We start from the raw sequence: 288,358 nt of genomic DNA on the forward strand, positions 1-288,358 counted from the left end.
AGAAAAAGAGGAAGAGAGGAAAAAATAAAACAAGATTAAATCAGAGAGGTAGATAAGTCATAAGAGACTCTTAAATATAGGAAATAAACTGAGGGTCACTGGAGGGGAGAGGGTGGGGAGATGAAATAATTGAGTGACAGACATTAAGGAGGGCACGTGATGTAATGAGCACTGGGTGTTATATAAGACTGATGAATCACTGATCTCTACCTTTGAAACCAATAATATATTATATGTTAATTGACTGGATTTAAATAAAATTTTAAAATATATATACAAAATAAATAAAAATTTAAAAATAAAACAAAAAAATACAGTAAAAAGTCAGGTGCACCTGGATGGCTCAGTTGGTTGAGGGTCTGACTCTTGGTTTTGCCTTGGTGGTGATCTCATGGATTGTGGGATTGAGCCCCATGTCAGGCTCCTTGATCAGCAGGGAGTCTGTTTGAAAGATTCTCTTTCTTTGCTCCTCTTTCCACTCACTCATGCATGCTCTCTCTCTCAAAGTAAATAAATCTTAAAAGAAAAAAAGTCAATATTCTTTAGAGGAATATAACATAACCCAGAGTCTCTTCAACCTTTCTCAATATCCAGGATACAATAAAAATTGGTAGACATACAAAGAAATAGCTAAATGTAGCCCATATTCAAGAGAAAAGAACAATAAATAGGAACTCATTTCAAAATGATCCAGATATTGGTATTCAATAGACAAAGATTATAAAGCAGCTATTGTAACTATGCTCAGGGATATAATTGAAAATATGCTTGAAATGATTGGGCCAAGAAATCCATGACAAGACACATCATAATCAAATTTCCAAAAGAAAAAAAAAATAAGGAAAAAATCTTGAAAGCAGTAAGAGGAAATACCCTCCCTATAAAGGATAAACAATGTAAATTACCACATATTTCTTATCAGAAATTATGGAGGCCAAAAAGAATGGCATTACATTTTTCAAGTGCTGAAAGAAAAAGTGTCAATCCATAAATCCATATTTACTGAAAAGATCTTTCAGGAATGGAGGAAATAAAGCCCTTCTCAGATGAAGGAAAACTAAGAGAATTTGTTGCCAGCAAACCTAATCTAAAAGAATAGTTACAAAAGTCCTCTAAACAGAAATGAATCTTGGAACATCAGGAAGGAAGAACAATGAAGAAAGTAAATATATGGGGCAGATACAAATTTTCTCATTAATGGGTTTTCTAAAATTTTTTTGATGGTTGAAGCAAAAATTATAATACTATTTGATATGATTCTCAAAAGATAGAGGAAATATTTAAGACAATTATGTTATAAATGGGGAGGGTAAAAGGATTTAAGTGGTCTGGAGGGAGAGATAGTGGGTATGAATATAAAGGAGTAACATGAGCAAGATCTTTCTTGATTGTGGTAGTGGTTTCACAAATCTACACATGATAAACTATCATAGATTATATACACACATTATACCAATGTCAATTCTATATTGTGTTATACTTAGGTAAAATATAATCATTGTTGCAAACTTGATCAAAAATATACAAAACATTCTACTATCTTTGCAACTTTCTGTGAATCTATAGTTATTTCAAAATTAAAAGTATTAAAAGTAAAGGGAATATAAAATATCTATGGAAATGTGAAATGACTTGAGCTTTCATCTACTTAAAAATATATATAACTTTTAAAAATTGAGAGAGCCTCAATGACCCAGGAACAATATCAAAAAGTCAAACACATTATAAGTGGAATTCTAAAATGAAAAGAGAATGGGGCAGAAAAATATTTGAAGACATCATAGCTAAAAATGTCCCAAACTTGATAAAATATGTCAGTTTATAGATTCAAGAAGCTCAATGAACTCAAAGTATGATTAAAAAAAAAAAAAAGCTTACACCCAGATATATCATGATTAAACTGCGGAAGCCAAAAATAAAGGGAAAAATCTTGAAAGCAGCTAAAACAAGAGACACATTATATCCCAGGGAACAATAATACAAAGGACTACTGTTTTAGCATCATAAATTATTGAGGCCAGAGCACAGCAGAAGGACATTTTTAGAGTGCTGCAACAAAAAGTCTGCCAACCCAGAATTCTATATCCAGTGACTATATTCTTCAAAAATGAAAATTATGTAGGTATTTTTAGAAAAATGAAGACAAGAAGACTTCCTCATTAGCAGACTTTCACTAAAAAAACACTAAAGGAAATTCTTCCACAGGAGGGTAAATGGTGCCAATTGGAAATGTAGACTTCAGGAAGGGTGATGAATACTGGAAATGGTAAGTATGTGAGTAAATTTTAAAAGGCTGGGTTTTTTTTACTTCTTCATTTCATTTTCTTCCTTTCTTTCCTTTTTTTTTTTTTTTTTTTTTTTTGCTGAGAAGACTTTTTACATTTGGAATATGGCCTAAGCAACAGTACAGTACTTCTTTATTTCTTTAAATTATATATGAATATATAAAACAAAACTTTTAGGGATCCCTGGGTGGCGCAGCGGTTTAGCGCCTGCCTTTGGCCCAGGGCGTGATCCTGGAGACCTGGGATCGAATCCCACGTCAGGCTCCCAGTGCATGGAGCCTGCTTCTCCCTCTGCCTATGTCTCTGCCTGCCTCTCTCTCTCTGTGTGTGTGTGTGACTATCATAAATAAATTAATAAATTAATAAATTAATTAAAAAAAAACTTTTAATTCTATATTATGGGTTTATAACATATATAGTTGAAATACCTATGACACGAGTACAAAATTGGTTCAGTATTCATAACCATTGTATTTCACCATATTAACAGAATTAAGGAGGAAAAACAATATGATTGTGATTATGTCAGTAGATGCAGAAAAATAATTTGACATAACTTAACTTATATTTAATTCATGGCTTTAAAAAACTCAACAAATTTGGGACGCCTGGGTGGCTCAGCAGTTGAGTGTCTGCCTTCGACTCAGGGCATGATCTCAGAGTCCTGTGATCAAGTCCCACATCGGGCTGCCTGCGAGGAGCCTGCTCCTCCCTCTGCCTGTGTCTCTCCCTCTCTCTGTGTCTCTCATGAATAAATAAATAAAATCTTAAAAAAAAATCTCAGCAAATTAAAATTTCACAACCTGCTGAAGGTCATATATGACATGTTCAATGATAGAATATTGAATGCTTTCCCTCCATGATAGTGAACTGTCTACCCATTCCAATTTCCTAATGTTTGCAACATTTTGAAATGTATAAATGTTTAAGATGAAGGGGAGCCTGGGTGGCTCAAGGTTGAGCATCTGCCTTCAGCTCAGGTCATGATCCCAGGGTCCCAGGATCAAGTTCCACATCAGGCTCCCTGCATAGAGCCTGCTTCTCCTCTCTCTGCCTGTGTCTCTGCCTCTCTCTCTCTGTGTGTGTCTCTCATGAAAAAATAAATAAAATATTTTTTAAAAAGATTTTTAAAATAAAAGTGGTGTATTATATCCACTGCTGCCTAACAAACCTCCCCCAAACACAGTGGCTTACAATAAGGATAATTTATAATTTCTCATGATTCTGTGAGTTGACTGGAGCCCCACTGGGTAGTTCCACTGATCTCATTTGGAATCTCTCATGCATCTGAGCTCATCTGGGGCTGGAACATCCAAGATGACCTCTTATTCTCTAGGCTCTCTCTTTGGGTGGCCTTTTGGTGGCCTAGTCCAGACTTCCTCAACAGCATACTGGCTGGACTCCAAGAGCAGGAAGTAGAATGTGAGTTCTCTTAAAGTGTGGGCTCAGATTCTCAGAATGTCGCTTCTGCATTCCATTGGTAAAGGAAGCCAAAGGCTCAGCCCAGATTCAAGGGAAGAGGAAATAGACTTCAACCCTGGTATAAGGAGCCATGTGTGCATACAGGAAAAGAGGAATTGATGACAGTCATCTTTGGAGATTATCTATTGTGATGGCATATCAGAGTTTCCACTTTGCCTTGTTAAAAACATTTAGCATTTATAAATGAATAGTTGTGATTTATCTTACAATATCAGTCTTTGCTTTCTAGAATACAAAGTTTTGTTAGGTAGCAACTTGTGAGTACACTGAAGTGTTGATTCAAGGGTATAGTGAGAAACATTCTGAATTTAAGAGTCAGAAGGCCTGTGTGTATATTCTGACTGCTGCTCACCAGGGTTGACTTGAGCAAGCATTTAATCTTTTTTTCTCTATTTTTTAAAATATTTTATTTATTTATTCACGAGAGACAGAGAGAAAGAGGCAGAGACATAGGCAGAGGGAGAAGCAGGTTCCCTGCAGAAAGCCTGATAAGGGACTTGATCCCAGGACCCAGGAATCACACCCTGAGCCCAAGGCAGATACTCAACCACTGAGCCACCCAGGCATCCCAATCATTTAACTGTTCTGAACCTAAGTGTCCTTATTTGTAAAGCAGGAGTATTTAATGCGCTGAATTCTATTTAGGGCCAAAAAAGAGACCGAGATCTCCCATAATTCCCAGGGGAGCAGTTCCAATGGAACCAAATCCACTGCAGCCCTGAGGAACCCTCAGCAGGATCATGGGTCTTCATTCTAGTACCTGCCACTAATTTGAGCTGGCCACCCTCCCCAAGACTACTCCATTGCCCACTTGTGTTTCCTATTATCACCTGCCAATTCTTCCTCTCTACCACATAGGTGTTTTCTCTTTACCACATAGTTCTTGATTTCTTATCATTTCAGCCCGTCATGCACTATCATGGCCCTACCTCATGGTCTAGACCAGGGAATGGCAAGCTTTGGCCTATGGGATTAATATGGCCTACCACTGTTTTTGTAAATAAAGCTTTATTGGAACATAGTCATACTCATGCATTTACTATTGTCTGTGGCCTCTTTTGGCTACAATGGCAGAGTTGAGGAGTTGCCACAGAAACCATGTGGTCCACAAAACCTATTTGGATCTTTACAGGTAGTTTCCTAATCCCTGATCTAGATCTCTTCAGAGCCCCATTAACTTCTGTTCTCCCTGCCTTAATCTTGAGGTTTTCCCAATTCCACGTTCTTAGAAAGGAGAGAACCAAAATCTTCTGAAATTCTCATTCTTCAATCTGAAATAAAATGAAAGAGGACATTTTCATTTCATACCAGGCCACTTCACTATGCATTGGTCAGCTATGGAGGGGCTGCATACGGGTGATGTGTTATCTCCCACTCTCATCCAATTAGCTGTGGCCAAAGAAACACAGGTGATATGTAGTCAGTAAAAAGGAGCTGTGGTAGGGAGGGCTGGGCATGGCACACAATGTAATTGTCCATTACAACTGCAAATTAAATTAAATGAGCTAACAGATATAAAATTACATGTTAATGTACTTGAGTCATATATTTATAAATTACCAAAAGTACTTGCCAATTAAGATCAAGTTGAAATAAAATCCAATACCCCTGAAATCAAGAATATAAATTGATGACAAACGATGTTGTAACTAAAAATTCAATTCACAATATTATAGCTCTCTTGCAGAACAGTATATATAATATTATGGTGTTATTACAGCTACACAATATAAAATACCATTAACATTTCTCAGGAGACAAAAAGGAAAAAAAGGAGAAAAAAACATTTCTCAGGAGACAAAAAGTAGGTGGAAAAAAGGCTAAATGAGTAGTTAAATTAAGATTGAACGAGTATTGGCACTACTTAGATAGGACTTCTCCTTTTTTCTTATTTGGAAAAAAAAAAATCCAACAACTCACCCATAGTGAGTTATGTACTTTCTCAAGGATGAGTTACTGCAAACACAGAGTTTTGTAATAACTGGCTTTTTAAATATGCCCTCCTTCCACGCTGTTCCAACTTAAACTGAATCTGCTTTGGTTGCCTAAACCTATGGGTCCCTTCTGCACTAAAGGACGGCTCCAGTTCAGATCCGGCCCAGAGAATACCACAGCAGTTTTGAAACCATCCTCTCTCATCCTTCCAGCAATGGAAAAGGTATGGTAGTCAGAGTACACTTTATTAAAAAGAAAAAAAAAAAAACAAAAAAAACAAAACCCTGACTGCACTTCAATAAAACTTAAAAAATGTTCTTTCCACAAGCAAACAAGCAAAAAAACCACGGGACAGAAACTTTCAGAATAACCACACCTTGCAGCCCAGAGAAATGGTGAACACACACAAATAGCTTCCAAAATAACTTTTATTACTGTATAAAACCAGGTCAAGAAAAAATAGATGCATATTTTTTCTACAAAATTATAAAGTGTTTGGGCTACTTAATATTTTTTCCAAAGAAGGCAAGATCAACATATAGTAATCTTTTCCACTTAAAAGTTTTCAGGTATCAGGTAAGGAATAAAGAATAATAGTTTTCATTTTTCCATACTTTCCTATGTGCAGCTCTGAGACATAGCAGTTACAGTTTCCTGTCAGAGTTATCGAAGAAAGGACATAACAAGATAAAAATTCTATCATACTGCAATAAAATTAGCATAACACTTTACTTCTTTCTTTGAGCTTTTAGATTAGGCAGTTGTGGTCAACCGGGATGTCACCACAATTTTCAGCTCAGCAGGGAAAAGAGCCTAATTAAAAACAAGACATCCTCCTTATTTTGTCCTTTAGAAAACAGAAACCACTTGTCAGTATTACTTAAAAAGTCCAGTTGCCTTCTTTGTCATTTGATTGTTAAGGTCTGAGATGCTGTTTCTAACCAGCACAGATTAAATGAAACCACACAAAGAAAGGAAAGGAAAGTGTTCCAGAGGGTGAATTCAAGCCTGCCACTGAGAAGCACAGGAAGCTGTACACTTTCGAGAACGTTAATTCAAAAAGCATATTCATTTAAGTTTCTCAAGAAGCCCTTCCAGAGAAAAGGCTTTAGTGTTGATTTAGAAGAGTGTTAAAATAAAGCCCCCCACCCCGAAATTAGATTATGGGGTAAGCCAAGCCAGACTACCGCTGCTGATGATACAAGCTATAATTATTTGGGAAGATTTCAATCACTGTTTTGGAAATGATACCTAAAGCTTTCTTCTCCCTTTTTCTTTTTGTGGACTTTTTAATGAGATATTTTGGGGAGAGATGCCTTTATGTAGGAAATACCATCTTTTGAAAGATAAAGGTACAATTACCATTAGAATAAAAAGCCCATTAAAAGAAGAGTCTCAGAAAGGTTTTCTAGATATATTTTACTATGCATTGTTTTCATAAAGGTTGAGAAAGAAGTTCTTATAATATCCACCAGATTGCTCTCACATTAGCCCACAAGAAATGGAAAATAAAGGGCTGAGATGATGAGTGCTCAAATACTTTGCAATGGAGTAGAATATTCTCATGCCAAATCCATAATTAACTTTTCACTAGTAACTTCTTCCATGGCCTTTGTAAAATGGAATGGCAGCTTTGATCATTGGTGCTGTCGCAGACCCGTTTCCCCCTAAAAAACTGGAATTTTGGGCACCTTTATGTAAAGAAATATCCATTTATCAAAAATATGTTTGTGTGTGACAATGCAATTACTCCTTCTACCTGACACCAAAATTGTAGCATGCTCTACCTATACTGAATTTAATTGTGCCTACTATGTGCCAGGCATTGAGCCAGGCACTAGGCATACTTATGACACCTTTATCAATTTTGGAAATAGAATTAAGAAGAGTGTCTTGGTGAGGGAATCTTTAATGGTTAGCTGTGAAGCTTAATGGATATGATGGAGTGAAGCTCATATTCAGTCTGAGGTAATTACCACTTAACTTAAAAAGAACTCCACTAAGCACCAAAAATGTTAAGAGTGTTTGGTGTAAACTGTAAGGTTTTTACCCACATTAAAAGGGTCCAGTTTAAAATTGCATAGAAACCAAAAAACCAAAACCAACAACAACCAAAAACAAACAAACCAATCCAAAAAGAAAAGCATCATTTCAGCATAGGCACTATTCTAGATATTTTTTAAAGATTTCTTTATTTTAGAGAGAGAGCACATGTGCATGCATATGAGTGGGGGGAGGGGCAGAGGGAGAAAGAATCTTCAAGCAGACTCCCTGTTGAGCACGGAGCCTGAGGCAGGGCTCAATCCCATGACCCAGGAGATAATGACCTAAGCCGAAACCAAGGGTCAGACACTCAACAGATTGAGCCACCCAGGCACCTCACTACTCTAAGTTTTAATTTAAGTCAGCCCAGAATCTAGACAGAGGTCTCCATGCACAAAAGATGTCACCTCTGAGTCTCAATTCCCTACTAAGAACCCAAAGCTCCAGATATCCCCTAAAACTCCACCAAAATCAGGAAGAACCTTAGCTGTTGCCACTGGGAAGAGCAGACCATGACGTGAGTCTCTTCTATCTCCAAACCTAAAGCTATTCAGCAACTAAGATGCTGTTGTTCTTCAACAGATGATGTTCTTCAGAACAAATATTGTAATTAATTAATCTTGAAGTTACAGATGTTCTTGCCCAAAGTTTTCTTCGTTACCAAGACATAGTTTTAAGATCAAAGGGGCATCAAGTTGGGCCATGGCATGTTGGCTGCGGCAGGGTGCCATCTCTATTTACAGGTGTGGGCGGGCCCCTTTCCTTGGTTATTTGCCTTTCCTTGGTTAATCTGCCTTGGAAAAAGCCAGAGGGTAAACTTTAACAACTCCACTGCACTCCAGCAATTGGGATTTATCGAGCGGTGAGTCCGAGTAGGTACAAACTAGTATATAATAGAAAAATGTAGCAGAGTGAAGTGGTTAGGGACGTGAACTGAGAAGTCAGACAGCCAAGAGACAAATCTCAGTTCTACCACTGATGAGCTATATGCCCTTGGGGGAAGTTACTGACCTTTCTCAGCTTCAGATCTCCCAGCTGTAAAATGGAGATAATAACAGTACCTAACCTGTAAAGTTTGAGGATTGAATGAGTTAATATTTATAAAGTGCTTAGAACAGTGTCTGGCATGTAGTAAGCGCCATGTAAGTACTTTCTAAAATAAAAACAGAAACTTGAGGAAAAGTGCTCTTTGAGGGTGTGAAGCAGTTTATGCTACGTAAGTTTTCAGGCATATTCCATTCTAATTGGGTTTAGAATCTGAGTTATAAAGGGCACCAAACCCCGCAGAAGCTTTGGGACAAAGCTGAGTTTCAGAAAAACTTCCAGGTGTGAAAAGAAAAGATCTCTTTAGCTATCTCTGGCTCAGTCACAGCTCCCAAATGCTCTAATAGAAATCCTGGTCTCCAAGGTGAATCTGAGACCAAACTAGTTGGGGAGAGAGCAGGAGACAGGCGCTGAGAGAAGGGAACCAGTTACTTTCCTAAATTTTTTTCTGTACTCCACTCATGTTATCTGTGTAGCATAAACCCTGCCCCAGATCTGATTCTAAAACGTTAGGACTGTATTCTCAGAATTAACAAGAAATGACTGCATGACAAGAGACCAGAGATGCTGACAACTAATGAAATTTACCGACCGAGAGACACATTTTTGTTTCTGCTTTTGGTTCGTTTGTTTGTTTTTTGAGAGACACATTTTGATCACCTGTTCTATGCAAGATCCTCAAGAAAGGTAACATAACCACAATTTATATCTTCTATTATGTACACTGATCATCTCCTTTCCAATTTAGGTAAGTTCATAGGCCTTAATCAATACCAACTCTTCAAAGGAATCCTACTTTATGAGTAAAATAAATATTGATTCTGCAGAGCTCAATCATCTTGGGGGCTAAACAGGAGAAGCTAAACTGTAGAGCTAGTTTTCAAAAGTGAAGTTACATGGCCGAATCTCTATAACATTTTACATGGTAGATCTCTGTCCAGCCTCATCAACAGAGAAGTTTCTTTTCTTTGCTGCTACTTCATTGTTTAATTTTGAATCTGATTGGTCGACATGGCTGAAGTTTATTGCTGAGCCTTCTGCTCCCTCTCGAGCGCCTCCATTTGGCTGAAAAAGGATAGGATTTGGTTCTTTAGGACGTTGCCATTGTGGTCTGGTGACTATCCAAAATATGAGCGCCCCAAATACCACATTCAGGAGGCCGAGGGTATTTGCGAAAACACCTTCTGGTGGGAACGAACTGTATCCAGAACTACAAAAAAGAGAAAGGGTGTTCAATTACAAATAGGGTGATACAACATGTCAAACAGTCTTGAATTTATCTGCTGAAAAAAAGCACACTGACACACCTTCTATGTAAATTCCCTTGAAGTTTGATATTAAGGAGAAACTAAGATATGCTAAAATAACTCAATTGAAATAGTGTAAAATTGTTAAAAATTAAAAGTCTGAAGATAATATAGCACTTAAAAATTGGGAAAAGGATGATACAAAAATGTAGGTGCATCATAATTACAATTAATATAAAAAACATGCACATCAGAAAGAGTAAAAGGGCATGTGTAACTTCAAAACTAGTTGTTTTATAGGAGTGGTATAATTTTTTTGGATTTTTTGATCCTTCTTCCAAGCATTATTAATGCTATATTACATGTTTAATGTAATATATTTTTAATATTAAAAATTTTGTTATGTTTAAATCACATCTTTCCAATGAATAAGAATTTAACATTTTATAGCTCAAATATAACATTAAGAAAACTATGCAACTTACACGCCAAAGATCAGTTTCTCAGTCACTCCCATAAGTACCGTTGCAATCACTGTTCCAAAGATGAGAAGCCCAGAATAAACATGCATGGGCATGACAAGTGCTCGGAGTGAAAGTGGAGCCCAAGGAAGCAGAAAGACGAGAACACCTAGAAGAAGCTGAACATCAACAAGAACAAAGGTTATCATTTGAGCTTTAACTACTTTTAAAATTATTATTATAAAAACAATTATGTGCAAAAGGAAAAGCCTTCCTATAGAACCAAGGGCATAAGATGAAAAGTTCATTTCTCTGCTCCAGTTCAACTATTCAAAGGCAACATCTATTACCACTTTCTCAAATATCCTTCCAGAAAACCCCATGCCTATACAAGCATGTGTGTGTCTGTGTGTGTACAAAAAGAGACTTTTTTAAAGTGTAAATGGCATCTTAACATACATACTTGTTCTGCACCTTTCTTTTTTCCCTTAATAGTATGTCTTAGAGATCTTTTCACGTTAACATATGTGCATCTGGTTTATTCTTTTTAATGGCCAAATTCTGGGAATTTACTCAGTTCTCTATGGATATTCCTGTTTCTAGTTGTTTTTCTTTTTAAGATTTTATTTACTTATTCATGAGAGACACACAGAGAGAGAAGCAGAGACATTGGCAGAAGGAGAAGCAGGCTCCCCGCAGGAATCCTGATGCAAGATTTGATCCCAGGACCCAGGGATCACGACTTGAGCCCAAGGTAGACAACCACTAAGCCACTCAGGGGCCCTTCCTGTTTCTGGGTTGTTTTTGTTTTTGTTTTTTTAATCATTAACAAAGCTACAGTGAACATTCTGGTACCTTCTTGTTTGTTTTTATCTATTTCCAAGTAGAAAAGGAAGTAAAGATTTTCAATTCACTAAAACCAAATACGATAGGACACATTTAGTCAGTTCAACCTAAAATGGTATGTGTCGAGAGGCTGACAATCTTGTTTAACGAGGAAATAATGAATTCTGCAGAGAGATTATCTCCAATTCCTTGACAATTAAATCCCTCGTGGGATGCTTCTCTGCAGAGGACAGCAAGGTTCCTATGTAAGTGATGTGTGGTGACACTTTCAATTTGTTTTGTTGTCCCACAGCCCATTAACTGTTCTCTTCTCCCTAAGAGAGTGAAGATAATTTAGTGACCACTACGCTACTGAATCTAAAGAGGCATTTTTTCAGGTACTTACCTTGGACCTACCACCCAAACAAAACAAGTATGAGCAGTAGGGAGAACAGGGAGAAACACAACATCATGGCTCAGCTTTCCTGACTAAGATAAAAGGACTTCTGGGGGACACCAGAAGAACGAAGGCAGAAAGGGTGTGAAACCCTAAAACACATTTAGAATAAATTTCTGGGACATGGTAAAGAATGGAAGTTAAAAAATGCATTTGATAGGCTGGTGTGCATATTTTATTGTCTACTCATTGCCACAAATGCCTGAGTGTATAAGAAATGGTACAGAGGGTCCCCCTTGGTGGTTCAGAATGTCATTAATTCTCCTTCAGTGACGTTTAGTGATTTCATTAGTATCAAAGGGCAAGCATCCCGATGTTCAGGTTGTGCTTTGTCCATGAAAAGGGGGCTCAGGTAAGTGGCCACCAAAGACTCAGCGTATATACACTCTGTGAGTAAAGTCATCACACTTTTTATGTGACTTGCTCATGGAAATACATATTTTCCATATTTTTGTTCTCTTGACTCTTCATTCCTAAGATTCGGTTTTCTCTTATTTCTTTCAGGATTCAAGGAAATCCTGTGTGCCTCTTGTAATCCTGTAGGGTTCAATGACCTAAACAGGTGGGTTGCCAGAAATTGGCTTACAGAACCCCACGTAATTTAACTCCCCTTATAATGCTATTTTCACTATTAAAAAATATATTTTTTTTTGGCAAAAGAAAATTAGTTTTAAAAGGAAAGGAAAAAATTACAGAATGCTTAACTTTGATTAAAAGTGTTCCAAATGATGCAAATTTATAACAACTTACAAAGATTTATAATTCATAATAATCATTCTTAATTTCCTTTTTACCATCTTAGCGTTACCATCTTACAAGCAGTATGGTAGCTTAAAACCTAGTGGACTGAAACAAAACAGCTTTGTCCTTTTAAGTCAGTGGTTCTTGAAGTGTTGTTCATAGAAGACCTGCATCAGAAACACTTGCACCTTTCTTTAAAGAGATCCCTTGGGACATATCCAAATCTCCTAAATCAGAACTTCTGCAAGTTGGGCCCAGGAATCTGCTTTTTAACGGAATGCCCAGGCAATTCTTAATACATGTTAAAGTTTGAAGGCCACTGCTTTTGATTCACCTGAATTGTTTCAGAGATATGGGTTAACCACAGTCTGGAAAACCCCCTAAAAGTGAAGGCAGTGGAATCTTCCATTACTTTCACTCTCAAACATGTATTAAGAGCCAACTATTGGCAAACAAAGTGCTCCAGTGTTTAGGAACCATCACCTACAGAAAGCTGTTCTTCACCACAATGGAGTTCTTAAGAGAGCTAAAGAAGAATAAAATTTCATTTAAAAATTATTATTTTGATATCAAAGTGAATATGTAGTATGATCCCAATTACATTAAAAATTTTTTTAAATGTATATTCATAGGCATAATATATGCCTGAAGGAAATGAAACAAAATATAATGATATGTCTGGATTATGGCATTATCAATGATGTTTGTTTTTTTCTTTATTTTTTCTGTATTTTATAAATTTGAAAATTAATGTGTATTTATATTACTTTTATAATTGGAAATAGACAATAAAAGTTTACTTTTAAAGTTCCTATAGTAAATACCTGGGCTTTCTCAGTTAATTACTAATTATTATCTGCTCATTTACAAATGTATTTTACTACTCCAGTTTTATCTCACTTTATGAAACAAATGAGTTTAAAAAAAATATATGTGTGAACTCTGAAACCTAAAAAAGCTTTTATTTGCAAACAACATTAATGAAACTAGGAAATATCTGCCTAGCTAGCTTTTGTATTAGGTATGATTTCCTTTTTCTTTTTTTAACCGTAAAGTTGGATTTAATGAGCAATCAAATGATTTACAGATTATTATATGGAGGTCCTCTCTGTTTTTCTGCTATTTTATATACTCACTCATTCCTGCACTTAAAGCATATATTGCTGGGCCCCATCCCTAGAGTTTCTGATTCAGTAGGTCTGGAATGGAACTTAAGAATCTATATTTCTAATTTCTCTGGCAATGCTAACGAAGCTGTTCTAGGGACCATACTTTGAGAAGCCCTGTCTTAGGCCATTTTCCAGATGTTATAAGCATGTTTCTTCCTGGGATTAAAACATCTCATCAGCAGCAACTAGAATATGTCCACAGTTGTTTATTAAGAGAGACAATACACAATTGAACACTACATTCCCCTGTCAATATCCTACATCTCCTTGCCGTACTGTCTTGCATCCCATGTCCCTGGCAACATCCCAGCACTGGCTCAGCCGTCTTCAGGACTATCTCTGGTCTACTAGGTACTACTAGAGTTAAATAACATCACTATAAATTCATGGTTATGATGTTTACAGTTAGGAACACTTCAACACTGCTCAACAATCTTTTTATTGTCCCACTTCTCAACTAGTCCTCTATGTTCCCTCTTCCTTAAACTACTCGCTGTCCTCTATGCCTTCTACTAGCAGATGATTTTATCACCACCTCATGGGGAAAACAGAGTCTCACTTTTCTGCTACCGAACCAAACAAACCAAAAAAAGCATCCCAAGCCAATAATTCCCTCCTTCCTTCAATTACAATAGAGTTGGTGTTCAATTTTCCAGTTGGGCTTTGCAACCTGCAGAGACATAGTTATAGATTCACCCCAACATTCACAATCTCCCTTTCTCTCCCATGCTTGTCTTGTGGAACAATGCATCCCCTACAGCCTAACAAGGAATCTAAAATACAATACGTATTTAATTGTTGAATAAATCGATGGACTAATGAACAAAATTTCATTGACATAAAATGTATGTTCTCAATCATGAAGGTGTCTAGGATCTATAATAGAAATAAAATTTTAAATGCCATCTTCAGGTCACAAAGGAGCCTCCCACAAGACTTATACTTCTAATAACAATAGCTGATTCATGTCACTCCAGTATGCTAAGCCGTAGGCAAGCATTTCCATGCATTATTTGGCTTTGATTATGATGTTGTAAAGGATGTATCAAAAGCCTTGATTTGTAGGTGAGCAAACTAAGTTCAGAAAAGTTCAATAATCTGTCTTATGGTCACCAGCTACAATTGGAGGGACCTGATTCAAACTGAGGTCTCCCTGAGTGCAAATCCTGTGTTCTTAAACACTACTTGCTCTCTGGATCTGAGCAAGAAAGAAGTGAGAGGTTGGATTTCCTCCTGCTAACAAAAGTCATTAAGTTGTGAAATGACTTTTCTGAGAAGCCTAGTTAGCACACAAATAAAACAACTAAAGATAAGAACTTGAGTATCTCAAAGAGCAAAAGAGAGTCTTGAGACATTTAAAAATGTTTTTAATTCACTCAAGTTTAATATTAGAAAAATCTACTGACATAATTGACTATATTAACAGATTAAAGCAGACAAGCTTTTCTCTTAGGCAAACTGATCTCAAACAGCATGCTTCTGATCACCTGAAGGGCTTGTGAGCACATCCTGCCAGGCCCCTCACCCAGAGTTTCTGATTGAGCAGTTCTGAAGCAGAACCTGAGAATCTGGTTTGTTTTGACCTCAGTAGTGGGGAAGATCTCACAAACAAGTTACCAAAACGAAATAAAAAATAATAGCCTTAAAGGAAAAGATTCATTTGTTTCATTAAAATTGAGAATTCCATTTGTCAGTAAATACTAACAAAAGAGAAAATATAAGCTTCAAACCAGAAGACATATATAAGCAATACATATAAATGAAAAGGAATCTGATACAGAACTATAAATCTTCAAGGAAAAGGAAAAAAACCCTCATTTTTCGAATGGACAAAAGATACAAACAGAGATTTCTTAGAAGAGAAACAGGAATAACCAGTGAAATAAACATTAAAGCCACAAGAGGACATCATTTTTAAACCCACTAGTTTGGCAATAATTAAAAAGTTTGCAAAGGATGCATGTTATTCGCAAGTTAGCAAAGATATGCCTTATGGGAACTCTTATATGCTGCTGGCAGGTACACACTGGGATCAACCAAATTGGAAAACGATTTGGCATTTCTTGTTTAGGCTGAGTATATATTCCACTCAAGAATATACACCCAGAGTAACCTTTGCATTGAGGTCCAGGAAATGTGTTCATGAATGTTCAATATAGCATTGTTCATAACAGAAAACAACTGAAAATAGTCCAAATGTCTAAATAGCAGGAGAGTGGATAAGTAAATTCATAACATACTTGTATAATGGGTTACAAAAGTAAAAATGAGTACAGATAGAGGAATCAATATAGTTGAATCGGTAGAATGAAAAAAAGTTGCAACAGAATACGAATATCAAGAGAATATTTTTTAAATAGTAAAAAAGCAAAATTAGACATTTTGTTTGGGGATTCATGGCATGCAGTAAGATTATAAAGAAAAACAGGGAATGATGGAAAAACTTCCAGAGCATGGCTACCCCTAGACGTTGAGGTGAGTAGAGAGTATGGGATTGAGGTAGGAGGGGGTAGAGGTTCTGTTTTCTAAATTAGGTTGGATGGTGGAATCATAACAGTTAATTTTATCATGATTTGTAACTTCTAAATACATACAATAAAGCTTTTTAAATGGAGAACCCCAAAGAGCTTTTATTTATATGGTTTAAGTCTTTTGGTATTTATCATATTAGAAATTAAAACTGAAACCTCTAAAAATACTGATTCATTTAACAATGATAACAAATTTACTACATATTTACATAAATAACATGTCTTACAGAAAAATAACTCTATGGTCTGAAACAAAAAAACAGCAAGCCAGGTGGCATGTTTTTAAATCATTTTAATAGTGGATCATTGGATTCCTCTATTTGTCTCTGCATTCAGTCTTTTTTTTTCCGCTTTTAACTTTTTTAATTTTAATTTTTTAAGTATTTTACTTAAATTCCTTTTGCCAACATATAGTACAATAACCAGTGCTCAACCCATCAAGTGCCCTCCTTATGCCCGTCACCCAGTCCACATTCAGTTTTATAGGATATCACACATAATGCAGCCTCTGGAAAAGTCCCCTGAACCCTTGTAAGAAACTGAGACAAAGATAAATACCATCTTAGTATTATGAAAATTGCTCTGAAAAGAAAGACCACCTGAAAATCTTGGTTACCCCACACCTCACCCAGAGTTCCATGGATCAGACTTTGAAAACTATTCTAAGAGGATGCTTTGGAAGCAGAGAGAAGGAACATCTAAGAAAGAGGAAAAAAAAAGAAAAGAAAAGATATGTCAGCAAAATTTGGGGGGAGATTGTCATAAAGACATTTCAGATTAATTTCTTCTTCAAAAGAGATATATAGGATCTTTGCTTTGTAGGGGAATCATTCTTGTGATTCTATTTTTGGGGCTGGAGAATTGGGCAGGGGGCAGGCAGCAGATCAGATGATCCAAGCTGGTCCAACCCAAGTGCCTTGGTCAAGAGAACACCTAAGGTACAAGCAGACCCAAATACATTTTTACTGAGTTTAATATATGGACTCAGGAAAGATGGGCCCTCTCCTTCCTGGGTAGGCTCAAGGATCTCAGGAACCACTTATCTCCTTCCTGGCAATGGGCTGAGGAAAGCAGAGGTCAGATATCCAGAGAATGCAACCCGAGAGAGTACAGTTTGGACCTCTGGTAGTTTGTTATTTTTTAAAATGCCCCAGAGGCTACATCTCACAAGTAGAAAAGAATTTGACACTTGAAATGCTTTATACTCCATAGGTAAACATGAGGAAGAAGGAAGACCTTTCAGCCTTTTCTGGTTGTAGCCTTTGTTCCTTGCCTCCCTCCTTCCTTTATTTACTGAAACCACCCGGACACTGGCTTCACTTGGCAGATAATTCCAGACATGGAAGCTAAGCCAACCCCCAACGATGCTAAGGTAAGAGGATCTGAACTTGCCAATCTCTCCTGCCCGCACTCTTCATACTCTGTGGTAGGATTGGTTCTGAGTTGTTCTTGGGTGGAGGCACAAACTCCTCACAGACTTGGTGCATGGTCCGCACACAGTTAAACTCTGGGACTGAAGTGCAGGCTGTCATGGCCTTGGAAGCGAGCAGCAAGGGAGCAGCTGCTGCTGCTCCAGGGAAGTGGGACTTCCTGTTCTCCACCCACAAGTGGCAGCTCCAAGATCCTCCACCTGAATTCGTCTTGATTCAAAAAGAGACACTGCTTCCTCTTCTTACTTTTAACTTAAGAAACCTGACAGATTTTTTTTTAGTTTCTTCCAAATGGATAACCAATTATGATAGTAATATTTACTAAATAAGCATTCTTTCCCTACTAAATTGAAATACCATAGTGTCATAGGAAAAGTTCTCATACGTACTTGGACAGTTTCTGTCCTTTCTGTTCTTTCCATGACTATATTTTTTCACTTTCATGTTAATAACTTGTTTTGAATAAGGCAGGTCTCCCTTTGCTTCTTTTTCAAAATTTTTTTTGATTATCCTTGGATATTTGCTCTGCAAGTTTAAGACTCCCATTGGGCTTAAACTCAGAATTATATTAAACATAAATATGGTTGAAGAGTGAAAGATACTTTATATTAATTTTTCTCTATTATTAACATGGTATCTAATTATACCATGTTTTCTCAAAAAGATTTCATAGTATTTTACATATTCTATATATTTTATATCCTCATTGTTCAGTTTATTCCTAGGTATAATTTATATATCCATATTATAAATGAATTCTACTTATTTAAGTAGTTGTTTCTAGTTTAAGCAAAAGTTATTGAATTATGAACGGCTATCATAGCCAGCCACTTTTCCAAATGCTCTTATTACCCAGGTCATCTCTTGGGTTACCAGGCATACATTACATGATCTGCAAACTGAAAAAAGGTCACAAATTCTCTATTACTTTTACAGTTTTTTAAAAATTATTTTGTAGCTAAAATCTCTAAAAGAAGGTTGAATGACAAAGGTGGCAAGCACTAATGTCTTTTTAACTTAATAAAAATGTCTTCAGTGGGCAGCCCAGGTGGCTCAGCAGTTTAGCACCGCCTTCAGCCCAGGATGTGATCCTAGAGACCTGGGATCGAGTCCCACGTTGGGCTCCCTGCACGGAGCCTGCTTCTCCCTCTGCCTGTGTCTCTGCCTCTCTCTCTCTCTCTCTCTCTCTCTGTGTGTCTCTCATGAATAAATAAAATCTTTAAATAAATAATTCTGTGGTTCTGGTGGCCCCTCAAGCAAGAATACTTACAATGGAAACAAATGGCCTAGTTGGGGGAACGAGAAGATGATTTCCAAGAAATATGAATATGCAGAAAACATCTAAGGTATCAGAGCTGGTTGACTTTTTATATTATGTTTATAAAGACCCTGAGACACTGACCTGTAAGATGTAGAGTATGACAACCGTCAGTCCAACCCAGCTGTGTAGACTGTACATGTTGGGGATATTCCCGGCATTGTGGTAATCAAAAACAGACACCAGAGAGATAATTACGAGAATGGCAGCAACGGTGTGTAACCCCGCATGGATGGATTTCATCAGGAGCTTGCTGCATTTCCAGGTCCATGGCAGTCTGTACACGATGATGGCTAGAAAGGGAGGAAAGGGGACAGAACGTGGTGTTGTTATTTTTAATCAACACCAGTCGAACACTTCAATGCACTGAACACCCCTCCTTCCATAAACCCTTTTTACTTGGCTTCTGCTTCTCCCCTTTTCCCTGCCTCTCATGAGTTCCTTCTTGGGCTCTTTGGCCCTTATCTTCTTTACTCCCAATTTATGAACAAACCCTGGTGGCTCTCAGGCTCAGATCTAAGACTTTTTCTCTGTGGGTGACCTCCCTCACTCTTTTACTGAGATGTTACCCACATGGCAGGGACTCCAAAATTCATATCTCCAGCCCAGAACTTTTTTCTGAACTCCAGACCCACATAACTCAACAGCTTCAGGATGTCTCTATATAGATGCCTCCATATATCACAGACTCAACAAATCCAAAACTAAATTGTTAATCTTATGATCTGTTTTTTTCATAGAAGTGTGTCTTAGTTTGACAAGAAAAGACTAAGGAATAGAAAAATACGCACAAAGATTTAAATAGACAAAAGAGTCTACTCAAGTATTTTACAAAAAAATTATATCCAAAAATAGAGACAAACATAAGCAAAATATCAACCTCATTAGTCAACAGAGAAATGCAAATTAAAATCAAATGAGTATATGTCTATCATATATCTGAATGGCTAAACATGAAAAATGCCAAGTACTGGAGAGGATGTAAAGCAGGCAGAGAGGTCTCATGTTCTACTGACAGGAGTTTAAATGACAACAAACACTCTGGAAAACCAGCAGTAATTATTCAAGCTAAACTTATATGATCCAGCAATTCTCCTGGGTATATGCTCCAGAGGAATATGTACACGTTTACCAAAAGACATGCACTAGATTATTATTAGCAGCACCATTTGTCGTGGCCAAAAACTAGACACTCCCCAAATTACCATCATTAATAGAATGAATAAATAAATTGTCATATATTCACACCATGGAATAATACACAACAAAGAGAATGAATGACCTATAACTACAACTTCATTCAACAATATGGATCAACCCATAATGTCGATGCCAAGAAATGAGACATAAACAAGTATATACTGTATGGATTCAATTTATGTGAAAGCTAAAAATAGGCAAAATTCATCTCTGCAATAAGAAAAGTCAAGATAGTAGTTCCCCTTGTGAGGAGGGGTATAGTAACTGGAAAGGAACATACAAGGTTTTTCTTCTTGCTAATATTCTGTTTCTCAATCTGGGTGCTGGTTACATAGGTATTTACTGAGGGAAGATTCATCAAGCTATATATTATATATATACATTTTTGCATGTAGATTAGACTTCAACAAAAACATTTTTGAAAGCCTGTTTTTTTTTAAGTGTCCTGGTTTAAGCAATCATATAATCACCTTAGCCAGCATGCAATTAATTTTTGTTCTGAAGACAATATCCTGTCTTTGCCCACCCTTATTCCCAACCCTCCAGTACAGGCAAAATTTAGAGATCTGAAAATGTATGGCAGATTGAAAAAGTTTGAAGAATATTTCCTTGGAAGATGGATTCCATTGTATCAGCAGTGTATCCTGTATATTGCTTAGTCCCAGCAAGAAAAAAAAAAAAAAAAAGAGCACATTCCCACTAAAGACATTTATAATTTGAATATGTAGAACTTCACAGGATCACAAAAACATATGAGACTATCTAATCCATCTCAGGCAGAAACACATATACACCTACAAAGACAGATGTGAATTCAGCCTCTTTAAAGCTTTCAGCACAGGATGTCAATCTTCCTGTTCTTTGGTTCCATTCCACAACACTTGACAGTCCTCACCATTAAGACAGTATTCTTTTCATCTAATCCAAAATCTGAAGGATTGCTACTTACTAATTTTAGAGCATATATGGATAGCTCATAAATGTTGATTGGCTACGTTTCCTTGAGGACATGGAGACTTTTAGGATAATCATTTCTTTTTTTTTTTTTTTTTTTTCTTGGTAGGATAATCATTTCTATATTCAATCTTTTCAAGCTATTTAGTGCAACCAGGTAGACAAGTTGACCCTTAAACAAAGTTATACCACTCAACCCTTGAGCAAAGTTAGGAGTGTCAGTGACCCCCACACAATTGAAAATTGCATATAACTTTTGACTCCCCCAAAACTTAACTACTAATAGCCTACTGGCTACTGGAAACTTTACCTATAACATAAAGTTGATTAACACATATTTTGCATATTATATTATATATTGTATTCTTAGAATGAAATAAGCTAGAGAAAAGAAAATAGGTTTTTTTTTTTAAGATTTTATTTCTTTATTCATGAGAGTCACACAGAGAGAGAGAGGCAGAGACACAGGCAGAGGGAGAAGCAGACTCCCTGTGGGGAGCCCGATATGGGACTCAATCCCAGGACTCTGGGACCACAACCCGAGCCAAAGGCAGATGCTCAATCACTGAGCCACCCAGGCATCCTGAGAAAAGAAAATGTTAAGAAAGTCATAAGGAAAATACATTTACAGTGCTGTAGAGCATGTTTTTTTTTTTTTTTTTTTTTGTATGTAGAGCATGTTTATCGAAAAAAATCCACCTATAGGGCCACTTGGGTGGCTCAGTCACTTAAGTGTCTGCCTTTGGCTCAGGTCAGGATCACAGGGTCTTTGGATCAAGCCCCACATTGGGCTCCCTGCTCAGTAGGAAGCCTGCTTCTCCCTCTCCCTGCCACTCCCTACCCCCCCCACCCCAGCTTGTGCTCTGTCAAATAAATAAATAAAATCTTTTTTAAAAAATTTACCTGTAGGGGATCCCTGGGTGGCTCAGTGGTTTATCGCCTGCCTTTGGCCCAGGGCGTGATCCTGGAGACGCAGGATCAAGTCCCACGTCGGGCTCCCTATGTGGAACCTGCTTCTCCCTCTGCCTGTGTCTCTGCCTCACTCTTGTGTGTGTGTGTGTGTGTGTCTCATGAATAAATAAATAAAATCTTTTAAAAAATCCACCTGTAAGTGCACTCAGGTGCCCCTGTACTTCTAAAAGCTAGTTCAAAGTCCCTTCTCATTCCTGCTTCATCCTCTCTGAGGGCAGGAATATGTTTTGCTGTTTCTCCTTGAACCTTGAGCATAGAACAGTCTTGGGTTCAAAGTATGTAGCTCCATTAGTATGTTTAAAAAAAAAAAACTCTCATTGAGATAATTATAGATTTACATGCAGTTCTAAGAAATAATACAGAGAGAGCCCATATACTCTGCACACAGCTGGTAACATATGGTGTTACCAATTGTAACCATAGCACAATATCACAACCAGGAAATTAACATCAATATAATCCATTGACTTAATTCAGATTTCATTAGTTTTATTTGTGTTATATGACCCATACATATTTTTTAAATAAATGTAAAACACTTTCTTGGGGCCCCTGGGTTGCTCAATCAGTTAAGTGTCTGCCTTCAGCTCAGGTCATGATCCCAGTGTCCTGGGATCAAGGCCCCCATCAGGCTCCTTGCTCAGCAGGAAGCCTGCTTCTCCCTCTCCCTCTGCCTGCCACTCCCCCTGCTTGTGCTCTCTCTGTGAAGTAAATAAAATCTTTAAAATATAAAAAATAAAACACTTTCTGCGGGTTGATCAAAGTCTAGAAATAAAATTGGAGTCAACTCAGCCACATGGTTTCTCCTTATGCTTTTTCTCCTCTGATTCAGTGGCATACCATATATGATTTTCTACTTACCAAGGAAAGCAAATGCCTCTTTACCCAATGACTTTGTGACCTTTCATCCACACAGTGGAGCCTTTTGCCATCTGTGTGATCATGTAGTAGTAAAATAAAATTGTGGATAATATTAAAATCTAATGGGGTGCCTGGGTGGCTCAGTGGTTGAGCTTCTGCCTTCAGCTTGGGTTGTGATCCTGGGGTCCTAGGATCGAGTCCCACATCAGGCTCCACCCGAGGAGCCTGCTTCTCCCTCTGCCTGTGTCTCTGCCTCTCTCTCTATCTCTCGTGAATGAATAAATAAAATCTTAAAAAAAAAATCTAATAACACATCTCGCCCTCTTCTGGGTCAACTTCATTTATTACACACACACACACACACACACACACACACACACACACAGTTGAGCCCTTACTACATAGTAGGCACCATGCTAAGTGCTCTACATGTTTACATTTACATTATAATTGTTACCTCAACTCTGTGAGCAAGGTACAATTACTATCACCATTACCATCATCTAGAGGAGAAAACTAAGGCACAGAGAGGTTAAGTAGCTTGCTTAATCTCAATTAGTGTTTTAAAATTAATATTATTTTTGTCATCATCATTGTCATCATCATCCTATCATCCAGGGATTGCCCTCATCTTAGTTGAGGGAACTTGAACATCTACACGTGAAAAGGAAATATTTGGAAGACATTTGCTTGAAAGGCAAATGATGAACAATATATTACAACAACTTTTTCTCCCCAATCTAGATCCTGTTATATTAAATTTTTCCAAAGTCAAAACTAACCTCTGATGTAAGAAGTCAAGAGTAGTTATCGTAACTAAGTTACAATGGTAACCAGGAAAATTCTCAGATGCTTGGGATGTCGTTTCATGATCTGAGTACATGAGTGTGTTCATGTTGTGATAACACATAAATTATGATTTAGGTACTCTTCTGTATGTATGTGGTTCTTTGATAAAATATTTACCTTAAAAAAATGTTCAGTGAAGAATTTTTACTCTTCTAAAGACAATGAGCATCACAGAGGAATGCGATATAACTAAACTCTTTCCCCCTTACATATTAAAACTGGATTTTTAAACCTTTCACATTTACTCCAATGTTTTTAGATTGGTTGCACACTGACTTTCCTTCTCCAGCAGTAGCATAAATGGAACACAATTTAACCTTTTATTGATGATTTGGGGTTACCAATAATACATATTGTCCTATTACCAGAGAAGAATGCCCTTAGAGGCTTCTAGGGCAGGAGAGGAGCTTGCCTCTGATTCACACAAGTCTAAGCAATTATGGTATTTCAGTCTGTGGATCTAGTTCAAAGTTCTTCAATCTCCTCTTTTAGTTTCTTGCTCAGTTATAATGCCTACCCTCTCTCTATCATCCTGTATTATCTTTTATTCCTACCAGCTTTAAGTTCTAGTTTATAAATTTTTACCTTAGCAAAAATCAGAACATCTGTAAAATTGGGGTGATGAATACATGGGGATCTGTTATGTTACTTTCTGTATGACTGAAAGAGTACCTAATAGTTTTACAGTTATAACAGTATTTTTGTAAGCTCACAAACCTAATAGTGAATAAATCTCTACTAAGCAGGCAGCCTGTGGAAATTGGAGAGCCTCTCATGTGAGGCATGGGGTTTTCTGCTTATCCTGGCTTTTCAGAAGTTCTGTTACATAGTTGATTAATATTTAAAATGCTCTTTAGATAAATGAGGGATAATTGCAAAATGCTGTATTTGCATAAGGTGTTTAATGTTCTTAAAAATGTATAAATAGGATCCCTGGGTGGTGCAGCGGTTTGGCGCCTGCCTTTGGCCCAGGGCGCGCGCGATCCTGGAGACCCGGGATCGAATCCCACATCGGGCTCCCAGTGCATGGAGCCTGCTTCTCCCTCTGCCTGTGTCTCTGCCTCTCTCTCTCTCTCTCTCTCTCTCTCTGTGACTATCATAAATAAATAAAAATTAAAAAAAAAAAGTATAAATAAGCCAACTATGGTGGACTTCGAAGGAAAGGCCAATCTTATGAGACTGAACCATTTCTTTCTTTCTTTCTTTCTTTCTTTCTTTCTTTCTTTCTTTCTTTCTTTCTTCTTTCTTTCTTTATTTTTGAACCACATTTCTTAAACAAGAAGCTACCCTTAACAACTATAAAAACTGCCTAGAAAAAAAAAAAAAACTGCCTAGAGAACAGATTTTAACTATATCTTGCTTCTTTGGCTTGGCATTTACCTAGACACCATTCCTGAGGTTCAGCGAGAAGGAAGAAAAAGGTCTCATGGGCCCGTGTGGAGGGGAAATGGCATCAAACAGCTACTTGTAACTGAAACAAGGGTTTTCTGTTAGAGGCCCTCATTGGCAAGGATCATTTACCCCCAGAAAATGAAGGAAAACATGAACACATATATGTGAGAAGCAAATTTTAAATCTTTTTAAAAGAAAAATCATTGGCAGTGGAGTATGCTATTGTGATAAACTTAAGAAAGCAAGGAAGAAAGGAAAAAGGAAATCAACACCCATGTGTAATCATTTTTTGGACAAATAAAGGTGAAAATACAGTAACTTGGAATTGAATTTAATGATTAGAAAATTTCTCAGGTCCTCACTGCCTCATCAATTCAGGAATATGTGAAAATATATACTATCTAAAATGTAATCTCTAGGGATCCCTGGGTGGCTCAGCAGTTTGGTGCCTGCCTTCGGCCCGGGGCGCGATCCTGGAGACCCGGAATTGAGTCCGTGTGGGGCTCCCGGCATGGAGCCTGCTTCTCCCTCTGCCTGTGTCTCTGCCTCTCTCTCTCTCTCTATCATGAACAAATAAATAAATAAATATTTAAAAATAAAAATAAATAAAATGTAATCTCTGGTTTGACATTGGTTTTCCATCCACATACCATTGCAGAACTATCTATAAGCAGGTTTGTCTTATGGCAGGTAATGGAAATTTAGAATGTGGAGAGGGGTACTTGGAAGGAGGAATGTCCCCAGACATAGAAAACAACTCAACTCTAGTTCTTCTGTGTTTAAGTCTTGTGATTCATGAAGGTTAGGATCATGTCTATTTTGTCCACTGATTGTTATATCTCCCCAGAAATTGAGCAGATCCTCTTTTAAAATGCACAAGTCAAAAACTCAAGAAAATTTGTACTGCTGATCTAAGTGTTACAGCTAGTATATGACCAAAGGATCCTTTCAAGTAAGCAACAGGTACCCTACACTTGGGCCCACTTGACTTTACATAAGCTTTAAGTGAACCCCCAAATAAAAGAAAAGTGGTTTGTTTGAAGTAGGCGCTAATTTATTTTTTTTTTTTAAGATTTTATTTATTTATTTGAGAGAGAGACAGAAATAGTGACAGAGAGCAGGGGCGGGGAGGAGAGGAGAAGCAGGCTCCCTACCCAGCAGGGAGTCCTATAGCGGCTCCCAGGATGGCTCCCAGGATCTGGGATCACGACCTGAGCTCAAGGCAGATGCTTAACCAACTGAGCCACCCAGGCGCCCTGAAGTACACTGCAAGTTTAAAACACCTAAATATGATATATCCATTACACTTCTTAATTCTTTGAATAAAGTATTATTTTGACATCCTTGGTATACATTCCAAGCAGGATTATGAACTAATTTCCCCGTGCACCGCCCCCCCCCCCCCCCCCCCCCCCCCGCCATGTACCAGGCTGTACAAAGGCCTCAAGGTTAAACGTAAAGGCAGAGAACCCTTTTAAAGGGATCTTCTTGGAAAGGCTGGGGCACTGGCTAGCAAAGAGAATCTGAACCTGGAAGCGCCCCAAGCCTGAGCCCCGCCCGCACTGCGCAGGCGCAGCCCGCGCAGGCCCCGGGGCCGCAGCAGCAGCAGCAGCAGCAGCAGCGGGGACACCGCGCAGGAGCCGCGGGCCGGGGAGGAGGGGGGAGGCGAGCAGGAGTGGGGGTGGGGGTGGGGGTGGGGAGCAGGAGCCGCGGGCAGGGGCGGGGCGGGCAGGCTTCGCTCGGGGCCGCCTGGGCCTGGCGCGAGGGCCGAGGGCTGGCAGCCAGGGCCTGCGCGGGGCTCCCCGGGCCACCACGCCTGCCCTCCTGGGGCGCCCCCCAAGCTTTCCGGGGCCCGGCCAGGGAGGTGGCCACGATGATGGAACAGAAGACGGAGGAAGAGCCAGAAAGAAGAAGGAAAAGGACACGGAAGAGAGAATGTCACTCGAGGAGCCCGAGGAACACATCCTGATTTTGCAGGAGCAGCTCTGGGCCCTCGAGGAAGAGGAGCAGCGGCTTTCCTGCAGCTCAACCAAGTGTGACCTGAGGAAAGGGGCAGGGCGCCCTGACCACCCGGTCAGCAGCTGCGCAGAGCCTGACTGTCCCCACAGGAACCCAGCTCAGCATGCAGGGGAGCCTGAGGACGGTCACCGAGGCACCCTCATGTGGCTGACAGGGCCAGATGTTTGGACCCCAAGTGCTTAAAACCAGGCCCTCGGCTCCCCTTCATCCAGCACAGCTAGACTCTGTGGTTCTACCACAAGTGACCCATTAGATTTTTATCTTCAACCTCACCCCCACTCTGTGTCATGGGTGAGGGTCCCCAGTGTGTCCCAGTCCAATAAAATCTATCTGCCACTGCAAAATAATAATAATAATAATAATAATAATAATAATAATAATAATAATAATAATCTGAGCTTTGAAATATGCCTGTGTATTCAGACTGTCTCACTACATGACTATCATGAAACTAAAAACCTTTAAAGAATCAAAATGGGGATCCCTGGGCGGCTCCGCGGTTTAGCACCTGCCTTCAGCCCAGGGCCTGATCCTGGGGGCCCGGCTCAGTCGCGCTCCCTGCATGGAGCCTTTTTCTCCCTCTGCCTGTGTCTCTGCCTCTCTCTCTCTCTCTCTCTGTCTCCCATTAATACATAAATAAAATCTTAAAAAAAAAATCAAAATGCAGGAAGTGATTTGGATGATTTGGAAGATTTGTTTTAGTATCTTGGCACTGAAGTATCTCTTTAAAGTGACTGAAACCATCACAAAGGCAGCCACTTTGTACAAAATAGTGTATGAAGGGAGAAAAAGTCAATTAATTGCTAGACATTTATAAATATCCAGAAATCCTGCACTGTTAGAGACAGCAAGTATATTTTCTTACACCTCATATCAATATTATAACAGATTATAAGTAGTATTGATTCTGACAACACCTCTTTGTCTGACCATTTAATCTCTAAAATTAGGAACTGAACTTCAAATCCTAGCCAGCTCTAAACACACAGGGCTCAGGTTTTCTAAAAAATAAATCATAACTTGGGGCACCTTGGTGGCTCAGTGGTTGAGGGTCTGCCTTTGGCTCAGGTGGTGATCCCAGGGTCCTAGGATCAAGTCCTTCATTGGGCCCCCCCTGCAGGAAGCCTGCTTCTCCCTCTGCCTATGTCTCTGCCTCTCTCTGTGTCTTTCATGAATAAATAGAATCTTTAAGAAAAAGAAAAAGAAAATCGTAACTTAGCTCTAACAAACTCAAGTAAGTACAGCCTGTAGACAAGGCTATATTTTACTCATTTGTTTTACACAGAGTCTGGCATCCAGTAAGTGCTTAATATATGTATGCTAATTAAATCGTATGATACATGAAAACCGAATGAATGAATGGACTTAGAAAAGTACAGCCAAAGTCTGTACAGTTATTTCCAAGCATTTTTTGACTTTTTAAGAAAGTTCCTACAGGAAAAAAAATTATAACAGATTTTTGATCTAATTGTTCTACTTTTTAAGGGAAAAATTTTAAACCCCACAAAGTTAAGACAGAAAGCTTCAGCAGAAGTCACCTGTAAACTGGAAGGTATGGACTGGATTTGGTCCATAGATTTGTTTTGTTTGATCAGCACAATGTTTACGGGTTTTGTTTTGGTTTTGCGGCTGGTTTACTTTTAGATGAAACCAGTTTTTAAAAATCTGGATTCTCTTAGATAATGGGAAGCTCTAGCCACTTTGGATTGGCATTCCCCATGTAGCCACAATCTGCTGTAGCTAAGAGGTTTCCTATTTTGTCCAGACTAGGCACTCTCCAATTCTTTACAGTACCCCCTCCACCCGTAACACACACACACACACACACACACACACACACACACACACAGCATTTACCTTCCTTTGCATGAGGATCTGATCTTTGGTTAACTGTCCTAATAAACAGATATCAGTGGCTTCATACCAATGTTATTAGGCAACGTCATTTATGATGAAAGTGACCCCGATTGGTAAACTGTATATGGACTGGGAGAAACAATGAAAAAAAAAATCTATAAATACCTGATAAGAATGCCAAACTTTGGGCTTTCCAGGGTGCAATGATAACCCTTATATCCTGTGTTGGTTTCCTAGGGCTACCATAAAAATTACCAAAACCTGAGTGGCTTCAAACAACAGAAATGTATTTGCCTACAGCTCTGAAGGCCAGAAGTCCAAAATCAAGGTGTTGGCAGGACTGGTTCCTTCTGGAGGCTCTGAGGCAGAATCCAGTCCATACCTCTCTCTTAGCTTCTGGTGGTTACTGGTAGACACATCATTCCAATCTCTGCCTCCATCTTCACATCACCTTCCCCTCTCTGTATCTACATCTTTCTATAGCTTTCGTTTCTTTTATAAGATCACAAGTCATTGGATTTAGGCCCCACTCTAAATCAGGATCTTTTTTTTTTAAGATTTTATTTATTTATTCATAGAGACACACACAGAGAGAGAGGCAGAGACACAGGCAGAGGGAGAAGCAGGCTCCATGCAGGGAGCCCGATGTGGGACTCAATCCTGGGTCTCCAGGATCAGGCCCTGGGCTGCAGGCAGCACTAAACCGCTGCCTTGAGATCCTTAACTTTACATCTGCAGACACTGTGGTCATATTCACAGGTCTATAAGATTAGGAGTTGGATGTATCTTGAGGGGCGGGGCACTCTTCAGCTCACTGTATATAACCTGCAAGGAAACTGGAAACCAGATCTCTAGAGTATTACAAAGGATACTGGCTCCTGTGGGGCATGGGGCACTTAAGCTTTGATCCCATCACTGCCGCTCTCATCTCCTGGTATCTGAACTATCACGTGGAGAGAGGCTAGTTTCTGGAGGGATATATGGCTGCTACATAAACTACTGCAGAAAGGATGCCCACTGAACTAGGATACTCAGTGCTGCCCTGGCAGGAAGCTCTGGTCCCTGTCCTTCATCCTTCTGAGTATGCTGGTGCCCAGCATGGTCTTGGCAGTCTTGTGTTTCTGAATGTTTAGTTGAACACAGAAAGACACTCTGGTGGATACTATACCACTTCACATATGTACTTTACAAGCCATCCTTGTAGGTATGGCCCTTGGTTTAATTTAGTACAATTTTTAAAAGATTTTATTTATTTATTTGAGAGAGAGAGAGCACGAGCAAGGAGAGGGGGGTGAGGGGGAGAGGGAAAAGTAGACTTTTGCTGAGCAGGGAGCCCAACATGGGGCTCGATCCCAGGACCCCGGGATCATGACCAGAGCCAAAGGCAGATGCTCAACCACTGAGCTACTCAGGTGCCCCTAGTAAATATTTATGGAATGCCAATTATATGTTAGGTAACATTCTATGCACCATGGATACAACAGTGAAGAAAACAGACAAGGAAGCCTTCATTCTATTAGAAGACAATGAAGGAGTAAATAACTAAAACAGCCAATGGTCAGAGTCTGGATAATACTGTATTTTGAGTTTGGAGCTTATTCAATTTTCTGAAGGATTGGATGAAAAGTATGATAGGAAATGAGGAATCCAGGATGACCGTATGAATGTCTACGAAGTATGAAGCTACCATTTACTAAGATGGGTAACCTGGGTGATGAGTGGTTTTGGAGGTGTGAAGAAGACGGAGAGTTGAGGTTTGGACATGTCTATTTGACATCCAAATAGAGAGTTTGAGTAGACAGATGGATATGTGGGTCTGGAGTTCCTGGGAGAAGTCCAGGCCAAAGACATAAACATCAGATACAGTGAGAAGATGGGCGTTTAAAGTTATGAGACTGGATGAGATCACCAAGGGTATGAGTGCATCAAGAAAGGAGAAGTGGTCAGAAGACTGAGCTTTGGGCACTGTACATTTAAGGGATCGACGAGATGAGGAGGAACCAGCAAAGGACATTGACAGGCACAGCCAGCAAGGAGAGAAGAGCCAAGAGTGCTGGGTGTCTTGGAAGCCAAGTGAGGGAAGTGTCTCAAGGAGGAGGAAGGGATCAGTTATGCCAAATGCTGCTTTCTGATCAGGCAAGATGAGGGCTGAGAATAGACCACTGGAATGCGCAAAGTGCTTGCCAGTGGTAACTACGTTAAGAGCAATTTCAGTGAAGCAGTGCAGTGAAAGCCTGACTGCAGTCGGTTCAAGAGAGAATGGAGGAGAGGAATTAGGAGGTATTTTTTTGTCAGTACTGCAGGTATTGACAAAAATTTCCAAAAAGTTCTGTGGCAAGGCAAGCAGAGAATTGAAACAGTGGCTGAAGGGGGAACATGGGGTAAAGAGTATGGTTGTTTATAAGATGATAGCAATTGTAACATGTTGGAGATAATCCAATGGCTGGTGAAAGTTAATGATGCAGAAGGAAAAAGGGAGATTTGATGGCTTTCGGTAGGCAATAGGCACAGGTAGTACTCATGAGCCTGAGGCCTTTAGAATAACAATGCATTTCCAATATAATATGATGCCCATTCTTCTCTAACAAATCAGTGCTGCCAAACTGGCTACACAGGATAATCACTGAGGGACAAGGGAGGGCACTTTTACTTTAGATGCTATTATTATCATTACAAATGAGTAGAACTGCATTCTGTTACTAACAATTTAATGATGGTACAGAACCAATCATTCATCCAATAACTATTTATTGGCCTACCATCTGCCATTCTAGGGGTCATTCTAGATGTCAGACAAAAGTGAGCAAAATAATCATTTCTAAAACACATTCATCAGTTACAAAGAGATCTGCATGCATTCATTTATAACAAAAAATGTGTTTAGGGTTGCCTTGAATTGTGTGCCTATGCTGTGTAAAAACCCTCCCTTTCCCTACCTACAATTGGTGGGTTTTATTATCAGTGGTGTCCCCAAGGCTGACTTTGGAGTGTCTGCGGCACTTTCTCCATCACTTTCTTTGCCAGGATCTACCCCAAGAGCCTTTGTAAATACACTTAAGTTGACTTGGAATTTGGTCACTTTTAGATGTATTAATAGGATATGCCAACTGCCTTTTAAGAAATACTCAGTTTCTTTTTGTTTTAAATGTTACTGAAATGTAGTTCTATTCTCTCACAAAGCCAACCTCAGATAATTAGACTATTCAGTTTCTCTCCCTTTAGTTTATACAGCAAGCAGATGGAAAAGGAAGGAGTATAGAATTGCTGAGACTTCTATTCACCAAATTTATACACTTGAATTTTCTACCCTTCGCCAAATAACACATTCCACCTTGCTGAACCTTTTAAAAGGTCAACTGCCACTTTGAGAGGGTTTATTTGTTTCAATCTTTTCTGTGGCCTTCTTTTCAAGGGTTGTTTCTCTGATTTCCTGGGAAACATTCCTTTTAGAGAAACACAAAGCCTCCTCTAAAGTTCTCTTTGAAACTCTTCCTCATTCATGTTTACTAGATACCCCCCACTAGCTTAAATTTTTATTTGTTTTAGATATCCTATCTCTGTCATACTCTATTTTAGAATACGTATATATTTCCCAAAATATATTTGGGCTCCCGTGTGTAGGTACCTCGTGTACCCCATGCACACACATTTATTTTTTAACTTTTATGCTTACTCCAGAGCTTACTTCTTAAAGGTGCTTCCCAAGTCTCTTATTTGTTCTCAAATGGTTTTAAATATTTTTTACTGTTTGGGTATTGTATTTGCAAGGCTTTTTATGCTTAATGACCATATTTTAGCCTTCCCTTCCTCATCTCTAAATATTTGTGCATCACAAACTCAATTGCATCATGTTCATTACTAGAGATCTGAAACACCAAAACCTAAAAATTTCCTCCCTGAAACAATTACACAGGGGAGAAAAAAAAAAGTCTGTGTTAATATGGTTAGTCTGTAACATGTATTTCCCTCCTGGCCTGCAAAGTCAACTATTTACTGTACATCCTTCCACTGAAGACCTTCTATTGTTGTATCTGAGGAGATGCTGGCCCAGCAAGATTTACAAAAACTCAGGAGTACTATGCATGCGCCTGTAGGTAGGAAAAAGCTTATGTTTATGTCAATTAAGGGCATTATCTGATTAAAGTGCTTTGCAAGTCTGGAATCCAAATAGTAAACAGGATGGGGAGTGTTGACAGGACAAACATTCCAAAACTAATAGAAATACAGTAACTAAGCTTTAAGAAAACAAGGTTTGCACAAAAGCAACAGATAAAAATTTCCAAAATATCCATTAAAAAAAAATCCATTTACATGTTTTTTGCTGAGGGTGGGGGTGGGGGAGGGGGAATCTTAAGCAGAATCCCCAACAATCCTGAGATCATGACCTGAGACAAAATCAAGAGTAGGACGCTTATTCAGCTTACACAGCTGAGCCACCCAGGCATCCACAATTTACATGTTTTTGCCCAAAAGTAAGTATAAACAGATTAAGCCCAAAGTTTAGAGAAACTAGAAATCTTTTTAGGAAAACTCTAATGGACTCTTAACACAAATAACAATTAAAAAAAAAACTTTTTATTTATTCATAGAGACAAAGAGAGAAAGAGAGGCAGAGGCAGAGACACAGACAGAGGGAGAAGCAGGCTCCATGCAGGACCCATCCCGGGTCCCCGGGATCACGCCCTGGGCTGAAGGCAACGCTAAACCGCTGAGCCACCCGGGCTGCCCAATAACAAATTTTAAGGTGTATTTTAGATGAAGCTTTTTGCTTCTCTTAAGAATATTTTGCAGGAAGTAGGCATATTGCCATAAAGGCAGAGAAATGAAGCTTGAAAATAAGGCCACTGAAAACATATCCCTTCCACGGGTAAGGTACTTAACTGCTCTGTGCCTTGACTTATCCTTACATACCTGTGAAAGAGCGCACTTAGTGGGCGTACAGAAGGCACTCAATGAACGTTAGCAACTGTTTCGTGACCATCTCCTCTTTGATAAGCCAGGAAACAACTAATACCATCTGTGTTTCTCTTACCCTCAATTACGAGAATACTCTGGGAAGTTTCTTGGTATTAGGAGCTGCTCTAAAGTGCTGGTTGGAAGAGATCAAGAGACTCTTTCTACTACTTTGAACAAACAAAAGATGTTGACAGCTCTGGCCACACTTACGGGCTCCACCATGCAGGAAAGAGTGTTTCTGATGACAGCAACTTTGGAACTTGAGTATGTTTTTCTCATTTTAGGTCCATGGCAAAATAACTGGAGCTTACGTAACATTAACTTGGCTGGCTGATGGCACTCGCACCCCCACGCCTATTGCAAACCAGGTGGACCAAGCAGTAGCAATGTCTGCCACTACTTGGGGGGAGGGGGGGATGGCCACACCTGCGGGATGCCTACAGCACAAGTTTTACACGGAAACAAAAGTCTTTTATTTGGGAATGAGGTTGGAGTTTTGTTCATTTGTTTGTTCTGGAGAGCCACATACTGGTGGAGAAAAGGCAGCCTGCTCAGAGACAAGGCTAGAGATTTCAATCTAGAGGTGGGCACTTCTTTCTGAAGCCTTTACACTTCTCTTCCACTACCTTCTGAGATAGAACACCAGCCCACCACTTTCTACCTTCTTCTAAATACTCCATCTGCCAGGCCTTGACTTCATTTTTTGAAAAGTGGCTACAAATAAATGCTGCTTGCTTGCACCACTAGCTAGAGCTTCCTCCAGTCAATCAGCCGAGGAAGGAAACATCAGGACACTGAGCAGCAGCGCACAACCACAATAAAAACTGCCAGGGATTAGGGGGATGGGGGAGGGGGGCGCAGGGCCCACAGGCAAAATGGGTGAAGGTGGTCAAAAGGTAAACTTCCAGGAGAATCCCTGGGTGGCTCAGCGGTTTAGCACCGCCTTCGGCCCAGGGCTGATCCTGGAGTCCCACATCAGGCTCCCTGCATGTGCCTCTGCCTGTGTCTCTGCCTCTCTCTCTCTCTCTCTCTCTCTGTCTCTCATGAATAAATAAATAAAATCTTAAAAAACACACACACACACAACAACAACAAAAAAAAACAAATGGTAAACTTCCAGTTATAAAATAAGTCCTGGGGATGTAAGGTACAGCACGGGGACTACATTAGTAACATTATATTGTATATTTGAGCCATTGCTAGGAAAGTAGATCTTAAACGTTGCTAACAGAGTACATCTTAAACGTTCTCATCACAAGAAAAAAAAAAAGTGTAGTTATGTGAGTTGGTAGATGTTAACCAGACTTCTTGAGGTGACCATCCCGATTTATATAAATCCTATATATAATCATACACATGGCCACGTCACACCCATGAAACACGTAATGCTTTATGTCAATTCTATCCCCAAAGCAAAAACAAAGTCGGCCACCGACTGGGCCCGCCCTCCGGGTCAGGTCAGCCTCCCCCGGAGCGTGCACAGCAAAGCCCAGGGCGGGCGCAGGGCTCAGGCAGCAGCATCCCGGGGGCCAGGCGGTCCCGCCTTCGGGGCCAGCGCCCCGCCCCGCAGGAAGCCCCGCAGGAGGCCCCGCAGGGGGATTTGGCTGGTGCGCAGCCACACCGACAAGGTGGGCTCCAGCCCGTCCGAGGGCCCGGCAGGGAGCCCAACACCCCTGGGGGCCTGGCGGCTTCCCGACCCTAACGCTCTGGGAGGAGCGACGCCAGAGCCCAGGCTTCAGTGCCCGCGGCCGTCGGCGGACCCGGCCCTTCTCCCGGGGCGGAGGATGGGACGGAAGGCAAATTCTCCCGTCGCCTTCCTCTCCTAATCTGCAGCCCTGAAGAAAGTTGGGAGCAAGGCCTGACGAGCGTCTCGGGGGCCGCGACTGCGCAGGCTCCGCCCGCCGGGGGCGACTGGGGGGCTTGGGGGCCCAGGGTGGGGACGCGCGGCGCTGCAGCCTCCGTCCTCGGCCCGGGGGGCTGGGCCCGGGGATGCCTGCGGGGCGCCCCGGGCACTCGCAGCGAGGAGTCCGCCAGTGGGCGGCGTACGGGCCAGGCGCCCCCCCGCAGGGCGTCTCGCGGCGGTCCCGGCCCCCTGCCCCCGGCACCCCGGTGCCCCCCGGTGCCCCCCGGTGTCCCCGCTGCCCCCGCGCCCCCGGCCCCGTCCAGCGCCGCCGCCGCGCCGTCTCCGGGCCGGGCACGCTCCGCTCTCGGCCCCGCGCCCCGCGCCCCCGCCCCGCGCCCCCCGCCCCGCCCGCGTCGGCCGCGCTCGGCTGAGATGGGGGCCCGGGACCCCGTGCCCCCCGCGCGTGCCCAGTACCGATGCCCTGGATGAAGACGAAGCCCGTGACCATGAACACCGGGTGCCAGTTGAACTCGAGCGCGGTCCCGTCCCAGCCGAGCCCCTCCCGGTAGTGCAGGACCCAGACGAGGCTGAAGACGACGGCCAGGAAGCCGACGAGCAGCGCCGACACCAGCAGCCCCAGGAAGCCCCTGTAGCCGTCCATGGCCTCAGCGCCCCATGCCCCGCGCGGCGGCCGCTCGCACTCTGCGGGGCCGACCTAGGGCTCCGGCCCGGGGGCGGGCCTCGGCCGCCGACTCCGGAGCGACCCCGCCCGGGGGAGGGGCCTCCTCGCCAGACGAGCAGCCGGTCCGAGTCCGCCTGGAGGATTCCATGCCCACCGCTTGTTTTTATTCATTTTTTATTTTTTTTAAAGTTTATTTATTCATGACAGAGAGAGAGAGAGAGAGGCAGAGACACAGGCAGAGGGCAAAGCAAGCTCCATGCAGGGAGCCCGAGGCGGGACTCGATCCCGGGTCTCCAGGATCACCCTGGGCTGAAGGCGGCGCCAAACCGCCGAGCCACCCGGGGATCCCCCGCCGCCTGCTTTGAGCCCTGCCCTGTTCTCTTACTCGTTTGGGGGAGCCCAAGGCAGCGGTGCTCACGCGAAGTTCTGAGAAAACAGGAGGGGGTCGTGTGATGATTTTGATTAACGAAGCCTCCTGAGCCGCAGCCCTGAGGATTTGGCTGTCCGCAGGCGGCGCCAGGAATGTGCCGAGGAGGCTCTGCCTCGCAAGGAAACTACTTGTAGTTTGAGCTGTAGGGAGGGAAGACACATATGTCCTGGGCCCTGGACTTGCCTAGACAGCGTGACAAATAATGGCTCTTAAAAATGCCCACCTACACAGACTACTTTGGACCAAAGCCCCACTTTAGTGAAGCTTCACTCTTTACCCTCTTGCCAGCATTACTGTTACCTTCTCCACTAGGCTGTTGTCTGCTGCTGTTAAAGAAAAGGTGGGGGCAGCCCGGGTGGCTCCTCGGTTTAGCGCCGCCTGAAGCCCAGGGCCTGATCCTGGAGACCCAAGATCGAGTCCCACGTGGTGCTCCCTGCATGGAGCCTGCTTCTCCCTCTGCCTGTGTCTCTGCCTCTCTCTCTCTCTGTCTCTGTCTCTCATGAATAAATAAATAAAAAATTTTTAAAAAGGTGGCTCTGGCTGTTAGGGCGTCTAGAATGCATTTGGGAACATGCACTCATCTCCAAGGACTGGTTTACCATATTGTCTTGTTGCCATTTTAAAAGACCTTCGGATGTGCAGGTGGTGTATGCAAGTGATTTTTCAACAGAAACGACCAGTTTCAAGCCAAAGAAGTAGGAGTGTCAAGTCCTGAGAGTAGGGCAGGATTAAGGTTTATGAGTAGGAAGCTGCAGACTTCACCTATGTCATTATTTTTCCCTTGGTGAAGAGAGAAAGAGAGAGGGAATAAACAAATGGAAAGGAAGGACCCCTCCCTGCAGGACAAGGCTTTCTATAGTCTGGCCCCGCCTAACCCTCCTCCCCTCTCATCCCTTCACACCCTGACTGGCCCTGATGTCCATGGCTGTAAACTTCTCACCCAGCTCCTGACCACTCTACCCACACCCTTGCCTCTAAATTTTCCTGACCAGGTCTCCACCAAGACAACTTCTCTGAATCTGCCCTTGCCTCTAAATATTTTATGCTTCTACTCACCCACCTCCCCATCCAATGCCTCTCCGCATCATTTATCAAGTTGTGATATAATCAATCACCTGTTCTCGTGGCTATCTCCACTCTCCACGCTGCCCCCTTGAGAGTATTAACTGTCTAATTTATCATTTTATTCTTCCTTGGGATATAGTAGTTACTCAGTAAATGAATCCTACCAAGTGTGTAAGGGTCCTGGCAAGAAATAGCTGGTGCGTTCCAACTGGCCAATTTAATAATGAACAGGAACTATTTACAAAGTTGTGGGCAGGGTGTAGGAAACCACAAGGGTTTTGCAGAGCCCAGGCCTAAAAAGAGAAGCGGGTTACTGGAATCCAGAGAGGCAGCTGTGCAAGGAGGGCAGTCTCAATGAAGTTCTGGCCTTGAGTTGAGGGACCCAGCCCTCCTGTAGCGACCTCACAGGGAGGAAGAATGAGAGGAAGAATCTCTGGGATTCCAGATTTCATTTAACAAAACATCTCAGGAGAATGAAAACATGGCCAAATGGTACGGATAGTGTTGAATTATCTTGAAGCTACAAGCTAAACTGAGAGGATTTCAGCTTTAAAGTTGTTCTTGTCAAGGGATCCCTGGGTGGCGCAGTGGTTTGGCGCCTGCCTTTGGCCCAGGACGCGATCCTGGAGACCTGGGATCGGATCCCACATCGGGCTCCCGGTGCATGGAGCCTGCTTCTCCCTCTGCCTATGTCTCTGCTCCCTCTCTCCCTCTCTCTCTCTCTCTGTGATGACCATCATAAATAAATAAAAATTAAAAAAAAAAAAGAAGTTGTTCTTGTCAAAAGTTCAGAAAGAACAAAAAACCAATGAATTATGGAAGTAGTGATTAATAAAAGTTTATTTACTGGGCACACAGCAAAAAGACAGTTTGCCAACTAGGAGCATTCAAATCAAAACAGAATGAGTTTCAGGGGCACAGGTATATTGTTATAAAGCAGCTTATGTAGTGAGACAGCAGTGACTTTATTTTTTTACAGTGATTGGTTTTAATATTAGAATTTTCATAAAAGATAGGAAATTGATCAGTGGTTATCTTGTGTCAATCTTGGGAAACAGTTGAAGTTTTGGTTATGATTTCCAGAGGCATAAGCAAGAAATGACCTTTGTCAAATTAGTCTTACAAAATGAGCTAAATTAAACTTTGCTTGTATGACTAAACTGGCTTTGTCTGCTCAGGCAATTTTCAAGCCCAGTCTCCATTTGTTTCTCAACATCCTTTAAGGACCTGACTGTGATAAAACTTGCCACTTGAAAGAGGAACTTTTTTTTAATTTATTTAAGATTTTATGTATTTATTCATGAGAGAGACAGAGAGAGAGGCAGAGACACAGGCAGAGGGAGAAGCAGGATCCTTGCAGGGACCCGGATCATGCCCTGAGCTGAAGGCAGACACTCAACTCCTGAGCCACTCAGTTATCCCAAAAGAGGAACATTTTAAAATAAATATTGTGGCTTAATATTAACAACTTTTTAAAACAAGAGTTGTTCAATACTAGAAGTTTCCCTTAGGAGATGTTAAACAATTTGCCACTAAAGTCAAACTAGATAATCTATTAGCAATGCTATCAAAACCGATTCCTGATGTGTGTGGGAAAAGATGAGGGGTGGAGGTGGGGCAATGAACAGCACAGGATAGCCTTCCTAAAAACCTGTGATGCTTCAAGCCTGTACATGTTGACATAGATTTTGTTTTGTTTTGTTTTGTTTTGTTTTGTCCCTGACAGACATGGAATGCAGAGTAAGGAGATAGGATATGAAGGGATAGGGAAAGAAAATCCAAACCCCATCCATCCTGAGATTAGAAACCACGTGTCCTATATGCCATTTATCTATCGAACTTCCATAAGGTAATGTTGCATTTCTTTTGGTGCATACAGTCCAGCATTCTAATGTAAAGTACAGTAAGTTGTGCACAGAGGTTTGGTTTGTAGGATAAGTGCGCCATTATTTAAATTTTCAAATATTGACTGTGTGTTGGTTACTCTGTTTACCTCTCCATTCTCCATCCTTCTTTGCCTTGCCTTCTGCCCTGGCAGACTCCTTGCCCACTGGCTTCCAATTGGCTTTGGCCAATGCAATGAAGAAGGAGATTAGAGGGTAGGAAGAAAGAGAGGTCAACCTATTTCTCTCTCAGTGCCCCCTTCCCAGGCCATGGTTTTTGCAGTGGTTGCATTTCTTTGCCACAACAATATTTGAGTGACCCCTCTTCCATGGCTGTAATTCTTCCAGGGTCAAGTAACACCATACCCACTTGCTTATACAGGCCTGCATGTAGTGCTGAGTGCCACCTTGCTTTGCTAGTCCCCTGTCTTCACCACTCCTTGTTGGTTTTCTTAAGTCTCCCTGGACCTCTGTAAGCACTCCCTTCATACACTGTCTTCAATTAAGCCTTCATGAAAATTAGCTGTTTCCTGCAGGAACCTGACAGACAAGTGAAAAAATCATCTCACCTAATACTACTGTTCTCCTTGCCCCACCTAATTATCTATGCCTTCTTGGGACATATTATGAAAGGAGAAATAACATGAAACAAGAAAAAAACCACTAGCAAGAGGAATGAGCTCACATCTTGTTCTTCCTTCTACTAGACAAGAGATTTGGGATCAGAAAGCTGTCTCAGTGACTCACAGCTGACAGCATGACCCATGATGTAACCAAGCTCAGGCAGTGGTCAAAGGCTCCGTAGCAAAATAAAGCAAGGATTATGACTTTGAAAAAACAAAAACCCATGTTGATGAGAGGAATATACTTCCCCATGTGAGGCTAGACTATGTTGTCTTTGTGGAAAAAAAAAAGACACAAACAAATATTTGCTTTGCTGAGATGTTTCTCCTCTAAGGGAACTGATGAGGAAATTAGCTCCAGCTCTGGCTGTGGGGAGATTGGCTGTGGAATCAGCCTCTACTACCTCTCAAGAGGCTCTTAGAGTTTAACTGCCCCAAGAGGGCAGAGCTGGAGTAAGGACAGATTTCATTTCAGGAACCCCAGTTTGGGAAGAGGTAGAAAGTAACTCTCTTCCTGAGGGAGCCAAATGGTACACCAGCCTGGAAAGCAGACACAAGAAGAGGAAGATACCTGGGGAGAACAGAGGAAGTGAGGAAATCACTCTAAGAGGTACCCAGGCAAAAGGCCTAACTCAGTAAGGTCCTTTTCCCCATGGATGCCTGGGAGGGTTGGGAGGGGGATTGGTCAGATCAAGGCATTACTTTTGTTTGCCCACTCTATCCTGCTCTGTGAGATCTAACTGACCCTTCATTTAATTTTTAAAATTGCTTCCATCATCATCCCAGGAGAGTTTGGGAGTTTGGTGAGGCAAGAAGTACATGGGAAAGGGATTAGTAACTCTTCCTAATCATCTTGCTTTCTCCTAATCATCTGGCAAAATAAAATTACAAGAACCCTATTCTGGCCCTATCTCCTCAGTCCAGACATTAGTAGGTAGAGCCTAGTCTAGGCAGAGTCTGGCCTTTGTCCAGGAAAGAGGGAAATAGGGTTCAATTCTTTTTTTTTTTTTTCTTTAAAGATTTCATTTATTTATTCACAAAAGACAGAGAGAGAGAGAGAGAGAGAGAGAGAGAGGCAGAGAGAGAAGCAGGCTCCCTGCGGGAAGCCCGATGTGGGACTCGGTCCTGAGACCCTAGGATCATGCCCTGGGCCGAAGGCAGGAGCTCAGTCACTGAGCCACCCAGGGATCCCAGGATTCAATTCTTTGATTCCCCAAATATCATCAACCACCTTTACTCCATAGGTTAGCAGGAAATAATCAGCTGAAGAAGAAAAGAATGGGTCTTGGTCATACCTAGGTTCAATTTACTCTATAGCCCTCCTCCCCAGGCAAGCTTATAAACCCCAGACCAAAAAAATACAAACTTCAAGGTGAGGATTTGGTCTACTTTATTTGCTGCTGCTCTTTTAGGGTTTGTGTCTAAAAATGTGCTGAGACTTGTTGTGGATGAGTGCATTCAACAAACAGACATGAAAAGGACTGCCATGAAGGAAGAAGTTACTTTTTTATATTCATGGCTCCCTAGGAAGAGAAAGCCCTGGAAGTACTAAATGCCTGAAAAGCCATGCAGGGCCATACAGGAAAGCACCAAAACAAGATGAGCAGGTGGAAAGGGGAACAGCAGCCTGGAGCCTTTACTGTGGTTTTGGGGGGAAGGAATGGGAGAGGCAAGGTAAGCAAGTAGAACAAACTTATGTTTGGATACTTTGAATAATTTCTGTGGGTGGTGGTTTATAGGGGAGATTCCCAGTTGTCTTGGACCTGGCCCTATAGTGATAAGGGCAAGGGATAGATACCCAGAAAATACTAGAATTTTATAAAAGAGCTGGGTAGGGAGATGGACTACATATCGACTACAAGTGGTTGATCTACACATTGGAGGTATGCTGGCAGGCAAATTGTTTTCTCTAGGAATTAGTTAAGAAGAAATACAATCTAGGACAATTATTGACAGAGGAAAGGCATTTAAGAACACATTTGTGGACTACCTGACTAGAGGATTAGATTGGAGAGCCTAAGATCAAATCAGAGAATTAGTAAGGGAAGGAAAGTTCTAGAACCCATATCTTCTTCCATATCAACCTGATTTAAAAAAAACTTCCATATCAACCTGATTTAAAAAAAAAAAAGATTTTATTTATTCATGTGAGAGAGAGAGAGAAAGAGAGAGAGAGAGAGGCAGAGACACAGGCAGAGGGAGAAGCAGGTTCCCTGCAGGGAGCCCGATGTGGGACTCAATCCTGGGACTCCAGGATCATAGCCTGAGCCAAAGGCAGACACTCAACCGCTGAGCCACCCAGGCATCCCTCAACCTGATTTTATAAGTACATGGGACTACATGGGACATCAAAATATGTGAAAAACTGGGTTATATTATTATTAATGAGTAGCCAAACATCATTTTACCTTTGGAGAACTTTATGGGATGCTTCCTTGTTTGCCTTCAAAATAATAGGAGTTAAGTTATGCAATATTTTTAAGAGAATTCATAGACAGGAGGTATCAGAAATATATTTATAGAATTTTGGCCCATGGATCTCAATATTTTATTGAAGTTTGAAGGAATCATGGAATCACTGAAGTTCAGGAATCACTGAACTCTGAAAGTAGAGCACAGAGGCTCTCTTCCTTGATCAAATATTAGGCTAAATAAATTTTGTCAGCAATCAGCTTAAACTGACCTGGATTTCAGGAAGAGATTATAATTTCTGTTAGAAGTTCTTTTTTTTTTTTTAATAAAAAAAGATTTATTCATCCATTTGAGAAAGAGAGAAGGAGAGTGAGTGTGCGAGAATGGGTGGTGGTGGGCAGGAAGGAGGGCAGAGGGAGAGAGAGAAAAAATCCAAGCAGGCTCTCTGCTGACTGTGGAGCTGGATTCAGGGCTCAGCTGGAGGAGCTCTTGATCCCACAACCCTGAGATCATGACCGGAGCCGAAACCAAAAGTCAGACGCTCAACCCACTGAGCCACCCAAGCACCCCTGTTAGAAATTCTTTTAAAAGAGAAAGCAGGGTAGCCTGGGTGGCCCAGCAGTTTAGCGCCTGCCTTCGGCCCAGGGTGTGATCCTGGTGTCCCGGGATCGAGTCCCACATTGGGCTCCCTGCATGGAGCCTGCTTCTACTTCCCCCTATGTCTCTGCCTCTCTGTGTCTCTCATGAATAAATAAATAAAATCTTAAAAAAATAAAATAAAGAAAAAGAAAATATAAGTTCAAATTTTATTTTTGTTCCAAAATAATTTTGGTTGGCCTCTGTCATTTAAATGTTGCCTCTAAGACTAGATCCTTGAGATCTCAGTCAACAGGAAGCAGTTTGGAATGAGGAAGTATTCATTGCTCTGGGGCTTCAATCTGCTACTACTTGCTATATAATTAGATAATTTACAGGGGTCCAACACTGGGCTGCAGTTTGCTAATCTGTGACAGGATGGCTTGGAACTAGGTCAGGGTCTGTGGATAGGATCTGGATGGGCGGGGGCGGGGGGATGCAAACCCCACTAGTATTTGTAGCGACTATGACTCTGTCACCAATAGAATTCACTGTTTTTATGTCTCATTAAGAGTTGTTATAGACATCTCAATATATCATGTATGCTCAGCATTTTTTAAAGTGACAGTAGTTATTAGACCTGCAGCAAATCTTATTAATGCATCAACAAAGCACTCTACTATTATTATTATCATTACCCCTTTTTATTTTATTTTTTAAAGATTTTATTTAGGGATCCCTGGGTGGCGCAGCGGTTTGGCGCCTGCCTTTGGCCCAGGGCGTGATCCTGGAGACCCGGGATCGAATCCCACGTCGGGCTCCCGGTGCATGGAGCCTGCTTCTCCCTCTGTCTGTGTCTCTGCCTCTCTCTCTCTCTCTCTCTGTGTGACTATCATAAATAAATAAAAAATTAAAAAAAAAAATAAATAAAGATTTTATTTAGCCTAAGATCAAGTCAGAGAATTAGCAAGGGAAGGAATGTTCTAGAACACTTCCATATCAACCTTCTTTTTAAAAAATTCTATTTATTCATGAGAGACAGAGAGACAGAGATAGAGAATGGCAGAGACACAGGCAGGAGGAGAAGCAGGCTCCATGCAGGGAGCCTGATGCGGGACTCTTATCTGGGGACCCCGGATCCAAAGGCAGGCGCTCAACCACTGAACCAGCCAGGGGTCCCTTGATAACTCCTTTTTAAATGTAATTGGTTTTCTTTGTAATCCTATTTTTAAATATTTTATGCATTTGAAAACAGTATTCGAAGGAGAGGTCCATAGGTTTTATTTAGCCTGCCACAGGAGTCCATGGCACACAAAAAGTTGAGAACCCCTGAGTTAAATGATCTCTGAAGCTTATTTTTGCTTTTTTTACCCAGAAATCTGGGGGAAGGCTAAATCCAACTTACATCTTACAAAGTACAGTCACCATCCTACTGTGATAGGATTGTAAAAAAGAACACTTGAAGAACTTGATACAGCTCTTGGAAAGCCAACCTAGAAAAACTTTGCATCCTCTTAATCCAGAGCTATTGTTAAATGCTGAGCTGTCCTGAGTGCCATACTTGTCAATAATAAAAGCCTGTCCTTTAATTGTTTAGTATTTATTTACTGATGGTCTGGCAGATGTGTTCTTTAAGCTTTGCCAGGCCAGGCAAGAGTGTCACACAGAACTTTTTGTCATGGGTATCCTGTTGCCCCCTCTTTCTATACTTTTCTCCTCTTTTCTTGGCTATTCCTCTACCTAGCACCCACATTTTGTACAAGAACTCCCAACACTCAGATTTTCCTATCACCATCAAGGTCCCCAGGTGGAGACCTAACCTTCCTTCATCCTCTATCAATATGGAGTGATCATATTCCATATGGATCGCGCTGTGTATGGATGATTGATGGTCATACTAAAACCATGAGAATTACTAATGCTTCTTGACAATTTAGTATGCCCCAGGCAGAGTTCTATGAACTCTCCATGTATGAAATAATTTGATTCTTACAAAAATCCCATTTTATAGATAGGGAAACTGAGCCGCACAGAAGGTAGTCAACTTACCCAAGTTCCCACAGCAAGGAGGTAGTGGAATTGAGATTCAAACTCAAGTGTTTGGCTCCATTTCTGCACTTGTAGATACTGTGCTAAACTCCCATCATTTATTTATTTTTAAAGATTTTATTTACTTCCCCCATGAGATACACACACACACACACACACACACACACACACACACACACACAGGCAGAGACACAGGCTGTGGGAGAGGCAGGCTCTATGCAGGGAGCCTGACATGGGACTCGATCCTGGAACCCCAGGATCACGCCCTAGGCTGAAGGGGGCGCTAAACCGCTGAGCAACCTGGCCTGCCCCTATCATTTATTTAATAAATTCCCTGTTTTTTGGATTGACATTTCTGTTGCTTACAGTTTTTCACTTCTAGAAAATTGCCTTCATGAATGTCTTTATACATAAATAACTTCTGGTTGTTTCTTTAAAGCAAATTCCTAAAAGTGAAACTACTAGGCTAAAATTTTTTAACCAAATTGCTTAATTATTCTACAAAAGATTATAGCAATTTGACCAGAACTGTATGATCATGTGGCTTCACATCATTGCCAATAAATATCATTGTTCTGTATTTTTAAATGTTTAGGGAACATCTGGGTGGCTCAGAGAGAGTCGGCTAAGCATCTCTTGATTTCAGCTCAGGTCATGATCTCAGGGTCGTGAGATTGAGCCCTGTGTGGGGCTCTGTCCTGGGCATGGAGCCTGCTTGGGATTCTCTCTCCTTATCCCCCTCCCCTTCCCCCCAAAAAAGTTTGCCAATCTGATGGACATCACATACTATCTCATTATAATTTGCACTATACAATGTAGCATTTCTCATTTATTAATTGCTCATTTGTATTTCTTCTTTTGTGATTACTTCCCTCCCCTTTGACCCTTTACATACAATTTTGCTTAGCGGCAGCTGGGTGGTTCAGTTGGTCAGGCCCCCAAGTCTTGGTTTTGGTCTGGGTCATGATCTCAGATTTGTATGATCCAGCCTTGCGGCAGACTCTGCACTCAGCAAGGACTTTGCTTTTCTGTCTCTCTCTGCTCCTCTCCCTGCTTGTGCATTCTCTCTCTAAATAATAAACAAATAAATAAATAAATCTTTAAAATAAATACATAAAATTTTGTGTAATTTTTACTTCCCAATAAATTCTTTTTTCTTTTAAAGATTTTTATTGGGATCCCTGGGTGGCTCAGCGGTTTGGGGCCTGCCTTTGGCCCAGGGCGTGATCTTGGAGTCCTGGGATCGAGTCCCACGTCGGGTTCCCTGCATGGAGCCTGCTTCTCCCTCCGCCTGTGTCTCTGCCCCCCCCCCCCACCATGTCTATCATAAATAAATAAATCTTTAAAAAAAATTGTGCTGAGAAAAAGGAGTCCTTTAGTTGCAAATCAGATTCCTTGCTTAATATGCAATGTGCTTACCCTAAGCTATGCTGGAAACCAAGAAATAATATTCTAGCTTCTCACAGGTTTGCATTCTGTTACGTTTACACTGATCAAAATCTGGGATACTTAAGTAGATTAAGATTTCAAAATCAAGCCTCTGCAGAAGAAGAGACAGATGATTTTTTTTTTTTTAAGATTTTATTTATTTACTCATGAGAGACACAGAGAGAGAGGCAGAGACACAGGCAGAGGGAGAAGCAGGCTCCATTTAGGGAGCCTGATACGGGACTTGATCCCGGGACTCCAGGATCACACCCTGAGCCAAAGGCAGGTGCCAAATCCCTGAGCCACCCAGGGATCCCCGAGACAGATGATTTTTAAAAAAAATCACTCTGGGGACACCTAGGTGGCTCAGTAGATTAAGCGTCCAACTCTTGGTTTTGGCTCAGGTCATGATTTCTGTGTCCTGGGATCAAGTCCCACCTCAGGCTCTGTGCTCAGTGCACAGTCTGCTTGAGATTCTCTCTCCCTCTCCCTCTGCCCCTCCTGCTCATCCTCTCATGTGCACTCTGTCTCTCTAAAAAAATAATAATAAATATTTTTTACAAATAAATAAAAATTCACTGTCTTCCTGGGTAGTTGCTTAACATATATTAAAGAAAAGGACTTTACCCGAATATTAGTTTTATCAAAAAGAAAGTGATTAAACAGACATAAACCTAAATAGCTTGCCACTTTCAAAAACTATTTTTGCTCTACTAGAGTAAGGCAAGAGCAATTCTTGCATATGGGAAGAAGAGGGAGTCAGTGTTCTAGGTCCTTGCTACTCGAAGTGTGGTCCATGGACCAGTTTGTTAGAAATGCAGGACCTCAGGCTCCACTGCAGTCCTACTAAATCAGAGTTTGCCTTTTAATAAACTTGTAGGGGATGATTATCCACACATTATAGTTTAAGAAGCTCCACCTCAAGGAGCCTAGCACCTGACAATCACAACTGAACCATAGCCTGGCCAGCTGTGACCCTTTCAGATGCTTAGCTAGTGCCAGGGACAGAGATCTGTAATTTTCCAAGGCTCCATATCTCAAATCAGTAAGCTTTTTTGAAGGTTCTAAAGAATGTATCCTGTAGGGTCTCCTTTAAGATGCCTGACCCTAGTTCTCATAAATGCTGTAACTTTTTTAAAAAAATTGACTCATATTGGGAAATAGGATGAGATTTGAGGCTCTTAAATGATATTATGATCAGAGAACTCAGTAAAACTTCAAGGTTCTTGATGGAACTATATGCCCAGTTCAATGACCAGCACATGGAAGGTAAAGTGGCATTTTACAATGAGCTGATTTTGGCCCCCTAGTTCAGAGTAGTAATCTGATACTCTAAGCTAGATCATGTGGAAGTGTCCTTTCTCCCAAATTATCCAAAGCATGGTTTGAGCTCTATTTTTCCACATTCATTCATTTAAAACGACTTCTCTCTGTAGAAAGATGAGACAGACAAAAGACAGAGAAACAAAGCGAGGGAGAGAAAGGCCAGGCACTGTGCTAGGTGCTGAGAACATAATTGAGAGCAAAAATTGACAAGGTCTCTATCCTCATGGAACGCTCAGTCCCCTCCAAATACTAAACCTGAGTCCTGCACCTGTAATCATTTCAGATATGAGGAAAAGTAGACCCAGCACCTACTTCTAGCAACGGTGGGGGTTGGGGCGGGGAAGCAGGAATGGAGCCACAGGGTGAGAGAGAATGTGGAAGGAAGGTATTAGGGGAAGACCATTCACTCAAGAACTGACCTTTTACTGAGCTCTAACTTCTTTGAACTTTCTGTCCCTAGAAAACTCAACCCAATCACTGTCCAAGTTTCTGACTAACCAGTCCGAAATCCTCTTCCAGGAGATGCAATAAGAGTAGATGGAGAATGAGGAAGAAAGCAAAGGAGATATCCTTGTCCTAGAATATAAAGAGATTGCTATTTTGTGTGCTCTGTAAAAGACTAAGCCATTTCTTATACAGAAGAAATTAGTTCTCTGCATTGAGAATCTATCATGTGCCAGGCATTCTTCTAGACTCTTGGAACATATTGGTGAACAAAACAAAGACCAGAGCTCTCTTTACGTTTCTATCCTAGTGTTCTGCAAATGATTCACAACAGCCATGTTTCAGTTTCAAAACGGATAGAAAACTTTTTTTATTATTATTATTAATTATTATTATTATTAAAACCTAATAGAAACAGAAGAGGAAAGGAATCTACACATAGATTAAGGTATGCAATAAATGAGAATAAGGCAAATTTACATCAAATTGGGTACTTACAGGGGGTACCTGGGTAACTTCAGTGGTTGAGCATCTGCCTTTGGCTCAGGTAGTGATCCTGTGGTTCTGGGATCGAGTCCTGCATCAGGCTCCCTGAGGGAGCCTGTTTCTTCCTCTGCCTATGTCTCTACCTCTCCCTCTGTGTCTCTCATGAATAAAATAAAATATTTTTAAAAAATTGGGTACTTCCAACATCCAACCTCATTAGCTGGGGAAGCCCTGCTGAAACAGCCAGGCTGGAGTCCCGATTGAGAGGCCTGGATGGAGCCTCAGATGAGACTTCCAACTGACCATACTACTAAGGGCCATAGTTGTGGGGCAAATAATATGGTTTGAAATGAAACATTTGGAGGCAGCCCAGGTGGCTCAGTGGTTTAGTCCCGCCTTCAGCCCAGGGCGTGATCCTGGAGACCTGGGATCGAGTCCCACATCAGGCTCCCTGCATGAGGCCTGCTTCTCCCTCTGCCTGTGTCTCTGCCTTTCTCTCTGTGTCTCTCATTAATAGATAAATAAAACCTTAAAAAAAAAAAAGAAACATCTGTTTGCCTACACGCTGTTTGGAGGGAGAGCAAGGTTGTGTGTGTGTGTGTGTGTATTCTGAGGGAGAGCAAGTTTATTAGCATCCCTTTCCCCCCACCCTCCAAGCATACAGGTCTGGCAATCTTGGGCAGTTGGTCGGTTCAACCTGGAGGCCACTGGAGCTGTCGGCCCCCAAGTATGTGAATGTGCAGATGATACATATACTGTGTGCCCATCTTTCCATCATTGATCACAAGTCAGTATCCATCTCCCAGACTCTCAGCCTTTGCTGTCTTCTTGGTCACAAGGAGAAGGTGTCCTAGAAGCTGCTGGTCTCCTTCCATGTTATCATGTTTCTATATTTTTCAAGGAACCTGGGCTAAAAGACAGTGTCTGCTTCCCCTTCTGGATTCCATTCAGGGGCAGGGAGGGCGGGCAGCCCAGCCTGGAGCAAGCAAGAGGGGATGTGAGACAAGATTTGTAGCTTTTGGTGTCCATAACAGAATGGCCAGTTCTGACCTGGAGGCCAGATAGTATGTTTTTTTAAAGATTTTATTTATTTGAGAGAAAGTGGAGAAGAGAGGGAGCGTGCGCAAGTCGGGGGGTAGGGGTGGGCAGAGGGAGGAGAGAGAGAAAATCTCAAGCACATTCCTCACTGGACAGGGAGCCGAAGCAGAGGTTCTATCCCAGGGCTCTGGTATCATGACCTGAACCGAAGGCAGACACTCAACTGACTGAGACACCAGGTGCCCTCAGATATTTTAAACAATTAGGCTCCTAAAGTATTCACACAGCATGAGTCTTACAAACAATACTCTTAGTCTGCCTGTGTACGTGCAGGTCCAGGTGGTCCAGGTGGTTGGTTATGCTGAACAAATCACAAAAACGTCTATCCATACAGAGCACCTAGCAAATGGGGATGGAGGGAATGCAGGCTTCGCCTGAAGAGAATGTTAAGTTCATCTTCAAATTCCTGCCAAATACCTGGAAAGGAGGTTAGTCTCTCAGGATGGAACCCAGGGTTGGAGTTGTAAGGCAGTCCCAAGCAGTCAATGACATAGTCAAAGACATTATGTTGGAGTTCAGCTGCCATGCAGCGGGTCACAAGATAGCATTCTCCATATGGACGCAGACTAAAGGCTAGAGAGTGAACTCTGGGCCAGTTCCCTAGTCAGTTATGCTCATACTTTTGGCTCAGGCTCTCTGACAGGACACAATATGGGATAAGGTGTGTGAATCCAGATGATAAGATGGTTAGGATCACTATCATAGAAACCTGGGTTAATTTTTCTTCTTGTTTCCTGTATTTTAATTTTTTTAAAAATATTTTATTCATTTATTCATGAGAGACACAGAAAGAGAGACAGAGACACAGGCAGAAAGAGAAGCAGGATCCATGCAAGGAGCCCGATGTGGGACCCGGGAATCTGGGATCACGCTCTGAGCCAAAGGCAGATGCTCAACCGCTGAGGCACCTAGGCGTCCCTGTATTTTTAATTTTTAAAATAGCCCAAATAATATTTATTTTGGAAAAAAACTGGGAAATAAAGATAACTAATAAACAAAACATTCACCTATAATCCCATCTTCCATAAATAACTACTAGCATCATTTTGTCATGTATCTTACCTTTCCAGATATTTTCTGATGTGTGTCTGGGGATATAATAATATGTACATATTCTCAAAATAGGGACGCCTGGGTGGCTTAGTGGTTTGGTGCCTGCCTTTGGCCCAGGGTGTGATCCTGGAGTCCTAGGATGGAGTCCCACATTGGGCTCCCTGCATGGAGCCTGCTTCTCCCTCTGCCTGTGTCTCTGCCTCTCTCTCTCTCTCTGTGTCTCTCATGAATAAATAAGTAAAATCTTCTTAAAAAATTAAAAAATAGGGATCCCTGGGTGGCGCAGCGGTTTGGCGCCTGCCTTTGGCCCAGGGCGCGATCCTGGAGACCCGGGATCGAATCCCACGTCGGGCTCCCGGTGCATGGAGCCTGCTTCTCCCTCTGCCTATGTCTCTGCCTCTCTCTCTCTCTCTCTCTCTCTCTATCATAAATAAATAAATAAATAATTAAAAAAATTAAAAAATAAATTCTCTATTACTTGAGCAAATGTACACTAGATGAGTACAATGAGTATATATAATCAAGATACAATTTTATTTGGTATCCTTCAGAAGTTAACTTTAAAATTTATTCTGAGAGAATTTGCATAACTCACCCATGTTAAACAGGAAGGCCTTTTATGGAAATGTACAATGATCTGGAAGTCCAGCTTTACTTCTGTGGTTCAGCATAGGCATTGAAACTGAGAAGAATATACTCATATATTCTGACCTTAAATAGTTTTTCAAAATCAAATTTAGAACTTTATATTGATTCTAGTGGTATGATTTGGGGGATAAGGATATTTGTTGGTGTGAGCCTTTCAAGTGCTGATTCTTTGTAAGCACTAGAATAACTTATGTCCCCTTTATTACCAAAATCCAACTCCAAAGAATAAGAGGTTATTTTCCTTGGATGGTCTCCATCACTAGCCATCTACTGTGCATCAAAAGTGAAACTTAGAATAATTCTGCTACTCTGCTGGAAGCCAACTGACAAAGAAAGTCTGTGTATTTGAACTGCTTTCATCTGTTGGGCAAGCCACAATCTCTCTGTGCTTCACTTTTCACCTATGACTAAGTAGGGGAATAAATCTAGGAATTCTTTAGAAATCTTTAGAATTCTTCCAATTCTAAAACCATTTAATATTTAAAAAATGGCATTTACCTATGGCCCAAATGTTTAAAATGTCAGAGTTTTCCAAGGGCAAGTGCTAAAGAGTACATGCATTGCAAAATTAACAACCTGGATTAACTGTCAGCTTTTCTAACCATAGTATTAAGGCTATATACTTATATTCTGAAGGCGAATTGTCAAATCCTTGTGCAGTTTAATAAAATAGAATTATGGCTCAAGCATAGAAAGTATAAAAATATATTCTATTGGTCAAATAAATATGTTACTGTGTCTCCAAAGATGTCAAAAGCCTTGAAAGTAACGTGTGAATTTATTTTGAAGATATTTTGCATTAGATATCCTGGTGTCCTAAACTGGAAAACCTGGATGATAAGAAAATCCTTTCTTTGGTTGCTTCCAAAGGAATTTTTTAAAAAGATTTATTTATTTATTTGAGAGAGAGAGAGAGAGTGCGAGTGGGGGTGGGGGGGGTGGGGAGGAGTGGGGGAGTGGGGAGGAGCAGAGAGAAAGGAAGGAGAGAGGCAGACGCCTGGCTGAGTGCAGAGCCATGACTTAGGGCTCCACCTTATGACCCTGAGATCACGCACAACCTGAGTCAAAATCAAGTCAGACACTTAACTGACTAAGCCATCCAGGTTCCCAAAGGAATTTACTATAATTATAATCTTAAAACCAGATACAGAGTTCAGTTCAATTAGCAAAGTACTAAGTTAATGATTAGTGTTTATATTCTTAAGGTTTAGTTATATTTAAGTTTATGGGTGTGGAAGAAGCTGGGCTAATTTCCTACCATGAAAATATCATTAGAAGGTGCAATTAACTTTAAGTGCAAAAGAAATAAGATAAGAAAATCTGTTGCCCATTTTACCTGGATACTTTCAAGTCCATGATATCTATTCTAGGACTTCAGACTTACACACTAATTTAATTTCAGATAAATGATGCACAACTTCATTGACTGGATTAAAAGTTCAGCAGAAGCAAATCTATGTAAGCTTGGTTCTTGGTAGGAAACGAAAGAAAAGATATTCTTCCATATGTAAAGAATAACATTTGGGACACTTGAGATTTGCTCTATGGTGCAGCATTTGATCAGTTTTGCTTAATATTCCATGAGTACCTTGAAAGTTCTTTTTCTCCAACTCCCATAAAATCTTTTTAATGAGTTCAATGAAATATTGAAATTGCAACACTACATATATACTTTGTCAAAAGGCATTTTGGTATGTTTCTCTAAAATTGCATCAAGCAAATAACCTATGTATATTTTAGTATTTTGTAAGCAATGTTCTTTTGAATAGAAACACAGCAGTAAAGTGATAAGACCTTGTAAACTATCTGATTCTTAAGAATTAACTGGAAAAACCAACAGAAAAAAGGGCAAAGACTAGAAACATAATAGTTCACAGAAAAGGAAATAAAAATTTCTCTTAGGTGTGTAATATTCAATCTCAGCCAAAGTAAAAAAATGCAAATCAAAATTATGAAATATCATTTTCACCTATTAGAAAGACAAATATCAAAAGTTTTATAATGCATTTGCTGAGAATATAGGCATGCCTCTACATTTCTGGTGGGAATATAAATTGATATAATTTGTATGGGGTGTGTTGCAATAATTCTATCTCTAGGAATTTATAATATAGAAATACTCATAGATGTGTGAACCATCCAGGCGTCCCCAAAACAATACCATTTATAATAGCATCAAAGCATATCAAATACCTAGCAATAAAAAAACATGTGTGATGCCTCAATACAGAAAACCTAAAAACATTTTTAGAGAAATTGAAAATGACATAAATAAATGGAAGGATGTACTAGGTCAATGTATTAGAAGATTCAAAATAAGTAAAGATGTCATTTCTAAGTTTATCTATGGTCAATTTAATTTCAATCACAATTGCAGTGAATTAATTTTTGTGGAATTGACAAATAGAATATGTCAAGGGTAAAGAGTAACCATGACATTCCTGAGAAAGAAAGAAAAATGTGTGAGGACATTCTCTACTGGATATTAAGATATATTATAAATCTACAGTAACCAATACAGTGTGATATTGGCCAAACTAATGACAAATAGACCAATGGAACAGAAAAGAGTCCATATATAGACATGTAATTTATGACAAAGGTCTCAATACAAATGTGGAATTTATGGTGCTGAATTGATTGGATTTTTTTACAAAAAGGGAGAAAAGAGAGTTAGTTCCCATCTCACAAAAACAAAAATCAATTCCAGGTGGACTGTGGCTCTGAATGTAAAAAATAGGCATAAGAAGGAGAAAGCCCAGAGATAGATCCAAAAAGAGGGTGAGAGAGAAATCACTTTTCATTTTCAAATATTTTTAATTTTGTCACTGCAATAGAGCTGTGGTACCCTGTTACGGCATATCTAAGGGACACTGAGACGTGGTGGCCCATAGTAACTGGTTCTTTGAAGAGATCTACACTCCATTCTTAAAATGCAGATCCAAATCTGGCAAAGACACTGTAAAAAACCATTTCAAATTAAGTTCCATCTATGATAAAGAACATGGGGACAAGAAGCTCCACTGAACTGTGAATCCTAGGTTTATTATTCTCAGTCATACCCTGATACAATCCAATCCCAAATGGGTCATTTCCAACTGCTTCCAACACCTTGGGTCCCTACTGCATTAAGGATATATCTCCGTTCCTCATGAGTCTGGACTGTTCTGCTAAAAAACAAAACAAAAACAAACAAAACACCCCAACTCTTTGCAAATCCTTCTCCCTCCTGATAAATCTGTTGATTCTCCTCGAATCACCAATATATTTTTCAAAACTTCGAAGATGAGTACATGTCCAAGGTACTCATGAATGACATTATTAGAATGAGTGTCAGTGACTATGTACTTCTGAACTCATCTAAATATAGAATTTCTGATTCATCAGAATTTTAGATTAACATCAGCAGACACAAAAAGTCTTATTTCATTAATCTGTATACTACTACTGTAATTATAGTATTCATTAACAACAACATTTTATTACTAGCTACACTTCCTTGTATAACATACATTTCTTGTAGCTGGTGTCAGTAGTTATTAAAACACATCTTGTTTTATTCCAATGTCACTAAAAGCAACCCTAACAATGCTGCTCTTGAGCACCTGTGTGGCTGGGTAGTTGAGCATCTGCCTTTGGCTCAGGTCATGGTCCCAGGTTCTGAGATGGAGTCCTGCATCAGGTTCCCCGCAAGGAGCCTGCTTCTCTCTCTGCCTATGTCTCTGCCTCTTCCTCTGTGTTTCTCATGAATAAATAAATAAAATCTTTAAAACAAGACAAACAATGCTGCTCTTTGTAGATAGAGCACCTAATGAATTTAGTGATCAAACTCAAGAGATAGGCATAGAGGTTGCTATGTCAAAATGTTTTAGGAATTATCAGCAGGCCTGTCCTTGAAATGACTAAAAAATATTCTTAGATACTTCTGTGTAGTCTATTAAGTTCAAAATGGGCATGAGGTATTTATCATAGTACATTGTTAAAATTCTAAGATTCTGAGACAGAAAAAGTTAATTGCTCAAAAAGCCAAGTAAGTTTATAGCATAGTCACTACTTTTGCTACCAATATTTATGAAATAATAGGTATTAATTTCACTCTATCATGGAATGTGTGAATTCGCTCATTATAGGAATATGTGAAAACCACATCCACTTGAATTTAGGGGAAACATTAAGAATTATGGAGGAGATAATCCCTGTTAGTAGCAATGGACTGGTATGTTGGCAGTATCTTTCTCTCACATGTCCTCTTAGGAATAGATGAAATCTTATTCCTCCAGCTCTAAGTGAGCCAGCAGCTGGTGCTTGTTTCTCTCACCAAATCCTACTGGGAATGGGCTCCCAGCCAACATCCCTCATACCCTTCATCCTCACTTTTCCCAGGGCAGCCCCAAGCCTTGCAGTTGTGAATAAGCTTGGAATAAAACTATCACTTCTTTTCCTGCATAAGAGGAATAAGGAGTAAGAAAATAAGTAATGTTAACATTAAATTTCATTCATTTCAGGATTATAGATTGAAATAATCAACTTAAATGTAAAAGCTAACCAAAAACTCTTAGAAGAAAACATAAGAGTACATTTTTATGACCTTAGATCTAGGCAATTGTTTCTTAGATATAACATCAAGAGCACAAGCAACAAAAGAAAACATAGATTAAAATTTTGACTTCAGAGACACCTGGGTGGCTCAGCGGTTGAGCGTCTACCTTTGGCTCAGGGCGTGATCCCAGGATTCGGGATCGAGTCCCACATCGGGCTCCTTGCATGGGGCCTGCTTCTCCCTCTGCCTGTGTCTCTGTCTCTCTCTCATTGTCTCTCATGAATAAATAAATAAAATCTTTTAAAAAAATTGACTTCATAAAAAATTTTTTTAAAAAGATTTTATTTATTTATTTATTCATGAGAGAGAGAGAAAGGCAGAGACACAGGCAGAGGGATAAGCAGACTCCTTGTGGGGAGCCCAATGTAGGACTCAATCCCAGGGCCCCAGGATCGCAACCTGAGCCAAAGGTAGACGCTCAACCACTGAGCCACCCAGGTGCCCCAACTTCATCAAAATTAAAAACTGTGCTTCAAAGGACACCATTAGGAAAGAGAAAAGACAACCCATTGAATGAGAAAAAATATTTGCAAATCACATTATCTGATAAGGGATTTGTATCTGGAATATTTTAAGAAATATATAAAGAACTCATATTTTAAGAAATATATAAAGAACTCATAACTCAACAATAAAAAGATAATCTCATTAAAAATGGATAAAGGGGGGCAGCCTGGGTGGTTCAGCAGTTTAGCGCTGCCTTCAGCCTGGGACGTGATCCTGGAGACCCAGGATGGAGTCCCATGTCGGGTTCCTTGTGTGGAGCCTACTTCTCCCTCTGCCTGTGTCTCTGCCTCTCTCTGTCTCTCATGATAAAATCTCTTAAAAAAAATGGATAAAGGATTTGAGTAAATATCTCTCCAAAGAAAATATACAAATGGCCAATAAGTACATGAAAAAATGCTCAACATCATTAATCATGAAGGAAATATAAATCATAATTATAATGAAATACCACCTTATACCCACTAGCATTGTTGTAATAAACAGAAAATAACAAGTGTTGATAAGGATGTGGAGTGGAGGAATTAGACCTCACATACACTGCTGTTGGGAATACACAATGGTACAGCTGCTCTAACAAATAGTTTGGCAGTTCCTCAAAAAGTTAGACATAGAGCTACAATGTGATCCACTAATTCGACTCCTAGGTATTTATCAGGAAAATTGAAATCATGTATCTATATAAAAATGTGTATACAAAAAATGTGTATACAAATTTTTATAGCAGCGTTATTGATAATAGGTAAAAATTGGAATTAACCTGATGTCTATCTACAGATGAATAAACAAAATGTGTTACATTTACAATGAAATATTACTTGGCTATCAAAAGGAAGGAAGTACGAATACATGCTACAGCACAGATTAAATTTCGAAAACATTATGCTGAAAGAAACCAGACATAAAAGACCACATTTTGCATGATTCCACTTATGTGAAATGTGCAAAATAGGCAAATCCATAGAGCAGATTAGTGGTTGCTATGGGTTGCTGGGGACGGAAATGGGAATGACTGTTAATGTACATGGGGTTTCTCTTTGGGATTATGAAAATGTTCTAGAAATTAGATAGTGCTGATGACTGTACAACATTGTGAATATACTAAAAATCACTGAATTCTACACTTTGAAAAGGTGAATTTTACAGTATGTGAATTACAGCCAACAAGGCTGCCATAAAAAAATCAATATCCCCCCATTAAAATAAAAGATTTAAAAATCAATAAGGCTTAATCTTTTAAAAAGAATAAAGAAACTCTATTATCTGATGTTATTGAAGAAGGTAGGACAGTTAATTAAAAAGTAAACCACTGTAAAAAGATATATATAATCTGTAAACATTTTATTCTAACTTAAAATACAGAAGGTACATTTATTTAACTATCTTTGATATAAGGCCACGGTCTTTTTCTCTAGGTTTGAGTTTGTTGATTAGTGCCCTCTGTCATCTTTCTGGCATAAGCCCTACTCCCTGGATATAAAGCAGACCAGGATTCAAACACACAGGAAGAAATCTAATTTCTTACAAATTTTTGCCAATTCTTCTTTTTTTCAGACATCCTGCACAAATTTAGATTCTCTTGGCCTTACTCCTCTCTAATTCCAGCCACTGTCACCTACTCTGTTCTGTGTGGACTCTGCAAACTTCATGCCCGCACAACCTGCCAGTGCTAGGACCTGAACTCTTATCATATTGCTGAGTTCCCCTTGCTTCCTGCCCTTTGATGTCAAGGTGAATTCTGTCTTGTTTAATTTGGAAATTCAGGGGAGTTATGTCTGAACATTTGAAGAGGGGCAGATTAGAGCTGAGGATAAAGTCTTCCCCCTTTCTCACTAACCTGTCCCTGCCATACTGCTCTGAGGTGCAGTTTATGTGGCTTCTCCGCAGCTCGTCTATGTTGAAGCATTTAGTTGCACTTAGTGGTCCAGGTATAATGATCAGTAATGTTTCCTTTCACTCTCAAAAGTGTCTGTATACCACATGATACTCTTTGTAGAAAACCCAAAAGACCACCAAAAAATTGTTAGAACTGATAGAGGAATTCAGCAAAGTGGCAGGATATAAAATTAACACACAGAAATCTGTCACGTTTCTATACACCAACAACGAAGAAGCAGAAAGAGAAATCAAGGAATGGATCCTGCTTACAATTACACTAAAAACCATAAGATACCTAGGAATAAACGACCAAAGTAAAAGATCTGTACTCTGAAAACTATAGAACACTCATGAAAGGAATTGAGGAAGACCCAAAGAAATGGAAAAATGTTCCACGGATTGGAAGAATAAATATTGTTAAAATGTCTATGCTACCCAAACAATCTACACATTTAATGCAATCCCTATCAAAATAGTACCAGCATTTTTCATAGAGTTGGAACAAACAATTCTAAAATTTGTATGGAACCAGAAAAGACTCTGAGTAACTGAAGGAATGTTGAAAAAGAAAACTAAAGCTGGAGGCATCACAATTCTGGATTTCAGGCTGTATTACAAAGCTGTGATCATCAAGACAATATGGTACTGGCACAAAAATAGACACATAGATCAATGGAACAGAATAGAGAACCCAGAAATGGCCCCTCAATTCTATGGTCAAAGAAGGAAAGAAAATCCAATGGAAAAGAGAGTCTCTTCAAAAAATAGAGTTGGGAAAAATTGGGCAGCCAAAGTGGCAGAGGCAACCAAGACTTTCTGGCAGAAATTGATATGGAAACCATAGGATCAGGAGTATAGCTGGTAAGGGAAACCAAGACAAACTGAAAAAGTGACATTTAGGACTTTATATTAGATGTAGTAGTGGTCTCAAGGACCTCTGAGTTCACAATATAGCGTCAGCATATTTTGAAGCAGAAATTATGTAATAACTGAGGTTTAGATGTGGGATAAGTTGGAGCTGGAAATGCTTTAACTCTCACTGACTTTGCTCTCTAAAGAGAGAAAGAGATTATAGACAGGAAAATTAAGTATTAGAATGGCTTTTAAATTGTTAATTCTTTTAACATGCTTTAACCAGTCTTGTTTCTCTTACAGATAAAGCTTGAAAAGTTGTGCTGTTGGAGTTTGTGATTTTTTTCTTAAAGATTTTATTTATTTATTCATGAAAGACACACACACACACACACACACACACACACACACACACACACACAGAGGCAGAGACACAGGCAGAGGGAGAAGCAGGCTCTACACAGGGAGCCCGACATGGGACTCAATCTTGGGTCCCCAGGATCACGCTTCAGGCCGAAGGCGACGCTAAACCGCTGAGCTACCCAGGCTGCCCAGTTTGTGATTTTTCAAAGAAAAAATGTTCAAAATAGACTTCAGAAATGATTGTTTACTTGAGCAGATGTCCTCTTAAAAGAAAAATAAAAATCTTTAATTGAGCCTTGAAACTTTTACTGGAAAAAAGAATTGATAAAGAATTTATTGATAAATCATTTTCTTTTGAAAATTTCATTTGAGAGATCAATTTATGGATGCATATTATCTGAGCAGGTACAGGGTCTTCCATTTCACTCATTTCACTGGTTGTCATCTTTATGAATTTAGCAAACTATTAGGTTTCATCACTTCTGCAGCAGTCCACCAAAGTTTCAAAGTGTATTGAACTAAATGGGTTCAAGCAGGTCACTGGGATCACAATAGGTATAAACTGACTTTCTATGTCAGATATAATTTTATTTAGTATATGAACTATCTCGGCTGAGATAAGACAGGGAGAGGCTGGCAACATGCCCAGAGCTTCTCCAAGGTTATAAGCCCTAACTTGCTAAATTCTGTTAATATGAGAATGAAATATTTGGCAAATGGTCCAAAAATGTCTAGAAATTATTTATAAAGGAAGAAAGTCATCTAAATGTAATGAACTTGAAACAATTAATGTGTACCACAGTATAAATGTAATGGTAAATTTTATGAATTCATTATTGTGGAAATGACACACATGAAAAAGTGGAAATGCTTACTTCACTCAGCATAATACCCTCCAGTTCCATCCACGTTGAAGCAAATGGTGGGTATTTGTCATTTCTAATAGCTGAGTAATATTCCATTGTATACATAAACCACATCTTCTTTATCCATTCATCTTTCGTTGGACACCGAGGCTCTTTCCACAGTTTGGCTATCGTGGCCATTGCTGCTATAAACATCGGGGTGCAGGTGTCCCGGCGTTTCACTGCATCTGTATCTTTGGGGTAAATCCCCAGCAGTGCAATTGCTGGGTCGTAGGGCAGGTCTATTTTTAACTCTTTGAGGAACCTCCACACAGTTTTCCAGAGTGGCTGCACCAGTTCACATTCCCACCAACAGTGTATGAGGGTTCCCTTTTCTCCACATCCTCTCCAACATTTGTTGTTTCCTGCCTTGTTAATTTTCCCCATTCTCACTGGTGTGAGGAAGTAAGCCAGTCGGAGAAGGACAAACATTATATGTTCTCATTCATTTGGGGAATATAAATAATAGTGAAAGGGAATATAAGGGAAGGGGGAAGAAATGTGTGGGAAATATCAGAAAGGGAGACAGAACGTAAAGACTGCTAACTCTGGGAAACGAACTAGGGGTGTTGGAAGGGGAGGAGGGCGGGGGGTGGGAGTGAATGGGTGACGGGCACTGGGGGTTATTCTGTATGTTAGTAAATTGAACACCAATAAAAAATTAAAAAAATGAATAAAAAAAAAAAGAAAAAGTGGAAATGCAAAAACTGACTTAAAATATTAGATAAATTTGGGCAGCCCTGATGGCCCAGTGGTTTGGCACCGCCTTCAGCCTGGGGTATGATCCTGGAGACCCGGGATTCCTGTGTGGAGCCTGCTTCTCCCTCTGCCTGTGTCTCTGCCTCTCTCTCTGTGTCTGTCATAAATAAATAAAACCTTTAAAATTTTTTTAAAATAAATTTAGAAGTATTGGGGTACCTGGGTGGCTTAGTCGGTTAAGTGTCTGCCTTTGGCTTTGGTCATGATCCTGGAGTCCTGGGATTGAGCCCCTTACCAGGTTCCCTGCTCAGCAGAAAGCCTGCTTTTCCCTCTCCCTCTCTGCCTGCCACTCCCCCTGCTTATGCTCCGTTTCTGCCAAGTGAATAAAATTTTAAAACAAGAAAAGAAAATTTAGAAAATCCACTTGATAGTAGATTTATCCCAAGAATTCCAGATTGGTTTAGCATTAAAAAAAAAATCAGTGTAACTTACCATATTAACAGACTAACAACCATATGATCATCTCAATAGATGCAGAATGAGTATTTGACAGATTCCACATCTATATCCAATAAAAACCTCAGAAAACTAGTAATAGTAAGGAACTTCTTCAAATTGATAGGGAGCACCTATGAACAACTTACAGTTAATATCATACTTAATGGTGAAAGACGTAATAGAATCCCCTTTGCAGTGGATATCCATATAGAAAAAAAGAACTCTGATCCATATTTCACACCATATAACCTAAGCTAACTCTCTAAAATTAAAAACACTGACCATAACAAGTGTTAGCAAGGATATAGAGCACCTGAAACTCTCATATACTGATGATGGGATGATAGGAACATAAAATGGCATAGCCATTTTGGAAATTTCTTAAAAAATTAAGCATAGGGACACCTGGGTGGCTCAGTTGGTTAAGTATCTGACTCTTGGTTTTGGTTCAGGTCATGATCTTGTGGGTCATGGGATTGAGCTCTATGTTAAGCTCTGCGCTCAGTGTGGAGTCTGCTTCAGATTTTCTGCCTCTCCTTCTCCCCCTGCTCATACACACACTCTCTCTCTCAAATAAGTAAGTAAAATCTTAAAAAAAGAGTTAAGGATAATCTAACATATTATCCAGCCATTTCCTCCTTGGTATTTTCCAACAGAAATAAAGCAAATGTCATACAAAGAATTTGTACTATGTGTTCATAGTAGCTTTGTTTGTAGTAGCCAAAGATTGGAAACTACCCAAATGTACATCAGCAGGTAAATGTATAAACAAATTGTGGGTTATAACCATACAATGGAATACTATTAAGCAATAGAAAGGAATGAACTGTAATACAGATGGATCGCAAAATAATCATACTGAATGAAAGCCAGGAAAAAAAAAAAAAGAGTACTTACTGTGTGGGCCCATTTATATAAAACTCCAGAAAATGCAAACCAATCTAAAGCAACAGATACAGATTAGTGGCTGCTTTGGGAAGATAGGAGAGAGAAGCAAAGGTTATTACAAAGAACCAAGAGGAAACGTTTTGAGGATGAGGAATGTATTTAATATCTTAATTGCGGTGATAGTTTCATGGCTGTATACATGTCAAAACTTACCAGATTGTACAATTTAAATATGTGAAGTTTGTTTTATGTCCACTATACCTCAAAAACTGTTAAGAAAATGTAAAATTTACACATTACCAGTTTAGATGAGGCTTGTACTATGATTCCCCACCCCTCCCAAAACACAGCACATATTTTCTGTAGGATGAACACAGTTTTTAGGACTATAAAATTAATTTAAATTAAAAAATTTATCCATGGCATATAAACACATGCAAATGTGCTTATCATCATTAGTTAATAAGGAAATATAAATTAAAGCCACAGTGAGGGACACCTGGGTGGCTCAGTGGTTGAACATCTGCCTTCAGCTCAGGGCATGATCCTGGGGTCCCTGCATGAAGCCTGATTCTCCCTCTGCCTATGTCTCTGCTTCTCTCTCTGTGTATCTCTCATGAATAAACAAATAAATAAAATCTTAAAAAAAAACACATTGAGATCCAATATAGTTGTTGGGGAAAATGATAAAGTTTGTTTAATATTAATATGGTTTCATACTACAGCAAGAATTCATCAGATTGGGGCACATGGGTAGCTCATTCTGGGAAGCATCTGACTCTTGGTTTCAGCTCAGGTCATAATCTCAGGGTCCTGGGATTGAGCCCATGTCTGAGTTCAGTGAGGAGTCTGCTTGAGGATTCTCTCCCTCTGTACCACCCTCAACCCTGCTTGCAAGTGTGTGCGCACCCTCTCAAATAAATAAACAAACAAACAAACAAACAAATCTTTAAAAAAACATTCATCTGATTTACAAATAACATGAACTTCTAATCTTTAAAAGAAAAATCCATTTTCTGTTTTATTACAATGTTTTACAGAGCTTCTGTCTGGTGCCACCCTGTCCAGCTCCAGTAAGTCATTCTAACATGTACTATTAGCAACCCAGGTTTGTTCTCTATTAGTCTCCACTAAAGGAAACAGAGTTCCTTGATGACAATTTATTCTATATTTGAGAAAGAATAACTCAAGCTGAGTTTTGAGTTATCTTAATTATTATCACGAAGAAACAATGTTTTTAGCAGTTCCTGGTGGGGGTGAGGTTAAAAAAGATAAAGAGGGTAACTTGACAAGAGGGCTGCTAGGGGCAAGTAGAAACAATCTAAGCAACAACTAGGAAAGATTTTACATTCACCATAAATGTTAAGATTAGAAAGACTAACAACCACAAGTATTGGAGAAAATGTGAAGCAACTAGAAGTTTCACACATTGTAGCAGGCATGTAAAATGACACGATCCTTTTGAAAAAGGGTCTGGTAGGACCCTTATTAAGCTAAACAGATGTCTACTGACCCAACAATTCCATCCTTAGATGTTTACCCAAGAGGAATAGACATATGTTCACAAAAAGTATATCCAAGATGTTCTGAGCACTTTTTTCATAACAGAAAGAAAGAAAGAAAGAAAGAAAGAAAGAAAGAAAGAAAGAAAGAAAAGAAAAGAAAAGAAAAGAAAAGAAAAGAAAAGAAAAGAAAAAAAAAAAAAAAAGCAAGCACAAACAGCCCAGGTGTCCATCAACAGGAAAATGGAAAAAACAAACTGGCACATTCATACAAAAGACTACTCAGCAATAAAAAGGAATGAATCACTGGTACATGTGACATGAATTAACTTCAAAAACATGCTGAATGAAGGAAGCATTTTGTTTTTTACGATTTCATTTATATAAAGTTTTAGAATGGGCAAATTTAATCTGTGAGGCAAAATAATCAGAACAGTAGTTAACACCTGATAGGTGAGGTAGGGATTGACTCTGAAGGAACATGCGGAAACTTTCTGGAATGACTGCTGTGTTTTTAATTTTGAAAAGGTTTTGGGTTACACAGATGAATGCATCTGCAAAAACTCAGCAAGCTTATTTTTAACTTTTGTGCATTTCATTGTATGTAAGTGTATAACAAAAATTTTTTAAACTAAAAAAAATAAAATAAAAAAATTTTTTTAAACTAAACATTAGGGCAGCCCAGGTGGCTCAGTGGTTTAGTGTCGTCTTCAGCCCAGGGCCTGATCCTGGAGACTAGGGATCAAGTCCTGCATCGGGTTCCCTGCATGGAGCCTGTTTCTCCCTCTGCCTGTGTCTCTGCCTCTCTCTCTCTCTGTGTCTCTCATGAATAAATAAATAAAATCTTAAAAAAAAAAAAAAACTAAACTAAACATTAAACTCTACTTACATGCATGTTGAATTATTGGGGGAAGCATGCTGATGTCTGCAATTTACTTTGAAATACATTATAGAGGCAGCCCAGGTGGCTCAGTGGTTTAACACCTGCCTTCGGCCCAGGGCATGATCCTGGAGTCCTGGAATCGAGTCCCACATCGGGCTCCCTGCATGGAGCCTGCTTCTCCCTCTGCCTGTGTCTCTGCCTTTCTCTCTCTGTGTCTCTCATGAATAAATAAATAAAATATATATAAAAAAAGAAATGCATCGTAAAAGTAACATGGAGAGATGAGTAATAAAATATATAGAGCAAAATTTAGAATCCATGAAGTTGATATTTGGGTATTTACTGTAGGATTCCATCAACTTTGCTGTATGTTTGAAATTTTTCATAATGAAAATGATGGAGAAAAGCCCTCAGTTCATCTTTCTAATATATATCCTATGCCTGTAATAAATTATTCCTTCTGTAAGATAGAGGTAGGTTTTATAGCAATACAAAGACCAGAAATTAGCCCTAGAATTTTCCCTGAAATTTCAAAAGTTAGATGACATACATAAGCATGGTAAGAAAGGTAAGAAACTATAAACATTATTGAAAAGGAAGCCAAGGGCAGCCCCGGTGGCTTAGTGGTTTAGCACTGCCTTCTGCCCAGGGCGTGATCCTGGAGACCCAGGATCGAGTCCCACGTCGGCTCCCTGCGTGGAGCCTGCTTCTCCTTCTGCCTGTTTCTCTCTCTCTCTCTCTGTGTCTCTAATAAATAAATAAATAAAAAAAATTTTTTTTTTAAAAGGAAGCCAAGTTACCTTAAGAGTAATTACTAATACTGGTGTTTATTATCACCTATAAACAAGATGAGAGTACTGTATTTTGTATCTTTTTTAAAAATTACTTTTAACCACTGAATAAAAGAATCATCTTTTATATCAGGTTACCTATGTGAATAGGCCAAATGTATCTCATCCAAACTTTGTCCAAAATTTGGACATCCAATCATCATTTAAAGAACATTAAGCACTTTTCTATACCCAGTATTATCATTATCAGTATGCTATATATGAGATAAAATAACATCATTTGCTTTTTGAGATCTTTGGAGGAAATCTGGCATAAGTATGTGTCAAACAAATACAGGTGTTTCCTATCTCTGCACTTAAGTTGTAGGATCTTGAGCAAATTAACTTCTATAAGCCTCACTTTCCTCATTTACAAAATGTGGAAGAATAATGGTAGTTCATACTTCATAGGGATTATTCTGAATGTTGAGCAAGCCAATTCATTTTATATGTATCACAGTGACTGGCAGATGGAAAGCACTCAATAAACGTAAGTTATCTTTTTTTTTTTTAAAGTACATACAAGAAACAAAACATTGAATTGGTGGAAGAATGTGGATACCTTAATTTGCTTAAATAGAATATCATCTCACTAGGTAGTTCAAATAGCAACTACAATAGGATTTGTTTTCCCTCAAACTATGAGAAATGTTTTAGAAAGTCAAAGAATGATAATCTTGCTGTATTGATAGTGTGAGAATGCAGAATCACAAAGAACGAAATGCAGAAATACACTTCTTATCAGTATTATCTAGACCTGCTGAAAGAAGCTATACTGCTTCACTCGGTTTTGCATTAAACACTCAGAAATCTTACCCATAGTGTTTTACACCTATCACTAATGCTGGTTAGGTAGGTGGGCACCCAGTTTAAGACTCTAAAACAGTCAGGCAGACAGCAGGGGATTAAGGAGGAGCCAGGAGAGTATTAACTGCCACTTCCTTCTAACCTAAGAGAATGGCAGCGTCACACCTGGCAAGTGGCAGAATGATCAGCTGCCATGCTCCTATGGGAAGCTGGAAAGCCCATACTTTTTTGAGAAACATGCTGTACTGTCTCCTGCTATGTGTGTTATTCACAAATTTTCCACATTCTTTACTATCTTTTACTTTTTGGCATAGTTTTATCAACCATCCTGTTAACAATCATGCAGCCCACATTCCCACATACTGTTTACAATTGGCTGAAACTACGTAGAACAGCTTGTCCTTTTAGTTGGGGTGTAACCCTTCTGTTTGTTACACTGCCCACAGTGCCTTATTATTTCACAATAAGGGACATTTCCTTCCTGGATCATATGCGTGTGGATCCAAGTCTAGTTTGATTTTGGCAGTGGTGAAACATTAGGAGTTTCTCAGTGGTCAGTTCATCACTGGATTAGAAGCATTCTATCCACCCACTCCTACTTGCCCCCAGCCTAAAAAGCAGCTAAGCAACTTAGCTAGTTCTCAGATGCCTTTCTGAGCAGATGAGTTCCTATCATTCATCAAAAAGGAAGATAATGACTTAAAGGAGAAGGGCAAACTCAAACTTCTTTTTTTAAAAACCAGACAGGACTCAAGTTTTAGGATATCCCTTTTTTAAACACTCTCAGAGAGTAGGCTTTCTGCTTTTATATAGCACTGCATGTGCTTTGAAACTCATATAACACTGGTTTCTTTCTTTTCTCTGGTATTTTTAATCTATTACCTCTTACCAGATATATTTTTCAAGATGTAAATTCACTGGGTATGACTGTTTAGATATAGTTAGTGTCTAATTGGAAGTTTGGGGCAATACCCAACACATTATAACTATTCAACTGCTCTGAAACCCCAATAATGTCTCTATAGTGCTCTGAAAGCTTCAAATATTATATTAAATAGTACCATTAAAGATACATAAAACAAGAATGGATTTTTCAATTAGTAGATATAGAAGTATTAGAATTTAATACATGAAGACAGTTTTATTGTCTTGCTCACAAGGTAATCACTTTTACTTTCCCAAATGGTTATCACACTTAGGATCAGATTCAGAAAGATCTATCGTTAGCCCACATGCAAATATTTTCCCTTATTCTAAAACATTAGCAATCTTCTTTTCTATCGTGCAAAAGACAGTTATATTTTAGGTTTGTTCCTTTTATTTCTTTTAAATTTATGGACTCTGCTACTAATTTCTTGATGTCTGGAATAGGTTAATATCTTCTCTCCTCAGCCCTGTTGATCATACATAATAAGCCTGAAATTTATCTAGAAACTTCAAAGGCCAGAAAAGGGCAAAATTCACATCATTCTTAACATGGGATCAAGCCAAAATCAAAGGAAAAACTGAAGGATTTTAACTTTCTTTTTTTCCTAAGTAGGCTCCATGCCCAATATGGGGCTTGAATTCACAACCCTGAGATCAAGATCTGAGCTGAGTCAAGAGTTGGACGCTTAACCAACTGAGCCACCCAGGTGTCCCACAAAACGGAAAGATTTTAATGTAAATTATCCAAGCTACAATCCCATATTTTAACCTTAAATTTGAATCAGCAATGATTTTTACTGCTGTTTCCTCCTCTTCTATTTTTACTATTCTTTTGAGGCTGAATCAGAGAAATGTGCTGAACATGTGGATTGCAGCAATGGATTTCTCAAACAGGAAGCAAAAAGAAACAACTTTCTCCCTTAGGTTGCTTTTATTTAACAATCTGAAGAATGATTATCTGAGTTCAGGATTATATTTAGATTGGTCCTAACAAAGAAGAAAAAATACTTGTTTCACAACTAAGATAGAAACAAAAGTCTTTTGTAACTAATCAGTCAATACACACACTAGTGGGAATTGAGATGTTATCTATACTCTTCTACAAGGAGCAGAACTGGTGGGATCCAGGATACCTTTCTTTATCTTATTGCATAGTTATGAAAATACTGCCTAAGCAGAATTGGAAAACCCACCAAATAAGCAGAACGGTGAAATGAGTACAACATTTTTAATTGTATTAAAAGCTGAACAAGCTACATATCAGAAAAGAAACTGGCTTAAAGTTTTCCTGTAATATTTTATATTAGTCTATGATAGAAACATAAATAATCAATGGGAATACCAAGCCAAGAGAATAAAATCATAGAAGAAAAGATAATCTGGGAACTAGAGCCAATTCCTAATGCAACATATAAATACAAAACATATATATACATATATATGATTTAGAAAAATGTGATGATACATTTATGGCTCAAAAGTATTCCATTACAGACTTCTTTTCTTACCCTTAGGCAAAGTTTGGTATAGAGGATAGGGGATTTCTTTCTATATCTTCTACATCTTTCTTTTTTGTCTCTCCTGCTTAGTCTTACCTATCAAAATTCCATACCATCCTTTAAGAACCATGTTAAATATTTCTCCATCAATAACCCTCCCCCAACAACTGAAATTAACTTGTCTTTTGTGCTCCCCAACACTTTATATTTGTATCATCCCCCAGCTAAAAGCTCTAAAATGCTAGACTTCTTGGGTTGTCATTCTAAAAAAATCTTTCCATAAATTGAAGTCCCCATTGCCCTGTATATGGCAAGAATTTAAAAAAGAAGTCACAGTCATCTGAAGTCAACATACTGGAACACTTGCTATGCAGATAACAAAAAGGAGGACTGAACATAGCCACTCAGGTGTGTGGCTAAAAGTCTAAGTTACTTGTCAAAATTTAAAATTATCTCAGTCTTTTTCACAACTTCTGTTCGTTGTTTCTTCTTCCCCAGGGTCACATACCATCTGGTAAACATAGCAGCTGAAGACCCTGCTGGGTTTCTGTTCTATGTGTAGTACCAAGTCTCTGTCAAAGTAGACTTCGTGGCTGTATGTCTGTAATAAAAACATAGTCAAATGAAATCTCCTCTTCACACAACCATATTCACAATTATATCACTAAAATGTCACAGCACCTATCCTAGGGATCTTCAAATATATACTTGGAAGCAAAAAGTTGCTTGAAATAATTTATTTTCATTATTTATGAATATGCAGATTACTTATAAGAAAAGTATTACACAAAATGTTGAAAATGAAAACAGCCCTCGTTGAAGAAGTCCGAACACCCAGATTCTATTGCCTATACTGCTATTTCACTGTGTGACAGTGGGCAAGTTGCTAAACCTCTCAGGTACTCCATTCAAAAAACAAAAGATTGGATAAGGCTACTCTTCCTTATAGTTTTTATATTCTATAATAATTTAAAAAGTAGGCAAATATTTCCAAGAGTGTCTGGAAACCCTACATGCTTAGATATCAACTCTATTAAATATTTGGGGGGATTTAATACAGCATACTTCCATTTTTAAAAATGTTACCAAACTTACAAAAAAAGAAACAAAGACTATGGTAAGGAAATAATATGTCTCAGAATAAAACATAAAACTTTATCTTTAAGTCCTCTAGAAAGGAGGCATCCTCTAGTTCCTAGGGAAGGAAGGCTTAAGAAGTACTCATTTTGTCCTGCAGGATGATATCCTCTTTCATGTGGTTACGGGTATAAATAACCCTGAACTGACACGAACACAGTAACATCTATTTCAACAAATGTCACTTAGTAAGAAAATTCTTACAACTTTGTATTACATTCCACTCACCACATCCCATGACTCCACTAGTGGAATGCTTTTAAGTAAAGTTCCATATTCATTACAGTGGAAATCCAGGTGAGCTTTTCCTTCAGCATCTATTTGAGTAACAGCTACCACAGAAAGCAAGTCCAGCTCATCTTCATAGTCCACAATTTTAAAAGTCTCAGGGAATCGATGGATAAGGCAGAGAAGAGGGACAAAATCCAGTTATCTAGTTAGGGTTATTTCTATTTGTAGTTTAACTATTCTATTACTTATTTTAAAAACAAAGGAAGAATGAATGGGTGAGAGCATAGGTAGAAATGTGTCTCTACTTTCTGCCTACTAAAGTCCCAAGATTTGAAGACTTTAAGCAGTATCCTACAGATTCTAACAGAACCAAGTCTATGTAGATCTCAGCCAAAGTACTGCTAAAATTTTCTATTATGACAGCAAACTAGAACTTCTCCAAATTCAAAAGAGGTATTCAATTGCTGCCTCTGATATGTATGTTCACTGGTTCCCAGATAGGACTAAATATATGAAGTTCAGTTCTGAAACCTAAAAACTACCCACTTTGTCAGAATGGTCTTATCCAGAGAAACACAAGCCATTTTAAGAAGAACTGATAGCTTATCACATACTATTTATGACTCTATTTGCCATTTTTTTTTAATGTTTTGGTTCTCTAAAGAAAGCAAAAATGGCTGTTTATACTTGCAGAAGAATATTAATTAGGAACTGAAATCCAACCCATGGGAACAGGACTGGGATGAGAGTAGTTAGCTGGAAATGATTAATGGTGGTAAAGACTTAAGAGAGAAAACTCTAACCTCAAACTCTGTTTAACGAAGTAACCCTGGGACTCCCAACAGCCTCACAGGGGAAGCAGATCCTTGCCAGCCATCCAGGGATGGACCACAGGAAGGAAGATTTTGGCAGGCATAGCAAGTTTCTTTGAATCACCATATATTAATCATTCACTCACATTTGGTCAAACTGCTTTTTAATCTATTTATATTTTCTGCTTTTACTACCCATGACATAAAAATTTACAGAGATTTATTATATGTGGTTCCTCTTTATTTACTTTTGCCTTAATATTACCTTGGTCAAACTTCAAAGAGTAGACTTCTTGCCTGGGTGTCACTGATTTTAGTTTTCAGCTTCTCCTTTACAGGCTAAAAAGTCTTTGTTTTCTGATCTCTTGATGCAGAGTATCTCTCTCTTTGCTACCATCTTCTCCTTGTATATTATTTTTGCTACCTTTTGGTAATTTTAGTCTGTCTTTCTCAAATATAGTTTTATATACAGGAGCTTTCTGCTTTGTTCTCAATAGATTTCTATGATTCAAAAAATTAATATACATGTATTTACTTTATATATGATTTTATATAAAACTATATATATATTTTATAAAATATATCTTATAAAATAAATATACACCTATTTCTATTTCTTTTTGAGATTAGCCACATACTGGTCAAAAGGTGACAAAAAGGGATCCCTGGGTGGTGCAGCGGTTTAGCGCCTGCCTTTGGCCCAGGGCGCAATCCTGGAGACGCGGGATCAAATCCCATGTCGGGCTCCCGGTGCATGGAGCCTGCTTCTCCCTCTGCCTGTGTCTCTGCCTCTGTCTCTCTCTCTCTCTCTCTCTGTGTGACTATCATAAATAAATTAACAACAAAAAAAGGTGACAAAAAGGTCACCTCCAACCTTTTTAAAATATTTTCAAAAACTATCCTTAGAAGGCCACTCTAATGTTTCTACCTAGAAATGATCACACAATCAACCCAGTTATCTGGTCTAAACAGACTTAGTATTCATGCAACAGTTATATATTTGAAGCATGACCAGTGTCAGTTCATTTCATAAGAACTTTCAATGCCTCTTTAAAAGAAAAGGATAAAAGTGTATCAGTTCAGTGACTGGAGATGTCAAGTTCAGGCCAGAGGCTGAACTAATTTATCACACCCTCACACCCTTCTTCCCTAGCTCACAATCATTAACAAACATACCCACATCTCAGAAGTAAAAAATAAAGCAAAAGCCATAAGGTCATCAAGATATAATTCAAATATTTTCTATTAAATTTCCCTAGAAAGTGTGCTCATTAACAAAACAAAACAATAAGTTAGTTGTTTTCTAATTATTTCAGTCCTATGAATCTTTCTGCAAACCAAATCTTATGAATAATTCCAGTATGAGAAGAGAGGATGGCAGCTGGTTAAGTATCCATCCTTGGATCAGGTCATGATCCTGGATTCCTGGGATAGAGTCCCATATTAGGATCCCTGTTCATTGGGGAGCATGCTTCTCCCTCTCCCTCTGTCCCTCTTCCTTGCTTGTGCTCTCTCTCTCTCACCGGCTCTCTCTCTCTCAAGGAAATAAATAGAATCTTTAAAAAAAAAAAAAAAAAAAAAAGAAGATGGGGATGGACTAGTTGAAATACCATGCACAATCCTACCAATGAAGTTTGCATGGAACTACTCACCCCCAACCTCTACCCCAGAGTCTGGAAAGCATAATTTAAAAATCACAGGGCTAGTATACACTAGTTTGGCTTGTTATCTCTGGTTAAAATAATACCTCTTGTTCTGGGTCATCATCCAGAAGGTTAAAAGTTCTTTTCACCACCCGTCCAGAAGCTGTAACAGTGGGTAAATTTTCATTCTATCATATGGAAAGAAATAAAAAGATGAGTCCTATTATGTGCAATAAATAGCAAAACTGTACTAAATTTCATTAAATAACCAATCCTTATCTAACATCTACAACTCTTTCCCCTACTGAGAAAAATCGGAATCAGATTTCTGATCCAACAATTAGTAAAAATACTTCACTAAAATAAATTTATGGATAAAATACCAAAATAGGCAAACAATAAATACAAATGTAACAGATTTGTTACTTCACTCGCCCTTCTGATTTTTGCTATAGTATAAGTACAGCAATACTACAGTGGATCTGCTTTTGGAAATTTCTCTCTGCATAATTTTCTTCATGTTCTTAATTTGCACACTAAAGGAAAAGAACTATCTAGAGTTAAAGCATGGTATGTGATCTTTAAAGATTCATATCTACCCCAACCTACTCTAAGTGTGCACAATTAACTAAACCCAAAGGTCAAAAATTCATCAATAGAAACCCAGAAAGGAAACAGAAATTAGCAAAATGTAAGCTCAAAATAAGCTCAATATAATCAACTCTTTTCAAATCTCAATTGTGCATGGGGCTGGCTAAGATCAGCTACCTATGTAGACAAAAAAACCCAGGCTTTTATTGTGCTGTTCTTTTCAGCCACACTAAAAGACAAACACATTTGTACACTATATTCTCAAATAGACAGTGATACAAAGAAATTTAAAGTATTCCTGGCTTACTTTATTCTTCTCCCTGTTGGCCAAAATGACAAAATCTTCAGAGATCTGATGCTGGGCACTATTATTTTCTACTTCATTTAGCTTTAAAACTCTGAAAAAGGAAAAAAGATTCTAAGAACCTGAGACCCAACACATCATCAAAGTGCCAAAGTTTAAATACTGAAATGAAACTCAACAAATGAAAATTACAGGAACAACACTGAGTTAGTTCTCCTCTCCTCCTGTTGAGTTTGAAATATTAATGTCTGATCACTTTAGTGTCCACAAACTCCTTCAAATTCAGATATTTTGTTAAACAGAAAAACCTGTGACAGCAGGTACTCCTGAAGCAGATAATGAAGCAGCTTCCTCAGGCTTAAGCCATCTTCCAAACTGGCTGAATGAAAGTTACTCTAAAGAACTTTAGCTGTCATCCTGCAACAGGTCTTTAACATATCTGCTTTAACATGGCATTATAGTAGGTATTGGCATTTTTTTATTTCTGAAGATAGAATGAGATATCAATGAACAACACTCAGAGTTAACTATAAGGCAGACTGGATTAGCAACTAAACCTGAACTAAGAGTTTTCACGAAAGAGTAATATTTAATTTAATATTTAAAAACTACAATTTACTTAATAACTTTTATCGTAGGATTATATTTAAAGATTTGGGTTTTCTGAGTGCAAATGGTCTCATGGATCAAGCTTATTAAGCAAAAAAAAAAAAAAAAAAGAAAATAATTTGCTCACCGCCCACGCAAATCTGTTCACAGCATTAACAAGCTTCAAAAGCACAACGTTCTCAAAGCTTAAAGTTCTCAAAGCTCAATGCAGGCAGAGAAGGGCAGGGAGAAGCAGCTACTGTGGCCAGGGAGAGCCAGAAGCCTTAGAGTTTGCCAGAGACAAAGAAATCAGATTAGGGATGCCTGGGTGGCTCAGCGGTTGAACATCTGCCTTTGGCTCAGGGTGTGATGCCAGGGTCTGGGATCAAGTCCCATATCGGGCTCCCTGCAAGGAGCCTACTTCTCCCTCTCCCTTTGTCCCTGCCTTTCTCTCTGTGTCTCTCATGAATAAATAAACAAAATCTTAAAGAAAAAAAAAAGAAATCAGATTATATTTTAAATTACTCAATTTGTTATCTTAATTAGTGCCAATACTTAAAAGTGCCTATCTTCTAGAACCTGGCAAAAGGGCACACACTCTTTGTGGACCTTATTTTCATAAGCTCAAACTACTATTAAAAGGTGGGTAATGGGGCGCCTGGGTGGCTCAATCAGTTAAGTGTCCAATGTTTGATTTCAGCTGGGGTCATAATCTCAGGGTTGTGCGATCAAGTCCCAGGTCAGGCTCTGCACTGGGAGTGGAGCCTACTTACGATTCTCAATCTCCCTCTGCCCCTCAACTCCCTCTCCCTCTCTCTTGCTCTTAAAAAAATAAAAAAAGAAAGAAAAAAAAAGTAGATAGCAGCAAACATTAAAAGGTTTACTAAAGCTGAACCACAGTGAACTATAGTCTTTAAGACTTGCACCTACTCTGTGCTAAGCACTATGCTCAGTACTGGGTTATAGGTATCAGCAAAACAGATTCTTTCCCTGTCATTATGGAGCTGATGACTCCAAAGCTAGATATTTAAACAGACAATCAAACAAATATTTAATTAAAATTGCTGTGTTAGAAGAAGATCACACAGTGGGTGCAATGAAAATATGATGCGAGAGCTAATCTAACAAGGAGTATCAGGGAAGGACTCTATGAAAATGGGATATTTAAGCTGGGGATGAAATATGAATAGAAATTAGGCAAGGGAACAGAGAGCAGAAACATACTTCAGAGGAAGCAGGTCCCTGGCTGTCTGAAAAGACAGCATGACTGAAGTAAAAACTGAGTGGGAGGATGGTCTTTCAGACCATGATAAGTATATGTTGGTCTTTATCTCATGAACAAGAAGCCATAAAAAGGTTAAAACAGAATCCACTTGGTTAGGTTTTGTGTTTGTTAATGGTTCTAAAAAATCACTCTCCCTGCTGAGAAGAAAACAGGCTTAAGGAGTACAAAATTGGATTCTTGGAAGTCCTGTAAGTAGGCTATTACTATAGTCCAGTCTAGTGATGACAATGATCCGCCCAACATGGTGACAGTGGCCAAGGGAAGAAAGAGGCAGATTTAAGAAATATTTAGTAACAACAAAAACAACACAAAAAAAGGACTCACGGGATATATGGGTGGGGTGTGTGTGAGAGAGAAAGAGAGAGAAAATGCACATGAGTATATGTACTAATGAAAGACAAAAAGTGTTCCCTTTTGAATTCCAGATTTCTGGCATGAGCTTAGATGAGAGGTTTGGGATAGGACATAAATTTTGGAGTTTTGGAGTATACACGATTTTTGAAGCCAAGGGAATAAATAGAATCATGCAGAAAGGGAATGAAGAGTGAGAAGAAAATAGGGTCTAAATCCTGAGGACATCCAATAATTAAAGTGTGGGTAGAAGAGAAAGAACATGAAAGGATACTAAGAAAGACACATCAAAGAGGGAGGAAAATATTCAGAACTGAGGTGTCAGGAAAGCTAAATGAAGAGTGTTTCAGGGAAGGAAAGGTCAACCTGATGGTAGATGTAGGTCAACAAAGCAAAATAACTTCAGCACTGAAGCTGTCTTTCAGAACAAAGACAAATCATCTCTCATTAATCCTGAAGAATTAAAACATGATGAGGACAAGCCAATCTGAATCTCCTTTTACCCATATGTCATTCATCAAATAATTTATTTAAATGTAATATCAACAAAGAGTAATACCTACAAAGAATACTGATGAGGCTGAAAGAATCAAGTCAAGTTTTCTAGATGCCAGTCTCTAAGGAACCAACTATAACAAGCTAATTATTTCTACAACTGAGTCAACAGTTAGCTGGCAAAAATAAACATGCCAATAAATGCTTCCAAAAAGCTACTTTTCACTTTAAAGTAACTAATGAAAATACTCACTTGACCTGATTTGGGCCAACATGTATTATTCTACCAGAAGCATCTGGATGAAAATAGATCCAGTCAGATTCGAGAGAACAACATTCCATTTCTTGGATCCCATTTTTTGCCTGAAGTTGGGAAAAAATATTGAAAATAAAGAGCAAGGAAAAATAAAATAAGTTTCAAATTTAACATCAGTGATAGATCAGTAAATCAAAGGTACAAGGAAGAGAAAATATCAACAGTTGAACTGGAATACGTAAAAGAATTGAATTAGGACACTCATACTTGAGAAATCCAGAACATTTACTCTGTACCATACAATTTATCTCAGGAATAGTAACTTAACAGTTATTATATTTCAAGTATCCAATTTGTGTCAGGCACTGCAGTAGATATTTTAGAGTCATTTCATTTAACAACACTCAAAGCATATATTATTATCCCCACTTTGATGAGGAAACTGATATACGAGGATGAATCATTTCCTCAATGTTTTACACGTGCTAAACAGCTGTTCTGATTCTGAGGTCCAAGGACTTGTTCCATGATATAACTCTGTATAATCATGCACACACAGTTCCCTATAACTTCTGCCTCCCTTGCTTATCCCCAGTAAACTGTCAAAAGGAGTGTTTATAACGCACAAAGAAAAACATGCAACCCAACCTAAAATCTCAGAAACAGGTCATATAATCTCCTTGGAAAAGTCAGACATTAACCTCTAATAATGAAGAAATGGTCGCTTAGCCTTTTAGGCAAGTAGAGATTTATTTCATCGTAGGACATTTAGACATTAAAATAAAGAAAAAGATAGCTCCGTGATATAGGATTGCATATGTACATAAATATTTTACCTTATACACAGGAGCACTGGGAACTACTACCAACATAGATTCATTAATTTCATTAAATTTATTTAATTTCTACAATGTAAAATGCAGGGATACCACCTTTCTTACTAGATACTTGGGAAAGTTTTAAAAACATTAATTTACCAATTTCATTAGCATATACTGATAGAAGTATCAGTATGTTTTAAGTATCAAACTAGGTATTTGTACCTTATATGAACTAAACATAACCCCTGCCATCAAAAAGCTCATAATCAGGAAGGGAAGCAGAAACATAAACAGAAATAAGTGTAGAAAACAAAGTAATCAAGCCATGCATAGGATATTATCAAGCATTCAACCCAGGTGAGCAGAATTCCATGAAATAAAAACAGAGCTTACACAAGCCTCAAGGGATGAGCACAAAATGGCTAAAAAGAGATGGCAAAACCCAAAACACCACAATGTTAATCCATATAGCATGTATATGCATATATATGAATAAAAATTTAATTTTGGCTCCTACAAAAGAAATATAATGACTAGAGAAGTAGGTGGGGTACTATGTCATAAGTGCTTTGTATGCCATACTTTTTTTAAAAAAAGGAATTTAACACATTTTCTGTATTAGTAAATGTTTTAATTTTTCAGGAATTTTATAAGTATTCTAATAATTTTATTTTTTTATTATTTTTTTTAAATTTTTTTTTTTTTTTTTTTAATTTATGATAGGCACACAGTGAGAGAGAGAGAGGCAGAGACACAGGCAGAGGGAGAAGCAGGCTCCATGCACCGGGAGCCCGATGTGGGATTCGATCCCGGGTCTCCAGGATCGCGCCCTGGGCCAAAGGCAGGTGCCAAACCGCTGCGCCACCCAGGGATCCCCCGTATTCTAATAATTTTAAAAGGAATGGCAGTATTATTACATTATAATACTACATTCCCATATACATATACATTCCCATATACATATAAGGGAATCAATTTAATTAGGCACTTTGGTTGCAACCACTGAAATTAACGTGTCCAAGATGGCATTAGCTCCAAATGCCCCTTTGTTTAAAATATAAAAGATGTACATACCACACATATCTTTCTTTAGACAATTCTCTTTATGATAATTACTATAACATGCAAAATAAATATTATCTTTGTGTTAAATATAAGGCAGCATTATTGCCAGCTTCTGCAGTTTTTATGTGTTTGAATGCTAGATTTCATTTATTTATTTATTTATTTAAAAGATTTTATTTATTTATTTATGAGAGACAGAGAGAAAGGCAAAGACATAGATGGAGGGAGAAGCAGGCTCCATGCAGGGAGCCCAATGTGGGACTAAATCCCAGGACTCCAGGATCACGCCCTACGCCAAAGGCAGATGCTCAACCACTGAGCCACCCAGGCATCCCAGAATGCTAGATTTTAAAGCTCAGTTTAATAGAAAGCTATGAAACATTTTCTGAATTCTTCAGTTTGGCTGCATGTGTTTGGGTTAGTCTTCTGACTGACAGGCGGGGAAGCAATGGACATATGCATCCTTAAGTTAATGTCATTACAGCAAAACTATCTGGCGAAAGGACTGAAAACTTCCTCTGGATTTGGCAATTTATGAATATGTTGAAATGTAGATTTGACTAGATGCTATAATCAGTTATTACGGAAGGAGTGTACTTGACAGGCATTCTAGATATAGATGTTGGAGGCCATTTTATACACACATGCACTAATATGTATTACCAGTTCTTATATAAAAGTTAAATAAAAGAGAGATGCGACGCATCCTGGTGGCTGAAGCATGTTCAGTGGTGTGAGGTGATAAATCAGAGACTTGTCATGATAGGAAACAGCCCCTAGAGAGGCCACTGTAAAAGATGATGTCATTGGGCTGGGCCAAACAGGAGCTGCCACATGTGATAGATAAATGAAAAAATGAAAGAGAACAACGTCCCCACAAAAGAAAACTAGAAGACACTATACACAGTGTTCCCTGCTAGCAAAATCAATGTAAATAGATAACCAGACCCAAGACCGTATTGATCTTCAGCGTGGTGAAAGGTGGCCTGTAACTAAAAGTCACCGAGTCCAACAATGACTGAGCATGATTCTGGAAGAGATGGGTGTGAAATGAGCTGAGTCTGCTTCAGGAAAAGTCAGATTATTTGATATATCAAATATATAGGTTCCAGAAATAAACTACACTAACTCAGCAGTACAAAACAGACAGGGAAGAACTCCTCCACCACTCCCTGTGCACTCACTCTTTTGCACGTCTCTTAATCACTATACTTAAGAGACTGCATCTTATTTATCTACTTGTGTACTTTCAACTTGAGGGAAGGGAATGTGTCCCCAGCTGCCATGCCTGGCACACATTAAGCTCTCAATAAATTAAATTAAATTAGATTAAATTAAATGATAAATCATGCCTAAATTATTTTCAAAAAGAAAATAAAGAAAAATTAATTCAATGGGTAGAAATTTCTATTGTCTTACCATGCAGCATTTCTTCCTATTCTGCCATAAGTAACTTAACAGTGTTCTTGAAAACTCAAGGTGTTTTAAGCCTTACATTGTGATCAACAGAGTTCTACCTGGTTCTGCTCTAGAAAGCTAATAGTAGCAAACCATGAAAAAACAAAACTAACTACATATTGCACCAGCAATTTCAGAGGCAGCCTGAACATATTCCATCAATAATTCCCACTATGGAGCTTCAAAGATGCTTTGCAGAGAGCTCATGAGAAATCTTTGGTTTCTAAGAATTTTTAAATCTTAATGCTTTTAAATTCTTGATAGTACACACAAGTGTTTGTTATATGCTTTGTATTCTTCTGTACCTAACACTGCTGATGAATTATTAATACAAACAAATAAAAAGCAATTCTTAGGAATTCTTATTATAGAAGTAGAAAATAAAGAATTTCTGATACAAATTTACTACTAAGAAGTCTATCACTCATGATTTACCAAGGAATTATCTTTTAGGGCACAAATATGGAAAACTCCTTTCTGTTTCTTCTTATTAGGTGTGATGATGTAGTGCCAAGGATGGCCTCCAATCTGAAAAGCATTCTCCAGAGAGGACACTTCAAAGAGCAGTGGTGGTGTGTCTGTAGAGACAGGCAAAAGGAATTTATTAGTTTCTCTGTTCTGGTAGCCTTGGAATATTCATTCATAAACTGATTTAACCCTTCTTTGCATGTACCATCCATGAATTTCCATTAATGAAGAATTACTATGCTCAAGAAATAAAATATAATCAGGAAAGAGGCTGATTGATAAGAAAAGAGAAGACTAGTAGGCAACAATTATGCTATGAAGTCAACATTATAGACATCTGTTTCCAGGGTATGTGTGACCTGCAGCTGAGTGGAGAGAAAAAATGGGCTGAAGGTGTACAAAGTACACCTAATAAAAGCTGCTGCCATTTACTAGGCATGTATGTCCCAGACTCTGGGTTAGATGCTATTTCCAACACTCATAACAATCCTAAAAGGTAACTAAGTATCTAATAATTCCTTCAGGTGTGAGGAAGCAATCTTCCATATTCCAGACTAACAGGTTATACTTAGCAAACTTTGAGAGCTGTCTTAACATTTCCAGGGTAGAAGTGATATTAATCATAATGAATGTAACTACTTAGGATAGGTCCTGTTACAGTGGAAATTTATTCAAGGTTAGCCACTACTATAAATATCATCTTTAGACAAGTTAACTACTGTTTTCTTAATTAAGATTTTATTTATTCATGAGAGACACACAGAGAGAGGCAGAGACATAGGCAGAGGGGGAAGCAGGCTCCCTGCAGGGAGCCCGATGTGGGACTTGATCCCAGGACCACACCCCAAGCCAAAGACAGATGCTCAACCACTGAGCCATCCAGGCGTCCCAACTAGTTTAGGTGCATCTAGTCATATACTATAAAAGAAATGTCTGTTGGTGCCTCTTAGTTCTTCTCTTCCATGGCAACTAATTTTAAGTAGAGCAAAACAGATTTACTTCTAGGGAAATGTGTAAGTGGAAGGTACTGCAGCTTTAGAACACCAAGATATCTTTTGGGCAGCCCATGGGAAACACCACATAGTCCGTTTTGGCAGGTGGTTAATCTATGACTCTTTTTTTTAACCCTTCTACCTTAAGAGTTTACTCTTTGGGGCAGCCCAGGTGACTTAGCGGTTTAGTGCCACCTTCAGCCCTGGGTATGATCCTGGAGACAAGGGATCAAGTCCCACGTTGGGCTTCCTGCATGGAGCCTGGTTTTCCTCTGCCTGTGTCTCTGCCTCTCTCTCTCTCTCTCTCTCATGAATAAATAAATAAAATCTTAAAAAAAAAAAAGAGTTAACTTTTTGGTTATGAGGCCATCATTGTCAGTAAAGGGGCTTGCCTTAGGAAAACCATTCATAAGAGCCACATGTTACATATAGAAGCATGTACTTTATTAGGCCTCTTCACAAGGATAATTTACTACTTGGTGCTACATGTAAGAGAAAAATAATGAAAAGTGATTTCACAAACTGACAGTCCTGAGAAAGGGACAAGGATAAACGTAACATCTATACTTAATGTACTTTTTAAAAACCTTTTAGGAAAAGAGTAATACTCTTAATATATAAAGAAGTCTTTTTAATGAGAAAAATATGAACCCAATAGAAAACTGGGCAAAAATATCAGTAAGTAAATTATGAAAGAAGTACAAACATCATGTGATAATATGGTAGCTATCAAATGATGATGAATGAAGAAAAAATTATAAAAAGAAAAAATATAATTAGAGTTTGAATTTGGGGCTAAAATTTCAAGTAGGTATATGTTATAGAGAATAAAAAATAGATATAACAATAGGGGAAAAAGTCAATCCAAAATGATGTGTTTAAAAAGGAATACTTTTCTCAGCAGTTGCTAAAAATGGACCCAAAAGAGCAGCAGGACTCTGTTCATCACAATTCTGATGGGTCCCCACTAACCTCAAAAGCCCAAATTTTGATCTCAATACTATTTTCAATTAAAGAGTCCTAGAAATTCTGAGAGTGGCTGATTTCATGTCTTGTAGTGAAGAAATTTTAGGAGGTCTGAACCATCCAGTTATTGCTATAAAGGATATTTACAAGGATGTCAGTATAGTGTTAAAAGAATAAGAGCTAGCAAAAGAGGCTCCTACAGGCTGGACTGTGGAAAGAGAGGCACTAAAAAGAAAATTATTATTAATAAGGCTCTGAGTCTGTGAAAGGTCAAGCAATGATACTTCACAGTTTTAATATAAATTGTCCAAAATGTTGTATGGTTTATAAAAGAATGGCTATAATAGGACATGATTTTTCTTTAATTTTAAAATATAGGGAATGTATCAGGCAAATACAAATCAAAACCACAATGAGATATTGCTTCACATCTGTTAGAATGTCTATTATCAAAAAAGATAAGAAACAGCAGGATGCAGAAGAAAGGCATCCAGGAACCATTTATAACAAACACAAGAGCTCATTTGTTATTTCTTGGAGCCAGGGGGCCTTCCTAAGCTACGGTCAGGATATAAAGGACCAGTTGGTTTTGGAGGACCATCTTCTGAATTTGTGGATGACTGCATGTTGGGTTTGGTTAAGTAGCCACTGTATGCTTGTCTAAAGCCTCTACTTGTAATTTTACAGCTATAGAAGTAGCTCCTGGAATAAATAAATATGGTTAAGGGATAAAACCATCAAGAATCCCTCTTTTCCTAATGTCTAGCCTTAGACATTATCCTGATTTATGAAGAATTACTAGCAAGTGGGAAAGGACTTGTCCTGGGCAAAATCAAATTATTATGCTGTACACCTGAAATTAATCTAATGTTATATGTATCAATTTTATCTCAATAAGAAAAATAGGTAATCTTATGTATTTCTATTAAATAAATGCTTAAAAATTTAGATACATGTTAAGTGAAAATACAAGGTACAGAGCGTACGATAGGCTGCATTTGGTATAAGAAAAAGGTAATATTTATTTGTTTGTTTGTTTATTTTTAAAGATTTTATTTATTTATTCATGATAGACATAGAAAGGGGGGGCAGAGACACAGGCAGAAGGAGAAGCAGGCTCCATACAGGGAGCCCGATGTGGGACTCGATCCCAGGACTCCAGAATCTTGTCCTGGGCCAAAGGCAGGTGCTAAACCGCTGAGCCACCCAGGGATCCCCAGAAAGAAGGTAATATTTAAAGAATACATACATACATTTGCTTATTTTTATAAAAACAAACAGGTGAGGGCTAACCTAGAAACTAAAAGTAATGGAGACTTATGAACAGGTTAGTATAGGCATAACAGAATGAAAGGACTATGTATGGACACAAAACTTCTCAGATTATATCTTTTTACATATCTTTTGACCTTTTTATATATCTTTTGACCTTTGAAATATACACACATTTTACAAGTTTAAGAATAAAGTCAAAAGGGAAAAATAAACCTAAAATTGAAAACAAACTAAAACAAATGAACCCAATTACATAAAGCTGGTAACCTAATCATATAGAAAAATAATTTCAAATAATTTTTGAACACATTACTCTGTAGGACTGTACACTAAGGACTAAAGGAACTTCAGAGATATCTAAACCTTCGTACCAGACTTCAGTTTTTAGTGGTAGCACTGATATGGCTATTTTAAGATTATCACATATATATAAGAGGATAACATTTTATTAGCATTCAAGAAGTTCAGTGGGAGTCAAAAGAAATACAAATATAGAATCGAAGAACAATTAAATTGGAAGTATGAGAATGAGCTAATGAATTTTTGTTTTAATATATTTCCCAGCTCTGTTCACCAAAAAATAAAGACAACTAATTGCATTGAACACAAATAGATCTTGGCCTTGAACTGTCTCAAAAAGATAAATCAAAGTCCTAAACCCTAGTATCTGTGAATGTTACTTTATTTGGAAACAAAGTCTTTGCAGAAGTCATACTGGATAAGGGGGGGTTCCTAAATCCCATCACTAGTGGTCTTATAAGGAGAGAGAGAGATTCAAAGACAACAGAGTAAAGAAGGCCACGTGAAGACAGGAAAAAGTGGTAATTATGCTGCCACAAAGCAAGAAATGCCAAAGATTGTCAGCAATAACCAGAAGCTAGAAGAGGCAAGGAAGGATTCTTTCCTAGAATCTTCAGAGGGAAATCGTCTCTGCCAATATCCTAATTTCAGACTTTTAGCCTCCAAAACATTAAGAGATTAAATTTCTGTTATTTAAAGCTACCAGTCTGGGGATCCCTGGGTGGCGCAGGGGTTTAGCGCCTGCCTTTGGCCCAGGGCGCGATCCTGGAGACCCGGAATCGAATCCCACGTCGGGCTCCCGGTGCATGGAGCCTGCTTCTCCCTCTGCCTATGTCTCTGCCTCTCTCTCTCTCTGTGTGACTATCATAAATTAAAAAAAATAATAAAATAAAATAAAGCTACCAGTCTGTGGTATTACAGCAGCTCTAGGAAACTAACACAGTCAATGATGATGCATTCTCTACTAAAATGGCTCCTTGTCAGATCATTGGACAAGGAAAATAAAAGATATACCTGGGATATATCACTGTTCCAGAAAACAAAGAAATTCTCCAAAGCTATTATGAGTATGTCATAATGGAGTTCTCATTGGCCAAATTTGGGGCAATTTGAACATCATTAAGAATAATGACTGTATGTAATTTTGGTGACATAAAAATCCATGAGTCTATGTGTGCTGACCTCTAAAATATTTGCCACCATGGGAAGTGACTATTAAACCAACTCCTTATTTAAATATTGTTAATTAAAGAGAAAGAATAAGTATTTATTTTGACTTTTTTTGGGAGAAACTATAGTTCATCCCTGGGTGATGAGTGAAAGTCTTTATTTATAGAAAAATGTCCATTAGTAAAGGCAGAAGGAATGTCAGAATCCTTTCAAGTGGCCATTCCCCCCGCCCCCCACCTTAACTAAGTGATTCAGGCAGGAATCACTGATAGCTACAGGAGTATTCTTATGTTACCCGTAATTACAGAAAATCAAAACAACCCATATGTCCAAACTAGTAATTGGTTCGACAATTTTAGAATTCATCCATAAAATGGTATGTAAGTCAAATTCTTGAAATTTCAAGGAGCTGCGTGTGTATGTGCATAAACAAGGAACTACATTGTGGCAAAGGTTAAGTAACGTGAGCACCACATCATAAGATATATAAGGAAAACTAAGTCTTTCTTTCATCTGTATCCCTCTGAGGTAACTACTGTTTATCAGGTTTTTGGGTGTCCTTCCATATAGTCTAAGCAAATCTAAAAGTATATGCTTATACGTACACTTTTAACATGTGAACATGAATTCTCTATGCAAATGAAGCTTTTTATATATAATTTTACACTCCTTCTTATCACTTAATAACATACATTGGGAATTGCTCTATACCAAGGCAAAAAAATCTTTAACAATTAAATTTATGATACAGCCAAATAATGATATATTAGTGTCACCTACCAATCTACACATTACTTCCAAACATTTGCTATTAGAAATAATGTTGTACATTTGTCATTTTGTACACATGTGAATATATCTGATACAAACTCCTAGACGTGGAATTGTTCAAGGAGTATATACACTGAAAACTTTGATATGTATCGACAAACTGTCTTCCACAAAGGATTCCAACAATAAATGAGTATCCTGTTATATTTTTATATACTTCTATACTTTTAAAAACCCTGTTATGTAACTTTTTGATATTTGAGAATCTGAAAAGATATTTCCTATGATAAATTTAATCTGCGTTTTTCTTATCAGGGATGTTGGGTTTCACTTTCCCCTAATTCAAAGTCAAACAGACTCAGTATCCCCAGTTCAATGAATAACTGATAGATTTTGTTAACACCTATTCAGTAACAAGGAATACACTGTATGGAAGTAAAATGAATTGAGTTTATCATTAAATTATGAGAAACATCTGGATTATTATAATAAATAATTATATGACCACTTATTTTTTAAGGTGAAAAAATGCTATATATATTGTAGCCATACCTGTGATTTTAATATTACAAGGAATGCCAAAAGGAGCCTCTCCTACAGTTCCAGCAGTCCCACCCCATCTGCATGCACACCCTAAGTCAAGTTTCTGTTGCATGAACTAAAAACAAAACAAAACAAAAATGGTGGCTTTAGCACCTATTTATTTGCTGTCTGAAGAGAGAAAAAAATCAAATTCACATGTATATGACAGAGAAAATATCTTTATTTATTCAAGGGCCTGTTTATCTTCCCTCCCCTCTTTTAAAGGTTACTCTGTCTTTCTGCATTTGTATAGTTTTGTCAAGTTGAAATCTACACAAGTGCCTTACTCTAAAAGCATTTCATTAAAAAAAAAAAAAAAATCATACCTCAGTCCAAACCTCGAGTTATTCTAATATGGCAAATTTCAGTCTTCTCTACCTGTTCAGTGATGGCTTGGAAGCTATAGAGTCTGACCAGTCCTGAGCTGTACATCACAATCAGTATTCCATGAGACAAGGTAGCATCTGTAACGTTCCCGAAAATCTGAGGGGAAAGGTAGATATCACCTGAGAAAAGACCAGAAGGCCAATCCTCTGAGTCTTCACAGTGGTTTGTGCATTTGCTTAATATTCAGGTCACCACTACAACACAGCTACCTACCATTATAATTTAAGTATAATTTAGAGACTTGAAGTTAAAGTGTCATTAGGGTTGTAGGCCACTAAAGTCTCAAAAGGAAGCACTAATGAGTGTAGCACTTAACCATCAAAATGATTCTGCACCATTCATTTGGTTCATCCATTCGTTCTACAGTTTTGTCAATATCTTTTAATAACGTCCTATTCCTCATGGACATAGGCATACACTGAGACCATCTAATTTTACTATGCAGGATGTGTGTAGTAGAGTAAATGAATTTAGGGACCTATTCTTCATGCTAAAATGTTATTTATAAAGAAACTTAGTTTTTAGCTAAAAAGTGAAAAGATTGGATCTAAGAAAGTACTTCTAATGAGAAATAGCCAACTCCAGACTTTTATCATTACTTTGTTCTTTAAATATCTAATACTGCTTGATATTTTAGTCATATAAAAATTAAAGGTGTTAAAGACCAAGCAAGTACTTATAGAGACATTTAGCCTGGCTAACTTTGAGTGTGGCTTTGGTTCTTTGTTTCCTTTCTGTTTTTGTTCTATGCAGTGGATCCTGTCATAATCCTCCACAAAGCTCTGATAAACACCACCAACAAAAAAAACTTGATTCTGTGCCTATTTAATATTTAACGAAAGCCAACATAGACAAATATTCATAGCAATGAAAGAACAAGTGGAAATTAAGTGAAAATCTGTTTCTGTTCCTACTCAAGACAAATTAGTGAAGATTTACCACCCCAATAAATAGCTTTTAGTACACGTTGAGTCTGGCCCCTGGGTAGTCTTTTATACATAGTAGGTGAAACATACGCTTCAATTCCAACTAACCCTAATCAAAACCAAATCCCTCCAATTATTATCAAAGAATAAATAGAAACAATTTATGACTTAGCTAAGTGTTCATTCCTGTTCTAGATTGTAATAAGCATATACAATTACTTAATCCACACGCACAAAGAAAATAATTAAATTCATAAGTTGTGTTTTTTTGTCATCTCTTACAAGGATAATTATGCTTTGCTTTGATGTGACTAGCTCATGATTTTTTATTTGCTGATACTTGTTTTCCACTTTGAAAAGGAGGACTTGTGTAATTCAAACATATTTTCAAATAATGAGTGCTCTAATAAAGTTGCCACTCTATTTTAAAATTGGTTCATACTTTGGAGTCAAATCTAGGTTCTAATTCCAGCTTCTCTATTTATGTAGGACTTGGGTAGCTGCTTAACTTCCAAACTGAACCCACCGTATGTTACAAAGTTATAAACTACTCAAAATGCCTGGCATAAAACAGTATATAAGTAACTGATACTATTCATTGGCCTTTATGTAGTTTAGTATACTATACTTATACAAAATTTTTTAATATGTTCATCTTATTTGCTAATGACTATTAGTGGACCCTGAAGATCTGGCCTCAGTAATACTTGGAAAGTGCATAATTAAAAACCAGTAGAAAACACCAATAAATAACTATCCACCCAGACTAAGTAACAATTTGTTAATGGAAAAGTAGAAGGCTATTGATTCTTTTACTCAAAGGAAATATGTCCTTTTTTCTCTCCCATATAACAGACCATGAATCAGGAACAATGACAAGAATAAAACCTATAACTGAATGAGTTGGAAAACTCATATATTTAATTATAAGTCTTGTTTATGTATCATAAAACAAGTTTTAGATCTATACTTTGCAATTAAAATGATTCTTTTTGTTGCAGCTTTTCATCTTCCTAATGGTCATTTTAACAAGCTTTGAAATATCCCTCTGAAAAAAACCCACCTTACTCATTTCATAATTTTATAAAGTAGAGGTTTGTTAATGACACCAAAGGTATTCAACACTATCCACTTGAAAGGCATAAAAACATGCAGAAAGATGAAAGGATGATTAGGCTTTCTTCGTAAATGAAACATTCTCATGTATTTTGATATGAAACAAACTAGATCAGAAAGCTTTTTACAGCCAGGGGAATATTTGCAATCAAAACATCTAATAAATAAACAACTATATTACATCTTTTATCAAAAAATTAATATTGCAATTAAATAAGAAGTAAGTTCTTACCTTCTTATTGATCTCCAGAATCCCTATGAGTGAAAAAGGTAAAACATGGAACACTGCAAGGTACAGCAAAACAGGCTGTTGAATGCCTGCCTGAAAGGAAAGGTTAAATTACAGGCAGTTCTCAAAAGAATTTCAGAAACACTGTTTTCATGAGTTGAAAACATCCATCTGTCCTAGCATACAGTTATGTGGATGTTTTCAATTTATGAACATTGCAAAGTTTCTCAAACAAGAAAGCATACATGTTGAAGATACGTCCATTAAACCTTCAGCCCTTCAACACACATGTATATACACACAAAAGTCTCTAACAGTAAATATAGAACATGAGGGCACATGGGTGGCTCAGTCTGACTCCACACTGGGTATAGGGACTACTTAAAAAATTAAAAAAATTAAAAAAAAATAAACATAACAGTAAACATTTCTCTTTTTTTAAGGAATTTTTAAAAAGATTTTATTTATTCATTTGAGAGAGAGAGAGAACACGGAGGGAGAGGGAGAAGTAGACTCCTTGCTGAGCAGAGAGCCCAATGCAGGGTCCAATCGCAGGATCCTGAGTCTATGACCTGAGCCAAAGGTATCTAGATGCCCAACCAACTGAGCCAACCAAGCACCCCATCAATAAATATTTCTTAGCAACAAAACATATTTTATATACTGTTCAACAAAAACATTTTATATACTGCATAATAAAACATATTTTCTGTATTAAAAATGTTATAATATAAATTAATATATTTTTAACATATATAATACATAATTATATTGTCATTATACTTTTATTGTTATATTAATATAATATGAATATTATAAATTGGAATTTAATAATAAAGAGCCTAACAAAAGACACATAATTATAATGGTCACATCATCTGAAAGTAGAATTACACTGTTATGTCTATGAGAAATGAGAAAAAATTACCAATAGTTAGAGTGATTTCTCTGCTTGAAACAGATAGCTCCCTTACTTTGAAGAACAAGGTTCTGTCACTTTCTTTCCACTATGGAATGTAAAATAATCTGCTGTACTTCTCCAGAGTAGTTTAAAGGGTATTTCTTAAGTTTATGGTAAGCAACTTTTATCCATTCTTCAGAAACCAAGATTAATGGTTCTTTCCTAACAAATTTGCAGACAATTTTCTCTGGAAACAAACTTCTCACCTTATTGATGTTTAAAAATTTATTTATTGATATTTAAAGATGTCTACCTGCCGGGCCAATACTGAGCCTTTGTTTTGAGCTGACTTGACTGCAATGACTTCTTGAGGAGTGTCCCAGCTCAAGTATCTTGTAAAAGAATGAAGAGAAAGTTTATGCATTTGAGTCAGTTTCCTTATAATCAAAATATAATAGATATTTCATAAACAGTTCTTTAGTTGTTTCAATTATAAAAGCAAAATAATTTTTTTAAGAAACAACTTAAAAATTCTCTTTACATCTTTATATGGATCTATTTCTACTAAAATATAGTTTTAATCTTTCTAGAGTGTCAATGAATAAAAATTGTGTTTGATCAAATACTATTCAAAATTTAGAAAAAAAATCCATTCCTACTTTAAAATGGACATTAATATCATAAAAAGCATTAAAAATGTTACTTTCACATTCTATATGCATATATTCACTCCAAATATTTATATTCATATATAAAAACACATACAACTACTAAGTTAAAATAACAGTTGTTAGGAACACTCAGCTCAGTCAGGAAAATGACTCTTGTTCTTGGGGTCTTGAGTTCAAGCCCCACATCGGGTATAGAGATTACTTAAAAAAACAAACAAACAAACAAAAGACAGTTCTTAGACTGTACTAGGCAATGATTTAACTGAAACAGACTAGCCTTCAGGAAAACCAACATAAAATGCAACCTACATATAAAATACTATTTGCAGATGGGAATTAAAAAAAGAGGGGAGAGATATTTGTCATCTATTATAGGTTAGTTACTTATGAGTGATACAAAAAAAAAAAAAAAACGATAAAGGGTCTGTGTCCGCAGATTTTCAAATGTAGTCATGAGGAAAGAAAGAATGAGTTTATAAATTGAGATCCAGATATACAATGGGAAACTTTAAAAAAAAAAGCTTGAAATTTCCTGGGCCACAAGTCTCAAATTTTATTTTATATATTGTTTATTTTATATATTTTATATATTTTAATAAATATTTTATATATTTTAATAAAATCTTGAGTAATAAAGTCACAATACCTGAATTTGCAATATGAAGCAAGATATATTTTCTCAAGGACTTTTCCAGTAGTTGCTGATATGCGAAATAACCAATTATGAGCAGTCAGTGCTATCAGTGAAGATTTATAATCTGATGGATTGGGAAGTATTTCCCCCTAAAAAATAGAAGGTATAAAAATGAAACTGGTTAGTCATGAACAATCTGCAGAAATCTATGTCCAAAGAAAATAGCTAAAACTTTAAAGAAATAGATAAGTAAACCAAAGAATATTAAATGTACAAATAAGAGAATTAAGACAAGGAAAGATGAGACTGTAGGAAATTATTTTCATCATTAACTTATTGAGTTTATTCACATAAAACGTTTAAACAGTACCTGAAATAATTTATTACTTATTATTTATCATTAAATAATTCAACAAATGTGAATTAATTATCATTAAATAATTCAACAAATTCAACAATGATAATAATAACAGTTCTTAAAACCAGGTATAACAGCATAAGTCATCTGCTAGAATCGATGTTTCTTGGGGTACCAGGGTGGCGCAGTCGGTTAAGTGTCCAACTATTGATTTCAGCTCAGGTCCCCCCTCTCCTTATTGCTTCTTTATTCCAAGGCTTTTTTCCCTTTTGATAGATGTCAAAATGGCAAAATGACAAATCGTTTCATGATTGTGGCTCTACCGTAACTCCAAATTAAAAGCTAGAATGCAGAATCAAGACAGCCAAAGAAAAACAGAAGATGGGCCTGGTTTTAAAGATATTCTCTGTCGCCAATGAATTACTCCCCCCAAAAAGGGAGGGAATACTACCTTGGGCATACCTGCCACTGAGCAGCTGCCACAAGGTGGAAGTCTAAGGCAGGAAAAGAAAGAGAAACAAGGAGTTCTACTTTGATTTGTAAAATAAAAAGGGAATTCTCTCTTTTTCAAAAATTTATTTGAGAGAGAGCGAGAGCAGAGCAGGGAGGGACAGAGGGAGAATTCCAAGCTGACCCATCACTGAGTGCAGAGCCGCACTTGGGGCTTGATCTCACAACCCCAAGGGCTGTAACCAAGAATCAGATGCTCAACTAACTGAGCCATCCAGAAGTCCTTAAGAACAAAGTTCTAAAAGGAAAGTTAAGGATAGGAAAGTTGAAATTAATGTAGTATTCACTTAGACTGAAACATGAATAGAAAAGAATGAAGGCATAGTTATTTTACACATGCTTTTAAAGATCTGTCTTCCCTTTCAAATGTTAGGGAAAGAAACAAGGTTTTTGTGTTTGTTTCTTGGTTGTGTGTATAAACTTATTAACTACTGGATATCTTACACTAAAATCACGTGATGATGTAAATATTCTTATTGTATGGTGTCTAATATAAGTATCATCTCCTAGAGATTTTAAATTTAAAAAATACACTATTTATATCTTGCCTATTAAAAAAGAAGAATTTGAAATAGCATATGTAGTAGGTCTGAGCTATTTTCCTAAACCAAAAGTTGTATTTTACACATTGTCTCAGAAAGAGTGATAAAAAAAAAAAAAAAGAAAGAAAGAAGAGTGATGATGTAAACATGGTTTCACATCAATATGTCAACAACAATATGATACGCTTCTTAGTTTTTCTTAATGGAAAATCTTGCTTAACTTCAAATGAAAAATGTTTAAAGAGAAGTGAGAATAGGAGTTAGAGGTTACTAGAAGCTTTATTTTTGCAAGGATTGCTCTAAATTTCTGGTGTTTTTGCACGGGTATCTTCAAAATTTTTTTCAATTAAGAAATCTGTCATCCTCCTCCCCCCACAAATGAAAATAGGTTAAAAGGCTTTACAGTTATTTTCAGCTTTCAAGAAGAAATTATGGAAAAAAATATAAATTTAAAGCTTTCTGATTTTTAAAAAGGTGTCTCTTTTTAAAAAGAGTAAGTGTCTAGGGAAAAAGAAAGCAGCAGTTCTGGAAAACTATAATTTTATATAAAAACAACAGTATTTAAAAAGAGAAAGAATTTTAACAGTAAATTCAAAGCAGAGCCTCTTAGCCTTTAAACAGTATTTTTGGTCACATATTGTAAGTTCTATTTCTTCTAAAAAAACAACCAGCAAGATTAAAGACCTGAATAATTTGCTACAGTATTTCCTACGTGCTGTTCTTAAAACACTGATCCCATACAAAACCAATATGTAGAAATATACCTCAAAAAAGGAAGTTGTATGATCAAGAGTTTTGGGAAATGGTTTGACAATCACCATGAACATTAGCATTATTCTAAGTATTATTCAGGACTCTGAGAAGTAATTCTATAAATAAATTTGTTTCACCTTTTAAGCTCAGAATACCAAACTCATTTTGTCTACAACTCAATTCTTTCAAATCCTCTAGCAACTATAAGATGTTATCATCTTATGAAGACAGTGTTCTGAAAAATGCGTACCAGGGCAATGCTGGTTTGTCTGCTAGAATGAGGTTAGCCTATTATTTTATTTTACTTTTTATTATTTTATTTTTTATTTTTGACTTATTACTTTCCTACCAAGATTCATGGAGGAATCTACTTTCAAAGACCATGTAACATAACTGTTACCCTAAATAAATATTTTATTTTGATAGAATGATCTCTTAAATCGGTAGAATGATCTCTTAAACTATTGAGAAACATTGAGAATAACTCTAAACTAGCTTATATTGCTTATAAAACTTTTAACCAGTTCATAACTTTTTCTAGTTTTCAAGATTTACAAATGGCATCAAATTTTTAAAATACACTTATAATAATGTATAATTTTTTAAAATAGAAATTATTTCATGAGAAAAATAAGCAAAGAATATAATTTTTTTCTTGACTCATTTCAAAAGTCAGGGTCACTATGATATTTAAGCTTTATTCTTTTATTTTTATTTTTATTTTTTTTTTATTTATTTTTTTTTTTTTAAATTTTGTATTTATTTATGATAGTCACACACAGAGACAGAGAGAGAAGCAGAGACACAGGCAGAGGGAGAAGCAGGCTCCATGCACCGGGAACCCGATGTGGGATTCGATCCCGGGTCTCTGGGATCGCGCCCTGGGCCAAAGGCAGGCGCCAAACCGCTGCGCCACCCAGGGATCCCTATTCTTTTATATATTAAGAATAATCAGTTCTTTTAGGCTAAAAATGTGTTGGAAACAAATACTCTAAAACAAATCTTACCACTGGGCATTCCCATAATAATGCATCCTCTATTTTTTCTGATTTGGAACATTTTGGCATTTCATAAAGTTTTCTTGGCTCTGATGCAACACTGGGAAAAAAGAAAAATGAGTGATTATTCTTCTTGATAACAGACAGTGTTTGCTCAATGCCAAGTGACTTTTTTCTTTCAGAGATTTGGAATATCAAGATATAGCTTGCTACTTTGCTTTCCTTAACTAAATGTTAACATTTTTTTTTCTGATCACAAAATTCACAATAAAATTCACTGAAAATATGAAAAATAAAATAGATTATAATACTCTAAGATTATAAAAATTACCATTATTAACATTTTGGTTCATTTCTTCCAGTTTTTTGTTATATATATGTATACTTTCCTGCAGATTATTTTCCAAAACTGGATCATATTGAATTCTTTCTCTACCCTTGAATATTTACTATGAATATCTCTGCTGAATTCCATGGAGTTCATAAACTATTATTCCAATATTGTAAAGTGAAAATTAGATAGAGTCCCTTTATTTCAGGATGAAAATTAGTGGGTAAAAAATGAAATACCTTTAGGGTTTTTTTTTTTTTTTTTAACTCCTCATTCTCTTTCAGAAAGGTTGAAAAAGTATTTACCTCTACCAGTAGTGAACACTACATTTTTTATGTGAAAAATAGCCTCTTACCTTTAATTTCTATTTCCCTGATTACTACTGAGATATGATCATAGGTGTTTTCCTTTTTTTTACCTGATGAACTTTAAAATTTTAAGATTTTATTTACTTATTTATGAAAGACACACACACAGAGAGAGAGGCAGAGACATAGGCAGAGGGAGAAGCAGGCTCCATGCATGGAGTTCGATGTGGGACTTGATCCCGGGACTCCAGGATCATGCCCTGAGCTGAAGGCAAACGCTCAACTGCTCAGCTACTGAGGCATCCCTGAACTTTAAAATTAAACTACTATTTAGAAACAATTTTCAGAGTGACAATTTTATTCACCTTTGATTTTCTGATTCAAAGGTCTAAACAAATAGAATTTCACAGGAATGAAAGGAAGCTCATATGTGATTCTAAATTATAACACCCCTGAATGCCATAGTAAACAACTCCAGCTATTTACTATTAGATCACCAACCAATGCCACCTACTCAGATTTAACTTTTTTTTTAAATTAAAGCAGATACCTCTAAATTGGGTAAGTTATTAAATACCATTAAATACCAAGGAATTATTACTAATTTTGTTAGGTGTGGTAGTGACATTATGATCATATAAAGAAATGTCCAGATAGTCACTTCCAACATGATAGCCTGAGGGCATGCTCTCCAGGAAAACTGGTGAACACTATAAAAGGACAACTATTTAAAGTCTCTAGAAATGGTCCTAGAGCATACAGCAAAGAAACATGTATCCAAAAAAAATCTACTAGAGTTCAGGAAGAATAGTAAGAGTCTATGATGTTTAAAATAGGATGTGCTCACTCCCTATCACTTTTAGCTCACCAAAATGAAAACTATTCAACAATTGTATGGCCAAGAGCACAGGACTCCCTCTATCCTCAGCTTCCAGAGGGCCACCTTCTTGGGGGTCCATCATGATACCACTTCTCATGTAGCTCCCAGCTGCTTGTTGCTGAGGCTGCATCCTGGGTAAGTGCAGTCAAGAATGGGACTTCCTTCTTCCACCTAGCCCCAACTGTACGTTGGCATGGCAAGCCTAAGAATACATTGGCTCTGATTACCCTTAGCCCACCTCATAAAGCAGTGTTTTCACAGTAAGAGACGTAAGAAAATCTGAGGCTAATATCTGCCTCAACTCTAGATGCTTAGCTTTTAGAATAGGGGAGTCCCTCAGAGAGAGCCTGCCACTGATTCCCCTACACCCCCAGTACCAACTCTAAACCCTTGGCTTGAAGATTTTGCCTGGGGCAAAGAAGTAGGCCATAAAGCAGATAGCACTATTCTCTTCCTAAAGGAACTTTCATTTGCAACAGAGTGTGGATAAGTTTTAGCCTAGGAGCACTCTCAAAATCAGTGGAGGTTGTGGTGAAAGGCAAATGGGAAGAAATTTATAGATTCATTGGTCATACAAGCTAAAGTGTAGGCTGGCTAATTTGCCAGACAGACTCAGAAAAAGATTGCTGGCAGGATCCCTCCTCAGGTCAGAACAAATCTCAAACTATCTTCTCTAACTTCTGGTTCCTGATCTTACATGCAAAGAACTTAGAAGTCAACACTCCTGTCAAGAAAAAAGCTGAACAAAAAAAATCAACAACTGTTTTTAGTTCTATCTGAGAATTACGAATTACAGAGCAAACTGCTGCCCCCAAAACTAGAAAGAGAGGTGAATACCAAGAACCACGCTTAGCAGGAGCAAGCCACTTGAGTCAGTACCAGGCAAACAAAAACAAGGGCACTACAGGAAATTTGAGCCTCTGGCACCTATAGTTTCAGAAAACACAGCCTAATCTCTAGCCAGATAAACATAAAATCTCACTCTAAAGACCCATTTACTGCAATTTCTTTTATATCACATACAACTTCCAACAAAAAATTACAAGACATGCTAAAATGCAAAATACAAAGATTGAAGAGACAAAGCAGTCATCAGAACCAGACTTAGATATGGTGGAGATTTTAGAATTACTGATTAGGAACTTAAAATAACTATATTTAATATGCTAAGGGCTCTAAAGGAAGACGTGGATAATGTATAAGAACAGATGGATAATTGAGCAGAGAGATTAAAATCCCTAAAAACATGGGGCACCTGGGTGGCTCAGCAGTTGAGTGTTTGCCTTCAGCCCAGGGCATGATCCAGGAGTCCCAGGATCGAATCCTGCATTGGGCTCCCTGCATGGAGCCTGCCTCTCTCAATGTGTCTCTCATTAATAAATAAATAAAATCTTAAAAAAAAAAAACCTAAAAACAAAATCAAAAGGAAATGCTAAAAATCAAAACTCCACACAAATGAAGAACGTCTTTGATGGGCTCATCAGTGGACCAGACACAGCCACGGAAAGACTGGCAAACTTGAAGATATGTCAATAGACACTTCCCAAACTAGAACAAAAAAGTGATAAAAGCAGAATACAATATCCTAGAACTGAAGGACAATTAGAAAACCTGTATACTATAGAAAATAAAAAACAAAGAGAACATCTTGAAAGAAGCCAGAGGGGAAAAGCAACTTATCTAAAGAACAGGATAAGAGTTACACTGGACTTCTCTTCAGCAAACATGCAAGCAAGTAGAATGGAGTAAAATATTTAAAGTGATGAAACAATGCCCTTCACCCCAGTCTTTTAAGACTCCTGGACCCAATTCCATTATGAGGGGTGGGGGTTCTCCCACACACAACACTGAGCAATTCTAAGACACCAATAGCATGTCCGAGAACTCAACTCAATTCTTACACTACCTACTAGAGATAGCATCGGATTCGATAGGTTAAGAATTCAGTCCTACAAGACTGCCCTCCACCCCCCACCTTCAGATGCCAGTCACCAAACCCCCAGGCTGTGAAACCCCTGTGTTTCTGATCCATGGGCTATACAGATTGGGGTTCCAATGACCACCTCCTTAGTTTCTTTTAATTTGATGGGAAGCTCTCTAAACCCAATCCTCTTGTGGTTTTACAGAGGCTTCACTGTATAGTTATGTTTGACTAAGTCACTGGCCACTGGCTGGTTCAACCTCCAGCTCCCTTCCATTGCCTGGAAGTCAGAGGTTGGGGCTGAAAGTTCCAACCCCTCAATCACATGGTTGGTTCTACTGGCAAAAAGCCCTTACTCTTGGGTGGGGTTAGAAAGTTATCTTCATTAATAACAAAACACCTATTTTACCTTTATGGGTTTAAAGCATTTTCAGTAACTGTAGATGAAGACCAAATATATCTGAGAAATAGATCTTCATCTGAATGACCAAATATATATTTCTTATAAATCATTATTTCATACCCAACCAATCTAGAATTTTGTATCCCAAGAAGTTATCCTTCAAAAGTCAAAAAGAAATCAGGTTTTCTCAGGCAAACAAAAATTGAGGGAATGTGTTGTCAGTGGATCTGCCTTACAAGAAATATTCAAAAACCTTCTTCAAAGGGAAGAAAGATGATATAGGTCTACCTTTAAAAAGAAGAATGTTTAAAGGAATAAATAGGGACACCTGGGTGGCTCAGGTCATGCTCTTAGGATCCGGCCCCAAATCTGGCTCCATGCTCAGCAAGGAGTCTGCCCGAGATCTCTCCCTTTCCCCTTGCCCTTCCCCCTGCTCATGTGCATGTGTGCACATACTCTCTCTCTCAAATAAAATAAATAAAGGTAAAATAAAATCCTTTATTTTTCTTATATTTAATTGATTTAACAGATGAAAATTTGTTCACAATAATAACAGCAACAAGGCATTCAGTGAATATAGCCTATGGATCAAATGAATGGCAGCAACATTATAAAAGGCAAGAGGGAGCAATTAGAAATACTCTATTATAAGGTAACTACACTACCCATGTAGAGGTATGATGCTACTTGAAACTGATTTTTTTTAAAGATTTTATTTATTTATTTATTCATGAGAGACAGAGAGAGAGAGAGGCAGAGACATAGGCAGAGAGAGAAGCAGGCTTCTCACAGGGAACCGGATGTGGGACTTGATTCCAGGACCCCAGGATCACACCCTGAGCCAAAGGCATATGCTCAACCTCTGAGCATCCCTTGAAAGTGATTTAGATTAGTTGTAAATATGTTTTGGAAGTTCTAAGGCAATGATTAAAAATTTCTAAAAAGAAGTATAATTGATATGCTAAAGTAGATAGAAAATAGAATCATATAAAATGTTCAATTAAAAGCAGAGAAGAAAAAAAATAAAAAATAAATAAAAGCAGAGAAGACAAAGAATGAAAGAAAAAAAGAACAAAAGGATGGGCAGCCCAGGGGGCTCAGCAGTTTAGCATCACCTTCAGCCCAGGGTTTGATCCTAGAGACCCAGGATTGAGTCCCATGTCGGGCTCCCTGCATGGAGCCTGCTTCTCCCTCTGCCTGTGTGTCTGCCTCTCTCTCTCTTTGTGTGTTTCTCATAAATAAATAAAATCTTAAAAAAAAAAATACTTAGTAGAAAGGTCAAGAAAAAGGAGGTCATGGGGCAAATGCTACAAATGCAGCAAAATCTGGATCACCTTTGAATCTAGGTAATGAGTATGTGGAGATTCTCTTTGAAGTTAAGTTTGAAATGTTCTCTTAAACAGAGGCAAGTACTTCCAAAACAAAACATAAATTTTTCTCTAGAGCAGCACCTAACTTATTGATATCTGGTTCCCTTGACTCTGATATCTTCTATACCCTGAGCAATCTGTCATTTCACCTGCACTATAAAGTAAATTCGTTTTATTATTATTATTTTTTTTAAGTAAATTCATTTGGGCAGCCCCGGTGGCGCAGCGGTTTAGCGCCACCTGCAGCCCAGGGCGTGATCCTGGAGACCCTGGATGGAGTCCCACGTCAGGCTCTCTGCATGGAGCCTGCTTCTCCCTCTGCCTGTGTCTCTGCCTCTCATTCTCTCCCTGTGTCTCTATGAATAAATAAATAAAATCTTAAAAAATAAAAAATAAAGTAAATTCGCTTTAAATTGGTATTTGCAAAGATAAAATTTCCATCTTTGGATTTAACAAGACTTTAAAATTACATCCACTTTACCATCTACTCTTACTTTGAGCTCCTTTTTCCACTCCCCTATTTCATTATGCACCGAGATAGCATGTGGTTCTATGAAAACTAGTTAAGATAAAAACTAGTGAGGTCAATTACAGCAAAAATGTTCATCAAAAAGATACCTGCTGACACAGCACCGGTAATTGTCAAAATATATTCTTCCTCTCTCATAGGCTATAGGTGACTTAGAATGAGTGGTCCACACATTCTTAAACTTAGTACTTTCCTGAAAGACATAAGGAATTTTGGTTTAGGGAATAATAACTCGTTAAGTCTCTACCGTGCACCAATTTTAAGGGAGAGAGTTAAACCCACAGTTTTCAAAGCAATCTCAAGTAGGTCATTTAAAACATTATGTTCGTATCTTCCTCGCTTTGGCCTCACGTTTGAAGCGGGGGGGGGGGGGGGGACCAAATTTTAGGAAGATGGTTTGCAGGAAGACGTAAGAAGCTTAAAACTCCAAGCACTTGGCGGTTCTATTAATAGCTATTTACTAATTCCTCAGGTTCAGGGCCTGGATTTCCCAGCCCAAGACATGGCATCTTCTTAAAGGGGGAGGGGGGGCTCTAACGCGGAAAAACAGCACCCCAGCGGGAGGCTCGGCGGCCGGGGCCCGCCTGCCCTAGGCCCCACTCCCAGCCGCCGGCGGTCACCTGGCACACCAGCGCCCTCAGGATGCCCAGGTTGGTCCTCTGCACCACGCCTGCGTCCCGCGAGAAGAAGCCCAGCGCCCGGCGACTGAGCTGGCGGCACACGTTGGGTTTCTGAGCTGGGCCCATGGAGGCGAGGGCCGGGTGCGCAGCTGGCTGGGCCCAAGAGGGGGGCGCCCCTCGCTCCCGCGCCAAGCAGCGGCCGTTACCTCCGAACCTCCAGGCCCCAACTCCTTGAGGGGCCCAGGATAAGCGGACACTGGGCGCCGGGCAGGGAGCGCACGGCAGTGGGGCGAGGTAAGGCGGAATCGGCACCGCCTGAGCGCAGAGTGAAGGGAAGGACACCCCCTTCCGGCCTGCCCCTCAAACACCCTGCAGCCCTGTACCCCGGTGCGGGCGGTGTGACGCCCCCGCAAACGCGCGGCCTGCTGGAGCAGTTCCCCTCACCGGGAAGTGTAGTTCCCAGAGCCCTTTGAGGGAGCCTGCCCCGTTCCCAGAACTACAACTCCCATCAGGCAGCGGGACGCGAGCTCCGCCGGCCGGCCGGGCGGAGGCTGCGCAGTAGGGCGGCTTGGTGCTCTCTTCCGGGTCTGCGCGAGGCGCCGGGCAGAACGTCGGGGGCGCTGTGCTGCCGCCTCCTGGTCTCGGTTCGGTGTGCGAACCGTGCAGCCCCGGTACCCTCACGCCCCTCGGCTCCCGGCTTTCGTTCTGGGGAGGGGGGAGGGGGGCCTGGCCGTGTCGAGTGCGACCCCCTCCCTCCCAAAGCAGCGTCCGTGCTAAAGGTACGCCCCGCGGCTTTCCCTTCAGTCGCACGTTGGACATTTTGGGTCTATAGACGTGATGCCCTGAGTTGGTGGTGGAAGATGCTGGCCTGCCCACCAAACTAGTGTTGAAAGGCTCTTTTCCAGAGCTTGCCCTTCTGTGGCCTGCGGGGACACACAGGCTGGTTTCTCAATAATTGTATTTTCCTTCCTCTCGCCTTTTTTTTTCTCTTTCTTTGTCCCCTCTGCTTTTGGTAATAAAATCCCAAATGTTTACATTCTGATTGGACTAAGATATTCCACGTTGATTCCTCTCCGTAAAAGGTGACTTTGTCAACTACCCCTCCCTGCCTTTAGGGTCAACGTTCCCGCTACGCTGCTGCGCTAGGTGTGCCCCGCTGCCTTGCGTGTCCCTTGAAGGTGGTGTCCTTGCATCTCCCGCGTGGGCTGGGCCCGCTACCCCTTGATCCTGCGTGGACAAGGGAGGGAGCACATCCGACCGACAGAGTACAGAGCAGAGTACAATACGGGGTGAGTGTGCGCTGGGTCACAATTTTAAGCGTTCAGAAAAAAAAAAAAAAGGTCACATCTTCTTTTAACCCTGCTGAATTTCCTTCAGGGCCTGGGCTTTTGCTGATTTTTCATGACTTATTTACAGCATACTGTGGAGTGCTATGTGTATTTTTAGAGCGCGCTATAATAGTTAATTTGGTAATTCATGAATGCAGCTGTCACTGAGAAAACTGGGACCCAGAAAAGGGAACTGGATTTTCTTTGGATGAAATGAAATTCAAATCATTGCTGACTTTAAATGCATCATCTCTAGCCTCATTACCCTTCATCCTCACTTGTTTGTCTTTATCTTACCACAAAGTCCCCCAGAGGGCAGGCATCCTGGTTACCCCTCCTTTGCTCGCCCACAACCAAGTCCTTTGGACTCTAACTCCTATCCATCTCCTCTCTATATCCCCTAAGTAAACTTAGGGCCCCGCCATTTTATCATAATATTATATTAAGTAGCCTTCTTCCTGCCTTACTAAAGTACTTTCAATTCCTAACCCTCCACACTGCTGCCAGTGATTTTTCTAAAGAACAAATTTGTCATTTCCTTATTAAAATCTTTCAGTGATTCCCAATCACCCAGAACAGAATTTCTCAAGCCTGAGTAGATACCCAGGATTCTCTATTGTTAACTTAAAGTATTTTCAGTATGTTAAAGACATGCAAATATAAAACTATATATAAACTCCTTATGTTGTATATCTTACACAACCGTAACTCCCAGTTATAAGTTAAAGGAAGCACAATTATAAAACAACTAAATTCAAATGAATACTTATTCATTGTTACCAATGAAACTGTTTTTTGCTGGACCTAACATGCTCTAAAAGCAAATGTTCACAGTCCTCTATAGCATAGCTTCCTTACAGAAGATCTGTCCATTTTGTACTTGTGTAGAGATTACTCACTGCCTACACCTCTTTTCTTTCTTTAAACCATTGCCAAGCTTTCCTTCATTCAATACGTCATGATTTCATTTGACCTTCACTTGTCAAACACCATCATTTACATGAAGTAGTTCCCATTTCTTTCTCATTAACCTGTGCCAGTGACAAATGGCACCAATGGTTTGCCAGTGCGGCTAAACACAAACATGTGAACTGAAATCTTAGGACAGTAGTCAGTTAAAAGGTGGCTATTCAGATGATCCACATATCCTTTTAAAAGAGTGTTCTTGTTGATTTTTATCAAGTTGAAAATAAAAGGTTTCTCTAAGAGAAACATAGCCTTGAGGCTACGTGTACAAATCCCATGTACAAATAAATGCTTTATAAGACAAAATCTGAATCCCTTAATGTAGTTTGCAAGGATTCTGTTATCTGCAGCTTGCCGGTACTTTCAGCCTTATTTCTTTGTCCATCCTTAACATTTGCTGTTGTGGTTCTGACATGATGCTCACTTGTTCAAGCCAATATATCTGTACATCTCAAATTTTCTTTGTAGCTCCTTTCCTTTCCTTCTCGCATCTGTTTATCTCATAACTCATTCCAGGTATCACAGCTCCACTCAAGACACTTTCCCTGACCCCTTCACTTTAATTACAGTCTTGTTTCTTCTAACATGTTACTCTGCATACATTAGTTGCAACAATGTATTAGAATTGTTGTTTGTCTATCTTCCCAACATACTGTTTTTATTTTTTTAAAGTAGGCTCTATACCCAACATGGGGCTTGAACTTACAACCCCAAGATCAAGAGTTGCATCTTCTACCGACTGAGCTGGCCAGGTGCCCCCCAATATATCGTTTTTAGAGTAGTGCATTCATTCATTCAATATACATGTGCAGTGACCACATTTTAGGCTGTATACCAAGATGCATTGGTATGTTGAATAAATGGACTATTCTAAGGACAATGTATACAGTATTATTGGCAACTAAGTACTTTTAACCTACATGAAGATTTAGTCTCCCTTTATTCTTTAAATCCGCAAGAAAAAAAATCATCAGGAAACCACAATGTTCATAAGAAGAAATAACGTTTTACAAAGTTTAATCTTGGGACTCCTGAGTGGCCCAGCAATTAAGTGCCTGCCTTTGGCCCAGAGCATGATCCTGGAGTCCTGGGATCAAGTCCCACATCAGGCTCCCTGCATGGAGCCTGCCTCTCTCTCTGCCTATGTCTCTGCCTCTCTCTCTTCTGTGTCTCATGAATAAATAAAAATCTTAAAAAATAAAAATAAAAAATAAAAACTTTAATCCCCAACAGCTCTACCCATAAAGTAGATATCTTCTCGATTTGTTGAAGGTAAAATGCCATGCTCAGATATCCCAGACAGGATTTGAAAATAACTTCTCAATTTGGGACATAAAACATTGTTTTTTGGTGTTTTTTTTTTTTTTTCAGTCTGTACCTATGTGTTTACAGATTACTTAATCATCTTTACATGGAATTTTTAAAATATTTTTTAAATTTATTTTTTTAAGTTATCTGTACTTCCAACATGGGGCTTGAACCCATGACCCCAAGATCAAGAGTTGTATGCTGTACTGACTGAGCTTACCAGGCCCCCCTACCATGGTATTTTAAAGATAAGAAGAGCTGTGAATTCAGGAGTTAATAAAATGCTTTTTGTTCATATACTTTGTTTAAAGAAGCATAGTATAACTAAATAAAGCATTCAGGTTATTAAATTGAACATTTGTTCAGAGACAAATTTGAACCCAAAACCACAAGATCATGTAATTATTTTCATGTACGTCACACTAGGAACTATTTTGGCATTGGGTATAATAGTAGATGGGATAGACGAGGTTCCTATATGTGGAGGAAGATAATAAATAGATTTTAAAAATAAGATTCAGACAGTGATAAGGACTGTAAAGAAGATAAAACAAGGTGATGTGCTTGATAGAGAATGGTTGGAAGCTCTGCTTTAGCTAGAGTGGTCAGGGAAAGCCTCTTGGAGATTGGACTTTTGAGCTGAGCTCTGAATGATGATGGTGAGTCAGTCTGCAAAGAACTGAGGTTAGAGTACTCCAGGCAGAAAGATGCTTGAATGCTGAGTCCATAAGGCAGTAACAACCTTGGTTTTTTCTAAAACTGTCAGGCCAGTGTGGCTCTTTAATGTGCATGAGGGAGATGAACTTAAAGAGATAGGCTAGAAGGAATTTTGGATTTTATCTGTTGTCATAGGAAGCCAAAGGAGGATTTGAAGAAGGAGAGTGACATGATCTAATTTGTGTTGTAATAAAATATTTATGTCTATAGTGTGGAGAATGTACTGTGGGGAGACAAGAATGGAAGCAAGGAGACAGGTGATTATTCAGTTGGTTCAGGTAAGCAATGATAGTATTTGGACTGGAATGGTAGCAGGAGAAATGGAAAGGAGTGAACAGATTCAGGATATATTTTGGAAATAGAGTTGATAAGACTTAATATAAGAACCACAAATAAGCATCCCAAAACTCCCCAGAACAAATGATAAACAAGGAACTACTTATGCTATGAAACAACACTTATATTTTATTTAAATGTACATGTCAGCTTTTTAGACATTAATGCTAAGGAATGTTAAGATCTGTTCTGTGGTTAGGATATGTGGAAAGAGGGAAATAAAATCAGATCCCAGAAGGGTCAGGAATCATAGCATGTGGGACCATGGTAATGTGATGGAAAAATCACTAGTGAAAGGATATTCTCTATAGGAATGAAATAGACCAGTTAACAAGTAATTGGTGTAGTTTAGGTGAGAATCACTTTTGGAAATTTATTTTTAAATTATCGAGGCTTTTGACCCCAAGTTTAGTCCTTATGTTTCCTTTTCTCTGTATATTTTCATATTTATTTGAACATGAAGTACATTCATGCATATATAAAATCCAGAAAGAGGGGATCCCTGGGTGGCTCAGTGGTTTAGCACCTGCCTTCAGCCCAGGGCGTGATCCTGGAGTCCCAGGATCGAGTCCCACATCGGGCTCCCTGCATGGAGCCTGCTTCTCCCTCTGCCTGTGTCTCTGCCTCTCTCTCTGTGTCTCTCATGAATAAATAAATAAAATCTTTTAAAAATAAAAAAATAGGGATCCCTGGGTGGCGCAGCGGTTTGGCGCCTGCCTTTGGCCCAGGGCATGATCCTGGAGACCCGGGATCGAATCCCACGTCGGGCTCCCGGTGCATGGAGCCTGCTTCTCCCTCTGCCTGTGTCTCTGCCTCTCTCTCTCTCTGTGACTATCATGAATAAATAAATAAAATCTTTAAAAAAATAAAAAAAAAATTAAAAAAAATAAATAAATAAAATAAAAAAATAAAAATAAATAAATATCCAGAAAGATACAGGTTTAAAGGTTGATAGTAAAATTTATAAATTATTCTTATTTTTTAATTATTTTATTTAAAAAACGCTTATAGATAATGTAGCATAATATATAAATAATAATTATAAAGTGAATACCCATATATTTATCATCAACTTATTAAAAAAAAACCCAGAACATTACCTACAACTTTTGACATCTCCTCTGTGCCTCTCCTGGTCCCCAGATGCCTCTTTTCTCTTTAAAGTAAAATATTGTTGGGCTTTGAGTGTTATTGAACATCATTAAATTGAATTATACTATGTATATATATATTATATATATATACACACACACACATATATATGTACTCTTCTACAACTTGCCTATTTTTTTGGTCAATATTACACTTGACAAAGTACCTGTAGTTCATTTCATTTATTTTTACTGCCATATGGTATTTCATTGTATGAATTTACTACAGTTTATCCATTTTCTATTGGCTGGGTTTTTCTTCCTTTCAAGTTTTTTATTCTTTCTAAGAATACAAAAATATTGCTATAGACATCCTTAAACCTGTCTCCTGCTATACATGTTAAAGAGTGTATTTCTTTTCTATTGCTAATAACCACAAATTTGGCAGCTTAAACAAATAGCCATTTATTATCCCTAATTTTTTTTCTACATGAATAACCATTTGTCCCAGAACCAATTTTTTGAAGGACCTTCATTTCCTCACAGATCTGCAGTGCTAACTCTATTGTATACCAAGTTTACATTCACAGGTCTGTTTCTAGGCCCTGTATTCTATTCTTTTGTTCTATTTCTATTCCTGGGCTAATACTTGACCACTTTCATAGTAAGGCTTAAGAGCTGGTAGGTCCACTCCTCCACCTCATTCCTTTTCCTCAGGAGTATCTTAATTCTTTTTTGCCATTTGCATTTTCATATACCTTTTTAAATCAGCTTCAGTTCCATAAAAAACCTTATTGGAATTTTGATTGGTATAGCATTAAATCTGTATATCAACTTGAAGAGAACTAACATCTTTACCATATCAAATTATCCTACTTATGAAGACCATATGTCTCTCCATTTATTTAGATCTGTAGTGTCTTTCAATGAAATTCTATAATTTTTTTCTTGAAGGATTTGCATATTTCAAACTTCCTAAATATATTACATTTTTGGTCAGTGTTATAAATGGTAAATTTTTAAATTAGATTTTCTAACTATATTTTTGCTAGTACATAAAAATGCAAATTTTCTTTTTGTATATTGGTCTTTTATTTAGCAACCTTGCCAAACTTTATCTTTAGTAGTAATAATTGTCATTTGTTTAAAAAAAAAAGAAAAAGTCATTCGTAAGGCTTAGAGGATTTTTCTATGTAAATAATCGTGTCCTCAGGAAACCATGACATGGTTGCTTCTTTCTCAAATGTTACCATTTATTATACTTTCTTTTCTCACTGTGCTGGCCAGGACCTCAAATGCAGTGTTGAATAAAACCAGTGATAGTGGACATTATTGTTTTATTCATATCTATAAACAGACTACTTCTAATATTTCACTATTAGGATAACATTGTAAGTTTTTGGTGGCTACTTTTTATCAAATTAATGAAATTCTCTTCCATTCCATATGTGCTAAAAGTCTTGTATATTTGATTTTTAATCATGAATGGGTGTTAAATTTCATCAGCTACTTTCTCTGAATCTGCTAAGGTAATAATATAATTTTTTTTAAATCTGATAATGTAGTCAATTACTTAAATATATTTTCTAATGTTAAAACTAGGTTGAGTTTATTTCAGTAAGTTTTTGTGATATATATATTTTTTATACATTGTGGGATTTGGGCAGCTGGTCACTTTAGTTCTCACTCAGCTTTCTGGACCTTTTGGTAGCTAGCTTTTGGTCTCTGAGGATTTTTCTTTCTTGCTGTCTCAGTGATGTATTTTTAACTATATATATATATATATATATTTCAATGTATTCTGCTTTTGGGAGTATTTTACAACAGAAAGGTTTTTGGGGTGATCAGTTCAAATTACCAGAACTAGAATTCCATTTCAATATTTTTATTTTTATTTTTATTTTTTTCCATTTCAATATTTTTAATGTAAAAGCTTCCATTAATGTAAGATATGATCACTACCACCATTTCTGTCTTCTCTTCTTCTTATCTCTATGCATAACCATCCCCCTACCAGCTGGAAACAAGGAAGCACTGTTGTGTAGTAGAAAGAGCATCATACCAGGAGTCAAAAGACACAACTTGTAGTGCCAACACCACCAGTTAGTGAGATTTTAACCAAGCCACTTATTCTCTCTGAGTTTCATTCAATCATCTGGTGAGAGGAAATACTCAGGATTGAAGTGAGAATTACATGAGTTTATAAATGTGAACATCTTGTTGTAAGGGAAAATGAGGAGAAGCAGTGATGTTGAGTACATTCTCTGTTAGGGAAATGTAACCAAAAGGGAGTTTAGGGGAGGGAGAGGGTTGATTTGATAGCACAGAGGATTTTTGGGGGACAATGGATCTATTTCATGATTTTGGAATGGTGGATACATAACACTGTGCATTTGTTAAAATCCATAGAGCTCTACAACACAAAGATTAAATCTTGACATGGGCAAATTTTAAAAATATATAAGGGGAAATAGAGTTCAGGATGGAGGGCAGACTGATAAAAGAATCTAACTGTATTACAAATGTATGCAATAACCTCACTGAAAGGGGCCAAGGAAAAGATACTAACGTAAGTAACTTTGAAAATAAGACTAAAACTAGAGGCAATAGGAACTGTACATAAGCACTGTACTCTAGTTGATAAAGTATGAACTTTAGCTTGCTGTAGGTATTGATGGATACATATAGAAACATTTATAAAGACATGTTTATACTAGTTTAATATACCCACATAAATGTCCTTCCTTTGTTAGTTGACAGGGCCTACAAGCAATCTAGTAGCAAGGAGCACACCAAGTACCCCATCTATTCCCAATAAAAGGAACAAACACTCTTTAAAGAAATAGCTAATTCTAGGACCAGGTCAAGGAATATGCAACACGACCCTGCAATACCTTGAAGTACCAGAAAGTAAGGAAGCGCTCAAAAACAAAAACACAATGACAAGAGTATGTCAGAAGGATATAGGAGCTAAATATAGAAAGAAATGGTAGAAGAAAGAGCTCTTAATGGCCAAAACAGGAAGAGTTTGAGCAATAAAGTAGTATTGGGTTCTAATCCCCAGTTTAAAACAAATATGAGTCCATACTGATAGAAACAAATGATAGAATAAATGGGGAGGAAGAGACAAATCTCCTATGCAAAATAATTTCAAATAATTTATGTGTATACTCTGCCCTTAAAGAGGTGGAGCATAACTTCCTACTCCCTAAGTGTGGGCTGCACACAGTGACTTCCTTCTAAAGAATACACTGTGGAAAGGGGTCAGGGTGGATAACTCCACAGTGGAGAAACTTCAATCACCACTTCATCCAGGTGATCAAGGTTAACATGAACCCATGATAAGTCATGTTCATATCATGGATACCCTTGGTATGATGTGTTGAGAATGGCACTTCTATGGGGTTTTTTTCCCTCTAAATCCCAAACTCCAATCTAATCATGAGAAAAAATATCTCATAAATATTTATTGAGGGGCATTCTATAGGATACCCGATCAGTATTGCTCAAAATCATCAAGGTCTTCAAAAACAAAGAAACTCTGAGAAACTATTAGAGCCAAAGAGGAGCCTAAGGAGACCTAATCACTAAACATAATGTGGTGCCCTGGATGGAATTCTATGAGAGAAAAACACTTCAAATGAAAATGAAGGGAGTTTGGATAAATTGTTATAGGTTTATAATAATGCAGTAGTATTGGCTTATTAATTGTAACAAATTACCATGCTAATGTGAGATTTTAATAATATGTTAGAAACTATGTTAGAGAAGTGCCTGGTCGTGAGCTCAGGGTGGTGAGCTCAAGCCCCGAGATGGGCTGCGCGGGGGGTGTGGAGCCTGCTTAAGATTCTCCCTCTTCCTCTCCCCGCCCCCAACTTGTATGTACATATGCTTTCTCTCTCTCTTAAAAAAAAAAAGAAAGAAAGAAGAAACTATATTAGAATATGGGAGTGCTCTGTACCATCTGCAACTCTTCTGTAAATCTAAAACTGTTCTAAAATTAAAAGTTTGCTTTAAAAATGCAATAGGAATATGGTAGACACCACTATATAGAGGCAGCATAGCTTTAGTGGTTAAGTTGAACTCAGTTACCAGCCTACCTGGGTTCAGATCCCAGCCTCACAACATAACTAACTATGGCAACTTGGATACACTAAGTAACTAGAATTACTTTAACTTCTCTGTGCCTCATTTGCTTATCTGTTAAATGGGTTCTTGGGAGGACTAAATGACTTATCATATGTAAAGCACTTAGAGTAATGCCTGGCACATAACAAATGCTATATAAATGTCTAATTCTATTTATCATTACTATTTTGTTTTGATCTTTAGTTTTGGGGATTGTTATGTTTATAGCTGAATTTTATTCAATCTTTCTTCTTCAGCTTACTGATTTTTAGCTTGGCACTCCAACAGTGCAGTATCTATAATACTTTTTTCATAAGGGAGAAATTATTAAGATTGTGAAGACTCAAGAGAAAGCAGCAGAACTTGATTGCCACCCCCAGTTTTATGTTGTATAAATAGTATTGACCGAGTGAATGTAGAAGTTACAAAGCCTAGCAGGATTTACTTTTTATGGGTACTTATATGCCACATATAGAAATTCTGAAGTTAATTTTATTTGGTTTTCAGTAGATATATTAAAATGTCCACTGGCCTTGTTAAACTCATGTTTTTTTTAGGACAAAGTACTGCCTACAGTACAAATCCCTCAGATTTAGGCATCAGCATCTAAAATTTTTGTGACAATTGAAACAAAATGGAATGTATTATATAAAAACATGTTTTATGCCTTTTACTTCTATGCCTGAAATGCATACTAACTCTATACAAAACTCCTTAAACATCAGCAGCTTGGGTGTACTGAGTGAGTAGAATATAGAATTCGGAGTCAGGAATCCTACATGGTATGGGGTCTTGTAGCTGTGTGAACAGGGCAACTCATGTAACGTCCTTGAGCCTCATGTCCCACATCTGTAAAATGGTGATAACTAAAATGCTTGTCCTGCCTTCCTCCCTTTTTACAGGACTGTTGTTAAGGATTAGGTGTGAAAATGAAGGTACGAGCTTTTTGTAACTCCTAAAACGTGTACAAATATTACTGTTATAGTAATTCTCAGGTTTTTGACCACACTGAAACTCTAATGAAAGTTTATAGTCAGATTAGATATTGCATACCTTTACTTACTTAATTATGTAATAAGATGAAATCATTTGAATTTAACATGTCTTTGATGGTATATCTTCTCACAGCACTTTAGTTTAGTTTTTTTTTTTTAAGATTTTATTTATTTATTTATACACAAGAGACACACACAGAGAGAGAGAGAGGCAGAGACACAGGCAGAGGGAGAAGCAGGCTCCATGCAGGGAGCCCGATGTGGGACTCAATCCTGGATCTCCAGGGTCAGGCTGCTAAAGCGCTGAGCCACCCGGGCTGCCCAGCACTTTAGTTTTTATGATGTTTTTCTTTTGTGTAACGAAGGAAGGCATTGTTTTAATCTGGAATGGTTTCCTTCAGGTGGCAGTTTGAGAAAATGGTTTCCAAACTCTTCACTTGACATTAGGTACATAGAGAACACAAGTGTATCCCTCTAGTTTGTGGTCTCCTTAGGACAGAGACCCTCTTGTCCTGGAGTGGAGCTGACCAGCAGAGGGTGCACGAGCTTTCTCTGGAGCTGGCCTTGGAGGCTAGGCTGGGCAGACCTGACTGGTATCATCTGTGTTTGCTGTCTGATGATTAACAGGCACGATAAATGAAAAGGTTCTGGCACACCAAAAACACAGTTACCAACGGAAAGAGAGAGCAGCCATGACAGACAACAATGTGGCAAGTACCTATCATAGTTGCTGAATAGGAAGTTTATAGGTAACTGGAATATGGTATTCTTGCTACTCTTCGCCTTTTCCAGTAATTTTTTTCCCTTTCCCTTTCTTTGCCCCCACCTTCTGAGCATCTGTAGTTGTCAGCCTTATGTGGAGTTGTCGTGGGTTTTTTTTTTTTTTTTATGTTATTTATTTATTTTGCAGAGGGAGAGAGAGCACAAGCAGGGGGAACAGCAGGCAGAGGGAGAGGGAGAAGCAGGCTGGGATCATGACCTGAGCCAAAGGCAGATACTTAACCTACTTAGCCACCCAGGCTAATAAGTAGGAGTATTTTAAAACTGTCTTTCTCTGAACTTTTTTGGCCCTAGGGTATTTGGTTCTGGATCCAACTGGCCACAGCACCCTGTCTGGGTTCACTTACCAAGCTCTCGCAGATTCCCTGGCATCTTTTCCTCCATGTTAATGAGTGACCACTAGACAAAAATATTGACACTTTTCGAGTGTTACTATCACTATTGTCCATACCATCTTTTCTTTCCTTCCTTTCCAAGTGTGGACTTTCTACTTGTAGATATTGTATAGAGTTTATATAACTAGTGATTGTAAAAATATTTTTATGTCTCCTGAGTATAAAAATTATTTGAGTTTACTTATAAAGCAAAAAAAAAAAAAGAACATTTTGAGACATAGTAAGAAAAAAATAGAAGGGTCTCCTTGAGCCTTTTAATCAGAGAAAACTAAATTCTCCCAGACTTTTTTAATGCATATGTATATTTATTGTTATACATATTAATTTTTTTTACATATTAATTTTTAAAAAATGAGATCTTTCTATGGGTACTATTCTGTACCTGATTTTTCCCCACTTAATAATTAACTTATTTCCATATCAATAAATTTAGGTTTTTAAGCAACATTTTAAAGTAGCTACATAATTTTCCCTTATATGGAATTTAGTCAGTTTTCTAAGGTGAATATTTAGATGGTTTGGAGTTTTTCAAGATAATGTATAGCAATGCTGTAACAAATCCTTATATCCTTCTGATTATATTCTTAGGATATATTTCTAGAAACTGAATTTTCCATCAAATTTATTCTTTAAGAATTTTCATAGATATGGGGCGCCTGGGTGGATCAGCCAGTTAAGGATACAACTATTGATTTCAGCTCAGGTCATGATTTCATGGTTGTGAGATCAAGCGCCACATGGGCTCTGCCCCTCTCCCATTTGCCCCTCTCCCACTTGCCCCTCTCCCACATAAAGAAAAGAATTTTCATAGGTATTGCCAAATTTTCCTCAGGAAAGGTCTCTCAGTGCCATCTCCCCTGACAATGTGTACAGATGCTTATTTTTGTACATCATTTCACTTTGCCAAAATGATAAGTCAAATAATTAAGTAAGCTATCATACTCTTTTTAAAAAGAATGAATGGACTTTCCATTCTCCATGTCACCCCAGAAAATTAAGGTAGTGGTTTTCCAACTTTTTGGTTTCAGGACTCCTTGACACTGAAAAATTGTACCCCCAAGAGCTTTTGTTTATAGGGATCATAGTTATCAATATTTATGGAATTAGAAATTAAAACTAAGAAAAAATAAAAATATTTATTGTCATTTAAGAATAATAATAAATCAATTGCATATTAGCATGAATATCATTTTTATTATTTTTATTTTTTTTAATTTTTATTTATTTATGATCGTCACACATTGAGAGAGAGAGAGAGGCGGAGACATAGGCAGAGGGAGAAGCAGGCTCCATGCACTGGGAGCCCGACGTGGGATTCGATCCCGGGTCTCCAGGATCGCGCCCTGGGCCAAAAAGGCAGGCGCTAAACCGCTGCGCCACCCAGGGATCCTGAGTATCATTTTTATTAAAAATATTTTCCAAAAGAAAAAAATTAATGAGAAGAGCAGCATAGTTTTACATTTTTGCAAATCTCCTTAATATTTGGCTTAGAGAAGATGACTGAAATATTTTTCTTTTTTTTTTTTTTTAAAGTATACTTAACAGGGCGCCTGGGTGGCTTAGTCAGTTAAGCATCTGCCTTCAGTTCAGGTCATGATCCTGGGGTCCTGGGATTGAGCCCCATGTCAGGGAATAAGGGGGGAGTGAGTCCCTGATCAGTGGGGAGTCTGCTTCTCCCGCCCCCTTTGCCCCCCACTCATGCTCACACTTTCTATCAAATAAATAAAATCTTTAAAAAATAAAATATACTTAAAATACAATGTTATATGTCTCAGATGTACAATGTATTGATTAACAATTCTGCACATTACTCAGTACCTACTGTGATAAGTGTAGTTACCATCTTTCACCATGCAATGTTATTACAATATTATTGACTATATTTCTTATGCTGTACTTTTTGCCTCTGTGACTTATTTTATGACTGGAAGTTTGTACCTCTTAATCCTCTTACCTTTTTGACTGGATTCTTATGTTTGCTTCTGAATCGAGTCTGTTATTATATGTTGTTTTGATTTATGTATATGCAGAAAATCTGATCTCATGTAGAAATGTAGGTAGTTAGAAAGAGAAGTACTTTAATAATCTCTTAGGATGAATGTGAATATTTTTGGATGCTACACCAAATTCCAGTACATGGTAGTTTCTTAAGAGTTAATAGCAATTTAATATATAAAACCGTGTCAGTGAACTTTTCATACTGTTACATTAAAATCTGTTGGTTGTCTTGCACTATGAATAGATCTTTTACCCAGGCATGATTTTGTGATATCATGTGTGTCATCTGGAAAATATTGGTTCACTGAGCTGTGCAGATCTTCCAAATGTTGACACATTTCATTATACCATATCGAAAATACCTTATTCTCATTGGAATAGTACTTAAGTGTCAGAAAGCTGTTAAGCTCACAGTGGTAGGCACAGGTTTTCTAGAATTCTAATTTTTTGCTTAAAAGCTTGAATTTTATTAATGGCAACAAATGGCATCAGTTGTTTACCTGTCAGGTTTACTTTGTTTTTGAGAAAATGCTAAAGTTGAAATGGGGTTCCATGAAAACAATTTTTATTGCTTCATCAAGGATATGTTAAGTGGCTTTTTCCCTCCTCTTCCTGTCATTGCATGGTTGGTGAAGAAAATAGTTACTATCTACAGTACAGTTTGGTGTGACTGCCTTGATTCAGATGAAGATGCCAGCAGTTTTATCCACCATTGCCTGTGTACCATCCGTGCAACTGCCACCTCTGTAAAAAAGTCAAATAATAGTATGTTGATACTATTATGAAAATCATTCTAACCTTTTGCAGACCCCCTTAAAGTGTTTTGGGTTCCAAGGGATCCCTGGGCCACATACTGAGAACCTCTAGTCTAAGGTAATCATGGGAACCCATTCTCTTACCAGAGACTGATGTAGGAATAGTCTGTGACCTCCAGTTCTGGCCATTGAGATCTGAGAGCAAACCTGTTGAGGAGCTTGTGAGAAAATTTCTCCATCCCTAAAAAGACACGTAAGAAAGAAATGGTCCTTTTCTTTCTCTGGATGTTGCCATGTTAGTCGTGGTAGCTGAAACTGCTGCGACCATTTTATAACTGGCATAGGGAACCAGCCTTAGGATGAAGGTGATGCTGTGAAGAGCAGGGTGGAGAAATGGCAGGAACCCAGGTCCTTAGTAACGTCACAGAACTAAAGAAGAAACTATACCTAGGGGGCATGTGGGTGGCTCAGTGGTTGAGCATCTGCCTTTGGCTCAGGTCATGATCCTGGTGCTGAGATTGAGTCCCACTTTAGACTCCCTGCAGAGAGCCTGCTTCTCCCTCTGCCTGTGTCTCTGCCTCTCTCTCTGTGTCTCTCATAAATAAATAAATAAAATCTTGAAAGAAAGAAAGAAAGAAAGAAAGAAAGAAAGAAAGAAAGAAAGAAAGAAAGAAAGAAAGAAAAGAAAAGAAAGAAAAGAAAGAAAGAAAAAGAAAGAAAGAAAGAAAGAAAGAAAGGGGAAGGGGAGGGGAGGGGAGGGGAGGGGAGGGGAGGGGAGGGGAGGGGAGGGACCATGCCTAGAACTTACTCAACCTCTGGACTTCCAGTTAGGAGAGATGATATTTTCTTATTATTTAAGCCAGTTTGGATAGGATCTTCTGTTACTTGCAGTTGAAAGTGTCCCTAAAAGACATTTCTTATTAGTGTGATGAATATTTTTAAGTGTTTGGTGGCCATTTGCATTTCTTCTGTGAATATTTGTTGATGGCATTGACACATTTTATACTGAGGTCTTTTCTAAGTATTTCCTAAGCATTCCTTAGTATTTTTTGAGCATTCCTTTATATATCAGTAGTAATACATTGTAGTGTTTTGCAGGTATCTCTACCAGGGTCTTTTGTAGCATATCTTCCCATACATTTTAATAAGCAATCTATTAGTCTTTTTCTTTCCTTTTTTCTTCATAGTTTTGGTATCATGTTCAAAAGGGTCTTTTCTACCCCACTTTTTAGTAAGTATTCACCTATGTTTTTTAGGCTTATTAAGGAGTATTTTTACATTAAAAACTTTAACTTATCTGGAATTTATTTTGGTGTTAGATGTAACATAGGCATATAACTTTATTCCTTCTGAGTAAATAGCCCTTTTTCGTTTTCTTTTTTTTAAGATTTTATTTTTTTACATAATCTCTATGCCCAACATTGGGTCCCAAACCTACAACCCTGAGATCAAGAGTCACATGCTTCACCAACTGAGCCAGCCAAGTGTCCCTTCCTTCCTACCTCCCTCCTTCCCTCCCTCCACCCTTTCTTTTCTTTTTCTTTTCTTTTCTTTTCTTTTCTTTTCCCTTTCCTTTTCTTTCTTTCTTTCTTTCTTTCTTTCTTTCTTTCTTTCTTTCTTTCTTTCTTTCCTTTCTTTCTTTCTTTCTTTCTTTCTCTCTCTCTCTCTCTCTCTCTCTCTCTCTCTCTCTCTCTCATAAGTTCCACATGTAATGTGGAGCTCAAACCCACAACTCCAAGATCTGGAGTCACGTGCTCCTCTTACTGAACCAGCCAGCCTCCCTGATAACCCATTTTCTTAATACAGTTTTTTAAATAGTCCAGCTTAACCCACTGATTTGAAATACTAGCTTTATTACAAATGGAATTCTTACATACATTTTGACTAGTTTCTGGACTATCCATCCTGTTCCACTGCTTTGACTGTATATGCTGGCATTGTTGTAGACATGGTTAAGATACTTGCTTTATAATGAACTATAATGTCTGGAAGGATAAGCACTTCCCTACCCCCCTTAACCCAACCCCACCACAAGTAGCATCACTATTTCCTTTCCAGTATTTTCCTGGCACTTCTTGCATGTTTATTCTTCCAGATGAACTTTTATTTGTTCAAGTTCTTCAAAAATATTTTTGGAATTATGAGTGGGATTTCTTTAATTTTATGGATGATTTTGTTAAGAATTTGCATTTTTACAATATTGAATCTTTAGCTTCAGGAACTCATGTACTGTCTTCCTATTTATTAAAATTATCTTCCATGCCCCTCTGTAGAGTTGTATAGCTTTCTTTGTATCCGTCCTGTATATTTCTGGCTAAGTTTATTCCTAGGTATATCATGTTATTTTTGTTGTAATCATAAGAGGAATCTTTTCCCCTGTATATTTTCTACTTTTGCTATCTATATTAAAAAAAAAAAAACTTAAAAAAAATTCAGCACATATTTCCAGATAGTTTTGGCTTCTTAAAAAAGAATAAGCACAAAGGATACTATCATTTGTGGTAGTACAGTATGTACTGTGTGAACTTGATTTATGAGGTATGACTGTTTCAGACTGTTTAAGGAAACAGAACATACCAGAAGCTATATCTCAATGAATATGATCTTTCCAAGCTGGTTATGATGGGAGTCCATACATTAATGGCAAAAAGAGCAATAGCTTATGCAAAAAAAAAAAAAAAGAAAGAAAAGGAATATTATCCTAAAGCAAAGAATGGGCCATTACTGAGGATATGAAAAAGAATCAATAAGCCCCAATCAGAGAAAGACAATTATTATATGGTTTCACTCATGTGAGGAATATTAGAAACACCACAGAGGATCATAGGGGACGGGAAGGAAAATGTAATGGGAAGAAATCAGAGAGGGAGACAAACCATGAAAACTCATAATTATGGGAAAGAAACTGAGGTTTGCTGGAAGGGAGGAGGGTGGAGAGATGGGGTAACTGGGTGATAGGCATTAAGGAGGGCACATGATGTGATGAACACTGGGTATTATATGCAACTGATGAATAACTGAACTCTGTATCTGAAACTAATGATGCATTATATGTTGGCTAATTGAGTTTAAATTTAAAAAAATAAAAATCAAAAAAGAATAAGCCTGCTATGAGGACATTATCTGAAAATGGAATTTCAAAGATGTATATTATTGGAATACATAGTAATTTCTCAAAGTGACTTACTTGGAGGGTCAACACTTATTTTGGTCCACAGGTCTACTTTTTAGTTAAACAGCATCACTTTATAGACGCACCTTATGTTACCAGGTGGCAAAGAAATGGCTGGCAGGTTTTATGTGTTTTTTGTTGTTGTTGTTATTGTTCTAAAAGAATCATCATTTAATCATACTGTTTTTGCATTAAATAAGTTTCAAGTCGCCCCAGGCAGTATTGATTGGCAGTGTTTCAACTGTTGGGAAAATGGAATTTGCCAGTTTTCTAAGAACATCTAAAATAAACAAATTTCTTTTCATCTGCATTATGGATTAAAAAGCATGTGTGGGCTAGCCTGTATCTTAATCACCATTTAAAATATTTCCATAGAAAATGTGTCTCTGAGCTCTTAACAACTGACTTACAGATGATATTAGAAATAAGACCTTCTATAGGTTGGAGATTACTAAGGTTTCTCTACATGGTGTGATCCTTGGAGGTTAAGAATGTGATATTCCCTTGTGATACCTGGATGGCTCAGTCAGTAGAGCATGCAACTCTTGATCTCTGGGCTGTGAATCCAAGCCCCATGTTAGGTGTAGGGATTACTTAAAAATAAAGTCTTTTTAAAAAAAGGAATATAATATTCTCAATTATTTGTAAGTAACTTGCCGTGACATTATTATTCATTGGCTTTCGAAAATCAATCTTAAATGTATTGATTTTTTTAGTTTGTATAATTTCTTGGAATAAGGTTATTATATGTTTGGTTAAAGAATGTATTCTTTATTTCTTTGGGTGAGAAGCCTGGCTCCAGATCAGAATGTGTGATGTTTCAGGCCTGACCATAGGCAATTAGAAGACTTTTCCTGGAAGGACTCATAGGAAGAAGCTACCATTTCCACAGCCAGTGCATTGCAGTTTCCTGGAGGGATTGCAGTCAAAACTCCCCTGGGCAGTCATGCACAATAATAAGGACTGCTGCTGAGATACTTGGTCCACTTTAGCTCCCTAGCACTTCTTCCCCTAACTCCGACTCCCTCTTGCCCATGGATCCATAAAAAGGCAGGAGACAGGTTCCCCTTTCAGTGCTGCATCTACATGATCCTCACCCAGTGCCATTCCACAGGGAAAAATGGAACATTAGAAAGCTGGTGCTTCTCTTTGCCTCTTGCTTGCACTGTTGCAGTAAAGTAAAAGGCTCGACTGTTCCTTTTATTTTGGCTTGTTCTAATTCACCATCTCAGTACCTGATTGCTCAACAGTGGGAGGTGGGAATGTTTTTTGTGTGATATATTTTTTTTCCTTTTCAAGCTTTAATAGGTGCCATTTAGAAATGTTTCTGGAATTCACTGAATAATAATCTAACTTTACATTTGTGAAGCACTACATAGCTTATAATGTTCTGTGCAAGAATTTTGTAACTTAAGAATTATCTCCATTTTACAAATGAGCCAATAGGTTCAGGCAAAGTGACTTTTCTACAAGTCATGCTAATAGATTGTTGGACCATGACTTGAACTTGAGGCTGATTATAGCCTCAATCAGCACTTTATGCTCTGCTTCCCCATTTCACTGGTAAATTAGTCTTTTACCTTCTTGGGAAGTTGGGACTACTTTAAGACTGTTTATATTAAGAAGCACAGTGGAAAGCTTGATGCTGTGGTGTTCATGAAGCCCTGGGGAAGCTGTAAGAAGAACCAGACTAAAGATAACAATGGTGATATCAGCTAAAATTTACTGAGCACTTACCATGCACCCAGCACCATGTTACATATATATGTTACATAGGTCACCTTTTGTGACCTTCCTAAATCTCAAAATAATCCTATTAGCCACATTTTGAGGAAATCAAGACCAACAGAAGTTAAATATCATATCAGAGATTGTGTGGTAGTAAGTCACAGAACCTGGATTCAACTTAGTCCAAACCCTTTGCCTTTTCACCTAAAATTGCTTTCCAAGAAGGCTTGGGGTACAGGATGCCTGGGTGTCTCAGTGGTTGAGCATCTGCCTTCAGATCAGGGTGTGATCCCAGGGATCCTGGGATCCAGTCCTGTGTCAGGTTCCCCTCGAGGAGCCTGCTTCTCGCTCTGCCTGTGTCTCTGCCTCTCCCTCTCTGTGTCTCTTTCATGAATAAATAAAATCTTAAAAAGAAGAAGGCTTGAGGTGATTCTGCCCTACTTTAGGGGTATTTCAGCTATTTTGAGGAATAGGCGGAGAATTCTCTGGAACAGAATCTCCTAATAATAGTATTTCTCAATATTGAAAAATGTATAAATCTCCATTGAAGGGGGGGGAATCTCAGACCCCTGGGTTGACTTAAATTGACTTATATTGTTACACAAAATTAGGTATAAGCTCCTCGGGCACAGAGCTCTTATTCAACTATAAAATCAAAATAAGTACAAATATCATCACAAAGTCAATAAAATTCATATTAATAGCATAATGTGACTGCTGATGTGACTAAATTGCAGCTCTAATTATTAGCAAGGTACTGACCTCACCACACAGCTTCCTTTTGACTTCAGCACATCTTTACTGTTGTGTACTGCATGTCTTCTCAATTCCTTCACCACTTGTCTCAATGGGAAATGCTGCAGAACCTTTTACAGTGTGTTGTGTACTCAGGCACATCATTCCCATACTATATCTGTGCTGCTTGTTGCCAACAAGATCATAAATGCAAACATAGACACTGAAATCAAGTGGCAGTGATACGTTTGTTTGCTCCTTTTTATTTTTAGATCATTATCATAATAAAAACATGATTTAAAAAAAATTGTTTGGGGATCCCTGGGTGGCACAGCGGTTTGGCACCTGCCTTTGGCCCAGGGCACGATCCTGGAGACCCTGGATCGAATCCCACGTCGGGCTCCCGGTGCATGGAGCCTGCTTCTCCCTCTACCTATGTCTCTGCCCCTCTCTCTCTCTCTGTGTGTGACTATCATAAATAAATAAAAATTAAAAAAAAATTGTTTTAGGACCTCAGTTTGACAAACCCTGATTTTTTTTTTTTTTAATGTGTGTGTGGGTTTTTTGTTTTGTTTTTTAAGTGATCTCTACACCCAATACAGGGCTCAAGCTCAGAACTCCGAGATCAAGCAAGAGTTGAGTGTCTGCTGACTGAGCCAGCCAGGTGCCCCAAATCCTGTTTTAATAGATGTGTCCAGTGAGAGATTGTTCCTGAAGAGCAAAGGGATGGAGATCTATTATCATGACCTTAAGAAGGTTAAAATGAGGTGGTGAATGGCAGTCCATGTTTTAGCTTTTGTGCATGCTAAAGTGTTTCTCTTTCATAGGTGTTTATAACCTTGTGGTTCTTTCTAGCCACACTTAAGAGCTTCTCATTCAAAGCAGGATTTCCTTCTCATTGTTACAGTGTTACTGTTTTTGTTACTAAGTGACATAGGTTGGCAAATTCAGAAGGCCTAATTACTCACCAGTATGTTCTATCTCTCTTCTCATCCCCTTCTTTCTTTTCTTTTTTAAGATTTTATTTTTAAGTAATCTCTACTCTCAACATGGTGCTCTAATTTACAATCCTTTTTTTTTTTTTTTTTTTATGATAGGCACACAGTGAGAGAGAGAGAGGCAGAGACACAGGCAGAGGGAGAAGCAGGCTCCATGCACCGGGAGCCCGATGTGGGATTCGATCCCGGGTCTGCAGGATCACGCCCTGGGCCAAAGGCAGGCGCTAAACCGCTGCGCCACCCAGGGATCCCTCTAATTTACAATCTTGATATAAAGAGTTGTAGGCTTCACTGACTGAGCCATCCAGGTGCTCCCCCCTTTTCCCCTTATTTCTGTTTAACCCAGACTTAAGCCACATCAGGTACATCAGCTGCACCCCACTTTCATCCCCCCTTTTCCTCTGTCCTCTTTATTTTTTATTTCTGGTAATTTTGGGCTTGCTTCATGGTCATCAGTTATATTTCCCTCAATTCTGCCACCTTATATTACCACTACTTTTTGTACTACCAGCCTGGACAGGTCTAATATAGATAAAAACAAATATATTGCCCCCAGACTGCCAGATGGTAAAAGGAAATCATATAGCGGGTCCATCCAGTTGCTTTTGGTTGCAAAAAACAGAAAACTCAGATTGGCTTAAATAATTGACAGGATATATTGGCTTAATAACTGAAAAAGCCAGAAGTGGGATGGGCTTCAAATGAAACTCAATCCAGCTATTTTTTTTTTAAGATTTATTTATTTATTTGTTCATGATAGACATAGAGAGAGAGATGCAGAGACACAGGCAGAGGGAGAAGCAAGCTCCATGCCGGGAGCCCAACGCAGGACTCGATCCCGGGACTCCAGGATCGCGCCCTGGGCCAAAGGCAGGTGCTAAACCACTGAGCCACCCAGGGATCCCCTCAATCCAGCTATTAACAATGGCACCTAACTTCCTTTTATCCTTTAAGTTTTCCTTCCTCAGAGTTAATTTCATCCTAAAATTGTATCATCCTGAGGCCAGGCCCACTCAGGTCTCTAAGATGGCTTTTGTTATGTACTGAACTATATCCCAACCCCCCCCACCCCCGCACCCACCCTTACCCCACCCCAATTTATATGTTGAAGCCCCATTCCCTGGTGTGACCATATTTGGAGATAGGGCCTTTATGGAGGTAATAGAAGTTAAATGAGGTCATAATGGTAGGGCCCTAATCCAATAAAACTGTGTCCTTATAAGAAAAGAAAGAGACACCGAAGAGACATCTTACTCCACAGGCATGCAAGAGGGAAGGTCATGTGAGGACACAGCTGTCTATAAGTGAGCAAGTGATGCCTCGCCAGAAACCAACTTTGATCCTTGATCTTGAACTTTTAGCTTCCAATACTGTGAGAAAATAAATTTCTGTTGTTTAAATCATCCAGACAGCCTGGAGCTAACTGGTAACAGCTTTCAGCAGCTTTAAGGCCTCATGCTTCCTCTTTCATGCATAGCAGGTACAAAGAAACCATCTTTGTCCCCAAATCTCTAGCAGTAGACTTAAGATGTGCTCTGTTGGACAGGCTTATTAGTCACATACGTACCTCTAAATCACTCTGCCCATAGGTTTGGAATGTACTGATTGGTTTAGCATAGGTTAAATAGTCCATCTTTGGTTCTGGTCATGTCTCCATGTCTCTACAAACTCAAAGATCTCAAATCCATGAGCTATTAGTGGGGAGTGAGTGCTCAGGAGGCAACCAATAAGTGATTGCTAATTTGAGTTGCAACTTCAGATGGGCCAATTAGCTGTTAACATTCCTTTATTCAAATATTGTTTTCTTTTCTCTTTTTTTTTCCTCTGCTCTTCCTTTTCTCAAGTTCCCTACCTTGCAGCCTTACTTTGCACAAAGAAGAGAACATTGGGAAAGGACTCACTGAACAGTCTTCCCTTCTATTACAAACTCACCTGTTCTCACTCACAAGAGAATGAGATTGTTCTTGACACCTTACATGGTTAACACGTTTTTGGTGTACTTATTTCCCTTCTCTTCCTCCCATTTCTTAAAACTTGTTTGTCAACAGTCCATCTCTTTCCAGTATTTTCAATCTATTTTTTTCAACATTGAGTTTTCTCTTATTCTACAAAAAAATACTCAAGATTCTTTGCATCTTAACAAATATTATTATTTGATGAGGCAACACCTCAGGATGTGATCCAATTTGTCTTTTCCTTTCCATTGCCTATCATAGTCCTCTACGTTCACTACCTCCTCTACCCCATTGACCTGCTTATTCCTCAACTCTGCCTTCTGCTGACACAGCCAGAATCAAAACACCTGTGACTTCCTGTCTACCACCTGTAAACCAGTGACTTGTCTCCCAAATCTACATCTCTAGCACCTACCAATTACCTAAATTGCCAACTACTTATTGTCAATGTCCATTTAAATACATTGTGAGATCCTTAAAATTTGTCATGTGCAAGCTGAACTTTTTTTCTTTTAAGATTTATTTATTTGAGAGAGAGAAAGAGAGAGAAGGCAGCAGGGAGGAGCAGAGTCTGAAACAGACTCTGTACTAGGTGCAGAGCCTGGTGTGGGACTCTGTCTTATAGCCCTGAGATCATGACCTGAGCTGAAACCAAGAGTTGGACGCTTAACTAACTGCAACACCCAGGTGCCCTGCAAACTGAACTTATGATCTTCTCTTCCCTACCACCATCCCATCATTGTCTACATTTTTTCTGAACTTTGTCTTGAATAGTCTCATCCTCTACTCAGCTACCCAAGCTAAAAATCTTCTTTCATGTTTGGCTTCAGCCTGCATATTTGGCTTCAGCCTGTTTTCATATCTAGTCATTTCAAAAGAATCTATTGATTCTGCCTCTAAAGTGTGTCTTGACTTGGCCCCTTCCTTGATTCTCATGAAATTGTCTTCTCTGGCTCCCATGATGTCTGACAAATTCTTATTATATGGAGCTCTCCTTTAATCAGTTCTGTATAGCAGTGGTTCTCAATACTTGATGTGCACCAGGATCACATGTGAAGATTTTAAAAGTTATACATGCACAGGCCCAGAGCTTTGATTTTCTCTGGTCTGGTATAGGACTCCATGTTTGGTGGTATGAAACCATCATAACAATTTTTATAAAATACAAATCTGATCATGTTGCTCACCTGTTTAAAACTCTTCAGTTGTTGTCAATGCCTATAGAACTTGCCTAGGGGTGTCTGGGTAATGTAGTCGGTTGAGCCTCCAACTCTTAGTTTTGACTGGGGTTGTGATCTCAGGGTCACAGGATTGAGCCTCCCACCACTCATCCCTCAGGCTCTGTGCTCAGCATGAAGTCTGCTTGAGACTCTCTCTCTCTCTCACTCTGTCCCTCCCCTCTGCCCTTCCCTCCTGAGTGCTCTCTCTCTCTTTCAAGTAAATAAATAAATCTTAAAAAAAAAAAAAAAAAAAGGCACCTGGGTGGCTCAGTCGGTTAAGTATCTGCCTTTTGGCTCAGGTCATGATCCTGGGGTCCTGGGATTAAGCCCCACATCAGGCTTTCTCTCCCTCCCCCTCTGCCTGCCTCTCTGCTTACTTGTGCATTTACGTGCGCTCTGTCTCTCTCTCTCTCTCAAATAAATAAATAAAATCTTAAAAAAAAAAAGAAAGAAGGAAAAATAGACATTCAAATTGCTTAATTTGTTATAAAGATTCCTTGCTATCTGTCTCTGGCCTATATTTCCAGTCTTATAAATACCTCCCCACCCCTACCTGCCCTTCACATTATAGGCTATAAGCATACAAAGTTAATTTTTTACATATACTTTTAATTTTAAAACAGTTTTAGCTTATAGAAAAATTGTGGAAATGGTATAGCTACCATACACTCCATACTGAGTTTCTCATATTACTACCATCTTATATTTGTATGATATATATATATACATATGTATAAAAAACAATCAGTGAGCCAATATTAATACATTTCTAAAGTACATGGCTTACTCAGATTTCCTTAGTTTTCACCTAATATCCCTTTTCTGTTCCAAGATCTCAGTCAGGACACCACATTTTACTTTTTTATTTTAAAGATTTATTTACTTACTTGAGAGAGAAAGGAGAGAGTATGAGCAGGGGGTGGGGCAGAGGGAGAGGGAATCCCAAGCTGAACTCCATGTGGAGCTGGAAACTAACTGGGAGGCTCCATCCCAGAACCCTGAGACCACAGCCTGAGCCAAAGGATGCCCAACCAACTGCACCACCCCAGGCACCCCAATAACCTCATTGCATTTAGTTGTCATGTTTCTTTTAGTTCCTCTTTGCCCTGACAGTTTCTCAGATTAACTTGCTTTTTGATGACTTTGACAGTTTTGAGGAGTACAGTTTTTTATATTTTATAGAATGTTCCAAAATTGGGGTTTGTCTGATGTTTTTCTTATGATTAGACTGAGGTTACGGGCTTGGGGGAAGAAGAAGAACACAGAGGCAAAGTGCTATTCTCATTACATCATACTGAGAATACATGCTGTCAACATGACATCCACTGTTGATATTAACTTTGATCACCTGGGGATGCCTGGGTGGCTCAGCGGTTGAGCGTCTGCCTTTGGCTCAGGGCATGATCCTGGAGTCCTGGGATCGAGTCCCACATCAGGTTCCCTACATGGAGCCAGCTTCTCTCTCTGCCTGGGTCTCTGCCTCTGTGTGTGTGTGTCTCTCTCTCATGAATAAATAAATAAAATCTTAAAAAAAAAAAAAAAAAAACTTTGATCACCTGACTGAGGTAGTGTGTAGCCCACACTTACAGAATGAGAAGTTATGGTCCACCTCCTTTAGGGTAGAGTATCTACATAAATTATTTGGAATTCTTCTGCATGGGAGATTTGTCTGCTTTCCTTCATTTATTATGTATTCAGTCAATCATTTATATTCACATGGACATACAGATATTTGTTTTGTTTGGGGGGTTATGAGCCAAAACTATTTTGTTGCTCAAAATGTTTCAGCTTTGGCCATGAGGAGCTCTTTCAATCAGCTCATGTGTCCCTTTGACATACCTCTGTCATTGTGGGGTTTGGGTTTTGTTTGTTTGATTTTCTTTTTGAGCACTTCCTTACTTTCTGGCACTAAAGGATACTACAGGTTTATCTTGTATATTCCCTGCCTCAGTCCTAGCAGCAGTAATTTCTCCAAAGAGCCCTCGTTCCTTTTGTTAGACAATGGTATTAGAAACCAAGATCTAGTTGCTTGATGTGCTTACTGCTACTGGGATGTGATTGCTTCTAGGCCTTCTCAGCTAGCAGAGTAAGGAAATATATGTGTGTATACTAACTTGTGTATATTCATATCTACAAATATTTCTACATGTAATATCTGTATTTATATTAAGCTAAACATTAGTTCATACTGATGATTCTGATTCTAATCTATTATCGTGTGGATCATTCCAACATTCTCCCCTCATTTGTTTGTAACCTTCCACTCTCAGTGAGAAACTCAGTTCCCAACCATCTACTATCTGTTTCTTAATTGTTCAGTTCTGGTATATTTTTATAGTGGTTTCAGAATTGTTAACCCCTTTTCTTTCTTTTTATTTATTTATTAAAATATTTATTTATTTATTTATTTATTTATTTATTTATTTATTTATTTATGATAGTCACACACACACACACACACAGAGGCAGAGACATAGGCAGAGGGAGAAGCAGGCTCCATGCACCGGAAACTCGACGTGGGATTCGATCCCGGGTCTCCAGGATCGCGCCCTGGGCCAAAGGCAGGCGCTAAACCGCTGTGCCACCCAGGGATCCCTGTTAACCCCTTTTCAACTGGAATGCAGTGCTTATTACACTTCTTCTTGCCTTTAGTCTTAAAGACTTTAACTCATTTTTAAAGTTACTTTAGTTAGCATCTTTTTCCAAATTACTTTTTATTTCCTGAGCATAGTATGCTTTCACATTTCTTTGTCTTTAATTGTGTCAGTCCCTCGCCTGAGATACCCTGGTTTTTGTCCTTATCTCCTTGGAATATTGCCACTCATTCCTCTACACCTAGCACAGATTTTGCCTCCACCAAGAAACTTTCCCTGGCCACTACCAGTAGACTTCAATCATTCACTCCTCCATGCTTTAATAGTACCATGTACTCACCTCTGCCACACATGTATCAGGACTTTTTCTTTGCCATTCATTCTTCACTTGATGGTAAGTTTCTTGAGGGCAGAAACCAAATGGATTTGTTGCTGGATTCCCAGGACTTAATACTAGTGCATATTGTATGTTAGAACCCTCTTAGATGAAAAATAACAGAAAATTTAGTAGTAGCTAAAATAATATAAGGATTTCTTTTTTTTTTTTAAGATTTAAAAAATTTATTCATGAGAGACACAGAGAGAGAGAGAGAGAGGCAGAGACACAGGCAGAGAGAGAAGCAGGCTCCATGCAGGGAGCCCGATGTGGGACTTGATTCTGGGACTCCAGGATCACACCCTGGGCCAAAGGCAGGCGCTCAACCGCTGAGCCACCCAGGCATCCCAAGGATTTATTTTTCTTACCTAGAAAAAACTCCAGAGGGAAGGTGATAATTACCATCGGTTTACCTATTCAGTGATGCCATCAAGAATCAGACCCTTTTCCTCCTGTATTGTATTCTATTCTATTGTATTGTATCGAAGTTTAGGAAAGAGGTAGGGTAAGTTTGTGCCAGCAGGCTATCCTCTGGCTCCTTTCCCTCCATAGGGAAGCAAAGACTTCAGTTTAGCAGACTTCTGTCAGCCAGAACTTGGTACTTTGTCCACTGCAGCTGCAAGAAAAATTGGGAAGCTGAGTTTTTAGGAAGACAAACCTTTTGAATGAGAACAAGATGTTGAAATAATCACAGATGCTCCAAGTAATCACAAGACCGCAAGGAAACCAGGGATCTGTTTCCTATTGGATAAAGGGCCTGAGGAAAGACCGAGGACCAGTCCAAGAAGACTTTCCAAGACAAGAGGGAAAAATGAGTGATCCCAGTGGGAGCAGCACCTCACTATTATAGGTAGAAAGCATAGGTTCATCTGTTGAGGAATGTAACATGCTCTGGCCACCCACTCTAAAATCATAGAGAATTCCATATTGCTCTGGAGACTTCAGCTTGTCTTCTAGTGTAGAAATCATACCATTCCTGTGAATTTCACTTTTGTTTCTTGGCCTCTTTTCTAACTATCATGCTTCCTGTGGTTTTGCAGTCAAAATTTTCCCTGACAGTCCATGGTTCAGTTTGCCTTGGTTTTTTGCAAGTTATAAGAGTTGTAGTTCTTTAAAATAGAATACACAGTGCTATCGCTTCTGCCTACCCAAATTCCATGTTCTTTTGAAATTATGTTCATTTGGACACCTATACTCACTAATTCTTTATATCTAACAATTTATTATAATATTCCATTTTGTAACAGTGCAGCCTTATTGATACATTAGTCCAAAACATGACTGGGTAAATCCTGCATACAGGTACAAGTACCTCCTGCCATCTAGTATACCTGGGGATAGAGACATTTGCAATGAACAGGAAAGCAGAAGTCTCGTTAAGGGATGAACTACATTAATCTCATCCACGTGCCCTTTTTTTTTTTTTTTTTTTTTTACTAAAACTTATAAGAACTGATAGCATATAAAGTATGCATGTAGGGGTGCCTGGATGGCTCAGTCAGTTAAGCAGCTACCTTCAGCTTTGGTCGTGATCCCAGGGTCCTGGGATCAAGCCCCACATCAGGCTCCCTGCTCAGTGGAGAGCCTGTTTCTCCCTCTCCCTCTGCTGTTCCCTCTGCTTGTGCTCACTCTCTCTGTCAAATAAATAAATAAAATCTTAAAAAAAATAAAGTATGCATGTAACTTAGTACTCTTTCTCTGCGCACCAAATCTGATTAATGCCTCCAGAAGTTACTACAGTGCACACAAATGTGAAATGCCAGGTGGATGAAGTAGAACAGATTTCATTCTAATCCAGCATCATGATTTTGGAAACAACTTCCAAAGTAATTAGAATAGTATATCCTTCAGATATTTAAGATTGAGACTGCTTTGAGATGGGTTGACATGAAATCCTTAAAGAAATAACTCATGAGTCCCAATAGCCTCTAGTGAGTACATGGTGTGGCCACCTTTATGGGTGGTCATGATGAGCAGACACTAAGCATGAGCTTTCCATTTTGAAGCTGCCGAGTGACCGATGTCATAGTGTGATCAAAGTGCTCTGCAAATACTTACTGTAATTATTGTTGTTGTTCTGTTCTTGCTAATAGCCTTATTTATACCCTGAAATTATAATCATCCAAAGAAAGATGAAAACAAGATGTATGCGTTTTCTGAGCTGTTTGCCTCACAGATGGTCACCCTTGGAGTTCTCCGAAATTGCCAGGGTTAATTGAAGTTTCAGTCTTCACTGCAGTGTAGTTGATACTTAAGTGTTTCTTACCTGTAGGCTTTCACTATCCAAAAACAGTATAACAATAGCACTTTAATTTGCTCTCATTAATGCTAGCCTCTCAGGTAATGTTAGTGCAGTTTTACCTAGATAATGTTTGTTTCTCTGAATGAAACCTTTGTACCAGCTTCCAGCTGAGAAGAAAAGCTAAACAGTTACAAAGATAAAAACACAAATGTCTCACAAATTTATTTATTTAAAAGATGCTTAGAACCTAGGAAACATCAAAGGGGAGTTAACTTTTAAATGAAGAGCAGACAGTTAGTGTGTGATTAACAGTGGTTTCTTTCCCTGAGATTTCAGTGAGCTGAGACAACTGGGAATCATTCTTGGGGAGCCAAATAAATAGTTTTTGCTCAGAGCCAGCTGACTGCTCCAGGGATAATTGCTATAGACTCACACAAACAACAGTACTACTTGCTCTTGTTCTTTGGTGCTCTTCTAGTAGTATTGAGATGTGAAAAAGCAGTCTTTAAAAAAAAAAAAAAAAGATTTTGTTTATTTATCCATGAGGGGGGGACACAGAGAGAGAGAGAGAGAGGCAGAGACACAGGCAGAGGGAGAAACAGGCTCCATGCAGGGAGCCTGACATGGGACTTGATCCTGGGTCCCTAGGATCAGGCCCTGGGCTGAGGGCAGTGCTAAACCACTGAACCACCCGGGCTGCCCAGTGAAAAAGGAGTCTTAGGATCAAGCTCAGGATAGTAGAATGGAAGTAAGTCCTTTTTTGCTTTTACTCCTTAGCTATGTAAAAGTAGAAGACCAGTATTAAATAAAATGTTCCATTATTTAGGTGATGCAAGAGCACTTTGTCTCTTGAGATTCGAATACTGGAAAAAGAATAATTATGCTTTCCTAAATCTGGAGACTATTGACTCCCATTGGCATTGCTTGCTATTTAATTAAGGTCCAAGAGAAGAATGAAGGGGGTGAAGGGAGAGAAGGAATTCTTGGTCTCCTTAAATCAGTTACAGCAAATTAGCAACTTCAGCCAAGACTAGAGAATCAGTGCTATGAGCTTTCTTGTATGTATGGTGTACAAAAATGGAAGGCAAATGGATGAATTGTATGTATGTGAATAACAAAGATGTAAAAAGAAAGCTAAAGAAAAAAGGTAGAGTGTGAACTCTCCAGGTAGACTGATTGGGTTCAAATTAAAGTATCATCAGTTGTGGGTTGAGTGACCTTAAGCATGTTAGTTTATGTCAGCCTGTATGGATTTTTCCTCTGTAATGTGGGTATAAAATTAGTACCCCTTTATAGGGAAATCAAGATTAAATAAGATAATACTAAAAAAAAAAAAAAAAAAAAGATAATACTTGTAAAGTGCTTAGAATAGGGCCTCACAGGAGCACCCGGGTGGTGCAGTCATTTAAGCGTCTGACTCTTGATTTCAGCTCAGGTCATGAATTCAGGGTTGTGACATAGAGCCCCATGTGGTGCTCTGTGCTGGGCATGGAGCCGACTTAGGATTCTCTTCTCCCTTTCCCTTTGTCCTCACCCTGAAATGAAGAAAAAAAAAAAATGGGGCCTCACACATGGCTAATACTTGACTTCTTTGTTAGTTGAGATTTATATGAAAGATAAATTGGGATTGGGCTTTTTCTTCTTTAAAGACTTTTTCAGTTTTCAAAATTTAGTATGAAGTATTTCCTTCAACTGAAATTATCCTTTATATTTAAAATATACTTAAAACTATTATCCTGCAAAAATTAGATTTGTAGTTACTTAAACATTTTTTCATATTTGTAATGTGAAATATCCTTGTACATATTCTGGTAGAACATGGTATAGTTTGTTGGTATGGTAGGACAGATAGGTGAATCATTGTGAAAAGATAATCCATTTTAGTAGAAAGCAAAGCATCTAGCCAAAATTTGAAGATACAACAGAGATCTCTTCCTCATAAGGCAACCTCCTATACCAAGGGCTGCTTCTTTTGCACAATGTGGTGGTAATGATGAGCCCAGAAAAGTAGTATTAAAACCATCTTCTCCTCAGCTTGTCATACTGTATGTGGAACCTGACTCATTATGTATATTTGCCCTTTTTTTTCACATTCTAAAATAGCTATATCTAAGCTAGTAGGAAATCTGTCCGTATTTCATGGCATACTTCTGTATACTTAGAATTAATAAATATAGTAAATGTTATTGATAATGAAATTCTGTCACTCTGATATTTGTATGAGCTTCAGTTCCTTTCTGAATCTCTTCCTTTGTGATTTTTTGTAGCTAATTAATTATTCATGACCGAGTCATGGCATTGAAATCTCAGAGGGCCATTGCCCTAAAGTCATGCTCATTCTATTTCATTTTGACCTTGACAGGACTTGATAAGAAGAACCACTATAGGATGATGAGCTGCAGTTGGGAAGCTATAAGCAAAGTAAGTAAAAGAAATACCATTTGAGGGCAGCCCTGGTGGCGCAGTGGTTTAGTGCCGCCTGCAGCCCAGGGTGTGATCCTGGAGACCCAGGATCAAGTCCCGCATCAGGCTCCCTGCATGGAGCCTGCCTCTCCCTCTGCCTGTGTCTCTGCCTCTCTCTCTGTGTCTCTCATGAATAAATAAATAAAATCTTAAAAAAAAAAAAAAAGAAAGGAAGAAATACCATTTGATTGTATGGACTGGAATTTGAAATGGTAGAATTAGTCTGAGCTAAGTTAGATGAAGGATGAGGACCACAAAACTCTTTGGGTGCTTCCAACAGTAAATAAAAACTTTCCAAATACCAAATAAGGATTTGTGGAGATTTTTTGTTACCTTCATTTTTCTCTGCTTTGAACTGAAGGAACTCGAACTAAATATCAGCCTTAGCAATTAAAGCACACTAAAACATGCCTAGAAGACTCTTACCTAGGTTTCTCCCTTTTAGATATCCTCCAGTTTTATTTCTGACAAACACTTGTTAACTTGAAACTATAATGAGAAGCCTGTGAGGAAAAACTGCATTGTGACCATCTGGTCAATATTCATTACCTTTACATCATACAATTTTACTACTTATCTGGGTTATGTTGGCCTCATGAAACAAAATGATAAGTGTTCTCTGTTTTCTGTAAGATGGGTGTTACTTCTTCCTTAAGTGTTTGATATTCACTAGTGAAGCCATTGGGGCTTGCAGTTTTCTTTGTAGGCAGGTTTTTTTAATTTATTTTATTTTTATTGTGAAATATACATAAAATTTACCATTTTAGCCTTTTTCAAGTATATAGTTCAGTGACATTAAGTATATTCACATTTTTAAATAAATATCACAACTATCCATCTCTAGAGCTTTTTCATTTTCCCCAACTAAAGCTCTGTACCCATTAAACATTTAACTTCCCATTCTCCTTTCCTGGCAGCCTACCACCATTCTATTTTCTGCCTCTATGAATTTGTGACTACTCTAGGAACTTCATACAGGAAGAATGATACAATATTTCTCCTTTTATGATTGGCTTATTTCACTTAGCATAATGTCTTCAAGGCTCATCCACGTTGTAGCATGTGTCAAAATTCCCCTCTTTTTAAAGGCTGAATAATATTCCATATTACGTATATGTCATTTTGTTTACTTATCTTTTAGTGGACATTCAGGTTGCTTCCACCTTTTGTCGATTGTGAATAATGTTGCTGTAAACATGGTATACAAATATCTCTTCATGTCCCTCCTTTTACTTATTTTGGATATATATCTAGAAGAAGAATTGCTGAATTGCATGGTAATTCCATGTTTACTATTTTGGGGAATTGTCAGACTGTTTTCCACAGCACCTGCACCATTTTACATTTCATCCAGCAATGCACAATGGTTCTAATTTTTCTACATCCTCACCAATACATTTTTTTTTAAATAGTAGCCATCCTAATGGATATGATGTCTGTTTTGCTTTTAATTACAAGTTTAACTTATTTAATAAATTTAGGACTATTTGAATTTTTTTCTTGTGCTGTTTTCATAAGTAATTATTGGTAAATTGTGGTTTTGATGGCATTTATCCCTTCTAATAAATGAAATAAAATTTTTCACAATACCTCCTTATTAGCTTTTCAATGTCTGTAGGGTCTGTGGTGATGTCTCCTCTTTTTTTCCTGTTATTAGAAATTTGTTTTTTCTGAAACACGAGTATTTGATACCAGTCTTGCCAGAGGCTTATTAGTTTTATTAATCTTTTCAGAGAATCAGCTTTGGCTTTGATTTTCCCTGTTTTGTCCATTTTCTATTTCATTTATTTCTGCCTTTAGTTTCTGTTATTTCCTTCTTTCTACTTACTTTGCATTCCATTTACAATTTTTCTAGCTTCTTTTCTTCTTAAGATGTTATTTATTTGGGAGAAAGAGACAGAGATAACAACAGAGATAGTGAGAGAGCATAAGCAGAGAGGAGGGGGAGAAGCAGGTTCCCCTCTGAGCAGGGAGCCCAAAGCAGGGCTTGATACTAGGACCCTGGGATCATGACCTGAGCCAAAGGCAGACACTTAACCGACTGAGCCACCCAGGTGCCCCTATTTTTCTAGCTTCTTAAGATTGAAACTGGATCATTGATTTGAGATCTTTCTTCTTTTCTGAAAGAAACATTTAAATCTATCAGTTTCCTCTAAACATTGTTCTAGCTGCTTCCCATAAATTTTGATAGTTTAAGATTTCATTGTTACTTAGTTCAACATATTTTCTAATTTACCTTAAGATTTACTAACTCATATAAATCTGACTTATAGATTATTTAGAAGTGTTTTGCTTGATTTCTAAATATTTAGGAACTTTCTAGATACTATTAAAGTTTAGATAAAAAAGCAAGAGCCAACATTATGCTCCTATAGGAGAAGCACTTTAATTTTTTTTTAAAGAGAAGCACTTTATTTTTATTTATTTATTTTTTTAAGATTTTATTTATTTATTCACGAGAGACACAGAGAGAGAGAGAGAGAGAGAGGCAGAGACACAGACAGAGGGACACATGCAGGGAGCCTGACATGGGACTCGATCCCGGGTCTCCAGGATCAGGCCCTGGGCTGAAGGCAGCGCTAAACTGTTGAGCTACTGGGGCTGCCCCAACTGAGTAAATTTTTTTTTTTTTAATTTTTAAAGTTTTTTTTTTTTAAGATTTTATTTGTTTATAGAGACAGAGAGAGAGAGAGGCAGAGACACAGGCAGAGGGAGAAGCAGGCATCATACAGAGGGCCTGACATGGGACTCAATCCAGGGTCTCCAGGATCACGCCCTGGGCTGCAGGCGGAGCCAAACCGCTGCGCCACGCCACCGGGGCTGCCTCAAAGTTTAAAGATCTAGTTGGCTTTGTTAACTAATTCACAAATTGGGCAGCATCCCGTCAAGCGAGTAGAGAAGAGCTCCAAGGGGCTACAGAAAGGAAAAGTTTTTTAAAGGTAAAGAGGGAGTGGAAAAAAGAAAATTATTAGCAAAGAATCCATTGTTTTAGGCAAGGTTGCCCTCCTTAAGAGGAACTGAAGGGTCAGTCCCTAGTGCAAACCAGGAAATTCTCATGTTGACTGGTTAAAGGTTACATTCCTGGGGGGTTAAAACTGCAGTTAGGTTAGATATTAAATCGTGTTCTACTGACTTGGGGTCTTAACCTAAGCAACACCGTTTTGGGCCTGTGGTTTTGTTTTTAACACTATTAATATAGCTCCCATCAGTTTTCTCATGCTGCATTTGTTTCATATCTCTTTGTTTTAAAGTGCTTCTCTTATAGACAGTATATGACTAGGTCTTGCTTTTTCATATAAATTGACAGTCTGTGTCTTTTAATTCGACTCCATTTACATTTAATGTAATTACTTATATAGTTGGGTTTAAATATGCCATCCTAGTATTTGTTTTCTAACTGTCCTGTTCATTTTTAGTTTCTCTGTGCTTCCTTTTCTGTCTTCTTCTGGGTGAATGGAATATTTTTAGCAATACTTCTTTATTTCAAATAAAAAAACTACTTATTTATACAGTTTCATTATGCAAATAGTAACTTATGGCAAATATTATCAAATAATATCTGTGGCAGAAATCAACTTTCTTTACCAGAATTCTATTTGGGGTTGACCCTGCCTATCTCTTCTTTTCCCATCACAAAATTGAGCCATAACCTTGTAGACATTAAGCTAACATGATAGTCATAACATAAAGCATACACCTTTAAATTGTAATCAGTGTAACTGGATTACTGCCTGCATCCTGTCACACTCTTCTGTCACTTCCTTCTACACTGTAAGGATCTTAGGAGCTACCCTGAAAAATATGAAGTAGTTTCCTTCTCATTAAATTTATGTTAGATGAGTATCATTTTTGTATTATCAATCAAACAATTAATTCACAAGCAACTTGGTGCTTAGAAGCGCCAATTTAGTTGAGAAGACATTTATATAACTTTATTATGTGTTTTTCTATAATGTATTTGTTATATAAATGTGTCATTTGTATAACAAAAAAGACAAAGAACAATGCAAGGCTGTTTGTGACTGTTACGGATAATTTAAAAATGAGGTAAGGTGTTTTTGGAGTTAATTAGAAAAACAGCTGCCTAAACAGCTGCCTGTGGAGAATCTTGATTGTTTATGGTGAGAGAAACTCGTATCTTCTTTTTCCCCCCGTCTTCCTCTTCTCTGTATAGATAAAGTATCACATGATTATTTGAAGATTAAAATTTTGTTTTGACTTGGCTTTCCTGGGTGGAAAACATTTACATCATTTTATACTTTTGAGCATGAATTGTCTCTTTCTAGGTATAATCAGTTTCTGCTCTTCAGCATACAGATTTTATGAATAATATTCATTGCAGAAAGAGAGCTCTAAAAATAATTGTACAGGTAGGGTTTTGTTAGTCTTCCATGGAACACAAGCAGGAAAAAAGAACAAAGGCATATCAGAGGAAAGGTAGTAGTAGGCAGAGCATTTAATCTCATTTGCCTCCACCAAAGAGCTTGCATTTAGCAGAGCAGGAAAAACAAACAAGAAACAGGAGATCTGCACTAGCTATTCAGTGTTTTGTTTCTCATCACTGTTAGTCACATTTGAATGGAACCATTATGGCCTTTTTGGTGTATAACTAGGCCTTTTTTTTCCTCCAAAAGAAAAATCTTGAATTTTGCGTTTAAAAGCACAATAAGATGTTTTTGACATTCTGCAGTTTGTTTTGGAAATCACAGCCTTAAAGTCCATTGCCTTTCAGTAAGTTGATAAAGGATGTACAATACACGTCATTTTTACAGAAAATAGTACCTAGATAGTCTCTAATGTGCATTATGTATACATACCTTTTAACATCTGTTTCTACCTGGCAGCTTACAGCATTAGGCTGAATGTTATGATGAACAACAATGGGGATGAAATGCTGAGTAGTTGTACGATGGATTTTTATTAGAAAAAGTAAACTCTTCAGAGCTTCTTTTTGATACTTTTCCATAAGGATTGTAAGCCAACATATTTGTCAATATATAATTAAAGTAATATACTCTTTAAATGTTTAAGTTGTTCTTCCAGAATTAGGGATGGACCAACTGATGATTCTCCTCTTGAGCTAGGATTGTAGATATTTTGTACAGGGAAATCTATTTTACACATGTGTTACTAACTATTCTTACAAATATATGTATACATGGTTATTAGAATTGCTGGGGGCAGCCCAGGTGGCTCAGCAGTTTAGTGCCACCTTTAGCCCAAGGCATGATCCTGGAGACCCGGGATCGAGTCCCATGTCAGGCTCCCTGCTTGGAGCCTGCTACACTCTCTCTCTCTCTCTCTCTGTCTCTCATGAATAAATAAATAAAATCTTTAAAATAAATTAATTAATTAAATAAAAGAATTGAGAATTGCTGGGATCATATCTTACTTCAGCATTTACTTATTATTTGACTAAATTTCATATTTTTCAGCTTAGCCTAGAGAAGGAGATTTAATAGGTGTGTTTTCTTATTCTGCTACTACTGTACTTGGGCTTTTGGTTGAGTGGTCATGAAATATTCCCAAGAAATATGTTCACTTAAAATTCCCAAATCAAAATAATAAAATCACTTTTAAAAAGCCTTTTAATACACAAAATTCAGATTCTGGGCTGACATACTTTGGCTGTGTGCTAGAAATTAAATGAACAAATACCAAACAAAGCAAAGTTGGTCAAGGCTATGACTTATGAAGAATGTCAGCCAGTGGTATACACTCTAAATATTCATTTTCCTTCTCTTAGCCTGAAAATACTTCAGGACAGAAGCTATCATGCTTACCTTTTATTTAAAAATGTTTGGTTTTCATGTCTTTTCTCAGGACATTTGCAGAATTTGCAAACCTTTTGGACCAGTTTTTGGCTATTAGATAAATAATACACTGTGTAATCCATACTGATTAATTAATCACTTGTAACTTTCCAGGTACTGTTTAGGATGAATGTGATTTGGAGAAATTCTGTTTCCTGTCTAAGAAAGGTGCCACATAGATACCAAAGTGGTAATCACCCAGTAGTCCCTCTGGGGTCAAGGATTTTAACTGACCCAGCCAAAGTTTTTGAACACAACATGTGGTGAGTTATCTTTTGACATCTGATGTTATAAATGTATGACAAACATTAACAGTGGTATTATTTTCATTTTGTGCCAAGAAAGGACTTTTAAAGTTGATCAGTATTACTGAGATCCAAAAGGCAGGGCAACTGATCCTAGTATTGCTAATTCTGAATTTCTTTGCAAATAGAATTGGAAAAATGACATTTCCCAGGTGCTTTCCTCAGCTTTGGGGTTCTTGCAGACCATCCCTGCTCACCTCTGGTCCTGACTTGCCAGCATATTGTGGGAAGGGAGGCTCTTTTTAGGTAGATCCTTCCTCCTGCCCTGCAGACCCTTCCACTTTTTACAAGTACTTGTCCATCAGCAAATGTGTATTCAGTATCCACTGCTTACTAAGACCAAGAAAAACATACTCGTGTGACCCTAGTCTGTGCTTTCAGGAAATCCATCTTCTATTTGGAAAGATAGCTATTTACAGGGAAAAAAATGATGATTAACAATACATGGCAGCAAGCTGTAAGGGCCCAATGTGTTCTTAAAAGGCATATATTCTATATATCTTGTAAGAGCAACTCAACAGTGCAAAACCACTTGTGTTTTGGCACCGGAAGGTTTTTTTTTTTTTCTTTTTTCAATTTCAGCTTTATTGACATATAACTGATATATGAAGGAAAAATTCTTTAAATGGAGAAATTCTGTCTCCAGTACATGGTACAGTGCCTGACACATAAATATTTGTGAAGTAATGACTTGGAGAGTCAAAGCTGGAGTTAAGGGCATTCTTGGTGGGTAGAAAGTCATAAAACAGAAGTGTAAGGCGTATGCAGAAGGCTATGAACAGGATAGTTTACTTGAAATAAAGACTCTTTGAGGAGATTTGTAAATGATAAAGTTGGAATGATATAGGCCAGTTGTGGGGGTGGGGGCAAGGTTGTGTGAATTCTTGAATTCACAGCTGAAGTGGAAGGCATTACAGAGCCACTGAAGAGAAATAACATTATACATGGGCTATTAAGTACTGTGCATGTATTGGGTTAACAGTATACCAACTAGACAGATCAGCAGGTAGAACTAGAAGCAGGAAAGTGCCGAGAGAGAGATTTTGAAAGAAAAATAAATAGATCTTGATGCTTTTGTAGAATAAAGGAAAAGGAAGCATTTGGGTATGAAGTTTTGATCCTAAGTGACTAATGGAAACTGATTAATTCATTCCATATTATACAATATGTGGCCACTAGCCAGATGTGGTTATTGAGCACTTGAAACCTGATTAGTCTGAATTGAAATGTGCTATAACATTTTGAAGACTTAGTACAGGCACTCTCAACCTTATCACCACCTTCTTGGAAACCTCTGTACCATGAGAGCCAAGTAGAGGAAGAAGCAAACATGCAGGCTGAAATGTAAAAGAAGAAAGATGAGGCAAAGGTCCAAGTAAACCACTAGCTTGTGTACCCATGGGAGCCACAGGAGCAGAAATAAGGAAAGCCAGAGGCCAGGGATGCTGGTACAAATTGTTGGATTGCATACCTATGTTCTAGAACATCCATCACCATCTGATCTCAGGGACCACCTTTGAGATAACCACCTTGCTTTTACCAGAACAGTCCCTTTTGGTCTTTTGCCCTGGACCTGTGACTTTCAGGAATAAATCTGTTTTCATTTGTGGCTGAATGTAACACATGTACAATAAATCATCTCTTCTGTCTTAGCTGAAGAAAAAAAAAGTACAAAAAAGGAAAGGTAACATATATCAGCAATTTTTATACTGAACTGCATGTTGATATTATTTTGGATATATTGAATTAAAATATATTATTAAAATTTAATTTAGCTTTTTTAAACATGGCTACTAGAAAATTTTAAATTACATCTATGGGTGACATTATACTTTCTCAGACTGTTGCTGATTTAGACCACTTTGCCTGCCATCATCAATATGGACAGTTAGGAGTAGGCTGTGAGATCATTGCCAGGCAATTAAACCTCCACAGGAACTTCTGGTCCTAGGCAAGCTCTTCATTTACCATTTTTTAATTCTTCATTAGAGTCTAGTGAGTTAGCTGTCTGTTCTTTTTCTGGCTGCTACCACCAGCTCTTTTGTTCAAGGTTCCTGCCTACCCATTTACTTTCTATTTTGTCTAGGCTCTCAGGAAAGCAAGGGTCCTCTGGGTCAATGCCCCGAAGGCACTGTGGGCTCACTTTGGGCTGCGGCAGAAGAATCCCTTGGGGAGTTATTATTTCACTAGGTCTAGAGGTATGGCCCAGGAATTTGTAATTTGAAAAAGCTCTTTTAGTAATTCTGTTGAGCAGCCAGGTTTAGGAATCTTTGATCTAGTTCAGTGGTTTTCAGACTTCTTCTTTAGCAGCAAAATTTTTTCCCAAGTGAAGTCCTAACATGGAATCCCAATATTTAAAAGGTAAAAACAAAGCTGGTCTTGGGATCCCTGGGTGGCGCAGTGGTTTGGCGCCTGCCTTTGGCCCAGGGCAGATCCTGGAGACCCGGAATCAAGTCCCACGTTGGGCTCCTGGTGCATGGAGCCTGCTTCTCCCTCTCCCTGTGTCTCTGCCTCTCTCTCTGTGTGTGTGACTATCATAAATAAATTTAAAAAAAAAATTAAAAAAAAAAACAAACAAAAAAAACCCTGGTCTTAATGAAGTGTAGGTATAGAGGCCTGGGGGCATCAACAGCTCCACCTCCCATCCTCCCCACCCCCAACCAATGCCCCTCACTGTAGCAGCCTCATGGATATTTAGGGTTCTTTTGATCAAAGTTTGAAACAATCAAAGTTTGAATCAAATCAAAGTCCTCCTCCACAGCCTTACCTATTCCTCTTAAAGGTTATACAGCCTGTGCCAGGATACTTATAGTGAACTCTCTCCAAAAGCAGATTCATAATAATAAAAATCATTTTCTCCAAATGAAGAGGAAAGTATTTGCTTCCTATCATCTCCTCATGTACCTGTTGTTTTGTTGCTTTGTTGTTTTTTTTTGGGGGGGGGGTGTTGTTTTTTCTTAAAGAGAAGATTTGTAAATTAAACTGAAAACCAGAAGACTGGGTGACTTTCCCCTGCCTTCAAGTCCAAGTTCTGTTCAAAAGTTCTGACTTCCTTATTTTGTCCCTTGTATTTAAGAATAGTGTTTCTTCTCTTGCTGAATTTTGACTTTTAAAAGGTGTTTCTAGGGGCAGCCCGGGTGGCTCAGCGGTTTAGCGCCTGCCTTCAGCCCAGGGCCTGATCCTGGAGACCCGGGATCGAGTCCCTCGTCAGGCTCCCTGCATGGAGCCTGCTTCTCCCTCTGCCTGTGTCTCTGCCTCTCTCTCTCTCTGTGTGTCTGTCTCTCATGAATAAATAAAAAAATATTTAAATAAATACATAAATACATAAATACATAAATAAAAGGTGTTTCTAGGGGCTCCCTGGTGGCTCAGCTGTTTAGCACCTACCTGCCTTTGGCCCAGGGTGTGATCATGGAGACCTGGGATCAAGTCCCACATCAGGCTCCCTGCATGGAACCTGCTTCTCCCTCTGCCCATGTCTCTCTCTCTCTCTCTCTTTCTCTCTCTCTCTGTCTCTCATGAATAAATAAATAAAATCTTTAATAAATAAATAAATAAAAGGTGTTTCTAGAAAACTATTATACCTGTCAGTTTTCTCTCAGAGATGTAGAATTGTCTACAATTTATTTTTCCATTTAGCTTCTAGTGTAGTTAGTACTATTTATATATGACCCTCTTTTTAAAATATTTTTTTGAGGAAAAAAGTTACCTGTTTTTATTCAGTTTCTAATATCCTGAGAAAGAATTACCCTCCAGATTCTGTATATTTGTGTGAGTGGTATTTACATCGCCCTAGTCTTTCTAAAAAATAATTTAGTTGGGCAGCCCAGGTGGCTCAGCGGTTTAGTGCTGCCTTCAGCCCAGGGTGTGATCCTGGAGACCTGGGGTTGAGTCCCATGTTGGGCTCCCTGCATGGAGCCTGTTTCTCCTTCTGCCTGTGTCTCTGCCTCTCTCTGCCTCTCTCTCTCTTTCTCTCTCTCTCTCTGTCTCTCATGAATAAATAAAGTCTTTAAAAAAAATTAAAATTAAAATAATTTAGTGAATTTCACATAACATAAAAGTAACTATTTTAAAGTGAACATTTCAGTGGCATTAGTTACATTCATGATTTTGTGCAACTAGTACCTATATCTCATTCCAAAATCTTTCCATCAATCCCCAAGTAAAGTCCCCTACGCATTAAGCAGTTTATCTTCATGCTACAGTTCCCCAGCCCCTGGCAATCACTAGTTGGTGTTCTAGCTCCATGGATTCACCTCTTCTGGATATTTGATATAAAAGGGATCATACAATATGTGACCTTTTGTGTCTGGCTATTTCACTTAGCTTAATGTCTTAGAGGTTCATCCATATTGTAGCATGTGTCAGTACTTCATTTCTATTTATGACTGAATAATATCCCATCATATGTATATACCAGTTATGGCATATATGTATATATGTATATACCATAACTGGTTTATCCATTCATCCACTGCCAGACATTTGGGCTGTATCCACCTTTTGGCTCTTGTAAGTAGAGCTGCTGTGAACATGCATGTACATGTACTTTTTTAAGTCTTTGTTTTCAGTTCATTCCTTGGAATGGAATTTCAGGATCATATGATAATACTGTGTTAACCTTCTGAGGGACTGCTAAGCTGTTTTCCACAGTGACGGAAACATTTTACATTCTGCTTAAAGACTTTTAACTATACTTAGCACAATTTTTCATTTGGGGGGGCACTGACATGAAACTATGTTCACAGTGCTTTTGAGACATGGCCCAGAGATCTGTCTATATTGAGCAACTACAGTTACTTGGAAAAATCGTTCCTTATTTCTTTTTTTTTTTTTTTCTTTTTAAGATTTTATTTATCTATTCACAAGAGACACAGAGAGAGGGAGGCAGAGGGAGAAACAGGCTCCGTGAAGGGAACCCAACGCAGGACTCGACCCTGGGTCTCCAGGATCACACCCTGGGGCAAAAGCAGGTGTTAAACACTGAGCCACCAGGGCTGCCCTTGTTCCTTATTTCATATCATTCCTAGTTTAAGTGTGTAGGAATTTTTCAGGAGATCCCTGAAATTTATAAGGAAGCAATAAGCACATGTATATATCTCTGTGACTAAATCACCTAGGCCAGTGGTTTTCAAGCTTTTTAGTATGATCCACAGTAAGAAGTACAGTTTACGTTATGGACCAGTACATGTACATATATGCATATATATATGAAACAGGAACAAAAGTTTCTTGTGTGGTTTTACCATGTGAGACATTCATTAGTAGTTTCCATTTGTTCTATTCTACTCCATTTGTTTCTTTCTCATTTTAAGTGTTGGTTAGATTAATGAAGTTGATTTCATGACTCACTAAAAGGATCATGACCTTTAGTTTAAAAATACTGAGCTAAACCATTCTCTGTAGATCCAAAATAGGACCTATATGCTACAACATGACTTCCTATTATATAACCCATTTTTTTTAAAGATTTTATTTATTTATTTATTTATTCATGAGAGAGGCAGAGGGAGAAGCAGGCTCCATGCAGGGAGCCTGACGCGGGACTCGATCCCAGATCTCCAGGATCACACCCTGGGCTGAAGGCGATGCTAAACCGCTGAGCAACCTGAGCTGCCCTATATAACCCATTTAAATACTAGACTGTTTACCGAATTCTAACAGAGTTTAGTTATCAAGATATCTTTCTTATTATATGGTCTGAATTTTCCTTATATATGTATTATTTGGTTCCTCTTACTCTGTTTCATATAGTTCTTTAATACAGTTGGTAAGTATTTTCTTTGTCTCCATTATAACATTTGTCATGAGAGGTCATCTAGATATTGAGAGCACAGACTGACTAGTGGTCTAAACTTGGAAAGTTACTCTGTGCCTTGGTTTCTACATTTTAAAAATGGAATAATAGGGATCCCTGGGTGGCGCAGCGGTTTGGCGCCTGCCTTTGGCCCAGGGCGCGATCCTGGAGACCCGGGATCGAATCCCACGTCGGGCTCCCGGTGCATGGAGCCTGCTTCTCCCTCTGCCTGTGTCTCTGCCTCTCTGTCTCTCTCTGTGTGACTATCATGAATAAATAAATAAAATCTTTAAAAAAAAAAAAATAAAATAAAAATAAAAATGGAATAATAATAGTACTATCTACCTCAAAAGGCTATTGTAAGGATTAAATTAATATATACAATGTAAAATGTGTGCACATAGTAAATAACACAGAAGAATTAGCTGTCATATTATTATCATTTTCTAACATGTACTTAAATTACTTATGTATCTGTTTTATTGTCATTATTAGATTGTGTGATGCATTAGTCTTCTTAGTTTATATCTGTTTCATAGCTATATTCCCTATATAAACACACCCAATATGTGTGTTTGTATAAGTGAATCAATATAAGATCCAATTCATATCCATTAGAAGTTTACTATTAGACTGAGAGTTAATATAATGGGTAAGTATAGGCATCAGAATCCAAATAATCTGAATGTAAATCCTGACTCTACCTCTTCCCAGCTATGTGAACTTGAGCAAGTTCCTTCATGTGTATTGTGAGTAGTAAAGGCAATAAATGTTTAGAACTCTTAGTAAGTGTTCACTGAAATAAGTGTTCTTGCTATTATTATTTGGAGAATTGAGATATATCAATGAATGATGTATCAATGAATAAATAAGTAGTATAGAGTATGTGAGGTCATACAGTGAAGGAGGTGAGGACCACAGGAATGAGCTTCAGAATAGGAAGGATTCCTAAGATGAGGATGTAAGAAAAGTTAGTAAAATTTCATGGAGTAGGTAGGATTTAAGGTGGATGCTCCATTCATCACTCCAGGCTCTGCCAGTACCTGCTGAGCACAGGCACTCCTGGTACCAGCTCCCATGCTGTTCCCTCCTTACTTGGTGGCCTTATCCTCCATAATGGCCTTTCTCCCAAAGAGTGGACCCTTAAGCTCCATTCTGATTAGGAAGCTGTCCAAAGCTTATTTCTCAAACTGTCTCATCTCTCCCACCCCCACCCCCCCAAAAAAGGATGAAGGATGAGGAGGATTTGAATAGTGAAGACTATTTGTTCTAGACAAGAGGTAGCATGAGCATTTGAGAATACATGAAATGTATTCCAAAGTAAGCAAATGGACCAGCCCAATTGAAAAGGGAAGTTTCACATTTTGAATGCAGGTGAGGGGATCCCTGGGTAGCTCAGTGGTTTGGTGCCTGCGTTTGGCCCAGGGCATGATCCTGAGGACCCGGGATCGAGTCCCACATCAGGCTTCCTGCATGGAGCCTGCTTCTCCTTTGTCTGTGTCTCTGCCTCTCTCTATATATCTGTGTCTCTCATGAATAAATAAATAAAATATTTAAAAAAAAGGAAAGAAAGCAGGTGAATGGTGTGACAAGAGAAGTATTTTAGGAACGCTAATCAGGCTCTGTTATTCAGAATACTTAGAGTTGACCATTATAGAACATGAAGTGATATCTTTTATCTCCAGCCCTTTTTTGTATATTGACATGTACCCATCACTAGGTTAAGTTCTGTGGAGGACTTAAGAGAGGAAATGATTACTGCTCTAAAGGAACTCCAGCCCATTTCACTAAGAAGCCTGAATTCTCCAGATAAAGAAGATGGGATGAATCTGAAAAAAAGTGTTCCTCCTCCAACAAAATGAATAACAAGTAATAAAAGCTAGCAAGAACTATACCAATAGCAACCACAAAAGTCCATAAACATGGAGAATTAGTGGTCAAGGAAAGAAACTATAGATTCATGTGGCTCAGAGTGGCTCCTAACCTCACCTTCATCTCTCAGAAGTAGTACCACGAAAAGAAGGTCAGCAGACAGATCATTACTCATACTCATTAGTAGCCCTGGCAAAGGTTGAAAAAGAACCCTTGAAAATAAATGGCTTTGCCTATGGTCACAGAATTTAAGGTCTCAGCAGAGCAAGAGAAATCCTGAGGTTCACTATTTTCCAGGGTTCCATACTGAATTGAGAGCACTATCCCAAGCCCAAGAGAAACCTCCTTAGGAATAGGACACATCTTAATTAGATAAGTGAATTAGATTAATATAGGACTTAATGAATCTCAAAGAGAGAAAGGGAGGGAAGGAGGAAGGAAAGAAAAGAGAAAGCAGATTCACACCTTCATAAAGGCTGTCCACTACCCAGTAGAGTCTCCCCTTTCTTTCCCACCTCTGTTACCTCAGAATATGGGAAAGTGGAAGAGTGCCCGTGTGGCTTAGTCGGTTAAGCATCTGACTTCAGCTCAGGTCATGATCTCAGGGTCCTGGGATAGGCCTGCATGGGGCACCCACCCAGTGGGGAGTCTGCTTGTCCCTCTGCCTTTCCCTCTACTCATGCTTTCTCTGTCGAGCACATGCTCTCTCGCAAATAAATAAATAAAATCTTTCAAAAAATATAGGAAAGTGGAGAAAATATATAATACTAAGACTTCAAACTGGAGTTTACAGAGAAAGATAAATGGATCTCTAAGTGAGGTTGGATGTCAAGGAAATTTATCTGTAGAAAAATAGAAATGGAAAGAAAGAAGGAAGGATAAAGAATATTGCATGCATTATAGATTAGTTGCATTTTCTAATATTTTGTGTAAAGAAAGGGAATCACAATATGTATGCTCTTTTTTGTCAGGCCTCTTTCACTAAGATTATTTTAAGATTTATCTGTATTGTTGCATGTATCAATAATTTGCTCATTTTTATTGTTAATATAAGACTCATGAGAATATATAAAAAGCTCACAAATTTAGTAAACAAGGATTCATAATGAAAATATATAAAAAGTTCTCAAAATTCAATAAACAAATAACCCAACAAAATAGGCAAAATATTTGAACAGACACTTCGCCAAAGAGGATACATGGATAATAAGCACATGAAAAGATGATCAACCATCATTAGTCATTAGGGAAGTACAAATTAAAGTCACAATGAACTACTACTACAAACATCATAATAGCTGAAATTCAAAATACTGTACTGAGTGTTGGAGAGGATGTAGATGAACTGGAAGTTTTGTACACTACTGGTGGGAATATAAAATGGTATAACCATTTTGGAAAATAGCTTAGTAGTTTCTTAAAAAATTAAACATAGGGCAGCCCTGGTGGCTCAGCGGTTTAGTGCTGCCTTCAGCCCAGGGTGTGATCCTGGCGACCCAGGATCGAGTCCCACGTCAGGCTCCCTGCATGGAGCCTGCTTCTCCCTCTACCTGTGTCTCTGCCTCTCTCTATCATAAATCAATCAATCAATCAATCTTTAAAAAAAAAAAACAATAATTATGCTGAGTAAAACTAAAAATAAAGAGTATATATTATGCTCTTAGTGCTATAGTAGAAAATGTAAACTAATATATAGAAACAGAAAGCATGCTGACCAGTGGATGTCAGGGGAGTTGGAGAATGGTGGTAAGAAAGGGGCAGCCTGGGTGGCTCGGTGGTTTAGCACCGCCTTCAGCCCAGGGCCTGATCCTGGAGACCCAGGATCGAGTCCCACATCAGGCTCCCTGCATGGAGCCTGTTCTCCCTCTGCCTGTGTCTCTGCGCCTCTCTCCCTCACTCTCTATGTCTCTCGTTAATAAATAAAATCTTAAAAAAAAAAAAAAAGAAAAAGAAAAGAAAAAAAGGAAGGAAAGGGAGGACCAGAAATGCCTGGGTGGCTCAGTTGGTTAAGTGTCTGCCTTTGGTTCAGGTCATGATCCTAGGGGCCTGGAATCAAGCCCCATGTTGTGTCAGGCTCTCTGCTCATTGGGAAGCCTGCTTCTCCCTCTCCCTCTTCCTACTGCTCCCCCTGCTTGTGCACATGCATGCTTTCTCTTTCTTTGTGAAGTAAATAAGTAAAATCTTTTTTTAAGAAAAGAAAGAAAGGAAAGCCTGGAAAGGAGAAATTATAAAGCCACACATGGAAACTTTTGAGTATGATGGGATATATTCATTATCTTGATTGTAGTGATAGTTTCATGAGTGTTTCCATATGTCAGAACTTATCAGATTGTGCACTTTAAATATGTGCAGTTTACTGTGTGTCATTTATACCTCAATAAAATAATGAAAAATATGGTTATATCCATACATTGGAAAATAATGTACCAGTTAATAAAAATAAGAGAGATCCATGTATATTGATATCAAGAGATGGCTAGGATATGTCATTAAACAAAAGGAGCAAGTTGCAGAAAAATAGTATGTCTCATTTTTATTAAGGAACTCTTGTACATGTGCTACATGTGTATACAAATCTTTGTTTTTATATGCATATAGAGAAAAGCCTGGAAATGTTTACATCATGCCTATAAGTATTTATCTCAGAAATGGGCATGAGAATGAGAGACTAAACTTTATATTTTATATGCATTAGTATTGTTTGAATTTTTAAAAGAATGCCTTCTATGTACCCATTCCCATCTTGCTATGTACCTGATAAATTCTTTATTCTTTAATAACTGATTACGACTTCTCTTCTCATTAACAATTTTGAGTTTTGCCAAAATCTCTTCATCTTTATGTCTCCAGTTCACAGCTCAGTGCCTGAAAGGTATAGGTTCTCAATAAATGTTTAATGAGGGAAGTGGGTATTGGTTTCTTCCAGCTGCTGTGATCTCTATTCCAATGTATGCAGAAGTGAGAAGGCATTGTTTCTTTTTGTGTATCTTTTATAAGTCATTCCTAAGTAAGAAACTGATACACTAATGAAAATAGTCCATGGAAATGTTTATGAGAGCTGAAAAGAAAAGTAGGCAGCCAGGAGTCATAAGTATAAGTGAATGTCAATAGTAGAAAAGATTTAATCGAAATTAGTTAAATTATTAGCTGATATACCTATAACAACTGTGTTTCATTCATCTGAGGCTCACATTTGTTTCACTGATTAGCATGTCTGAAATCATGATACATCTTATCATGTATCTAATTGGAGTGGTTTTTCCTTCTTAATGGTACAGAAAATAATTGTATTTTAGGTTTGAAGAAAGAGGATAATTATAATTTCAAAGTACTTAATTATATACCATTTTGAGAATTATAACTCTTATTTTACTAATACGAAAATTGAGAAACACAAAAGTTAACTGATTTTTCACTACCCTATATCAAAGTTAACATATAGAATATTTGTTATTGTTAGAAAAACATTAAAACCTTTTGCTATATGGATAAATGGACAGTAGACATGGAAAGTTGATCTAGGAAGAAGTACACTGAACATTTGGGGAAATAGACAACTGTAAAAGAGGTACAAATTAAAGAGTAACATGCCTTTTTATATCTATTAAAATAATATCAAAAAAGAAAAAGAGAATAAGGGCCTAGGTAGCTCAGCCAGTTAAGTATCTGACTCTTGATTTCAGCTCAGGTCATGATGTCAGGGTCATGAGATTGAGCCCTATGTGGGGCTCTGTGCTGGACATGCAGCCTGCTTACAAGTCTCTCTCCTCCCCTCCCTCTGTCCCTCCCTTGCTCTCTTTAAAAAAGAAAAGAAAAAGGAAAAAGAAATTGAGATAACATTCAATCCTCATAAGTGTTGTAAATTAATATAATCAAGTTATCTTTCAATTTTTTGGTCTCATTTGTTCTTTTATTTTCTCTACTACGTTTTTAACTATGATGTAAGATTTTACATCATTTTTACATATTATCCTAGAAAAATAGTTCCAAATTTTGGTCTTAGAACCCTTTTTCATTCAAATTTTTGAAAACCCTGAAAGTACTTTTATTCATCTGATTTAATATCTATTGATCTTTTCCATATTAGAAATTAAAACAGAGACATTAAAAATATTTAGTTCATTGTAAAATAATAATCAGTCACATAAGTTACATATTTTAACAAAAATATCTATTTGTTCCCCCCAAAAAAGTGGCATTATTTTAAATGTTTGCAAGTCTTTTTAATGTCTTACTTAGTGGAAAAAGCTGGATTCTCATATCTGCTTCTTCATTCCATCTGTTGTGATATGTTGTTTAGGTTGAAATATATAAAGAAAATTTGGCCACATACAGATATATGCTAGGAAAGGAGAGGAATTTTTTAGTAGCATTTTAAGATAATTGTAGGTATTTTTCCTGATATTACACTAAATCTCAGCAGTGATAGTTTCTTAGTTGCAATATACAAATACAAAACCATATCAAAAATAAATAAATAAATAAATAAATAAATAAATACATACATACATACATGAAAGCAGTAGTTGGGGAAAAAATATCAATTATAATTCATTGATATATCTTGTACTTTGGATATTTTACCTCTGTATCATTTTAAAATATTATTCATGGATAATTTGGAGAAGTTTGATTCCCTGTTTAATATAAATCTTTCAAATGTTGACACATTTCATTATACATTATACATATTTAAAAGTCACCTTTGTAATATCACCACTATTCCCATCAGGAAAATCTCTAAGTATTGGGAAGCTATCAACTCATGGTGGTAGATACAACTTTTCAAAATTCTAATTTTTGCTTTAAAACACACAATTCATTTTTGGCAGCAAAAATTGTCACTTATTTGCCTTAAAGTGTAGGCTCATATCATTCACTTTCTTTTAAGAGAGAGAGAGAGAGCAAAGGGCAGGGCAAAGGTGAGAGAGAGAGAAAGAATCTTAAGCAGGCTCCACATCCAGGGCAGAACCTGATGCAGAGCTTTATCCTGTGACTCTGAGATCATGACCTGAGCCAAAATCAAGAGTTGGACACTTACCTGACCAAGCCACCCAGGCACCCCTCATTTTACTTACTTTTAAGATATACTGGATACCAAGTCTGAATAACTATAGTTTGTCTACAGTTGCTCTTTCAATTAAAGATAGCATTCCCTGGGGGGGGAAGCAGATAATTCCATTCACAATGCAAACAATCATACAGGTACTTTTCTACAAGTCAGTCATCATACTTCAGAATGCAGCAGAAGTCCTTCATGCATGCCTTCCATTTTGTCACATAGAATATTAAACATTTATACTCAAGGGTCATTATTTTATAACATAATTTTTACTGTTTTATCAGGCACAGTCTTTAAGTGAATTAGATTTTTTTAAACAAAATGGTGAATTCTTGACCACCCACTGGATGGTGGTATAGAATCAATGACTGTTAGTACATTTTGGTGCCACTGTCTTGTTTCATACTAGGGCAGTTGTGCTCTGTTGCACCACCATTGTTTTTATACTATCAGTGCAAATGTCAATGCGGTAAAAAAGGCAAATAGCAGTATTATTATAGAAATAATTTTGACTTCATGAACCACCTGAAACAGTGACACCATTAACACTTTGATAATGATACTCCTAGAGATTACAGTGTTACTATAATTATGTTACTTCCTCAACTTGATACAGGCTACTTAGAATTAGTATTGTGAGGGGTACCTGGGTGGCACAGTTAGTTAAGCGTCTAACTCTTGGTTTCAGTTCAGGTCATGATCTCAGAGTCCTAGGATTAAACTTAGTGTCAGCTCCCCACTCCACATGGAGTCTGCTTGGGACTCTCTCTCCCTCTGCCTCTGTTCCTCCCCACTGTGCTCTCTCTCTCTAAAAAAATAAATAAATAAATCTTTAAATAAATAATGAATATTATACCACATAATATTAGATGTTAGAAGATTACAATATCATTCTACTTATCCATTCAATGTGTGTTAGATTTTTGTCATAAAGTTTACTTCTATGTATGTTGTAAGTTCTATAATTCATTGTTATTATTTCTGCTACGTATAGCTAGCAATTTTTTAAGAAATTGAGAAAAAGTATTAAAAGGCTGTCTTTTATAAGTTACCAGATATTTATCATTTTTGATCTCTTTATTCTACCCTATGGATTTGAGTCTCCATCTAGTACCATTTTTCTTTGGCCTAAAAAACTTTAAAATTTCTTGTATTACCAATTCTGCTGGTAACAAATTCTCTTAACTTTTGTTTATCTGAAAATGTTTTTATTTTTAAATTTTGAAAGATATTTTCACTGCATATAGAATCTACATTGATAGACTTTGTTCTTTCATTATTTTAAAGATGTCACTCATTTGTCTTCTTGCCTCCGTTGTTTCTAATGAGAAGTCAATTGATGTTTGCATTGCTTTTCCCCTCTCTATAATAGCTCTTTTTAAGATTTTTAAAAATCTCTGTTTTTTAGCAGTTTTCTGTGTATGCATTATCCCTGGGATTTGCTTTGCTTTCTGGATTTATTTTTTTTTTTTTTAAATCAAATTTAGAAAATTTTTAGTCAGTCTTCAGGTTTTTTTCTTATTCATTCTGTCTCTTCTATTACTGAGACTTCAGCTTCTGTGTTTCTTAGACCCAATTGTTTTCATTCCATAGATTATGAAGACTTGTCCTTTTTTTTTTTCTTTACATTTTTTTCCTCTGTTTTCAGTTTGGATAATTTTTACACCTTTAAGTCTTTTAAGTTCACTGACCTTTTCTTTCTATAGTGCCCATTAGCTATTAAACCTACCCAGTGAATTTTTCATTTCAGATATTATATGTGGGTTAGTTTTAGAATTTGTTTTAATGATTTCCATTTCTTTGCAGGGGTATCCCCATCTGTTGATCCATTCTGTCCATCTTTTCCTTTAAATCTTTGAACATTTTTTAAAGCTATTTTAAAGTCCTTGTGTACTTATTTTAACATTTGAGTTTTCTCAGTCTATACTTACTGGATACATTGTCTCTTGATTAGGGATCACATTTTCTACTTCTTCACATGCTAATAGTTTTGATTGTGTGGTGGACATTATGGATGATATTTTATATGGAATCTGGATTATGTTTTCTTACTTTAAAGGTGATTTTTTTCTGACAAGTGGTCGAATTACTGCCAAATCTTTTTGGTCAAGTGAGATATAATTTTTTAAAAATTTTTATTTAAATTCAATCTAGGAAACATATAGTGTATTATTAATTTCAGGGGTAGAATTTAGTAATTCATCTGTTGCATACAAAACCCAATGCACATTACAGCAAGTGGCCTCCTTAATGTTCATCACCCAGTTACCTCTCCTGCAGCCCTCCACCCTCAAGCCACTTTCAGTTTGTTTTCATATATTAAGAGTTTCTTTTCTTTTTTTTTTTACATTTTATTTATTTAGTCATGAGAGACACAGAAAGAGAGGCAAAGACACAGGCAGAGGGAGAAGCAGGCTCCATGCAGAAGCCTGACATGAAACTCAATCCCAGGACTCCAGGATCACACCCTGGGCCAAAGGCAGGTGTTAAACCGCTGAGCCACCCAGGGATCACCATATACTAAGAGTTTCTTATGGTTTGCCTCCCTCTCTTTTCATCTTATTTTATTTTTTTTCCCTTCCCCTATTTTCATTTTGTTCCTTAAATTCTACATGAGTGAAATCATACGGTCATGACTGATTTTACTTAATATAATACTATCTAGTTCTATCCATATTATTGCAAATGGCAAGATTTAATTCTTTATGATGGCTGAGTAATATTCATATATATGAATATATGTATATATATGTGTGTATGTATATATGTATGTATTCACACACCACATTTTCTTTATCCATTCATCTGTTGATCAACATGTGAGCTCTTGGGCTCTTTCCATAGTTTGGCTATTATAGATGTTGCTGCTATAAATATTGGGGTGCATGTCCCCCTTCAAATCACTATTTTTGTATCCTTCAGGTAAATTAAATACCTAATAATGTAATCGCTGGGTCATAGGGTAGTTCTCTTTTTAAAGATGAGATATAATTTTAGGTGTTGTTAGGGTGAGACTATTTTGATATTGTCCTGAACTAAATGTGGGTTTATTCCTATGGCATGGCATTTCTGGGATCTTAACTGAATAATGGAGGTGTTCAGAGAAGCTTCTCCACTCTGACTTAGCCAGAATTCCAATACCTCCAAAGCACTGTACTGCCTATGTCCAGTCAGTTCTCTTTTTGCTATGTTCACCCCCAGAATCCTCTCTGTCATCAGGACCTGTGGACTCTGTCCTGTCACAGTGAATAGCCAGCACTAATTAAATAGTAGGAGAACTCTCTTGCAGACTTTAGGAGCCTGTCCCTTTGTCCAGCCCCCTTTTCTTCAGTATTCTACTGCAGAGTCTTATTACCTCAGCAACTCAGAACCCTAATTTCTGTATTCTCAGTTCGCAAAAGTGCCACTCAGTGAGACAGCCATTCTCTGCACTACAGTATAGAACAGGTTGCCGACAGAAAACCAGGGTGAATGTGGGGACTGACCTTTTGTTTCTCTTTTTAAAGATCGTAGTCGTGTATAGTCTGAAGTGTAATCCGGTGCCTAAAAACAATTCCTTTCATATATTTTTTCCAGTTCTTTTCATTGTTTTTGGTAGGAGGATTAGCCCATTATGGTGTCCTCTGTCATAGCCAAAATTATAAGTCATATTCAGCAGTTCTAAGTCATAATTATAAAGATTTTATAGCTGTATAGGAAAATGTTTGTATATATGTGTGTATATACATACAATACAAGAAGAGAGCTTGAAAAATTAAGAACTATTAATCTATTAGGATATTTAAATGAAAAGTAAAACTTTTTCTCGAAATTTATTATTATAACTATATAATAAATATGATTTTGTTCTGGAATTAAGGATTATTGAAATAATTTTAACCTGAAACTAATAACCTCCATTTTTTCCCTTTACCTAATATCTTTTTTTAAAGATTTATTTTATTTGTTTACTTATTTATTTATTTATTTATTTTAAAGATTTTTATTTATTTACTCATGAGAGACACACAGAGAAAGAGAGGCAGAGACACAGGCAGAGGGAGAAACAGGCTCCATGCAGGGAACCCGACGTGGGACTTGATCCCGGGTCCCCAGGATCAGGCCCTGGGCTGAAGGCGGCGCTAAACCGCTGAACCACCAGGCTGCCCAAAGATTTATTTATTTTTTAGAAAGAGAGAAAGAATATGCATGAGGGGCAGAAGGAGAGGAAGAGAGAGTCCCAAGCACACTCCATGTTGAGCACAGAGCCTGACACAGGGCTCAATCCTATGACCCTGAGAGCACAACCTGAGCCAAAACCAAGAGTTGGACACCCAACAGACTATGCCACTCAGGCACCCCACAAATATTTTAATTTTTTTAATTTTAATTTTTTAAAGATTTTGTTTATTTGACAGAGATAGAGAGCACAAGCAGGGTGAGTGGCAAGCAGAGGGAGAGGGAGAAGCAACCCCCTCACTGAGCAGGGAGCAGGATGTGGGGCCTGATCCCAGAACTCCAGGATCATGACCTGAGCTGAAGGCAGATGTTTAACCAACTGAGCCACCCAGGTACCACCCCCCACCAAAGCATATTTTATTTCTAATTCAGTAGCTACTTAAAATTTGTTAAGTTTGTCTTTAAATTTTGTTTTATAATGAGACTTTTATATACACAGTAAATGACAAAGACAGAAAAACATTCTATCCACATAGCTTGCACTGAGTGCTTTAGTTTAGTTTATTTGTGATTATTAAAAATTATAGTAGTGTGGCATCACATTCAGCAGAATTTTCAGTAGGTAAGATCCTTAAAAATGTTAGTACCCAAGCTAAACAATTGGAGTCTGTGTATGTGTGTTTTAACTATTCCAAACCAAATCATATGTACAATTATTTAGACTGTTGCTACAATCAACTTAGCAATGAATCCTCATTCAGTTATACTTTACATATAGAAGGAATAGAAAATACATATGCACATTCACAAACTCTGGTCATAAGACTTACGACTACTACAAGATTATAAGACAAATTCTACCAGCCATGTTGTAAAAACTTCTTACTCAAAATCCTATCTTTTATTTTTGATATTTCTTTTTTCTCAAATTGAAGTTTTCAGGAAAAATATTAAAGTATATTTTGTACTTTTTGCCCAATTTTCTTTTTTAAGAAAATGTATCTTCTTTTTTATTGTAAGAATTGCTGGATTTTCCCTTAAGAAGGATGATATAAGGTTTTAATAACCATTGTTGTATATATATGTCTTAAACATATAGTATAGTTTTTTTGTAAGTATATATATATATATATTTTTTTTTTTTTTTAGTTACCTCTAGTTGAGGGATGCCTGGGTGGGTCAGTTACGTGACCAACTTGATTTTGGCTCAAGCCATCATCTCAGAGTTGTGACGTCAATACCCACATCGGGCTCCATGCTGAGCACAGAGTCTGCTTAAGATTCTCTCTCCCTGGGATCCCTGGGTGGCTCAGTGGTTTAGCGCCTGCTTCTGGCCCAGAGCGTGATCCTGGAGTCCTGGGTTCAAGTCCCACATCAGGCTCCCTGCATGGGGCCTGTTTCTCCCTCTGCCTGTGTCTCTGCCTCTCTCTGTGTGTCTCTCATGAATAAATAAATAAAATCTTAAAAAAAAAAAAAAGATTCTCTCTCCCTCTCCCTCTGCCCCTCTCTCCCTACCCCTAAAAAGAATTACCTCTGTTTGAAGCAGCTTTACAACATTAAGGAAATTTTAAGACCATTATCTCTTAGTTCCACTATTCTAACATACTTGTTTTTGTTTCACCCAATGTCTCTATAATTTTATTTAGTTGTGGTTACGTATATAATTTAGTTAGGATACGTATATAATTTTAGGATCCGCTGTTTTAACCTCATGTTGTTTCATACACATTTTCCATGTTGCCACATAAACGTCATATTTATCATTTTAAATATCTGCATAATACTCCTTTAAGTTACCATAATTTTTTCATTACCCTATCACTGAGTTTGTTTCCATTTTTTTGCTATTATATTTGGTCTTCTGGCAAACACAATTTTACAGGTACTTCTCTATACAGAACTTCTCTATTCTTTTGAGTTACTTCATTGCAATCAATTCCCAGAAGCACAGCTCATAGGTCAAACTGTATGAACCATTTTTTTCCTTCGGTGGTAATGGTAGTGGTTGTTAAATACCTGATTACTTCAGTTTGTTAGTTATTTGTCTCTATACTTAAATTCTATTGAAATGGTATTTATTACTTATAAACCCAAATGAAAAAAAAAATAAACCCAAATGATTCTTATTGCTGTCGAGTTTTGTATATGTGATTCAGACTCTTTTAATATAAAAAATGCCATAAAGCAGCAGGTCTGAAGGAAGTCCCCATAAATACAGTAGGAATGTTTTATAGATTTCTGTGGGGATTCCATAACTATACAGTGGAAAATCTGTTCTGCAGGGGCTTAGGGTATAATATTCCCCTTCACTTAGTAGTTAAGAAAATGAAGCAACATAAAGAACAGTGTAGGGAAGTTAGAGCAATTTAAGAAATAACTAAATCTATTAAATACTCAGGAAGAAGCAAGTTAAATTAACAGTTTAAAATAAATGCTCAAAGCTAAAGACCATATATACTCTTATTGTCTCAGAGCTTGATTTTTTTTTTTACAGAGAAATGGATTGTTCTATTTTCTTTCTTATATGCTATAGAAATTTATAGATGAGAAACTTGTACCCAGCCTTAGTAATCCTGTTTTTCAATAAATTACTCGTTGCCTTTAATATTATAACTATCATTTAATAATACTCTATATGTATTTACATATACAGAATATAAAATATAATTGCCAGCTCCAAGTTATGTGATTGCTCACATATATTAAAATAAGTCAAAACAAAATCTGGGCTTTTTAAAAGATTTTTGTTTATTTGAGGGTGCCTAAGCAGCTCAATTGGTTAAGCATCTGTCTTCTGCTCAGGTCATGATCCTGGGATCCTAGGATTGAGTCCCACATTGGGCTCCCTGCTCAGTGAGAAGCCTGCTTTTCCCTCTCCCTCAACCTGCCACTCTCCTTGCTTGTGCTCATTCTCTGTCAAATTAATAAATACAATTTAAAATATATATATTTTTTATTTATTTAAGAGAGAGAGAACATGAGCCGTAGGGAGGGGGGTGCCAAAGGAGAGGCAGACTCCTCACTGAGCAGGAAGTCCAACTGGGAGGCTCAATTTCAGGACCCTAACTAAGATCATGACCTAAGCTGAAGGCAGTCACTGAACCAGCTAAGCCACCAGGTACTCCTAGAAATCTATTCTAATTTCATTCATTAAAGCAAGTGGACAAAAAAAAAAAAAAAAAAAAAAAAAAATTAGAGCAAGTGGACAAAACTGCTTAATGGTTATTTGGGCTATGAATGATTCAATTTTAAATAATGGTAGTTAGAGTTTGGAACTCTGCCTTTTTTTTTTTTTTTTTTTTTTTTTAACATTATCATTGACTTTTCCTGAGAATTTCAGTATACCAATTTTGATCTTTCTTAAAGGAAGGCAGTTTCTCACCTTTCGGTGGTATATTTATAGTCAGGTCACTGGAACATACCCTCTCATATCTGATTACATAAACATGACTCAAAATAGTACCAAGCTTATCATCATTCCACCCAAAGCAACTCCTTATTCTGTCTTGGTTATCCACCCCCACCTCCACTTTCCTTGATACTCAGTTTTAAAACCTTAGAATCGTTTTTTAATCTATTCTTCATCTCCCAGCAGCTAGTTAACCTCTAAGTCACAGCTACAGTTTTTGTCACAGTGTCTTCCCTTCTGCTCAGCCTTTCTGTTTGCTGTCACCACCATTTTAGTCCTGGGACTCATTACTCCTAGACCACTGCAACAGATTTCTCATTAGTTTCTCTTACACCAGTCCTTCCACCACTTCATTTTATCTTACATATTACTAAACTATTCACACCTAAGGTCATTTGAAATCTGACTGTTACCCACTTGTCAACTTCATCTGCAGTTACCCAAAAAAAAACAACAACCAAAATGAATATTTTGTTGTTTCCTGTATATGCTGTCCATATTCCCAGCCTCTTAATGACATGTATAAATTGCCTCACCTCCTTTCTGCCTCACCTAAACCCAAACTCCCCTCCCTCTCAAGCCTTCCTGTTTGCCCAGCTAGCATTTAATTGGCTATATTTGCATACATTTGACATTAACCAAGTAGGCTACATTGTATTATCATTTACTTCAGTTAATCTGCCTGCATCAGGACAATATATATCCCATTATGGCCAAGTATTCAGTTTCAAATCTCTCAGTATCCCCCACTGTCTTCGTTGACAGTAATATACTACTGGTCAAGAGGATGAACTTTGAAGTAAGATAAACCTGAGTTTGAATTCTGATTCTGTCATTTAATGGCTATGCGACCTTAAGTAAGTTACTAAATTTCTGTTTCCTCTTACATAAGTGGAGCATGACTTTAACCCCTTCATAGGGTTTTTGAAAGGACTAAATAAGACATATATGTATGTAATATGATTGGCACAAAGCCTAGTAACACACAAATGATAGTAATTATCATTATGATAATTATGATCATACTAAATGCCCAGTTAATGTTTACCAGCCACCATTATGGTGCATGTCAAGAATTTGATATTTCATCCTTTTTTCATCAGGGAGAAAGCTGTTAAGAATGATGTTAGAAATTTTTCTTACAGTTATCAATAGGCTACATGGAACTTGAGTTTTGGAAATGTGGCTTTGTTGTTTAGAAAATTGGTCTAGGGATGCCTAGGTGGCTCAGCAGTTTAGCTCCTGTCTTCAGTCTAGGACATGATCCTGGAGTCCCGGGATCAAGTTCCACATCAGGCTCCCTGCATGGAGCCTGGTTCTCCCTCTGCCTGTGTCTCTGCCTCTGCGTGTGTTTGTGTGTGTCTCTCATGAATAAATAAATAAAATATTTTTAAAAAGAAAAAAGAGAAAGAAAATTGGTCTATTCCAGGAAATTACATCATTCATTTATAGTCTGACCTATTGCAAAAAAGGAAATACAAATTTTGTAAAAGCAAACCTTCAAAGCCACATTTAGTTTGTATAAAGATGTTGCTTCTATTCTGTGAAGACATTTTAGCAGCAGAAAATAATATCTTCTCACATAGGAAATATAAATTCTGAAACTGAAAATACTTACAGAAGGTGTCAGATCTTGGAAAGTTGACCTTCTTAAATACTATATCAACTATTCTATCATTTAAATGTTAAGAATCCATTACATGATGAGATGAGCACTGGGTGTTGTTATACTGTATGTTGGAAAATAAATTTAAATAAAATATATTTATTTTTTATTTTTTTCTATAAAATATATTTTAAAAAAAGAACCCATTTACAGAAATTAAGGCAATTAATAGGAAAATCTAAAGTTACTTAAAGGACTGAGGGTATGAAATATTTTATTTATTTGTTTATTTATTTATTTTTAAAGATTATATTTATTTATTAGAGACACACACAGAGAGAGAGAGAGACAGAGGCAGAGACACAGGCAGAGGGAGAAGCAGGCTCCGTGCAGGGAGCCTGATGTGGGACTCAATTCTGGTTCTCCAGGATCATGCCCCGGGCTGAAGGTGGTGCTAAACCCCTAAGCCACCAGAGCTGCCCAGTATGAAATATTTTAAAACATATCTATTTGACAACAAAGTATTAGAATATAAGTATTGTAAAAGGAGATTAAAAACTATTTAAAAATTCCATATTCATAAATGAACAAAAAGGCAAATAAATTTAGCCTTAGAGTAAAATAGAATAAACCATACTACCATCCAAATAATCATGCACTATAGTGTTCCTGGGACATTACTTCAGCATCCGTTTGCAAAAGGTGGTTGGAACTTATAGCACAGTCAGATTTTAATAGAAGAACTGTAGGAGTTCCAGGGTTGTACCAGCACTATCAGAAGAAACATCTGACGCAAAATATATTCATTCAGCATGGAATTAGTTTGTATCATTTGCCTTTGATTATTTTAGAATGAAAGATGTATCCCTCGTCACCTTTGTTCTGCCTTAATTATGAAGCAGGTTTTACAACCTTTTCATTTTTTGATAGGGATCACATGCAATGGTCCGATGAAGAAGAAGCAGCAGCCAGAAAAAAAGTAGAGGAAAACTCAGCTGTTCGAGTCCTTCTGGAAGAACAAGGTAGGTAACTACATGTTGGAGCTTCTGATACTTCTGGAGACTTCCACTGATTCAGTTCACATGTTGTCTTCCTAATTGTGTCATTGCTTTGGAGAGTAATTAGCATCTACCTATGCCAATCCACTTGTTCCATTTGGGAGAATTCCACTATTCTAGTATAGTGGAACCAAAGTTAGTGAAATAAATTATGTATTGACTCTTTATTGGCTTTTTTGGTAATCATAGTATTATTTTTCTGGGAGATACTACAAGGAAATTTTAAAATTTCCCTCTTACTATGCATCTTTTAGTATGCTATTGTGCATTGTGCTGGCCAGGAATGTTTAACAAATTCAGATACTTTGAGCAAAAATGGTAAAGTAATATCAAAATGTTGTGGCCTTTTAAGATAAACATCAAGTTTCATAAGGATTCAAGGTACTTTTCTTGGAACCCTTTTGTTATTCAGGGTTTAATTGAGGTAAGACTTTGTCAACCTTCAAAGCTGGCTTCTAAAAAATAGTAGCTAATGCTACTATCACAAAAACAGAAAATAATAAGCATTGGTGAGGATGTGGAGAAATGAACCCTTAGGCACTGTGGAATTGGTAAAGTTGTAAAATGGTACAACCTCTATGGAAAACAGTATGAAAGTTCCTCAGAAAATTTAAATGCAACGACCATACGATCTAGCAATTCCACCTCTAGATATATAGCCAAAAGAACTTAAAACAGGGTATTGGGGATGCCTGGGTGGCTCAGCAGTTGAGCATCTAGACGTGATCCCAGGTCTGGGGATTGAGTCCCACATCGGGCTCCCTGCAAGGAACCTGCTTCTCCTTCTGCCTGTGTCTCTGCCTCTCTCTTTCTGTGTCTCTCATGAATAAATAAATTAAAAAAGAAAATAGGGTCTTAAGGATTCACACACCCATTTTCATAGCAACACTAGTCACATTAGGCAAAAGGCAGAAGCAACCCAGATGTGCATCAACAGATAAATGGATAAACAAAAGGTAGTATATACACACAGTGGAGTATCACTCAGCCTTAAAAAGAAAGAAAATCCTGTCACATTCTACAACATGGATGAACCTTGAGGATATTATGCTAAAGGAAATAAGCCAGTCACAAAAAAAGGCAAAAACTATATGATTCCACTTATACGAGGTATCTAAAGTAGTCAGATTCATAGAAACAGAAAGTAGAATGGTGGTTACCAGAGGCTGGGAGGAGGAGGAAACCCAGAGTTGTTGTTTAACAGAGAATTTCAGATTTGCAAATTGAAAAAGTTCTGGACATCTGTTTCACAACAAAGTGAATGTACTTAGCGCTACTGGATTGTATGCTAAAAAATGGTTAAGATACAAAATTTTATATTATGTGTTTTTTATGACTTTTTTTTAAAGCAAACTAAAAGAAATTTGGTCTGTGTCCTTCTGACTATATGGCTAGGAACCCATATACACTTTGACCAACACATAAACTCTTGAGATAAGCTGTTCTACCTTGGTTTTTTGTTTTGTTTTGTTTTTAATTTCTCCCTCAAAACAAGTTGGTTCTTTTTTCTTTTAAAAAAAGAAAAAGTTTATTGAAGTACCAAACACACATAGAAATTTTCACAACTCCTAAATGAATTGTCACAAAACTCAATGAGTTTTCCCAACATCAACATCAAGAAACAGAATATTACCATTAACCCAGAAACTTCCTCATTTTCTGTCCCAATAACAGTACTTCCCCCCCAACCTCTCTGACCCCACAAAGAGCAACTACTATTCTGACTTCTAATACCCTAGGTTAGTTTTACCAGAACAGCTTGGTTCTGATCCTCATGATTTCTCAATCATTCTTGTAGCAATATCAGTGTATCTATTAGATAGAGCAGGTGTTGGTGAGGGTTAGGGATAGGGTAAGGGCTAGGAGCCAAATCCAACCTACTGTCTGTTTTTATAAATAAAGTTTCATGGGAACACAGACATACTCAATTTGTTTATATATTGTCTATTGCTGCTCTTGAGCTCTATCTACACAGTTGAGTAGTGATTAACAGTGACCATACGCAGACCACAAAGACTACTTACTATCTGGCCCTTAACAGAAAAGTTTGCCAACCCTTGAGATACAATTTTGTTTGCAGATTGATCCTATGTTCTGAAACTCCCTAGGGAAAGATGTTTGAATTCCTCTGTGCAAACCAAGCAGAGTGAAAATTGCTAATCTCAGGGGCACCTGGGTGGCTCAGTTGGTTAAGCGTCTGTGTTGTGATCTCAGGGTCCTGGGATCGAGCCCCATGTCAGGCTTCCTGCTCCACTGGGAGCCTGCTTCTCCCTCTCCTTTCCGCTCATGTTCTTTCTCTATCTTTGTTGTTATCTCTGTATCTCTCAAATAAATAAATAACATTTTTTTAAAAAAATCATTAATCTCACTGGCAGTTAACTGTTATTCTAGTGACTTTGTCTACAGTTGTAGCTAAGGCTTGAAGCAAAGGTAGCTATAGACACTAAACTAATAAGACAGCTCTTAGGCAGTGAAGAGAACGCTTCTGTCTTTCTTATCCTCTGTCACCATTGATGACTTACTTTATCCTCTGACATTGTTGCTATTCATTAGAGCTTATTCTCCTTCTTTATCCTAAGCATGAATGTGTCCTGGAGGGTAGACAGGAAAGAAGAGCACCTGACCCACAATGGAACCATTCTATTTTTATGAGCTCCAGCCATGCAGTTCCAGAGAGGGATATGGCCAGGGAGTGTTGGGGTTGGATTTGAGGGTGCATACCAGTGGCAATTCTGCTTACAAATCAGCCAACATCACATTCCTTTGTAGGAACTCTGTCACACTGTTTCTGAGGAAGTATAATTTTGCTTCTTTGCCAGCAGCTGCACAGACATATTTTCCACATTACTCAAGCTTCTGCTAGTGGCCACCTGGATGTGACAGAGAACGTCAAGCCTAAACAGAATTAAAAGTTATCAGTCATCTTAATTCGTTTCCAGGAAGTTAAAAATTATCTACAGTATATTTCCTGATACGAAAAACCAAGGATTTTTTTCATGCTCTCTTGAATATTTGTTTAGGACATAAATAGATGAGCAGTGCTGATAATGTTCACTTAGAGTGCTCTGTACAAGGCTGCCTATTTTGGCCTATTTATGTTAACAATGAACTTGAGTGAAGCTAATGAGAAGGTTATTTTAGGGCCTTGGAAACCGCAGTAAAGGAAAATGACAGTTCCCACAGAACCATAGTGTGACTGAAATAGAAAGGTGGTGACTGGCCTCTCTCTATAGGAGCAGGAAAAGCAGGCTGGAGAGGACTGATGATACTGCTTTGAAGCATTTGGTTTGCTTATTAGCATCTCCAGTCTCTTTCTAAGCAAGTTTTCTGGCTGCCGTGGAGATGCAGAACTCAAGACTCCATTTTTTTTTTTTTTTTAAGATTTTATTTATTTACTCATGAGAGACACAGAGAGAGAGAGATGCATAGACACAGGCAGAGGGAGAAGCAGGCTCCATGCAGGGAGCCTGAGGTGGGACTCAATCCCGGGTCTCCAGGATCACATTCCGGGCTGCAGGCGGCGCTAAACCACTGCGCCACCGGGGCTGCCCTCAAGACTCCATTTTAAAATGGCTCAAAGTTGGGGATCCCTGGTGGCTCAGTGGTTTAGCGCCTGCCTTTATCAAGTTCCACCTCAGGCTCCCTGCATAGAGCCTGCTTCTCCCTCTACCTGGGTCTCTGCCTCTCTCTCCCTCTCTGTGTCTCTCATGAATAAATAAATAAAATCTTAAAAAATAAAATAAAATAAAATGGCTTAATGTGCTGGAGGTTTCTGCTGGGTCCCCACCCCACCCTGGAGCACGACTCAGTGTAGTGGACTTCACACATGCCACAAGCCCAAGGAGAGGACCACACACCACACAACGAGGGTGACTGTGTGATCACATTTAAGCAGAGTTGCATAGAGCAGCAACTGAGGCTGCTGTGAGGATGGCGTTGAGTGAGAGGACATTACAGTGAGAGTCAATAACCTTCCTAGCCACCCAGCCAGGCTCCACCAGGGATCATAGACCTGTAGATTGCAGAAGCCCTAGGTGAGGCTTCTGATGTGATATTTAGCATCTCTGAAGAATACAGGTCAAGGTGAATGGATCAGTTTAAAAGCTCTACTCAGAAAACATTGTGAAAACCCAAAGGAGGCTCTGACCCGGTTCTTCTCCTGTGCCTCTGTCCTAAGTCTCTGACAAAGCTCGTTTTTTCCCATCACAAAGTATTCCATTTGTAGATCGTTATATGGCATAAACGATGTCTATTGATCTTATCTCACTAATTTTAATGCCCTGGGAAGAAATACTGGTTGTTCTCCCATGCTGGCCTACTCTCTAGCACACTTCTTTTGGTCTCTGTGTGTGTCACTCTCTCCTGTCACTCCCTTTTCTCATTTCTCACCTATTGTCTCAGATGCTGTGAGAACTGAAGTCAGGAAACACCCTCACAGTTCTGGAAATAAGAGCTTAAGCATCACAAACAATACAATCTTTTGCTGTGAGTTGGTTGACATTTCATTTCTATGATTAAAATGTATAACATCCAAGCTCTCATTAGCTGTTTTTCTTTCACTTAGATGCCGAGATTAATAATTTTAATTCTACATTTCCTTTTGGTAATTTCTTTTAAATTTTATGATAGCTCATATTTCTTTTAAAAGCAGGTTAATTCAGAGAAATAAGGCAAATACATTTGGCAGTTTTTGAGTTAACACGATTATATTTTACAATTTCCTAAAAAACATCTCCGGGGTGTTATATCTCAGCTGGTAATTTAGAAAATGTAATGGGTTTTTAAAACTTAATAACAAAAGCAGCTGCTATTTTTACTTCAAAATATTCTTCCAAATAATTATCTATCTAGGGTGAGTTATCTATGTCCAGCAAAATAGTAAGAAAATTCCACTATACCTTACCTTGTGAATTCCTTTACTGCTTAAAAGTGTCCTATGTGGAGAAAAAAAAAAAATAGAGTAGTTGAAAATTTTGTGTGCTTATAGAGTACTTGTTTTTACGTCATCTTTGGTTTAAGATTTCATGCAGTGCTGTTAGAAATATACTTTTCACTGGGCACCTGGCTGGTTCAGTCAGTAGAGTGTGCAACTCTTTATCTTAGGGTTTTAAGTTCAAACTCCATGTTGAGTGTAGAGATTACTTAAAAATAAAATCATAAATATATATATATAAATATATACATGCTAAATATATTTTTCATAAGAGTTTTTTCTTTTTTTTTAAGGTTGTATTTAATGATTTACTTTAGATAGAGATTGAGAACACATATGTGCAGGAGACTGAGCAGGGAGGAGTGGAAGGGGAAGAGGGGAGGGAGGGGAAAGAATGCCAAAGAGATTCCATGCTGAGCCCAAGGTAGCAGGGGGTTCAATCTCATGGCCCTGAGATCATGACCCAAGTGAAACCAAGAGTTGGATGCTTAACCAACTGAGCCACCCAGGTGCCCTAAGAGGTTTTTTTTAACTAGACAATGAACTTTTATCAGTGATACGTGGAAATTTCCAACTTTGAGAGCTCAGGTGTTTGCATAATTGATGTGCAAAAATAACTCTAAATTGCTTTTTGTGGGACACCTGGGTGGCTCAGTGTTGAGCAATCTGCCTTTGGTTCAGGTCCTGATGCAGGGGTCCTGGGATTGAGTCCCACATCGGGCACCCCACAGGGAGCCTGCTTCTCCCTCTGCCTTTCTCTGTATGTCTCTCATGAATAAATAAATAAAGTGTTTAAAATAAATAAATAAATACATTGCTTTTTGTTATGTTTTAACAGGATAATTTTAAATAATTAATATTAATCACATATATGGCAGATACATAAATGGTTTAATTCAATTTCTTAGTTGTGATATTCAATGTGATTCAGGGTGAATTCTGAATATTTAAATATAGTTAGTATGTCATATTCTTTCTTCCCCTCAGCAGTATTAAATTTAAGAAGTGAATAATTGAGAATTTGCTTTATCTGTCTGTGGTTAAACACATCACTACATCCCTTTTACTGCCATTGGTGTAGAACAATTGACTCTGAATCCAGAGCGTAGAAAAACGAAAGGAGAAAACTGCTTCTCCAAGAAAAATTGATCATTAATATGCCTGTTTAGAAAATCAGTTGGTTAAAAAAAAAAAAATCAGTTGGTTGTGCTTGGCTGGCTCAGTTGGTAGAGCATGTAACTCTTGATCACAGGGTCATGGATTTGAACCCCATGTTGGGGGTAGAATTTATTTTTAAACAAACAAGCAAATAAATAAATAAATAAATAGAAAATAATTTGGACGAGATTAATACAGGGCACATTTCTCCACACTAAATATTTGACTTTACTAGCCTGAACTTGAGATAAGCTAACAGCTGGTTGAAACTAAATTTTTCACCCATGGTCAGGAAAATAGCTCTTCTACTTCCTGTTATCACAGATACCTTCAAAGTTCAGGAAATTAACTCATATGCTGGTGTTTACCTTGTCTCATAACTATAACTGTGAGTTTGATTGAGCTTCTGTGGTGTCCCAGAAGCTGTCACATGTTATTGGGAACTATGAGTTGCCAGCATTGATTGAGATAACTGCTGAAAGCACAACTTAAAAAGCAAAGAACAAGCAAGCAAGTTCCAGGCGATTAGCCTTTACCCTAGCCCATGCTGGGTGCTGTTTCTGTTTTGTTTCTATCCCACAAACCCATCTGTTCTCTCTCTCTCTCTCTTTTTTTTTTTAAGGTTTTATTTAATTATTCATGAGAGGCAGAGACACAGACAGAGGGAGAAGCAGGCTCCTCACAGGGATTTGATCCTTGGGCCTGGGATCACACCCTGAGTTGAAGGCAAATGCTCAACTCCTGAGCCACCCAGGAATCCCCCGATCTGTTAGATCTGTTAGATCTGTTAGATCTCTTAGATCATTTTATGTTTACATTGTTCATCATAATTTCATCATATAATCTTTCATAGTTTATATTTTCTGTAAATCAAATGGTATTTAGTTCTGTATTTCTGATCTGTTTTTATGAAGGTTCACTCCAATCAGCATTATTTGTACAATTTAATTATACTGATTATGTCATACTGGGGTTTTAATTTCAATTTGATGCTTCATAATGAAAGTACAAAATCAGAAAAACAGGTTTTTAAGGTTTTTTTTTTTTTTTCTTTTCGTAATTTCTACACCCACTGTGGGGTTCAAACTCACAAATCTGAGATCAAGAGTCACATGTTCTTCCAGCCGAACCAGCCAGGCAACCTGAGAGCATGAGCTTTGAAGTTCAGCTCCTGGCTATAGTAGGTAACATTGGAAAATTTTCTATCCCCTCTGACCTTGAATTTCTTTGTAAATTGAAATAATAATATGTCTAAATGGGGAAAAAATTCAAATAAAGCATTTGACATAGTGCCTGGTCATAATAAACACAGTATGTGTTATTGTTGATATGGGTATGATGATTTATGTTTTTTTTCTCTTAATTCCTGAAGAGTGGGATGTACTTGAAAAAGGCTTAGAAGTGTACATGTTAGCAGCCCTTGATCATGCTTTTCTCTTAGTAATCAAATCCTTTTTAAAGATTGCACAATCCAGGGTCGAATTTAGATGCTTAATATATTTGGAATCTGAGCCAGATTCCAGTTACCTTGCTACAGATTCATCTTCTTTATAAGCTATAGAAATTAAAACAGTAGTAGTTACAGGCTTATATTTAAGATAGCAACCTGATCCAAGATTTTGTAGTTTGTAGAACTGGCAATATTTAATGTTCTCCATAAATTCATGGGGCTTAATAAGAAATTACATAGACTTTTTCGACCTTGAACATGGAGATACCCAAATTCAACCCCTCATCAACTGAGAAAACTTTGTAGACAAGTTGAATGAAGCATTCAACTAAGATTCTGTTTTTGTGTATAAGATACAGATAAACCTTTTCAAAAGAAGGAACTACCTAATAATCATTACATTGTTACCATCACTCTAAATTTTCATCTGATATAAATCAGTATAAAATAAATTTTAGAACTGCAATCAGTATATAGATCGATCTGTGTGAATGTCTTCTGTTAATATCATTGTCCTTTACATTTTAATTGCCACGAAAAATTACTATATTTTGACCTGAGTGGCTTGCTTGGTCACTCCTATGTTGTTGGTTTTTGAGCTATTTCCTACTTCTTCCTATTTTAAATAGCACTGCTGTGAACATCTTTTCTTTCAAGTTGAGGTCCTGCTATTTATACCCTTCCCCCGAGTTAATTCCTAGGAGAATATTTCCACAAATTAATCAAGGTTTAATACTATATTCTAGTTACTGATAGGTTCAAACTCACTTCACAGCTTGGTATTGAAAACTCAGATACTATAGATTTGATTAAATGTATGTCTTCTTAGGTGGTTGCTTTTTATTAAACAGAATTTTTTTTTTTTTTTTTTTTTTACCAGCATAGAGTGAGTTAACAAAGAGAGTTTTTAAGGTAAAAGTAAAAAAAGGTGTAAGAAGACCCTGGGGAAATTTGATAGTGTCCTAAATTCCTCCTGAATCTGATTTCAGAATGTTGTTTTATTTTCTCACACAGTTTATCAGGTACACTCCAGTTCTTAAAAGTAGAGATAGAACTATTTTAAAGATAATATGTAACATTTTTAGATTAACCATAAATGGGCTTCTTTCCATTAGTGCAGCTGTGAGCATGTTTTGGACTTCAACATCACATAATTCTTTTGTTACAGAGGTCTACTTTCATTTCTCAGACCTTAAATACGGATGGGAGTTTCTGTCTTTATAGCAGTCCTGCTGCCGGATACAATTCAGCCTTGATGGGAAGGAAGTTTTGTGGCCAGATGGGTGGAGATCCATGTACAAGGCCATAAAGATAAAAATGGAAAGAAAAGGAAAACTATACAAGATTCTGTAACAAAGATGAACCTGACTACAGGCAACTGCTTGTTCTGAGAGTCAGGGCTTCTTTAAAATTAGGAAAGAAATGAGTCCATTGTTTTTATTCGTAATTTAGTTTATTTGGGGGATAGTAATTTCATATAGATCAAAATTCAAGTAATTATTTTATAAACTCTGGCCCCCAGACACCCAGTTGCCCTTTTTGGACAACTAGAGGCAGCCAGTATTACTAATTACATGATTTTCCTTCCAGAAATATTCTGCACATATACATGTAAATATGTATGTACATGCATTATGTTTCTGTATATGCACACATGTGTTCTTTATCTTTTTTCCCCTAACAAATGGTTGTGTCATAGACACCCAACATAATCTTGGAAATTGTATCAATAGAAGGTCTCTTTTAATCTTTATTGTTGTTGTTGTTTATAGTTTTTTTTTTTAAGATTTTATTTATTCATAAGAGAGACACAGAAAGAGAGGCAGAGACACAGGCAGAGGGAGAAGCAGGCTCCATGCAGGGAGCCCGATGTGGGACTTGATCCTGGGACTCCAGGATCACGCCATGGGGCTGAAGGCAATGCTCAATGGCTGAGCCACCCAGGCATCCCATAGATTTTATTTGTTTATTTGAGAAAAAGAAAGAGAGAGAAAAGGAGAGACAGCATGAGCTGGGGGAGGGGCAGAAAGAGAAGCAGACTTCCCGCTGAGCAAGGAGACTGACTCAGGACTCAATCCCGGGACCCCAGGATCATGACCCAAGCCAAAAACAGATGCTCAACTGACTGAACTAACTACCCAGGTGCCCCTTTTTTGTTCTTTGAAAGCACTTTAAAAATGTCTTGTGCCGGGGCGCCTGGGTAGCTTAGTCAGTTAAGTGTATGGTTCCAGCTCAGGTCATGATCTCAGGGTCCTGGGATTAAGCCTCACATTGGGCTTGGGCTCTTTGCTTAGTGGTTAGTTGTCTTCTCCCTCTCCCTCTGTGCTTGTGCTCTCTTTTTCTCTCTTTCACTCTCTCTCTCAAATAAATAAATAAAAGCTTTTTAAAAATGTGTCTATATTGAGTGAGAGTAATTCTTACCGCAGGGATCAAGTATACACAGTAGTGTCTAAGAAATGTCTGTTGAGTGAAGGAGTGAGTGAGTTATTTTATTAATTTAAGGTACAAATAAAGAGAGGGAAAAAGCTAAGAATTGTCTGAAGTTGAGACTGTTGACCTAACCCTCACCCTGGGACCAAGGGAAATCTAAGGGGTAACATCATAAAAAGCAATTTATTTTAAAAAGGCATATCTCTTTAAGGCTTCATATTAGATGTCAATAGGAAGAGATTCCCCTGGAGGTGGGGGAAGAATGGAATGGCCCCTGGATTCCAGGAGTCCTGGCTCTGTTGTGACTGGCTCTGGGACCTGGAACAAGTGGGTTCATATCTCTGTGCTGTCCTTTGTTCAAATGTAAAACAAGGGAGTTGGAGTAGATTATTTCAATGGGCTGTTCTGGTTGTAAGATTATGTCATTTATAATTCTGCAGTTTCCTGTCTATTTACCAATTTGCACAAGATATCTGTCATGTTGAAACCACATTTATAGAGAAATTTAAAAATGAGGTATCATTCCCTATAGATTATTGGTAAAAATGTGATTATTAAGAAGCTAGGATTTAGATTATAGAAAAGTAGTTTGTAATGATTATACTCCTTACAAAAATTTATTGGCCAAACTATTAAGACATTTATGGGGATAGAACTTAATACCCCACATATTGACACATTTTGAGAGAATCAGTACTCTGTAATTTTAACCTGTAAGAGCAAAAAAAAAAAAAATCAGATAAAAATTATAATATTAAAATTATTCAATAGTAAATGTAATTGTTATAAATGATAATGTCTGTAATATATTTAACAGTATTTAATAAATATATTTAGTTATTAAAATAGTAACTAACAAACATAATTCATAGTAAAATATTTTTTTCTTTATTTTAGTTAAGTTTGAGAATGAAGCTAGTAAATATTGGGACACATTTTATAAGATTCATAAGAATAAGTTTTTCAAAGATCGTAATTGGCTGTTGAGGGAATTTCCTGAAATTATTCCAGTTGATCAAAAAACTGAACAGAAGTTGCAAGAGTTATCATGGGATCATGCAAAAACTAGTGCTGCAAATGGTTTCTCAAGAATGCACTGCCCTACTATGCCTGAAGAAAAAAATTATAATAAGAAAAGGTGTGGTTCATCAGATGGTCAAAGGAAAGCGGGATCACATTTTTCCAACCTAGACTCTAAAGAACACAGAAAAGGACCTCTGAAGACAGAATTGTTTCCTGGTAGCAACGCCACTTTCAGAATCCTAGAGGTACTGTCCTGCTGGGGCAAAGATGGGGAATGGCAAATAACTTTGAAATATATATTCCATATGGCTTTATTAATAATCCAGATTTTTTAGGGGGAAAATGATCAAATCTAACTAAGTGTTCAGTATACTTCTGTGCATAAAGAATATTTGAGGGACTCATATCTATATTCAGTTTCTAAGTTTGTGATTTTTTTTTTTTTTATTTTTTTTTATTTTTATTTTTTTTTTATGATAGTCACAGAGAGAAAGAGAGAGAGAGAGAGAGAGAGGCAGAGACACAGGCAGAGGGAGAAGCAGGCTCCATGCACCGGGAGCCTGATGTGGGATTCGATCCCGGGTCTCCAGGATCGCGCCCTGGGCCAAAGGCAGGCGCCAAACCGCTGCACCACCCAGGGATCCCCTAAGTTTGTGATTTTTAATTTGTTTTCATTTCTAACTTGAAGGCAGTTTTAAATACCAATAAAATTTTGGCCTTAATTTCTATCTCTTTCTGTTATTAACCTTTTTTTTTTTATTAACCCTTTATAAGTGAAATAGAAATAAGTGAGATACATAATTAGCTGTAATCTGGTATAGACCTTGAACTGCCTATTTTCAAAAATAAATCTCTTACCTCTGGTTATAAAGGTAGTATTGTATACATTGATTAGAGAGTTTGCTAAAGAGTAGGTAAGAAAAAATTATCTACCATCTCACATACAAGGGAGTTAACCACTCTTAACATTTTACTGTAATTTTTCCTTTTGTTTATACTGTTTTATGCAGTTGAGCTATAGAGTACCTGTATTTTGGGGTTTTGCTTTGTTTCTATTTAACATCATAACATAAGCAGTTTTTTTAATCTTAAAAATTATCTATGAACATTTTCATGACTGCAAAATATTTTACTACATAAAGTACTTTAATTCTGCTTATCTATTTTTACAATACTAGGCATTTAAATTGTTTTCAGGTTTTCTCCAGCAAATGTGGGTATAGACATTTCTGTATTTTATTATCTTGGGTTAGAACCACTTGCTCATAATTTATTTTAAAAATTTAATGCCCTTAAAATATATTGCCAAATCACTTTCTAAGAAATTGTGTTAATATCAACTCATGGCAATATATGTCTATTTCATCATAAACCTCATTGATTAGAATATTCTAATTTTAGGGGCGCCTGGGTGGCTTAGTCCGTTAAGCGGTTAAGCAGCTGTCCTCAGCTCACATCATGATCCCAGGGTCCTGAGATTAAGCCCCACATGGGACTCCCTGCTTAGTGAAGAGTCTGCTTCTCCCTCTCCCTGTCCCTCTGCTTATGTTCTGACTCTGTCTCCTCTGTCAAATAAAAAAATAAATTTTTGAAGAAAAAAAAAGAATATTCTTTTTTTTAAGTGCTTTCCTCTTTGATAGATGAAAATTATACCTCATTTTAATTTGCATTTCTTTCATTGTTAACTAGGTCACATAGTTCTTCAAATGTTTAGAAGTCATTTGCACTTCTTTTGTATTGTTTATTTCCTTTGCTTATTTATCTCTTTGATTTTTTTAAATGAACTCATTTCCTCTTACCATATTTATTGCCAGTTTTTTTTCCACAGTGTGTTGATCACCTTTTAATTTGGTTTGAGTTTTATCGTGTAAAAATTTAAAATGTTTACATAGTTACATTTTTGTCAGTATTATTCTTGTGACTTCATTGCTTTTGAGTTTAGAAAACCCTGTAACACCTAGACATCCAGTACATTTCTTCTAGTTTTGTTTTTTTTTAAATAAAAAAATCTAACATTGGTGAGGAAAATTTAACCTGTTTTCATATTTGTTTATTCTTTTGATTTTTTAGGTTGGCTGTGGTGCTGGAAATAGTGTTTTTCCAATTTTGAACACTTTACAGTGAGTTTTAAAGTTTTTTCCTACAAAATTTTATGTATATATGCGGCGTTAAGAAATTCTGGAAAAATTGTCATATGTATGCCAGTAGCATTCTTGCTCTCATATAAACAATGACTAAAGCAAGTTTCAAAAGAATTGCCTTAGTCTTAGTGTCTAATTTTATGTGAACTAGGAATTACTCTGAAAAGAGTGTTTCACAGACATGGGTTTGAAATAATTTTTTTAAGCTTATGTGTGCGTGGATGAGAGAATAAGAAAAGACCAAGAGATTTGACCCTTCCACTAAGCTGTGGATCGCTTAACTTCAGAGATCTCTTTGCTTCTCCAGGTATGCAGGTGCCATTTTACACAGAATTGAATTTAAAGTTTATACTTTTGGGGATCCCTGGGTGGCTCAGCGGTTTAGCTCCTGCCTTTGGGCCAGGGCGTGGTCCTGGAGTCCCAGGATCGAGTCCCACATCGGGCTCCTGGCATGGAGCCTGCTTCTCCCAATGCCCATGTCTCTGCCTCTCTCTCTCTCCCTCTCTCTCTCTGTCTATCATGAATATATAAATTTTAAAAAATCTTTAAAAAAATAAATAAAATAAAACTTCTACTTTAACCCTCATTTTATTTTCTTATTACTTCTGGAGCCACACCCAGAATAAGACCTCCCTTTGTCAAGTGATTGTCTCTAGACTTGAAATTGTTTAGCAGTAATAGCCACTAACCCTAAGACAAAAAGGTAGACATAGATGTTAGGGGCAGAGATGCTCTGATATGCCTTTCCTGCTCACCGCCTCACTTATGTGTTATAGTATATCCATGATGAAGACACTCCTCACAAAGCTTTTTAGCACCTTTTACCTATGGATGGTCTTTATAGTTTACACAATAGCTTTCACATTATTTGCCCTTTATAAAACGGACATAAGCACATTGCAGAACATTTCCATGGGGGGGCGGGAATCACCCATCATCGCCACCATCCTACACATAGCTGCTGTCAGCATTTTTGTTATAATTCCTTTCAGTCTTTTCTCTATGTGTATTTTAAATTTTAATGATGCTATTTTTTAGCTTTTCCTTGTGAAAATGTAAAAGCATACAGAAAAGAGTAACACAATGGATTCTTATATACCTACCACTTCAATTTAACAGTTAACATAATGCCAACATCATGACATCAGTACATTCTTCATTACTATTCTAAACCTAATGTAATAATAGTGATTTCCTGATACCATTAGATTACCAGCTAAGTGGCCAGGCAGACGTGATGGTGGCCAATTTGCAGTTCTGAATGACCTTTCTCTTTTTGTATTTATTTTCTTTGTTTTCCTTTTTCCCCATTTCTGGGCCAATATTCCCTGTTCTTTATTACCACATAGCCAGTTTCCTTCACCCCAGTAACTTCAGAGCTTACAATAACACATAAATTGATGACTTTGGCAATTAATAATGTATTACTTTATGACTCATCTCAAGGTATTATTTAATGTGTCATTTAAGTCTTGTCTCTCCAACCATGGTATGTATTCCTTGAAGTAGAAAGCATATTTTATTTTACCCTAATCTGATTTTCCAGGTGGCTTAAAAGTATAATACAGTTGGTTAGAGCTCAATACATATGGACTCGTATCTCTGAATTCCCATTTGTCAGTTATATTTTTCCCTCTTTACTTTTTCCTCCCAACTAATAATTGCAAGCTTTTGCTTCCTCCCTTATACTTCTTGGCTCTGTCTTTTTTAAAAAATCAATGTAGCTTGATAACCTAAGATAATTAATTCATCTTTAAGAGGCAACCAGTGATTAGCTTTCCAAAGGGAGAATTAGACTTTTTCCCTATCTAAGAAATTATGTTTTATTACTTTCAGAGAGTATAGGATGAATGTTTTACATTTTCAGAATATTTTACCATAATTAGACCTCTTGAATTGAGAGGTCATATCATTCTCCAAGGATCATTTAATGCTTAAGCCCCCTACCAAGAGAGGGCTGGGTGGTGTGGTCGTAGTAGTGGTATTTACACCTGCTTACTGGGAGAAGGGCCAAGGCTGTCAGCTGATTTTACAGAACAGCTTTGGAAAGTCATTGAGTGGTCACAAGACTTCATCTTGGGCTGTGATGCAGTGGGAATTCAGTCTCAGAGGTCATACTGCCGTACTAGTAGAACACATGGCAGATGGTACATGCTTTCCTTTAGCTACTAGACTGTTCCATCTCTTGTGGCTGTTTAGTAACCACTCCCCAAAGGTTAACTGCATACTTTTATAATGAGCTAGATGTGCCAGTGTCCAAATTCGTTTTTATAGAACCGTGATATGTTCTTAAGTTTTTAAGTTCCTAGAAGGCAGAGGCAGATCTTCCAAAAAAATAAATAATAAAAAATAAATAATAATAATAATAATGTAAAAATAATAATAGCAATAGCAACAAATATAATAATGACTAATATTTGTTAGGTGCCTACTCTGAGTTATGCATCTTTCCGGAAACATATGAATCTCTTCAATCCTCATAATGACCTTAGATTCCATAGTTATCTCTGCTTGATGATGAAGAAACAGAATTACAGAGAAATTAAGTAACTATTCCAGGGTCTTAAAACTGAGCAGGAGAGCCAGGATTCAAACCATAGGCAGTTCGGTTCCAGAGCCCTTGCCCTTAGCCATATCACATGGGGCTATGCATCTAAGTGCTTATTGAGAACATTTGAAACGTATGCAATCACCCAGCAAGTTAGGAGTCACGAATATATGGATTTTGTAGGAAACAATAGGGGTATAGGCTGCAGTAAAGCACTGTTTTTTTTTTATGGGACAGATGAAGAAGATAAGCAGTGCAAGTCATAACCAAATCCTATATATCATATTTTAACTGATCTTAAATTGAATGCAAATCCCAAATGCCACAGCATGAGTGCATTGTGTGAATATAGTATCCATCAATGAGGAGCAATTCAAGAGTATAATCTAAGCTTGGATGGGATTTTATTTGTGGAATATATATTTGTTCTTGTATTTCATATTCATTTAGTAGTCCTCCTTACTTGAAATGTCTCCTGAATCAAATTAGAACTTCTAATTATATGTTTCAAGGCCCACTTGTACATCCTGCTATGAGCTCCTGGGATCAACTCTGCTTCTCATCCCTAGCATATAACTTCCATCTCTAAGTCCTTATACCATTTATCCTTCTACCCACTCAGCAATGCTATTCCCCTTCTTCAAAATTCTTAAGACTTACACTTCAGGAACTCTGCTCTATCCACAACACTCTAGAAGCTATATAAAACCAATCATGTCCCCAGCTAGGACCATAGTTATAATTATTGTTTAATGACATACCAATCTCTTTCTGTGATCCAGACATGGTACTAAGTAACATGATGCAAAGTTTATTTGATACCAGCATACGAGGGATAATCAAGAAGAGTACTGGCCCGCATAATTCAAAGTATATTTGTGCCCATGAGTCACCATGGTCCAGACGTTGTTACTGAATTTCAGGTAAAGGCTAAACAGAACCTGTGTAAGTTTAGTGGAGGCCAATTAAAACTACTCAAGACTTTCATATGCATAAACAGCCCCTGCCAAAAAATGACTCGCTTTATTTACATTTGCAAATAAAACAACTAAGTCTTAGAGAGGTTAAGTCAGTTAATAAATGGCAAATTCAGGATTTAAACACAGGTCTATTTGGTTCCAAAATTTATACTCTTACTATTTTATTAGACAATTTCATTTACTACCTTGTATTCTAATGCTTGGTACAAACATGAAGCTTAATAAATGTTTGACAATAACTGGAAAAGATAACTAAGAATTATTATATTAGTGTCTTATTCTTTTTTAGAAGTTGTATTTACATACTATTAAATATATATATATTTATATATATATTCCTATTCCTTTAGGGGCATCAGAGCCTCTGTGAGAGACCCAAGAGCCAAATGAGTTATATGCATAAAAAGGGGAATAGGGGAGCATCAAGGACACAGGGGTCTGAGAGTCCTTGCACAAAGGCAGAACTTGACTAAGCTATGAGGAGCTGCAGGCCTTGCTGGCTGGAAGCACAGAAGAAAGACTGCGGGAGGTAGGGGGAGCAGGAGGAAGATGGAGCAGTGATAATGGACAGCTTTGGAGGTTTCCAATGTGAGAGTAAGGCAGGTCCTTCAAAACCAGGACAGGAATTTTAAAGTTACCCTGTAGTTAATGGTAAGTATTTGAGACAATACTGTTTCAGAAGCAGCATGAAGGCACCCAAATACCATTATAGAGGACAATATCTAAAAAAGAAGAAATAACAAGCCAGGTGTCATCCAAAATTCTATTAAAGAAATGCTTAACAAGTTCAAGCCTACAGTTTCCTTTCATCTGTAACCTGAGCATATATGAATCCTAGATTTAAAAATTGTTTCCATTTTCATAGGGATGCTCCTGAGTCCTTTCTTTATTGTTGTGATTTTGCTTCTGGAGCTGTGGAACTAGTAAAGGTATGCCTCATATTTTCTTTAAAGGGAACCATGTAAAAAAATAAAAATAAATAAAAATAAATAAAGGGAACCACGTAAGGATCTAATTCATTTGCTGCTGAAGTGATATTTTTGAAATGTTTCAGATGTTCTCTGTGACCATTTTTAACTGAGTTCTTACTATTTCTGGGAATCATATAATCAGCTGGTGCCTAAGATATCACCCTAAAATTTCAAATTTAAAATAAAGTTGAAGGGACAGGTATACCTAGAAGGTCAACAGCTCCTACAAGGTGATTTTTTTTTTTTTCTAGAGAGGGAAGAAGAGAGAGAGGGAGAGAATTTTTTTTTTTTTTTTTTAAGATTTACTTATTTATTTGAGAGAGAGAGAGAGTATGCACACAGGCTGGAGGAGGAGCAGAGGGAGAGGAAGAGAATCCCAAGCAGACTCCTTGCAGAGCGCAGAGCGCAGAGCTGGTACAGGGCTCAGTCTTACTACCCTGATATCATGACCTGAGCTGAAACTAAGAGTTGATGCTCAACCGACTGAGCCACTCAATCACTCCAGGAGAGGGAATCTTAAGCAGGCTCCATGCCTAATGTGGAGCCTGACACAGGGCTTCATCTCAAGATGGGGCTTGATCTGAGGACTCTGAGATCATGACCTCAGTTGAAACCAAGAGTTGGATGCTTAACCAACTGAGCCACCCAGGTGCTCCCTATAAGGTGATCTTATTCATATTTATGTCTCTAGAGGCCTACACAGAGTCTGACACATAGTAGGCACTCATTACATTAAAAATTTTGAATTAAAAAAATTTGAGGCACCAGGTTGGCTCAGTTGGTTAATCATCTACCTTTGGCTCAGGTCGTGATCTCAGGATTCTGGGATCGACCCCACATTGGGCTTCTGGCTCAGTGGGGAGTCTGCTTCTCCCTCTCTCTCTACTTTTCCCCTCTCCACTCATGTGCTCCTCTCTCACTCTGTTCTCTTTCTCTCTAATAAATGAATAAATAATCTAAAAAAAGATGTTTAAAAAATTTGAGAATGTATATGATACAAATGTAAATTGTCCTAAACTGTTTGGAAAGCAGTGGGGAGCCTGGATTTATTTGACCAATCCCCAATAGCTAGTAAGCATTACCTTAGCAAAAAGTATTTTTAGGAGATGGAAAAGGAATAGAAATTCTGCTAACAGAAATGTATGTATAGTCAGTACATGGAACTTAATTTCTGATACTAAGAGTAATATTTATTCATGGTAGACAGTTTCTAAAATACTAAAAAGCCTAAACAGGGCAGCCCAGGTGGCTCAGCCCAGGGTGTGATCCTGGAGTCCCGGGATCAGGTCCCACATCGGGCTCCCTGCGTGGAGCCTGCTTCTCCCTCTGCCTGTGTCTCTGCCTCTATCTGTGTCTCTCATGAATAAATAAATAAAATCTTAAAAAAAAAAAAAAAAGCCTAAAAAGGAAGATAAAATTCACCTATAATCACACTTCCTAAAGTCCTATGGTTAATCAAGGTTAGTATTTTGTTATGTATCCTTTTGGTGTTGTTTTGTAGGCAAATTATGTGTGTGTGTGAATATGTGTGTACTCTGATTTTTTTTTAAATAACAGCTTTATTGAAATATAGTTCATAACATGGAATTCACCATTTTAAAGTATACAACTCTGTGATTTTTTAGTATATTTACAGAGTTGTGCAATCATTACTGTTGCCTAGTTTTTGATTACCTAGTAAAGGATATTTGTATTTTAAGCCGAAGGAGGCATGGAATAAGCACTGGGAGAGAGAGCTGAGGACCATCTCGGTGCCTCTGAAATAACATAAGATAGGCTTCGACAATGCAGCTTGTTGACTGAAAGGCCTGCCCTACTCTACTTTTAAAACTAAAGAGGGATTGTGAAGAATATTTGTTATCGAGTCCAAGTGCTAGACTTAATTTTTTAAGACCGTTTGAAATAAACTAACAATACTGAATCTGAAATAAAGTGTGTTCAAATTTACAGAGGAAAGGCATTAGAGAGAAATATAGTTTGACCTTTTTATTTTAAGAAAAATGCAAGAAGTCTGCTAACTACGGTTTTGTTTTGTTTTTCTTTTTTTTTTTTTTTTTTTTTTGTATTCCTTTATCATGATAGTTGCACTCATCCTATAGAGCAGCCCAGTGTTGTGCCTTTGTTCATGACGTTTGTGATGAGGGCTTACCCTTCCCTTTTCCAGATGGGATCCTGGACGTGATTCTCCTTGTCTTTGTGCTCTCTTCTATTCATCCTGACAGGTAACCGAAGACAAAAGGGCAAAGCAAATGTGTAAACCCCCTTTATCAGTCGTGGTTTTCAGAACTATTAAAAAAAAAGGCGACAATTCTTGAATTTATTACTTAGTGAACTACACTGTGTAAAACATGCAGCCTTTTAAATGCAGTTTTTTCTTTCTCCAGACTTTTAGAAAGAAACTGGTCAAACTGCTTCATTAGTGAGCTTTCTATCACTGTCAGAGTGAAGTGAGCATATTCCAGCAAGACACATACCTATTAAAAGTGACAATGCTTAAAGGAAATTACAAATTCAGAACAGCCTAATAGACTCCCAAGAGGGAAATTGTACTTGGTGATCAGAAACAAACATCTTTGATTTAGTATCTTACTGAATGTTCGTGAAGAGGTGGGCTGTGAATCTGGTTTCACACCGGTCTGTCCACAGGCTTTAAAAATTTTGTTTTAAAGAAGTCCTCCAGGGAATTAAGGGTACTCAAGATCTGCCAGATTAACCTTGGACCTTTATAATCTAAGACTGGCCTACTGCCATCATTTAAATATTTATGACTTAAATTTTTTGTTCACACAATGTTTTGAAACAGCCAACATAGCTTTTGTCCAGATAGGAAACAGAAAGAGATATTACCAGCCATTAAAATGATAGCTTGCTTAAAATTTTGCCACCTCTTATGTATCAAAGCCCCTGTGTGGTGTCAAGGGTTGTGCATTTTTAGGTTTTCTTAAAATTGGGTTTTCTACTGTGGTAGTAGATTCAGCCTCAGGAAAGTTTCTCTGCTGGCAGGTACAGACTGGACATCAACCAGTCTTTGATGAGTATGACCCTTTCTCAAAGATATTGAGTTAATATGTGCTTTTTCCTTTGCAATTAGAAATTCTCTAGGAGGGATCCCTTGGTGGTGCAGCGGTTTGGCGCCTGCCTTTGGCCCAGGGCGCGATCCTGGAGACCCAGGATCGAGTCCCACATTGGGCTCCCGGTGCATGGAGCCTGCTTCTCCCTCTGCCTATCTCTCTGCCTCTCTCTCACTGTGTGCCTATCATAAAAAAAAAAAAAAAAAAAAAAAATTCTCTAGGACCCTTTACAGTCCTTTTACTTTTCATTTAGAAATGAGCACTCTGGGGGAAAAAAAAAAAGAAATGAGCACTCTGTTTGTTGAAAGATAAATTAAATTTCCAAATAGATCTGAATGAAACATATTTGCACCTGATGAGATATATCACATTCCATGAAGCTACTTTTTCCTCCCAGTTTCTATTATCTATGTCTTTCTGCTAATCTGTTCAGAATATTGGCATCATCCAGGTACTGGTAAAAAGATGTCATCTATGTATTTTGTTTCATAGTTTAAAAAATGAATAGTTAAAAGGATGGAGTAGGTGGATAGAGATCAAGATTTTCTATTTGACACTTCTAACAGGAAATGTTTAAATTCCAAATAAGACCACAAAAACACTACTTGAAATTAGTTTAGATAATGTATTTTCTCATGATATGAAGTGAATGTTAAAAAGAAGGAGAAGCAGATGTCTTGGAAAGACTACTGTTATCCCACAGTATGTTCATTCTATTTATTTATTATAAGATAAATTCAGATGTATCATGTCTCTAGCCACTTTCTTACCTATGTGGAAACGATCTAAAAATATGGTGAATGAGTAGAAGGAGGGCAATAATAAGTGAAAAGACAGTATCTTTAGGGTCATTTGGGACTGTGGTAGTGTATTCAGCCCCACAAAAGCTTTAGAAAAGTGGCTTTTTGCCAACTTGGAAAATCTACACACAAATGAAGGGCAAGCAGTTCTGCTAGACCTCGAGTCTGGGGATCTCAGCTTAAATGGGAATAAACCATAAGAGACTACAAAAGAAGAGCTAAATAAAATAAAGTACAGTATGTTTACCACAGATCCAAGCACAGAGTAGCCAATTAATACTTTTTCTAATCTCTTCTTTTCTTTTTCCTCGCCTTCCATCTAGAGGTGGATGAAGATAGCAGAATTGGCCCTAGTAAGATAAAGAAAAGGGACCCTCTCCCATTCTTGTCCTGTCCATCTCCCCTAGCCCACTCGCACCTGCAGTTCTCAGGAACTGGTTCTGGAACTTGGCACTGAGCCAAGCAAGATTGGTTGATGAAGAAAAGCAGCTCCCCACCCTTGCCTTTACCCACAACCCCAGACTTTAAAAGATAGTTGGGTAGAAAGGATTTGCAGAGGGAGATGACAACATTTTGAAGTATCTGGCTTTTTACTTTTCTGCATTTTTGTTTCATACTTGTTTTAGTAATAATTGCAGAAAGATCTTTTTCTCCGTACATAAAACATTTATCCTGGGATCCCTGGGTGGCGCAGCAGTTTGGCTCCTGCCTTTGGCCCAGGGCGCGATCCTGGAGACCCGGGATTGAATCCCACGTCTGGCTCCCGGTGCATGGAGCCTGCTTCTCCCTCTGCCTATGTCTCTGCCTCTCTCTCTCTCTCTCTCTCTCTTTGTGACTATCATAAAAAAAAAAAAAAAAAAATTATCCTGAAAGTGAGTATTTTTAAGGGTTGGATATGGTTTTCTTTAATTGCCAAAGCCTAAGGCCATAAACACAGTGTGAAAGTAACCTGTAATAAAATAAACAAGGAAAAATTATTTTCTTTTTTCTCTTTCATGTACTTATGTTCCAGTTTTTTAAGAGAGCATTTCATCTAATTATGCCACCTCTTTCTGTTATATTTCTATCTTTTCATAGTTGCTTCCATTTTCTCACTATCTACTTCCTTCATAACCTGACATAAATCTGGCTTTTCACTCCTTTATTCCACTGAACAGTGTTTTAATTGGAAGGAATTTACAGATTAACTGATGCAAACTTCTCATTTTTAAAATAAAGTCTAGAAGCTTTAAGTAGCATGGATAAAACAGTGATGGCAAGGACTTAGCACACAGGCTGGCATTTACCATTCTCTGCTCAGGGTAGACACTGATAACTGATTTTGTACCCTGATTGTCATTCCCAATGAACGCTAAGAGTCCTTCTCAATCGAGCTCTGTAGGCACCCAATGTCAGTCACTCGGCATTGATATGAGATCTGAAATCTTTGCCATCTCTGACCCATAATCACACATAAGACCGTGAACGATTAACCAAAAACATTAAGTCGAGAGCAGTCACAAGGGGTCGTCTTTGACTGGTAGCCAGATGAAAAGAATAAATAATAAAAAAAGAAAGTAAAGGCTTCCCAGTATTGAGCTGGGGCTTGGAGTGTGAACAGAATTTAAATAGGCAGAAAGTAAGAAGGAGAGAATTCTTTGAGGGGAAACCACATGACCAAAGGCATGGACTGCTTCAGAGCCAAGCAAGTAACAGTTTGCCAGAAGTTGATGCTTCACATTAGGACATGATAGGAAAGATGTTGGAGAGATCCAGGCTAGTTGTATGAGATCTTTTTTTTTTTTTTAATATTTTATTTATTCATGAGAGAGAAACAGAGACATAGGCAGAGGGAGACACAGGCTCCCTGCAGGTAGCCCAATGTGGGACTCAATCTTAGGACCCCAGGATCACAAGCTGAGCCAAAGGCAGATGCTCAACCACTGAGCCACCCAGGTGCCCCAGTTGTAGAAGATCTTAAGGGCCCACCTAAGAAATTGAAATTTTATCTGTGGATTAAAATCATGAACATTTTTGGGCAAAGGGATGATTTGACAGAACCATCATTTTAAGCAGAAAAATTCATGAATGATATGCAGGAAGAATTAACAGGAGGAATAATATTAAGCATGTTAGGAAGTATTCTGCTTCCAAGCCTAAGGAGGTAGCAATTTGTGCTAAAGGACTACCAAAGAGAAACAAAAGGGAGACAAAATATCAATTAAAAAAAGAAGATGGGCAGCCCTGGTGGCCCAGTGGTTTAGGGCTGCCTTCATTCAGCCCAGGGTGTGATCCTGTAGACCCCAGATTGAGTCCCATGTCAGGCTCCTTGCATGGAGCCTGCTTCTCCCTCTGCCTATGTCTCTGCCTCTCTCTTTCTCTCTGTGTCTGTCGTGAATAAATAAATAAAATCTTAAAAAAAAAAAAAAAAAAAGAAGAAGAAGAAGAAGACCTAGAATTGGATGACAAATGGTTGTGGAGAGGCTACTGAAAGAAGAGGAAAAGGAAAGGGGTTAATGATATCTCTGAGGTGTAACACAATAAATGAGGATACTTTTGAACCAAATAAAGGAGAAGGAGCTAGTTTTCGAGGAAATGTGTAATCTGAGACAACTCCACCATATATTTTATCTTGCAAGGAAAATGAAGCGACTTCAGTATTTATCTGCCTTGGAACTACTGTAACTTGATATAAATACCAGGAACCATCTATGTAGTTTTGCAGTGCAGCTTTGACATATCAAGCTCTGTGAAGTCAGCACTCTGGTCATTTGGGTGATTACTACTCTAGGTCTTTTAAATTTGATCTTTACAAAAATAAATAAATAAATCTGATCTTTTAGCAAGTTGGTATCCTTTTTCCTTTCTATACAAAATATTTTTTGTTTTGTCGCCATTACATCTGCAGTTAGATTTTTTTGGCCCTATTGAGCTTTCCTTATTTTGTCTTGAAGAAGGTTAAATGTGGCATGTAAAACAAGATTTCTGCAGACCGTATCTTGCTTTGCCTTCAAAGGATGCAAGGCGTTATAAACCGACTGTCCAACTTACTGAAGCCTGGAGGAATGCTGTTATTTCGGGACTATGGAAGATATGATAAGACTCAGCTTCGTTTTAAAAGGGGTATATTTAGTTTGGAATTATTTTCATGTGTTTTAAAGAATGTCCTATTTATATTTTATGTCAAATTTTTGTTTTGTTTTAAGGGATACTAAGTTTCTCTAATCACAATTATGTTTTTTAGGGCATTGCTTATCTGAAAATTTTTATGTTCGAGGAGATGGTACCAGAGCATATTTTTTTACAAAAGGTATGCTTATCTATAAGAGAAAATAATTAGCTGTAAAAACTCTCATTGGTGACCCTGTAACCACATTGTAACTGTTGTGCATGATAGCTTGAAAATGGCCTTTTTGTCTTTTAATCTTTTTCCAGTTGAAATTGCTTGAAAGAATCACTTGTTCATCCTTATACCCAAATGAAGGTGTAGTCTGTTCCATTTTAGAAGTACTGTTAGCCCAGATATGAAAAAAATGATAACATGCCACAGCCAGAGGAGAGAACTTGATTTTAAGAGTCCATAGAAAATTACTTATCTTTTGTCAATTTCCCTTTTTAAAAAAAGTGTTTAAATCCTTGAATGCAGAATGAATGTTTTCTGAATGATGTTATCAGAATGATGTTTTCTGCATTCAGGGATTTTCTCCAAACTAATGTGAGTACTTTTATAATTTGCCATTTGGGGTCTCTGCAACCCAACAAAACCTCAGAACAGAGGGCACCTTTAAAAATATTGAAATCTACAACCAGTAGTATTGTATATCTGTTCATGCCTGCTATGTTAAGCTGTTTATACTTGGTGTATTCCTGTGAAGTAGAAGAAATCCATTTGGTTTCACAGGTTTCCTTAACCAATTTATTCTAGGGAGTTTCTTGTATAAATGAAATTTAGATGGTCAGTCATTCCATTAATGTTCCATTGTTCCTGACTGCTCCCCTCTTGTCTACCACCATGCCCCAGTCACATATACATCTGATTGCCATTTTTGTCTCACAGGGGAAGTCCACAATATGTTCTGCAAGGCTGGGTTAGACGAGAAGCAAAATCTGGTTGATCGTCGCTTACAAGTGAATAGGAAAAAACAAGTGAAAATGCACCGAGTGTGGGTTCAAGGCAAATTCCAGAAACCATTCCACTTGACTCAAAAAACCTCCAAATTGGTGTTTTAACTTTGGCTTTCTCATGGCTGAACTATGTACCATGTTAAGGTACAAACCAGAGGATTACACAATACAAAGACTTCTATAAATCTTTCATTTTTGAAAGGACAATCAGAAGAAAAGAGAATTTGTATATCCTGCTGTTTATCATGGGTGAGCTCCTATGTTTAAGCACTTGCAAATTATTTGGAAGAGTATACTATATTCTGTGTTTTCAAAACTTAATATGCTGAAACTTGCTTGAGTTTATTATGCCTAACCATTTTGTTTGTTCTTTGAATTTTATAAGCATTCAATTAAATTACTGATATAAGATAATTCTGAGAAACCATACCCTGCTAATTTTTGGAAGCGCAAAAAAAAAACACACATTTATTTATGCATTAGTCTAACACAGTTAAACTCTCTTCCTCTCTTATCTAGTAGCAGAGAAGCAGCTCTCCTTGTTTCCCTGGCAAGCCACAAGACCTATATGAAGGTGAATTTTTTGTTTTGTTATTTTCTGTTTTCCTCAAAACTCTTTTTTTTTTTTTAATTCAGAGACTAATGTCTGAAACAGAATTTTAGTTTCTCTTTCCTGTCCTAAAATTGGGGAAGTATGACCCATGCTAACATTTTCAGGCTATTTTTAGGTGTACAAGTTGTTGTAAGCTCTCTTTAAGACAACTATTATACCCAAGAAAATTCTTAAATTGTACCAATTAAAAATATATTTACTACCTTGCCTCAAAAAGGATATAAATTGGCTTGCAAATTGCACTTTGTGAAAATGGAGTTTCTGAGATTGGCTTTTCATTTGTTATACAACATACACTGAGTACTTACATTCTGCTAAATTATATGTACCAATACAATCAATAAAGACCCAACCCTGTCTTCAGAGAGCACAGATAGGATCTGGCTGGCAAAACAAAAGATGCATATCCCAAGCATCTAAATCACAATTTCAGATAATATATAAACAGGTACTTCTCAGCTAGCTTTGGTTATGAGCCACAAAAATCTGGAAGAAATGGACAATCCTTTGAAGGGCCACATTGGAAGAGTTCAGTTCCCACTGTTTTACTTTTTTGAATTGACTTAAAATTCCTTTTTCTAAAAGAATGTGATTGGTCCAACTTGAGTCACAGATTCATTTCCTGACAGTTCGGGGTAGGCCACCTTCATAGATGGTGCCACCTGAATGGATGGAGTGGAGGAATGTTCCTCAAAGGACAATGAAATATTGTTACCAAAAAAAGGGAGGAGGGATGCTATGCTGCCCCATCACAAACAGCATGTCACATAGTGGTGGTTCCAAAGAGAGAAGTGAGCTGGTGGGAAGAAAGGGGGAAGAAGCCTTGATGTTCTGTGGAGAGGTGGGTGTCAGGCTAGTCCTTGAACATATGCCCTCTGTAGATGGGAAGAAGACAAGTCTGTTTGGTGTGGGTCCTTCCTGATGATGAATTGTGGGGAAAAGATAGGGAGGGGGTCAGCTTCTCACAGCCTTGTATAGAAGGCACATTGGGTTCTAGTCTGGAGCAATCTAAGGTTTGCTTGTTTCTGTTTTATCCTACCATAACATGTTATAAATATGTTTAGAGACATTGAGGCATCCTATATGGGACGGAATGCAGTAAGGTGGCACCATCTATGGGGGCGGCAAGGAAGACCACACATAAAGGTTTTTTGCACACACTTGCCTCGGTAGCAGTTCCTCAGAAATACAATATCAAGGTTTCTGTTTAAACATGGCATAGTCAATAAATGCAGAAGTACCTGACACTCTTTACTCAGTTGTATCTCATAATTAAAGTGTACATTTAAAAGCCAAACTAGTAATGAAAGTATTACATACAACAAGGGCAGTTAGATAAGTTAATGTTGCTATGGGAACCCCAGCAGATTTTCTTGTGTCTCAACTTAAAAATCATGGCCTAAGGTGGTTTTAAAAACAACAGAAGGTAAAATCATTCGCATATTCTCACACATGTAAATTGTACTCTCTCTCTCTCTCTCTCTCAGTCCTAAATAGCAGATTTAAGCCAGGCTTTTGACTGGCACAGTAAAATTCAGCTTTATGTCTTTCTATAACGTATTATAGCATGTAGTTAACCTTTAGAAACTTCAAAAATACACCAACCAAATTTGGACTGTGAGACACAAACTGGGCTCTTTTGGGCTCAGTCTAGCATAGACCTCCTATGTCACATGGCTGCTCATCAGTAGGACCTTTTCTACCAGTGTCTTCTACTTGTCTGGTCAGTCTTTCTCTTGCTTAATCCACCCAAATAGGCCCCATACTTAAAGTTTGTGGCTAGACAAAATGACTTTTGGCAGAGGGGGAAAAGAAAGAGAGAAAGACCTGATTTGGAATATTGCCTCTAGATGTTAAAAAATCATGAAGTGTTGCAAATGTATCTGCTTGGGTATTAGTTTAAAATATTTGATAACTGCATGAAATTCTAATTTTTTTCTTCATGAACATAAAGCTAGGGCCAGTTAGGTAGAGTTGATTTTTAAAAGTTCATCTTCTGAGGGAGCTGAATGTCAAAAGGACCATTTTCTTTCTAACAGAAAAAGATGTTCCTTCATCTTCTTACAATACGGAAACAATGAAATATTCTATATTAAAAATGGACCCTCCATTTTTCTCCAGTTCTAAAAGTTCACTTTTGACCATTTTCCAAATGTAAAAACTTGCACACGAAGAACTGTTTCAGAAGTTTGTAAGAAAGCCAAGGTAACAGTTTCTATTATTAAAAGTTTTGCATTTCGTATGACCATTTATCATATTGAAACACACCCAGTTAAATGTTGACTTCTGAAAAATTATTTGCCTTGCTTGACTCAGTTTTATCTCTAAATTATGAATACGTTGAGGTTTCTACCATTATGTAATCTAAATCGTTACTATACCTTTGTTTGTGAAAACTCACCCATATTTAAACTTCAGGTAAGTTAAATTCTTGCCCTCACACTCTTCTGCTAAGTATTCCTATGGTTTTCCAACTCATCAGAGCCAAGTTCTGAAGCCTGAATATATCATACATTGTTACTTCTAATTGGTTTTAATGTTTGTTATGCTCCTCACAAGTGCAGATTAACTTCACATTTGCATCACTAATAGACCTCTTGCTGAGCCTCAGCTCCTTCTACTTCCTGCCCCCCCCCTTAGTCATCCGTAGAGGACAGGTTGGCGTGGGTATTCCCCGCCCTCCCCAACTTGTGAAAGTGCATTGTAAATTCTAAAGCACTGAATATATGTGAGGTATTGTTATTAATAACAGCATTTACAATCTACAAGGCAGCATACAGAGTATTCCAGCAACAGAAACTTTTTCAAAGGTCTTGTGAAACCTTGTGAGAAAGACAGTAAGATGCCTCAGTCAAACAGAAAGCCTGGGTCTTAGTTCGTTTTGAACCACTTAGCTACTCTTTATTTAGCAACCAGTGCTGAGTCTTTTACACACTATATTTTTATGCGTTACATTATTACTTCCTTTAACCTTCAAATTCCTATGAATTCATTTCCCTTATGACCATTTAACAGATAAGAGTGGGGCCCTGAGATTTGGGGTAACTTGCCCAGGATGTCACCACAAATCAGTGGCAAGCCACAGTTTGGACCCACAACGGTCTGATTCCAAAACCTCTGGTCTCATCAGCACACTTTTAATTGATAGCCTCACATGCTTCTGGGAATGCTGCTGGAGGAAAGAAGAGCTCCTGAATCAAATGGAGAGTTATAGCAATGGGTAGGAGTTTGGATGAGACAGTCTACAAGGTGACAGCTCATTCTAGATCCAGTGATTCTATGAAATAAGTAAGTTCACTTGTCCACAGTTACCAACTGGGAAGGAAAAGAAGGAGAGAATGACAAAGCAAAAGCTTTCAATCAGTTCTTTTCAGCATTCTGCATATGTTTACTTCTGCTCTCACCCCACCCCCTTCAGGCTTCAGGCTTTCACTTGGCTCCCCTCCGAGCCAGCAAGCACAGCACCCATCACTTGCATACTCCTCACTTATAGGGGAAAAAAAAAAAAAAAAAAGGCGGTCTGAAAAAGCCCTTAAAATGTCTTCCAAGGGATTCAGCTTTAGTATAATCTAAAATATGTGAATTCAGGGATTGTCAGTAATAAAATATGAGTGAAAACATCTTTATTTTAAAACATTGTATGTACATTAATGCCACATTAATGCCAATTCAAGCATAAAATGTTGAGCATTTCTTGGAATATGGTTTGGGATTTGAGAGGCACAAAGGTACCTGCAAGATGGCTTTGGTGTTGTTATAAATATAAATAGAAGTAAAATAACAGTTGCATCTTCATTTATAATGCATCTTATACTGTGGCTTCAAAGCTACAGAGGAGAATGAATGCCAAAATCTGTCTTCCATTAACATATGCCTTAAATGACAGGGAAGAGGTGTTGAAGACAAAATTACTTTTCCCTCTGAGTATGAATCAGCAACATACAGTAACAAGTAATAACAGTTCTGTGTATGAGTGTCTGCAGAGGGTAAGAAAAACAGCATCAAATTGAAAATGCAAGTGCACCTGCTGGAGAGGCCCAGGAGGCTGCAGAGCACAGCTCTCTTGCGTACCCTCCTGAAGTGTCTTGGAGCACCGTGACCCCAACTCTGGCAAGCCAGGTTGGCATGAGATGGATGGAGCACATTAAAACCTCCAGATGGTCAAAGAGAGCCCACCCTCAGCTGCCCCTGGAGTTGCAAGGCACTACAACTTATTCAAGAGTTTAAAACAGCAGCTTTGGATTCTGTAGTGCATGTGGCTTCACAACTGCTTAACCTTTAGTAAGGAACAGCTAGACACAGGTGAATGAATAAAAATACCCGTTAACATTTCATAAGGAGGGGAAAAAATCAATACTCGACGAACTCATGGACTTCAAATAGTCACAGATAGCGTCTAGTTAGCTGTGTCCCTGGCTTCCCAGGGATTTGTGTCTTTATTTTTTATTTTCTCCAGCAGATAGACACTAAGTTGAGCTGGCCCCCAGAGAATATATGCTTTTCTATCAGATGTTGCCTACCAAATCAAGTGAGCCATTGATTGCCTCCTAAAGAGCCCCAAACATCATTTCTCCTACTTGGGCTGATGAGTTTGGTCCAGGAAAACTGAGTTTTGTTATGCTTACACAAATTCTTTGGCAGTTTTTTCAATCCATTACTCCTTTATGTGGCACTTCCTAGCTCATTGCAGAAAAAGCAGAAATGAATTTTCTTTCTCAGTTAATCTTTATGTATTGATTATTGGTTGTTTCCAAATCATTGAGGAGTGGTACTCAGCCTTCAGGTCTTTAAGCCTTTTTCATTGGGAAAAAGAGCTAAAACTGTGTGACTTCATAAAATTAATGATGAGATGCTTGTTGAGTCATTTGCATTGGTTTGGGAGGGAGGGGTTAATGCTATGTATTTAACACAGGCAACACTATGCAGTTGCTGCCTCATTTCTCTTACCTGTCTCCCAAGGGTGACTTGTCTTCCTCCTGAGGCTGTCGTACTGAACAGAATGTTTGGTGTAAAGAATCTGATAGCTCTCCATACATCTTTAGTTATGCCCCAGTCCCTCAGGTGAGCTGAGACTGTGTCCCCTCAAGCAGCATTTGGTACTCACACTGAAAATCATCTGAAAGAGAATGGCTGAAATTGCCAGCATCACATGCTGCATTGAAGCAAGGAAATTTCTGTCTCCAAGGATAATTGCTTTTCTCATTGCTCATACTTCTTCCTCCACAGCCTTCATTTATTTTAATGTATATATTCCACTTTGACTCTCTAGAAGATATTTTTAAAGTTTTAAAAAAATCCAAATGAAAGATGAAATTCAGGATCCAGAAAAAGTATTTATTTTATTTATCCTTTCCATGAATGTATTCTTAATCAACCAGTCTTTTTGATTGTCTCTTCATTTGCAACTTTGTTTCCTAATAGAACACTTGGGCTCTGGAGATTAGTGAGACAAAGCTTCATTATAACCATCCTTGTTTTACTCCCATTTCTTATATGGTTTCTCATCCTAACTCACTCTCCAGGTGCTTCTTTCTCTTGCCAAATAGTGCAAGGAAACACTTTTGCAGATCTTTTGTTTATTTTAGAAAAAAACACTGATCCAGTCTTTCCCATTCGGGAGTGCTGCTCATTTCCTGACTGGCCTTTAAAGTTTGGCTTTAAAGTAGCAACTTGGGGATTTGTTTTCTACCCAAAGTGGAAGGAGTTGGGTACCCAGCAGCCCATGCTGGAATGAAAATTAAGTTCTACTCATTCCCTGGATAAGCAAGCTGACGTTTTCCTCATAACTTCCTCCCCATTTCTCAAAGTTTTCATGTTTAGTCATTTAGCTTTAACTTTTTAAAAGGGATTTTAATAGGGTTGTCTCTCCTCCAAGTGCTCACAGAAGCTGATCATGCGCACAGAGAAATTCTCAAAGAATAATGAATTCCCTGTTTGGTGAATTTTACCTACAATATATTGTGCTGCACAACACGTGGTAGGCTTGCCTCTCCTCTGAATTCCAGTGCCAGTTGCCTGGCCTGGTATAGATGGACCTGCAACACCAAATGAATTTGGCTTGTGCTACCTCACTTTCTAGGTCCTCAAGATTGCTGAATTAATGAAATTTTGGTTATTACCCAGTTGAACATTTTCTTATTTCGTGTAAGTTTTATAATTTTGTTGTGCTTTCTTCTCTTCGGCACATTTACATTACATTGTATCCTAGTTATGTGATTACATTGTATCCTAGTTATGTGACTGTATCTTTACTTACGTTTATATGTGAGTGTAAATTACTTTCTGTTCATCCTACATTGGGGAATTTATTCATAATTTCTTATGAGGTCAGTAACTTTCCAAAGAGACGGGCTTTTTAAATCTGAAGCCTATACTTTTCTATATTAATGCATTTTTACATTAGATTATGTTTGGACTAGCAACATTTTTTAAAAGATTTTTTTTTTCATTTATTTGATAGAGAGCAAGAGAGAACATGAGTGGGGGGAAGGGCAAAGTGGGGTCTCCATCCCAGGACCCTGGGATCATGACCTGAGCTAAAGGCAGACACTTAACTGAGCCATCCAGGCACCCCTGGACTAGCAGAGTTGAGTGATATAAATAAAAACGCTGACTGGGGCGCCTGGGTGGCTTAGTCAGTTAAGCGATCCACACTTTGTTTCGGCTCCAGTCATCATCTCACAGTCATATGGAGTCTCCTTCAGATTCGCTCTCCTTCTCCCTCTTGCTTATACTCTGTCTCTCTCTCAAACAGATAAAATCTTTTAAAAAATAAAACACTGACAAAGATCTTAACTACATCAAGGGAGTGTGTAGAGTACTGTCTTTTTTTAAGGACTTAACCTGTAATATAAAGTAATATCGCAAATATAATACCATATTTGTGGGGGGGAAAATACAGACAGATAAAGCTATTGGCCCAGGAAAGGTCTAATTGAGGAGGCATACTGTGTTAATAATGTGACAAAGAATCTGGCTCAGTTATTCCTCTAGCTCAGTCCTGCATAGATAGTCACCACCAGGAAGGGCTACCAGAAGAACCAAGCCACACTCTGGCTTAGAGAAAGTGGACAGTGTTTACAGCCAGATTAGCCAAATACTGCTCCAGTGACCCAAAGAAAAATGCAAAGTCAAAGAGAATTATAGCAAGAGTGACTTGTAACTGAATCTCGGAGAAATGGACTATAAGCTTTAATGCCCCCTGGCCTAGCTCAGGAAAAGCCAAAGAAAGAGGCCTTGGAAATGAGAAGACTGCAGAGGCCAAGAGCTTTTTTGTTTACCTGAACTGTACCGTAGAAATGCCAGTAAGACATTTTGTTTTTGATAGTTTATAGAAGAGAAAAAATTCATTTTGTCTGATTCTTCCTTTTGATTCCAGAGCCCTTGTGTTTTCCATCACGATATGCCACAAAGTATGTGTTTATTGATCTTCAAAAACCTGCAAAATGGGACCCCTGTGTGGCTTAGTGGTTAAGCATCTGTCTTTGGCTCAGGTCATGATCCTGGGGTCCTGGGATCGAGTCCCTCCAGGGAGCCTGCTTCTCTCTCTGCCTATGTCTCTGCCTCTCTCTCTCTCTTTCATGAATAAATAAGTAAAATCTTTATTTTTTTTATGAACAAAAGCCTAAAAATATGGGACACACCTGGAGAGGTATAGGCAGAAGGGGACATTGAGCCAGAAAATTGCCCTCATTCAACTGTGTAGCAGAGGAAGGTCTCATTTCTAAACAGAAGATACAGATTAGGTATCAGTATAATGTAGTCACCAAGTGAGTGATCATGATCTATGATCCTCTGAGACAAAAGTAATGGAAGGCAAGAGAAGAATATAGGCCGACATAGCCTCTGAGACAAAGCTTCAGTGTACAATCACTGCCATTTGGTAAGATTTGAGAGAGGCCCCCAAAATAATATCTCTGTGTTTCTGCCCAAACTGTAAGCCAGCTGAGACAAGCTGATACTGGAGAAAATGGCTCAGGATACATGGGAACATTTGCCTTCCTACTACTGAATCCAAGAATCAAGATGAACAGCTGAATAGCCTCAGGACTCTGCTCATGGGGATCTGCCCCTGTAGCCTTTTACAGAGTAGCCAGTTTCTGGGAGAGAGTGAAGGAGGGCTACATTAAACATGTCTGATTCGTTTCCCAAATTCACTTCTGTAAGGCACTTCTCCCAGGAATGGAGAGAGCAGGATTAAAGAGACCAGGTAGGTCCCTCCAAGTGGCAATAAACAACATGAGTGGGCATTACCTAAACCTTTTATAGGTGTTGAGTAAACCCAGGCCACATTTGCCAGGGCTAGAGCAATGTGGAGTGGACTCTACTGTGCCCTTTGTGACTTGCTGAGTAGTCTGCTTAGAGAGACCTACCATCAGTAGTTATTCAGCATTAACCTGTAAGCTTGTGACAACCTACCTGGCCTATAAGCATCTGCCTTCGTGATGGGTGCGATCTTCAGGATATGCACAGACACATTGTAGATGTTAGAATACTGGGAACTAAAAACAGTGAGCTTCCAAAGGTATTACCAGTGACTTATCCCGGGAACCCTACTACACTTAAATCTTTACGAGATTTGTAATAAATGGCCAGGAGGTCTAGCACCATTTCTACAATGACTTGCAAAATGAATAACTGGCTCTAGACCAGCACTTCTTAAACTACCTGAGGTAGGACCAGTTATTACTTTTTGTTTTGTTTTACACATTTGCAACCTGTCATAGACCAATGCTTTACAAAGATGAATTATTGGTGGGGGGGGGGTGGTGGTGGTTGGAGAGGTCCTCCAGTTGCTGGCATTGTATTTCCTGGTGTCTGCCCTCTCTCCAGCAATCTCCTTATTGTCTCCCAGGCAGCCAGTACATACCAGCTATATGTCATGCCCTGCTCTAGTGTTTGGAAATGAAGGGATGAGCAGAAAAAAATAAAAATAGGCAGTATACAAGCCCAAGATTTTTATTAGGTTCAACAGATGTAAATTTATTTGGTTTCCCTCCTTGTACAGGCTGGGAATGGAACAGACCAGCACCTGCCCACAGCCCATACCTTGAGCTGCCTGACTCTAGACCCCAGGGAGACTAAAACTCCACATCATAGTATTTGATCTGCTTCACTTCCTGAACCCTGTGTTCTCTCTCCATTGTGGGGTGTCCAGTGCCAGTATTGGGCTCTTGCACCTAAAAAATGTTTAGTCCAGGTTCTCTGTGCTCTTTCTGGTATCCTTTTCACATGTTTGGCTGTGTTAAACACACAAAACCACACTGCATCACCCAGCTCTCACCAGGATTCCTGGTATTGTTTATTTTACTTGTTCATTTTTTTAAAATTACTTTTTGTGAATATGTGAATAGGTGCTTAATAGCTTCTAGACTGATTTAAAACAAAGAAATGATTCCATTCCTTTATTGAAGTCAAAACTTGTGGATTTTTTTTCCCCATTGAATGGTATTTTAAAGACTGAGTTGATTCCAAACTCAAAGAACATGGAGAACTTGGGGGAAAGGCTAGAGACAGATAAAAGATTACTAATAGTTTGTTTATAAGGGCCATGATTAGAAGCTGATGAAAATGTATTTATTTACCCTAAAATAAACTTCTCAGAGAAGAAACATGAGACCCATTTATATATAAATCCTAGCTTTACTACTGCTGGTGTATAACCTTAAGCAAAACACTTAAAATCTCTGAGCCTCAGTGTCCTCAACTATTAATTGGAGACAATATTGCTTACCTGAAGATTGTTGCAAGGACAAAATGCAAAGCACATCAAATGGTAAGGCATGGTACCCAGAGATGATTGGTGCTTAATAAGTACTGATTATTAATCTATCACTAATACTTTTCTTTTCCCCCAAAGGATGATAATCAAGCCTTTCTCTCTTTTGGGAGGAGGAGGAAAAATGGACTCCTCCTGTAGTATAAATAATTTAAAGTAGCCATAAGAAACTGTTCCTAAGTATAAAGGGTTGAGGTTTTTTCTTTTTTTTTTTTTTAGATTTACATATTTATTTTTAGTGAGGGAGAGAGAGCGCACACACATGTATACAAGCAGGGAAAGGGATAGAGGGAGAGAATCTCAAGCAAACTCCCTGCTGAGTACAGAGCCTGATATGGAGGCTGGATCTCAAGCCTAACTGAGATCATGATTTGAGCTGAAACCAAGAATTAGACACTCAACCGACTGAGCCACCCAGGCACCCCAAGAATTGAGGGTATTTTTTATTTCAGAAGGTCATTGTTGTTTCCTTGGCTTATGTTCAGTTCTACTCAAACATTTATTAAGCATCTGCTGTGTGCCAGAAACTGGGCACTGACAGTACTAGCATGAATAGGACTTGATCTTTGCTCTTTAGCTGCCTGCAACTTAGAATGGATGCCCATTTGTCTGAAATGTGGTAAGTAACTCCCACTTGAATTGCCTGGCTCCAGCTGGCCACTTACTCTTAAAAGAAAACACAGGAGAAAAGCTTTATAACACAAGTTTAGCAGTGATTACTTGGAATATGACACCAGAAGCACAAGTAATGAATCTTTTTGTAGTCCAAAAAGATCAATTAGACTACATCAAAATTAAATTTTATATGTCAAAGGACATACTCAACATAGTGAAACAGTAGCCCACAAAATGGGAGAAAGTATTTGCAAATTATATATTTGATAAGGGCTGAATATCCAAAGTATATTAAGAACTTCTACAACTCAACAACAACAACAACAAAAACAACCCGATTATAAGGTGTTACATTTGACTTTCCCCCACATAGTGTGCTGGCATGACACAAAGGAAGAACCTTAGCATTTGTTGAGGGTCTTAATTTGGAATTCTAGGTACTACATTTCTTCTAGCTCCCAGCCACCTGCCTTCTGACCAGAGTATTCATTTTCCTTTTTCTGACCTTGCATCTCCCTTCAGAATTCTTGCTTATCTTATCTCTCACCTCAGTTTCCCTGCTATTGCAATCCAAATGACCCCTCCCAGCTGTGCTGCCTACAGCTTGGTTCCGGGAAGTGTCGCTCCCAGGAAACCCTTTTGAACAGATATGACCAGAAGTCACATATGGCAAACATTGGAGGGAGGGGGAAATATAAAAAGGTCCATGCTACCAATTTCAGTATTTCCTTTTTTTTTTTTTTTAAGATTTTATTTATTTATTCATGAGAGACACAGAGAGAGAGAGGCAAAGACACAGGCAGAGGGAGAAGCAGGCTCCATTCAGGGAACCTGATGTGGGACTTGATCCCAGGTCTCCAGGATCACGCCCTGGGCCAAAGGCAGGTGGTAAACCGCTGAGCCACCCAGGGATCCCCAATTTCAGTATTTCCGTGGTTCTAAAGAATATGTAAATCAGGTGATCAAGTTAAAAGTTTTGATTGTATAATAGAGACCATATATACTTCCTATTCTGCCCTTTTTAATGAAAAGTACATTATTTTGTTGGTTGCTTATCTCTGCCCATTCTATTCTGTGACTAACCACTAGTCTTAATTTTCTTAAACCCTTTATGTCCTCAAGGTGGTCTGCAAACTAGGCAGCATCAGCATCACCAGGGGAGGTGTGAGAAATTCAGAATCTCCCGGCACCTGGGTGGCTCAGTCAATTTAACATCTGACTGTTGATCTCAGCTCAGGTCATGATCTCAGAGTCCTGGAATCAAGCCCCACATTGGACTCCCTGCTCAGTGGAGAGTCTGCTTCCCCTCTCCTTCGGCCCCTCCTCAGCTCAGGCATTCTCTCTTTCTCTCAAATAAATCTTTTAAGAAAAATACAGAATCTCAATCCCTACCCCAGACCTATCAAATCAGGATCTGCATTTTAACAGTATCTCCTGGGTAATTTATATACACATTAAATCTAGAACTGTTCTAGAAAATGTCCAACTGCTCTACTTAGAGCAAATGGATCTCTACCTTAGCTGTTCATTAGTAACATCTGGGAAGCTCTTAAAATTACAGATGCCACTGTCCCACCACCAGATTCCAATTTCATCCATCCACCAGGATGCTGGGCATTTGATTGGCTGTTGTTGTCGTTGTTGTTTAAAGATTGTATTTTTAAGTAATCTACACCCAACATGGGGCTGGAACTCACAGCCTAAAGATCAAGAGTCACTTGCTCCACCTACTGAGCCAGCCAGGCCTCCCTGGTTGGTTGTTTTTTATTCTTTCAGAGATTTTGTTTAGCCAGAATTGAGAACCACTGATTTAGAGTGTGACTTAAAGGAAGTTATCCCAGAGAATTCCATGAATTTTAAACCGATTTAGAGGTGTAAAAAAAGCAGAGTAAAATTGTTCAATTTGAATAGGTTTCTTAACCTAAATATGTGACTATTATCTTGAAACTACAGATTTTTTTTAAGATTTTATTTATTCATGAGAGACACAGAGAGAGAGGCAGAGACACAGGCAGAGGGAGAAGCAGGCTCCCTGCAGGGAACCAGATGCAGGGACTCAATCCCAGGACCCCGGGATCACACCCTGAGCCAAAGGCAGATGCTCAACCACTGAGCCACCCAGGCGTCCCATTAAAGAAATCTGTATACCCAGTGTGGTGCTCAAATTCAAAACCCCCAGATCAAGAGTCACAGGCTCTACCTACTGAGCCAGTCAGGTTCCCTGGTTCAAAACCTCTTCTAATTACGTTTTGATCTATGGGTGTTGTTTAATTTCCAAATACTGTGGATTCCCAAATTTCCTTCTGTTGATATCTAATTCTGTTGTTGTCAGAGAACATACTTTGTATGTCTTTAGTTCTTTTTCATTAATTGAGTTTTATTATTTACCATAGGTGTCCATTAGCTTTTTCTTTAAAGGGATAAGGAATAAATCTTTTTTGCTTTGTAAGCCATGTGTGTTCTCTGTTGCCATGCCAGATTTGGCCCACGGGCTATCATTTACTAATTTTTTGCCCAACATTTGATCTATGGTGGAGAATGTTCCATGTGTGCTTGAAAACAATGTGTATTCTGCTGTTGCTAGGTGAGATGTTACCAAACTACAAGCTAGGTTAAGTTATGATAGAACTGTTCAAGTCTTCTCTGTCTGTTTGTTAATTTTTCTGTCTGGTTGTTCTATCCATTAATAAGTAGTATTGAAATTTCCGCTGTTTTTGTTGAATTGTCTATTTCTCCCCCTCAATTTATCAGCTTTTATTTAATTTATTTTGGGCCTCTGTTGTTAGTTGTGTAGGTCTTTGTAATTGTAATATCTTCTTCATGAATTAACTTGTCATTATAAAATGTACTTTTTTTTCTCTTGTAATTTTTTTTTGTCTTGAACTGTTTTCCCCAATTGTTTTTATTGTGGTAATGCTTATACTCATTCTTTGACTTTCAGCTTTTTTGTTGTTGTTTGTTTTTAAGATTTTATTTATTCATGAGAGACAGAGAGAGAGAGGCAAAGACATAGGCAGAGGGAGAAGCGGGCTCCTCACAGGGAGCCCAAGGTGGGACTCGATCCCAGGACCCCAGATCACACCCTGAGCCAAAGGCAGATGCTCAACTGCTGAGCCACCCAGGTGCCCCGACTTTCAGCTTTTGAATCTAAAATGTTTCTGTTGTAGACAGCATATAGTCAGATCTTTTTTTTTTTATTTAGTCTGACAATCTCTGCTTTTTTATTGGAATATTTAATATATTTAAGTTTGTTTTATTTTTTTTAAGATTTTATTTATTTATTCATGAGAGACAGAAAGAGAGAGAGGGAGAGGCAGAGACACAGGCAGAGGGAGAAGCAGGCTCCATGCAGGGAGCCTGACATGGGACTCGATCCCCAGTCTCCAGGATCACGCCCTGGGCTGAAGGCAGCGCTAAACTGCTGAGCCACTGAGGCTGCTCTGAAACTACAGATTGTATGTATAAGTAACTTCTTAAAAGTCTTCCATTCTTTTTTTTTTTTTTTTTTGGTAAGATTTTATTTATTTATTCATGAGAGACACACAGAGAGAGGCAGAGAAATAGGCAGAGGGAGAAGCAGGCTTCTTGCAGGGCACCTGATGCAGGACTCAATCCCAGGACCCTGGGATCACCACCTGAGCCAAAGGCAGATGCTCTACCACTTAGCCACCCAGGCATCCCAAAAAGCCTTCCATTCTTATTCCTTATTTTTGTCTTACTTTCTATTTCTTCAGTCCTTAAAGTGTGTCAACAGCTCTCTTAACTTCTATTAAATGGCACCCAGGGTTTTCCACCAAACCCGATGAGAGTGCCTTCCTCCTGTCCCAGTGCCCAAAGCCAGTGCTGCTTCCTGAATTTGTCAAGGCTCAGGTATAGGGTACTGGTGGGAGCAGCCATCACTATGACTTTGGCTGTTGGTGTTCCTGGGTTGATGCCCCAGAGGCTCAGTGTACTAAAGCCACTCTTCCCCAAGCGTGTTTGAATCCCAGTAGTAAGCACACCATAGCCTCAAGTTGTCCTTTTACATATTCCTTGCAAATCAGCCTTGTAGGATTGGTATAAACTGCAACAGCACTCCCCTCCTGCCCCAACTGGAACAACTTTAGTATCCCCACACCAATCTGACTTCCAGAATCTCTTTAGCCTTTTCCTGTGTTTATTATTTTCCATGTGTCCTTTCAAAGAGCCCAGCCAAAATCTATCCTAATCTAAGTAGGTTTAAGAGTAGAGAGCTTCAGGGCAGCCCGGGTGGCTCAGCGGTTTTGCGCTGCCTTCAGCCCAGGGCCTGATCCTGGAGACCCGGGATCAAGTCCCACGTTGGGCTCCCTGTGTGGAGCCTCCTTCTCCCTCTGCCTCTCTCTCTCTGTGTGTGTGTCTCTTGTGAATAAATAAATAAAATCTTAAAAAAAAAAAAAAAGTAGAGAGCTTCACCTGCCAGATGGGTCTCTTCCTGAAGACATGCTTTTCTTCTGTGGTCACAGGTGAGTATATGAAGACCTCTCAGCAAGGCTTAGTAAACATTTATATTTCACCCATATTCTTCATTTCTATCCCAGAAACCAGTTTTTAAGAGGGTTTTTTTTTTTTTTAAAGATTTTATTTATTTACTTGGCAGAGCACACAAGTAGGAGGGAGCAGCAAACAGAGGGAGAGGGTGAAGTAGGCTCCCCACGGAGCAGAGAACCCAACATGGGGCTCCATCCCAGGACCCTGGGATCACGACCTGAGCCAAAGGCAAATGCTTAACTGATTGAGCCACCAGGCTTCCCATTTTTAAGAGGTTTAAACAGATTTCTTTTTAGTCAGTCAGTGTTGGAAAACATTTTTTTTTCAATGTTTGAAAGTGAAATTCAATTAATTGATTTATCAAATCTTAATTGAATTCCTGCTGTTACCATCACAGGAAAATGACTAGCAGCTTTCCCATTGTTACTAAAATACTCATCTTCTTTATAAATATTTTGACATCTTTTAAACACCAAAAATATGCACGATGTGTACCAAATAGTGAAGAATTATAGGACTCTTGCTTTGACATAGTTTACTTCAGGTGGGGAAAGGAGGCAGCTGATAGTGCTGTAATAAAGTAGAATTAGATAAAAATAGTATTTCTTATTGACATGATATATTTGAAAACAGGGTCCTAACAATTTAATTTCTCATTGAGAAGTATACCCTAAATATACCCAAGGCTGATTTGCATTTTTGAGTTATACATTCTGGCTCCAAATTCTTTTTTTCTGCCACAGAGTATTTAACTGCAAAATTAGGAAGTTGTACCAAGATTTCAATAAGGTCCATTCCAGCTCTAAAAGTCCATGATTCTTTGAATTCTCAGTAATTTTTGCATTATCAAAGGGCAAAAACATCATCTTCTATTTCTTCCTTAACTTCTGGTTTTGGCAACATATGGAAAACAACAGTTATGAAGCAATTAAAACTAAATTTAAAAATGGATTTAAGATGCCATCCTAGGGATGCCTGGGTGGTTTAGTGGTTAAGCAGTTGCCTTCCGCTCGGGGCGTGATCCTGGAGACGCGGGATCGAGTCCCACAGCAGGCTCCCTGTATGGAGCCTGCTTCTCTCTGCCTGTGTCTCTCCCTCTCTCTCCCTCTCTGTGTCTCTCATGAATAAATAAATAAAAATCTTTAAAAAAAGAAAAGATGCCATCCTAACATCTCAAGTATTATTTTATGTTCCATTGTGGTCTTTGCACATAAGTATACATAGTTTTACATAATTGCAACCATAAAATAGGTAAAATTTTATATCTGGCTTACTTTACTTGGTATTATAAACATTCTTATATTACCATTATCACTCATAATTATAGTTTAAATGGATGCATAATATTCCATTCACCTAAGTATTTATTGTTTTTGGAAATTTAGATTGTTTTCAATATTTGATAACATAAAGAATACTGTGGCAAACTCTATTCATATGACTTTAGTTTGAATAACTTTCTAAGAATAAATTTCTAGGAGTATGATTACTGAGTTAAAGGGAGCCTCTTTGGTTGTTTATAAGTATTGACAAATGGCTTTCCTAAAAGCTTGCACTGATTTACATTGTTGCCACCATATCTGAGAGTGACAGCTTAACCACAGCCTCACCAAAGATGAGGCATGAAATTATACTTAATGTTTTAATGCACTTTCTTTGATTACTAGCAGTCTTGAATATTATTTCCATTTGTGCTTGCAATTTACCTTCTGTGAATTATCTCATTTTGCCCTTTGCCATCTATCTGGCTGTGTAACCATGGATGACTCACTTAACCTCTCTGTGGCTCCATTTTCTCATCTGTACACAGGATAATAATAGTACCAGTCTATAGAGTTGCTGTAAGGATTAAGTGGATTTCTAAATGTAAAGTATATAGAATAGTATCTAGCATGTGGAGAACCTTCAAAAAATGTTAGTGCTAGTAGTAGCATTGGTATTAGCTATATAATAGGATAGTAGTGATTTCTTTATAATTTATATGATTTCTTCTAGTTCTTGCATAAATGCATATATATCTTTGATTAACTTTTATAAAAGAGCTCTTTATATAATGTAGATGTGACTCCTTTGGTCTGCTGGGTTTGCTAAAGTACCCCAGGTCATTGTTTTAATTTTCATATGAGTTTTGCCTCTGTGTATATGCACACACACATGAGTGTATGAGTATGTGCTTTCTCACAAGTCCAGAAACAGCTTCAATGCAAAAGGGGTAGCGCAAAAAAATGTTGACTGTGGACAGTTCTCAGAATGGCACACCCGGTCAACTGAAGAACTAACTGTTCAACCAAGTCATTTAGAAAAATAACAAACAAAACCAAAAGCAAGCTACGTACATACACTCACTCACAAAACCAAAACCAAAACCAAACCATGTACATACAGGCACATTACACACAAACAAAACTTTACTCTTTTAAGCCAGAGAGATGAGAGAAAGGCAGATGTAAGCCATGGAAATTTCTCTCTAAGAGTAATTGATTCTTGTGTGTTCCTGGCATACTGAGATCTAACTTAGACCACTCAAAGGAAAAGCAAGAAGGTGGTATCAATAAATTGCCTTCGAGGATCCTTGGCTGGCTCAGTCAGAAGAGCACATGACTTTTGATCTCAGGGTCGTGAGTTGGAGCCCCACGTTGGGAGTAGAGATTACTTAAATAGAATTATAAAATAAGTAAATAGATTGCATTTGGAAATTAAAAAAAAAAACATTTAGATTCCACAATATCATGGTTAGAAGAGATCTTTAGGGAGGGAAGGAAGCATAGCTGAGAATGGGAAAGTTAGTGATGTTTAAGACCAAAGTTAATCATCTATACAGTGAGCGAATTGAAGGAAAAGGATAAAAAGCAATAAATAATAATAATATGAGTAATGGGAGGACTGAAGAAGTCCACTGCCCAGATTAGGATAGGAAACTGTTTAAACTGGATAATAAACTATGTGTTTTGGCTCTGTGAAAACAGAAGTTGAACTTTTGAGTGGTAATCAAGGACTTGGTCTCAAAGTATTTGCAAATAGTGCTGGTATGGAGAACAGATGCTGACATTATTGCCAATGGGAATCGCAATATGATAGTTGGAGTGAGAGACCAAAAGAAACCACAGGGAATTTTTGTGGAAAGCTCAGCATTGAAAATGATTTATGGTTGATTTAAGGAGACAAGCAAAATAAGGCTACAGTGTATACCATCTGACTGCTGCAGACAAAGGATGTAAACAGCCATAGCTCTCCAACCTCCTGGAAATCAGAGCTCTGTTCCTACAGAAAGGCGCCAGAATGTTTGTCCGAGTTAAGCGCATACTTCTTTTTTAGTATCTAAGAATAGTACCTTATCCTCCTTTTCTCTCCCGTTACTGTTTGGGTATCCTTCAAAATCAATCTATTAAGCTGATATCACCAGCTTTTAAGCACTATGGAGTCACCCAAGGAGATCAGTAGGGTACTTTACTACTTCCTAAAGAGCATCAAAGGAACCTCATTTGAGGCCCTAGGCTGGAAAGGTGGGAGCTCTATTTTGTTAATGTTTTATGTGTGAAATACTTTCATGGTGGAAAACAGAAGTTGGGGGATTCAGGAGAGTCAGGTGTATCTTCTGAAAATCTCTAACAAAGTATACTGAGGAGAGTTGAAGCAGGAAAGATGTGACCATTTCTTATTGTCACTTAAGTTATATCCTCCCCTCAAAGGGCAGAGAACTGTCACTGTCTCTCAGACAAGACATAGAACTTCTTGAACTGTTGTATTGGGAGTCTGTGTTTTGAAATGGGAAAAGACACATATTTGGCTAAAGGCAAGGATTTTCATGTAAGAAAGACAGACTTTGGGAATGTCCATTTTGGTCTTTAAGTCCTCAGAACCACTAGAAAAATGAGGTTCATGTAAGGACAATAGATGAAAAACAACAAAAGAAGCATCTCCCAAGGATTGGAACAAACAAAATGGAAAAATGTTAATATCAGTCCAGTGACAATGCTTATTGAATAGTGAAGAAAACAGATAAAATGAGGAAAATAAAGCTGAGCTTTGTGCCCAGGAACCTGAGCCAGCTAAGCCGATCAGTGGCTAGATTTACATTGCCATAGGAAAATGATTCCGGGCTTTGTCAATGTGTCTGTTTACAGGCATTTTCCTCACACACATGTATCTTACAAGCACCCTCTCCATTATTTCCTGGTTGAGTTTCCTTTGAAAATTTCTCATTCCAGAGCCTATGCTAAGACTGTGGAGAGCTACCCAAATCTGAACCAGAGTACCTGGAGAGATCCAAGTGTACCCTAGGTGGTCAGCATATCAATCTTAGGTGTAGGGTCAAAGAAGAGCAGATGTAGCTAGAGCAGATGCAAAGGCATCTTTATCTGCTTGCATTATCCTCTTCACTCTCATTTTCTTGGCGAAATCCTAATCAGCATTCAGGATCCACTCAAGTATTACCTATTATCTCCTCTCTCTAAGCACCACTGGTCTTTAGAAAGAGCTCTACTTCCAAAGGATCTTGTTCACATCACTAATTATGTGTTCACTATATTCTTTTGGGATGATTTGCTTGTCTGTCATTCTTACCAGACCATCTACTCTGTGATGTAGGGACAGTAGTCTTCATCTTTGTATCTCCAGCCCTAACACAGTAGCTAAAACTGTGGCTATTGAGCATTTGAAGTGTGACTAGCGTAAAGTGAGACAGCTTCAGCTGTAAAATATGTCAGAATCTGACATATGAATAAGAGAAGGTAAAATGTTATTAGTACATTTTTATATTGATTACACGTAAAAATTATATATTTTTGGATATATTGAGTTAAATAAAGCAAAATTAATTTCATCTGCTTCTTTTACCACCAGAAAGTTTACAATTATATAAACTCCCATTATATCTTTTATTGGACAGGACCAGTTTAGAACATAGAGAGGCTTGTTCAAGTCAGGGTCTTAGCAGCAAAAAGAAAATCTCCAATGGATTTTGAAGAAATGTTAATGAAGTGACGATTTACAGAAGTGTGGGCAGGAAATCTACAAAGGATGCTGAAGCATTGAGAGACTAGCAACAGAGGGGAGCAGTTAACACTCAGCCTAAACAAGAAGAGGAGATGATGTCTCTAGAGCTAGTGAGCACTTGAGGCCTATCGGAGGATCAGCTAGCAGGTGCTTTAGTTATAGAGGGACCAGTCACTGCCGGAACCATTGGAACCAAGCAGGGAGACAACCTGCCTTTGATCTTCTGCTATGTTCCCACTGGCTATGGAGAATCAAAAGCCACAAGGCAAGGGATCCTGAATGATGCCATCCTTAAGAGGTCACCTCCAACCTTCCAAGACACTAGGCAAGAGAGGGAAGAGTAGAGAATTGATCACAGCAAGAAGGGGGCAGAGAATAAAGAATAACATAGAGCTCAATAAATGTTAAATGAGGGATCCCTGGGTGGCGCAGCAGTTTGGCGCCTGCCTTTGGCCCAGGGCACGATCCTGGAGAACCGGGATCGAATCCCACGTCGGGCTCCCGGTGCATGGAGCCTGCTTCTCCCTCTGCCTGTGTCTCTGCCTCTCTCTCTCTCTCTGTGACTATCATAAATAAATAAAAATTTAAAAAAAAAAAATGTTAAATGACTGAATGAGATGAAACTAGCCAATGGGGACAGTTATAATGTTTTCCCACCTGGGATCTTTTTGCACTGGGGCTTTTCAAACTCTTCTGTGACACTACGAGTTTAGTGAAATTACTTTAGTGATTCCACAGCCATTTCTTCTTATGTTATATGTATATGTATATAATCATCAGGATACTCTGCTAAACACAACATGTATACCCAATTGTGTTATATATCGACATTTTTAACACATGGGAAATAAGTCACCATAAACTTGTGCTACCAGGTAAATTTGGCTTTATGCAAGCCTAAAAATAAGAGTCCCCCAGCCTCTTCTGTACTTTTATTTGAATGTCTTAAATGTATCATTAATTAGGAAGACTTAGGTCTGCATTAGTCTTTTTATGAAAATTCAGGTCTATACATGTCCACTTACATAAAATTGTACGCATTAGGAGACCACTGTAGCACATGTGCGTAGCCCAATGAAATGCCTGGCATGTTTTAAGCATGTTTACCTGCCCATGTTCTTATATCTAATCATGTTATGTCATTATATATCATGTTTGTGTAAACATGATATATTTATGCTAAAGAATTATGCAGTTGTACATATTGTTAGGAATTCTGTTTGAAAGGGACTTCTGGCCTCTTGTATCTCCCATTCCCTATGCCTGGAAGGTTATTCTTTCAGTCCTTGGCAAGGTTGAGATTAGGATATTTCTCAGTCCTTTTCATCCTTTTCTCCTTTAGCTGGCAGCTCAACTGTTTCTACTTCAGGAAAGGCTTCCCTGATCACCTAGTATCCTAATTAGGTTCCCCTCCCCAATCTCTATTTCTACCCTATCTTGTTGCTTTCATAGCACTTTTCACAATTTGTAACTGTTTTGTTTCATTGTCTCCTTATTGGTTCTTGTCTGTTTCCTTAACAAAAATTTAAATCTCCTTGTTGCTGGGACTGGGTCCCTGTTTTGCATGGATGGGACATTATTGTAAAGACATTTACCTGTATTAATTTATCTGCTCATAATATCCTTGTGAGGGTCGTTCTGGACCCCTTTTTAGAGATTGAGGACATGGAGACAGAGAGATGAATAATCTGATAAAGGTCGCATAGCTGTTACCTGGGAGAGCCAGGATTCAAACTGAGGAAGTCTTGCTCCAATTCTTTTACCCAGTGGGGACCCAGAGGCACAGCAGCACAACTGATATTAAAGCCTTCAGATTTCAGATCCAAAGTGCTAACAATAATACTGGCTAACATTTATTGAAAGCTTCCTATGGTGCTGTGTTTGATATGGATTATTATTATTACAATAACCTTGTAAAATAGGTACTACTATTATCCCCATCTTATAAATGAGGAAATTGAAACCTAGAAAGATTAAGTACCTTTCCAAAGATCATATGGCCTAAAAATGGCAGAATAGGAATTTGAATCTAAGCTCACAGCCATGATGCTTCGTGGCCTGCCCTGGAATCCTCATTCTGCTATATGCCCCACCTCACCCTGCCTGCCACCATGTGTCATTGGACATATATTCCTCACCTGAAATTTGGAAGAATATGCACTTACTGAGCACATCTGTGTCCTCTGGATGGAGAGCTGGAGGGCAGGTTTACAGAGATGAGTTCAGTCTAAGCAGAGGTCATCCAGAAACCTTGTGTTTAATCTGTGTCCTCATGTCCCCTCCAAATCATGTTCATCTTGGGTGTCCCAAAATGACGTAGTTTAATGTTATCCTTTCCTTATGGAAAATCTGGAAAACTCATAAATGTATAGAAATTGAACAACAGATGCCTGAAGAACCAATGGGTGAAAGAAGTCAGAAATGAGATGATGACAATAAGGATACAACACACCAAAACTTAGGGAATGCAGCTAAAGCCTCCTACATACAGAACACATGTGCATGCTTATTTCTGTCTTCTTCACTTGGTTCACTGTCTTATCTACTTAATTAACACTTACTGAAGGCCAGCTCTGGGCCAGGTACTGTGCTGAAGTTTGGAGAGCACAGTCACAGCCCCATGGGGATTAGCGAGGCAGGCGGAGCACATAAACTGATTACACCAGTTGGTTAAGTGCTGACACCAGGATTCTAATCAGCAATACTGGAAGAAGGCTACTATTCTTTTGGTCTGTTACTATCTGATTCTGTCTTCTATTTTACTCCAGCTTTCCTTTTCCTTTCCTTTTCTAGCTGTCTCCTGTCCCTTTTCCTTCCTGACGTTGTATGAATTACAGCTAATTCAAGATGGTCTCTTTTGTGGATTTTGTACAGTTAACATTTGAACCCTACTACTGGAATCTGGATTTAATCTTCCCTACCAGCACCCCCACCCCTAGCTAATGAACGCTGAAGGAACAGGGATTTGTGGTAACATTAGCCTGAGGAAAGCTGAATTAGACAGTCAGTAGTTCTTCACCACTCCCTGTTCCCCCCTGCACTCCACAAAATTTAGGATCTCTTCCAAAGCCACACAGGAATAATTTTTTTTTTTTTTTGTATTTTCTTAGTTCTCTTCTCCACTTCCATTGGCACAGATATTTACAAATAGATGTCTTCTGACTTCTTTTCCACTGTCCCTAGAATTGTGGAATGTTGTTTTGAAATTCTTCTCTGGATTTTTGTTTCCAAATTTGTATCCCCAATTCCTTGCATACTGCCTGGCACATAATAGATGTCCAATAAGTATATGTGAAAATAAACCCAAAGTGAAAAGGGAAAAAAAATGGTAAATCATTTTTGTGTGAACAGTATTGCTGTATTTAAATTTAGGGGGTTACATATAGGTTTTATTCCTAAATTATCTGGTCCTCAAGAATAGGGATTAGTTTTGTCCTTCTTTGTATACCTAACACAAAACAATATCTGGTACAGAACAAATCTTAATTTATATTGCTGAATGAAGAGTGAATATCATTAAATATTTGTGGATAATATAGACAAAGATTTATATCAATAATGTTACTTTGAATATTTCCTGGAACAACGTATAAGTAACCTAGGTAAATAAACTATAAATAACATTAGAAGAATGTCTGTGGAGAAGAGACTGCATTGGTGTAACTCCTGCTCTGGGAACCCATCCCTGAGAATGGGTGTGCCTACTTCTGTTTCTTTTCCCTCGAGAGAAACTGGAGCCGAACTTTGGAGATGGCTTTGAAATGGGAATATAAGAGTGTGAACATGTGGCTGTGGGTTTTTTGTTAATGTAGTCATATCCTTTCAAACACTTGAAAAATATTTTTCTTTTATATTTTCCATTCTATTGCCATTGTGTCTATGCTTTCTCCTCATTTCACATTTAAATTCTATAAACTGTCCAGTTAATGTGGACATGCATAATAAGTGGGCCCAGATCTTATTCCAAATGGAAACCAGAACCAGTGTCCAGACACTAGAAAAGCATAATCACCCCAAAAACAGAGTTAGGTTTTCTGGAAGGGCTTTTATCAGTGTCTGTGGAGCCCCAGATGTATGTTTCAGCATTAGACAAGGAAAAAGATTTATGAAACACTTATCTCCTTTTTCCTGGGGAGGAAAAAAAACCCTAAAAAACCTTGTCTTTTGCAAAAAGACTTTGTGTGTGAGTGTATCCTGATGCTTAAAGGAAGGAAAGAAAATTATATCAAATCTATGCATGCTAAAATAATATTCACTCAAAACGGGGAATGATTGATTTTTTCCATATGTTCTTATCCTATTTCAATTTAAATTAATTTTGCAGGAGTCATTAACCATCTCTGCAAAATTTGCTGGGTTTGCTTCCCGATGCTGCTTTGGCACACCTGCAACCAATGCGTATCTTTATGGTTAATCTGTAGAAACCAAAATTAATTTCAATGAAACAGCCAAATGGTCCTCTGGAGTCCTTACTCATATGTCTGGTTAGTATTCACCGGGGGCAGAAAACAGCCTGACAAGGGTGATAGAAATGTTTCAAAGGATCTTTCCTAAGTTCTCTCACTATATTTTTTTTAATTTGCAGGTGCAAAAATTCCATTTGTAATTCTTTAATTCCAAGGGCAATGGATGTCTTGGGGTCTCGGAATTCAGGACAAGTAGACAGCTGGGACACAATATTATGTTTGCAAGTCATGGCAGGTGCAGAAGGAGGGCAAGCAGTTAAAAGTTTGGCCCACTCGCCTTTTTTCTCTTTTTGTGCTTCCTTTTACTCTTCTAGACGGGTGTACAATTACATGAGCTGAATTCGTTATCTCCCAAAGCTGTGCTGTTGTACATCCAGGAAAAGGACTTGATTACTCAACCCATGTTTCCAGGAGCCTTATTTGGGTTCTTTTGTGCAGCAGAAGCAAAAGTGCTGAGTGCACCCTCTATTTGTTTTGCGATTTGCCTGCTGGGCACATTACTTGCTATCACTCTGGTTTCAATAGATGGTCTTTCCACTGAGGTTTTAGCATGTCTATATTTAGAAAACAATAAAAGATGTATAAGATGGAAAAATTAGAGGGGAGCAGAAGTGCACTGAAGAGGAGACAGAAGGGCAAAAGATAGTCACAGATCCTTTTTGATGACAAAGGGCTGCCCCTGGCACTCAGGCTTGATTTCTTTCTTTATTTGCCAAGTATTTCACTGCCCAACATGGAGTTATTAAGTGTGGAGATGAGGAAAAGAACAATAGCCAAAGGAAACACAGCTTCAGTACTCCATGGCATCCTCAGAGTAAGCTTTGCCAGGACATACAGCAGAAAGTGTGAGAATACAAGGACTGATATGTAGCTATAAAAGGCATATCCTTGTGCTATGATAATCACACATCATCTCTCTTGGTGGCTTTGTCAACACATGAGCTGATGGGGAGGCCAATGACTTCTTTCCCCATCAGGCATAGTCTGTATGGCTCTTCTGCAAGCTCGGACCAGAAACTTAAGTTTGGGATTCCAGAGGTGAATGTAACCAGAATACAATCTGGTTCATCTCCATGGGTTTTGATGCTTTGAAAAGATTAGTGAGCAACAAACTCAGAGATTAAAATAAGGAGCAGCAGAAGAAAAGAGGAAAGACAGAAAGAAAGCAAAAGAGAAATGACATTCAGATGGGCTTGTCCCTTGACTATAGCTATAAAAACGTCATTGTCCTTTAGATCAGATAATAATAGGTTTATTTGATTGTCTATAGGTTTGGTATATGTTTGCCTATTTTTACATGGCTTCTTTAATGCTATATGGAATATTATACACTTCTACTTATTTATGTATATATTTACTTACATACTTTATACTATACTCAGCATAGGGACATACCCAGTTGGGACTTAGCAAATAGATAAAGCGATTACCATAGTAGAATGTGCATGGATGTTTTCTTTGGTATTGAAAAGAAAAAGAAAAAGAAGAAAAAAATGTCTATTTGGCAAAAAAAAAAAAAAGTATATATATATATATATATATGAGGTATTTATAACCCTAAGATGTTTAATTGAACACATATCTTTTCCTTGGAAAGGTCAAGGCCCGTGACTATTTGGGGCACCTGGCTGACTCAGTCAGTAGAGCATGCAACTCTGGATCTCAGAGCTGTGAGTTAAGCCTCATGCTGGGTGTAGAGATTACTAAAAAAATAAAATCTTATAATAAATAAATAAATAAAATGTTACAATTAAGAGGAAAAAAAATTGTGTGAAGTGGCTACTGTCAGGTAGCAGCTGCCTAGTTGGAACATCACCACAAGACTTAGCCCTACCTCAAAACACCAGATTCTGGTATCATTTTTATTATATACCAGTAACTATATACCAGTAATTTTTATTATATACCAGTAACCCCCAAATATCCACCTACCTACTGGGGAACATAACTTTATTCCAGCATCAGGATGCTTTTTGGTTTTTAGGCAGAAAGTCTTGGTTGTATCTCTAGAACAGGCTCCCTGGATTTTCCTGGGGAAAGGAAGTAGGCTACAACTTGTCTCTGCCTTATGACCTTTATGCAGACTGGCCAACAAAACATAGTGGTAGGAAATTGGAAGCTTGAATTTTGGTGCTGGCCTAGTCACCCTTGTGAGCTATAGGCAAATTAGCCTTATCTCCCAGGACCTCAGTTCCTCATGAGTGTAAAAAGATGTACTCCTTTCTCTGGATGCTTCAAAAGACCATTTTGCAGAGTAGTAGGTGATGTTATGGAAAGAGCAAAGGCTTTGGAGTCACCCAACCTCAACATTTCCTCAGCAAATCTTTATTTAGCATCTACTATATGTGAAGTACTATGTTAAGTGCTAGAGAGGCTGCCCTCGTGAAGCTTACATTTTAATTGAGCATAGGGGGATCAGTATTAGTCTGTGGCCTTGGTAAATCATTTAGTTTATCTCAGCTTATTTTATCTAGCTATAAAATGGGCATTATCATAATTACAGATTTGTCAGGACACACTGGTATTTAAATCATCTATTATACAATAGAGGTTCAATTAATGCTATGTAAGTAATATTATATAACATGTGGGAAAATGCTTTTACAAGTGCATAATGCTATCCAGGTATGTGAATTATTATTTTTTCATCTTTCCCCTGTACTATATGGTTTTTAAAGCCAAAGACCATCACAAAATTATACTATAGAATTTGTAACTTCTCTTTATTTTTTTAAAAGGACTATTTTTAAAAAGGGGGGGGACTATTTATTAAAGAAATGCTTTTTGAGTATCTACTATGTATTAAATACTAGGCTGGCACTGGGTTTTTTGTTTTTTTTTTTAAGATTTTATTTATTTATTCCTGAGAGACACAGGGAGAGGGAGAGAGAGGCAGAGACACAGGTAGAGGGAGAAACAGGCTCCATGCAGGGAGCCCCATGCGGGACTCGATCCCGGGTCTCCAGGATCACACCCTGGGCCGAAGGCGGCGCTAAACTGCTGAGCCACCCAGGCTGCCCTGGCACTGGGATTTTAAATAAATAAGACTCTCCAAGCCTTATATAGGATCATAACAGTAAAAACTTGGATTTCAGCAGGGTTTTCACTTTGGAGGGCTTATTTTTCTAGAGTTTATATTGGCTATTAACTGTTTAGGAAAAAAAACAGAAAGGAAATCAGACCTTGGAAAGTGGGTTAAGCTAAAAAGTTTTACTAGAGGAAAGCTCTGTCTGTAAGACCTCTGGCAATTTTATTCTATTCAAGATGGAACAGACAATGGAAGACATGTTTCCTATAGCGGTCCCAGAGGTAAATAGTCAATCTATCAATATTCTCTACAACAAGAGAAAATCAATCAAATTATTCACTGTACCTAGCCATATGACCAGTGTTGTTATGGATATTTCAGAGGATATAAATAGAAGAAAGAAAATTTTGAGGGATATAGATCAGTATAAGATAGGATGCCTGCCCTAGAGGTAGGAGGTGGAATGCATTTGTTAATTTACTCATTCATACATTCAAGAAAAATCTGTCTAGAGGTGCCTGGGTGGCTTATTCCATTAAGAATCCAATTCTTGATTTCAGCTCAGGTCATGATCTCAGAGCCATAGAATCAAGCCCCACATCAGGCCAAGAGTCAGCCAAGAGTCTGATTGAGATTTTCTTTCTAGCTCTCCCTGTGCCTCTCCCCACAGCTCTTATATTCTCTCTCTTTGTAAAATAAATAAATACATCTTTAAAAAGAAAAGAAAAAACTGTTTAGTAACCATGACCTTGAATAAATTGCACTAAGTCCTGGGTCTTCAAGTGAGAGAACCAACAAAGCAGAACATTTATTGAGGACCTATTACATACCAGACACTATCACTTTCCTTACATCATCTTAATTTACTCTCCCATTGACCTAAAAGTAAAGTTATAATCTTTGACCTCAGAGAGTTAATTAGGGTATGACAGGACAGCAAACAACCATACACAGTGTGAAAAGGAACAGGCCCAGAGCTGGTAAGCTCTGTAGAAGGCAAAATGATTCGCTGTCTCCAGAGAGCAGGGTGAGGCTTCACAGAAGTGATGGCATCCTACTTTAAAAACAGGAATGAGGGGCGCCTGGTTGAGTATCTGCCTTTGGCTCTGGTTGTGACCCTGGGGTCCTGAGATCAAGTCTTGCATTGGGCTCCCTGTGGGGAGCCTACTTCTCCCTCTGCCTGTGTCTTTGCCTCTCTCTCTGTCTCTCATGAATAAATAAATAAAACCTTAAAAAAAATGAAGCAGGAACAAGACACATCAAAGAGATACTACTGGGCAGGCAGGGATGTAGACAACAGGCAGACAGATTGGGGTTGAGAACACAGACTAGAAGTACTGCAGGAGGTAGAGAAACTCCAGGCTCTCAGAGCACCAAGTTACCCCTCCCTTCTACACATTCACCTAGAGTTGTTGCCTCAACTGAGAAAATTGATTTCCCTGAGATAATGACACCGGGACACAGATTTCTAGCCCAATTCATGGTGCACATGGGGCCTTTTTTTATAATTCATGCTCCGTTTTATGAAGGAAGTAGGTCTCTTCTGCAGTTTGCTCTGTTTTAGAATCAGGAGCTGATCTCTGCACTGCTGCCACACTGGCTCTTGATTTGTTTAAGAAATGGGAAGCAAACTTGATCGTCTCCATGTCTCACTATTGGATTTTGATGGATAAAATTTCCTTCTTTAAGCTTTTCTTCTTTTAGTTGGAAAGTATTATAAGATAAAAGTTGAACATTGAAGAGTGGAGTCAGGTAGACACAAGTTCAAATCCTATATCTGCCCCTTATTAGCTGGATGATCTTGGGATTGAAATCTCTACTCCCCAATTTGGATCACAGGATTCTCAAACTCTGAGAAGCGGAGATACAGTTCTAAATCTGGAGCCTATCAAGGAAAAATTCTGAGAGAGCTCTTTTACCCTTCTATTCTTTGAATAAACAAGAGTAATTCAATGATCACATCAGCAGCATTAAAGTCATCAAGAAAGAGGAAAAGAAACCAGAGGCTGGTCTCTAACTAGTTTATTCTCCACTGCCTAATTCAGCAGGTTAAATATCTGATTCTCAAGAAAATTGTTAGGGTTTTTTACAGTAAATATTGTCTTTAGGCCCCAGTGAGTTCTGGAGATCTGTGATTGTACTCAGAAAATAGCCTTTTTTGAAATAACTGAATTTGTAAATAGGTAGGAGGTTAGAATTTCTAACCTACAATAATAACAATAGCAATAATAGGTTGATTTGAGGGTGCTTACTATCCACCAGGCACTGTGTTAAGCACTTTATTATGAATTAACTCTTTCAGTCTTTAACAACCACTATAATGTAGGTGCTATCATTTATCTCTATTTTAAGATAAGGAAATTAAGGTGGCCCAGTCAGTTGAGCGACTGACTTGGTTTTGGCTTAGGTTGTAATCTCAGGGTCATGAGATCGAGCCGAGTCAGGTGCAGCACTCAGCATGGAGTCTGCTTAAGACTCTCTATCCCTCTCCCTCTTCTCCTCCCTTGTGCTCTCTCTCTAAAATAAACTTTTTTTTTAAAAGGTAAATGAGGCAGAGAAAGGGACAGTAGCTTGCCTGTCTGACAGAACTGGGATTTACATTCACACTGCTTCAAGGCCCATACAGTGAACCACTCTCCAGCTCTATAAGCCAACTTCTTTAAAAATAATTATAATAATAACATTGTGTTCTAATTATAAAAGTAACTCATGGTAGGAATTTTTGAAAACAGAGAAAGGAGTAAAGAAGCCAAATTATTCGTATTTTTATCACCCAGGGATAAGACTTATTAATATTTGGGTCTGTTTCCTTTTAGAAATTAAATTACATATATAATTCTCTTTTCAAATAGCATAACACTGCATATAAATTTTTAAATTTAATGTTAAAATTTGAGTATCTTCCCATGTTATTAAATGTTCTTATGAACATAGATTTTAATAGCTGCAAATATTCCAATTATCTGGAGGTATCATGATTTACTTTTAAAATCTCATAAAATCTCACTGGACCATTGGGTTGTTTCCAACGTTCCTGAAACTTCTCTGTTGGTTTCTTGAGGATACTTTAGCTTCATATTTCAAGAACTGCTATTGGAAGAATGGTCTATCTTCTATTAAAGGGAATGTGTTCACGTACTTCTTGCCAAATGAGAACACCTCTGAACCATTGAAACCAAGTGATAATTGAGAAAATTCTCTTGAGTGTCCAAATTCTCAATAAGAGTCCAGAATTTCACTCAATAAAAAAAACAACTTTGTGTAATTTTTCCTTCCTAGTTTTGTAAATAAAACATGTATCTTGGGATCCCTGGGTGGCGCAGCGGTTTGGCGCCTGCCTTTGACCCAGGGCGCGATCCTGGAGACCCGGGATCGAATCCCACGTCGGACTCCTGGTGCATGGAGCCTGCTTCTCCCTCTGCCTATGTCTCTGCCTCTTTCTCTCTCTGTGTGACTATCATAAATAAATAAAAATTTAAAAAAAAAATAAAAAAAATAAAACATGTATCTTATAAAGAAAGTAGAACATACAAATGGACACACAAGGAAAAACATCTAAAGTCACACCACTCAGTTTGATGAATATTTATCTTTCCACACTATACACTATCGTGTTACCTGTTTATTTTATTAAATAGCATATTCTATCCTTTCAAAATGTATACATATATCAAATTATCACAATGTACACTTTAAATATCTTATAATTTTATTTATGAATAACACCTCAATAAAGCTGGAAAAAACAATCAAATGGTAACTCATTTCTTCCCAAACCCCCTCCAACCTACAGGGTTGATCCCTACTAACAACCACTTGTAACTCATTTATTTTTACATAAACATGAAGCATTTTTTTCTCCTTATTCATTTTGCCACACCTATTATGGAGTAGTTTCTGTACTTTCAGAGGCCAAAGTGGGGTCCCTCCCATCAAGGAGTCTGCCTTATACTTGATGAAAAAAGACCCATATTCTTGGGAAAAGAACAAAAAGATAAGACTATAAAAAAGTGACGCAAAATGGTGCTTCCAATAAGGGCATATATGGGAATATGGAAATATGCAAACCATTTTACAAATCCATTCCCATTATCCTATCTTTAACCCAGATCTCATGTCCAGTTTTTCCCAAAAGGAGTCCATGTACCAGAAGCTAAGCCTAAGTTTGTTTTAAATGACACTTGTTTGAAATCAGTAAAGATAGGACTCAGAGCTACTACAGTTTTCCCGACAGACATTATTAAAAATGGAGTCTTATTTCCAGAGGAATTGTAAGCCTAGAGATTACTATACTAAGGGTGCAATAAGTGGTAAAAAGATCAGAGGAACTGTAATCACCTTGCTTTGTGATCAAACTAATGTTGAAAGAGCTTCAAAATGTCTTATTTTGTAAGCTGAGGGAATAAGCAAGCAGTTTTAGTTAAAACTCCTACAGTTCTCCCTATTTCATAGCTTTGGGTCATTCCCATAGCATTATTTTGAACTCACTTTTAATAATTTACCATACCCCAACAACATATAATTTTTCCTTAAATAATCAACTGTATTTTTTTCCAAGGTTTTATTTATTTATCTGTGTGAGAGAGAGAGAGAGAGAGAGAGAGAGAGAGAGAGAAAGTATGAGCAGGGAAGAAGGGGAAAAAGGATCCCCACTGAGCAGGAAGCCCTATGTGGAGCTTCATCCCAGGACCCTGGGATCACAACCTATGCCAAAGGCAGATGCCTAACTGAGCCACCCAGATGCCCCAAATAATCAATTCTATTTTAAAGAGATTTTTTTTTTTTTAATTTTTATTTATTTGTGATAGTCACAGAGAGAGAGAGAGAATGAGGCAGAGACACAGGCAGAGGGAGAAGCAGGCTCCATGCACCGGGAGCCCGATGTGGGATTCGATCCCGGGTCTCCAGGATCGCGCCCTGGGCCAAAGGCAGGCACCAAACCGCTGCGCCACCCAGGGATCCCTATTTTAAAGAGATTTTTAAAAAATAACCAAAAAAAAGTCTTTTCTATCCAGCCACAGAGTTACCATTCCTGGTGTTCTTGTTTCCTTTGTGCAATCCAGATTTCCATGTGGTATAATTTTCCTTTTTCCTGGGTGTCCTTTAGCATCTCTTATTAGTGTAGATCCACTGGTGCAAATTTTTTCAGCTTTTGTATATCTGAAGAAGTTTCTATTTGTCCTTTCACTTCGAAAGATGTTTTCACTGGGTATAAAATTCTAGGATGACAGTTGTTTTATTTTGTTTTGTTTTTTTCTGTTAGTACATTAAAGACATTGCTTCATTGTCTTCTGGTTTGCATTTTTTTCAGACAAAGACTTGATTGGTCTACTGTCATTCTTTGTTCTTCTGGAAGTTCATAAGATTTTTCTCTTTTGACTGGTTTTGAACAATTTGATTCTGATGTGTGCTTTGGTGTAGTTCTCTTTTTGTTTCTTATGCTTTGGTTTGTTGAGCTTCCTAGATCTGTGGGCTTAGGATTTTCATTAAATTTGAAAATTTTTCAGCCATTATTTCTTCAAAATGTTTTGTCCTCCTATCTCTTTCTTCTGTTATGGCCTGAATTGTGTCCCTTCAAAATTTATATGTTGAAACTCTAATCCTCAATGTGACTGTATTTGGAAATAGTGCATTTAGGAAGGTAATTAAGGTTAAGTAACATCATAAGGGTGAGGCCCTGGCATGTGTCCTTGTAAGAAGAGGAAGAGACACCAGAGATAAATCTCTTTCCACACCTATGCACAAAGGAAGAGCCAAATGAGGACACAGTTAGAAGGCAGCTGTCTACAAGCCAGGAAGAGAGATCTCACCAGAAACCAATCCTGAAGGTACCATAATCTTGGACTTCCCACCTCCAGAACTGTGAGAAAATAAGGTTTAAGCCTTCTGATCTGTGGTAATTTGTTATGACAACTGTAGAAGGCTAATAAAACAGTTCAGAGAGTTCCCATTTTAGCCATTCCACTCACTCCCCCTCCCATATCCAGTTTCCCCTATTACCAACAGCCTACATTAGTATGGTATATTTGTTGCAGTAATGAACCAATATTACATATTATCAGCTAACGTCCATAGTTTATTCAGATTTCTTTATTCTTTCCCTAATATACTTTTTATTTTCAGGATTCTTTTAGCATACCAAATTAACATTTATTTGTCATGTCTCCTTAGGTTCCTGTTGGTTGTGACAGTTTCTTAGAATTTCCTTGTTTTTTGTTTTTTTTTTGTTTTTAAAGATTTTATTTATTTATTCATGAGAGAGAGAGGCAGAGACACAGGCAGAGGGAGAAGCAGGCTCCATGCAGGGAGCCTGATGTGGGACTTGATCCCGGGACTCAAGGATCACGCCCTGCCCTGAAGGCAGAGGCTAAATGGCTGAGCCACCCAGGGATCCCCAGAATTTCCTTGTTTTTAATGACCTTTCAAGTTTTCAGAGGTCTGGTTAGGTTATAATAGGATGCCTCTCTTTTGGATTTTATCTGGTTTATTTTCATGATTGGATTAGAGTACTGAGTTTAGCCATACCAGAACAATACCCTTCTGAGCATTCTTCTTGATAATGAGTATAGCACAAAGTTTTCCAATCTGGGTGCTAGGAACATAAAATATTTCTGGCCCTGTGTGAAGTCTGAAGATTGTAAGCTTCTTTCTGCTGGGTCTTTTCCCTTACTTGGGTAGGTTCTTCATTCACATGTCCAGTTGCTACTTACCTGAAGACTGAAAAGGAACCATAGTTTTCTGGAGCCCTTGCTCTCTCATACAACTCTCTTCTCTCTGGCACTCTGCCCTGTGAATTCTGTCTACCTTGCTTCGTCCAAACTCTCAACTCTGGCTACTCAACTCAGGGAGATTGCTGGGCTCTGTTTGGGATTTTTCTCCCTGTGCTATAGCCTGGAAACTCTCTAGGTACTAAACTAGGGCCATCATAGGGATCACCTCATTTACTTCTTTTCACTGAGGGATTCATATGTTTCATATGTCCACTGTCTGAAAACCATTACTTCATACTTTGTCTTGTGTCTCAATTTTTTAAAAGATTTTATTACCTGTTTGAGAGAGAAAACACAAGTGGGAGTGGGGTGGGGGTAGGGGATGGGAGTGGGATAGTGGGGAAGGGCAGAGGTAAAGGGAGAAGCAGACTTCCTGCTGAGTGGGGATCCTGATGTGAGGCTGGATCCCAGGACCTGGATATCATGGCCTGGGGCAAAGGCAAAGGCCACCCAGATGCCTCAATTTTGTTTTTAATGGAACACATCACGAATTTGTCTGTCATCCTTTCATGGGACCATGCTAATCTCTCTATTGTTCCAATTTTAGTATATGTGCTGCCAAAGTGAGCACTTGTTTGTCAACTTTATTTATTTATTTATTTATTTATTACCTGTTTTTCCTTTTTTAAAAAAATTTTTATTGTTGGCTTGAACCTTTCTTAGTGCAATGGAAGGAACTCAGGTTCTATACTCAGGAATGGCTATGATTACAGAGATAGCTCTGATGCTTACTCATTTTATGATAACGGGCAAGCTGTAAATGTATCTGAGCCTCAGATTTTCTGTCTGTAATAAAGGGTTAGTAGGGATCCCTGGGTGGCACAGCGGTTTAGCGCCTGCCTTTGGCCCGGGGCGTGATCCTGGAGACCTGGGATCGAGTCCCATGTCGGGCTCCCGGTGCATGGAGCCTGCTTCTCCCTCTGCCTGTGTCTCTGCCTCTCTCTCTCTCTCTCACTGTGTGCCTATCATAAATAAATAAAAATTAAAAAAAATAAATAAAGGGCTAGTACCCTTCACTGGTAGGGTTTTTTTGTTTTTGTTTTTGTTTTGTTTGTTTCTCAATTTTAAGTGAAAATACTAAATCCAGTTTCTTCATAGTATGGACACATAGTGAAGTCAAAATTATTTTTTTGTTTTATTGTGGTAAAATATACATATCATTAAACTTATATTTAACTATTTTAAGTGTATAGTTCGGTGGCATTGAGTACATTTACATTGTTGTGCAACCATCTCCACCATCTACCTCCACAACTTTTCCATCATCCTAAACTGAAACCCAGTACCCATCAAACAATAACTCTCCATTTCCTTTTCTCTTCAGCCTTTGAAAACCACTGTTCTGCTCTCTGTCTCCATGAATTTGGGTTCACTAGATACCTCATACATGTGGAATCATATAATATCTATCCTTTTATGTGTGGCTTCTTTCACTGAATATAAAGATTTCATTTATTTATTAGAATGAGAGTGCAAGCAAGAGTGGGGGGAGGGGCATAAGGAGAGGGAGAAGCAGATTTCCAGCTGAGCATGGAGCCCAACAGAGGGCTTGATCCTAGGACCCCAAGATAATGTCCTGAGCCAAACGACATCATAAGGGTGGGACTTTAATCAGATAGGGCTGTTGTCCTTAATTAAGAGCAGAGAAAGAGATCAGAGTTTGATCTGTCTGCATGCACAGAGAAGAGGCTAAATGAGGACACAGCAAAAAGGCAGCTATCTACAAGCTAGAAAGACAGACATCACCAGAAATGGCCTTGAAACCACCCTGGTCTTGGACTTCTCTTTTAAGAGAAAAGAGATAAAACATATTTCTGTTGTTTAAGTCACCCAGTCTGTGGTATTTTGTTACATCAGCTTGAAATGACTAATACAGTGTACAGGTATCTGTTCAAATCCCTGCTTTGAATTCCAGAAGTGGAGCTGCTTTGAATTTTTTGAGGAACTTCTGTACTGTTTTCTGCTGTGTGTAATTACCTTTTTAAAAAAGACTGTATTTATTTGTTTGTTTGTTTGTTTATTTATGTAAGAGAGAGAGGGAGTCTGTGGGTTTGTGTGTGTGTGAGAGAGAGAGAGAGCTGGGGGAGGACCAGAGAGAGAGAGAGACAACCAGACTCTACACTGAGTACCGAGCCAGATGCAGGGTTAGTCCAGGATCCCAACATCATGACCTGAACCCAATATCAGTTGTTTAACTGACTGAGCCACCCAGCCTCCTCACATAATTACTTTTTAATAATCTATTTCTCTGCTAGACAGTAAGTTCTGGGAAGGCACATTAAGTATCTTGTACACCTAGTGCCTACTACATTGTAAATGCTCAATAAATATATGTTAACTCCATGAGCAAATATATGAATTTTTTACCTGAAAATTAATTATTAGTAGTAATAACTATTTGAAGCAGAATTATATTGTTGAAAAAAAGCATGAAACTAGAATTTTAGTCATGCCTTTGCTACTAACTTACTTGTGACCTCAAATAATATATTAAATCACTTAGGGCCTCAATGTCTTCATCTGAAGATGAGCAAGTTGTACTGAATGATCTCAAGGTTTTTTTCAGTACTAATGTGTCTTCTCTGATTCTCAGTGCTGGGATACCTAGTATCACTAGTTTTGCTTGGATACCTTGCCTGCTGTCAGTGCTTAAGAAAGCAGCATACCGGAATTAAGGTCCCTGGTGGGTTGAATTGGGTTGGCTTTACCAATGGTAGAGGATACATAAAGGATTAGGTTAGGGATGCCTTGGTGGCTCAGCAGTTGAGTGTCTGCTTTCAGATAAGGGCCTGATCCTGGAGACCCAGGATCGAGTCCCACATCAGGCTCCCTGCATGGAGCCTGCTTCTCCCTCTGCCTATGTCTCTGCCTCTCTGTGTCTCTCATGAATAAAAAAATAATCTTTTTTAAGAATTACTATTATAAAAAGATATTAGGTTAATAAAAACAGTATCAGTTATCAAAACTAAGAGTCAAGTACAAGAGCTTTTGGTGGGAGCCAATGATACCAGAAAGAGGTCAGGAAATGGGCTGCAAAGCTAGCCTACAGAGGTGAATGGTGGTTGGCTTCATATGGTGGCTATACATAGTGCTGGGTCTCCAAACTTCTGTGACAGAATTCTTTGTGTCTCTGTCTTCCAGGATATTATTATTATTTTTTAAAGATTTTATTTATTTATTCATGAGAGAGAGAGAGAGAGAGGCAGAGAGAGAAGCAGGCTCCATGCAGGGAGCATGCAGGGAGCCCGACATGGGACTCGATTCCTGGTCTCCAGGATCACACCCTGGGCTGAAGGCGGCGCTAAACCACTGAACCACCAGGGCTGCCCTCTTCCAGGACATTAAATTGGCATGTTAATTACTACTTTTTCTATCACTTAGGTTAAAGATAAACGGAAATAAAAATATCAGAAAAGCCTAACCTTTATTTTTTTATGAAATATTAAAAATATCAGATGTAAGTTAGGGCAAAATGTAAAAACTGATGGACTTGGATAAAGAGTATTTAGGATTTCCTTGTATTATTCTTGTCACTTTTCTGTAAGTTTGAAATTATAAAGATTAAAAGTTACTAAGAAAAAGAAGAAAAATATATTTTAAGGAAAGTAAGATAAAAACCAGAAGAGGACATACAGGAACTTGCCTAAGTGTCCTTTATCTGCCTCTCTTCCTAGAGTACACTCTACTTTTCCTGTAAGCATTAGAGTTGCCATAATTTAAGTCCATCCCCACTGTGGGAAATATTTACTTTACTCTGGAAACATTCTATATGGGAATTTACCCACAGCAACTTCAGAATTGATTTTATAAGCATAGATGAATTGCTTCTAGGGCAAAGCATCAAAGCATCTTATTATATAAGTTTTTTTGACATTGTTCATAAGTCTATATCAAAGTGTCAATGTGTTAATATCTAAAACTTTCATTTGACATTAGAAACTCAAGAAGCCACAATTTTAGATTTACCAGCTAATCAGAGATCCTCTGACTTAGCTAAATTCTATCATTCTTTTGGAAGAAAATATTTCTAAAATATAAATCTGATAAAGGGCTTATACACAGAATAAGGAACTCTTAAACCTCAGTAATAATAACCTAATTTTTAAGGCAAAAAAAATTGAGGACATGTCACTGAAGAAGAACATAGCAAATAAGTGCATCAAAAGATGTTTAATACCATTAGTCATTAGGGAAATGCAAATTAAAATGGCAATAAAATACCACTACACAGGCACTAAAATTTAGGCTAAAATTTAAAAACACTGGCAATACCAAGTATTGTCAAGAATGTGGCATGACTACAATGTTTGTACATTGCTGGTGGGAATGTAAAATTATACATCTACTATGGAATGCAATATAGCTATGTTTAATTAGAAAATGAAACATAGACTTACCATTTTTAAAAAATATATTTTATTTATTTACTCATGAGACACACAGAGAGGCAGAGACACAGGCAGAGGGAGAAGCAGGCTCCATGCAGGGAGACCGATGTGGGACTCCATCCCAGGACTCCAGGATCATGCCCTGGGCCAAAGGCAGGTGCTAAACCACTGAGCCACCCATGGATCCCTAGACTTACTATTTGATCCAGCAATCCCACTCCTAGATATTCACTCAACAGAAATGAAAACGTACTTCACTCAAAGACTTGTACTTGAGTATTCTTAACAACTTTGTTTATAATCATCAAAAACTGGATTCACCCAAATGTTCACCAGCTAATGCATGAATAGATAACATGTTCTATGTCTATACAGTAGAATACTACTCCGAATTTAAAAGGAACATACTACTCATAGACATAACATGAATGAATCCCAAAAGCATTATGCTAAGAAAAAGAAGGCAGATCTGAAAGACCACACACTATAATTTCATTTATGTAACATACTGGGCAGGTCAAAACTAGAATTACTGAAAGCAGATTAGTAGTTGGCTGGTCCCAAAGATAGGAAGGGAATTGCAAAGGGCAGGAGGGAATCTTTTAGCTTTGATGGAAATGTCCTATGCCATAATTGTGAGGGGTTTTTTTGTTTTTTGTTTTTTTTTAAGATTTATTTAGGGACGCCTGGGTGGCTTAGTGGTTTAGCACCTGCCTTTGGCCCAAGGTGTGATCCAGGAGTCCCGGGATCAAGTCCCACATCGGGCTCCCTGCATGGAGTCTGTTTCTCCCTCTGCCTATGTCTCTGCCATTCTCTCTCTCTCTCTGTGTGTGTCTCATGAATAAATAAAATAAAATCTTAAAAAAAAAAAGAACTTGAACTTAAAAAAAAAAAAAGATTTATTAATTCAAGAGAGAGAGAGTATAGGGGAGGAGGATGGTGGCCAGAAGGAAAGGGAGAGAGAATCCCAAGCAGACTCTGCATGGAGCTCTATGCTCCATGCAGGGCTCAATCTCATTACTCTGAGATCACAACCCCAGCTGAAACCAAGAATTGGATGCTCAACTGACTGCGCCACACAGTAACCCCAATTGTGAGGGTTATTAAATAAATATATGTACTTATGAGAATTATTTGTTGTACGCTTAAATTTTGTGAATTTTACTGTAGTCAATTATTCCTCAATAATGCTGATTTAAAAAAAAACAAAACTTTAAAATTAAGCCATTCTTTTTATTGCCCCAATATTTTTATTCCAGTGGCTATCTGATACTAGGACCACAGTAAACTGCTATTGAAAATTAATAATAAATACCATCAATTGATAAATGTTTAACATAGAATGACCTATACAGCCAACTTCACATTTTTCAGGATAAATTAAAAATAAGAGAGAGGGGGTGGTTAACATAATGGAATTTGCTTTGACAGAAGGCTGCTATGGTGTTTAATTTGATGTGAAATGGAAAGGTGACAAATATGGGGATCATTTTAGTTCAGATGTATCAAATCTCCTTATTATTCTAGAGCAAATATTAGTGGATTGAATGAATCTCAAGCTGTAGACATTTCTCAAGTCTATTTTTAAACTCAAACTGGCTCTTTCCCAGAAAGAAGAGAAACAAAAATTTACTGGCAGTAAAGCCTTTACCTTTTTTCATTGAATTTTCTGAGGAGATTAAAAAAAAAGCCTCTGAAAAATCAGAACAGATGGAACATTACGAAGTGCACTGCAAAACAGAATACTTTTCAGAGTACTTAGAAGAAAATAAAGTGCTCAAAAAGACCCTGTCTTTTTAGAAAATCAGTTGACTAGAGACAAAGTATCAGATGTAGTAAATATTTGCCTTTCTTTGAAGGAACTGAAAACAATAAAAACCCAGTCACATTAAATTGTTCTCAAGGTTGGTCTGGAAGGCACTAGTCCAAAGGATTTCCATCTGAAAAGACTTTGTAGAATTCTTCTTAGAAATAAAATAGTTGAATGGTTTGGGTAAAGCCTGAGAGAATTGATAAAAATGTTGCTCATTAACATTCACTCTCTCTTTTTCCTCACCATGAAACTATCCTTTAAATATCAGAGAGTTAAATCTTAAACTCTCCAAGGAGAAAATGTAGGGGAGAAAAATCCCACATATGGCAGCCATGTTTTGCATTCATAAAGGTTTCACAGTCTCCACTTGTAGATAAATGAATAGGTATTAGAGTAGTTGCCTGGCTCTTTGCAAGGGTTAAGGATAAGAAGTAGCCTATACATGGGTCAAGGGAGAATGTGGAGGGATCCAGATGTTAACTCTATTTTCCAGTTCACCAGACTCATTCATCGCAGACTTGCTACCAAACCATTGGGAATGAGACAGTGTAGGGGAACATGTTAACAGCAGCCAGTGAAATAGACCAAAAAACTGTCAGTCCCAGGAAAAGTACTAGAGAGGAGAATCACAAATGCAGCAGTGAATCTTTGCCAAACAGATACAGTTGGTTTGTTGGGTTTTTTTTTTTTTTTAAACATCACACTTGACAAATCCTTCCTGAGATTCAAAGGGAAGAGACAAATAAGCTTCCATTTTGTTATCAATAAAGGTAGCAAGTTGTAAAGAGCCTAAATACTGTTTTAAGAGTAAACTATAGAGAGAACATAGCAAGCTATCATAAGGTAAGAAAAAAATAAAGAAAAAGAAGTGCAGCAAAAACAATAAAAACAAAATCTTCCTTGAATGGAAACTGGAAGTACATTTCCTTGGCTGAAGATCCAGTGTGAATAAAAGGGAAAAAAAAAAAGAAATAACATAGTGATAAGGCCAAATGAAATGGTAAACCAACCTTTAGTACTGAATGTGATTGTCAAAAAGCCTTTAGATGGGTGATTTGGAGTGCTGGTCTTTTGACACCTAAAGCTGTTTATTAAGCTTAAAGAAATAGACAAAATTCTCAAAAAAATGCTTTCAAAATTACTTCATTCTGATTCTCTTTAGTTAGTTTGGGAAAATCAAAAAATGCCTATAGCTCTTAGAGGAATAGGGACTAAAATGCATAGATGTGGTATTGTAATGAATTCAAAGTATTTGGAAACCATTGTGTCTCTGTCTTTGAATGTTTGGGATTACAAAATGTTTGCAAAGATGATGATCTAAAAGTGGATGGTCAGGCCTGGCTTTAAAAGGCTACCTGAACAACAACAACAACAACAACAAATGGGGATATTAGGAAACCCATTATAGATCTCTCTGAGCTCCAAAAACCAGCATGGTTTAATGATGTCCATACCTCTAAGAGAGAGCAGGTGATATATTGCTTTGATCATTTGACAACCTCCTCTAGGGACAGAGTGTGGCCCAAGATGCCAGGTACATTCTAGGACTGGATCTGATGTCTGGAATCTCATGAAGTTTGGGAATCTCAGAAGGCAAGGAACTGGACTGGCTCTCATGGGGGAGGACTTCTTAAAGAAATTATCATTTCTTCTTGACCAAAAAGGCACTCAGGAGGAAATTTGTTTTCTTTTTGCTGCCATTGGATAAATAGATCATCCATCCATCGCCTATCCATTTATTATATTCAACAATTTTTTTCTCAGCACTTACTATATGCCAAGCAATGTGGGTGCTGAAGATAAATCAGTTAAAGAGACCCTCATGGAGTTTACATTCTAATGGAGAAGTCCCAAAATAAACAGGTACACAAATAAGCATTATACTTACAGATTGTAAATGAGCTCTGAGGGTGATGAGAGAGTGAATAAAAAGTTCACTAAAATAAATAAAGTTTGCTATAATTAGTGGTTATAGGAAATCATTGATGGTTTTCAAGCAGGAGAAAAAGATTGATCATTTTAGTAAGATCACTTTACTATTATATTGAAAGTATATTGGAGGGGCGCCTGGATGGCTCAGTCAGTTAAGCAACTGCCCTCAGCCTTAGGTCATGATCCTGGGTCCTGGGATCAAGCCCCACATCAGGTTCCCTGCTCAATGGGATGTCTGCTTCTCCCTCTGCCCCTCACCTCACTTGTACTCTCTTTCTGGTGCACGTGCACTCTCTCTCTCTCTCTCTCAAATAAATAAAATATTTTTTTAAAAGAAAGTATATTGAAATAGAACAAACATGGAAGTAGTGAGACCAGTTAGGAGATGCAAGTGATATCTATTTATCTATTTATCCTACTGAGAAGTGGGGTCTACATCCCTTCTCCATGAGTTCGAGCGGGCTTATGACTACTTCTCCCAATAGAGTAACAGTGGAATTGACGCTGGGACTTCTGAATTTAGACCAAAAAAAATCATACCTTCTCTGCTGGAACTTTGCTTGATCCACCATGTAAGTCCACCTACGCTGAGGCTTCTCTAGGCTGTGAAGGAACCTAGGCACATAAAGGGGCCATGTGTAAGTGTTCCAGTTAACAGTCCTAGCTGAGGTCCCAGCTCACAGCCAGGATCAGCAATCAGATGTGTAAAAGATGTCTTCAGATAATTTCAGCCCTGCGTTATTAAGTCACCCTCAGTCTCAGTCTTTCCAGCTGAGGTCCCAAGATATTTTTATTCAGAGATAAGTCATTTCTGCTGTGCCCTGTCTGAATTCCTAACCTATTAAGATTTGAAATGGTTTGTCACATAGCAAATAGTAATTGTACCACTGAGAGAGGAACATCTTTGAGGGGAGAAACTAAAAGATGCCAATGAAAACTGAGGGCATAAACTGAAGCAATTGAGTAGAGACATCAAGTCGTTTGTTGGACTCATGAGTGTAAGCAGACAACTGGACTGAAGATAGGCTATTGGCAAGCAGCGTACGGATCCTATCTACTTTCCTGGGACTGGATGAGTCCACTTAGGGCAGTGAGTGGGCAGAGAAGAGGGGCCAGTTCAAGACCTCATTCTAAGGAGTCTAGTATTTAGAGGTAGGTAAGAGAAGAGTCAGAAAAGGGAATTGAGACAGAGTGCCCACTGAGGTAAGAAAAAAAAAAAAAACTGAAAGAATGTCACAAAAGCCAAGAGAGAAACTTATTTCCAGAATGAAGAGAGAGTCAACTTTGTAGAAAACTATTGAGAGTCAAAAAGATAAAAGTGATCATTGGATTCAGCAGTAAAAAGATCACTTGTTGACCTTGAAAAAAGAACAATTTCAGTGGGGGTGGTGGGTCAGAAACATAATGGGGTTTTGATCTCTCAAGGAATGAAGAACAGTATATTATTTCAAAAAAATAATATCAGCATGCCATTCGCAGCTAGCATAAGTACTACCAAAATTGCACAATTTACCTGTAAGGGGAAGAGCATAATGTAGGAAACAACATAAATTTTTGGTGTCAACTGGGTTGAAGTAGCTATGGGCAAATCATCTAAACTCATTAAGCATCAGTTTCTTCATCTGTAAAATAAGAATAATGATACTTCTACATAAGGTTGTTATGAACAAAAAGTGAGATAACATTTTAACACAGTGCTAGGCATAAAGAAGTTTGCTCAGTGTTCATTCATTGAAAACACAGTCATTGAATGCCTACTGCATGCCAAGCCCCGTGCTGGGTACCTGGATACAAAGATGAGAAGTCTCTGGCTGTGACCTCCAGAAAGTTATGGATGAGGATAAGAAAATTGTTATCAATGGGATAGTGACAAAGGAGAAGAAAGCCTGACATGTGTCTGAGGGAGTCAAAAAAAGCTGTACCGAGGGAATAGCATTTCATCTGTGACTGGAAGGCATGGGGTAGGTTTGCCAGGTGGACAAGCTCAGGAGGATATTCCAAGCAGAGAGAACATGGCGTGCAAATGCTCAGGAATGGGACTGAGCATAGCATGTTCTGGAGCAATAGATAGCTGAGAGTTAGTGCAATATGCCGTAAAGAACAGGTGGAGGTGGTAGAAAGGAGGTGATAAGGGATGAGGCCAGGTTGGTAAGAAGGAATGGGAGGATAAGAAGCCTCATTTGTCATGCAGAAAAGTTTAGATTTTATCCTGAAGGGATAAGAATGATAAAATCATTCTTAGACATGGAAGGTGGACTAAATTTCCTTAGCTTTATAAAATGCCTTGGCCTTTGCACTTAAAAAAAAAAAAAAAAAAGCATCTCTGAGCAATGCTTGGCAGGACATGTGCTATAAATTATTTTTCCAATTGTGACACTGGACTGTTTTCATAGGGAGGAACTCATGGACCAACTGAACAGGGTAGAGAATCCAGAAAGAGACTTGTTAGAGGAAAGACTAAATTAGCTTTCTGTTCTTTCCATAGAGGATAATGTCAATGCCATATGAAGTGGCGATCAAAGAGCATGTAGCAAAACAAAAACCAAAAAGAATATGAAAGAGATGTGATACGTTTAATAGTGATATGAGGATGGTATTATCTAGCTTTTGTGACATGTGGTATTTGTAGTTTTATAGGTTTGTGATTTGATATGCTTTCTTTCTCATCTTAACCTCTAAATTGTTTTTGCATCAATTATTTTGCATTCCTTTCTTAAAGAAGGTTTTAAAAATTGAGTATGCCTTAGACACCACAAAACCTGGATAAGCCATTGAATACTGCATTATACTTTATTGTTTTCCTTAAACCTGCTTGCAACTTGGAAAATTGTTATTTTACTAAACTCTACTCAATTTCCCCAATATGAGCATGCCGCCTGTTCCAGTACCATGACTGATAAAACAATGTTCATGTTAGTTGTAATCTTTGTCATTGATGCATTAAATTCTTCTATAAGGGGCAGCCCTGGTGGCACAGCGGTTTAGCGCCGCCTGCAGCCCAGGGCGTGATCCTGGAGACCCTAGATCGAATCCCACGTCGGGCTCCCTGCATGGAGCTTGCTTCTCCCTCTGCCTGTGTCTCTGCCTCTCTCTCTGTGTCTCTATGAATAAATAAAATTTAAAAATCTTTAAATAAGTAAATAAATAAATAAATAAATAAATAAATAAATTCTTCTATAAGTTTGAAGACGATAATAAAAAAGGAGATAAGAGATACCTATATATCTATCTACTTACCTATCTGCTCTGTGTATGTGTGTTTGTATCTATGTATATACACAATGTATATATCAACAGCATGTATAGATTAAGTAATTGTTAACAATGCTCCATGGAGGGGACAGGGTAACAAGGGACGGAGATTAGATAAGAAACTACTTTTATTGTAGTCTCCTTTTTTATTGTTGAATATTTTTCATGTTTATGTACTTATTTCTCAATTGAATTACATATGGGGTTCATTTTTGTTCAAACTGATTTACTAGGTACTTTTTGAGGGGGAACAAAATGTCGAGTTGGGTTTTGCTGAAAGTTGATCGATGTAGTTTATTTTAATGTTTTATGTCCACTTAAAGTATTCCTGTACTCAGATAATTTCTGGGACTGATTACTAGGCCTTAAAGAATAGAATAGCTTGTTGCCCATCAAGTAATAGAGATAAAAGTAATACTTTTCACTTTATTCAGATCTTACCTTTGAAAATATTCTCTGAGGTGCTTCCTATGAGGAGAGCTTACATTTACTAAAAGACCGAATGGTCTTTTTATTCATTTTTGAGGGTCTCCCTAGAGTTCCATAGTAATTTTCAGGCACAATACAAAATGCACACACTGTTTTTTCACACACATCCCCAGCCGTAAAGCTGACCCTCAGTTCCTCACTCTCACAAAGCAGGAACCCATATCCTGGGAACCCGGGCATGCAAAACACATCCCAGCCCCATCCAGCTGATTGAGGCCAGAGCCCAATCAGTTTTCCCTGTCAGGGAAACTTGCCAGGAGGAACGTCTGCAATCCTGAGTAATTCCCCCTTGAGGATTCCTCTCACATAGTCCACGTGTGCAGAAGACTGGAAAGAATGCTCGAATCATCCTAAAAGAAGGGAAGTTTTTTGAGTGGGAGCCCTTTGGACACCCACACATCACATTGCAGAGTAGCCTGCCACTTGGCCTGATGGGATAGAGGTGACTCTGAAGCTTGGGAGGCAGCCAAGGTTTGGGAAATTTTGCTAGGGAAGGGGGCTAAAGGGGCACCCACAAATCCAGAAAAGAAAGAATGGAGAAATAAGGCCTACAAAGTTGAACCCATTTGCTTTATGGTCCTTACCATCTATTGCCAGCAGTTTATCTGCTCCAGTCACTGACTGCTTCAGGAAAGCTAATGATCTCTGGAATATGGTAGTTGACAGTACTTTACCTTGAGTGTTTCTCCCCTATGATTTCATCATATCCAGGGAAGAATGCAACCATGTGACTTCATCCCCCACCAACCAAAATACTTTCCATTCTCCCCATGCCTCAGAATCTCTTAATAAGACAAAACCTTTTATTCCACAGTTAGAGGTAAGGCAAAGTACCCTAGGAGGTAGAGGATATTGGCTTAAATACACAGGAAGATTGTTAAGGGATCCCCTCAGGAAAATCCCTTCCATGGGGGCTGAAGACCCTCTGACACTTCATTGTAAAAATTCTTTTTTCTCATGGGAAGCAGATGAGATTACCAAACTGAGACATCTCTTGTTCTCAAGCAAGGCGCGTATGAATCTTTGTGTCCTTTCTCACAAGATAGGGCTTTATATCTGCATCGAGGGACAAGAACATCTTCAAATATCTTACTTTGTTTAGGAATCATGCTCGTTTTTTATGTTTCTGTAAAATAAAACAAAGAAACCTGCCTGCAGCCACTCAAATGAGATAAGAAAATTGTGATTGGAAGATCCCAAGGGTCCTCAATTTCTGCCTTGAAGAGAGAAATACAAAAGCTCAACATCATGGCCCCCACCCGTTCCTATCACCTTGGATGGCTTGCAAAGACATGGCTCTAAGAGAACAGAGCAAACTCCACAAAAGAACTACCAGTTCTGGGCATGAACCATTATGATGAATGAAGAATCCCCACTTCAAAGAGTGAGGAGGTCAGACACAGTATGGGTGATTACTGGCTAACATTGATTTTTTAAAATAACTGATATTTATTATTTTTAAACTTCAACTTTCGTTAGGTATGACTAACATACAGTAAATAACATATGGTTGAAATGCACAATTTGATAGGTTTTGATGTATGAGTTATACCCAAGAAATCATCACCACAATCAAGATAGTTTAAATATCACCCCTAAAAGTTTCCTCATGCCCTTTTATAATCTCTTCCTCTTGTACCTGCCCATCTCCTCATTCACTAATCTGTTTTCTATAGCTATACGTCAGTTTGAATTTCTAGAATATTATATAAATGAACTCATGCAGTACATACTCTTTTGTGTCTGCTGTTTTTGCCCAATGTAATTATTTGGGGATTTATCCATGTGGTTGAGTATATCAGCAGTTGATTCCTTTCTATTGCTGGGGAGTTTTCCCTTGGGTACATATACCACAGTTTGTTTATCCACTCACCTATAGATGGACATGTGAATTGTTTTCAGTTTGGGGCTATTACACATGAGGATGCTATGAACATTCATGTATAAGTCAACATATACTTTATTTTCTCTAAGGTAAATACCTAGGAGTGAATGTCTGGATCATATGGTAGGTGTATGTTTAACTTTTTAGGAAACTGCCAAACCGTTTTCCAACCAGCAGTATGAAGAGTTCAAGTTCTTTCACCTCCTTGTCAACACTTGGTATGATCAATCTTTTTAATTTTAGCCATTCAGTAAATGTATCATGGTATTTAGTTATGTTTTTAATCTGCATTTCCCTAATAACTAATGATGCTGACCATTTTTTAAAATATGCTTATCTGCCATCCACGTCTGTTTGAATCTCCAGATCATTTTTTTTAATTGGGTTGCTTATTTTTATTATTGATCTTTGAAGGCTTTGTAAAAATATATTCTATGTGCAAGTCCTTTGTCAGATAGAAGCTCTGCAAGTCCCATTTACAAGACTCTATTTCCAAATAAGGATGATAAACCAGCTTTGGGTTTCATTGATTTTTCTTTATTGGTTTTCTGTGTTCTATTTCATTGATTTCCACTCTGATCTTTACTATTACTGTTTTTTGGCCTACTTTAAGTGTCATTTGCTCTTCTTTTCCTAGTTTCTCACAGTGGAAAGTGAAGTCACTCATTTGAGTCCTTTATTTTAATACAGGCATTTGGAGCCATAAATTGTCTTGTAAGTACATCTTCAGTAGCCCTGTACAAATTTTGGTGTGTTGTATTTACATCCAAGTCAAATAGTTTTCTAATTTCTCCTTTGACTCTTTTTCTGACCCATGGGTTACTTTGAAGCATGTTATTTAATTCCAAATATTTGGGACCTTTTTGATTAGTAATATAAGTTCACTGTGGGCAGAGAAAATATATTTAAATTATTAAATGTATTGAGACTTGTTAAATAGACCTATGCTAAGGTCCATGTTGGCAAATATTTTGTATGCAATTAAAAATAATGTTATTTTGCTGATGTTTGTTGATGCCAATTAAGTCTTGGTTGCTAGTAGTGTTCTATTACTGAAAGAGTACTATTATAATTTTTGGATGGGATTGTTGATTTTTTTTTTTTTTTTTTTGCAGCTCATCATTTTGTCCTATTGATGAATTGACCCCTTTATCATTATAAAATAACCTTCTTTATCCTTGGCAATATTTTTCATTCTGAAATCTACTTTTCATTTAGTTAGATAGCCACTCAAACTTCTTTGACTAGTGCTATATGACATATATTTTTTCCCTCTTTCTTTTAACCTATTTGTGTCCATTATATGTGTAGATTCCTTTTAAGCAGCATAAAGGAAGGTCTTTGTTTGTTTGTTTGTTTTTTAGGTCTTTCTTTTTGTATCCAACCTGACTTGTCATTGGGATGTTTAGTCCATTATATATAATGTGGTTATTGCCATAGTTAAATTTAAATCTATCATCTATTTGTTTTCTCTTTGACCTCTATATTCTTGATTTCTCTTTTTTTGTCTTCTTTTAGATTAAGTAAGTATATTTTATGATTCCATTTTATCTCCTTTGTTGACTTATTAGCTAAAACTTTTAGTTTTGTTATTTTAGTGGTTGTTTTAGGATTGTTAGTATATATGTTTAACTTAGCACAGTCTACTTTCTTATTTTTTTAATATTTATTTATTTAGGAGAGAGAGAGTGCAATAGAGCAGGAGGAGGAGGGGCAGAGGGAGAGGGAGAGACTCTCAGACTCCCCACTGAGTGGAGAGCCCAACACAGGGCTTGATCCCATGACCCTAAAATCATGACCTGAGCAGAAATCAAGAGTTGGATACTCAACCAACTGAGCCAACCAGGTGCCCCTACTTTCTTTTCTTCTTCTTCTTCTTCTTTTTTTTTTTTTTTTTTATTTTAATTCCAGTTAGTTAACATACAATGTTATATTAGTTTCAGGTGTGCAATATAGTGATTCAGCTCTTCCATACAACACCCGGTGCTCATCACAAGTGTACTCCTACGCTTGTAAAACTGTAAAATCCCCATTACTTATTTAACTCATCCCCCATCTGCCTCCCCTCTGGTAACCATAAGTTTGTTTGTTCTCTATTAGTTAAGACCTATTTCTTGATTTGCCTCTCTTTTTTTTCCCCCCTTTTGCTTATGTATTTTGTTTCTTAAATTGTACATATAAGTCAAATCATTTGGTATTTGTCTTTCTCTGACTGATTTTGCTTAGCATTATACTCTCTTGCTTCATCCATGTTGTTTCAGATGGCGAGATTTCATTCTTTTATATATATATATATAAATATATAATATATATATTATATATATATGTGTCACATTTATATCCATTCATCTTTCAGTGGACACTTGGGCTACTTCCATATCTTGGCTATCATAGATAATGCTGCAATAAACACAGGGGTGCATGTATCCCTATGAATTACTGTTCTTGTATTCTTTGGGTAAATACCCAATAGTATGATGCTGAATCACAGGGTAGTTCTATTTTTAACTTTTTAAGGAACCTCTATACTGTTTTCTACACTTTGCGTACCCACTGACAGTGTAGGAGGGTTCCTTTTTCTCTACATCCTCACCAATACCTATTGTGTTGTTGATTTTAGCTATTCTGGTAGGTGTGAGGTGTGTCACAGTCCACCTTCAAGTGATATTATACCACTTCACATATACTATAAGAATTTTATAATGGTATACTTCCATTTCTCCCTCCCAACAGTTATGCTATTGTTTTTGCATGTTTTACTCATGCATAAGTTATAATCCCCCCAATACATTGTTATTATTTTTGTTTGAGCCATAAATTATCTTTTAAAGATATTTAAATTTTTTTAAAAAACAATCTTACCGGTCGCCTGGCTGGCTCAGTTGCTAGAGCATGTGACTGGATCTTGTGTCGTGAATTCCAGCCCCATGTTGAGGATTGACTTTACAAAAACAAAAAACAAAACAAAACAAAAAAAACTAAAAAAATGCAGATCTTACATATTTGCTCACATAGTTACCATTTTTGTTGCTCTGCATTCTTATGTAGGTCCATATTTCAATTTGGTGTTACTTTTCTTCTACCTAAAAGATTTCCTTTACAATTTATGGTAGCATATGTCTATTAGTGATGAAGTCTTTCAGTTTTTGTATATCTGAAAAAGTCTGTTCTGTCTTACCCTTTGAAAAATATTTTTGCTGGGTATAAATTTCTGGGTCATAGTTCAATGCTTTTTACAACAGTTTAAAGATGTTGCTCCACTGTCTTATCCTTGCATTGTTTCCCATAAGGAAACATTCTTATCTTTGATTTTCTATACATAATGTGCCTTTTCTTCTATGGCTGCTATTAAGATTCTCTCTCTCTCTCTCTCTTTTTTTTTAAGATTTCCTCTGTTGCTAATTTTGAGCAATTTGATTCTGAGGTATCTTAGTGTAGTTTTCCTCACGTTTCTTGTACTTGGAATTTATTGAGCTTCTTGGATCAGTGGATTTATAGTTTTCAAAAAAGCTGGAATATTTCCAGCTATAATTTCTTCAAATAATTTTTCTGTCCCTCTCCCCACTTGGGGACACTGATTACATGTATATGAGGATGCTTGAAGTTGTCTCACTGATTCTCTTTCTGTTGTTTTATAATCCTCTTTTCTTTCTTTCATTTTTGTTTCATCTTTATTGCTGTGTCTCAAGTTCATTAATCTGTTCTTCTGCCATTAATCTGTAATTTTCATCTCAGATGTTTTTTGATCTCTAGAAATTTGTTTTTTTTTCTCATGTATCTGCTTAACTTTTTGAACATCTGGAATATAATAATAACTGTTTTAACGTCTTGTCACTAATTCCTGTCAGTTTTGCATCAGTTTCAGTTGGTTGGTTTTTCTACTTATTATGGTTGTATTTTCCTGCTTCTTTGATGCCTGGTAGGTTTTAACTGGAAGCAAATATTGTGATTTTACTCTCTTAGGTGCTGGATATTTTTGCATTCTTGTATTTTAAACTTTGTTCCGGGATACAGTTAAGTTACCTAGAAAGAGCTTAAGTATCTTTTATCTTGCTTCTAAGTTCTGTTAAGTAGGACCAGTTCCCCATTAAGATCTTACTTTATACTCTCCTAAATGCCCTCTGAACTTTGAGGTTTACCAGTATAGCTGGTGGAAGCAGGCAAAATTCCTGGTCCTGTGTTACCAATGAGCACTGTTCTTTCCAATCGGAAGATTGCTCTTTCCCCAGCCTTGGACAGCTCTCTTGCTGACATGGGCTGATGAGTATTCTGCTTAGCACTCAAAAGGGACTCTACAGATTGCCAGAATTCTCTCTGTGGAGCTCGTTCCTCCCCGGAACACTAGATTTCTTGATCAACCAGGACTTTCAGCACCAGAAGTGGGCCATACTCCTCCCAGGATCTCCGTACCTGTACCAGTACCTGCTACCTAGAAATTCTCCCAAGGCAGTAAGCTCAGTCTTTCTCTCTGTGAGGACCAGTTATGTGAATTATAGTGCTCATCTTGTATCTTTCAATGCCTGATGTCCAGTGTTTGAAACCTATTGTTTTATATATTTCATGTGGGTTTTTGTGGGTTTGGGTTTTTGTTGTTATTGTCACTGTTGTTGTCATTTTAGTGGAAGTCAGGAAATTTGGTTGTTCGGGGCACAAAGCCAAAGCTGGTGTCTGTTACCCCACCTTGGCTACAAGTGGAAATTCACCTAACCTGGGATTTTAAAGAGAACAAAGGGAATGCAAAACCCTGATTTTTTTTGGTCTAGTTATCCCCAAATGTCTGTGTTGTTTTGGTCAGAATCAAAATAAATTCTGGCCCAGAGAGAGGAGAAAAATCCCAATTCCAAAGTGGTAAAGACTGATAGCAGCTCATCTCTGGTGCAGAGAATTTAGAAAGGAAAGGAGGGAGAGACAGAAGCATGTCTTGCCATTGAAGAAGGGTTCCTTATCACTGAGCCCTACTTTATCCCACTTCTCATTTTGTCAAGAACAATCTCTAGATCCATGAAGGCTTGTCAAATATTGGGATGCCACATGGGGATACTTCCCAAAGAGAACAAGAGTTCATTTAAGAGGTAATAGTCATCAGGGGAAACGGTGAAGGGAAAACAAGGCAGAAACAAGTCATTTTAACACTGTGTCTGGCTACCAGATAGTACCATTACATATTTAGGAAATTCCCCACATGATGGGTTCCCTACCCCCATCACTGCAAAAATCACTGCACCTCCAGACGCTCATTGTCTCAGCCTCCCTTGCAGCTGTAGGTAACATAGTCACGTGATCTGGAACACAGTAAACAGATCCACCCTCACAGAACTTTAAGTATTTATTTATTTCAAGTTTATTTGTCTGTTTGTTTGTTTATTTATTTATTTAAGTATTCTCTATACCCAACATGGGGCTCAAACTTACTACCCCAGGATCAAGAGTTGCATGCTTCTCTGACTGAGCCAGCCAACAACCTCCACCTCCACCAGACTTTAAGTCAAAAGTTTGTGTGAAAGTAGCAGGCACTGGATGCATCTATTCTGGTGATGTGCAAAGAGCAACATTCCAGTTTACAGAAGCTGCAGTGCTAAGGCTCCTAGAGTTCTGTCTACTGCCTGGTGTTGGAAGTACTAGCAGCACCTTGGGGCGGGAGAAGTGGAGTCTCCCTGAACCAGTTTTCAATATGATTTTGTGAATTTCCTGGCTGTGTTGCCTCTGACAGTGTAGCATGATACTCTGGCTTTCTAGGAGAATTTGTGAGTGTCCTGCTATCTTTTAATACAGGGATTAGCAGAACTTTTCTGTAAAGGGATAGTTTATAGAATGGACTATGGACTGAATTGTGTCCCCCGGAAAATTCATATGTTGAAGTCCTAACTCCCAAAATGATGATTATTTCAAATCGGGATATGGGAGGTAATTAGGTTTAGATGGAATAATGAGAGTGGGGCCCAGACTAATGCCCTTATAGGAAGAGACACCAGAGATCTTGCTTTTTCTTTCTTTCTTTCTTTCTTTCTTTCTTTCTTTCTTTCTGAGGACCAGCAAGAAGGCAACCAAGTCTGCAACCGCAGGAGAGAACACTCACCAGAAACTGACCATGCTGGCACCTTGATCTTGGACTTCTCATGTCCAGAATTTGAGAAGATAAATTTCTTTGTTTAGGCCAGTCTATGGTATTTTGTTATGGCAGCCAAACTGACTAAGGCATTAGTAAATACTTTAGGTTTTGTGGGGCACACAGTCTTTGTCCCAACTATTCAGTTTTGCCAATATAGCAGGAAAGCAGCTATGGAAAATATATAATCAAATAAGTGTGCCTGTGCTCCAATAACATTCTACTTATGGACATGGAAGTTTGACTTTCATATAATTTTCTTGGGTCATGAAATACCCTTTTAAAGTTATTCTTAGTTTGCGGGCCATACAGAAATAAATGGCAGGTCACATTTGCTGACCTCTGTAAAAACATTCCTTTTCTGCTCAAACAGCCTACTGTTGGTTTCTCATTTGCAACTATGAACACTAGTACATTTAGTCTATGCTTGTTTTAAGAGAAGCTTATTCTTAAGCCACTGAGATAGACAAATACCCATTCTGCTTTTCTTCAACTGCCAGAGAAGAATTTTCTACATAAACCTCCCTGGGTCACCTGCTGCAATTTTTAGCAACCCATAGACTCCTTGTACTGTCTAATATATTTCCAGAGTCTTCTCATGAGGAAAGATTTTAAATAGCTTTTTGTTTCCCTCTCCTATAGATTACTCTGCTCTGGAGAGCCCTTGCTCATCTGAGTGAGCCATTTGTTTCATTGTCACCTGAGCCACATGACTGTGGATAGACAGAGCTCAGCAGCCATAGCCGTAGCTCAGCCTTTCTGTAGCTGACAGGAAAGATATGTGAAATAAGACATACAGAGATGGCAATAAAATAAAGTAGGCTGCAAGATGAAAGCAGGTCATTCCCTGGACTCATTTGTAAGGTGGATTTAGGAAACTGTACCACACTATTCTGGAAGCTCAAACTGACCAAAGTCATTGACATTTAGTCCACCCCCCCCCCCTTTCTTTTCCCAGGCACTACACTACAAAACCCAGATTCTGTTTGCATTTCAAATAGTGTAACTTGCCTAATAAAAATAAGATGCTTAGCAACAGAAATGGATTACAACTGTATTTAGCTAAACCAAAGCCGTATAAAAATCTTCTGGACAATATGATTGACACGATTGGCAGTTCCTCTTGTCCTTTACTGACAGTATCACCTGGTTTATATTCTGATGTGAGAAGTCTCATCAGTCTGGGGTGATTTGATTTGTCAGGGGAACAATGAGAAGGCAGAGGCTCAGACACAAAGGTCTGTCCCTGCCTCTCCTTGGGTGCAGGTCTGCAATTTATAGACTTCCTGACTGCATTAGGGACTCTTTCTACCTTTGAATATTAGATCTTCAATTTTATTTTCGAAATTACAATAATTAAATAAGCAAAAGGGAAAGCAAGTCAGTGTTATTTGGGGACCTAGAGAAAAGTACCGAGGAGTGGGAGAAAGAGTGAGCCTTCCCTAACATTAACATGAGAAGCCATGTTAATGGTATGTACCCCCCGATATGATTGGATGAGAATGGCGCTTTACCTCTGTGGTCTTCCTCCCCCAAATCCATAAGCCCAGTCTCATCATGAGAAAAATATCAGACAAATCTCATTAGAGGAACATTCTATAAAATTCTTGACCAGTCCTCCTCAAAAGGTCATCAAAAACAAGGAAAGACTGAGGAACTCTAAGAGCCAAAAGCCTAAGGAGACACAACAACTAAATATGTGGCATCCTAGGTGGGATACTGGAATAGAAAGAGGACTTTTGGGGAAAAAACTGAGGAAATCCGACTAAATGGCAGACTTTGGTTTATAGCAATATATCAATCTTGGTCCATTAACTGTAATGAATGTACTAATGTAAGACATTAACAATAGGGGAAACTTGGTGTGGGGTATATGGAACCTCCTAGTACCATCTTCACAATAATCCTGTCCATCTAAAATTCTTTTAAAATAAAAAGCTTATTCAAAAGAAAAAAAAATCGGCTTTCCCTTTTGCTAGACTTATTCATTCCCCTGCCCTCCAGTGACAAGCAGAGGCAGCAGTTGCTATGGACGCTTCGTTCAGGCTGCCGTTCATTATCTGGGACTAGATAATACAGGATATAAATGAGCAGCCATACATTTTAAAAATAAATCTAGACAAAAAAAAAAAAAAAAAACAGAATTAAAGCAGTGTACAAAAAAGAATTAACTTCCCAAAGCATTTTGTTATTTGTCAGAGTGAATAGAACATCATCTGTGAGAAACTCCAAGATGGAATCCGACCTTTTATTTTTAACACAACAGCTGAACTCTCAGTGGTTGCCTGCAATAACTACAACCATTGCCTGTAGACAGCACCTCTTCCAAATTAAAGAACGTTCCTTGAGGTTCTCATTAAATGCACATTACTGTTTTGGGGTTGATATCCTGGGAGCTATGATTGTTCAAGTTACTCTTTACAGAGTTGAGTTTTATATAAAACAGAAGCATTATGAGGGAACTGAAATGTATTCTTCAGAGTAGGTTTGTTTTAAATATGTTATTTGGTACAAATATCTCCTTTGGGAATTGTGCTAGAAAAAGCCTTTCTGATTACTTCATGGCTGTGTTTTTAGCAGCAATTGCTCCCCTTAAGATAACCTTACAGAGGTCATTCTTAAACAGAGAGAATTGATGATTGGTTATCTGGTGACTGCCCTCCTCCATTGGTCACAATCTAAGCTGGCCACAGAAAAAGGAGGAATCTCTTGATTTGGGTCTTTAGCAGTAAAACAAGTGAGGAACTTAAAAGCCCTTTTCTGCTGACTTCTGGTTTCAGAGTTTGGGGGCTGCCTTGACAGAAGGAACTATTTTGACACTGGTCATTACCTTTTTGCTCTTTATATGAATTGAGTTAAGGCTGCACTTTTCTCTCCATTTTTCTTTTTCTTTCACAATAAAGATTATTAAAGACAAAAAGAAAGATATAAGTCTATGTTTTATTTTTATTTTATTTTATTTTTTAAGTCTATGTTTTAGCATTCTTAGCTCTGCCATGAAATGGGTTTTGTTACTTCGGCAGAGCACTTTGGTTCTCTGCCTCAGTTTCCTAAGCCATAAAGTTGTATTCTTAATACATGCTTATTCTTAATACATTCTTAATACAATTAAATAATAATATTTAAGTGTTACTATGAGGATCAATGATCATAATAGATGTTAACTTTTTTTTTTTTTTGGTTTAAAATGCAGAATGAAGCTATGTTTAAATACTTAAAGAGAACTACTCAAAATTTCAAAGTGCCCTTTAAGCCCCCTAAAATAGCAGTTAACTTGTGACCAAGGTGTCAGAGCTACAATTTGGTCACAAGTTTCACACAACAGAAGCTAAATCTGGCTGATTCTTTTTTTAAGATTTTATTTATTTACTCATGAGAGACACAGAGAAAGAGGCAGAGACACAGGCAGAAGGAGAAGCAGGTTCCCTGCGGGGAGCCTGATGTGGGAATCTATCCTAGGACCTGGGGATCCCGACCTGAGCCAAAGGCAGATGCTCAACCACTAAGCCACCCAGATGCCCCTTCTGGCTGATTTAAGTAAAAAAAAAAAAAAAAAAAGAAAGGAAAGAAAGAAAGAAAGAAAGAAAGAAAGAAAGAAAGAAAGAAAGAAAGAAAGAAAGAAAGATCAAGGATGTGTGAGAGAAAAAAATTTTGGAAACAATATTGAATAATTCCTACAATTGCCAGGCTTGAAAAATGGGTAAGAACAAGGAGGGCACAAAGCAGCCAGGACCATGGCCAAAACTGATGTAGGAAAGAACGTTAGGGTTCAAAGCAAACAGGCCAAGAAAAAATTATTTTATTAAAGCATGGGGACAGGACCTGTGGGCCAAAAGAGCTGCACTGGGGTCATGAGTGGCCCAGTAGACACTTTCAAGTTGGGAGAGTGTAAGTCTCTGAGGAATTTTGAAAATAAGATTTCCAGGACCTTGAGGGCCTAGCTATTGTTGGGAAAAGGTCATTTATTACTGTCTAATAAAACCAGTCATGAGACCCTTCAGATGTATGTTGGTGTGTCATACGCTTGGGGGGTGATTGCCAACATGTATCTTGGGGGATAGAGATAAAGGAACTTTCTAAAGGAATTTTTATATGTTCAAGTAGACTTACAGGACCCTGAGGGTTGGGCTAAGGTTAGCAAGGCATTAACATCCAGGCAGCTGAGTTCCTAGAGGAATGTCGCTCTGCCTGTTTCAAGGATTTGTCAGTGGGCTGTAGGTAGTAAGGAAATGGAGTAAATTTTCTTCTGCCTTTGTTTGCTGCATCAAAAACCATGTCATCAAACACTACCCCCCCTACACACACTTGATGTTGCTACTGTTGATGTAACCAAACCAACCTGAGTTGGCTCCTTGGTGAGTCAGAAACTGCATCAGGCTGAGTTGTCACACAAAGAAAACTTCTATTTGCAGCAAGTAAGGAGATTGCTGAGAATGGTTTCCAAAACCATGACTCCCTGACAGAGGGTGAATGGGTTTCTTTTGTTTAGGGTTAGAATGATTATTAGATAGGGAAGACTTGTCATCCTATGTAGAGGCGGGCATAAGGTCACATACACAGCTTAAGGAAATGTCTATACATAAACATTGTATTATTCATCCTGTCTCCTTGGGCAGAGATATTAGTATTATAATGAAGTAAAATTAGTTGTAGGTCATTCTAGATGTCACTCCATGGTCCATCTGTACAGGCTTAGCTCCAACCATCTAGGTGGTCTGGGCCAGTGGGAGATTTTGTCAGGACAGTTGCCATCACCTGGGGGGTGGTTTTGGGTTGCATTTGTCTGAGTTAAGAGGAAACCCAGAAAGAATAGCTCAGGGGAAAATGTTAAGACAAAGGTGAGTTCAAGCAGGTGGACAGTAAAGGCCAGGGTCTTGTGGTCTAGCTGGTGACATTGCCACTCCCCACCCCCCAACAGACACACACACACACAAAGATTCTCGGCAATATGTGTGTTTCCCATCGCTGATTCAAAGTCTAAGACAGGTATTTCTCATTAGCTTTGCCCACTGTGTGACCCAACCTCCCAGCAAGGAAACTGGGAAATGAGCATCTGGATTTTCTACTTCTAAAGTGAGAAGTAAGGACCATTTCCCACTAAGACTCATAAAATGACGTTCATTCCCAAACACAAGGAGTTTCAGATGATGAGTAACCACCCCAGCAATAGTAAATATCTCCTATGTAGAATTTTTAAGGGGAATTGACTACCTAATGTTGGAGAAACTATAGATACACATCCAACAGGACTCATGTCTAACTTGGGTATGTTTCCAGTGTTTCTATCTGTGACTCCTTATCCATTATATAGCCTATATTTATTAGCTTTACTTTTCTCCAACTTTGGACTTGATCTTGTTAGTCTGACACGCCTGTCTGATTCCCAGTGAGGTCACAACCATTTGTCCCCATAGTCACGACTTGGGGTGCAACCCAGATTGAGGCTATAAAAGAAACCATAATCTACACAGCAATACAGACCTTTGCCATATTCCATAATATTAGCACATAGCTCATTTTTCAGCTAGGATGTAGGTGGCCTATATGATTAGGATGGAGTGTGTTTTTATATGAACTCTTGAAGTTACTCTTTCAAACTCTGAAAATGTTTGTTATTTTCATGATCAGAAGTGTTCCCTAAATAGTTTGTGAAGGCCTTTTCCTGATGGTGACTATTAAGTGCCAGCTAAAAATTTTTAAAACTTCTTTTCAGGGGATCCCTGGGTGGCTCAGCGGTTTAGCGTCTGCCTTCAGCCCGGGGTATGATCCTGGAAACCTGGGATCGAGTCCCACATCGGGCTTCTGCATGGACCTGCTTCTCCCTCTGCCTGTGTCTCTGCCAATCTCTCTCTCTCTCTGTGTCTCTCATGAATAAATAAATAAAATCTAAAAAAAAAAATCTTTTCATATTTTTATTTGATGAATATAAAATGTAAGCCCTCATCTGAAGATGAGAAAGAATTTATCATATCAAAGTTTTTAAAGAACTTTGTCCCAAATTATGGTGATACTCACCAGTGCGATGAGGCTAAGCAGTTAAAGGGATATTCAGAATCAGGGCAGGAGGGATGTGGAAAAAGTCCCTATCTTCCAAGAGATTTCCCTGCCTTCTCTTTGCTTTTATGCAGCAAGAAGAGAACACGAGGTATGTGCTGCAAAAGTTATTTTCAGAGTTGTTGGGACTTAATCACTTCACTGTTTTCAACCAGAGGAACTTATTATTATTATTATTATTTACTACATTGGAACAAATGTTTAAAAGGAAAGCTCAGGGGATCCCTGGGTGGCTCATTGGTTTGGTGCCTGCCTTTGGCCCAGGGCATGATCCCAGGGTCCTGGGATCGAGTCCCACATCGGGCTCCCTACAGGGAGCCTGCTTCTCCCTCTGCCTGTGTCTCTGCCTCTCTCTGTGTGTCTCTCATGAATAAATAAATGGAATCTTAAAGGCAAAAAAATTTTTTTTAATAAATAAATAAAAGGAAAGCTCAGACACACCCTGACTTGGAATAATGAACTCAAAGCGCTTACTTCTGCCTTCCCCACTCATGTAGTAGTTACTGCCCTTTGACAGACTGCACACAGGTGACCTCTTTCACTGATGGACTCTTCAAGTACTTATTAGGCACTGATTTTGTGCCTGGCACTGTGCTAGGAAGAGGATTTGTTGTGAAGTCAAAAATCTGGATTTTTCAAGGACTCATTATTTCATGGGGCATCTAGCAATATATTCACGTGATCATATGTTTTTGCAAAATTTGCAAAAGTAAAATATTTTAACCACAGTTGGTTAAGACTGTTATCTCTTTCCAGTCTGATATCATAATTTTCCCTTGTGTCTGATGGCCTTAGAAAGTCTGTGGTCACTTCAGGGACCCATCTAAGGGAAGTTAAGTTAGGAATACATTTTGTTTGGTTTTAGTGGGATACCTTTATTTGGTTGGCAGTCATTTCTGTGAATAGTTCGGTTATTGCTGGCCATCCCAGTTTAGGAATGAACTATCTTTCTAATCCCTATGTAGGAAATGAACTTCTAAACTGTTTTCATAAGAGGCAATCAAAAAGTATGAATCAAAAAAGTAGGAGGCGCCTCGGTAGCTCAGTCAGTTAAGCTTCTGCCTTTGGCTCAGGTCGTGATCCAAAGGTCCTGGGATCGAGTCCATGCCCAGCTTCCTGCTCAGTGGGGATCCTGCTTCTTCCTCTCCTCTGCCTGCCTCTCTTCTTACTTGTATACTCTCTGTCAAATAAATAAATAAAATCTTTAATTAAAAAAATGCATTATAGAGTTGTTGGGCAGTTAAATAAAAAGATTTCATTTTTATAAGTTTTACAGTACTAATCAGGTCTTAATATTTGTAATTTGCTGTGATTTCTTCCCACCTAATTTTGTATTCTACTGAAGGATTCTCCCCTCCCCAAACTTATAAGCCTTAGGCCCACAGAACTTACATTTACCCCTTATGTGTGGCTTTGGAACACAGATACACTTTCAAGTACTCCTGTCTAGGAGGTCAGATAAAGAAAGAAGCAGTTCAACACAGTGTAACAAGTACTGTGATGTAGCATCATCTGACCAATTGGGAGAAAATGGATCCTGTCTTAGTCTGTTCTGTAACAAAGCACCAAAGACTAGGTGACTTACAAACAACAGAAATTTCTCTTTCACAGTCTGGAAGCTAGAAGTCTGGGATCAGGGTGCTAGTATGGTCAGGTTCTGGTGAAAATCCTCTTTCAGGTTGCAGACTGCTGACTTTCTATATCCTCATGTGGCTAAAAGAGAAAACCCTAGTACTGTCATCCTCTTAAAAGGGCGCTAATCCCATCCCATTTAGGAGGGCAGCACCTTCATGACCTAATTACTTACCATATCCAAATACCATCACAGTTGGTGTTAGGACTTCAACATATGAATTTTTGCATGGAAACAAACATTTAATAGATCCTAATCTTGCATATACCCATGTGTATTTTTTTCTGACACCAAATCTGGTTTCTTTCCAACAACAAATGCATTATTCCAACACCAATTCTCCATCCCACACTGAGTGTCTTGAAATTCTATTCAATTCCGTAATCACTCCGAGCACTCTGTACCACAAGAATACCCACTTCAGATGCCAGTCAAATATCCTAGATCTCCAGGCTACCTGCACTTCTGTCCAACTTGGCTACAAATTTAGGGGTTCCTATGACTCTCCCTCAGGTGTGATAATTCTCTAGAACAATTCATAGAACCTAGGAAAGAGCTTTACTTATGTTTACCAGTCTATTTTAAAGGATACAACTCGGTAACAGCTAAATGTAAGAGATGCAAAAGGAATGCTTGTGGAGGTGGGAGTGTGTGCCAGTGCAGAGCTGCCATGCTATCCTTCCCAGCACATTGACGTTACCAACTCAAAACTTTCTGAATCTCATTGTTCAAGAGTTTTTATTGAAGTTTCATTAAGTAGACATGATTGATTAAATCATTGGTCATTGGTGATTGAACTCAATCTCCAGCTCCTCCCCTCACTAGAAAGGAGGGGACACTGAAAGTTCCAAGGCATTAATCACAGTTTGGCCATTCCTGGACCAGTCCCCATCCTGAAGCTATCTAGGGGCTCCCACCTGGAGTCATTTCATTAGCATATACTTTGATATGTTTAAAAGGGGCTCCTTATGAACCACAAAAGACACTCCCACCACTCAGGACATTCCAAGGGTTTAAAGAGATCCAGTGCCAGGAACTGAGGGCAAAGACCAAATATGTATTTTTATAGTACCTCAGTTTAACACCACTAATTTCAGTTACAAAGCTAGGAAGTTAGACAGTGAAACAAACTTTCCTAAACAATGTGCCCAAAACTCTCCCCCAAATATTCCTCAAAGTTACCTTCCCAGGAAGCTTTCTCAAAATCTACTTTAGAAATTGTTTTCAGTTCCTTGGCTTGAGGTATAATGATCCTTCAATTTTTGCTTTGCTATGGTAAAAATAAGGAACAAATTACGAAGAATATTAAAAAAGACTTTTTATAGCGTGTTCATATGTTATTATCATGAAAATTGAAGTTGTGTGTGATGAATTACTATTTGGATTACATATATTTTTGAAAACTACACACTATTCAGCATTAAATATATGATTTATTGATTGTGGAGTGTGAGGTTGCTTTTCTTACTTGTGAAGTAGAAGAAATGGAGTCTCTGGTTGATTTTTAAAATTCCTTCCAGTTTCTCACTTCTTTCATTTTAATGAATTCCTAGCATTCATTAAATCATGGGCTTCAGGCCCTTGTCAGATGCTTCATCTCCTTTCTATGGCTTCCAAGGGGACAATCAGATTCAACTGACATCATTTTTATTGACAGCATCATTTTTGAGACTATAAATCAAGTAAGGTGTATAGACTACCTAGCCCTGTACCTTTACCATGTGTAACTTATTTTTAAATGGTTCTATCTTATTAAGAAGCAATTAAAGTATTTTTGATTAAGCAAAAAAAGTCTCTTTGAAGATGCAGGTTGACCAGAGCAGATTGTAAAACCGCAGGGTTTAGCAAAGAACACACTTCAGCTAATTGAGAAGTGATGAAAGGAGGAGGTTAATTGAACAAATTAGTAACTCAGTTACTAGAACAAATTTTCCTGGTTTGAAGGAAACAAATTGGTTAGACAGACTTTGGACACTGGTAGAAGGAAAAAAACCAACAACAACAAAAAGGAAAGTGAAGGTGTTCAGAACATGCTACCCCAAAACATACCACTCAGGCTTGTGGATTATTTTGAACTGAAGAGAATGAAGACCCAGAAGTCTTAGGAGAAGCTTTTTATCTTCCTCCTGGCCTAAAAGTAGGTATAAAATTCTCCATGTATTGGGTAAATCTATATTTATAAAAGGAATTTCCATTAGAAAAGGGTACCTGGACAAGGAAGAGAATTGCTACCAGGGATAACTTTTTTCACCTGAGAGATCATCTGTATAACAAATCATCTGCAAAACAAATCTGTTATTTACCTTGCCTTTCCTCCTCCATCTTCTCAGAAATTGCCTCCACACACCCACACACCCAGAAGCCCCAAATCCTTATCCTTTTTCATAGTTCAGGATGGTATACCGTCTCAGTCACCTGGCTGACTTGTGAGTCTCCTATCTTTAGGAGGCTCCCAGGTCCCTAATTAAATCCAACCCCCCCTCCATTAATCTGCTTTATGGCAACTTAATTCTTAGACTAGCCACAGAACCTAAAAGGATAGAAGGAAAACAATTTCCTCACCTATAAGAACATGATTTTTTTTTTCTAAGCAGGAACTAGAAGGGTCAAGGAAAGAGGATATAAGAACAACAGTGATGTCATTAAAAACACCCGGGTCTTACTATTCAAAATTCTAAATTAGCATACACAAAAGGAGAAACTGTAAAGTCTATGATGACCTTTAAAGAGTGATTTATTCATAGCATGCCTTAGGCCTGGAGGCTTTAAAACTGAGGGGGGTGGGGGGGTATGGAGGGTGGGGAGGAAGATTTTCTGAAAAGCAGAAGAGATTTTGTTAATGAGTGGCTATTAAGGGCATTGTAGTTATAGTGTTTTGTATCTAAACTTGTTTTACTACCTTTTTAAAAAGATTTTTAAAAATTTATTCATGAGCGACACAGAGAGAGGCAGAGACACAGGCAGAGGGAGAAGCAGGCTCCTTGCAGGGAGCCCCAACTTGGGACTTGATCCTGGGATCATGCCCTGGGCTGAAGGCAGCGCTAAACCGCTGGGCCACCCGGGCTGCCCCTGTTTTACTACCTTTAAAGTGTGCTTGAGGGTCTAAAATATGTTTACATGTTTGCAATCACTGTTTCAGTTTAGTAAAGTGTTTAAGAACACAATCGTCAAAGACAGACAAGATTGGATTCAATTTAAGATTGGCAACCTTAATTCTCCGACCCTCAGTTGCTTCCTTTGTAAAAGCAGCATAATAATTGATACTTGGTTTGCTGAGAAGATCAAATAATGAGAGCTTTGACAATGTCTGGTGAGTCAGCATACCCAAGTAAGAATCCATTTATGACCAACCCTTTGAACAAGTGACCATCACTAAGTAGCTCCCTGTAAGATTGTCAGCACCCAGCTGTCCCTCATACCATCAAATGCCATGGACTCATAGAAAGCCTAGAGGTCACCTCTTCCATTCTTCCCACCAACACAAGAATCTGCTTTATAAAACCTATTACTTGAGTTTGAACATGTCTACTTTGGAGAAGTCACTACTTAATGTGATAGCCTAACTTGCTTTAGAGTGGCTCTTTTAGGAAATTTTAGCTTATATTCAGCCAAAATCCACCCTTCACTTCTACTCTTAAGTCTTTGTTCTACAACCTGGAATGTGTACAGTTCGTCCTTTCCTTATTTCAATCTACAAATAGGCCCCGCACCCACTACCATAGGACTCCTCTTTTCCAGGCTCTTTTACACCACCACCACCACCACCGCCATCCCACTGCTGCATTTTGGTGCTTGTGAATCGGAGGAAAAGCTTCACAGAAATTGCACTTCTGATCATAGCAAATTGACAAAGAGAGGATCTTTTGCAAATTTTTGGTTAGAGTCAGGATAAAGGGCATAATTTATTTTATTTTATTAAGATTTTATTTGAGAGAGCACAAGTAGGAGGAGGGGGAGGGGCAGAGAGAAAAGGACAAGCAGACTCTGATGTGAAGGGAGCCCAATGTGGGGCTCCATCCCAGGACCCTAGGATCATGACCTGAGCCGAAGGCAAGGTCACTTGACCAACTGAGCCATCCAAGTGCCTCAAAGACATAATTTAAACTGACATGATGATTGTTCACTTTATCAATCATCTGTTACATAATAAAATCAGAACAGAGCTTCTCTAAGAAAGCATCAACTAAAGAGTATAGACTCCTCTTGCCACTGACCCAGGCTTCACTATAGAAATTAAAGAATGGTGGGTTCTTCAGTCAAGTAGAACCTAATTAGGAGCATGGGAGGAAAGAGCAGAAACTGGTCACTTGGTTACTGAAGGACTAAGAAAACACTGCAGTATCTCTGTCTCTTTATCTGTCCACCTTTCTTCTCTATTTCTTTGTTTTACTCACTTAGAAAAGCTCTTTTGGTAGAGGAAAGTGTCAAGAATTAGAGCGCAGAACGGTTTGGGTCTGCAAATAATTCAGCCTTGTCTTCTTTTATAGGCCTCTGGTGGTTGTATTTTCCAGGGTTTGATTTTAATAATAAAAACTACTGAAGGCAAACAGAATTTGTCACCCCAAAATATGCCTCTTTGGCATATTGATTATTTGAAGCTGGTTATTTAAAAAAAAAAAATCACAGACACTGGAGAAGATCTGAAAAACAAGTAGAAGTTATCCTTTCCTGAAAGACATATACACATATAAGGAAAATCTCCATTCATAAGGGTGTCTTCCTTGTTGTGCCAGGAAGAGGGGTATGACCAAATCTCTAGAAATTCTTATTGATGGAGAAGGCACTGAGACAAATCTGCTTAGCCACCATACCATTGTTTACTGTGCCTTCCTGGTAACATCACAGGTTAAGTGACTCCTCAACCCCAATGTCTTTCTTTTGTCTTCAGCTGAAGATGGTATTTAAGGTGATGGCCTGGGCCATTTCAGAGAGTTACTGAGTTTTCCTTGATTTCTATCTAGTATATACAGAAGATATATACATTATTAAACTTCTGTTTGTTTTTCTACTGTCAATCTTTTTTTTTAAGATTTTATTTATTTATTCGTGAGAGACACAGAGAGAGAGAGAGAGAGAGAGAGAGAGGCAGAGACACAGGCAGAGGGAGAAGCAGGCTCCATGCAGGGAGCCCAACATGGGACCCAATCCTAGGACTCCAGGACCACACCCTGAGCCAAAGGCAGACATTTTAACTGCTGAGCCACCCAGGCATCCCTAATCTGACTTTTTATTACAGGGATGTCTCAGCCAAGAATCCAGAAGGGTAGAGTTAAAAATCTTTTTCTTCCCTTATGCTACTTACTATGAGGAATGGAATTGTTCTAACCAATTGAGCATATTAATTTACTCAATCCTCAAACCAACCATTGAGGGAGGTACTATTATGATCAGTTTATAAATGAAAGAAATAGGAAAGGGAATGGTTGAGTATCCTGCATAACCAGTAAAGGGTCAAATGAAAATTCAAACTCAGGCTACCCAACTCCAGATCCTGCACAATGTCTAATACATAGTGTTAAAGAAAAACAAAATTCAAAATTCAACTGAGTAAATTTTAAGATCTAATTGGCTTTATTCAACAAATCATGAAGCTGCAACATCCCATCTAACAGATAGAAAGGAGCTCCAAAAAAAAAAAAAAAAAAATAGAAAGGAGCTCCAAGGGGCTGTACAAAATGTCTATAGACTTTTATATGCAGAAGGAGGCAGGGCAAGGAAGTTATTCTAGCAAACAGTGAAGTATTTCAAGGAAGGTCACTTTCCTTTGTGGAAAGACCGTCAGATAACCTTATTAGTGCTGACCAGATAATTCCAGATTGACTAGTTAAGATTATATTCCTGGGGAGGTTGAAACTGCAATTAGGTTAGGTATTAAGTCTTGATATGCTGATGGGGGGCTTAGTCCTAGTGACTCCATTTTGGACCTGTTATCTCTTTTTAATAATTCCCCCTTTTTGATCAGACTCTCAGCATAACTGAGAGATGTGATCGAAATTTAAGGCATTAGCACAACTCCCAGCTACCAGTCTGAAGTCTTTGCAGTTCTTGCTGATTTTTTGTGTGGCGTTCACAGGTCATGGAATTTTTTGCTGAATTTCTGTAGTATTCACAGATCATAACTTCATGTTCACATTTTTTTAAAGTCAGTTATTCTCATCATTCCTTTTCTGATGTTCCAGTCTTAGGGAGATCAATTGCTTGGTGGTTAGCAGCTACAAACATACATTTAAAACTTTTGAGAAAATATAGCTCACCAGGGGATCTCCTATGATTATTATAAGCAGGATAATTCACAATGTCTAGAGTGCACTTCAAAGTCATGGTCCTCAAGACTCAAATCACTCATAAATAAATCAGGAGTGCCTGGCTGGCTCAGTTGGTGGAACATGCAACCCTTAAAACCCTTGGTTTTAAGTTTGAGCCCCACAGTGAGTGTAGAGATTACTTAAAAATAACTTTTTAGGGGATCCGTGGGTAGCTCAGCAGTTTAGTGCCTGCCTTTGTCCCAGGGCATGATCCTGGAGACCTGGGATTGAGTCCCGCATCAGGCTCCCTGAGTGGAGCCTACTTCTCCCTCTGCCTACGTCTCTGCCTCTCTCTGTGTGTCTCTCATGAATAAATAAATAAAGTCTTTTAAAAAATAACTTTAAAAAATATTTTAAAAAATAAAATAAGCCAAAGAAAGATCTTGTTGAGTCACTTTTTTAAGCCATGTGGCTTGCTCTGTGATCTTATGTTCCTGAATTTCAACTTGCCCAGAAGTGTTAATCCATCCAAGTGTAGCAGGTGGTACTCACCACTGTACAGACACCTTCTGCTCAGCTAAAAGACGGTGAAGGCATATCCTATGATCAAGAACAATTTTGGCCAGAGAGCCTAAGGATTTTTATTGGGCAGCCATTGCTTTAGTAGCAGATGCTATGATATCTTCAAAAGTTCAGGAGAGGTTCCTGATCATAGCCTCATTTGCCTCTGTTCCTAACAAAGGAAATAGGGCCCTGGCAAAGGAAATAAATCCTGAATCATGAATGTCTCCTGATAGGTCTTTTCTAACTTAACAGTGTAAATTTGGGGGAGTTGACAAAAAAAGCTGTCTCTTTATCTATAAATAGTTAGGGGCACAGTTAGGCAACCTAGGAGACATTGCCCAGTTATACACCAGTCATTGAGGCATGTATAGGCCCAAGGAGAATGATAATCACCGCAGACAAAGATAAATTCTGTCTCTCCTAACTCTGGGAAAGGAACAAAGGGTAGTGGAAGGGGAGGCAGGCAGGTGAACGGAGTAACTGGGTGACGGGCACTGAGGAGGACACTTCATAGGATGAGCATTGGGTGTTATACTATATGTTGGCAAATCAAACTTCAATTTAAAAAAAAAGATAAACTCTGGGCACAAACCACTCCCACTAAGGTGGTATTGTTAATAGACAGATCAGAGTTTTTGGAGATAAATCCAACAGTCTGAGAGTTATCCCCCTTAACAGTGGTCTGGCAGATACAGATGATGACATTATCTTTTCAGGCCAATGTCAGAGTAAAGGGGAGAAAGAGAAAAAGAAAAGGTTTTATGTTTATTTAGAGTATGAAGTCTTGACCCTTGTGTAGAAGTGGGCTACATTGATGTCACTTACTTCTCTTCCTAGTTGATGTGATTTAGAGGTCTCCGGTGTCTGCACAGGACTAGATGTCAAGTGGACCCTTTTTTAGCTGTGAGATGTGTAACCAAGGTTCAAGTCTTTGAAATTGGCCTCCATTTGGATAATGAGGAAAACTGATATAGTACTATCCTAGGACATTCAAGGGCAGTCATTGTAGTAATTCCAAATCAGAACGATGGGAGAAAAAAAAAAAAAAAGAACGATGGGAGAAAATGGAAACATTAGTTTGGAGAATTGTAGCCAGATATTTGGAGAAACTAAAATTTAGAATCCAGTCCAGTTTATAGTTAGAAAACAAAACCTCAAAGACAATTAACAGAACTAGAATCTGATATCCAGAAGTGTGTATTATAGTTTCTATTGAAACATAATTTTTCTCTTTAAAACCATCCTTATTTCTACCAGAGATAACCAAATAATACAAATTTGTTTACAAAATAAGTCTAATTTAGGGGTGCCTGGGTGGCTCAGTCAGTTGGCTATCTACTTTTGGTTCAGGTCATAATCCCAGAGTCCCAGAATCAAGCCCCACATTGGGCTCCCCATTCAGCAGGGAGTCTGCTTCTCCCTCTGACCCTCCCCTGTCTTGTGCACTCTCTCTCACTCTGTCTCTCTAATAAATAAATAAAATATTTAAAAACAAAACAAAATAAATCTAGTTTCAATAAACTTGTCCCATATATACACGAGTACAACAAGAATAGTGATTGGCCATATAGACTTACTTATTTATAAGTACGCGCCCACACCCAACATGGGGCTTGAACTCAAGACCCTGAGACCAAGAGCTGCATGATCTATCAGCTGAGCTAGCTAGGTATCCCTGTATAGACAGACCCTTTTAAATCTGCTTTGCTGAAACTTTTCATAAGGAATCTCAAATTGGTCTTTTAAAAGTCTCTTGAAGCTAGGAAGCCAAGGACTTGCCTTCAGATTTTGCCTGCAATACCTATAATTTGGGTGAATTCCTCTCTTTTCAAGGTTTCCCAAATATCCTGAGATTCTTGCATCTGCCAGGAAATGACCTCTCTTACTCACCTGGTAAAAGCTGTCAGGAACTCTGTAAGTAAGAAACCAGGCTGTTTTTCCAAGGGGCTTTATTGGCTCTGTAAAGTCAACCTTAGTTTATTTAAACTGGTCTTACCTGATTTTATGCACATCATTTTCAAATATGACATTCCATCCAAAGCCTTGGTAATATAACCAATGTTTCCAACTGTGTCCCATTACAAGGAGAACAGATTCTTACTGATTTATGCAAGTAACTATATTGACATGAAAAATAAGAATATTCATTAAGATCTTAGTTTCTGAGTTCTGGAGGGACCAGGTGTGGGGAAAAATAATTATTTCCTCTTTGTTCCAAATTGCTATAGGTCATAGATAGGTTAAGAGAAAAGAGAAAAAGATTTCCTCAAATCCAGAAAAACAAAGCATTAAATGATCAGCAGTTCAAACAAAAAGTCATAACAAAAAAAAGTCATAACAAATTATAATTATCCTCATCAGTTCATTCAATTCCATGTTATTAACTCTTGTTCTGCTGTTAAGTTTCATGAATCAGGTTTTCCCTTAGAGTTCTGTAAATTCTTATTCAGCTCAATGGGATGATCTTAAAGTTATGAGAAATCTGTACTTGTTAGGGTCCTTTCTATGAATCTCTCTCTGAAGATGAAACACACCCACAAAAATGTCAGAGTAAAACAGTAACTTCTATAAATGACAAAGCCTTAAAAATGGCCACAATTAAAGATCTGATTAGAGTTCATTACAGTGCACTTGACAAACACATTTGGTTATTTCTGTGACAAACAACATAAGATAGTAGTAAAATTATGACTGAAAACATTATACCAGGACATATCAGATTTCTAGGCTTTCATACAATTTGTTTAGTATTTCTCTTTTATGAAGAGGGAGAACAAATCCTTTGAAATATTCCAGGGATGCTCTTTAAAATTCCAGCTAGCTTGAGATCAAAAGGAATTAATTTAGAATTTGAATTTGGAAAATTTGTCAAAAATATCAAAAGGAGGAATGCCTGGGTGGCTCAGCAGTTTAAACCTGGCTTTGGCCCAGGGCATGATCCTGAGGATGTGGGATTGAGTCCCACATCGGGCTTAGTGCATGGAGCCTGCTTCTCCCTTTGCCTGTGTCTCTGCCTCTCTCTGTCTCTCATGAATAAATAAATAAAATCTTAAAAACATAAAGAAAAGGGCAGCCTGGGGGGGCTCAGTGGTTTGGCGCCACCTTCAGCCTGGGGCCTGATCCTGGAGACCCAGAATCGAGTCCCACATAGGGCTTCTTGCATGGTGCCTGCTTCTCCTGCTGCCTGTGTCTCTCTGTGTGTCTGTCATGAATAAATAAATAAAATCTTTAAAAACATAAAAAAATAAAATATTTTTTAAAAAAGGGAAAAAAATAAGTTTTAGTTTTATATAAGTACACTTGATATTAAACCTTATATTTTAAATCCTTATATTAAAAATTCCATTTTTAGCTAACTTGACTACGTAAAAGTTTTCTCTCTTCCCAATTTTCTTTCTTTTTAAAGAAATATTTGTTTGTTTGTTTGTTTTAGAGAGAGCACATGAGGGGGAAGAGCAGAGGGAGGAGAGAGAAACTCAAGCAGATTCCACGCTCTGTGCAGAGCCTGACACACGGCTCATGACATGAGCCAAAACCAAGAGTCCATCACTTACTGAACTACACCACCCAGGTGCTCCTCTCTTCCCAATTTTCTTTTTTTTTTTTCTTCCCAATTTTCTATATAATTTTCTATTTTATTTTCCCTTTTCCCATTCTGAAATAACCAGTTTTTCTTTTTTACTTTGGGACAAATTTATATTCTTTTCCCTTGGCAAAAACATGTCCCCATTCCTCATCCCTTCTCTTTTTGAAAACATGCATCCTTGCATTTAGAGATGTTTCCCTTAATATTTCAAGTAGTTTTAATTACATATGCTAGAATTCTTAACCCTTAAAAACTTTAGTTTCTAGTGGAAATTAAGAAGAAAACAATTGCGAGCTATCTCTTACATTAGCAGTCTATGGATTAGCAGGCCTATAAATTCTTTCTGTAACCTTTAGAAATGCACTTTCTTGTACATTTTTCAGTATTCATGTATTAGACATGTTTCCTAATATAAATTATTTTTTAATTTTCTCTGTAGGAGCAAACCAAAAATGAATAAGCCTATATTCAGGAATTAAGGTTTCAGTATTATATCTTATTTGGAAATTATATAGATCTTTATTAGCCATCTGTCATTTAATTTAACTTAATAAACTTTAAAGTTTTAGGTTGTCAAAATGATTTGGAAACTTTTTAAATGTAGGCATACCATAAAGACCATTATTTTTCTTGCTGACAAATTTCATAAAAGGCATAACATAAACTTGTTTGACTAATAAATCCAGGTAGAATAAAAGTTGTGTGTCTGCATTACCTTCAGTGTTAATAATTCCAGGGATCCCTGGGTGGTTCAGCAGTTTAGTGCCTGCCTTCAGCCCAGGGTGTGATCCTGGAGTCCTGGGATGGAGTCCCACATCGGGCTCCCTGCATTGAGCCTGCTTCTCCCTGTGCCTGTGTCTCTGCCTCTCTCTGTCTCTCTCATGAATAAATAAATAAAATCTTAAAAAAAATGTTAATAATTCCAAAGACATTTCTATTTTAATTAAATGAACAAACTTAAATTAGCTTTAATACCAAATATTTCCAATATCACATGAACTTGTAGAGCATTTGGGTTAATTTCTATTATATTTTTGAGATAATATATTATATAAATATAATACATTATATTTTTGAGTACTATTTATATTAGTACTAATACTAATTCATATTAGTACTTAGTTTTCTTTTTTTTTTTAAGATTTTATTTATTTATTTGACAGAGAGATAGGGAGGGTTGAGTGGGGAGCCTGATGTGGGGCTCCATCCCAGAACCCTGGGATCATGACCTGAGCCGAAGGCAAAATGCATAACCAACTGGGCTACACAGGCCCCAACACATTTAGTTTTCTTTAAGCCAATTAAACAGAGCTCTTCTACAAAGTAATTTTAACAATATGATCCCAAGTGGAAAATGCCACACATTTGCTACACATGTATAGAGATACATTTAAACATGTAGGCATGTAAACATGTAAGCATGGTTTTCATTTTCAAATTTTAGTCCTGAGACATGTATGATAATGCAAAACTCAGTGGAATCTGCTTGAGTTTCTCCTTTTTTTTTATATATATATATTTTATTTATTTATTCATGAGAGACATGGAGAGAGAGGCAGAGACCCAGGCAGAGGGAGAAGCAGGATTCCTGAGGGGAGCCTGATGCAGGACTCCATCCCAGGACCCCAGGATCACTCCCTGAGCCCAAGGCAGACACCCAACCACTGAGCCACCCAGGCGTCCCAACTCACTAGCTGTTTTAAGAATAGTTGGAATAAGTTAGCCTGCTCTGATGGCAAAAGCTTTTTCTATTATTTGTGGAGAAGACATTTTAGATTCTTCATTCGCATCAACTTCCCTTATTGTGTTTCTTCTGATAAGGATTACCTCTCTAAAGTTAGTATTTCGAGGAGATCACCTAGATGAGAGTTGCTGGAGAAGACCACATAGAACATTTACATCTCAAAGGCACAGGGAAAGAATGCCAGTTCCTCTAGGAGGAATTTTTGTTTCCTAAGGCCAGAAGTTTTACAATACTTATAATCCTTTTGAGATAAGTAGGGAAGGCTTTGGCATTTGTAAAAAAAAAAAAAAAAAAAGAAAGGATAGATAGGTAGATTTTGAATTATGTCCAGAGCTGGATATCTGGTCTTGCAAACATTTGTAGGATAAAGATATAAAGATATTTGCTTTCAATTCCTCTAAGAATGTGGTTTCTACTGAAATCACATCACACGTTGATCTACCCATCCAGTTACATTATCCTAGTTTGCATCTTTAAATAGGGGAGAATATTTCCAGGTTAGATGGAAATCAAAAGGCTGTGGTGTTCTGGATTTAGAGCTATCTGTCTTTGGAATATTTTAGTAAATTCTTCCACAAAGTCTTCAGAAAGTTTTCCTTTCCCTCTGGGTACATAGTTTCATTTTAGCATAGGGAAGAAGGCCTAATAAAAATTCCTATCAGGCTCTGATCTTTTAATATTCAAATATTTTAAATATTTTTTTCTTTGCCAACCAATGGGACATTAAGCTTTGACAGCAGGAACTGCTGGAGATACACTGCAGGTAGAAATTGTTTTCCTTCCTGGTTCCTGCGTGCCTTGCAGCAGGCTCCTGAAGTGTAGGTGGCAACTCTGGCAACCAGCAATACAAGAGTTTTCTCCAGAACTGGACCACTGCAGCCAGAAGCTTCCCTTGGCACCCACTCAGGTGGTTTTGTAGTGGAATGTTTCCAGAAAGATACCTCTCCTTTAACAGCTTTTCTTAGCAGTATTTCCAGAAAGTTGCACTAACATGGCACCACAGAGACTTCTCTGCCCTTCAGTGAGTTGCCTGCCCCACCCACTCCAACAAGGTCTGGCTCTAAATCTAGTCAGGCTGGGAAATTCTTCCACATTTACCCTATCTCAGCCCTTGGGGTAGAGGCAGCTCCATTATAGCTGCTATTCCTATATTATTTAGAGCTTCCTTTACTTCTTACTATCCCGTTCCTTCATTGTGCTGTTCTCTGTTATGATTAATATTTCTTCATGTTAAACTTCATCTGTTCAGATTACTGTATGGTTTCTACCTCCTGATTGAATCCTGACTGATACAGTCCCTCTATTGTACAATGGATCCTCCTCTACTATAGTTTAACCAACTATACTTTAGGTAATTAAAGACAATTTAATCAGTACTCTTCTTGTTGCAATTAAGAGTAGTCTAATTCAAGTTAAACTTAAAACAAAAAAGAATTTGTAAGTTCAAATCACGAAGTCTTAAGAGGGGCAGAAATGCGGGGTTCAGGGAATTAAATGCTACCCTGTCTCTGTCCTTTTTTTCTCCCTCTCTCTATTCCAATTTTTTTTTTAAGATTTTATTTATTTATTCATCAGAGACACAGGCAGAGGGAGAAGCAGGCTCCATACAGGCAGCCCAACATGGGACTCGATCCCGGGTCCCCAGGATCAGGCCCTGGGCTGAAGGTGGCACTAAACCCTGAGCCACCCGAGCTGCTGCTCTATTCCAAATCTTGCTTCTGTTTTTTTCTACGTGTGCTCTCATTGTTTCAAGACAGCTGTAGCTATGCATCTAGAATCATAGCTGCATTTGTGTGTAGGTTTATAATTCTAACTAACTCTCAGAAATGTATTATTTTCTTTCCTCTCCAGTAAGATAAATCTTGAGAAAGACACTGACCTAGTCTGTGCCATGTGCTCATCATAGACCAATCATTGTGTGCAGAGAGAGGAGTATATTTGGCTATGCTAAGTCACATACTCAGTTCTATGGTTAGAGAAGGAGTTAAGTGGTTAGCAGTGCCCAAAATATTCATTTGTTTGGAGTGGTGAAAATTTTGATTTTCAAAAACCAAAAACAAAAAGGAGGGGGATGCTATTTTGAGCAGGCAAAACTATACTATTTTAAGATACAAACTCAAGCTTCATGAACTGAAAAAGAAAATGTATTTGTGGCTAAAGCCAAAATGTCATTCATAGCACTTTGGTGGTTAAATAATGATAGTCCCCCTTCTTCAAACAAGACCAAGCTAATAATTGATAATTGTTAGCACATTTCCCTTGTCCAACAGGTCTTAAATGTTGCAAGTACTGTTAGTTGCCTATCAACAGCCACTCCCTCCTATATTGCTTACCAACGGAACTCTGACTTGGTTCACCCTTATCATGGCCATGTGCTCAGTGAAGGAGTACTTCTCTAGCTTCAAAGAGTAAGTCTCTGATAGCAAAGTCCATTGTGGAAATTCCATCTTTCTTGTCATTGATTGTTCAGGAATGGATGTGTAAGGTAATTCTAGCAACTTGAAAGTTGCTTTTGAAAGACTTGAAAGAAACTTTTCTACGACAGCTTCTGGGAAAGGTTTTTCTGCCATTGTGAGGGAAAGTTGCCGCTTTTTGATATCTTAACATTATTGTATAGGAAAAGATGCCTGGGGATGAGGCAGCCATCTTGGAACCATGATGAGAAAAGCAGGAGGACAAAAAATGACACACTGTGGATAGGAGCAAGAAAACATGGAAAGAGCCACATTTTTCTTTTTTTTTTTTTAATTTTCATTTATTTATGATAGTCACAGAGAGAGAGAGAGAGAGAGGGGCAGAGACACAGGCAGAGGGAGAAGCAGGCTCCATGCACCGGGAGCCCGACATGGGATTCGATCCCAGGTCTCCAGGATCGCGCCCTGGGCCAAAGGCAGGCGCCAAACCGCTGCGCCACCCAGGGATCCCTTTTTTTTTTTTTTTTTCTTTTTTTAATTTAAGAGCCACATTTTTCATGGAAATAGTCTTTGATGACACTGCTGGGCTCTTAACCACTCTGGAAATCACTCTATCTCAGAAGTCCTATATGGAATAATTAATTCCTTACTGTTTAAGCTACTTTCAATTTGGGTTTTCTGTTATATACAGCATAAAACATTAGAATTAAAATTCAGAACATCAGATATCATCAACTTTACATCAGGAAATAGTATATTTGCTTGTAAAATCATATCCCTTTGTCATATGAAGAAATAAGAATAGGAATATTAGGGGCAATAAAATTAGCTAGAGCATCTTTGCCCTCAGAATCACCCAATATCATTGAGTTAACTACCACATACAATCTGATGTCTACACAGATCCATCCAATATAAGGCAGATGTGCCTCTCTTTACAAATGAACATAACCTTCAAAAGACAAAAAAAAAAAAAAAAAAAAAAGTTCTACCTTTCAAAGCAGTGTCATTTACCAGAGAGACAGACATAGATGTTTGAAAGCCGTTATACCTTCACAGTCCATGTGGGCATCTCTCATTTGGAATGCCATCTGGTGAGCTCCTCCAAAACTGTACTCAACAGGTAATTCTATCTGTGAGGAATGCATTCAACTGGCATGTAGCTATTTCATTTCTCTCCAAAGGAATAAAGATATATATATATATATATATACACACCACATTGATATCTTCCTTTTATAGTTTTTTCTGGACTACAGTTTAGCCCTTATATATATATTCTGATTCTTTAGTTTTTACCTTTTAAATGTGTTTCTTCTTGTTATAAAGATTACAATTTCCTAGAAAGCAACATAGTAGGGAAAGTGTGTGCTTTGGTCTCAGAATCATAGCTTAAAATCTCAGTTCTTTCACTTAGAGTCTTTGTAACTTTGGACAAATTACCTCTCTCTCTCTCTCTTTTTAATAGGCTCCATGCATAGAGTGGAGCCCAATGCAGGGCTCGGACTCACAATCCTGAGATTAAGACCTCAGCTTAGATCAACCCAGGCACCCTTAAGATTTTATTTTTAAGTAACCTCTGTACCTAATGTGGAGTTTAAACTCACAACCCTGAGATCAAGAGTCACATGCTCCACCAACTGAGCCAGCCAGGTGTCCCAAGTTACTTAACTTCTGAGCCTCAATTCTTCCTCTATAAAATGTGAATAAAACATGTCCTTTCACAATAGCATCACTCACTTTTATACATTTTAATCTTCAAGTTGTCACAATTTTAAGTTGCAGTGATATTAAGTCATGCAGGGATTTTGGATGAAAGAATATTGTTTCTTGATTCTCAATGCCAAGTTCTCAGTGGAAAGCAGCTGACTCTTCATTGCTTCTTCATGCTTTCACAGAAGAGTAAAGAAGATTCCAGACCCTTCTAATTTACTGATTTATTAATATTGACAACAGAGCTGACAAAGCACCTCTTCCCACTATAAACACATAGCAGTGCTGGGGAAAATATTATTAAATCATTTTTAGAAGACATTTATTTACTTATTTGTTTGCTTGTTTATTTACTTATTTTAGAGAGAGAGTGAACTTGAGTGGGGGAGGAGGAGTGGAGGAGGAAGGAGAGGGAGGGGTAAAGAATCTTAAGTAGACTCCATACTGAGTGTGGGACCCTGAGATCATGACCTGAGCTGAAACCAAGAGCTGGATGCTTAACTGACTGAGCAACCCAGGAGCTCCTACTAAATCCTTCTTTAAGGGAAGAAATGAATAAAGAAAATAGTATGAGAAACAATTAATTCTGGAAATGAAGCAAAAGCTCAAAGCCAGAGTAGTAAAATCCAAAATTTGCCAATAGCTCAAGGTAAGACTAAATCAGGATATTGGCCCTCAGGTATGGGTGCTGAGTGGCAGCACCTTTGTAGTCTTGGTACTCTCTTAGATTTCCAAGTAGGAATCTACCTAGAAACATCATGAACATGTCTTTAATGTTCTGGAACAGCAGAACATTAAAGACAAAGAGAAATATCTAAAAAAAATAAACAAAAAGGAAAAACAGATTGCCTACATTGGATAGATAACAAAATAGAGGCAAAAGGAATTAATGTTGTAAAAGCACTTAGAGAAAATAACTGCCATCTTTGTATATTCCTAATAACCAAGCTAAAGTATAAAAGGCAAAAATGAACAGGATCACAAGAAAATTTTACAAATCTAAATCATAGCAGAAGATTTTAATACATCTATCTAAAACTAATAGATCTAACAGGGAAAATAAGCATTAAGCCTCTAGCAGACTTGAATTATACAATTATGAGCTTCATGTAAAAACAATATTCTACCATCAAAATGAAAATATGCCCATTCTTTTCAAACATACATGAACTCTTCCAAAAACAATTGGTCAGCCTCAGTGGCTCAGCGGTTTAGCACTGCTTTTAGCCCAAGGCGTGATCCTGGAGACCCAGGATCGAGTCCCACACTGGGCTCCCTGCATGGAGCCTGCTTCTCCCTCTGCCTATGTCTCTGCCTTTTTCTCTCTCTGTGTGTCTCTCATGAATAAATAAATAAAATCTTAAAAAAAAAAAAAAGTCATACCTTAGACCATAAAAGGAGAAATTCCAAAAAAAAAGAGATATTTTCTCTAAAAAAATGTAATAAAATTTGAAGTGAATTATTAAAAAGATGGCAAGTAAATGAATAAACAAGACATATATTGAAGAAACTAAAAAATACATTTTAAAATAATTTACTCTTTTTTTAATCTTATTTTTAAAATTTTTTAAAAAGATTTATTTATTTGACACAGAGAAAGAAAGAGAGCACAAGCAAGGAGAGCAGGAGAGGGAGAAGCAGGCTCCCTGCCAAGCAGGAAGCCTGATGCAGGGCTTGATCCCAGAACTCTGGGGACCATGACGAGCTGAAGGCAGATGCTCAGCTGATTGAGCCACCCAGGCACCCCTAAATAATTTACAATTTGTTTTTCAGTGAAAAATTAAAATATAAATAAATATGTAGAGCTAAATGACAATAAAAATATTACTTATTGAAATTTGGATACACCTGAGAGACCATAGCCTTCAATGTATGCATATATGATAATAGAAGTATTAAAAATCCATGGCTCCATGTTCAGTTCAATAAGTTGGAGAAACAGCAGCAGAGTAAATTCAAAGGTAGCCAGAAGAAATTTTTTAAGTAGAAATTCTTTAAAAATGAAGAGATAATCATATTTTGAAAGATTAATAAAATGTTTGGTGATAAACTAAAAATATACAGGAGGTACGTGTAATGATATTAAGATTGGAAGGGGTTTATAATTACAGATAAAGAAGGAAAATTTAAAGCCATAAGAGTGGTGCCTGGGTGGCTCAGTCAGTTGAGCAACTGCCTTAGGCGCAGGTCATGATCTTAGGGTCCCAGGATCCCTGATTAGTGGATCGCCTGCTTCTCCCTCTATAGTTCCCCCTGCTTGTGTACTCATTCTCTCTCTTTCTGTGTCAAATAAATAAAATCTTTAATAAATAAATAAAATAAAGCCACAAGAAATTATGTCAATTAAATCTTATGAAATGGCCAATATTCAACATTTTGACCTTATAAAACCACAATTTCATGTTATTATATATTTTATTTATTTTAAAGAAGGAGAAGGAGGAGAGGGGCAGAGGGAGAGGGAGAGAGAAAATCTTAAGCAGACTCCATGTCCAGCAGGAACCCTATGTGGGGCTCCATCTCACAACCTGGAGATCATGACCTGAGCTGAAATCCAGATCAGAAGTTTAACCAACTGAGCCACCCAAGCACCTCTCCTTTTTAAAAATCTATTTTATTTTTTAGGAGAGAGCGTGTGTTACTATAAATAACCGTAAGCCCAGACGTTTGAAAATATAAAAACAGAGTGGATAATTTTCTAGACAAAAGTAAATGACCAAAATTAACTAAAAAGGAAGTTTTAAAACCTTAATATGCTTATAATCATTAAAGAAATTGAACTATAGTGAAAAAAATCCATCCCCAAAACAGAATGAGACCCTGACAGTTTATAGTTTAATATTAGCAAACCTTTAAGAACAACACTTAATATTTACCTAGTCTCTTCTAGGAAATAGAAAAATAGAGGTGGAAAAAACCTATTGGTTCCACTCCAGGGTCTTCACTGTAAAAAATTCTCACATATGTATGTGTATAAGGATAAGGAGATACACCCTGGGATGATCATGACCATAAAGTTTATAATACACCAATTATAAAAGACTAAGTCTCTTTCAACAGAAGACTGTATAAATAAAGTGTGGGATATTCATACTATTGTCAAAAGCGATAAATCAAAGCTACATGTATCAATCTTAAAATATTAAGGTTCAGTGAAAAAAAAAACAAGTTGCAAAGAAAATATACTGAGCCATATCACTTATAAAAATCTTTTAGTCTTATAAAGGTAATGTCTGTATAGAAACAACTGCATGTTATTTGTGGATACAAAGGTAGTAAAAGTACTAGAGCATATATGGCAGTGACACTTAGGATAGTTATTACATGTGGGAATAAAGCAAAATAGATAGAAGGGGGTTGAGGAGGGAATTTCAACAATATGTGCACCATTTTATTTGTAAGAGTTAAAGTGAATAGTTATACTGGGTTTGAATGGTGGCCTCCAAAAGAGTATGTTCCATCAAAAGCCTATGTTCATCACCTTATTTGGGAAAAGGGTCTTTGCAGCTGTAATTCAGTTAAGGATCTGGAGACTAGATCATCCTGAATCAGAGTGAGCCCTCAATCCAAGAAGTATCTTTCTGAAGAGGAGAGAAGGGGAGAAAACACGTAGAGGAAAGTCAAGGTTTGCCGGCAGCCACTAGATAGAGAGGGATGCAAAAGATTCTTCCTCAAAGCCTCCAGAAGGAATCAACCATGGTGACATCTTCGTTTTGGACTTATGGCACCTAGAACTTTGACAGAATAAATTTTTATGGTTTTAAGCCATCAATTTTGTGCTAATAGGTTATGGCAGCCCCAGGAAACTAATATAATAGTGCAAAAAGTTAAAATATGTCAAAGCTTGGAGGTAAATTGGGTATTACTTATTGGGAATTATTCTCTGTATTTTTCTTTTTCTTTTTCCTTTTTTTTTTTTTTTTTTTTTGCCTTTATAAGGGGAAGTTTTGTTGTTAGTGATATACCTTAATAGTTTCAGAAAGAGAAAGACATTAGCTCAGTCCAATATGATTGGCAGTTGCCCAAATCTAGTGAAGCAAGTGTTTTGATTGCTAAGGATGCCATTTGGATTGCTTTTCATACTTAGCCAGCTTTAACACTTCAAACATAATCCAGAAGAAATCCATCATCTCCCTTCCATTTACTTTAATGGCCCCCTACCTCACTTTAATCTGGAAATATCTTCATTAAATATAATCCTCAGAGGAACAAGTTCCCTGGAGTACAGCCATGAGGACAGTGCACAAAAAGGAAAGGAAAATTCAAAATAGAATTCTGTATGATAATTTACTAGCCTCAGGAAACACAACCTTCCAATATATTAAGAAATAAACCCAGTTACAAATGTACTAGCAGGTCTCTGTGAAGAGGTCTGGTAACTGAAAACGGCCGGCTGTTAACAAGTTACACAAGCAGGAACGATGCAGCTAGCCCAGCATTGGCCCTCAGAAGCCAAAAGTGTTGTCTCCACTGTAGCTCACATACAAGAATCCATCTTCATCTTTTTCCTTCTCATGAAGCTGTCCCACAGTTAGGCTGGACTGTGGGACTGTTTTATCCACAAACAGGAAGATCGCTTCTCAAAGTGGGCAAAATCTAAATGCCAAGTCCTCCTGTAATTTGTCTTTAGTTATTAAAGAGTGCAGGAAACAGGTGCCCTCTGGAAACAAGTACAAGCAATTGCCTGGCACGTGTTGTCTCACTGTTTCATGTACCCATGTCCCTACAAACCAGTTAATTTAGAGGAGATGCCAATGACCACAAATACATCCGCTGCTTGCAGGTAACATACATATTCCATTCCTTAATTAAGGTGATTTTTCCCCCCTTCCTTCTTATACTTCTGGTTTGTTAGTCATCTTAAGTGATTGTACTGTAACAAGAGCAAGAAAACCACCTCATTTGTCTTTATATACCCTTTACAGCTCCTTTTTTTTTTTTTTTTGGAGTTGGGATGAGAAGTATCTTGGGATTGAAAAACAAACATATGGCCTACGTTAGAAGGTGGCCAGTTTACATTAAAGATGTGAGCCCCCTTCCTGACCATAATGGGAGGGTATGTGTGTGTTTGGACTTTTTATAAAGTGTATAATAAAATAATAAATCACGTTTAAAAATCCACATGAACTGAGCCACTTCTATTTGTCAATGTCAACGATCTAAGAGCCTGAGACTTTTTCCACAACCACCAGAACCCGGTCAGGATATTTCACTGGGATCTTTGCAGGTTCCACACATCTGTCCTCCCTAAAGGTCCTGAGCTTGGGGCACCAACCACTGTATTTTTCTATATAGTTCAAATAACTCATAATTTAAAAGTGTGTGTCAATGCAATATAGATGGGAAGGAGAGGCCCATCCAACCTATGAGAAAATACTCTTGCATGTCTCCCACCCAGCTGCCTTTGGCTCCAGATAGACATACAAACTTGATAGTGGAGAATAAAGTCAGTCCTCTACTCCATTTCTCTTTTGCCTAATTCCAGCTGTTTGACCAAAAAGTTTTCATTGTCCTTGATTTTGGTGTTCTCCATAGAATGACTAAAAAATTCTTGCATCAAGCCCAACACCAACACTTTCAAGAATGATTACACAAAGTCTTTTAGTATTTCTTTATTATTCATGTAAAGTGATGAAATGCTAGTGTGTTTTATGGCAATTAATGGATAAAGAGTTAGTGAGCTTCTAGAAATGTATATTAATTTTTCCCATTAATTATTATAAAAACAATCTCCCTTTATTAGCCTTTAGTACTGTTGAGTTGCATTTTCCTGGAACATAAACCTGACCTGCAACATGAACTACTAAACAGAGGTGGCACTTCACTAACCTGTGTGGAACCTAAATAAAGAGCAGCAAGGCCTTGCACCCAGTAGAACAGGGAGTTTCATGCTGAGTCAGAAAGCCTCTCTCTCTCTCTCTCTCTCTCAGCTAGCTAACTTATCATGCCTCTGAGCCAAGATGGCACAGGAGGCCTGGTAAGATACAGTTTTAGAAAATGTTTTAGAGGTGTCCGTGTTCTTAGGTAGAGATAGTAACTGATCCAGGTGCAGAGTTTCATTATTGTAAAATGAATCCTTTGAATGCTGCCCCCCACCTTAGTTATGCAAATATCAGGGCTATTAGCACCCTTTACTCTTGAGGAAGGGACTTCCTGGGAAAAAGAAGAGACCCCCACCCATCCATTTTTCCTTAGAATTAAAGTCCAGTAGCCCATCAGTGTCAACCAAGAGGTTCTCTCCTCTGGTAGAATAGGACATCACAGTTTCACAAAAGGCTGGCACTGAGAGAGAAGAGTGAACTTAAGTTGTTGACTTGAACAAAACACAAAATTCCAATGGTTGGTTTCCCTGTGAGACCCAGCTCTCCAGCATTGTGTTGAATATGTGAATGCAAGTCAACAAAACTCTGACCTTGGAGGCCAAGAATGAGACTCTGGGCTAATGAAGACAGGCAAGCATCCATCAGCCTGCACAAGACCAACCCTGAAGTGTGATGCTGTGATCAGGGACAAGACTATTACTAGAAGTGACCTAATCAGATTTCAAGTTCTGTGTTCTTGAGATTTGACAGGGTGGATCCTTTTGTACCAAGAAAGCCCCTGAAAGACTTGGAAAGTCTTGGAAAGAACATATGAGAATTTGAGTAAATTATTGGAAAAGTGAAAGATTTAAGACCATATTGTTCCCTAAGCTAAAAAAGTGTGTCTTAGAAGTAACATGTATGCCATTCAGCTCAAGAATCTACCACTGAGTGGAACTTCCTTCTGTCTCTCATATTTAAATTCTCAAGTGAGTGGATACAATTCCCTTGCCCAGGTCAGGTGTCTATTTCTGGTCCATACAGCTAGGACCTCAGGAGGAGGAGGGCCAATCAGAAGGGATAAGTAGGGAGATATTGACAAAAAGGGCAATATGGATATAAAAAAAGAGACATGCCATGTTGCTTAGAAGAATACAGATTCTGGGGCAGAAAGACATGAAGTAAATGTAGGAGAGATCACTAACAACCTGTATTACCTGAGGAAAATGAACTTCTCTGACCTCAATTCCCCTATCTGTTAAATGGGCATAATAATACCAATTTAATAGAGTAGTTGTGACTATTAAATAAGGTAAAGCTATAAAATGCCTTGTACAGTTTTTTGTCACATAGATTATTCTCAGGAGAAGGTCAGTGTTATTCTTAACTTTACTAACTATCCTTCCAAGATGCCTTGTGCAACTCCAGGGACTTATTCTCTAAGGTTTGTAAACGCTTTGAGATTCTTTGGGAAAATGTACTTTATTGGTAAGAAATTTTATTTGAAGTTTGATTTATTTGTTTTGTGTTTCTGGTTCAGTGGGTCATAGAGATAAGACCAAGGAAGACTATATTATTTTTTCTGGCTGTTTGTCCTATGATAGTGAGTCCCTTAGTCAGAACTCTCATGGTAGCAAAAGGAAAAAAAACAAAAAACAAAAACCCAACTGGCTTAAAGCAAAAGAGGAAATTTACTGACTCATATAAATGAAGAAGTGTAGAGTATGATAGCTTCAAGATTATTTGGACCCATATATACAAAAATGAAGCCAGAAATCTCTTGATTTTGCTTTCCTCTATATGTCTGCATTGTCTGACAGACTCTCTTGAAGTGGTAGCAAAGATTCCAAAAACAATTTAGGCTTGTATTCATTCTGTCCATTGGAAAGAGAATATCTCTTTCTTTTCTTTTCTTTGATTTTTTTTTTCTTTTTAAAGATTTATTTGAGAGAAAGAGAGTAGGGGGAGGAGAGGAAAAAGGAGAGAGAGAAAATCTCAAGCAGACTCCCCACTGAGTGCAGAGCCCCATGGGGCTCAATCTCAGGACCCATGAGGTCATGACATGAGCTGGAACCACGAGTCCGTCGCTTGACTGGGCCACCGAGGAAATGCGGGAATATCTTTTCCTGAACAGTTCCAGCACAGAGTTGGACTAAGGCTCTCATTGGCTCACTCTGGGTCACATGGCCATCTCTGAATAAATCAAGAGGTCAGGAGATACTGTATTTTGACTGGTTTGAGTTATATATTCATCACTTAGCCCAGGGGGATGTGAGTGAGGGTCAGCTCTACCTGAAGCACATGGAGGGTTCAGGAGCCTCAAAGTTTCATTGCGGCATTTTTACTAAAAGAAGGAGGATGGGGATGGTATGTTGGAGAAGAAAACAAACCGCCCTTACAGAAGGAATTGCAGCTTTGTAGGGAAATTAGAACAAAATGGCTACCCTCTTTTTTTTTGCTGCTACAAAATAATTATATATCTACCTCACAATGTCCACTGAAATATATTTTAATCCTATTTGAAAGAAATTATGTAAGTTTGACCAATAATACATTCTTGGATGACAAAAATGAGGCCAGTTTTATGACGATTGACTTATCACAGGTTGCTGTAATTACTTTACATAAGAGTAGCTTCACTCTTCTCTAGATGACTTTCGTGTGACCACTACCCTAACCAGCTCCTCCTATAACAAAGGAAATTGCCATCTGTCACTTTGCTTGTATGAAATATTTCTGGAGGTGGCTTGCCAACTTCAGCCAGAATTATAGAACTAATGAGTTTTTAGCTACCATATGCACAGAGTGTAATAATAGCAGGTTCTAGGCAAATGTTGTCTACTTGCTTCTGGGAGTGCTTTCCCTCCATGATAGGAGCAGATGCCTGAGGCTCTATTAAGAATTCTGTTTTCTTCATAAATCTGTACAGTGACATGGAGTCCTCATATTCTAGCAAAGTGATTTTTATATGGAAAACATACCCTTGCTACTCCATTTCTCTTGGGGTTTTAACCTCTGTTACAGAGAGACTGGCCCTTATTATATCAGAATTGAGTACCAGATGCCTTTAGGAAAATTTGACCAGTTTTTAATTTCTCGTAGGTCTTCTGTTTTGTAGATTGATGTCTTACCGATTTATGTGAAAGCAAACAAGATTTTAATTTCCTAATACTTCTTGCTACTTCTATTAAAATCACTATTTGGGGTTCAGTTGGTTAAATGTCTGACTTTTTATTTTGGTTCAGGTCATGATTTCAGGGTTGTGAGATTGAGCCCCGGGTCAGGCTCTGTACTAGTTGTGGAGCCTACTTAAAATGCTCTCTCTTGGGGCTCCTAGGTGGCTCAGTCAATTAAGTGTCTGCCTTTGGCTCAGGCCATGATCTCAGGGTTCTGGAATTGAGCGGCATGTAGGACTCTTTGCTCAGCAGGGAGTCTGCTTCTCTCTCTCCCTCCGTGCTCTTACTCTCTCTCAAGTAAATAAGTAAAATCTTTTTAAAAAATTCTCTCTCTTCTCTTCCTCTGCCCCTTCCCCCTACTCATGTGTGCACTATAAATAAATAAATAAATAAATAAATAAATAAATAAATAAATAAAAATAGGGGTGCCTACGTGGCTCAGTTGGTTAAGTATCTGCCTTCAGCTCAGGTCATGATCCCAGGGTCCTGGGATCAAGTCCTGCATCAGCCTCCCTACTCAGCAGGGAACCTGCTGCTCCCTCTCCCCACTGCTAGTGCTCTCTCTTGCTATCTCTCTCTCTCTCAAATAAACAAATAAAATCTTTAAAAATTTTTAAAAATTAAAAAATCAAAAATAAAATAAAATGACTATTTGTACCTAGCCCAGTTCCTTGTGCATAATTACTGTAACAGTCAGGTTAGATTAGATTCCATGGTTGCAACAAAGGACCTCAAATTTCAATGGCCTATAATAATGAAAGTGTATTTCTTATTTTCACTCCATGTTCCAACATTTTCCATAGATTAGTATGCAACTTATTTCCTTGGGGCTCTAGTATGTGGTGCTCAACCAATGGAAATCTGTTAGTACTCACAGAAGTACTACTGGGGAAGGGGAGTATGAGTGAGTGGGTGAATATCTTATACATTTATAAATTAGAATGCTTTATTTTTTAAAACTAATACCCAAAACCCCAGCTTTATTCATTGACAGTGCCTAGAAACAACTATACCCCAGTATATACATAAACAGTTTTATACACACAAATACTTTTGTCATTGTTTTATAAAAATGAGACTATATTATATATATTTTTCTTCTGCTCTTTTCATTCAGTATCTTTAATTTACTTTCAGAAAAAAATCATTTCATGCTTTGTCTTTGGGCAAACCATTTTAAAAGTATCTTTATAAGCCTTCATTATATACTAATGTGTCTAAAATGTGTTCAGAGGGCTTTTTCTACAGTTTGACAATGGTGTCCTCTCAATTATCCAAGCCCTCATGATCAGATTTGGGGTTGTACTTCTCCCTCCTGCCGTCTGCTTTTCATACTTTTCTCCATTCATTAGCACCTCCACCAGAGGAGGGCAAGAAAATGGAAAAGAGGTGAACCACTATGCAAAAATACACAGATCAATGGAACCAGAGGGCACAGAAATTAAATCTTAACAGTCATTTTTACTTATGTTAGGGATAGTTGGAAGACATTCTGGTAGATAATTCTTATCAAGTCATCTGTAGATTTGAAAGGAGGATTGTGACTGCCTCTTCTTGGTTTTCAGGACTTGTGCCATTTCTAGATAATCATGACAAAAAATGGTCCTTTAGTAAATGTTGGAAGAATCCATCCAATGAACAAACATTTATTAAGCAACTACAGCATTCTGGGAATCATGCCAGACAGGGCTGTCTGAATGAATGAACAAGTCAGATTTTTGCCTTTTGTCCTACCAAGTGGATCTGCTATTCCAAGGCATTCCTGTTGAAAGTTGGGGCGGGGTGTGGGGGAATGTGTGTGAAGAAAATGGAGAAAAAATGTTATCTGTTCTGCATTAGTTTCCCAGGGCTGTCAGAACGAGGTAACCATGAACCGGGTGGCTTAAAATAATAAAAGTTTATCGTCCCCATAGTTCTGGAAGTTAGATGTCTAAAATTAAGATGTTGGGGCAAAGCCAAATTCCCTCTGAATTCTGTAGGAGAATCCTTTCTTGCCTCTTCGTAGCTTCTAATGGTTTGCTGGCAGTCTTTGGCATTCCTTGTCTTGCAGCTGCCTAACCCTAATATCTACCTTTGTAGTCATTTGGTATTCTCTCTGTGGTCTCTGTCTTCACATGGCCTTCTTGTAAGGACACTTGTTATCTTGGATTAAGGACCTCCTTTATTTCAGTATAACTAATTACATCCGCAATGACCCTATTTCTAAAGAAGTTCACATTCTGTAAAACTGGGGGTTAAGATTTCAACATATCTTTTGTGGGGGGAATACAATTCAACCCATAACACATTCTGATTGTCAAGTGGTTCGATAAAACATTTGAATTATGAATTCAATTAATCTAAATGTTGTTCTCAGTTAAAAAAAAAAAAAAAAGGCAACATAGAATACAACTCTGAGACCAGAGTTGATTATAATTCTATCTTTACCTGTTACTAACCTTGGGCAAATTATTTAATTCTTTGTACCGTAGTTTCTTTGTCTGGGAAATGGAGATAATAGTACTGATGGGACTATTATAAGGGTTAAATAAATTAATGTGAGGAAAGTTCTTATAATAGTGTCCACCATGTGGAGGACCTCGATACATGTTGGCTTTTTAATTTTTTTTTTAAAGATTTTATTTATTTATTTGAGAGAGAGAGTGAGCGAGAGAGATCGGGAGCAGGGAGGAAGGGCAGAGGGAGAGGCAGACTCCCTGCTGAGTAGGGATCATGACCTGAGCAGAAGGCAGATGCTTAACTGACACCCAGATGCCTAATGTTAGCTTTTTTAATTAAAAATGAGTAACCATGAATTGACTATTCTTATTTTTTCAAAAGATTTTACTTAATTTTTTAAAGGCTAATTTATTTCATTTTAGAGAGAGAGAGAGAACATGAGAGCAGGGAGAGACAGAGGGAGGAGAGAGAATCTCAAGCAGACTCCCCACTGAGCATGGAGCTCTATATGGGGTTCAATTCCACGACCCTGAGATCATGACCTGAGCCAAAACCAAGAGTCAGATGCTTACCTGATTGAGCCACCCAGGTGCCCATTTAAACATTTTATTTTTAGGTGATCTCTACACCTAATGTGGAGCTTGAACTTACAACCCCAAGATCAAGAGTCACATGCTCTACCAACTGAGCCAGCCAGGCACCAGAATTGACTATTCTTATAATCAGTTCCCATTAGAAAGGTGTAGTGGTGGGGTATGTTGTAAAAAAAAAAAAAAAAAAAAAAAAAAAAAAAAAACACCTGAGGAAATAAAGCGTTCCACTGTGTGAATTCACCCATCAGAGCCTCCTTTTTTTTTTTTTTTTTTTAAAGTAAGCTCCACATCCAGCATGGAACCCAACATAGGGCTTGAACTTGTGACCCTGAGATCAAGATCTGAGTGGAGATTAAGAGTTAGGCATTTAACTGACTGAGCCACCCAGGCACCCCTATCAGAGCCTCCTTCTAAGAGAAACTGCACCTGGTTGGAGGGGCAGCTGCCCAGTGTACTTCTCACTCCCTATGCTGCTAAATTGCCTTTCCTGGCTTCTTGCAGACCCATAAGCCAACGGACTTCCAAAACCCACAGGGGAACATTTCTTTTTTTCTTTTGGACAATCAGCCTCTGAAGAACAATTGACTGAAATGTTTCCAAAGAAAATACACCAGTATTAGGAAAGCCTATATATAAAATTTATATTTTCTTTGTTTCCTTTTGAATTTCAACTTAAACTGACCTGAGGGCAATGCATCACTATGGTACCTGTCTTGGACGTTCTTGAAAGCAAATTGCAGCATTTGCTAGGGCTGGATGACCTCCCTCCAGCCCCAGAAAAGTCAGAATGTAGATTTGATCTCCTTAGAGAGATACCTGAGGTGAATAAAGGATTCTCATCACAACTGACAGGACGTGTAGGAGAATACTCTGTTCTGTATTCATACAGGAAACTAAGCCACAGTTTGCCATTCCTGGTCCTTATCACTGAGTGTTAGAGTTTTCAGGTAGGAGGAGATACCAGAAAGAATTGAAAGAGGATATGATTGCAGTGGGAGCCAGGCTTCAATTGTTGAATTCATTGTCTTGCTTCACTTAAACATCATAGAATTTTGGGGCACCTGGATGGCTCAGTCAGTTAAGTGTCTGCCTTCAGCACAGGTCATGATCCCAGGGCTCTTGGATGGAGCCCAACATTGGGCTCCTAGCTTGGCAGGGAGTTGTCTGCTTCTCCCTCTGCCTCTCCCCAACCCCCTCATTCATGCTCTCTCTGTCTCTCTCTCAAATAAATAAATAAAATCTTTTTTTAAAAAAATCATAGAATTTTATAGTTGGAAGACCCTTGAGAGGTTGGTTGCAAACTCAGCGGTTGAACCAAAATGTAGTAATTTATTACAAATGAGTACAGTTTGTGAATGATTGATTGGTTGATTACAATATTCTAGTGGATTCAAAGTTCTTCTCCTACCATAGTTCTTAATGTGTGGTTCCAGGACCACCAGTAGCAGCATATCCCAGACCTACTGAATCAGAGGCTCTAGATGGGACCTGGAAACCTGTCATCCACGAGTGCTGGAGGGTATTCTGAGGTCACTTCAGTTTGAGAACCATTGTAAAAGCAGCATTAATTTAACTCACCTGGCATTCAGATGTGCCTTACCAAGGGAGAGTGAAAGGGGTGAAGACGTATACTGCAACTACCATCCAGGCTCCTTTGTGTATGCATGTTAAAAAAAGAATTATTGGGGCACCTGGATGGTGTAGTGAAGTGGCCAACTCTTGGTTTCAGCTCAAGTAGTGATCTCAGAGTCCTGAGATAGAGCCCCAAGCCGGGCTCCACACTCAGCATGGAATCTGCTTAAGACTCCCTCTCCCTCTGCCCCTTCCGGCTGTACACACACACACACACACTCTCTCTCTCTCTCTCTCTCTCTCTCTCAAACAAATAAATAAGTCTTTTAAAAAGTTATTCATGACACTTGTTAAAAGGAAGATTTTACTCAAGAAGACTACTACAATGGGGTTTATAGCAGGGAAGGAAAAATCTGGCTCTGAATACAAGGCCAAGTGGAGACCTATAGCCAAAAGCAGAGTAGAGATCAGGGTATGGAAAATTACTAAGATAAAACATCAAGGCTTATGGGATTCTTGCTTGACTGACTGAACAGGATTCTTGCTGAAGGCAGGCCAAAGTGATAAGATATTCAGGGAAGAGAATGAAGAATTTGATCAGATATCAGGGATGGGGGATTTTCTGCTAAACTGACCCAACAAGGTTCTTGCTAAACCCAGACTAATGGCTCAAGGACAGTGCCCAAGGTCAGGACCTTGCGAGTTTAGAGGAGCCAGAGTAGAGTTAGGTCAAGAAGAAAGTCTTTGTCACTCATTAGGATAAAAACACTATAAGGAAGCAAAATTTACCACCCAAATATGTCTTTTTGGCATGTGGTTCATTTTAGGATGATATATATATTCCAGTAAACTTTTGTTTAGCAAACATTTACTCTTTTCCATCTTCCTGTGATTTGTCTTCCTTCCTTTTGAAGTCCCAGACCCATACCCACTTCTCCTTCATTCAAGATAACTTATATACCTTATTTGGCCTGTCTGAAATCTCTCATATTGATGTGGAGTCTTGGTAAGTATGTAATTAATTTTGTTTTACTCCTGTTAACCTGTTTTATGTCATCTTAATTATTCAACCAGCCAAAAGAACTAAGAGGGGAGGAAGAAAATTTTCCCATTCCCAACACCTCTCTTGACTATTTTACAGATGAGGAGGCTGAGATGTAAAAGGATTAAAGGACTTATCCACACCACTGGACACTAGGCCTCCAACTGCCCAGAGACCACCAGCTTAGAATGTTCTAAAACCACACCACAGAGTCTAGAAGAAGATATTGGCTTCTAGAGACAGGATGCAAACCCTTTCTCAAGGAGATATGGCCTAGTCCAGAGGTTGGACTTGGAATTCAACTATTAGCAAAGTTTTTGGAGAAAAACATTTTTTATAAGCAAAAATCTCTTATTTTGGTGAGTATAATTTTAGAAAGTAGCATCTACTTGGGCACCTCCGTAGCTCAGTGGGTTAAGCATCCCACTCTTCTTGGTGTCAAGGTTATGAGCTCAAGCCCCACATTGGGCTCCACACTGGGCATGAAGCCTACTTAAAAGAAAATAGCATCTACTCTGACCACAACTTCATAAAAGCAGTGATTTTTTTTTAAAATATCAAAATAAAATATTACGTATAGAGGCACCTGGGTGGCTCAGTGGTTGAGTATCTACCTTTGGCTTAGGTCGTGATCCCCGGGTTCTGGGATTGAGTCCCACATCAGGCTTCCCCCGGAGAGCCTGCTTCTCTCTCTGCCTGTGTCTCTGCCTCTCTCTCTGTGTCTCTCATGAATAAATAAATAAAATCTTAAAAATTATATTAGGTATAATCTTAAGATAAAGGATGGATTTTTAAAAAATATTAAATAAATCTGGCTATTTTTAAAAAAAGATTTTTACTGTTTGTTTTTCTTATTCCTCCAAAAGCAGTAAAACTTTGTGAACAAATGCTGATAAGAGGCTCATCTGAACAAAGCCTCATATGAAGCTCGAATGCTCTGCCTCAGACCCCTGACTAACAGGGACCTTGACTACCTGCCTCACCCTGCAAGGTGCCATCATCAAGTAGGAATTTGATAAATGTTCTTTGATGATAAAAGTGATGAGGACAGAATGGATTTATAATATTTATTACAGTTGGGAAACTACATGCTAGAAGAACAGAGGACTTAAATTGCTTTTCCAAGGTCACATAACCAGTTATAAAAAGAGCTGGTGCTGGAATTGAAATCTTCTATCTCCTGGTTCCGAGTCCTTCTCCCTTAGACCACACTGATGTTGATAAAGGAAGCCTAATAGGATGTCTCTTATTCGCTTGAGGGAACATATTAACTTACTCAGGCAAGAAAGACACGATAAAATCAAACGTCAGGACTTATTACAAGATTTGAAGATAATATCAACCCAAGAGATCTCAGGAAATTTGGCGATGTTAGGTCCAAGTGGCAAGAAGGTAGCATTGGAAGGAGTGGAGTTTGCAGGGAGGGGACCAGAAATGTGTTTGTGTGATAAACCACAACCTCTGGCCAGGCTGAACTTGTGCAGATGCTGATCAATTCCTGGAGTTCCAAACTGGCAGGGCTTGTTAGACAGGCTTTAAACTGAGAAGGAGAGGGGAACGGAGCATCATTTAACTCCTGTATCACCACATATATTCGTGATGTAGAATACTGGACTAAGAGTGGTCAGTGGAAACTGATGTAGAAATGTTGGGGTTCGGAGCCGACAGCCAAGAAAAAATTCTTGAGACATCTGCAGTGCAAGAAGGTGGTTTTATTAAAGCACAGGGGCAAGACCCATGGGTGGAAAGAGCTGCACTGGGGGTGTGAGGGGTAGCTGATTATATACTTTCAAGTTGGGAAGGGGTTAGGGACAGCACAAGCCTCCAAGGTATTTTGGGAACAAGGTTTCCAGAGAGGGCTAGTTTTTGTTGGGTAAAGGTTATTGATTACTGTTTAGGAAAAACTCAAGTCATGAGACCCTTCAGATGTATATTGGTGGGCTCTAAGTTTGGAGGGTGATTGCTAACATTATCTTGGCGAGGTGAGATAAAGGAAGTTTCCAGAGGAATTTCTATATGTTTGAAGCAGACTCACAGGATCCGAGGGGGTCGGGCTAAGATTGCTCTTTGCCCTTAGCAAAGTGTCAACACTGAGGCAGCTGAGCTCCCAGAGGAAGGTTACTCTGCCTGTTTCAAGGACTTGCCAATGGGCTGTAAGTAGTAAGGAAATTTAATTTTTCTCTTGCCTTTGTCTCCCACATAAGAAAACAGTACTGAAAAATTAAACTTCGGTGTGCACATCAACAGAGTATATTTATATGTTATGTTTCTGATGTGTTAAAATATGGGGTAACCACACTGTGGCATCTTAAGTGAGTTGAACTATGCAAAAAAAGGAAGAGGAAGTGAATTTACCATGACAAACGGTTTGAAATCATTTGTGGTGAAAACCCAAAAGGCTTCCTACAACCAAATCTGTTACAGAAAGTGAGCCAGGTAAGTAACAAAACAATACGTTAAATTTTTGTTGCATAAAAGGTTCTGTGGCAGTACGTTACTGTGTTGTAGGCACTGGCAATTGTGTAAGATTGGAATTCTCTGAAATGTTGAACAACTGTCTTCAGAGCACTTTTTGGTTTCTAAGAATCTAACATGGGGCAGGAAGTAGAGAAATCAACCAGAAGTATGGTTTTCATGTGCCCGAAGGAGGTTGCCACAAAGATCTTATGAGATAGACTTGTCTTTAGAAGGGCCTTTGGTGCGGGTTGGTCACAACTGTTCTCCAGGGTGGACCCAGCTGTATACATCTGCTGGGTGAAGTTACTCAACAGCTTCTGGGATGCATTCAGGTTCAAACGCAGCTTCCTTTCTCCTGCTGGTAAGTCAGAAAAACTATTTCCTGTTAGCACTTCCTAGCTTCCCTCTTTACATTTCATGGCACTGCCAATAAATTAACCTTGCCCCAACTTAATTAGCCAGCAAGGTCTTCCATGTAAAGCAGTCTTATTTAGTCACTAGATGGTTCCAAAATAAGGATGTTGCAATATAATGGGAAAAAAACTTCAACTCCAAACCATCTCTGAGCTTTCACACTGAGTTTTTGTTCGTTTGTCTTTGCTTTGCTTTGTTTTTGTACAGGTGTGGCACTTAGCCCACTAGATGGGCTTATTATGGAGATTTTTCTGATTATTTCTGGGGTTGAAATATCTGCCTGTCCCACATACTCGCCTAGGTGGGGTCTCTGGGAGATCTGGTGTTAAAGCCGGAGAACAGATTAATGAGGCCTGGCAGGTGACGGGAGGAGGGTTGGAGTGGAGCAGCCCAGCCAGGACTGTTACATGTAAAGCAAACAATATTGACCATGAAGGTGTAGGTGGCACCATAACCTTATTCCTCTTTCTGGGAGGGGCAATATACACACGCACCTTGGTCACCACGCTCCAGCACAGCTTCATTCATCTAAGAATAATCAGTTGGTTCACAGGTCATGGCAGTGGCATGACATTCAAATTCAGAAGAAGGGATCCCTGGGTGGCGCAGTGGTTTGGCGCCTGCCTTTGGCCCAGGGCGCGATCCTGGAGACCCAGGATCGAATCCCACGTTGGGCTCCTGGTGCATGGAGCCTGCTTCTCCCTCTGCCTATGTCTCTGCCTCTCTCTCTCTCTCTCTCTCTGTGTGACTATCATAAATAAATAAAAAAAAATTAAAAAAAAAAACAAATTCAGAAGAAAAGTGTTATGACTTTTTTAATGCAAAGAAAATAAGAAATGCAAATTAGGGCATGATATCATATTTTGACCTACCTAATTAGCTAGTAGAAGGCATGAAACATCATTGTCATACATCACCACTGAGTATAAGCTCCTGAAAATTTTGAGAATATGGATCATAGTGTATTAGTTTGCTAGGGCTGCTGTACCTATGTACAAAGTACCACAGACTAGGTACCTTAAACAACAGAAATTTACTTTCTCATCATTCTGGAAATTAGGTGTCCAAGGTCAAGGTGTATGTAGGCAGGATTTTTTTCTTCTGAGGCCCCTCTCCTTGGCTTATGGGTAGTCATCTTCTCTGTTTCTTCACATAGGCTTCCTTTTGTACCTATCTGTGTCCAGATGTTGTTTTTTTATGAGGACATCAGTCATCTTGGATTAGGACCCACTCTAATAACTGCATTTTAACTTAGTTTTCCCTTTGAAGACTCTGTCTCCACATACAGTCACATTCTGAGGTACTAGGGGTTAGGGCTTCAACAAATAGACTTAAGAAGGGACACTTTACTGAGTTATTCTTTTAGGAAGTGATCCTAAAGAAGGAAATATAATTCCTCAGATTGTAGGATCATATATTACTTTCTTACAACCTGCTTTTCTTACCTATTGTGTGAATAGGTAAGAATTGAATATTTCTCTATGTATTTTTTTTATTTTTATTTATTTATTTATGATAGTCACACAGAGAGAGAGAGGCAGAGACACGGGCAGAGGGAGAAGCAGGCTCCATGCACCAGGAGCCAGACGTGGGATTCGATCCCGGGTCTCCAGGATTGCACCCTGGGCCAAAGGCAGGCGCCAAACCACTGCGCCACCCAGGGATCCCTCTCTACGTATTTAAACACAACATCATTTTTAATCATTATCTAGTATGCTGTCATACAAACATCATAATTTAGTTAGCAATTCTTCTATTTTTAATTTAGTTTTTTGAATAGGAAATACATTCATGCAATTGAAAATCAAAACAGTATAGAAAAGGTAAGCACTAAGTCTCATTCCTATCCTACCTCCCTTTCTTTATAAGTAACTCCTTTTATTAGTTTCTTGTGTCTTCTAGTGTTTTCTTATGCAAATAAAAGCAAATGCAAATATACATTCTTATTTCCCCTGCTTTCTTACACAAAAGGGAACATACTGTTTACACTGCTCTGCAATTTTTTTCTTACTTAATATATTTCTAGAACCTCTCCATTATCAGAACTGCAAGAGCATCGTCATTGTCTCCTACAGCCACAAAGCATAAAATTGTATGAATGAACTATAGTTTCTTTAACCAGTATCCTCTATGGCAGGTTATTTCTCACCTTTTTTCTATTACAGGCGGAGGGACAAAGAATAAACTTATACATATGTCATTTCCTACAATTACAGGTGTGTTGCAAAGATAAATTCCTAGAAGTGGGACTGCTGAGTCAAAATGCCTTTGTAGTTTGGGAAGACACTGCCAAGTCACCCTGCATAGGGGCTGCACCATTTTGTGAGCAGCAACTAATTTTTCACAGCCTCCCTAGTAGGATGAGCTGCAAACTTCTGGATGTTTATCCACATCAAATGCCTCATTTTTGAACATTTGTTTCCACTTTTGTTACACTTAATAACCCTATGATTAATATCCTATAGCTTTACCTTCACTCATATTTTAATTATTCCTTTAAAATACATTTCTTAAACTTGATTATGTTGTTCCAGGAGTATCTGCATTTTTAGGCTTTTTATATGTACTTATTTAGGGGATTCTTGAAGTCTCATGGGCTTTTAAACATAGAGAGGAACACTCTCCACTCTGTAATGTAATTAATGCTCTAAGCATACACAACTAATAATCAAAACTAGAAAAGTATTTTTCCTTAAGCATTTAAACATTGATTCTCTTCAATGATTTAAAATTTCATTATAGGGGCACCTGGGTGACTCAGTGAGTTAAGGGTCTGCCTTCAGGTTGGGTCAGGATCCCAGTGTCCTGGGATTGAGCCCCACATTGGGCTCTCTGCTCAGCAGAGAGTCTACTTCTCTCTCTCCTTCTGCCTGCCACTTCCCTTGCTTGTGTTCTCTCTCTCTGTCAAATAAATGAAATTTTTTTTAAAAATTAAAAATAAAATTTAATTATAAATTTAATATAATGTAAAGAATTATCTATTTTTATTTTTTTAAAGATTTTATTTATTTATTCATAAGAGACAAAGAGAGAGAGAGAGAGAGAGGCAGAGACATAGGTAGAGGGAGAAGCAGGCTCCATGCAGGGAGCCCGACGTGGGACTCAATCCCGGACTCCAGGATCACGCCCTGGACTGAAGGCAGACACACTTAACCACTGAACCACCCAGACAACCCTGTAAAGAATTTTTTAGAATATTTCAAATGCTTTAAACAGCAGTGATAATCAAATTTATATATATATATATATTTTTTTTCTAAACAGCAACACCATGAGTTCATTTCTTTTATTACTTTTTAAAAGATTTTAAATTTTTTATTACTTTTTAAAATTATTTAAGTAATCTCTATACCCCATGCAGAGCTCGAACTCATGATCCTGAGATTAAGAGTCACATGCTTTACTGACTAAGTCAGCCAGCCCAATTCATTTTTAAAAATTACCTGTAAGGGGTGCCTGAGTGGCTCGGTGAGCTAAGGTTAAGTGTCTACCTCCAGCTCAGGTCATGATCTGGGGGTCCTGTGATTGAGCCCTGCATTGGGCTCCCCGCTCGGCAGGGACCACACTTCTCCCTCTCTGCCCTTCCCCCATCTCATGTGTGTGAGCTCTCTCTCAAATCAATAAAATCTTTTAAAAAAAGATAAAAATA

At 38.1% G+C, this 288,358-nt stretch overlaps 3 protein-coding genes, 1 long non-coding RNA gene and 1 other non-coding gene across 23 annotated transcripts; 2 read left to right on the forward strand and 3 right to left on the reverse strand.

Annotated features, from left to right (window-relative positions):
* Nucleotides 1-6,112: 6,112 nt before the first annotated feature.
* On the reverse strand, nt 6,113-36,606 carry CYBRD1 (cytochrome b reductase 1). The gene is made up of 4 exons (XM_077883275.1): nt 36,346-36,606; nt 19,053-19,261; nt 10,522-10,676; nt 6,113-9,999 (listed from the first exon to the last, which is right to left on the reverse strand). The coding sequence occupies exons 1-4, from the start codon at nt 36,530-36,532 to the stop codon at nt 9,708-9,710; spliced, it is 843 nt and encodes a 280-aa protein (XP_077739401.1). The 5' UTR covers nt 36,533-36,606; the 3' UTR covers nt 6,113-9,707.
* On the forward strand, nt 30,550-34,774 carry LOC144304489 (uncharacterized). The gene is made up of 2 exons (XR_013371392.1): nt 30,550-30,747; nt 34,313-34,774. It is a non-coding gene; the product is annotated as an uncharacterized LOC144304489 (long non-coding RNA).
* Nucleotides 36,607-44,469: 7,863 nt separating the features above from the next.
* On the reverse strand, nt 44,470-102,095 carry DCAF17 (DDB1 and CUL4 associated factor 17). 4 transcript variants are annotated; one of them, XM_077883175.1, is made up of 15 exons: nt 101,658-102,095; nt 101,127-101,230; nt 95,305-95,395; nt 92,147-92,283; nt 91,143-91,221; nt 89,932-90,021; nt 87,649-87,753; nt 87,241-87,346; nt 81,182-81,324; nt 77,400-77,509; nt 74,431-74,521; nt 73,637-73,720; nt 71,075-71,230; nt 70,218-70,310; nt 44,470-46,660 (listed from the first exon to the last, which is right to left on the reverse strand). In XM_077883175.1, the coding sequence occupies exons 1-15, from the start codon at nt 101,781-101,783 to the stop codon at nt 46,553-46,555; spliced, it is 1,623 nt and encodes a 540-aa protein (XP_077739301.1). In that variant the 5' UTR covers nt 101,784-102,095; the 3' UTR covers nt 44,470-46,552. The 4 variants fall into 4 exon arrangements, with proteins under 4 accessions (XP_077739301.1, XP_077739303.1, XP_077739302.1 ...); XM_077883177.1 differs by lacking the exon at nt 44,470-46,660 and adding an exon at nt 63,400-69,197; XM_077883176.1 differs by lacking the exon at nt 44,470-46,660 and having other exon boundaries at nt 69,425-70,310.
* METTL8 (methyltransferase 8, tRNA N3-cytidine) lies at nt 101,735-189,481 on the forward strand. 16 transcript variants are annotated; one of them, XM_077883183.1, is made up of 13 exons: nt 101,736-101,951; nt 102,773-102,946; nt 133,837-133,895; nt 139,865-140,013; nt 162,890-162,981; nt 173,886-174,256; nt 176,082-176,131; nt 180,546-180,609; nt 182,734-182,873; nt 187,518-187,624; nt 187,746-187,811; nt 188,559-188,875; nt 189,146-189,200. In XM_077883183.1, the coding sequence occupies exons 3-12, from the start codon at nt 133,863-133,865 to the stop codon at nt 188,729-188,731; spliced, it is 1,245 nt and encodes a 414-aa protein (XP_077739309.1). In that variant the 5' UTR covers nt 101,736-101,951; nt 102,773-102,946; nt 133,837-133,862; the 3' UTR covers nt 188,732-188,875; nt 189,146-189,200. The 16 variants fall into 16 exon arrangements, with proteins under 16 accessions (XP_077739312.1, XP_077739309.1, XP_077739314.1 ...); XM_077883179.1 differs by lacking the exons at nt 101,736-101,951; nt 102,773-102,946 and adding exons at nt 124,340-124,391; nt 124,496-124,567; XM_077883186.1 differs by lacking the exon at nt 133,837-133,895 and having other exon boundaries at nt 101,735-101,951.
* Nucleotides 189,482-223,865: 34,384 nt separating this feature from the next.
* Nucleotides 223,866-223,968, reverse strand: LOC144305007 (U6 spliceosomal RNA). Its single transcript, XR_013372039.1, has one exon. It is a non-coding gene; the product is annotated as a U6 spliceosomal RNA (small nuclear RNA).
* Nucleotides 223,969-288,358: the final 64,390 nt, after the last annotated feature.

The sequence above is a fragment of the Canis aureus genome, chromosome 34 (assembly GCF_053574225.1).
Source record: "Canis aureus isolate CA01 chromosome 34, VMU_Caureus_v.1.0, whole genome shotgun sequence".
Lineage (NCBI taxonomy): Eukaryota > Metazoa > Chordata > Mammalia > Carnivora > Canidae > Canis > Canis aureus.

Bases quoted from the DNA above. Each gene is read 5' to 3' on its own strand.
- CYBRD1 (XM_077883275.1), bottom strand. From the start codon at position 36,532: ATGGACGGCTACAGGGGCTTCCTGGGGCTGCTGGTGTCGGCGCTGCTC. The intron at 10,677-19,052 runs GTCAGTGTCTCA...GTTGATGTTCAG, and splicing joins TCATACTCTACATCTTACAG to CTTCTTCTAGGTGTTCTCGT. The intron at 10,000-10,521 runs GTAAGTTGCATA...TCTTTTTTGTAG, and splicing joins GAGAAACTGATCTTTGGCGT to TTCTGGATACAGTTCGTTCC.
- DCAF17 (XM_077883175.1), bottom strand. From the start codon at position 101,783: ATGGGCCCAGCTCAGAAACCCAACGTGTGCCGCCAGCTCAGTCGCCGG. The intron at 90,022-91,142 runs GTAGACATCTTT...CTTTCCTTTCAG, and splicing joins GCTCAGTATTGGCCCGGCAG to GCAGGCATTCAACAGCCTGT. The intron at 73,721-74,430 runs GTAAGCCAGGAA...TCCATATGATAG, and splicing joins CCAACAGGGAGAAGAATAAA to AATGAAAATTTACCCACTGT.
- METTL8 (XM_077883179.1), top strand. From the start codon at position 124,543: ATGCTTCCTCTTTCATGCATAGCAG. The intron at 162,982-173,885 runs GTAGGTAACTAC...TCTTTATTTTAG, and splicing joins AGTCCTTCTGGAAGAACAAG to TTAAGTTTGAGAATGAAGCT. The intron at 187,812-188,558 runs GTATGCTTATCT...TTTGTCTCACAG, and splicing joins AGCATATTTTTTTACAAAAG to GGGAAGTCCACAATATGTTC.